At 38.7% G+C, this 248,813-nt stretch overlaps 9 protein-coding genes and 2 long non-coding RNA genes across 24 annotated transcripts; 7 read left to right on the top strand and 4 right to left on the bottom strand.

The window, feature by feature from the left end:
* The first annotated feature begins 6,192 nt into the window (after nucleotides 1-6,192).
* Nucleotides 6,193-22,314, top strand: ccdc3b (coiled-coil domain containing 3b). The gene is made up of 3 exons (XM_079858188.1): nucleotides 6,193-6,863; nucleotides 15,313-15,487; nucleotides 21,952-22,314. Exons 1-3 carry the CDS (start codon nucleotides 6,508-6,510, stop codon nucleotides 22,234-22,236), a joined length of 816 nt encoding a protein of 271 aa, XP_079714314.1. The 5' UTR covers nucleotides 6,193-6,507; the 3' UTR covers nucleotides 22,237-22,314.
* Nucleotides 22,315-75,373: 53,059 nt separating this feature from the next.
* On the top strand, nucleotides 75,374-79,525 carry LOC307150425. The gene is made up of 2 exons (XR_013819719.1): nucleotides 75,374-76,312; nucleotides 79,343-79,525. It is a non-coding gene; the product is annotated as an uncharacterized lncRNA (long non-coding RNA).
* camk1b (calcium/calmodulin-dependent protein kinase Ib) lies at nucleotides 77,666-136,437 on the bottom strand. Of its 2 annotated transcripts, none has more exons than XM_079857648.1 (12): nucleotides 136,289-136,437; nucleotides 124,295-124,405; nucleotides 103,333-103,464; nucleotides 95,423-95,497; nucleotides 87,985-88,123; nucleotides 86,370-86,496; nucleotides 84,501-84,576; nucleotides 84,232-84,344; nucleotides 83,930-84,008; nucleotides 81,574-81,661; nucleotides 81,318-81,459; nucleotides 77,666-79,612 (listed from the first exon to the last, which is right to left on the bottom strand). In XM_079857648.1, the coding sequence occupies exons 2-12, from the start codon at nucleotides 124,378-124,380 to the stop codon at nucleotides 79,515-79,517; spliced, it is 1,155 nt and encodes a 384-aa protein (XP_079713774.1). In that variant the 5' UTR covers nucleotides 124,381-124,405; nucleotides 136,289-136,437; the 3' UTR covers nucleotides 77,666-79,514. The 2 variants fall into 2 exon arrangements, with proteins under 2 accessions (XP_079713774.1, XP_079713773.1); XM_079857647.1 differs by lacking the exon at nucleotides 136,289-136,437 and adding an exon at nucleotides 132,032-132,158.
* A 1,530-nt stretch (nucleotides 136,438-137,967) lies between these two features.
* On the top strand, nucleotides 137,968-155,171 carry nek4 (NIMA-related kinase 4). 4 transcript variants are annotated; one of them, XM_079856515.1, is made up of 16 exons: nucleotides 137,968-138,258; nucleotides 140,042-140,308; nucleotides 140,400-140,597; nucleotides 142,777-142,884; nucleotides 143,037-143,191; nucleotides 145,751-145,880; nucleotides 145,969-146,553; nucleotides 147,541-147,594; nucleotides 149,201-149,353; nucleotides 149,505-149,639; nucleotides 149,810-149,876; nucleotides 151,508-151,614; nucleotides 153,319-153,410; nucleotides 153,603-153,784; nucleotides 153,975-154,108; nucleotides 154,701-155,171. In XM_079856515.1, the coding sequence occupies exons 1-16, from the start codon at nucleotides 138,172-138,174 to the stop codon at nucleotides 154,797-154,799; spliced, it is 2,553 nt and encodes an 850-aa protein (XP_079712641.1). In that variant the 5' UTR covers nucleotides 137,968-138,171; the 3' UTR covers nucleotides 154,800-155,171. The 4 variants fall into 4 exon arrangements, with proteins under 4 accessions (XP_079712641.1, XP_079712643.1, XP_079712640.1 ...); XM_079856517.1 differs by having other exon boundaries at nucleotides 153,975-154,122; XM_079856514.1 differs by having other exon boundaries at nucleotides 151,505-151,614.
* A 736-nt stretch (nucleotides 155,172-155,907) lies between these two features.
* spcs1 (signal peptidase complex subunit 1) lies at nucleotides 155,908-157,418 on the bottom strand. Of its 2 annotated transcripts, none has more exons than XM_079857918.1 (4): nucleotides 157,080-157,418; nucleotides 156,423-156,482; nucleotides 156,258-156,344; nucleotides 155,908-156,178 (listed from the first exon to the last, which is right to left on the bottom strand). In XM_079857918.1, exons 1-4 carry the CDS (start codon nucleotides 157,113-157,115, stop codon nucleotides 156,047-156,049), a joined length of 315 nt encoding a protein of 104 aa, XP_079714044.1. In that variant the 5' UTR covers nucleotides 157,116-157,418; the 3' UTR covers nucleotides 155,908-156,046. The 2 variants fall into 2 exon arrangements, with proteins under 2 accessions (XP_079714044.1, XP_079714043.1); XM_079857917.1 differs by having other exon boundaries at nucleotides 157,062-157,204.
* A 770-nt stretch (nucleotides 157,419-158,188) lies between these two features.
* On the top strand, nucleotides 158,189-163,507 carry glt8d1 (glycosyltransferase 8 domain containing 1; the record flags this gene model as incomplete). Of its 4 annotated transcripts, none has more annotated exons than XM_079858350.1 (10): nucleotides 158,189-158,313; nucleotides 158,516-158,580; nucleotides 158,690-158,788; nucleotides 158,863-159,076; nucleotides 159,856-159,964; nucleotides 160,049-160,133; nucleotides 162,347-162,459; nucleotides 162,754-162,920; nucleotides 163,113-163,225; nucleotides 163,323-163,507. In XM_079858350.1, exons 2-10 carry the CDS (start codon nucleotides 158,565-158,567, stop codon nucleotides 163,505-163,507), a joined length of 1,101 nt encoding a protein of 366 aa, XP_079714476.1. In that variant the 5' UTR covers nucleotides 158,189-158,313; nucleotides 158,516-158,564. The 4 variants fall into 4 exon arrangements, with proteins under 4 accessions (XP_079714476.1, XP_079714475.1, XP_079714477.1 ...); XM_079858349.1 differs by having other exon boundaries at nucleotides 158,209-158,313; nucleotides 158,533-158,580; XM_079858351.1 differs by having other exon boundaries at nucleotides 158,217-158,313; nucleotides 158,533-158,580; nucleotides 158,866-159,076.
* A 725-nt stretch (nucleotides 163,508-164,232) lies between these two features.
* Nucleotides 164,233-172,820, bottom strand: gnl3 (G protein nucleolar 3). The gene is made up of 15 exons (XM_079858348.1): nucleotides 172,718-172,820; nucleotides 172,504-172,562; nucleotides 171,007-171,147; nucleotides 170,750-170,869; nucleotides 170,588-170,668; nucleotides 170,320-170,455; nucleotides 170,127-170,230; nucleotides 167,958-168,102; nucleotides 167,740-167,827; nucleotides 167,371-167,548; nucleotides 165,515-165,657; nucleotides 165,277-165,413; nucleotides 165,048-165,193; nucleotides 164,459-164,570; nucleotides 164,233-164,370 (listed from the first exon to the last, which is right to left on the bottom strand). The coding sequence occupies exons 1-15, from the start codon at nucleotides 172,728-172,730 to the stop codon at nucleotides 164,264-164,266; spliced, it is 1,710 nt and encodes a 569-aa protein (XP_079714474.1). The 5' UTR covers nucleotides 172,731-172,820; the 3' UTR covers nucleotides 164,233-164,263.
* pbrm1 (polybromo 1) lies at nucleotides 172,806-201,234 on the top strand. 5 transcript variants are annotated; one of them, XM_079858343.1, is made up of 31 exons: nucleotides 172,847-172,923; nucleotides 173,108-173,233; nucleotides 174,530-174,675; nucleotides 174,785-174,882; nucleotides 174,974-175,121; nucleotides 176,072-176,218; nucleotides 176,345-176,455; nucleotides 176,546-176,614; nucleotides 176,704-176,802; nucleotides 176,970-177,055; nucleotides 177,712-177,803; nucleotides 178,312-178,528; nucleotides 178,597-178,738; nucleotides 179,795-179,889; nucleotides 180,036-180,315; nucleotides 181,033-181,138; nucleotides 182,100-182,739; nucleotides 182,835-183,046; nucleotides 188,434-188,619; nucleotides 189,218-189,375; nucleotides 189,482-189,736; nucleotides 190,375-190,520; nucleotides 191,745-191,902; nucleotides 192,113-192,296; nucleotides 192,433-192,637; nucleotides 193,812-194,013; nucleotides 194,110-194,259; nucleotides 195,462-195,617; nucleotides 198,708-198,757; nucleotides 198,913-199,126; nucleotides 200,616-201,234. In XM_079858343.1, the coding sequence occupies exons 2-31, from the start codon at nucleotides 173,218-173,220 to the stop codon at nucleotides 200,786-200,788; spliced, it is 4,941 nt and encodes a 1,646-aa protein (XP_079714469.1). In that variant the 5' UTR covers nucleotides 172,847-172,923; nucleotides 173,108-173,217; the 3' UTR covers nucleotides 200,789-201,234. The 5 variants fall into 5 exon arrangements, with proteins under 5 accessions (XP_079714470.1, XP_079714471.1, XP_079714469.1 ...); XM_079858344.1 differs by lacking the exon at nucleotides 173,108-173,233 and having other exon boundaries at nucleotides 172,806-172,923; XM_079858345.1 differs by lacking the exons at nucleotides 173,108-173,233; nucleotides 195,462-195,617 and having other exon boundaries at nucleotides 172,806-172,923; nucleotides 194,110-194,175.
* Nucleotides 201,235-201,963: 729 nt separating this feature from the next.
* rpn1 (ribophorin I) lies at nucleotides 201,964-213,031 on the top strand. The gene is made up of 11 exons (XM_079858187.1): nucleotides 201,964-202,377; nucleotides 203,123-203,187; nucleotides 205,888-206,194; nucleotides 208,940-209,149; nucleotides 209,565-209,757; nucleotides 209,848-209,947; nucleotides 210,065-210,203; nucleotides 211,316-211,435; nucleotides 211,523-211,768; nucleotides 211,856-212,663; nucleotides 212,719-213,031. The coding sequence occupies exons 1-10, from the start codon at nucleotides 202,144-202,146 to the stop codon at nucleotides 212,036-212,038; spliced, it is 1,797 nt and encodes a 598-aa protein (XP_079714313.1). The 5' UTR covers nucleotides 201,964-202,143; the 3' UTR covers nucleotides 212,039-212,663; nucleotides 212,719-213,031.
* Nucleotides 213,032-222,205: 9,174 nt separating this feature from the next.
* LOC307150784 lies at nucleotides 222,206-222,993 on the bottom strand. The gene is made up of 3 exons (XR_013819777.1): nucleotides 222,853-222,993; nucleotides 222,536-222,595; nucleotides 222,206-222,429 (listed from the first exon to the last, which is right to left on the bottom strand). It is a non-coding gene; the product is annotated as an uncharacterized lncRNA (long non-coding RNA).
* Nucleotides 222,994-229,263: 6,270 nt separating this feature from the next.
* On the top strand, nucleotides 229,264-244,104 carry gata2a (GATA binding protein 2a). Of its 2 annotated transcripts, none has more exons than XM_079857644.1 (6): nucleotides 229,264-229,548; nucleotides 234,360-234,792; nucleotides 236,143-236,712; nucleotides 239,197-239,342; nucleotides 241,996-242,121; nucleotides 243,005-244,104. In XM_079857644.1, exons 2-6 carry the CDS (start codon nucleotides 234,567-234,569, stop codon nucleotides 243,302-243,304), a joined length of 1,368 nt encoding a protein of 455 aa, XP_079713770.1. In that variant the 5' UTR covers nucleotides 229,264-229,548; nucleotides 234,360-234,566; the 3' UTR covers nucleotides 243,305-244,104. The 2 variants fall into 2 exon arrangements, with proteins under 2 accessions (XP_079713770.1, XP_079713769.1); XM_079857643.1 differs by lacking the exon at nucleotides 229,264-229,548 and adding an exon at nucleotides 233,966-234,178.
* The last annotated feature ends 4,709 nt before the right edge of the window (nucleotides 244,105-248,813 follow it).

Below are 248,813 nucleotides of genomic sequence, written 5' to 3'. Positions count from 1 at the left end.
AAAAAAAATGCAAACATGTACATCCATATTGCTTGCATATTATTGCAGCAGAGTTTGTGCTGAATACATAATCAGACTTTATCCATTAATATGTTATAAGTAACAGAAATAAGCACAAATGTCAGGGCATGTCAAAACACCTCCAAGGCCCAGACACAGCTCCGACCTCAGAGGGTTAAATGTGTTATGCAGACTCTGTGTAATTTTTTAAGTTGATTCTTAGCAAAAAACACTTTGTTCTTTGAAAATGATATGTGCTCATTAATGTGTAATTACTTCTACCAACTAATCAAGTATTCTCGTAAGCGTAGAATCTGCCATGTAGAATACAAACGAGCGAGTCGCTCGAACGGCGGCAGCCAACATGGCAGCGCCTCCATCTTGAAAATACATTAGCCAAAGAGGGACATACCTGGAAATTCAAGCTTCGCCTTTCGCGTTTTTACACTCAGTGGCAACGTGACGAATGCGAGGGGGAGATTACTCGCGACTGCCGGCAGATTTGAAATAATACGGCCACCGTAGGAGTTAAAACGCCCTCGGAATGGGAGGGGCTAGAAAGTAATATTCAGTTGGTAGTCATAAACAATTTCACCGCTAGATGGGAGTAAATCCTACACAGTGTAGCTTTAACCATCAGCTAAGCTGGAAATCAGATAGGCTGTTTTGATTGTCTTCAGATGGGCTTTAAAGTGTTTCTGCTGCCACCTCATGGCTGTCATTCACACAGAACCACTGCAAATCCAGCGAGTGCCACTTGCATTCCACAGGTTGTGCAACATGCAGAGAAAAAGGAGAAAATCGTGTAGAGGAAAGCAATACTTTCAGTTTTGATATCTAACCCTATACTCTATGAGACAAACAAGGACACTTTCTTCTACCTGAGCAGGAATGTTTAAGAATGTTGAGAGGTAAAGCTTTTTTCACAGGAACACCAGAGAACCTCGGCCCACCTGACACCACTTCTTGCGACTGTGTGTGGCGTCCCTGGTGGCAGGTTGCTAGGCGATGCCACACATGTACACATGGTGAGGTGTCAGCTATACCGTGGGAGACTGAATGCTTCAGTGATTTGAGGAACCAGAAGGCAGGAGGGCAAGCCGGGGCCATATGAACAACTTTCAGGAGGAAATGGAACACCCTGGCGCCCCACAATAAAAGAGCAATACAAACTCTGCAGAGAAGATTCCGTATACTAGCCTTCTGCCAAATTACACACATGCTAAAAGGGAAATCGAGTATTTACTATAACAGATGGTTATATAGCCTATTCATCACATGGTTTATGTGAAGAAACAGAAATATAAATGGTTTGTAAGAGTAGTTTTATGAGACAAAAAAGCAATAGTCTGACATTTTAAAATAAGCATTAAAATAAGAAACAATGCAAAGCTGAAATAAAAATATAATCCACCTGGATTCGATTTGTAAAAGTGCCATGAAAATATAGCTTTCCAAGACATAGCTGTAAACATATTAAAATGCTTGACAGATGTTTGTAAATCCAGCAGGCTAGTTCTACACTACTCTCTTTTCAACCAACCACACTGTACCATTTGTCCCTCATCTAGTTAATTGCTCTTATAAATATAAAAGGTATTCTGCAGTAAAATTTTAGACATTTTACACAAACTTCAATTACGAAACAACCATATTAATTTTTGAAACGATAACACCACTTGCTCAATTAAACATGCAATGAGGTGAGGTTATGAGACAATAATGTGTCACTACTGTTTGAAAGGGGACCTATTATGCTCCTTTTTACAAGATGTAATATAAGTCTCAGATGTCCCCGGAATGTGTCTGTGAAGTTTCAGCTGGAAATACCCCACAGATCATTTGTTTTATTGCCCATTTTTTAATTGGAAGGAAAAACATGCTATGCATGTCTCTTTAAATGTAAATGAGCTGCTGCTCCCCGCCCCGCTTTCCAGAAGAGGGCGGAGCTTGTATAGCTCGTGCCTCCGATCAGTGTTGCCAGACATGCGATAATTATCATATTTGTACGATCATTTTTACCTCTGTATGATGCACGATCAATAATGAAAAAAATCCCATAATCTTTGTGACACTTCACATGATGGTCGTTGTAATCATGGGCTCATTGATCTAGCTGTGGATTCTACTCTACCGTCATGATTGTGAGGAGAAAGTGAACTTGGTAAGCATGTCTTCCATCTCATTCTCAACTCACGTTATGTCTTCTTGGCCAATCATCGTGGAGAATGACTCTCACGAGCAGTTAACGTCCCTTTTGTATATTGTATACAAAGTTGTATATCATAAACATGAAATTACATGTTTATGATATGACTGACCTATAGGTCAGTTGTTTCCAAGTTTATCAATCCTAGATTAGCAATAAAGTAGTTTGCAGGTCGTGTCAGAAAGTTGTTGGTCTAGATAAATTGCTGTATTCTGTACGTTTGACTCGTGTACGATCATTTTCTTCCAAATACTATAATTTTAGGCTTCTGGTATGATACTTGGACTGGACATTTCCAATCTGGCAACACTGCCTCCTATACTCTGCCTAAAACTAACAAAACATTTGTTTGGTTTTGATTATCATCTCTATTGTGGTCACGCTCACATGAAATTACAGTTCTGCATCATCATGAAAGTTTATTGTCTGCATGCGTTTTAAAGCCATATCAGTCTTAATTTCTGATATGTGGTTTTCTGAGCGCACACATTCGAAGCACGCTCACAGAAAGCTGGATGTCAGACGGCGCATCCCGTGAGTATTAAACTAAGTTCTCTTTCACCTGTTATTGAGCTTAAACTGTCAAATACACACAAGGTTATGTCAAAAACACAAAGAAAAAAATCACTCACTGCTCTTGATTGAATAACTTAGTAGCTTTAATAAGAATAGGCTACATTTCTTACTTGAATGCTGCTGTTAAATGCTCTGGCGAGAAGATAAACATGACAGACTGTGTACTGCAGCTCACTTAGGGTGGGTTTATGCTAATAGGGCGGAGTCTGTCAGCAGTCGTGGGCGGGGTCTAAGCATTGTGATGTCACAAAAGCTACAATCAGCAAACAGCTTGTTCTGAGACACTGCTTATTATTTGTAACACATCTTTCCCTCGTGGGACAAAATGACCCGAAGCCCTAAAATTATACTTTTTTTTATTTTAAATGTTTTTTTTTTAATTTACCTTTAAATTACTGTTTATTTATTTATTCTTCAAATCTAGTAATTTAAGCACATTCTTCACATTCTTTCAACTTACATTCAAATGAACTCACAATTTCATGCATAACCCTTTTAATACAGCTCAAAATATCTTACATTGGGTGTCTTTGCCGACCTCTTGCCGGAAAAAATATATATATAACATGATATTTCATTACTCTAGCCACTAGATGGCCTTATAGCTCATATGAGCTGTTCCACTTGGTCCTAAAGTCAGTTATTTCAGAATGCATTCAGATACACATGTAGACATTATATAAAATCTTTTTTTTTTTTTTTTGTAAAGTTTTAGCATTTTTTGAATTTTGAGCATTTGTAGGGTTTTCTATGTGTACTGAGGCATTCCTCGCATTCCATTCATTCCTAAGGGGGTCAAATTGACCCGCGAGGGAAGGATTTGTTACTTTTTTAAATTTCAACCACAAAACTCCTCGAATCTATTCAATTTTTTTGTGTGTATTCGTGGTTCATGCACGAGAAAAGTCCTAGGATCTTGGAGTTGGACCCCTCTGATGAACACTCATGACGAGTGGGTGGATTTTTACCATTATAGGGTGGTTGCATACACACACTGCTGACACACATTTATGTTCAAACACCATGTAAAAGTGAATAGGTCCCGTTTAAATGTTTATCTTGGCATATTGCATAATGTTTCAAATAACTTTCCTACTTAAATAATGGTTAGTAAACCGTATATTGTGCAGTATGCAGTAAGCGGAATACTATATCCAAATCGAACACAGCAGCTACTGCTATCTTGATGAACAAATGCAATTTAATAAATCAGACGTTTAGTTGGTAAAAAAAAAAAAAGCTTTTATGAAATATGCCATGTGTTACGACGATTGTTTCCTTCATTTACATTTTGATATTTCAGAGAAGAGTGTGTAATGGTGACACACCTACAGATGGCAGTAAAAATCAGGATAAACACAAACACATCATTTCACACTGAGTATAGTGCACTGTCTTAGATAGCCTACAGTGAGTCATTTTCTAAATTAGATCTCTTTGCAACTGAAAACAAATGTGCTGAAATTTTGTGCACATAATGTGAGATGACATTGATCGCTCCAGCCTGGAATTAGACTGTGCCTTCAGCCAGAAATAAAAGCATCACAGCAGTGTGTATATCTGCAGCTAGATCCGATGAAGGAGCCGTTTGGCTGATCAAAGTCTCAGTGTCTTGGTCCAGTGTGAGAGTCTATTTTGTGCGTTAGATCTGAGCTTCAGGAATCTAAATCTCTTTTGAAGCCAGCACAGACTGGATTTAACATGAACAAACGATGGACTTTATCATTTTAACACAAGAGTAAACAGTGGATTATCCACAAACTGTTCTTTGTCCTTGGCTTTAAGCTTAATTTTTCATTTTTAGCACAAATATTTCATTTAAATATGCAAGAAAGTCAGTCAAAACACTGATGGTAATCTTGCAAAACATGTTCCTTTAAAGTTCAAGATGCTGTCTCAAAACATAGTGAGCAGACTGTCCCTTGACATCATAGGTGTGTTACTGCAAGAACATCTCATTTGACCAAAATCAGATGCATCCTTTTTAAATTAGCCATTCTATCTCTATAGTATCAATCCTGTCAGTCCTGCAAGTATAGCAACAGGAAGATGTTTGGTCTAATGAACTAAAATGCATAATTTCATCGAAAATGTGAGTGATTTGGTTTGTCATTATCAAGCAATGAGCATTTCATGTTAAAGCCTCCTATTTAGGGTGAAAATATTGGTAAAATGTGTTAAATTAAACTGATAGTATTACAATCTTACTGACTGCTAAAAGTATGATCTGATTAGTAAATAATGCTAATTACAAAGACTGCTCAAAGGGTGATCAGATGTGAAGAAATTCTCCAGAACTCTGTGGAGTTTCCTAAGGGATTCTGTGGGCTCAAAAACTGTGCAAAACTTCTGAGGCTCCACTGCAAGACAGCTTTTTAAATTCTGGGACAGCCCCTGTAGCGCAGTACATGAAGGTTGAAGAAGGAAGAAGATATTTGAAATTCAAAACATTTTTGACAGCTAAAACATCTCCCAGCATTCTTGCAAACACAGAACTCAAAATACCCCTATAATGTGGGGAAGTAGAGGTTCCCTTGGGGTTTGTGCTGTCCTGTAGGGTGATAAATGTTCTGCGGGTTATTACATGTTATGAGATTAATGATTTGCTTCAGGGTACACTTTCATGTCAGCTTGGACCTTAACCTCATGTAATGTGCAATGGTTCATTATCCTCATTTATGGTTTATTCACAGCTCATTATTAAAAAAAAAAAAAAGATAACTTCAAAAAACTTTTTTTTTAATTAGTCAAATCCTAATCTGTACACACACAAAAAAAGTCTCAAGAAGCAAAGGTGCATTTTACATTAGGACTTAACAATGTCATGTTGCAAAAAAAAAAAAAAAATGAAAACAGAAAACTGACACTTCTGTTAATCATCCAAGTGTTCATGATTATTTGCAAATGAGGATAATCCAAAAATGGCCAAATATTGGAGGATTATTGGCTTGGCAGACATATCAGTCTGTCACTCTTTGTTTCCTCACAGCAAAGCCAAACTGGAAACAAAATGAGTTAAAGATGTGGCAACCTCACATGCATGACATACGAGCTGAGAATGTGTTTAGTCTGGTAAAATTTTATAATAACTTTAACATTTATATGAATGGTTTCATGACATTTCTTGGTATTACTTTTCAATTCCAAAATCACCACATATTTTGCAGTGGAAATTAACATATTGAACAATTTCGAATACATTTTCACTCTTTAGTCTTGCTTGGCATTATATACTGTAATGTATAATAATAAAGTGACATCAGCAGTTCATGCTCCTGTTTCTGAGGGTATACTGAAAAACTCAGAATACACTATGTTAATAAAAAGGTTTAAAACTTGTTTTGCACTGCTTTCTTGCCCGCATAGCTCAGGCGTGAGATGAAAGCTGAACTGAACTGTTTTCTTCTGAGCGTCACTGAAAGGCTCTCCACTAACCGCTGCGCGTAATGCACACGGCGCACATGGAAGAATGGAGAAGCGATAAGACCTATAGATCAGTCTAATTCACAGAAATGCATTATACCTACAGCAGATAAAACAAACTTCAAACTGTCTTTTATATCAACGCGTGTCCTTCACTGCATTGGAGAGTTGCATTGGATATTATTGCGTGCGTTTTACGCGGATCTGGATAAGTCTGTTTTAGAGGGGATATCAGAGCGAACCGCGCGGGATTGCTATTATTAGAGGCAGTTTGCACGAGTAAGTTAAGGTTGCATGTCATGGGTTCTCTTCTGGCATTAATATTAGCGCTCTCCTTGAGCGCATCATGGGGATGCCAACTGCCCCACGACTGGAGACCTCAGACGGAAGCGTGCCGCGCCGAGCTCGCGGAGATCATAGTTTTTGCCAAGGTGCTCGCCCTTCATAAGGAGTCTTACAGCGTGTACAACTACCTGCCGTGGCAGTACGACACGGATCTGTTCTTCTCCGCGGAGATCGAGCTGCTGTGCGATCAGGCATGGGGAAGCATGCTGGAGGTGCCAGCCGGCTCCAGGTTCAATGTCAGCGGGCTGGGATATTTCCCCTGCTACTCGTACAGCGTCATGGAGAACAACTCCTACTATTTCTTTTTGAGGTGAGAATGATTAAATGTTATTACGAATTTTAAATGTCAATACTGGCTCGTCTTAAAGATGCACTAAGTAATGTTTTGCTAATTAAAAAAAGAAAATAAGAACACTTTTAAGAACGAAAAAAAATGAAGATGGCTAAGACTAAGATGAAGAGATAAAGACTTAAAACAAACATTTTTTACATTGAGGGTCGCCCCCTCATGGGCACTGCCATACTGAGATCACATGACTAGTCATGTCACGCAACTGACTAACAATACTGATTAATACTGTAGTATACAGTAATTACTGTGCTAAAAGCATAAACAACAGGTATATCTAAACAGAACAAGTAAACAAAACAATATAAATTCTACAGGCACAACATAGGGTACGGGGCTAAAGGCACACCGGGGTAAAAGGCACATTTGACTATTCTTTTTTAAACTACTAGATGGCACAAACATTCAGCTCAGCACTTTTAGGACAGCAACCTGCACTAATCTGATCTATGTAGCAAATGAGAATCGATAAAATGATTGTCTATATTTTGAGACAAATGTCTTGTTAATGATTTTCAGTTTGTTCAAGATAATTAAAGCAACTGTTTATCAATAACGGAAGAATATGTAAAAAGTATGGTATCTGGCACCCCTGCTGTCAGGGCTAAAAGGCATAACAATTAACATGATAATAAATAGCTGGCTGATTTTTCCATTTGTTGACATAACATGGTTAGAGTTGGGTGTCCATCTTAGAGATAATCACCATATTTATAATGAAACCATTAAAAATGTGATATTAATCATATCATATAGGCTAAATAGCATAGTTTTGTTACAACTGTAAAGCTATTTTACTGTATATTAAATTATTATAGGATCTCATTCAATGCTTTCAGAATCTTTACTTTTTTTAAAATGTTTCTGTATTTTTATAATGAACATATTTTGATGACAAAATAATTATTGAACAAACATAAATATTAAATGGTACAAAGTTTGCTAAAGTGATTGCTTTGAACAAGTAAAGTCCCCCTGCATCTTTGATCAACAAAATTACATATTTAAATGTGTTTCCTTGGAAAAAAAAACTATTCATGCCTAAAATAGCTTGAATGTAACTCTTTCCTCATGTAGTATAAGTGGTGCCATGAATATGCAAATTAGCCCCGCCTCCACTCACTCGCACCAGCTCAGAGATCCACTCATTGACGATAACACGTTGACCTGATTGGTTACAAGGTAGTTTGTGACGTCAGAAGCACCAGCGATTTTTGAGACGGACTTTGTTTTATGGAGAAAATACTCAGCAATGGTGTTGACTTATGAATTTGCACATGGTTTGTCATAATAAAAACACAACACAGACATATAAACAACATTAAAAGCTTGATTTTCACCACAGGGACTTGAACTTAGACATTATTAAAAACATTATTTTAGCTAAAGTATTTGTATCAATACTTTGTGCCTTGTGAGGTAAATGGCCCACCTCATACAGTTATAAGATTTTTAAACAAACAAACCACTTTTATGATTTATTTTCACACAAAATCTGTTGCTCCATCAATGTTCAGTAAAAACATATCTATTTTTTCTGCAATCATACACTATAGGAGTAATGAAAAGAAATCAATGGCCTGAGTAAATAGTATAGTCCTGAGTAATGGAATCAGCGTTTGTGCAATCCAAACATAATGAGCAAGAGTAGAACAATACATTTTCAAATAAGCAGCCCCTGTGAGAGCACAAATAAACCTCAACAAGCTACAGCTCCTTGGTCACAGACAAAACAAAAGATAAACAGCTTTAGTGTGAAGTGACAGCAGTTGGTAACCAGAGCCTATAGGTGTCAGTAAAAGTCCAAAACCACTGATGCTATTGAGACAAATCAAATCCAGATAAACAAAAATGTACTGTGTAGCTTCAAATGAGTGCAAACTATAAATTATGTGATGTTTACATGCACTCATTTTCATCAATCCGAATGAATTCAATCCAATTTCATTTTCTGAAAGGCCTATATAAACCTTAAACTTTGCAATCCGATTCACATTTTCATTACATGCATTTATGGATTTTGAAGAAAACTTCAAGTGCTCTGGTAAACATACGCATCACAGCACAGCGTGTTTTTGAATCCAATCAAGAAGATAGTCGTATTTATGTGTTGACATACTTCGTTTTTTCCCCTTTTGATCGGACTACACCAACCCTTTCAATTAGAAAACAAAATCTATTTCTTATCAAACTCAATCAGATCGACTGAGGTCTTAATAAGGCTTTTCAATCCGACCAAGCCATCAATCTGATTACTTATTCATTTGGGTGTATGTAAATGTAACTATTGTGGGAATGTGAGCAATGAGTCATCACTATGAGAGCACTCATCACATCACCATTTTTAGATCATTTAATGTTTGTGGCATTCAGGGTTGCGTGACATAAGAGTAAACTAACTAAATGAACAAAGGTTTGCATGGAACACTGCATGAGCTTGCTTCAAACCTCAGAGCATTGGTGCTTCTAGGACACAACTGTCTGACAGCTGTGCTCATTGTAACCCTTGGTTGGGTTATGTCAATGCATGGTCCACCAGGGATAATCAACAAAGAAGGAATATGTGCCTATAACAACCCAAATCTCCCTCTATTTTCTTTTGTAATGAATGGAAAATGACTAACTTTGTGTATAATGATCATGAATACTGTGTATAATCAAAACTTTTGTCAGACTTAATTAGCTCTGGCTTTTCTTTGTTTCTGTGTTTATAGTGCGAATGAAGTCACTCTGGCAGATGAACTTACAAAGGATGAGGTAGCTAGAACAGAAGTGCAGCCCATTTGGATAGAGAGAGATATAATATGATTATATGATTCACTGTTGTTGTGATTTCACTTTTTCGCAAAGACAAACACTTCAGAAGTGATTTATGTAGTAATAGCATAAGGCTTGAATCTTTTGATGACTTTTTTGCTCGCATTTTCCCTACAATCCAATCAGTTGAACTGAAGGATGTGTAACTCCCTCATGCAGGGAAACACTAGATCATACTCAGCTCTTTTCTGGCCAAGTCATTTACTGTGATTGCACCTCATATACCAGCCTGATCTCACGGCAATTCGTACGAATTCTACGAGGTGGCTAATTCGTACGAATTCATACGACCTCACTCGTACGAATTCGTACGATTTTTGCTAAATCGTACATATTTTACGAATTGCCCAATTCGTATGAATTCATACAAATGACCTACCCCTGACCCCACCCCTAAACCTACCCATCACGTGGGTTTAGACAAATCGTACAAATTTGTATGAGTGAGGTTGTACGAATTCGTACGAATTAGCCACTTTTTTATCACTCGTACGATTTCGTACGAATTGGTCGTGAGATAGCGTTGCATATACTGAATGTAAACTGAATCTCAGAGCTGATAATATAACATGTTTTACCAAAGTAATCTTGCTTGTTGGGTCTATGACACACTTTTGACACACAGTTCTTTCTTTAATATTACTGTTTTTAATAAATACTACTGTTTTTTTTGTTGTTGTTGCACTTTATTATACTATTTAAAATGAAAATAAAATGAAAAATATAGACTGACTGGAAATAGCACAAAATGTTCTCTTTATAAATTGTGGGTCATGGTGGAAAAAACACCACAACTCCAGTAAGAAACCATAAAAATGTATACGGTACATAATTTTTGCTTAATATTTACTGTAATGGGTTAATTCATTAATTCATAATTGTCATCATTTAAAATTAAAAAGACTGGTTTCAACACACAAGTAAAATGATTGCATTTACACAACACAGAACCATATCGTAATGTTTCTTTATTTTTTTATATTATTTTCAACTACATGTGTCTACAGGGTCAGACCAGGTCACTGTGAATGAAGAATGTAAGTATGATCCATGTTTGTAGCACAGTGCGGGATGAGTTAGGAACACTCATCAGTTTAGTTGCAGTTTATAACAAATGAATAACATTCTTGAAACATATGTCAGCCAGTCTCCGAGACTGAGCATTTAAAACAGCCCTGGAATTCCTTACACTCAACTTCATTCCACAGAACATACAGTGTCGAACTGCTCGGGTGACCTGAGGGCAGCAGGTTATAGGTCCAATAGAGTGCTAACAGGCTGTTTTGGCATTTCATCAGGTGTTTGGGAGTTCACTTTACAGTTTTTGTCTTTATCTGAAAGAATATTCATCAGAAAAGTCTTTTTTTACTGACCTCACCCTAACATTCTCCACGTTAGCCTTGATTTCATTTCTCTCTAAAGTGCTTGGGATGTTGAGCTTGTGGAGACAGATAGATTTCAAAAACATTGCCTATAAAAGTTAGCTTGTCCCTCATTTCTTGATCTCTTGGAGTTCACAGTAAAACCATTGAGACATGCCCTGATGTCATTCAGTGAACAAACTCACTTAGAGTTCATGAGGTCATGTTACTCTCCAGCATGTTTCACTTAGAGTAATGCTGAAAGATTCTGTCATGCATTTGTGCTGCAAGAGAACACTGGAATTGCCATATGATAGCTTTGTTTGAGGAACAGTCTAAGAACAGTCTAATATTTAAGCAATTATTCATGTGATGAACTTGCACACACATCTCATCCATTCTGCATATTCAAACTGGCGCATCATGTTTTTTTTTTCTGACTCATAAGAACCAATACCAGCGAATGAGGTCAAACCGAGATGCCAAGACATTTATAATAGCAATGTTTGATTTAAAATAGTTAAATTCTGAATATTGACATCAATTAGGCTATAATCTATATTGAGTTATACAATAATGTGTTGTTTGGACCATGTTTATGGTACTTTTATGTGCTTTTTAAAAATATTTAGAGCTCAGTAAAGCATCTCATTTTACTTTCATTGTATGAATAAGAACATTCAGGACAGTCTTCTTTTGTCATTCCACCTCAAAAACAACAGTGTATGGTTTTGGAATGGCATAAGGGTAATTTTTTATTTTTTAATGGGGGGGGGGGGGGGCTGATCCTTTAGATCTAATGGAAGACTTCTGGTTCTTTGTTTACCCTTACCTTGACTTTTATTCTGTTATGGGTGTTGAAGCAGTGAACATTTCCATTCTGCTCTCTGTTGACTTCCATATTTCCTGTGAAATGTTTCGAACAAGAGTCCGCAAAGCCACCTTCAATTCAACTTGCCATTCAGTGCGCTGACTTAATTCCGGAGAAGACAAAGGAAAACACAACTTCAAAATGGCCCACTTATTGAGCAGACATGGACTTTGCCTCAGTGTACATGCTCAACTTTTCTTCCCTCTCTTTTAATGTCCCATATGTCATGAATCTGAGCCATGAACCAATCAGACAGCTGGTTCCAGTTTGGCAAGACAATTCTCACCAGTCAAACCATCAAATCATCAAAGCCTGAGAAACTGGAGACACTCTGCATGGAAACAATAATTCATTCAATATGGTGCACAGAACAACTACATTCAGGTTTCCTTGAGAGGCTCTCTTGTTTAATAAAGGGTGGCCAGTGAATTATAAAGGTTATATCCTGAAGATGTATGAACATGTGTAGGATATCAGGAGGAACCATCTGAATGTTATTTAGTATTGGTTGTTAGCATTTTGGTAGAATTTTCCACTGGGCTGGTGGCGCTTGCAAACACTGCTCTCAAGAAATGTAGGGAGAAGTTTGTACATGCTTACATTAAATGGATAAAAAAATTGAATTACATTGCAGCATAAACTATGCAAATTGATATGCAGTCATATGTTCCATGGTTCACTAGAGCCTGTGTAATCCACACTTTATCTAAACATTTGTATCTCAAAACCTTTACAATAATCAGGCACTGTTATTAAGCAAGTATTCAACTCCTTGCCAGAAAAAACATGTTTACTAAATATTTATTTCTTATACTCATAGCCTCTTTTTGGATTCTCAGGAGAGTGACACTCTGTCCTTTGGAATGTACAAATAAAATCTTGCCTTAATTTTCCTTTAAGGAATAGTTCTTCCAGAAATGGAAATTCTGTCGCCATTTACTTACCTTCATGTTTAAAAAAAAGAAAGAAAAGAAAAGAACATTTGAAGGATGCACACGCTCCTGAATGGAACAAGCTGGCAAACTTGACCATGTCAAGCTCCAAAAAGGACAGGAAACACCCTTTTTAAATGATCTTAGAAGTTCATTACAACTCCATCCATCAATTCTCCAAATCATTTGTACTAAGAATTCTTTAAATAATAGTAATAATAGCCTTTCAAATGCATTTCAGATAGAAATGTGCTTTTTTTGCTCTTTAAGGTGCTCAACACCCATGGTCACCGTGAACTCTGACATTGTACGGAAAAGAGGAGTGTATATTCTTCAAAATACATCCTTTTGTACTCAACAGAAAACTAACAGCATAAGGGTTTGCTAAAGCTGAGACTCAAGACTTAGGCATTTAGTACAAAAAGATTCTGGAGCTCAGTGAAAATCCATCAGAGAATTCTGGAACTCTAGTTGGATCTAGATATTCCAAGTCTGGCAATGAGCACAGAGTTTGTAAAAGCCCCTGAGCTTCTGATGCCCCTCTAAAGAGTCTGAATTAGATCCAGATGGAGGGACTCTCTGCTGTCAAGGTCCAAAGCCAATGTTTCCGTCAGGGAAAATGGGCTATATAAGCCAGGTGGAAAACCATTCACCTCAAACCCATTTCCCTCATTGACAGCAATGGCGTTTGATGCCAACAAACCTATGAACAAAGCTTGCATATGATTGTATATGCCTAATCATATAGTACCAGGGGGGGAAAGCCTTAATTAACGAGACGGTTCAATAAACCATTCAAAACTCTCTAACATATGCACATGCATTAACTTGTCATTTGTTTTGAGTAACTGTGTTTTCCTTTTTCCAAATGACTAAAATGGAAAAATATACATTGAAGATGATTACACGTGCATGCTACAAACCATTAAGCTTGCATTTGGATGTCTTAAAGGTGTACAAACACAAGTCAAAAAGAGAGAAATATTCCTGTAAGCTAATGGTGGCCAAATTACACACTGAATAAAGGAGAACAAGCGTTGTGAAGAGTCTGTATGAAAGTCTCATTTCCCCATATTGTGCCAATGTAACCATGTTTTTTTTTTTTCATTCGTATTTTTAAAAACCACCCTTGAAACTTTGATAACAAAGTTTCCTCATTTCCTCACCGCTGGGAGGTGTGTGTGTATGTGTGTGTTGATGTGTGAAAGTTTGCAAGACTGCGGGGCGAACCAGCAAGAGACCAGTCAAAAAGCAGCTTTGAACGCCAATCACAAGTAATAAATTCTTCACTCACATATGCAAGAGAAAGAACAAAGAGGAAAGAATAGTCCTCCTTCGTAAAATTACTGGGACACTGTATAATTAACCTCTAATTTTTACTATATATGTTTTCACTATTCACTATTTTGCTTTAAACTTAATACTTTTGCTAATGCTTTAGGAAAAACAAATACAAAGGCAGCTCTAATACAAACACACATATGTAAAGAACACAAATAGAGCTGTCCCAGCATACCCTTACCTCCCATCTCCTTGGCTGTTTCCCTCTGTACAAATATATGGGTCATTGACATTAAGTGTCCCAAGTGGTGGTGAACTATTACAACACTGAGGCCCACACAGGAGAAACAAAAATACACAAAGATTGTGCGACTTGTGTAGTGTAGCATGCTTTTGTAGTGCTAATTTTGTTCCTCGTGTTTGATACACCCTATATGGTAAGAACATTACAAGCATTACAGTAACAAGCCGAAAACATACATTATAAAGCCAGCTTTAACATTTTTTTTTCACAACTCTAGTGTGTTGCTATGTCATTGATGTCATTGGTATTCCAAGTGGTTTTGAGCATGTTGCTAGGTATTCACTAAAGTGGTTGGTTACTGGTTTAAATTAGTCAAAAGACCACTCTAAAGCTCCATGGTGTAGCAAACGTCCACTGTATGCAAGCTTGATGAACCCATGTGCAGTTTACTGAAATCCAAAACAATGGACAAATACAAGATAAACAGAGACTTGACATGACCATGAAACAAAGACTCATCAACAGCAGGTTACACATAACAATACTAGACAAGAGACCAAATAAACATTAAGGCTATACACACAAGACTAATGACCAAACAAGAAACACATGAAACACAATGAAACAATGAACCAATTGACACAAAAGACAAGTAACCAATAAGAATTTATTTTCTTTATATAATTTATCATCCACTTTGTAAAATCGTAAGTCAAAGTGCTTAGAAAAGTACTAGTACACCTCTTCTCAATAAACCTGAAAATGTATCATTCATTTCCATTGTACAGATTGTGTGGGAAGAATGTAATATTTAGGGTGAGCGGTTTGTTCAAATTGTATTTTAATCATATTCCACACATGATGATTATTTGTCATATAATATGTGTATTGCGTTTCTTCTTAGGATGGACGAAAACTACAGTATCATTCCTCACGGAGTCAACTTCCAGGACCCCATCTTCCCTGACACACCGGAGAACCACCGCATGTTTGCCAGCTTGTTCCAATTTTCCAACTGCACCGCTGGCACACAGGTTCACACGTACACCCCAGACTGGGAGGTCCAGGAGGACAACCGAGTGAGCTACTTTTAATATATTAAAATAATAATAATAATAGAATCTAACAAGTAAAAGATACATTTATGTCAAAGTATTGTAGAGGTCCATTGGACACACAGACTATTAATTCAATAACAAAAGATGTGGAAATTGTTCAAATCTTATTAGATAAGATTTGCAACTCATTTTTGCATCACAACCAACCCATTAAAAACCTCTGTTATAGACTTATAAAATTACTTTTTTTTCAAAATGTGGTAACACTTTATTTCGATAGTACATTTTAGACATTCTTCTACTAACTATAAGTAATTTTGCAACTACCTGTACATTTCAGCTACCAGTCTTTAGCGTATTAGACTGCCTGCTTAATATCTGCTAACATTTTATTTTGATGCTTGTATATTGCTTGTTCGGGTCTTTTTGCATGTCTGTTTGTGGTTCTCTTGGCTTGTGAAAGGATCAGGGACTCTAGCAGAAATGTTTGTGGCTATTGCATGCTGAACACATAATTAAACATTTCAGTCTAAAACTTCAATCTGCCTAAACATCAGTTAGTCTGCCAGAGGAATCCAGCAACAATAAGTAGGCAACTTCTCTCGAGAATCCAAATAACTGATATTTTCAAACCTATATTTTGCTGTCAACTGGGATTCACCATTAAGTGTAGATCATGTCTGGGTCCAAGTCTCAAGGGCAGTAAGAGAAATGATTGCTGGGATATTAACATTCCTCTCTGGACATCCTTTCTTCTTTAGCTTTTCACTTGGGAGAACATGTTTTGTATAATGTTGGTGGGATGTTTAAACTCTAAACGAGAGGTTCTCAGGCTTAAATTGCGACTCCACATTGGGTTGAGGCTTAAATTGCGACTCCACATTGGGTTGTGGGAGATTTCTATATGTTATTGATGGCATATTGTTTAAAGTTCCTTGAGCATAATCTTTATAGCCAAAGAATTTTAAAGCTGTTTGCTAGTACTTAGTGGTACAAAACAGGATTCACTGTTCTTATTTGCATTAGGACCAAATACTGATATAACTGTGAGACACACTTTCAATTTCTTGTGGTAAAAACATGCAAGGCCAGCCCAATTGGACAAACGTCAGTTTCCGATAAGCGGGTGAAGGTTTCTGTGCATTTGGTCTTTTCAGTGTGGCAACGTAATTTAATTCCAATTTTCTTTTATCTGTTTTATGTCACTTAGGGTCTCGCAACGGCTGTTCTTTTACATGGATCCGACGGTCAAAAACTCGCTAGTCCGATCATTAATTAGAGGTTATGGCTAATGCTATTTAAAAGCCCGCCCATGCTTGCCATTAAATAGCAGTTCCGCTTACCCCTCACAGTCGCCTATATATATATATATATATACAGTATAATTAAAGCTCAAACAGTAATCAGAGGTTATGGCTATTACTATGAAATAATGCCGCCCCAATGCTTGCTATTATCTCAATAGTATTTTAATCTAGCCCCCTATAATTAATAATATAGCTATATAACAACTTGAATAAAGCTGAAACAGGAAACAGAGGTTATGGCTAGTACTATAAAATAATGCCCCAATGCTTGCTATTATTTTAATAGTATTTTTATCTAGCCCCCTATAGTGAATGTGACTGCATAACAACTTAACTAAAGTCGAGCAGTTAGTCAGAAATCTAAAATCCCACCTAATGTGCCCCATGCTCCATCTAATCTGAGATCTAGTATGCACTTAACCCTGGACGCATATTTGCGGAAACAATGGATACAACATTATCTACAAGAGTTAATCATTTCAGAGTAAGAATATACTAAAATGTAACAATTTATTATTAGTCAGGTAAATGTATCATGCCAATTACATAATCAATTCAAAGATAATCAATACATCAAATGCTCTGAAGTAAAAGATGCATTCCTTACCTCAGGAAAATAGTATACACAATGCAATAGCACACTCAGCATTATGGGCTGATCTGGCTACAAATCGCGCCTTGAGCCTCCTGCAACATCTCTTTAAATACTCAGACCAAGACAGAAACCTCTTTCAAATGGAAACATGAGCTAACAATGGGAATTTGCATTACTCAAGTCTCCAGACCTGGGTAGTTTACACCTTTTGAGGATAGAAAGTCATTTGCATGAAAGACCTTGGAAGAGGATCCACCCTCCTCTGTAAGCAAGATATCTCTAAACTCTTAAAACTTGATTACCTTTTGGTTTACCTCTGTGGGAATGAGACCTTTGTACCAGTCGCACTGAGACATTTCAAATCATACCAAACATGTATTGTATAGAGTTGTATGATAATTGTTCAAATTAAACCATATAGATTTTTGGGTGAATTTCAGATGGTTTCAGCATGTGGATAGAAGAGATGGGGGAAGAGGGGAAGAAGGGAAAGAAATGTAAATTAAGACAATACTGATTGCGTCTCGGGTTTGGGATGCTAATTTTGCAAGAAAGAGTTCAAATGTGAATTTCCTTTGTTTTCTCAGAGAGTAGCCCTTTCTGAGTCTCGACAGCTTGACTCCAGTCTTACAAACAGCAAGAAGTGTTTTCAAGGCTGACACCATAACTTGAAAAAAGGGAGTACTGTATATAACCCTGGTTCCCTGAGAAGGGAATGAGACACTGCTTCACTACGTTGATGCTATGGGAATGCCCCCAGGTGTGACCGGTGTCTGAACTAAAACCAACTAGTTGGCAGACGCCAATCCTATGACGTCAAATGGAGCGCCCCTGTGTTAAACAGGGTGCCAGTATTAGACGTCATCAGCTTCAAGGTCCGGAGGAGACACACAGGCTTGCCAGAAGCATGGAAACACGATGCAGCGAACTGGAGCTATATAACGTTGACACTATGGGAACGTTCATACCCACTCCGCCATGCTGAACAAATGCCTGCTCCACTAAGCTGTGAAGATCTGCACACTAATAGTGAGCTAGCACTAAATACCTCAACAGACTTAGACTGGAGCTTTAGGACCCGAGTTAATATTAGAAAACCTTTCCAGCATTAGAGAGACCTAAATGGGAAGGCCTGAAAACGGACACTGAGGTTGCGTTGTTTCTGCTCCATATGTGAGTAACATGGTTTTGAATGTGTGCTGCTGGCAACTAACAATGAAATCTAGATTGTACTCTTGTGTACTGTATGTTAATTTTTTGTGCTTCCTTGTCATTCGTTTGTCATCTTTACTTTATTTTTCACAACCCCCGCAATCAAAGCTATCACACTGCCTCAGCAGACACAGGGTCCAAACCATGAGGTACAGAAGCTTGACTCTCATCCCTCAAGAAAAGAGTCAAGCAAGAGCGGAATTTACCCACCAGTACATTCAGCTCTCCCGCTCCGCACTCATAACACAGAGCTCGTGTACATCACTGGCCATGATGCAAGCTGTTGATACACACTCTCTAAACTGGCATAAGCTCACAATGGCCAACAATATCTTCACACGCACACATAGACAAGCGGCTCCTGAAGACAAAAAGGCTGATGACGTCTAATGCAGGTACCCTTTTATACGCATGTGTGCCCCATGTGACACCAAAGGACTGCCGTCTGGCAACTAGTTGATGTGTTTCACACGTGCTTCTGACACCGGTCAAGTCTGGGGGCATTCCCATAGTGTCAACTTAATGATGCAGTATTTGATGAGTTCTCTTGAAAGGGAACTGTTATTTGGGTTGAGTTGAGTGGGAGCATGGGGTCTTATGAAATTATGAGAATTATGAAACCTAAACATAGGTCATGAATTACATACGTTTTTTTTTAAATTATTATTTAAAATATTATTAAAACTATAATAGTATCTTAATAATACTTAAATAGCACTGATCTAAATCTTTAAACGTTACATGCATTCATACTGTTGTTGTATTGTGATTTTTGTCAAGTCTAGTCAAGTCACCTTTATTTCTATAGCACTATACAATACAGATTGTTTCAAAGCAGTTTCACAGTAATAAACTGGAAAAAAATGATCAATGCAAACTTCATCAGATATAAGACAAATTCTGCTGTAAAGCAGCTCTACAGAAGACAGAAGTGTTGTTATTCAGCTCAAGTCAATTCAGTATTGATGCAATTCAGTAACATGTTGTGAGCTTCGTCAATTATGAAACAAAGTACAATCAGCTATAAAACAGCTCTGCAGAAAACAGTGTCTTCATCATTCAAGTTTTGTTCTCATCCAGTAGTGTCAGTGCAGTCAAATTAATATATTGTGGAACACAACAAAGGAAATTTAGAAGAATATACCTGTAAGAAATTGTAGTTTGCCTCGACCCAGATTCCACTCCAAAATATATTTTAGAATGAGCTCATCCCCAAAATGGCTTAATTATCATTGAGATGAAGGAAGTCAAGTTATATTGTTTCTTCACCATTGATCACATCCTGAGAAAATGGTAATCAATTGTAGAATGGGACGTATTTAAATTATACGCTTATCTCTGTAAAGCTGCTTTGAAACAATCTACATTGTTAAAAGCGCTATATAAATGAAGATGACTTGACTTGACTTGACTGGGTGTGTGACACAGAGAACCTTCTCAGACAATGGAGTGTCTCAACTTCATTAACATACAGACCACAGCTGTTACAACAAGAGCAACTTCATTTACATTAAGAGTTGTTAACTGTAACAGGATAAAAGGTTTAAGATTTAGAGGTTCTGGGTTCATTCTGATGCCGGTGAACCCAAGGTGCTTCGTGTACCTTGTCACCGCTATGCTGTAATAAACTTAATTTTTTGAGATCTTCGACGTCCACGTCATTTTTTCTTACATACTGGTCTCTCTTTCAATACAATTAAGTACATTCATTCCAGTATTTTTTTTAAATCCTTTTTTTTTTTCTATTACATTAGAATGGCATGAATGTGATTAAATGATAGCATTTTAATTTTTGGGTGTCTTCATTGCTTTTAAACTGTAATCATCCAAGCAGTCCTGGTTGCATTTTATGTAGTAGTCCTGAATCATAATGAATATGATTAAGCAATAATCTGTGAGAGCAGTCAACAAAAGATTGATCCCCATAGGAACTGAAAGTAGCACCCAATGGAAATCAATCCTGTCTTCATCAGTTAACAATCATGTAAATATTTTTTTTCAGACAACATTTATATTGACCAACTATTCTTTATTTCTTTTTTTTTTCCTTTTGTTTGCAACACTGATGCCAGAAGAACTTTTGTATGACCTCAGTACTCAGTACTTTCATATGACCTCTATTTAGTTTCCTAAATATATTCCACATTGACAACAGTCTTTACATGTTTATATCACGCAAATCTACAATCACATCTGACCTACATGCAGGTTCAGGTGCAAGCATGATGTTAGATCTACCCAGGAAACCCACACTTAAAGAAAAGGCCCTGCTGTGACTAATTTTCGAATGTAAAATCTTTTTCAGGCAAGACTCAGGAACACATGTGAGAGGCAAGCATGGCTTTCCCCATGGATTATGAAGTTACTGTTGCGTATCAAGAACAACATATGTTATCAAAAGTTTCAAATGAGTTTCAGCTGCTTTGATTTCCAACTGATAATCAGAGCCTGATTAAAATACAGCCAAATTAATCATGTTGTCTCTCTATATCATACTCCAAATACATTAAACCACATGCCTGATGTACAGTAAGTTGAGCAATGAAGGACTTTACACCAAGCTGTACTTAAAAAAAAGCACCACATAGCTGTAAATTAAAGGGTAAGTTCGGTATTTTACACTTAAAGCCCTGTTTACAGATCGTTTCTGGTGAAATAGAACGGTTAAGATTAAAATTTGGACACATGCTGCTGTCCCGAGAATTTTAGGTTTCTTTCGCTTTCCCCAAAACCTCTAGACTGGGTGTATAGGTGCACTCGAACACTCCTTCATAAAACGCATTAAACTTTCGTTTACAAAGACGTGAAACTCACCGAGTGGTCAGGGGTGTTCACTGATATGCTCACACAAAAATCGCTGCAAAATATGCTTTCCAACAGGTGTTTTACTATTCGATGTAAAACTGTGGATCTATTTTTCCAAACGTCTCACACCCGTACATTCTTCCGTTGAGAGCTTGAATAATAGACACTCCAAAAAGCGAAATAAACCTAAAATTCTCGGGACAGCAGCATGTGTCCAAATTTTAATCTTAACCGTTCTATTTCATCAGAAACGATCTGTAAACAGGGCTTTAAGTGTAAAATACCGAACTTGTCCTTTAAATATTAAATAGCCATTCTGAATGGTTGTGATTTTGTTTAGTGTTACATTTAGTGTTACATTCTGCTTTTGGTGAAAACAGAGTTGCTTGACACAGAAACTTTTACAGTTCAAGAATATTCTACTTGGTTTAAATTGCCACAAAAGACTCAATCTGCTTCTGAAGTTTATTTTAGACCATGTTTATAACTATAGGAGCCAAACAGATGCTTTATGGATTTTGTACTTCCTGTTTACTTCAATTTACTTTCTGTTTACTTTCATTTAGCTATGGTGCTCCAATGTGCAGAAGGCCTTATTTGAGGAGGAAGAGAAAGTCAAAAACCTCTCTCAAAAAGTGAAAATCCTGGAAAAGGCCAACAATCACCTGAGAGACAAGGTGAAGAACATGAAACGTCTCTTGAGGCAGGCCAAACGAGAGACCAAAGAGCCAGTTCAAAGCTTCAAACAGCTTCACGAAGCCGAACCAGAGTTGCCCCATCCACAGCAGGACACCACCCAGGACCAGAAGCCTACTCTCAGGAAAATCCTGCCCAAAAAGCTCAAGAACTAAGAGCTGTTCCTGCACTGAAGGAACGTTGATTGAAATGATGGTGTATTGGCAGATCTAGACTAATGCTTAAAGGTCATAGGGATCTACTGTATGAAAATAGTGTAACCTTCAAAAGGTTCTCATCTGCAATGAACCTTCGACTGTGGATTATACTTCAAAATGGATAGTTAAATGGATAAAATGGATAAATCCATCTTGCAAAGAGGCATTAGACTAGTTAAATTGTTATTTAATGACTTCAGAAGGTTTAGACAAACAACTTTTTTCATATACGTTCACACTGCAGGCAAAAGTGGCCCAAATCCATTTTTTTATGCTCATATGCCACTCAGATTTTTTTATATATAACAGTGTAAACAGCACAAACCACATGGAATCTGATCTTTTTTTGACCTTAAAAATGAACACATAAATGCCGACTTCTGTACCTCTGTGTTTACTTGAGTATGACAGTGTGCTGTGCGCCGTCTTTGTTATCGTTCTTTTGCACATGCGGGTCAGTTCAGGACCGAAACCAGTTCACACTCAAATCAGAAATTGGCCACGTGTGAACAGCCAAACAAAAAAATTCAGATCTGAGCAATGAATCAGAATTGAGCATTAAGGCTTGCAGTTTGAACATAGCCTAAACATACAATATCATCAAAACTCAAAATAACAAAAATCATACAATGTTTTGACTTTGATGAATATAAAGTATCATGATCCTTTATCAAAATCTGAAAATACTGATATATATTACAACTTGTATAACCACAGCATGAGGTTTAGGCCAGTAATCATCCAATCATAATCGAAAATAATGTTTTTGTGAAAGCAAATTTGGTCTTCCTGCCTAGATGCAGATGTCATTGTTAATCGGGCAGAGCCTGACAAGATCACGGATACAGTTGTCTTGTGAATTTATTTGGCCAGGTGTTTATATGGAAATTAATTTTGGCACAGTGTAACAACATTGACTTTCAGTTCACAAAAAGTCACCCTTACACATTACTCTAAAAGTCTTTCAGCTGAAACATCCATCTAGACACAAAATCTGGTTTTGAGCTTTAGTGTAGAAGTTCCATATTTGACCATTTATGGCTAAAATATAATCCTAAGAGTCAATGCACATCACAAATCTCCTTGTTTAGAATCAGCTTTCCATTTTCCATTTAAGTTTTTATTTTTTATGAGTTTTATAATTGCAAACAGGGTGCTGAGCACCTGATATATATAACCTTTACTCAGTGAAGCTAAAGTGAAAATGTTCACCATTTAAGGAACCATTTACTGAAAAGGTTTTAAAAATGGTGTTTTTTTTTTAATTGTAAAATAAAATGTACTATCATTTTCTGTTTAACACATTCACATGTATTCTGAGTAATTAAATAAACGTCACATTTCTCTTAATATTTGTCCATTTTTTATGTTTCTTTTATATGTAATGAATCTAATGATATCATAAAAAACAATGTTCCCTTTCGTGGTTACGTCGTGACGACGAATGGGGTTTCGCTTAGAAAGCCTATCACCTTCGAGTATTACAAAACGAGCCAATGGCAAGGAAATGCCATGGGTCTGTGGAATTTGCATAGCGTAACTCCGACCCACCGTGTGGGTATATAAGGAAGTACGCTGGCAACATGCAGTTACAGTATGTTTTTGCTTCGAAGCCAAGAGGTCCTCTTCACTCCTGCAAGCCTGTTTCTCTGTGTCTACTTCGAGTTTCTTCAAGACAAGCAGCTCTCCAGTCTGTGTTGGTGTGACGGCGTGATCCAGCGAGTTTCACATCCTTCCTGCTGATCTGTGCAGTGGTCTGCAACAGCATGTGTGTTTCTCCCTGGGCGCTTCAGCACAACTGCTGAGCTTCCTCTCACAAAAGAGCTTGCCAAGTCTGATCCAGAACTGACTGCCATGCTTTCCCGGGCAGCCGCGAGCATCGGGCTTGAGTGGAACCCTCCGCCATGTCCCGAGCGCTCAAGACTTAATGATTATTTCTTGGGGGCGGCGCGTGCTGACACCCGTCAGCACCCGCCCTCAGTTCTTTTCTTCCCGGAAGTGCATGAGGAGGTCATGAGATCGTGGAAGTCTCCTTTGACTTTTCGAGACTACTCAGCGGCCTCTTCTGCCTTCTCTGCCCTTGCAGAGGCCGCGGCCAAAGGGTACACTGGGGTTCCCTCCGTGGAGTGTTCTGTGGCAACACAACTGTGTCCCCACAGCGCCTCCACCTGGCATGGAGACCCTAAGCACCACTCCAAAGCCTGTAGGTTTTTGTCTTCTCTGGTGGCAGAGACCTATAGAGCTGAAGGGCAGGCTGCCGCCTCACTGCATGCTAAGGCCAACCTTCAGGTCTACCAGGCCAGGGTGCTTACTGACATGCACAAACCCTTCTCAGGCTTCCATTCAAGATGTCGACAGTCTAACGCATTTTCGAATGTGTTTGCCCGTTGGATTGGTTTGCAGCAATCGACCTGATGGATGTGTACTTTCATGTCTCCATTCTTCCTCGACACAGACCGTTTCTTCGGTTTGCTTTCGAGGCGCAGGCATACGAGTACACAGTTCTCCCATTCGAGTTAGCCCTGTCCCCTCGCGTCTTCACGAAAGTCGTCGAGGCAGCCCTTGTGCCACTCCGGCAACACGGGGTTCGCATCCTGAACTATCTCGACGACTGGCTGCTCCTAGCTCACTCTCGAGAACAGATTTGCGAACACAGGAATCTGGGCGCCTTGCCCGTTTGGGCCTTCGGGTCAGCTGGGAAAAGAGCAAACTCTCCCTCGGGCAGAGGATCTCTTTTCTCGGTATGGTCGAATCGGTTGCCATGTGCGCACAGCTTACGAGCGAGCGCGCAGTCACTGCTGACTTGCCTGAGTCAATTCCAGAGCAAGATTGAGGTTCCACTGAAGTTTTGTGAGAGGCTCCTGGGGCATATGACGTCCACAGCGGCGGAACCGGGACTTCACCCCGTGGACGAACCTCAGCTTTCTACGGGCCGGAGTGCCCTTAGAACGAGTTTCCAGGCATGTTGTTGTCTCAACAGATGCCTCCACCACAGGCTGGGGTGCCATGGACATGGCATGTCAATGAGTTGCTGGCGGTACGTTTAGATCTACACCGCTTCCATGAGTTGCTCAAGGATCAACACGTACTAGTCCGCTCACACAATACCGCGACAGTAGCGTACATCAACCGAAAAGGTGGTCTATGCTCCCGCCGTATGTCGCAACTCGCCCGCCACCTCCTCCTATGGAGTCATAAGCATCTGAGGTCGCTTCGAGCCATTCACATACCGGGAGAGCTGAACTGTGCAGCCTACGAGCTCTCACGGTTTCATCTACTTCCTGGGGAATGGAGACTCCATCCCCAGTCAGTTCAGCTGATTTGGGAACAGTTCAGCGACGCACAGATAGATCTGTTTGCCTCCCACGACTCATTGACTCCCATCCACGACTCCAATTGCAGCCTGTTTTATTCCCTGTCCGAGGGCATGCTCGGCACGGATGCACTGGCGCACAGCTGGCCGTGGGGCCTCTGCAAGTATGTGTTTCCCCCAGTGAGCCTTCTCGCACAGACTCTGTGCAAGATCAGGGAGGATGAGGAGCAGGTCATTTTGGTTGCGCCTCACTGGCCCACCCGGACCTGGTTCTCCGAATTTGTACTCCTTGCGATAGCACCTCCCTGGCCAATTCCTCTGAGGAAGGACCTCCTTTCTCATAGACGGGGCACCCTATGGCACCCTCGTCCTGATCTGTGGAACCTACACGTATGGCTCCTGGACGGAAAGAGGGAGGTTTGAGTACCCTACCACCTCTGGTGGTGGCTACCATCACTTCCGCTAGAGCATTGTCCACGAGACATGCCTATGCGTTGAAGTGGAACCTCTTCGTCACCTGGTGTTCTTCTCGCCGAGAAGACCCCAGAAAATGCCAGATCAGTCTCGTGCTTTCCTTCCTGCAAGATGGGTTGGAGCGAAGGCTGTCTCCCTCCACCTTCAAAGTGTATGTTGCCGCTATCGCCGCACATCACGACGCAGTTGAAGGTAAGTCCATGAAGGTACCCTTTTGGGACCTTGCAGTGGTTCTATCTGCCCTGCAGAGTGCTCCCTTTGAGCCTTTGCAATTATTTGAGCTTAAAGCCCCTGTAAAGTCAAAATTAAGTATGTGTTCTGAGTTTGTCACACCACAGAAAAATGTGTTATTAGCCACCCAGCCAAATTTGAATGATAAAAAAAGCAGCCAAGTAAATAAAATAAGCTATCAAAATCTTGAAAAAAATAGCAGTGGTCTCTGCTCTCAAACGCTGGGGGCGTGTCCGCTGGCTGCGCTGAAACCACACCCACTCGTGGGAAAGTTGACTCACGGGCACGCACTGCCAATGATGGCACCAGTTGTCGGCGTGACGGCAGGATGAAGGCCAAGGCGGGAGATCGTCGGTTCGGCCCATTCACCAGTAACAGCGGATAATCAGTGAATCCCAGTTGTCTCTGACGAAAGTTTATAAAACTATCCTGTGTAAAATGATCACTACAGAGGCGGGTGTTGGTGGTGATCCTCAGCTCTCCATCAAAATTAATCCACCTCTTCTTGATATGATCGTTTTTTGGAAATTTAAATAAGGACACCAATCTGTGTTGTAAGTGATCACATCCAGGTAATACGCATTTCCATGACAAAGGCATAGCTAGCTAACAAACTGTAGTAAATATTACTGAGTGCCGAACTGATAGGGGAGGGGGCAGCCTCGGTGGCTCCAGTGCGTCATCAACAGTAGGGGCGATTTAAAAAAATCCTGAACACAGCAACGGTGAAAAACTGTTTAACGGTCTAACTCCACAATTCAGTACTTCACAGTCTTTTGTAATGTGTTTTAGCAATACATTTCTAATATTTATAATGTGTTTAGATTTTTTTTTTGGAATTGCCTTTACAGGGACTTTAAGTTTCTGTCAATGAAGACACTGCTCCTGGTTGCATTGGCCTCCATCAAGATGATAGGGGACCTGCAGCTGCAGACCTGCAAGATGATTTGGCATACCAGCAGCAAGGTCGACCGTGCCCCCTTGGTGTGAAGGCACACTCCACCCGGAGTGTGGCTTCCTCTTGGGCTCTAGTGCATGGCGCCTCGCTAACAGACATCTGCAGAGCTGCAAGCTGGGCGACACCTAACACATTCGCGAGATTCTACAATCTCAGAGTGGAGCCAGTATCCTCCCTTGTACTCGATTCAACTAGCCGGTAACTAGGATCTGCTCAGGTGACTTCACTTGCTCACATTCCACTCATCGGACTGGATACGTGCGATATTCTCCTCAGGTGGGTTTCTGTTCCCTACTCAGGGAACGAGGGTTACATACATAACCGAGACGTTTGTGTTTGTCTTTAAAGATGATGTGATGTCAAGTATGGTCTTGCCAGGCTATAACATGAACTACAGGCAGGAAGTACATTAATGCAGGTTGTGTTTGATTGGTACATTTAATTGGTTAGAAGAAGGGATAATATTTTGCATCCAGAGTACAAAATTGAATTCAGTCCAAGACTTGTCACTAGAATGAAATATAGTCCACAAGGCTCCTGAGGCCTGTGAAAGATATCCTTCTTCCTCTCATGTCACATCTCAGGAATTTGAAGCCCTTGGAGGAACATTGTTTCCAAACACATACACACATTAGCCAAATCTTTGACTCAGACATGCAATAAAAATCATAAAAATCATCATTTAGACCTTAAAATAGGCTGAACTCTACTGAGGATACCGAAGGGATCATTAAGGCAGTCTGGGTTTCTCTCTGTGCTTGAGAAACTCCCAATCTAATGATCACGACTTATGCAAAGTGATGCTAAGCCAAGTATTAAGTACAAAGCGAAAATGTTTCATCAGATCCCAATCTCTTCTCTAAAGGTTTTCAAACATATTTGAAGAGAAATCATACACTTTATCGTGGAATTTTCTTGGCAGACCAATTGCTTGATTCATTTTTCTCAACACAATTTACAGGAGGTTCAAACCCAATCATTTCCATATGCGTGTGACTGTTCCTGAATGGGGGAGGAGGGAGGGGTATGAATTGAACAACTTATCCTTAAAAAACTGTACAGTGTGTTCTTTTTTGCAATCATCTGAGACCAACAGCACGGAACTGGCATTTTTTACAAGAGGCAGAAATTGAATTACTCTTTCCAGTGACCTCTTTTTAAAGCATATTCATTTACAACATCATAGTACTCCATCATAGTAGTGCTGCACCCTGCAGGAATCTGTCATTACTCCATGAACACACTCCAAAGAAGATATACATACACTGCATTTTAAACATAAACCATTTTCTCAGCCAAGCTGCAGACCAGATGTCTTGACAATATGGGGTGCTGCAGTGATCTTCCTTAGAGACTTCACACTAGACATGACTTTGTTTATTTTTTTCCTTCTGTTGATATTTTCAGCAGAATGCTGTATTACATTTGATTAAAAAAATTGGGATTTCCTACTTGATTTCACTAGAATGCCACATGATATCGGATTTCCAGCCTGGAACCTTTCATAGAAATATGCAAATTTCTGCTGACTTTTGCTGAGATCGTGTTAGAGTAAATTGCAAATGTAATGTGCAAACAATGGCTCCGCCATAAGAATAGCAATGTACAGTGAGACATTTAAGATTGTTTACAAGTCATTACAATATTTTTCTATTAGTCTGCATTTACATTGCTTACTGCATATCTATTTTGACATGCCATAATTTTGTCCTGTGCTAATGACAGCTGTAAATAGAAGCATTTGATCTTCTTCTTCTTGATCTTTGAGTTTCCATACTGTTATATAAAATGTTTATCTGTTCTTAAAGTTAAAGAACTCATTTTAGTAAGTAGCAAGCAGTAGACAATACTGCACAGTATTCAGTCCATACAAACAGTTGTATTCATGTTTTCTGTTTTTCTGCGAGTACAAGATTAAAAAAAAAGGATGTTTTGTTCATGTATCATACTGCCCCAGTCATATTTGAAACGTTCACATAGCATTTTGGCATAAACTTTAAATGCAAACCTGATCTTAAACCCCAACTCTTAGACTCTATAGCCAATTCAAAATGGGAGGTAGCCCTCATGCATGTGGTAAGTAGAAAACTGTTCCTAAGGTATGATTATTCAGAAACCTTATATTGAGTCTGAATTTATATATATATAAAAAACACGAAACATGACAAATGCTTTGGTCTTCATCTTGGAGGGGAAAATGTACTTTCCACTTTTTCCCCCTTCTTTTTTAACCAGTATCTTATAATCACTGTTTTAGGACTGATATTTTTAGATATATTTTACAGTCATGGTAATGCATGAACATTTAAATGTATTGGTAAAAATGACCTATACATATTTTCAAATATGAATGCATATTGTTGCTGACAATGCTTAGGCTTCCATAAGTTATATTTTCAAAACTGTGGTATAAAAACCTTCCAACCCAAATGTCTTAATTCATCAGTATTGTACTGTATATGCCGACTGTGCTTGATAAGTGACACAGGGAAGAGTGGGATATGATGAACCTGTGGGTAAGTTGACCCACCCCCTGTATCCAGGCAACAGTCAATATTTATGTCATTTGATTATATAACCAGGAAGTACAGTATCCGTCATTTCTATCTGGCTGTAAAGAGATTAAGTACATGGGAAAATAGTTCCTGTTTGGAATTAAAAGAGTACCTAATTATTCCATTAGGTATTTTGGAAAATATATCATTCCATTGTATTTCTACTAAATTAAAAGGCATCCAGTATAAAAGTCTTTTTTTTTTAATACAATTTTAAATTGTATTTGAAATGGTAACAAAAGTGCTAAATAAATATTTTACTATAATAAACTGTTAATTTTAAGATACAATAAACATTTAAACAGTTGTATACTGTCACAAGACTTTATAGTGTTATGTTTAATTGAGCAAGTGGCATTCAGTTACCAATCTATAAAATTAAATCAATTATTTTAAATGTCCATTGGTAATACAATGAAATAATGAGTAAAATATTTAAGACATCTAGCTCAGTCTTCTACAAATAGAAGGTTACTTGCATTTGTCATAAGGTCACAATTTTGCAAATGCAGGGGGTCATCAAAGTATTCCAAGCATACTGAGTAAATACTAATACTACAGGAATAGTAAAAGAGTATAATGGTACACTACACTCAGCACATAGCCTTAGTCTCAAATCCTCAATATGTTCTAAATTCACCAGTCTGGATTTTTTGAGATGGGTTCATTGACTTGGCAGCTGAAACTAGATTTAAAGGATTAGTTTCAATACATCTTCAAAGAGCTCTACATGATCCCAGCCGAGGAATAAGGGTCTTATCTAGTGAAACGATCGGTCATTTTCTAAAAAAAAAAATATATAATATCTATACTTTTTAACCACAAATGATCATCTTGCACTAGCTCTGCGATGCGCCACGCATTACGTAATCACGTTGAAAGGTCACGTGTTAAATAGGCGGAAGTACAGACCTCGTGTTTACAAAGCGAAAGAGCAAAGACTAACGCCTTCACACTGGCAGTTGAAATCAGCTCCGATACGGCTTCGAAACGACCGGAAGTCATTCATTCCCTATGGAGATTCGCATACCGCGCATGCGAATGGGTCCGAACCGGGTCCGAACGAGTGCGGTGCGGAAAAAATCGTGTCAGTTGGTCATCCGGATGCGTTCAAAAAATTTAACTCTTGCGAAAGGCTACGGACGGTTCCTATCCGACAATTCCAGCGGAAGTTAGCGTTGCTATGGTACTGATAAACAAACCTTTTAATAAAATAAATAATGATTTTATAACTATAAGTTGTCATGTCATTTTTTTATTTTCATGATTTTCTAACATTATTAGGGCAGTTAATACAATTAAAAGCCCTATATACCACTATATCACATTTAGCCGACCTGACATGTCAACGTCCTGGGCAACTTTCCTCCACGCAGCAGCCTTCCGATTAATGTCTCTATAACCCTCATCAGAGAGATCATACAGAATTGTACATTCTGACACTGACAAAATCAACCGTTCTAATCTCTCCGCCATTTTTGTTCTACTCGCTTCAGAAGCTTCCGACGCTTTTCAACGGTGTAGTACGACGTCCGCTGGGGGCATATTGCGTATTACGGAGCTGATTTCAACTGCCAGTGTGAAGGCGGCGTAAAGGTCCTTGCACACTGAGTCCGAAATTCGCGTCCAAAATTTTCGTACGTTAAAAAATAAATACGACCACATGTTTTGTCAATCACGTTTACACACTGCCTCCGATACTTACGTCCGTCATCATTTTTTTTGGATTGGGTTAGATTTTCTGCGTATTTTGCATCCGTAGCAAGCATTTTGAATGGTGTTTTGACAATTCAGAGACACCGAATGACAAATACGAAAAAACGCATACGAAATTTTCAGACTCAGTGTGCAAGGACCTTAAGTCAAATGGCATTTACAAAAAAAAAAAAAAAAGTAAAAGTAAATAACGATGTCAGACGATTTTAAAGTTGGAGGAGAAAAGAGTTTTTCGCCCTACTCCAACTTTTTTTTACCGGAACACGCGTGATTACGTAATACGTGGCACATCGCAGAGCTAGATAATTGTTGTTGTTTTTTTTTTTTAAATGACCGATCGTTTCACTAGATAAGACCCTTTTTCCTCGCCTGGGAACGTGTAGAGCCATTTGAAGCTGCATTGAAACTGCAATTTGGACCTTCAAACCATTGTACCTCATTGAAGTCCTCTATATGGAGAAAAATCCTGGAATGTTTTCCTCAAAAACCTTGATTTCTTTTCGACTGAAGAAAGAAAGACATGAACGTCTTGGATAACGTGGGGGTAAATTATCAGGCAATTTTAATTCCGAAGTGAACAAATCCTTTAAGCAGAAGTTTAAGGTTATTCCTAATTATAATTATAACTTCAATTAAATCCCTCAACCTAAGAGACAACAAAACAACAAGACTGCCAAGAAAAGCAGTGGAAAAAGAAGCATTTTAAACACAGAGCCACAGGCATAACAAAGGAAAAGTCAGCACTCGCATAATTAAAGAGTAAATGAAGGGGTGGATCAGTGCCAGGACATTCTGCTCAGTTGCAGATGGAAAAAGAGCAAACCTGCTAGATTAGCCTGTTGCACATGTGATTAGCGAATGGTATGTGGGTGTTTGTGTGTGTTTGCAAAATCCAGTCTATAGACACAGCCTTCCAAGCATGTTTTATGGCCCACAACATCTCAGACAGACAAGAATGCTGGCAATAATACAGTCTCTGAGAGCTGATGTGTTTAACAGTTTTCCCAGCTTTTGATTCAGTAGTAGGTTTCTCATCCCAGAATTTCCCCTGAGATTATTCAGTTTATCTTTTTAACAGAAACAAATGTAAATTGAACAATTCTATCTCTATTAATTTATTGTGTTAATTAATCTATTAACACTGGAATATTTCAAATTGAGTTAGAAGACAGAGCGAGAGGTATAGATAGCAAGTCAGTGACGCCAGATTGATAAAGTCCAGGGTATGGTCCCCCCGCTCCAAGCAGAGTAACTGGACAGCGGGAAGGTCCATTTTACTACAAAAAAAAGGGAAAACCAGTGCAAAAATCTCTTCAGTTAGGTTCCTCATTCTGTCACAAATGGCTGTGACTGTAGTAATCACAAAACACATATAAACTCAAAGAAAAAAGGCTTTAATCAGGATTTCCACAATATAAGAGCGACCATAGACGACATAGAACACAGATCAAACAGAACCAAGGGTATAAATATACAGAGAACGCAATCAAGGATACAACAGAACAGGTGTAGTGTTAATTAATAACCAAGGAAACTAACTAGGAACTCAAACAGGAATAGAACACAGAGAAACGCAACTAAAACTGAACATAGGCCTACACGTTATAAAGACAGGGTAAAATCACAAATTAATAGAAACAAAAGCACAACATACTGTAAGTGTCAACTGGTCAGAGATAGAATCTTCTTAACATTTTTTATTACAATAATTCCTCTTTATTACAGTTAATGTTTTGTAAATCTGAAGTCCAACAACAAATACAAAATGAAAACATTGGAAATGAATGTAATAGAGCCTGATTGCCTAAAGATGACTTCATAATATATTTGTTTAAACATTAAAAAATGTAAATGACAGATAAATGTAAAAGAGAATTCCACTAAATGCTTATTCCACTTCATGGCGATAAACAAAAGTCTACTACAGCCTCATCATTTTCAGTGTCAACAGTAAGAATAAGCCCATTTAAGTGCACAAAGAGCCTAATATAAGTGATCGGAATAAGCAACGTAATTAGCAGTCATGTCACAGACGTTCATGCACACACCAAGACAGCCAAAAATGTGTCATTCATTGATACACTGTACTGTGTCTGACAACAAAAAATGAATAACAGCAACACTACGATTGCCTTTGTGTTGCGCTTCAACTTCAGACAGAACTACAGTCTTTCGTGAAGTACATATTGTAGAACATAATGCAGAACTTTGATCAAGTCCAGCAGCTGTCAAGGACGAGCATACCAGAGTACAGTCTGGACAGTTTAAAAGCTGTAGTAATGCTGGACAGGAGTAGTATAGTCCAATATTCAGATTTGATTTTGATGAAATCATTCAATTGTACTCTGACTTTAGAGTTACAATTATATTTACAAAGAGCCTTTGAGTCATCTCCCACAGGTGTAATTGACGTTTTGAGAGTTGGTCACTCTCTCACTCTTTACAGTGCAACTTATATTTAGGCCACTTTAGCAGTGCGATCGCTTGTAAACATTAAAAAATCCGGTTTCTTATCGCGCTGAAACCCTGTGACCCATCACGTCTCACCAACATAAAAGACCAACGTAATAGGATTGATAGGTCTGCCTTATGTTGTTCAAATGCATTAAAATAACATGACTGAACATAAAAGTCAGTTATTTTAAAAAAAAAAAGTTGACAACTTTTTAAAGGGGTCATGAACTGGATTGTTTTATTATTTTATAATGTTGCCTGGGGTGCCTTTATAATGTTAGTATTATTTTTACATCAAAAATTGTCATAATTTATAAATAAAAGCCATTTTTCCCAGCCTGATTTCAGCCTTAGATTTGAACGCTCCGTTTTAAGGGGCGTGTCTGCTGTGAGACTGCAGTGCAAACGCCCACTGCTGTGATTGGCTGACATGCTTGCATATAAAGTATTACATGAACTCTCTCCAAAACTTTTACTACGTTTTTACTATTACAGCTATCGAGATTAACAAATCGTGAAAAGTATCGTTTAAAGCATTATATTTAAATCTATTCCATCACATGAAAGGTTGCAGCATGATGAGCACTACTGACTGAGCAGATGACAGACAGTCTGTTGATCGCGTGAATAAAGATCTTATCATTGCAACGCAATTTTTGCACTCTCACAAATGCTTACACCAAATCACAATGCAAACACGATGTGAATACACAGTAAGAGCTTCGTTGTGTAGTGTAACAGTGTCATTATTTCATCACGAGTTTGGTAAGTGTCCAGATAAGCTCTCGCGGCTCGCGCTGTGCTGTTTGATTGACAGCTTGGGCGAATGGAAAGGGATCGTTCTTTGATCGCTTTCTGTATATAATTTAATAACAGTTTAAAAAAGATTATTTTCATAATACTACGAGAAATGATGTGAAGTTGATCGTTTAGTCACTGATGCATAAACAGTATTGAACGATTTTAAGAGAAATATCTGAACTTGAATAATTACACAGAAATAACTGATCGCAGATCAGGCATTAGAATACACATGGTTACTTACATGTTGCTGGCAGATCCGTGTCGGGAAATTGTGATTGACTGATTTAATAAAGTTTAACCATGCTGGAATCCGAAGGAAGCTTATGCAGACTGTCTTCTTCCACAAACAGGCGCTGCACAATATTTAGTAAACAGCATGTTTATTGCTTGGAAGTAGCCGGTTTAGCAATTATCATGTCGTCCTATGTTATTTAGCATGTTTGGGCGAATCGGTGGGCGGGGCTAAACAGGCCGTGTTGAAGTAGGCGTTGATCTTCTTTTGTGGAGGCGGTGTTTTATCCTCTTTGACGTCATAGTTCCCCACTTTGAAAAACGAGTCGTTTGCTGAGCCTGATGTCTATAAAAGCTTTTATTGGACTAACAAGGTAGTTTTCAGTTCTGAAACTTACAGGATATTATTATAGTATGATGATCTCTTATATGTCAAAAGCTCAAGGGAATTTTGATTTCTCAGTTCATCACCCCTTTAAGTTGACACAAATGCATCTAGCAGTTTGGCTATGAACTTGCAGAAGGGTGCAGACACCAGACACCAGACAACAGACAAACGATGCCTGTGTGTGGCTGTACAGAAGTTGTCACTCCAAATTTATATTTGATGCTTTGTTTTCTTTGCCAAAATAGATAATCCATTTGTTTTGTTAGAACTGAGGTTAAATCACGGCAGGCACGTGCAGAGATAGACCTCAAGTGGTGCTCAAGCATTTGCCCTTTTGACCTCTGACCAGATAAGTGCCCTTTTTTATGTTTTAGTTTTGTTTACAGTTGGCCTGTGGCAGTGGCATCAATTTTCAATTCTCAGTGTGTGCCCGATGACTTATTCTTAATAATTCTACGAGACCACATGAGAACCACCACTGACGGCAGCCATACTACGCCAGAACGCCCACCACACACCGGCTTATTGTGGAGAGGAGACAGAGTGATGAAGCCAATCAGTATTAGGAGGCCATGATGGACAGAGGCAAATAGGCAAATTTGGCCAAGATGCCGGGGTTTTTAATGACCACAGAAAGTCAGGACCTTGGTTTAACGTCTCATTCGAAGGACGGTGCTCTTTGACAGTAAAGTGTCCCCATCATACTGGGGCATTAGGACCCACACAGACCACAGGGTGAGCAGCGCCCCCTACTGAGGAGTGCCGAGGAGTGCATTCACAGGGGAGAGACTAGTTGACACTTCAGGGCAGCATTGTAGTTGTGTCTAGGTGCAGGTCCTTCATCAGATCTGGATACGGCCTGGATCCGGCAGACTGCGGTAAATCTCGGGATAAAAAGAGACTAATATTAGCGTAGACGCCATTCTTCTTACGATTAGGTGTTATGGGAAGTGTTCCCGATTCCAGCTGACCTAGTTTATGCAGCCTAACATTTTACATAATTTGAATTACAGAAGTTGATAATGTGTTATGTGTATGCCAGGTTAAAGGAGAAGGGTCTGGCTGCAGACTTGCACTTGCACTCCCAGACTTGCACGCTCAGACACCAGCGCTTCCTCTGCAAGTGACGTCACTTGCAATCGACGCATAGTGTGGCTCGCGTCGGATTGAGAACAGCTCCCAATGTCGTTCAAAAATCGTTTCTGTAAGTATATATACATATAAATAAATAAATATATATGCTTTACGTTTATAATACGTTTTACGTTAATTTACACGATTTTAATCTCTGATATACAAATATATTAGGCCTAACAAGCCAACCACTCGCGGTCTTAAATACACAAACTATTTAACTATAAACTATTTAATAGAGTGGTATATAAACTGTCTTTACATGGCTTGCACATTGAAACCACTGTAGTTTACCGTCCCTGCTGTTTTTTGTTTTTTTACGGTGAAAACATTTTTAGTAAAATACGTACTGTCAAACGTATTGTAAAATACATGCAATATTCGGTCATGTTTCGACCTTGTGTCTCAGTTTAGCTCATTAACATTCGAATGACATTTCCTGTACACAGTTCTAATATCAATATTATCATTGGTTTCATTACAGATGCATCATGCACCATTCAATAATTTTAGTTTCTGAAAACCCCCTGGTACCACAGTGCACATCATGTTGCACTTTATATCACTGCAGACATGGACAGATTAGAGAAGGCTGAGTTTCCAGAGGACAGAATCGATGCTCTGGAAATGAGTGACATGCAAATGTTTCTTGCACATGTAGTTAATGTCATGAAACTAAAGGTAAACTGTCAAACTGCAGCAAAGGAAAGTACATAATGTGCCAATGTGTCTTTTGTTTTTAAATATGGAAGGGGTATAAAGGGTTTTCTTATTGTACTATTTGTATATTGTCTATTTGTACACGTTAGTTAAATGTATATTGACATTTACAATAAAAAGAAAAAAATTGCATCATCTTAATGGTTTTTTGTTTGTTTGTTTTTAAAATTGTATAGACCTGATAGTTCCTTTGTATCTTTGATGGTCATTAGCTTTGCTGTTATATTAAAACAGTCTTTGCCTACCTGAATGCCAAATAAATAATATAACATAATATTTCAATGAACGCAAGCCGCAAAATATAACTTTTGGGGGAAAATTTCGGTGGCATTATATCATGTAAGTGCTTTAACAGCGTCAATACAATGCGAATGAACTGCTGGAAACATATTTATGGTTAATTTGTGTCGATTGCAAGTGACGTCACAGGCAGAGGAAGCACTGGTGTCTGAGCGTGCAAGTCTGAGAGTGCAAGTCTGAGAGTGCAAGTGCAAGTCTTAACTTTGTTTTCCTTACTAGAATTCCTAACATTCTTAAACAACATTCGGACACAAAAAATAAGGAAGCACTGGTGTCTGGAAGCACTGGGAAGCACTGGTGTCTGAGCGTGGAAGTCTGAGTGTGTAAGTCTGAGAGTGCAAGTGCAAGTCTGCAGCCAGACGCTATTGGGGTTAAGGGGTGGGTGTTGTGAGGTTTTCGCGTGCAGCTGTCATAGGCAGCCGTGCACGAGCGCAAAACCTCACAACACCCACCCCCTGTCGGTGATTGGTTGGAACACTATTTATTTTGGTTTTGAGTGGTGGTGAAACCAACTGTTTTTGTGTGCAGATCTCAGAGCCTAGGCTGCCTACAGAGACGCATTTTTTTGACGGCATGCTTATGGGGCGGGCAGCTAGCGGATCGTTGGGAAAGATTAGATGAATGTGATCATTTATGTTTGGGCCTGAAATCGCTGATACAACCTTTAAAGAGATGTGTTTTTAGTCTAGATTTAAACTGACAGAGTGTGTCTACTTCCCAGACAATGTTAGGTCATGAACTAACTGTTCCGCATTTGTCATTGAGAGCATATGTCGTAATTTAGATATATTTTTAAGATGGAAGAATGCGGTTTTACAGATGCTAGAAACGTGGCTTTCAAATGAAATATTGGTATCAAAGAGCACACCCAGGTTCCTAACCGACGACGAAGGCTTGACATCCATTCTAGGTTATTCTAGGAGGTTTTTGGTCCAATTATTAGAACCTCTGTTTTTTTGGAATTAAGTAGTAGGAAATTACTAGTCATCCAGTTTTTTATATCAGCTATGCATTCCGTTAATTTTGTGAATTGGTAAGTTTCGTCAGGGCACGAAGAAATATACAGCTGAGTATCATCAGCGTAACAGTGAAAGCTAATGCCATGCTTCCTAATAATATCTCCCAAGGGTAAAGTGAGCAGGATATATTAAAATGTAGCGCATGGATTCGGCAGGCATGTATTTATGATACTATGCGGGGCAGCCGGTCTCGGCTCGGTCTCGGTCAATGTAAATCTGTGGTGAAAAATGAAACTGCAGCACACTCTCACAGAGCCATTAGGGCAGATTTCTGGCTGCCCCGCTTATTTTCATGTGACCTTATCTAAAGTAAACCATGCAACTGTACAGACCAAGATTATATCAGTCCGCTTCAGCTATGTGTGTATTAGTCTGCATTAGGTCAGTAACTAGTTGACATATCTGTTCTTCCAATGTGGAGTAGTGTATCAAATTAATGAAAGTATAAAGGTGAATATCTTTTATATACAGTAGTTCTGTTGTGGGTTTTTTATGTTTGTTAGACATGAATTTGTTTTCCTTACTAGAATTCCTAACATTCTAAAACAACATTCGGACACAATAAATACTACATTAAGGCAGTTCTAAGATGGCATTCTATGCGTTTGTCGTGTGTACTAAAGTCTGTCAAGCGCCACCCTCAGGCTGAATAACACAAGGACAATAAAATACTGTCAAAAGTGTGTCTGATGTGTTCAGTGATTAGAATATAAAGCTTACAAAATGTTTATCATAAAGTAACGCTAAGACTCAGAATCTGCCCTACCTAAATTTATGGCCAGGAGCCGCTACTGAGTAATACCAGAGAAGGACTTTGGTAATACTCAAAATCATACCAGTCAAGTAATAAAGTATCCATAATAAACACAGAAGTCATATTAAAAATGTATATGCATCAAATGAGAATGACAAGGGGGAAAAAAGTTAAAAACATGATATTCTACATAAAGACAGTATCAAATCAAACACATACCACAAGTAGATTAAGGAATGATGTTATTCAGAAATTAGGAACACTAAATACAACAATGCTTTGCACATAAATTTGAATAAAATATTCAAATTGGCAAAGGTTTAAGGTTTATTTTTCTGTATCTTACTGTATTTGTAATTATGATTGTCCTTATGATTGTATTTTATGAATGTTCTTATTTTGCACATTTTTTATCTGAGCTATTTTCTTTTATTTGTGTTTTTGTTTTTAACAGCACTTTTCCATCTGTGCTCTATTTTTGTCTGTGCTCTTTTTTCAAAAACTAAAAAGACCACTGAAAGAACAGAGCATAAAAATCGATTTTTTTTTTTTATTTGTGCACTTTTTGATCTGCGCTCTGCTTTTAAAAAGTGCACAGATTGAAAAAAATGGGCAAAGATATATAAAAAAATCTGTGCTCTATTTTTAAATCTGTGCACCATTTTTCTTTATCTCCCATCTATGTTTTTAGCAGTACTTTTTTCATCTTACTGCCTGATTTATCTGTAGCTGTTTTCACTGCTCAACAATTCTGGCACTGAGAAATGTCAGATGCTTTAGGAAGCCTGTGTAAGGTTTAAAGGTAGAGTAGGAAATTTCAGAGAGGCTAGCAATAGCAAGCTAGCTTTGAAAGTATGAGATCCCACCCTCCCTAGTCACGGCTCCTTTAAAACACATGAACGCGCACTAGGGCCGGGCGATAAATCGATTTTATCGATTAACTCGAATGTGTAGTTTACGTCGACTTGTTTGAATGAAAATCGGTTTTCTCTTTAATATCCGCCGACGCTCCCCTCTGAGCTCCTGTAGTTCCGAACGGGCTCAGCGTTTGCCATAGAGATACACAAACAACATGGCAAATGAACAAGACCACGGCAGCACAAGCACACCCGCCAAAAACATTTACAAACTGAATCAGCAGGGCTGCCAACTCTCACAAATTCACCTTGAGACTCACACAATTGCCACTTTTTACACGCTCTCACGCCACACATCCATTTTCTCACGCAGAGAAAAATAGCGAAGCAAAGAGGACACTGACAGGACACCGACAGACAAAACAGAGAAGGTTACTATTGATATGAAACAAATTCTCAGCTCTCAGATTCTGTCAATTTAATTACGAAATTCAAACAATAAACACCGTTTTGGCGCTTGTAAATGTGACGTGACAGATCGCTGACAGATCTCAGTTCAAGCGGCACATGAACTGATGATCTGTTACTCTTTACTACTAGTTAATGGTAAATAAACACAAATGATCAATAGGTAATTTGAAAGATACAGTTCAACTTACTGAAATGTAATAAAATCGATCGATCAGTGTTTCTTAACCGCGGATAGGTCCATAAAACAGCTGGAGAACAATATGTCACGTAACGTTACATTTACCTCAGGAAAGCCAATTATGACCATAGCATGTTAGTTGGACTTAAAAAAAATTGCTATAGAGAGGAGTATTTTGCTAAATATGATAACTATATTACATATTTATTATATTTTTACCTATATACATCATTAAAATATTATAATATAATATTATAAAATATATATGTTATTATAAAATACGCATTATATTTAATCTGAGATGTTATTTTTAACATTTAATAATAATACCAGCTGACAGGGCTCTGTATGTTTACAGCATTAGGTTGTCACGGTTGTTGAATGCATTGTTTCCTTTTCGTCTCGTGTCTGTGTTTGTTTATGTGTGAGTGGGCGTTGTCCCGCTCACGTGTCTGTCAGCGCTCCAGCTGATAATCATTATCATCACCATCACTGTTCACAGCTGCAATTCATTCCCGTTCCCTTCATATACTCACACCATTCTCTGTTCCAGTGTCGGATTGTTTGTTTGAGGTCCCGTGGAGTTGCCGTCTCAGTGTTTCGTCTTGCCGTGTCTTCCTGCCGTTCGTGTTTTCCGTCACTGAGTTTTCACCGCACTCCAGCACCGGGAATTGGACTCTCACTTCACCGCACCAGCGCACCACAGACCATCTAGTCCCTGCACGAGCCTGAGTCGCCGCCCACCAGAGAATCTGTGACTGTGTTTGCTTCATCTGAGTTTAATAAACAAAGTAACCTGCACTTGCTTCCAGTCTTGTTTCTACCATGACAGAACAATCCGACCCGACCATGGAAGCAGCAGGTGGCGCCGCGGCAACAATGGAGGACTTTGTTCGCGCAAGTATTCAGAGGATGGATGCACAGGACCGTCAACAAGGGGAAGCGGCGCGCGCGATTCAGGCTCTCGTCACGCAGGTGTCCGAGCTGACCCAGCGATTTCAACAGCTGCAACCTCCCGCTGCGCCAGCCGCACTGCCCGTCCCCCCCACACCACCGATGCCCGCCTCTCAGTCCGAGCCCCGCCTTCCGACTCCTGAGCCATACTCCGGTGAGCCTAACTTTTGCCGGCCGTTTTTGACTCGATGCGGTATGCATTTCGCACTCCAGCCCCGGACCTTCGAAAGAGAGGAGACTAAAGTGGCGTTTGTATTAACCTTACTGACCGGGAAAGCGGCACTGTGGGGGACGGCGGTGTGGGAAAACCAAGAGCCATGCTGTTCCTCGTTCCAGGACCTCTCTACAGAGATGAGACGGGTCTTCGACCGCGCAGTCGCGGGAAGAGAGGCTGCCAGGGTCTTGTCAGAATTACGCCAGGGGGAGCGTTCGGTTTCTGACTATGCCATCGAGTTCAAGACCCTGGCGGCCGAGTGTCGCTGGAACGAGGAAGCGCAGTGGGATAGGTTCCTGCATGGGCTGGCCGACCGCGTCCAGAGGGAGATCTACGCCCTGGACCTGCCCCCTTCACTGAACGGACTTATAGACCTGGCTCTGAGGGTGGACGCTCGACTAGCCCGGGTCGGACCACGCGCTCTACCCAGCCTGCCTCGTGGAGGGGTGGAACACCAGCGGTCCAGTGGCATGGACGCGGCCGGTCCCTCCGATCCCGAGCCCATGCAGGTGGGTCGAGCTCGGCTTTCCCGGGAGGAGAGGGAGAGGCGGAGGTCCCAAGGCCTTTGCCTGTACTGCGGGGGAGCGGGACATTTTGCAGTTAACTGCCCGGTAAAAGGTCAAGCCCGATAGTAAGCATGAGGCTACTATCGGGTGGGATCTCCGCCGAAAAGTCCTCATCTACATCCACCATCCTCCCGGTAAGACTTAGATGGTCTGTCCACGATCACCACTGCACCGCACTTGTGGACTCCGGGGCAGAAGGTAATTTTATGGATCGCACCTTTGCACTACAGTTTCAAGTCCCACTCAGAACACTTCCCCAAAGAATCACTGTACATGCACTCAATGGACAGTCACTACCAGCGATCTCCCAGACCACCGAGAACATCACGCTCATCACCTCAGGGAATCATGCAGAAATCATATCATTCTACATCATGGACTCCCATCACACCCCCATTGTCTTGGGCCACCCCTGGCTCAACCAACACAACCCCCGCATTGACTGGAAACGTAGAACTATATCAGCCTGGAGCACTGAATGTCATAGTTCGTGTCTTGTGTCTGCCTGTTCTGTTGTCTCTGTTTCTGTGTTGCAGGAGGAAGCAGTGGATTTATCAAACGTGCCCGCAGAGTACCGTGACCTGAGGGAAGTGTTCAGTAAGTCAAGGGCTGCTTCTCTCCCTCCGCACCGTCCCTACGACTGTGCTATAGATTTACTGCCAGGTAAGTCTCCGCCTAAAGGCAAGATTTATTCACTCTCGGTTCCGGAGAGGGAGGCTATGGAGAAATATATTTCTGATTCTCTAGCATCCGGGTTCATCCAACCTTCCTCATCTCCAGCGGGGGCGGGGTTCTTTTTTGTGGGGAAGAGGGACGGGTCGCTGCGACCTTGTATTGATTACCGGGGGTTGAACAACATCACGGTAAAGAATACTTATCCTTTGCCGTTGATGTCTTCAGCCTTCGAGAGGTTGCAGGGAGCGTCCATCTTCACAAAACTGGACTTACGTAATGCTTATCATTTGGTCCGTATCAGGAAGGGGGATGAATGGAAGACTGCTTTCAACACCCCTAGGGGGCACTTTGAATACTTGGTCATGCCTTTCGGTTTGTCCAACAGTCCCGCAGTCTTCCAAGCACTCGTTAATGACGTGCTGCGAGACATGATCGATCAGTTTATTTATGTTTACCTGGATGACATTCTGATTTTTTCCTCGTCTCTCCAGGAACACGTGCAGCACGTCCGACGAGTACTCCAAAGGTTGCTAGAGAATGGGCTTTTTGTCAAGGCGGAGAAATGCGCTTTTCATGCACAGTCGGTCCCTTTCTTAGGACACATCGTGTCGGCTGAGGGTATGCGTATGGATCCTGACAAAGTTAAGGCTGTGGTAGAGTGGCCAAACCCAGATTCCCGTAAGGCCCTACAGAGGTTTCTGGGGTTTGCCAACTTCTACCGGCGTTTTATTCGCAACTTTAGCCAACTAGCCGCACCTCTGACTGCCTTGACCTCCCCCAGAACTGCGTTCAGGTGGTCGGAAGCAGCCGAGACTGCTTTTTCCAACCTCAAGAGCCGCTTCGTTTCGGCTCCCATCTTAATCGCCCCTGATCCGTCACGCCAGTTTGTGGTGGAGGTCGACGCGTCAGAGGTGGGGGTAGGCGCAGTTCTTTCACAACGCTCTCCTTCAGACGACAAGATGCATCCATGCGCGTTTTTATCTCATCGCTTATCACCCGCTGAACGAAATTACGACATTGGCAACAGGGAGTTGTTGGCGGTCAAGTTAGCCTTGGAAGAGTGGCGCCACTGGTTAGAAGGGTCTGGGGTACCCTTTATCGTCTGGACCGATCATAAAAATCTGGAATACATTAGATCCGCCAAAAGGTTGAACTCCAGGCAGGCTCGGTGGGCACTTTTTTTCGGCCGTTTCGATTTTACCCTCTCATATCGTCCGGGTTCTAAAAACGTCAAACCCGATTCTTTGTCGCGTATTTTTGATCGATCCGAACACGCACCTACTCCCGAGCGTATTTTTTCAGAGACCCTAATTATCTCTACGCTCACATGGGAGGTCGAATCGAGAGTCAAGAAGGCTCTAGAAGGGGTAACGCCTCCGATCCGGTGCCCACCGAACCGCTTATTTGTGCCGGAGGAACTACGTCCAGACGTTATTCAGTGGGGTCATTGTTCTAGTCTAGCCTGTCATCCAGGAGTTAGTCGCACCCTCTATTTGGTCAAACAACGATTCTGGTGGCCGCTTATGGCTCGCGATGTTCACAATTTTGTTTTGGCTTGCTCAGTTTGCGCCATTGGCAAGTCGTCCAATCGACCCCCAGATGGGTTACTCCAACCGCTGTCGGTGCCTTCGAGACCCTGGTCCCATATCGCACTAGATTTTGTTACCGCCCTCCCACCCTCCCAGGGTAACACGGTAGTTTTAACCGTGGTGGACCGATTCTCGAAGGCAGCCCACTTTGTTCCCTTGCCCAAATTACCCTCAGCCAAGGAGACAGCGGTTGCAGTCGTTAATCACGTCTTTCGGTTACATGGCCTCCCGACAGACGTGGTGTCCGACAGGGGTCCCCAATTTGTGTCCAAATTTTGGCGAGAGTTTTGTAAGTTGCTGGGGGCGACGGTCAGCCTGTCTTCCGGGTTTCACCCCCAGAGCAATGGTCAAACTGAGAGAGCCAACCAAGACTTGGAGAGAACCTTGCGATGTACGGCTGCCAGGAATCCTTCCTCCTGGAGTCAACAACTGCCTATGGTGGAGTACGCCCACAATTCGTTGCCAGTGTCAGCTACGGGCCTATCTCCTTTTGAGTGTAGTATAGGATACCAGCCACCGGTTTTTCCTAGTCTGGAATCCGAAGTCGCGGTCCCCTCCGCTCACGCCTTCGTCCAGAGGTGTCACCACACATGGACGAGAGCCCGTGAGACTCTCCTCCGTGTGCGGGCGCGCACCAAGGCCAAAGCCGATCGCCACCGGTCTAGGCCTCCCGTATACGTCGTCGGTTCCAAAGTGTGGCTTTCTACCAAGAACATTCCGCTCCGCTCCGTATCTAATAAATTGGCTCCTAAATTCATTGGCCCGTTTTCTGTCACCAAGATTGTTAGTCCGGTGGCAGTCCGTCTCAACCTCCCTCCAGTGTACAGGAGAATTCATCCGGTATTCCACGTGTCCAAAATTAAGCCCGTTTTTTTTTCCCGTATTAATCCGCCTGCCCCGGTTCCCCCACCGCCGCGCCTCGTAGATGGGGAACCATCCTATTCGGTCCGTCGCATTCTGGACTCTAGGCGGAGGGGACGCGGATTCCAGTACCTGGTGGACTGGGAAGGTTACGGTCCGGAGGAGAGAAGTTGGGTTCCGGCTCGTGACATCCTGGATCACTCTCTTATCGATGATTACAATCGACAGGTAAGGGAGTCTGGGAACGCCAGGAGGCGTTCCTAGAGGAGGGGGTACTGTCACGGTTGTTGAATGCATTGTTTCCTTTTCGTCTCGTGTCTGTGTTTGTTTATGTGTGAGTGGGCGTTGTCCCGCTCACGTGTCTGTCAGCGCTCCAGCTGATAATCATTATCATCACCATCACTGTTCACAGCTGCAATTCATTCCCGTTCCCTTCATATACTCACACCATTCTCTGTTCCAGTGTCGGATTGTTTGTTTGAGGTCCCGTGGAGTTGCCGTCTCAGTGTTTCGTCTTGCCGTGTCTTCCTGCCGTTCGTGTTTTCCGTCACTGAGTTTTCACCGCACTCCAGCACCGGGAATTGGACTCTCACTTCACCGCACCAGCGCACCACAGACCATCTAGTCCCTGCACGAGCCTGAGTCGCCGCCCACCAGAGAATCTGTGACTGTGTTTGCTTCATCTGAGTTTAATAAACAAAGTAACCTGCACTTGCTTCCAGTCTTGTTTCTACCATGACATAGGTGAGATTAGGGATGGCAAAAACTAAAAATTTTCTTGACCGACCACCGAGCCTCATTAGCCGGTTGAAACCGGTTAACCGATTAGTTTAAAATATGCTACGCTATTTGAAATAACAGCCATTTCGAGCCACGCCTGCAATTTCGCAACTCTGTCGCATCTCTCTGCCACTCTGCCTCCCGCTCACGTCACTTTTTTTAAATCCCCTACAGCGCGAAACATGAGTCCCGCAAACGCGGCGCCGAGGAGCTTGTATGTAATCGGAGGACAAATGGCTCCTTAGTTTCGATATGGTTTGGGTACAAGGTGATCGCGTTGAAAATAAAGGCGTTTGTCTAGCGTTAGAAGCTCATTTGAAACATTGCCGCGGCTCATTTAAGAAAATGACAGCTCCGAAGAGACGCCGCTTTAGTTTGAGGTAGTGCTAACAATAATAAAGAAAGATGATGATTCCTGTCGTCTGCCCTGGCTCTAACCTCGAGTGTTTTAGCCTGTAGCCTTTACTTTTCGCAAATCTTGTGAGCGCACGAACCCAAACACTGTGACCTTGCGCCAAATGTTTTTATTGGTTTATTAAGTACAAACAGGCGAGTTATGAAAAATTGAGTGTGAGGGATTTGTTCACTTCACACAAAAAGATCTTGGAATGAGATGGCTAACTGTAGTAGCGTTTAGTCCACTGTCTATAATAGCCTAATTTAGAGATCACTTTTTTTTTTTTTTAACCGACTACCGACAACTTTGATCGGTTACCGTTGATATGGTCAACCATCGGTCAAACGGTCATCGGTTAACATCCCTAGGTGAGATATTTTTTTGGGAGAAAAATTAACATAATACATTAACATATCTACTGTACCTAATATTTATCCAAAGGAATCGATATTGAATCAAGATCAGAATCAAATCACAAGAATTGAATTGAATTAAAATTGTGAAATTTGTGTCAAGCAATAATAAAAACGTCCTGGTTGGAGTCCAGACGTAGTCGACGTTGACTGAATGGGGATACATATTGAAAACGCCACTAGTGCTGCCACCTTCCAGTGCCTAGACAGAAGCACCCTGATCCCCCGCGATTTAAGGCGGAGAAGGGACAGGGCTTTAGGCCAGGGAAGTCACTGCTGTTCCTACAGGACCACTGGGAAAGTGTTCCCTGTACATGGAAGGAAGGGACGCTGCGGAAGCCACATCCTGCTCACAGGGAGGTAACATGCGGAGAATACACATATGGACTGGGCGAATTGACGGGTAGTACAACATATGGAATGTCACTGGGGAGGCTCCAGCCTATAACCGGGGGGAGCTACTCACCAGACAGTGACGGCAGAAAGCTCTGCCAAGGGAAGACACGGGCTCGCCGTAGGGAGCCGTATCGAGGAAGAATACACATATGGGATCACCGTGGGGATCGCAACATATGGACCCTTCCTAGCACAAGTTCGACCAGTGCATACAAGTGGTAGGTCTGGCTTCGGACGCTCCGCCGCGTCCGTCACCGGAGGGTTTGGAGGAACTCAACAGGGTTCGGTTTAAGAGGGAACTCTATCCAGTCCAAAGGAGGGGAATGGCGCAGCAAGACGACACTTCGAACCGGGCTCAAGTGAAACTGGCTTCATGAGAAGGGAGCCCACAAGAAGCAGCGGTTCGACTATAGGTGTCGCCCAGCCCCCAACTCTAAAATATCTGTCAGCGAAGCACTCTGTGTCAACGCCTAGGTGGGAGCACACACTCACTTCAGAGGAGCTCACCACCTAAGTGGACACGTGCATCTCAGGATTTTCACCAAGATGAAGGCAGCCACCATTCAGTGGGCCAACCTCGCTTGGAAACAGCCTTCCCTTTCTGCTGATCTCCTTAACAGACAAGAGCTGGTCTGAGGTCCTAAGGCTTATGTTCTGTGCACGTATAACCGCAATGAAGCGGCCGGACAGAGAAAGCCAGGGCTGGGTCTGCCTCCGGGGCAGCGCTTGCAGGCTCACCACCTGGTCCCACCTTTAGGGAGAGGTGGGACCCTTGGGCACATATCAAGGCCGGGGTCTCAGCTGGTGAGAGTTAGCCGGCCTGAATTCCAGGCACAACTCGTTGACCAAAAGCAAGCAAGTTCCTACCCTCTAGTGTAGACCACGCGAGCAAGAGAACTGTTTCTTTAAAAACAGAATTTTTAACTCACTGCCTGCAGTGGCTCAGGGCGGTCTCTGCAGTGCAGTAGCACCAGAGATAAAGCCCAAGAGGATAAAGAGGGGCACAAGGCAGAATCCTTTGCTCCCTCAGGAACCTGACGATCAGGACGTGCTTCCCATGCTACTGCATCATGATGTGCGTCAATAGAAAAAATAGAGGCAACATCATTTTGAGGGTGGAGGACACAGCCCTCACTCCAACCCATCTTGCAGGAAAAAGAGCACTGAAATGACCGAACGTCTTTCAGGATCTCCTCACGAAGACTCACTCAACGAATATGTTCCACTTCTATTTGGCGTAAGCAACAGCTCGTCTTAGGGGGTGCTCTCGCAGAAGTGATGGTGACTACCACATATTCTTGCGGTAGCCACCAGAACCTCCGCGTCCATTCTTAGGACCGGCCTGGAATCTCTCCGGGGTCTGAACGCGGGTGCCATCATACCCCGTCCCTGAGAATGTACTCAGGGGAAACTCAGGAAGGGCTGTCGAGGGGAACTAGGTCTGGTTGGGCCAATAAGGGGCAACTGTCAAGACCTGCTCCACTCCTGACCTAGCACAGTACGTGCAAGCGACATGCGCGCACAAGACAGGAGCGCTGCTCAACACTAGGTGTGAAGAAAAATCACTGAGCCTCAGGAGCATCTCTGCTCAACACCTGAGTGTGATGAAATTCACTGAGCTTCAGGAGCATCTCTGCTCAACACCTGAGTGTGATGAAAATCACTGAACTTGAGCGTGCGCCATGCGACAATGAATCGCATAGCCGCTTTTTTAGAAGGCTCACTGGGGAACGCATTTCTGCGGGGCCCCGGGGCCAGCTGAGAGCCAGTGTCTGTCCAAGGGTTGTCTGCTCGGACAGAAATAACACAAGAGGAATGAATCTGGAGAGGCAAACAGATGTGACTGTGCGGCCCCGAAGTGGTCCCTGCCCAGCTGTACCGGCTGGGGATGGAGTCTCCACTCTCCCTGGCCAAAGGCTGTCGTGAGGCTCGTGGCGGCACGATTGAGCAGACCGGGAGAATAGTGGAATGAAGCGATCCTCGGAAGCTTCTGACTCCAAGGAGGAGGTGACGGGCGAGTTGTGCCATGCAAGGGAAGCTAGCGCAATGGTTGCAATGCTGTCTTTTCAGACCAGTACCAGCTCGCTGAGCAGCGGTGGCTCAATGCGAGGTGAACTGCAACTACTCGAGGTAATGAATACCAATGCAGTCGGAGGTCGCCCAGGCCTCCGTTAAAGAATGCCCTTTGTACATGGCTCAGTCGGTGTTAGTGGACCTCGTTCTAGGAGCGGTTGGCCCGGAGAAACGAAAGGTTTGAACTCGGGCTGAGGGTTTGGCGGCAGGCCGTGGTGATCTGTTGTCACACAGGGCCTGCCGCTCTGCCACGGTCACCTCGGGACTCGACCTTAAGCCAGTGCTGAAGCGGTCTTCATATGGAGAAAGCCAATCAGCTGTGTCTGCCATATGCCCCAGGAGCCTCTGAAAATTCTTTCAGTGGGACCCTTTCTCACTTCTGTATAGCACCGACTGGACACATTCTCCTTGAAGAGGCATGTTGGACCAAGTCCATCTCCATACCGGAAAAGAGATACTCAGCCCGTGGGTGAGATTACTCTCTCCCAGTTGACCTGAAGACCCAACGGGCTATGGAGCACTCGAAGGGTAGGACTCTGTACTGATACTTCGAGCCCTCAAACGCAACACGCAGGATGGCCAGTGGTGCAATAGGCTAGAGATCTGAAGTACATGTCATTCAGGTCAAACGCTGCAGACCAAGCTTGGGGGCGGGGCATTCTGAAAAATGCCTCTCTGTGTAGCAACTTGGACGGAGGCTTTCGAGAAAGGGCCCGTTACAAGTGACACAGGGCCAAGATGGTCACGACCCACCACATACTAGGTACATGAAGAACGAGTTTATACAAACTGGCCTTCATATTGGTTGGATGGAGCGGCTATATCACGTCCTTCGCCAGTTGGACAGCGACATGCGCACACAAGACAGGAGCACTGCTCAACACTAGGTGTGATGAATATCACTGAGCTTTCAGTAGCATTTCTGCTCAACACCTAGTGTGATGATTATCACTGAACTTGAGCGGGCGCCGAGCGATAATGAATCGCATAGCCGAGTCTGATGGTCACAGTCTGGTCCGGACCGGTTGGGAAGCTCTTTCCGCGTCTACAAACCAGGCCCAGGCCACAGACGTACCCGAGGTGGGGCAGCGAGGTGGAGGACAGGGACCTGGCTCGGAAGGCCCGGGGGCGGCCCGAAACGGGGTCTGAGTGTGCGGTGCAACACTTACCTGTCTCCACGGAGCAACAGGGGATGCGTGAAAAGGCGGATGACCGGGTCCTCGAACGCACCATGCTGCCGACTGGCGAACAAGAGGGGGCTGAGGGGTGCAAGGCTGTCCTACAGGGTCACACACCTCCAGCCTCGCCCTCTTGGGGCCCAGGGACGGAGGAATTTGCTCTCTTAACAATTCAGGTACCACTGGACTCCGGGGAGACAGTGGCGGAACAGTAACCGTCTGAAGATCTCGTCTCCCCATCCCTGGGTGGCCTGTCTCAGGGACGATACGTCTGACACTTGCCCCCTGGCTTGGCAGTGCCTGAGACAGACCGGGCAGCCAGCCTGCTGCTGGCTCTACGCTGGGGCCTGGGTGGAGGGGACGCCCTCGGCGACAAGCAGGCGGAGGAACTGCCACCGGCGGTGGGGTGAAGGCAACAGAGGGCCACCGGGGTAGAATGTGTCGGGTGGCCTCCGTCTGCGCCTGGGTGGCGGAGAGCTGTGGGCGCAGCTCTCCACCGCGTCGCCGAACAACCCAACCTGGGAAATTGGGGAGTCCAGGAACCGAACCTTGCCCGCATCCACCATCTTAACCAGGCTAAGCCAACGATGGCGCTCCTGGACCACTAGGGTGGACATCGCTAGACCGATCGCGAACGCTGCGACACTCATGCCCATGAGGGCGAGGTCAGCAGCAGTGCGGAGCTCACTCATGGGCGCATGGTCTAGACCAGGGATGGGCAACTTCGGTCCTGGAGGGCCACTGTCCTACAGAGTTTAGCTCCAACCCTGAAAAAAATCACCTGCCTGTAATTTTCTAGTAATCCTGAGGACCTTGATTAGCTTGTTCAGGTGTGTTTGATTAGGGTTGAAGCTAAACTCTGTAGGACAGTGGCCCTCCAGGACCGAAGTTGCCCATCCCTGGTCTAGACTACCCTTGTGCAGGTCCATGAGTGTCTTGGCCAGATAGACCTGCAACAACGCCATGGCATGCAAAGGGGAGGCGGCTTGCCCGCAAGCTTTGTAGGCTCTGACCGTCAAACCTGACGCGAGCTCACAGGCCTGCGAGGGGAGACAAGGATCCCCCAGATGCAGCGGCCGTTGGACACAGGTGTGTTGCAACAGACCGCTCCACTGGAGGGATAGCCTCATAACCCTTCACCGCTCCTCCCTCAAGGGTAGCGAGGGGGGAAGAACCACTCAGGCAGTTTTCGTCAGTAAAAGGTGCCGTCCACGACCTACTAAACTCCATTAACTTGGGAAAGAAGGGCACTGGGGCGGCGTGAGAACCAGCACGGCCCGCCCCGAGATACCAATCATCCAACCGAGACTGAGCAGGACATGGTGGAGGGTTCCACTCGAGCCCAACAGCCTCGGGGGCCCAATTCAGCATAGCTGACAGTTCTGGATCCGGCTCGGGCAACGTTACACTCCCAAGGGAGATAACGCAGTCGAGTCATCATCTCCAGAGGCCAGCTCACCCTCCAATGCTGCAATCGGCGTCCTGTCCTCTGGGGGAGCCCCGGGTGAAACGGCTGGTCCACCCATTACAGATGGACCAGCACACTCCACGGGGGACTCCACCGGCTGCGGTGGAAGGGAGGAGTGAGGAGCCCACAGAGAATGGTTATCGGGCGAGACATCCAACACTATCCTCCTATCACCCACCCCACGCGTCACCCGAAGGCGGGGCGTGGTAATGGGGACTCGCGCTTCGCGGACGAAGGCGAGTTTCGACTTCAACACTGCGACAGTCATATTCCGATTGCAGAACTGTCCACAAAAGCTGCTTCAGCGTGCTGTAAGCCCAAACACGTGATGCAACAATTGTGACCATTTCAGAGAGAGACACGGAACGAATGCATCCAGAAATGCACGGGCGGAATGACATCTTTTTTTTTTTTTTTTTTTTTTAAAGACGCAAACGAACCCATGTTGCTCTTTTAGGAAATGTGACTGTCACCAATGCCGGAGCACACAGGGAATGACCGCGGCAATACTGAATCAGCGAACTGAAACAGTGAAGCACCCTCTAACCAACCGTCAAACACACAAACAAATAGAAATTTGATGCTGTTAAAACAGCAGTTGAGAGCTTGAGAAGCTCGTGATCACCGCTGCACTCACGCTGTAGAAACACCAACACTGGGAGGTCTTCCCACAAGAACACAGACACACTCGCTTGTTGTGTAAACAACAGTACTCTTCAGAGACATCCGATCGACTCCGAAGCAAAAGGCAACTGGTGCGTGCGTCCACTTCCGTGTTTATACCTGCGCTGCGGGGCGGAGCGTGTAATCACGCACGCCAATGTTGAATTGGCTTGATTAAATAGTAGTACGAAGAAGACAGGCTCCCTAAGCGTGATCCCCATTCAGTCGACGTCGACTACGTCTGACGTTCTCGACTGAAAGGGAACAGTAGCATACCAGTCATTGTTCCATGTAAACATTGTGATGTCACTAAACTTAAAAAAATTCTGTTTAGTTACCAAATGTTTTGACAATCACAATACACATATTGTGATGCAAGTTTTTTTACATCCCCCCCCCCCAATCCCAATCAACCCATTTTATGTTATGTTACGTTATGTTATGTTACATTTTCACTGTTTACAGTTTTTGGCTTGTTGTTTCTGATTGCAGTTTAACCCCAAGGGGGATATCCAGACCAAATCCCACAAGGGATAATAAAAAATAAATAAATTTTTTTGAGCAATTTCCTTGTCATCTGCAGATTGATTTTACGAAGGGGGGGGGGGGGGGGGGGGGATTGTTTTAAATCGGAAATTGGATTTTTTGTGAAAAAATCGGGGATTTTTTTTTTAGGCCATTTCCCCCAGCACTAACGCGTACAGCCAGAGCAGATTCTGCAAAGCGTCATGAGAGACAGCATTAAATCTCTTGTCACAAAGCACAAAACATTACAATAAAAATAAACGTAAACATCTTACAGAGCTCAGACTTGTACCACCTGACTGCTGCAGATTCATCTCCTTCAGTTTAGCTCCATGTGTTGTCTCTCTGCACAAGAACACAACAGCCTAGATTAGTCTTTCACTAAAGAGGATTTACACTAAAAATGTAATTGTTTGATTCCTGTTCATACTCCAGTTTTACAATGGACTTACATTGTAGACTTATTTCCTATGAAGACATTGGTTCAGACCTCAGTGGCAGGTGTCTGGGGCAGTGTATTGGGACACTTTATTGCTCAGGAACTACCAGATCCATTTCAGATGTAGGCTAAGGAGCGTTCGCATCAAAGATCCCAAAAAGCTTTTGGAAGAATGCACTAATTTTGTTCTTCTTCCTCGCTTTGGTATTTTCTGAAAAAAGACGAAAAACAAATATGTTATTTAAAAACATTTCCAACCACAGATTAAACATGAATAATAGTCCAACTTGTAAGACATTTCTTTTTGCATATAATTATAATATTGCATCATAAATACTTTGTTGACATTCACCTATTGGGATGTTCTCCTCGGGGGTTTCAGGAGAAGCATCCATGCCACCCTAATCAATCCCACTGCTGCTCCTTGCCACTTCTGTTGAAGGTCCTGCTGGGTCAGTCAGATCTTCAGACATCAGTGTAGGGCTCTTCAACTCTGAAATGGCATTGTTGACATCAACCTTCAGACCTTCTGAGGTCACAGGTTCCAGCTCAGAACTGCTTAGACCTGAGACACCCATTTCCTTTGGATTAACCAGATCCAATTCAGGTTCCGGCTCAGGAACGCTTGGAACTGGGATGCTTGATTGCTCAGTAACAAAAAGATCCGTTTGAGATATTGGCTCGAGAGCACTTGCATCTGGGACATACAATGGCTCTGAAACAGTCTGGTCCGTCTTAGGCCGTGCTGACATCCCAAAAAGCTTCTGGAAGAATGCACTAATTTTGTTCTTCCTTACTTTGGGCATTTCTGAAAAAAGAAGAAAAACAAAATAGCATGTTATTAGAAACTCCAACCACAGATTAAACATGAATAATTGGTCCAACTTATTATATTTACGAATTATGCTTTGTTGACATTCACCTATTGGGCTGTTCTCCTCAGGGGTCTCAGGAGAAGCATCCATGCCACCCTGATCGATCCCACTGCTGCTGGCACAGCTGGCACTGGTGTATCTCTGAAGAGGGGCGAGGATGTCATCAGCATTCTTCAGGTCGCCCTCGTTATACAGACGGTGATCTTGAATATAGCCCACCACAGGGTCGGGCACAAGGTAGCGTACACTATGTCCTTTGCGTAGTGCACAGCGCACATGGGTGGCTGAGATCTCATTGGTCACCCATTCTTGAACCACATGGATGTTCTTACGGTGTCTGGACAGCACATTAGACTGATTGATAAACTTCTCAGCGTCACTGCCACATCTTGTGATGCACACCACACCGTAACGTCCCACTATCTCTTCAATGTCCTCAGGCTTCCAAAGGTTGGGGACGCCAAATGACTCCAGCATATCAGCACCACACAACAGCTTCAATTGAGGGGTGTCTAAAATATATATATATATACACATATATTAGTTATTTTGACTGCGGTTAATCACGGTTATAAAATCATCTTGTTATAAAAGTTATGATTTAATTGAAATACTTGCTCCTATCCAAAGCCACATGGACAAGCCAACACTATATGTTAATTATGGTTACGCTGTTGTACTGCAACTAAATATTAAAACATGAAGACAGAGTATGTGGAGCATTCTAGAAGGCCGGAAGAAAATACATTTGATTTTAACTTATATTTTAAAAAGTTAAGTTACAGTTCCAAAGTTTGGGGTCAAAAGTTTTTTATTAAAAAGAAATTAACACCTTTGTTCAACAAGGATACACTAAATCAATCAAAAGTGACAGTAGAGACAGTCATAATGTTACAAAATATTTCCATTTAAAATAAATGCAATTATTTTAATTTCTATTCATCAAAGAATCCTAATGAATAGAAATCAATTCATTTCATCCTATTCCAAAGAATATTAAGCAGCACAACTGTTTTCAATGATAATAATCAAGCTTAAAATATAAACAGATATTTTAAATTGCAATATCATTGCACAACATTACTTTTTTACTGTACAGACTCCAAACTTTTGAACAGTAGAGTATATTTCAATTACAGTTTATATTTTTTACATATAAAATATTTTAAATATATAATACATAAAAAAGGATGTTGTTTTGGAGTTTATCAACTAAATACAAATATAACTCGCTGTACAATTTCTCTACTGTCCCGAGGGCAAATCAGCCGTTAATTTTATTGCCTGTGGTCAGGTACTGTGACAGAGTGACATTATAAATACCACTTTAAATGCACTGAGAAGTAGGAACATTTATCCTATGAAGGATTGCTGTGGATTATTTTCCATACCTGCTTTTGTGTTAAAAGAAAAACTGCTCTGACAGATGGTTGTATTTTGCTCCAGCTGTCTCCTCTTCCCACACCTCACTGTGTACCCATTATTACTGTTGTTGTCACAGCTGGAAATTAGTTCTGCATGATTGTGCCTAAATAAAAAAATTAAAAAGAAGGATCTGATTCAATGTCAATTTTGCATAAAACTTTTATCATTTTGACATAGTAGAACATCAAATATGACGTCCAGCCCAAACACACAAGATGACATTATCAGTTGTGACATGGAAGTCATGCAAAGGTAAAAAGCACTACAATAGGTGCAAAACAGAGAGGTTGTGCCATTATCTTTTACGTCAACCAAAACTAAACATTCACTGAAAGCACATGATTTTAATATGTTCCCACCGAAGTACTTTGACTGTCTCCATCCACTCCGGCTGCTGAATCTCCCAGTCATCCACAGTGATCCACTCGGAGTTCTCTGTGGCCAGTCTAGCCATCTCTAACCGATGACAGTCTTCAATCAGACCTTTCTTTTTATACCCATCTCCAACTGGAGAGATCATTCCTTTCACCACTGTGTATCTTCCTGAGTCAACAAAGAAATACAAAAATATGAAGTTATGTGTTATAGGTCTATGTAAAAATATATATTTACATTAATACATGTTTTATTAAAAGTTTACCAGTGTCTTCAAGGTAATCTCGAACCAGTTCGAACATTCGCAGGTGCATGTTTGTGATGGGGTTGAAGGACCCGCATGCCAGCAGCACTACTTTGGTCTTTTGTGCTGTCATTGATTATGTCTCGTGCTTCTTATTTAGCGGAGTAGAAGTATAGTCACAACACGAGCAATTTACGTGTATTATTAAGAACTTTGTCGGTCTTGACGTTTGTTTAAAACAATTTTCCACTGTATCTGCAGGTAAAGGTCGGTTTATGGCATTAGGTATGTGCCCAGACAGCAACATAGTGTCAGCCCAGATCCGGCCCACATCTGGGCCTTGTGGAGTCCACGTGTACCAGAAAGCGGGCCGGATCTGGGCCGACACTATGTTGCTGTCTGGGTGAATACAAAAAAAAATTGGGGTCATGATCCGAGCATGCTAAGTGGTCGTAAAAAAAATAGTCACACTTGTGGTCTTCGGTCAAAAATGACCGACCCATAGGAAATGAATGGGAAATTGACAAAAAAATAATAATTCTCAGAATTTTTGTGTGTACAATCTACAAATCGCCCACAATCCTAAAAAAAAAGTACACAGCTGTAAAGGGGTGACACTCTACAACATCACGAGTGGAAAAAAGACACTCCCACCCACACACATACAAACACACTTTTATACACATACACACCAATAAATTTTGATTACAAAAAATCTGTTTTGAATTCTTAAAAATCACAGCTTCATCGGAATGTTCCGAAACTGACTTTTATGGCATTAGGTATGTGAACACACAAAAAAATTTAGGTCATGATCCGAGCATGCTAAGTGGTCGTAAAAAAAATAGTCACACTTGTGGTCTTCGGTCAAAAATGACCCCCATAGGAAATGAATGGGAAATTGACAAAAACACAAAAATTAAAACAAAAAATAAATAAAATTTAAATATTATTTTACATAAAGTGTTATAATTGAATGAATTGCATTTTTTGTTACAAATTCTGTAATAAAAAAAAAAGAGTAAATGTGTCCATAAACAGCTGGGGAATTCACATGCCTCTCCATAGAGAGCTGTACATGCCATCTATTGGTTACACGATGGTTCTACGCTTTATCTCCATACTCTCACCAGATGGTGCTTCAAACAAATTTTTTTTGAAGGCCTAGACTCAACAAAAAGAATCTGGAAAAGGAAAGAATCTTTTGCAGCGATTTTTGTGTGAGCATATCAGTGAACACCCCTGACCACTCGGTGAGTTTCACGTCTTTGTAAACGAAAGTTTAATGCGTTTTAGGAAGGATTGTTCCAGTGCACCTATGCAGCCATTGTGGAGGTGGGGGGGGATGCTACCACAGAAACCGAAAATTCTCGGGCCAGCAGCATGTGTCCAAATTTCAATCTTAACCGTTCTATTTCATCAGAAAAGATCTGAAAACAGGGCTTTAAGTGTAAAATACCGAACTTGTCCTTTAAGTTTAGTCGTAAACATATTTTAATATAATATTACATGATATATGTTTTATTTTTAATGTCATAAACATTGTAGAAAAGCCATCATGCCAAGGCAATACACCAGGAAGACAACCTGGGGCAAAACACCCCTCGAGGAGATGGAGAGTGCAGCCGCTGAGGTCAAGGAAGGAAAGAAGTCTATAAGAGCAGCTGTAAGGGAGAGAAATATTGACTCAGTCAAGCCTTCTAAGATTCACCTTCTCCCTCTCACCTTGTCCGAATGGAGCGTTTGTCCCCTCTTCGACAAAACCCCCAAGGTCCGTTTTAGGACCGAGGTCGCTCCAACAGGATATCCGCACTCTCCCTGGGAGCCTGCTAGGGAGTAAAGTCAGCATGTGAATCTTGTCCATCTGCAACCTCACGGACACTGTCCGTTTTTGTTTTCGGAGGAGGACCTTCCTCCACCACTTTTTCTCCAGGGGTGTCTCAAGCCCCTGGAGTCGCTTCGCCGTTTACCCAGACCGACTGTTCGACATGCATACGTTTTACCTCGGGATCAACCGAGAAGCCCCGGACAGTGAACCGCGATGCACAGGCTCCCTACACACGGGTCTCGCTCCACTCAGGCCTGGGCTCGTGATGACACGGCCACTCGAGGCCGTAACCGGTAAGGGTGCTTTTATAGCGGGGGGAGGCGCAGGGTGAAGTTGCGGACATCCATTTCAGACGCGCCATCTGAGTCTCCCGAGGTCCGTGTTTGGACCGTCGTTGCTCCAGCAGGAGCGCCAGCAGGTGTACGGATCTGACTTTGACCGGAGATGACCCACCCTCCCTGGGGCCGACCTGGGAGGTCTGCGAGCATGGAGATCTTCTTCAAATACAAATATTTTTGGACATTTTTATGAGGAGGAATATCCTCCAGTGTGTCTTTCACCCCTAGCTCACCCAGGACGGTGCACGTTCACCAGTATGCACGCCCTGGCACCAAGGGACTGGGTGTCCAAACCAGACACTATTTACTGGAAGTCTCGCCCGCACAAAGTGCACTTTCTCTGGGCTGGGTCAGGCTGTTTCCCCACCCGGTCTGACCACCACGGTTCTCTGGTCCGTGTTCCTTGTCCGAGCGGAGCATTGTCCCTCCTCCACAAAGACCCAAAGGTCCTGCCAGGGCCGGCTTTACTCTGTACACCTCACTTTTTAATGCTCCTCATGATAGATGTCCTCACACCCACATTCAAGAAAACAATAACTAAATCAACTAGGAATAGGGCCGCGCCCCACCTCTTTTTAATGCATCTCGTATTAGAGGGGGCACACAATCAATCCATAGGTAGATTGAGGGCGGTGGCTGAGGGGAGACCTGAATAAGTTCTCCCCCCTGCTCTGCACCTCTTTTAAAGGGATACTTCACCTCTGGGAAGATGAATGTGTATTTAAAATAGGTCATTTAAGTAGAAGAAATGTGAAGAAATTTTTGAATTTGGAGCTTTCTAGACTGAGAAAAGCCAGAAAATGTATTTTTGGCTTATGTGGATGAAAGACAACAACTCCCAGAATGCACTTGCTTCGCTGCCTTAGGAGGCCACGCCTACCGGTAAGAGTGCGCAGTTGAAAACAACAAGGCTTAGCCTACGTGATGAGTTTGCCAGGGATCTCTAGAGATCGCCCAGAATGTCCGGGATTCGGCTTTTGCGTTCTACAGTTGCCATTCATCATGTTTACCGTGGCGAGCAGGACGAGGCTGACGGCCGCGGGAGAACGGCGCGAGACCGGTGGCGTCGTTACTGTGACGCGCCGGGTCTCGCATCTCTCACGGAGGTGCGGGAATTTTCTTAGCAAGGGTAAAACGCACATCAAACGATCACTTGTTTAGCGTTCATGTAAACACTACATTCAGATTCACCAATCGGAATGAATTCAGTTAGATTGAAACAAAAGGTGAGCTGCATGTAAACAATGAATGGCGACCGCAGAACGCAAAAGCTGAATCCCGGACATTTTGAACGATCTCGCCCACCGGACAAGTCCGGGAAAAGGAGGATGGTAACCCCTACTTACTCAGCTTTCTCCTACTTACTCAGCTTTCTCCACAGAACAAGAGCCTGCAAGCTTAGCTTCCAAAGAAAGACGGCTGACACTGTGTACATTCTGTGAGTGAGATCCCACCTCCTATGGGCGGGCTGAAAACATGCGGAACAACGCCTTCTACTGGCTGTAGTCTTTAGCCTCTGGCCAGAAAATCCTCCGATGACGCAAAATGACGATTTTTGCGTCATCGGAGGATTTTTTCCAGACAAAAAATACATAAATCTCTCCTCTCAGGGGGATATGAGGGTGGAAAGTACGGTAATTCGAAAATACTACAGGTTTTCTACTAATACAAAGCTTAATGCTAAATCCTGAAGTAACCCTTTAATGCACTTAGACATTAGAAGGTACATATACCATAGGGATAGTGGGGTGTGTTGATGAGCTGGCCCGTCAGAGGGAGTGGGGTGGTTCTGGCATCGGACGCCCCCACTTAACCCATCGGACGCCCCCACTTAACTGGGTTTTGTAAGGTTTCAGTGTTTTTGTTAATATTTAGAAAAACTTAATAAAAAAAATAAATAATAAAAAAATAAATAAAAAAGACCCAAAGGTCCATTTTAGGACCGACTTTGCTCCAGACGAAGCTCCAGCGGTGGCGGACAAATCCAAATCTGGCCCAGGACGGGCCACCCTCCCTGGGCTGGCCAGGGGAAGTCTGACTGTATTGAGCTTCCAAATGTATCACAATATTTTGGACATTTGGTTTTTTTGTCTTTGAAGAATTTGATTCTTTTTTTTTTAGGAGGAATTTCCTCCAGTGTGCCATTCACCCTTAGCATGCCAAGGGCGTTGCACCTTCACTTGGATGCGCACCGGTGGGTCATCAAAAAAATTTGCTTAATTGACCAATCCCCATGATTCTGTTACTAGTCCGACATTAGTTATGGAATGTGTGGTTGTCAAGCTAGCTGTCAGGATTCTAACTGTTAAAACATGTGTTGTTATGGAAGTTTCAGAGTGGAAAAAGTAAGTGATCAGTTTACCCCCAGCTGGTTCACTTTACCCCCTTGATTTCTCTGGTCTGTCTCAGTTTACCCCTAAGCTGGGGTAAAGTGAGACACAAGACCACTTTTTAAAAAACAATCATATTTTCACTGCCCTTCGTCCTGAATACATTCTAATAATTTCCATTGCTATGAATCATGGGGAACAAATGTAAAAAAATGTCTCACTTTACCCCACTCTCCCCTAGGCCTATTACAAGTTTTTTTAAATTGTTTGTTAACATGGACAAATGTGTATAATCTAATTACGTGCTAATTTGCATAAATACCACAACAGATCTAAACATTGGGTATAGCCAGGTGAAAATATCTTGTTGAATCTTGTTGACATATAACAGTAAAATACTTCATGTTAAGGTCTGAATGGAACCTACGGTGATGCATTGCTGCCACATACATGTGATGCATTGCTGCCACATACATATTTTTCCCCTCAATTATGTCGTAATAACGAGATCTTATGTCGTTAAAACGACATATTTTCTCGTAATAAGGAGATGTTATGTCGTTAAAACGACATATTTTCTTGGCCTTATAAGGACATGTGTCATGTACAAAATATGCCTTTATCCACATAAAATTGATAGTCTATCACGCCTTTATCACACTTTTACATTCAAACAGCTTAAGCAAATAGTAGCAGCCCCCAATCAGAGGCGAACACTGAAGTTTTTTTTATATAATAGGCTCTATCTTCATTACCTAGAGATATAGGCTAATTAAACAAAAAGTAGTCAAAACACATCTAACAGAACATAGCCTAAGTTGTTTATTTTTTACAACATTGTGTTCTTATTTTGTTTAATTAACGAAATGTCAGTCTTCGTCTTTATAACAGAAGATACAATACAATACAAAAATCTTCAAGATACAGCTTACAATCTTCACATGTATAACAGATTGTCACCTTATAAACAGTCCTTTGTGTGGTGGAATAAGCAATGCTATATAGAAATATATGGTTAGTATCTTAATTTAAACTTTATTTTATTATTTTATTAGTTCATTAACTAATTATGCTAACTCAAATTATTTAATGTAAAGAGCTGGATACTAATTACTAATTAAATAATGTCAAATATTAAATGTAGGCTATTGATTAGAGTTGCCATAGACTAAAGATTTTTCTAGACTAGTAGTCATTCATTTAAGCAATTAGGACTAATCGCACGTTTATATTAAATCCTGGGTGCATATAGGCTATAGCCTATATTCCGTGCTCAAGCGCATGCATAAAACTTGCTGCAAAGGCAAAAGTAGGCTAATGATAATAAATGTGTCTGAAAAAAATAACAAAGCATTTTAATTGTTTATTAATAAACTAGTCTTTTCTAAATCAGTGTAGGCTGCCTGCAAACATATCTCCATACATCTCCGCTGTAATGTAGCCTATGCGCCTTTCATACGGACAGGATTACATAATCAGATGGTATAGGCTACTGTAGCCTACGTATTTGCTTTCGATTGTATTTTTATGACATTTTGACATTTTTTATAAGCTTTATATAGATAGTTATATTTCTCATGTCTGTGAGGCTTGTCTATATGCACTGTTTTTCAGTACATTTTTGCGACGCGCTCCAATTCACAGAGATCATGAAAGCGCGCCCTGTTCGTTTTCTTTTATTTTAGCCTACAAAAGCACAACGTTTTCTTGTTGTTGTGAGTTTACACAAATAAAAGTAGTTGCGACTGATATATTATTCTTTTCTGTATGACCAGAAATGATGGAGTATTTTAAGTTGTTTCCACTGTTGATAGGAAATGCGAGTGATGGCACTGGCGCCTCCATGTCATGCAGTGCGTGCTCAACACTCCGCACAAACACTTGGAAATGCGCTTAATAATAGCAAACATTTATCTAGGTTAACGTTAGAGCGAGCGGCCATGCCAGACGGATAAGTCCTCTGCATGTCTAACAAATCAAATTTTGTTGCATTTTCTTGCGCCAGTTTGAAAAGGGCGGCTGAAACACTTGGCCTATACAGATAAACGCCCAACGCTGGTGTTTTTCTTTAAATAAATTTGTTTAGGCTTTAAAATAAATATTGTTTGTGGGCTAATTAATGCCACAATAATTTGTTTATTTTATTGGCTACTTATATTTTTCATTTTTGTTTTGCATTGAATAGCCTACTGAAGTAGCCTATTAAGCCACATTAAGATTTTTCTTTATTATAAGGGTTTTCTATGGGAGGAAAACGCTTAGCTTAATGTGCAATTAAATGCAACGTTCCTATTCTGGGCTCATCTGCTAATCTGTATGCTACACATGCTTTATTAATAAGGTGTGTACAGAATTTGATCATTTAACATGAATGTCCATTGGGGACTGCTATGCTTCAGCTTTTTGAACGTAGAAGTATGATAAAGACATGATTGGCTATCATTTTTATGTGGATAAAGGCATATTTTGGACGTGGCTACACATGTCCTTATATGGCCAAGAAAAGATGTCGTTTTAATGACATAGCATCTCGTTATTACGAGAAAAAGATGTCGTTTTAACGACATAAGATCTTGTTATTACGAGAAAATATGTCGTTTTAACGACATAACATCTCTTTATTACGACATATTATGTTGTTTTAACGACATAACATCTCGTTATTACGACATAAGATCTCGTTATTACGAGAAAATATGTCGTTTTAACGACATAAGATCTCGTTATTACGACATAATTGAGTGGAAAAAATAATATGTATGTGGCAGCAATGCGTCACCATAGGAACCCATTTAGGCTACCCATGAGCATTAATACATAGAGGCAGGAAGAAGTCCTTTAAACCAGCCTTTATTAATTATTATTGCAGAGATGGGGGTTTGGGGCTGGGTCCGTGGGACTGTTTCTGGGGGACGAGTTTGAGGGAAGAACAGGAGACAATGGTAAGGAGAATGCAGAAGACAAAAGGTAGGTAAAATAAAAAGTGAACCCCCAGAAACAGTCCCATATGGCAGGAAATTGGTCCCTAGCTTCACTCAACCTGCAGTATACACATATATTTTAATAAATGCAGTTCACAATGTTTTTGGTAAAATTACAAATGCTTCTGGACAAAAATAATATAATTTTTGACAGACCAGAGAAAAATAATACTACCAGAATGTTTGACACTGGATTCTTCGTCCTAGGTGTCAGGACAGAAAATAAAATTCATACTAGAATATAGAGTAACCCTGTCTTTTTATGATTTACTACATTTCATTAAACCTTTCTGATTAATTTCCTTTAAAAATGTTTCCTGTTCCAAATATTTCATCAGGGGAGCTTCATTGGAGTGCAATATTTGTTGAGGCAGAATAGTCAGCCCCTGGAGGACATGTGCCCTACCTCCGATAGGACCTCTCAGTTGCTGGAGGAGATAGATGTGGAGGAGCAAGGGGAAGAGGATGAGGGTTTCATTGATTTGTTGGGAGAGGAAGCCACATTGACAAATCTTGTGGCATTAGATGACTCATTCCTTATAGATCCACCAGTCCCACCCGCTGCCCTGTGTCCAGACTCCACCAGTGCACAGTGTCCAGACTCCATCCGCTGCGCTGCTGCCCTGTGTCCAGGCTCCACCAGTGCCCAGTGTCCAGACTCCTTCCGCTGCCCTGTGTCCAGGTTCCATCAGTGTCCAGACTCCTTCCGCTGCACTGCTGCCCTGTGTCCAGGCTCCACCAGTGCCCAGTGTCCAGACTCCTTCCGCTGCACCGCTGCCCTGTGTCCAGGTTCCATCAGTGTCCAGACTCCTTCCGCTGCACTGCTGCCCTGTGTCCAGGCTCCACTAGTGCCCAGTGTCCAGACTCCTTCTGCTGCACCGCTGCCCTGTGTCCAGGTTCCACCAGTGCCCAGACTCCTTCCGCTGCACCGCTGCCCTGTGTCCAGGTTCCACCAGTGCCCAGACTCCTTCCGCTGCACTGCTGCCCTGTGTCCAGGCTCCACCAGTGTCCAGACTCCTTCCGCTGCACCGCTGCCCTGTGTCCAGGCTCCACCAGTGTCCAGACTCCTTCTGCTGCACTGCTGCCCTGTGTCCAGGTTCCACCAGTGCCCAGACTCCTTCCGCTGCACTGCTGCCCTGTGTCCAGGCTCCACCAGTGCCCAGTGTCCAGACTCCTTAGGGGCCGATCACACCTGACGCGTTTTTCAGGTTCGAAAACGCGAGGTGCACAGTACTTTACATTACACAGAACGAGCAGTGCGCTGCGTTTTTTATGTTGCTAGGCAACCAATGAAACAGCTGTCCTGTCAGTCAAGTAAACGTCAAATTAGCCTTTTATTACCTTTATTTACTTTCTGTTAACATTGTGGTAGTTACGGTTCGTGAAGTCGTTAAGCTCCTAGTAACCCGCGAGAGCACCACAAGTTTATCCTCTCTCATCGCACTTGCCTGGCGTTCAAGCAACTGTAGCTTTCATCACTTAAACGGAGGGCCCGCCTCTCACTTCATTCGATTGGACAGTGGAAAAAAACGCGATGACGTCGGGCGCTTTTTCCGCTCGGAGTTGCTTTTTTTTCAACTTCAAAAACGCAAGGCGCAGCGGGCGGTAAAACGCGAGGCGCAGCAGGCGCATAAACAGCGCGCAGAACGCTCGCTGCCATAGGAAACCAATTGAAAATAGGCGCCTCTCACTGCAAAAAACGCGTCAGGTGTGATCGGCCCCTTACGCTGCACCGCTGCCCTGTGTCCAGGCTCCACCAGTGTCCAGACTCCTTCCGCTGCACTGCTGCCCTGTGTCCAGGCTCCACTAGTGCCCAGTGTCCAGACTCCTTCCGCTGCACCGCTGCCCTGTGTCCAGGTTCCACCAGTGCCCAGACTCCTTCCGCTGCACTGCTGCCCTGTGTCCAGGCTCCACCAGTGCCCAGTGTCCAGACTCCTTACGCTGCACCGCTGCCCTGTGTCCAGGCTCCACCAGTGTTCAGACTCCTTCCGCTGCACTGCTGCCCTGTGTCCAGGCTCCACCAGTGTCCAGACTCCTTCCGCTGCACCGCTGCCCTGTGTCCAGGTTCCACCAGTGTCCAGACTCCTTCCGCTGCACTGCTGCCCTGTGTCCAGGCTCCACCAGTGTCCAGATTCCTTCCGCTGCACTGCTGCCCTGTGTCCAGGCTCCACCAGTGCCCAGTGTCCAGACTCCTTCCGCTGCACCGCTGCCCTGTGTCCAGGCTCCACCAGTGTCCAGACTCCTTCCGCTGCACTGCTGCCCTGTGTCCAGGCTCCACCAGTGCCCAGTGTCCAGACTCCAGACTCCTTCCGCTGCACCGCTACCCTGTGTCCAGGTTCCACCAGTGTCCAGACTCCTTCCGCTGCACTGCTGCCCTGTGTCCAGGCTCCACCAGTGCCCAGTGTCCAGACTCCTTCCACTGCACTGCTGCCCAACATTCAGGATCTGCCAGCTGCACCTCTTCCCTGTTTCCAGGCTCCACCAGTAACCGGGTGTCCAGTCTCCATCAGCTGCACCAGTGCCCTCAGCAATGGTAAAATTTCCTTTTCTAGACCAGTTTCTCATTTAGTCCCTTAAGCAGCAAATCCACAATCTCACTTAACAGCATGTAATTATCTAACCAACAGTTATATTTTTCCAGGCTGTTGACGAGCACTGCATTCCTGGAATGGACCGGGTGGATGAGTTGGTGGAGTGTCTAGTGGAGCTACGCACACAGGCAAGCCTCACACTTATCAACCAACAAGTTGCGACCATTGTGGGATTGTGGCAGAACCTGGACCAATTTGACAAAGACAGGGTGATGTATGCTGCTCGTCATCAAGACAGGCTACTTACAGGATGTTTTAGGTCCCCTAAAAAGAAAGCTGTCTTCACTCCTGGTGTCGACAGCACAAAGAGATGTGTTTTGGGTTCTAGCGGCTCTCCAGCACAGACGCCTAATTGTTGTCGCCTTGTTGAAATGATTTTCATAAGGTTGTGTAGCATCCACCAAAGCCCCAAAAAACAGAGGACAGAATCTCTGTCTAGATGGGATCTCATTCTTCGCGATTACAGAAGAATTCGGCAGCTAATCCTGAGCAATGGAACGGTGATGAGCGACACAACCCTTCAGCTAGTTGAGGTAAACCAGCCTTACAGTGTGGCACAATGAACGATTAAAGGGTCAGGAGGTCTCAGTGCTGTTGCAAGGGCTGGTGCTTCCTGAGGCACGTCCTGTGGCATTGGATGCACTGCCTTCAGCAAGAGTACAGCCTGTTGTGCCTCCACAATATAGCCACCAGTTCCATAACTACCAGATGCCACCAGACACAGCTGGACAGGCAAAGACAAAGTTTAGAAAGATCCAGCCCTCAGCTGCCTGTACATCTGCCACCTTCATTTGAGCCATCAGCCTTACACCCTCAGCGTTCAGGACAATTTATCCCAGGCCGACAGCACTGCACCCATTGGTTCCTGACATACTGTACCCACTGCCCCTGTTGTGTCTCAGATGTTACTGTGGCCCTGCCCTGGCCCATTTTCCACCATTAACCCTGGAGCAATTTCCTCTGACCCACCTGCAAATGTCACAGCCTCCCCAACCAAACGGTCGTACAATCGTACTGTAAATGCAAATACGTGCAGAAAGTGTGGCCAATTTCGTACACAAGAAACTGGCCATAGCCAGTACAAAGGCTAAATATTTTGCCCAAATAAAAAGACAATTACCAAGGAGCAGTGGTTACAGAATATGAGAAAATAACACTTGTGTGTCTGTGTGATTCATTCATTTTGCTCTCTTGGTTGTCTCAGCTCTGTGTTTTTTTTGTTTTTTTTTTATCTTCCAGCCATATTTAATTTTAAAGTATTATACTGTGCACTTTTTTTAAATTTTGTATTATTATTATGAAAACAATATTAAGTAAAATACAAAAATATGTATGTGAGTATGTATAAGGATGTATAATTACACTATAATACATGGAAATATATAATAAATATTAAACAACAATGAACTATTATATATATTCAAGTACAGTGCACATACATATATATTTATATACTTATATTTTATATAGTTCATAAATTCTTATTTTTTAAACTTATTTTAATGTTTGTGTTCTTTTGTTGTTCCATATGGTGAATTTAGTACTTTTCCACATTTTTTCTAATATGTATATAGTTAATAAATCTGTTTCTCTATGAAGACTGGTGTGTTGTATTTATTTGTTTTATTTCATGTAATAAAATTCAGTGTACAGTTGCATTCAGTGTCAAGTAGCTGTTCCTTTTCACTCTGAATATATTACAATAGTGTGAAATTCTCTATGAATTAACTACGAATGCAGTAATAAGGGGGTTATTTTGCCCCTATTGCCATAATAAATGATTACCTTGAATGCATTTGGACCAAAATGACTATCTTAGTGTTATGGATGAAATTTTATAATGAATTCAAATGGTTTACTTCAAAAAGAAAGATTAAACTTAGAAATGAAACAATCGATCAAAATCAAATACACACACTACTTTCTAAACCAAACTTAGAAACGAAACAATCGATAAAATCAAATATGTTATGTGACGGTGTGGATTCGAACCTGTGACTTCCTGAATTTCTCACATCGAGGGCACTGGTCTTTTGTGTTAGACAGCTATCACCTCCATGCTGATGGATTTGGTAACCACACAGACTCTTGATGACTGACGCACACACAATGCGCTGCTGTTGAAAGGTAAGTCCGCTGAGTGTGTGCACTCATTAATTCTGGAAACATTCATCACATTGTAGTCTCTGACATGGCTGCATGGTTCTCTATGATACCCATAGTGAAGACAGAGGACTATGGAAACAATCCAGAAAGACCCTTATACTCCTTTATTCTAATGTTCAGAATGTTCAAGACAAACTTTTATGTTTGCATGACAAAGTCTAAAACTTTAAAAAGCCTTGATGTTTTTTGTTTAAAACATGTAGCAATAAATATAGCAAGGGTTTGGTTAAGCTTATGTTGCTTAGAAGTTGCTAGGACTATCTCAATGGTTGCTAGGGTGCTGCTGGTTGATACATAGGATATTTTGAGGGAAATTGCAACACATCTTGGTGGTTTCTAAGGTATTGCTATGGTGTTCTAGTTTCTGAGGTGTTTCTTGGTCATTGCTAGGCAGTTTTGAGATAGATTAATTTGATAAAGAATAATAAGCTTAAATAGTATATGAGTATGTTGCTATTGGAAAAAACACACCTGAATAACATAAACAACTCAACCCAACATAGTTTCCCTTAAGGTGTGGTCACTCACCCATAATTTCACAGGTGAAATCCAGTCATTTCAATCATTTTCCTTACCGTGTGTTCAAGAGTTTAGCATGAGGATGATTTCCCCATGCAGATTTCACAGCCGGTAGCAGGTCACGCGAATTCACCACATTTATCAATAGTAAGCTGCTTGGTTTGAAAGTGACTTTTGTGCGAGAAGTGATTCATCCATCGCTACACTATTGACAATGGCCAGTGGACTTTTTTGCTCTCGAACTTTAGCTGAAACATCACTAATGTGACTGCACGTTTACGGTGACCTAGACCAGCGCCACTCAACAACAAACAGTCCAAACAGTGCAAAACATTGACATCAATCATCATTTTATTTTCTTACACTTGTATGGGAGCTGTCATCATTGCTGGCATAAACTTCTGTGATCATTTGAGCTTCATGGATTGACAGTCTGGGATTCCCTGTCCACGACTGCTTTTGAAAGTCTAACAAATAATGAAGAGGTTAAAGGTTGAAGGTCAGACACTCAGATAAGGCCTGGGTCATGCTTCCCTAAGTAAATGTATTTATTTAGATGATGATACTACATCATTTTTGGACAAAATGCCTCTGATTAGTTTACCCAGAAATGACAATAGTGTAATTTATTCACATTGCCATTCAAATTAATTATATTTTGTACAATGAAAGTGAATGGGGACAGATGCTGCAAAATAATAATAAAAAATGAACAATAAAAGTAGTCCAGACATAGTAATATTCTAAGCTTTCAGAAACCATATGACACTGTTCTAAATTTAAACCATTTTCAAATTGCATTAATTCCAATTAGGCTTACAGGCAATATGGACCAAGATATTGTTCAATACCCGCAGAAAGCTGTTCATCTCAATGACAGTTGCTTGGAATATATAACTCCTTTGAATGGAGAATGATGCTTTTTGGCAGCAGATTAGTGTAGTTACAATAGCCTATCTAAAAGCAGTGGCTATATTGGACCATGCTAACTTGTCAAATCTCATCCCCTTGGTGTGGATTACTTTTTGAGGTCACACTTTAGTTTAGGGCCCAAATCTCACTATTACAGGCACAATGTGTAAGACTTTTAGATTAAAATATCCAAAAACCACTAGAACAATGTTATATACTTTGTTGACTTGTGTACTTACAGTATCCCAAACGCTACCAACAATGTTTAAATGAAGAGAAATCAGCAAATTTAACCAGGACACGGACCATGTCATCGCGTCATATCCACGTTAGCCTCAATTTTTAGTTTTACTTTTGTAAAAACCATGGAATCACCAAAGAAGCTTTAATATTGTAGCCTATGTTTTTTATTAGACAGGTGAGCAAATGTTTGGATACATTTATCAACAGAAAACTAATCATTGTTATATAGCTCAACACGGTTAGTCTTATTGTTTGAAACACTTGTTTTCTTGATTTACCATGAGGGCCATGTTTTTACCATGCCTCAGAGACAACACTATTTTGCCAAGTGGCTAACATAGCTCTATGAAACCATTAATTACATAGAGCTTTCTCCATCATACAATATACAATATACGCTGCATTACCCCACATTCGCAACGAAAAGAGTGTAAGTGTCCAACTGCAGCACAAGCATAATAAAAGCTCCGCTGGACTCGTATGTATCGCAGGTGTCTCTCATTAGCATTCACTTTACCAGCCTCATACGTTCCCACAGCTCTCGGCCCACCCTGCTTCATACCACAGTAATGTTACTAAAACTTCCTTGAACATGATTTCAGTTTCCGAGTCCGTCGGATTCTTTTCCATCGGCTGTGGAGGTGAAGACGACAACTCCCATGAATCCACGCTCATTCACAGCGTCATCAAACTACGCCTTTGTTTTGAATAAGTGACATAGCGGCCAAACGTTCATATTGTGCCTTTTGCTCATTAGCATGCATTACTAGGATATTGGCTGTTTATAAGTACTTATAAAGCACATATTAGACCATATTCTACATAACCCTTAATCCTTCTCGATACCTAAACTTAACGTTAAACCAAACTAGGAGTTTCTTGAGGCAAAAGTTGTAGTTGGACCCTGATCTAAAGTGTGACCATAAATATTTACAAATATTTATTTACAGTAATCTTTATTTATACTCTTTGATGTCAAAATGTTTCTTGCTGAGGAACAATAAACCACTAAAAATATTAATGGGAGACAGAGCCGGACAGTAACTGAGTACATTTACTTGAGTACAGTACTTAAGTACAATTTTGAGGGATCTGTACTTTACTCGAGTATCATTTTTGGGGAGTACTCATGACTTTACTCAAGTACATTTGAGAGGCAAATATTGTACTCTTTACTCCACTACATTTCTATCCATAACTGTGAGTACCCGTTACTTCTTCTAAAAAAAAATTTTTTAAAAAGGAAAAAAGAAACATCTTGGAAACCCTCTCAAATGTGATTGGATTGTGCAGGCGCCACTGATTGGGACAGCCTATCAGCAATCACCTTCAGCTTTCCGCCAAAGTCAACTCCATGGTCAGATTTAGATAAGAGACGAAACCATGGACGAAACAATGGATGAAGATGCAGCAGGTCCATCCCGGGAGCGATATTTTTTTTCCCAGGATGGTAGGGGAAGACTCATGAATATTCATTAGGGAAGTCATCCCTGATTGGTCTTAACCCCAGTGACGGGTAGGTTTAGGGGTGGGGTTAGGGGTAGGCCATCAGACCAATCAGGGATGACTTCCCTAATGAATATTCATGAGTCTTCCCCTACCATCCTGGGAAAAAAAAATATTGCATCCCGGGAATGTGCCAACCCGTGGCCCCACCTCGCCAGACTATTTCAATTTTCTGAACAAGTTAATGATAGTTTTCGCTTCAAGTGTTTGCTGTGTTGTAAGCACTGTGGCAGTAGTAATGCAATATTTAAAAAAATGTACTCTTGTACACTTGATACTCAAGTACTTTTAAAAACAAGTACTTTAGTACTTTTACTTAAGTAGACATCTGACTGTAGTACTTTTACTTGTACTGGAGTAAAATTTAGCAAGGGGTATCTGTACTTTTACTCAAGTAATGTAGCTGTGTACTCTGTCCGCCTCTGATGGGAGACAAAGGGAGTTTGAGGAGGAGACTTTCCACACACGTCATCATTTTTCTCAGATCTTCCACCATGTGTTCCTGTGCAGCAGTGGTTGGAGAGGTGGAAGAAGTGTCTCCAGTCTTCTTAGTTTGGCCAGCTTATATCACACAACAGTTTAGTGGTCAGGTCGAACAGGAAAATGAGGATTCATTGCTTTAAAAAGGCAGCGTAGGGAATTTGGACACAAAACAAGGAAAAACTGCATGAGGGCGGAGGCAATGTTTTGATGAATAACTTGGTTTGCTTTTGATAAGAAAGGCGATGAGATGGTCCCAAAATCTGACAACAAAAATATAGAGAAGATTGACATCAAGAAGCAAGTGACAAAAACAAAGAGGATGACGATCTATTCCAGAGCTCTTGAAAAAGCTTGTAATATATGGCCATTACAGGGTGGTCTCCAGTCAGACAACATGGGCCCCTCTTGCCTTTGTAAAAAAAATTGAAGGTAAGCTTTTATGCAGAGGTCTGATAGCCTGTCAGAAAACACTAGTTGCAGTCTCTTGGGGTCGACACCAAGCAGGGGAGAGGGAATGAGTAGACTGGAAGAAATGAGGTAGAACAGTTTTCATCACCCTCCAGCAGGAAGTGTTGACTGACACGAACTGGAACAGAATCGCTGGTGTGAGGCTGTGAACTCTGTGTCCTAACTTTCTATAACTTTCCATCATATAATTTAGAGAAAAGAAATACTGGTTACATTGATCCTTGAATCTCATTGCTTAATGCTTAGGGTCCTTTATATACTGTTATACATCACACTAATTAATACACAGTGGCCGGATGCCACGTTTTGTGTTTTTCTGTTCATGTCTGAGTTTTATAATAAGTTTTCATTGAGTTCAGTTCACGTTTGCTTGTGTGCCCATTTATTTGATCCAGTTTCCCAGTGAGTCTCATTGATTTATTCCTGTCACCTGTTCCTCAATTAATTCGTTAGTCTTGTCAGCTGTGTCTCGTTTCCTTGATTAGTCCCTGTGCATTTAAGCCCTGTGTTTGGTTCAGTTTAGTCTGTTACCGTTGCGTTTGGATGGTTGTTCTGTTCCGTGTTCTTCTGAGTTCATTGTAAATAAACCTTTTACTGTTGCACTTGGATTCTGTTTTTACTTACCCCGCAACCACCGTGTGACAACGGCGAAAGTGTTTGGACCTATATTTGACTACCTTTATGGTGTTTTTGTTATTTTATAGAGCTGCAGCTTGGACATTCTGAAAGAAAAAAAAATCTTTCTCAGTCCCATGGAAAACCAATAATAAAAAAATAAATGACAACATAATGAGTGAATAATAACAAGTTTAGCCTAAAGCAATGAAATCTTTTGAAAGATTTAAAGGCCCACTGAAAGTGCCTTGGAACGCACAGATTTGTATGATGCGTTGATGTGCGGTGCAAGGTGGGACATATTGAATGGCTCCTCCCCCTTTTCAAATAGCCAATAGCGTTTAGTTTACCTCACAGACTGTAAGTTGTACTTGACAGCACAATGGAAGCGAATCCGAGCACTGATGATATGTTGGATTCAATAGTAGAGGTGTGAATAAATCCTAGCCATGTCATTCTTAACCAATGTACAGTTGGAAAACAGAATAAAAGTCAAGCGTTTGAGCAACCGAACACAAACGTCCAACCCATATTGCTCTGTGACGTGTCAACGGTCGCTTTGGCCGGGCGGCTTTAGATTCTAGAGAGCATTTGATTGGACAGAAGATGTGATGAGAAGCTGAAGGTCGCGGTGATGTCATAAAAATGTGTTATCCATTTTAGCGGAAGTGAGAGACTGTAAGTTTTGAATGCTTATATCTCCTAAATGTGAATTTTGTCATTGTTTTGGAACACACCAGCTTATTCATAACCTTAAGGCTAACATATTCATACTAAAGCTAAAAAACTTACATTTTTATTTCAGGGGACCTTTAAAATAGCATCAGAGTAAAATTAGAAACACAATAAAAATATCTTGTATCTAATTCAAAATATGTGGCTTAGGTGTATATATATCACATACAGACAATATATAAATTGCCAGCCCGTTCTCATCCTAGGGCGTCATATACTGACGCTTTTGACATTTCGTCTACATCATACGCACATGGCACCCTTTAGCGTCAATATGAGACGCAGATAGAAATGGGCCAGAAGGTGCCTCCTAGCGGTCTAACCCTAACCCTACCCCAGACCTAAACCTAACCATAACCGAACAAAGCTCTGTGCGTGTCATATTGACGCTAAAGGGTGCCATGTGCGTTGGATGTAGACGAAATGTCAAAAGCGTCAGTATATGACGCCCTAGGATGAGAATGCATTGAAATTGCATGTATTAAGTGATTTTTATATAACATGTCTGACATTCTGCATAGGCCAAGAACTCCCTAGAATTTCCACTGTGGTGCAGGAAATACTAAACCCCCAAAAATCCCACTTTAAAAACATGCTTGAGTAGGACTATTACCATAACCTGCTATTATTCACTTCTACCATATCCTTCCACTCATCTCTCTCTCATTCTCATGTATTCAACACGCTAGACAGAACACAGAAACAGTGCATAGACAAGGAAAGTTTAATCCACTTTACAGTTACAAATGTTTTAAAAATACAAATCATTGGCGTCAATATCGAGCAGTACTCCATTACAAATACAGTAAATATCTATGATGCACTGCATCCATACAAGTAGTGGCTCAAAACAGCTTTTACAAGTCTTACAAAAAAGGCTAAACACAGTATGTATATTCTGATGGTTATACATATTTATACAACATACTGTCATTAATATTTTAGTTCAAATCAAATCAAAGACTACGGTGAAATTCAATTTAAACACATTAGGGAAATTGACATAAATCTCATTTTGGTTTAGAAATAGTTTGTTTAGAAAGAGAAATGACTTCAGTTTTTGTTTTAAAGGATAACTCTCGCCAAAATGCAACCTAGGGTCTTTTTGTTAATCTACCCGAGGCAAACTTTCGTTTAAAAGCATAATTAGAATGGAAACGCCACTTTTAAGTTTGACTGTATTTTCGTTTTCGGTCAAATTGCCTTGTGAATGGGAGTGCTTAGGGCATTTCTATGATAGCGTCAAAAATGGCTATTTTTAAAACACTAAGAAGGCTCGACACAACATGAAACTTTGCTGGAAGTATCACCAGGGGCTCTACACATGAACTCCAGCATTGAGAACATTGTTTGTGTACACAGAGTTTACTAAAAAGAAAGATTTTGAACAACTCACTGTGTTTCCATCCGCCTGCATTTTGTCAGTCAAAAGTAGTCGATCTCCGTAACAGAGAGGAGAGTAAAGCTCCTAAAGCTTAGTTCAATATAAATTCACGGATAATTTGTTGTTTTGTTGTTAGTGAAAATCAGTATTGACCTTGTATTTGAAAAAGGATCCTCATATAAGAAACAATACTAAAATTCAGAGTCAGTTCATCGCATTCGGAGATCGACTATTTTTGACTGACAAAATGCAGACGGACACAGAGACAGTGAGTTGTTCAAAATCTTTCTTTTTAGTAAACTCTGTGTACACAAACAATGTTCTCAATGCTGGAGTTCATGTGTAGAGCCCCTGGTGATACTTCCAGCAAAGTTTCATGTTGTGTCGAGCCTTCTTAATGTTTTAAAAATGGTGATTTTTGATGCTATCATAGAAGGCAATTTGACCGAAAACGAAAATGCGGTCAAACTTAAAAGTGGCGTTTCCATTCTAATTATGCTTAAACTAAACTAACTAAAGTTTGCCTCGGGTAGATTAACAAAAAGACCCTACGTTGCATTTTGGCGAGAGCTATCCTTTAAAGAGTCAAGCCCTTGAAATTAATTTTGCATAATTACTAAGACCAATGAATCAAATGTTTGGGTTTGCAAATATATTTTAGGAGTGAGGAAAAATGGGGCACTTTTTTGCAGATTGTAAATCTAATATTGTTGCCATCCTGAGTTGGTTTAAGTTGGTACATTTTCACACCGTGTTCATTCCCAAACTTCTTCCAAGATACTGTCAAAAACACTGTCCAAAAGACATGAACAAATGCAAACCACAACTTCTGCAGAAAGCATTCAGAAGCCAGAGAGGTAGCTATCAACTCTTTATCAAGGAGAACAGGGATAGTCAGAATGACATACTACTCTTACTATATGTGCAGTGTGCATACTGAGTGCGGTATGTGCGGAATACAACAGTATTCCGAATGACGCTATCGTCCTAAATCTAATTTTGACTCATCATTAAAACTTCATTTAAAAAAACATTTTAAATTATAGGGGCAGTATATAGTAGGCCTATATAATGTGCAGTATGCATTACACAGCATACTTGTATTCCCGTCTCTGTCGTTAGTTCCATAGCGAACATTTTTTTGAGGTTTACATTGATCTTAAATTGAACTAGTAAACTTATTTTTTCTGCACTTTACATTTAACAATAGCATATATTTCTGAGTAAACATATTTATCTGTGTATTTACAATAATCTTTTTATGTATGTACATAAATCACCACAACATGCTTAAATCATTTGCTTCTGACTATATCAACATATATATTTATGGTAAATCCTCATTTCCACTGTCTCAACCACAGTTACTATGCAATATCTGTGCAAAATACAATCATACATATATTTCTGAAAACGCCACAGCATGTAAAGGGCTACCACAGCAACAACTGATTAGTTCAATTGAATTTATTCTTTGACCCACCATCTCACAATGGCACCTTGATCAATACAGGAGGTCTGCGCAAGCAACACTGCAGGCAAAATCACATGACAGGATGTTCTTCACCTTGCCTTTCACTATTAACTGTTTTGCACCTTTTTTTTTAAAACTTTAATTTCATCCTTCTTCATCACACATCTAAAATAAATTCAGAAAGCAGATACAGCAAAATCAATAATTAAATGAACCATTTGTTTTCATCTTTTATTGTTCATTAAAATGTATAATTCTTGGGTTTTATTTAAATGTTTTTTTTTTTTTTTAACCTTACATTTTCTTATCTATTGGTAAACGCAGATCCTTGAATGCCGTTCAGCACCAGAATGAAGATTTTAACCCTTCCAACAACCATTCTGAACATTATAGACAGATAACAGAGGGTCTATGAAACTGCTGTCACAAATCAGACTTGCATGATATTTGTATGTACTTTTACATAATCAATAAATCCAAAACATTTGGTATCGTTTGAGAATTTAGCACTATATATTATGTTCATCCAAAGCAATTACCAGCATATAGACGTTTTTGAAAATAGTGTTTTCCCTAAAAACAAAAACTTAGAGAAGGCTTCCAATGCATTATGGAAAACCACCATCTTCCAACAAACCCGTGGGAAACTCTTTCCGCAAACATCTGGAGATTCCAATTATGTGACTTTTATGAAACAGTTTTTCCATCTAATGTTTTTGTTTTTTTGAAACTTCTGGATGGGAGTGAATGGAAACAAACAAAACAATAAAATTGGAGTCAAGTCACACATTCATGTCATTTAATGGAGGTTACTTTCATACAGGTTCCAACATTGAAAAGAATCCAAATTTTCAAATATAGTTATATAATTTGGACCACAGCCTCGTAGTGACATGATTTCGTATCCTATAGTTCTTGTAAAACAACCATTTAATATATCAAAATTCTCTGATTTCTATATACTTCTAAATATTTCCTCCCCTGAGTACTGTTAATGTTGTAATAGAAAGGGGTTTACAAAAAAACAAAACAAAAGCTTTGCCGTATTTACAGGATGGCAGCATTAAACATTAGACATTAACAAAGCGTCCACCGACAGTGCATAGCTTAGAATAGCCGTATATATGCCTTGTAGGTGAATCTGATGGTAAACAGCTATGTTTTAACGTGTACAGCTTCCAACATTCCCAAATGAAAAGATGAAACGAAACATGTTTGAACGAATAAAAAAAGTAAAACATTGATACTGAATCCATGAAGGCACCACAGAAGACATTTGAAGCGAGAAAGACGCTCTTAAACATACTGACAATGAATTCATGATCGGTTGAGTTGACTTAGTGTGCAAAAAGACATTGAATGTAAAAAAAAAAGATGTTTCAAACACAAACTAAAATATCATTTACACTTAATCAGCGCTTCTTATGAGATGTGGCAACATGGATCTAAAATCTGTTCGTACCTTAGTTGAAAAGAAAGAATATATATCATTCAAGGTGTGAATTTGAAATGGACAATTTTACCATAACCCAACGCCAAAGTTCTCAATCGGATAAAATGTTGCAGAATCTAAAATTGATGTGTATTAAACTAGGCCACATCCCAGCAGCCACTGTGGCAAGAGCTTGCATTTTGAATGAAAGGAGAAACAGGACTGCATACTTTTAGTTTAGGAAAAGAAAAATGAAAGTAGTCGGTGTTGTTTTAAAAAGTGAGTTAAAACACTGTCCAATCTCTATCCAGCTCCCACAAAAGCATATATTACCCATGCAGCGCCTGTGGCAATCTTCTCGTCTCTTTTCTTTTCCAACTCTCATTAAACAGAATCCCTCCATTGGAATAGTAGTGACCACATTCCCACCTGGGTTCTTTACACTGCAGTGCCTCCAAGTGGATGCTGGAGCTGCTCAGTATTCCTGGCCAGACTGGGGGTGTGGCAGGACTCCAGTGGAAAAACAGGACAGTCAGTCATTGGTTACTGCAGGATGATTGACACTCAGACCCGACTAGTAGGATGGACATGGTAGGTGCAGTTCTGGATGTCGTTCCCTTCACCGACACCCTCGGAACAGCCGCTGTTTTCCCTCCGCAGGGCTGGGAAAGAGAGAGAAAGCTTAGCCCTCATTTAAATTTTCATCCCAAAAAAGAGTCATCCTCATCACTGCAAACATGAATTGAAATGAATAGAATTATATATTATTTAAACGGTAAAATATTTTCAGATTATGTGTTGTACTTTATTTAATTTATGCTAATTTAAATTAAAAAATGGTTTGGTTTTCGATACTGTATTCATTTTTTTAATACATTGCAATAATAAAAATGAGACATGTATTTTTTAGTGCTGTCAATATTAATCGCAATTAATCGATTCTAAAACAAAAGTTTGTGTTTATATGTGTGTATTTACAGTATATTATATATATAGTGTGTGTACGTGCCTGTGTATAAATATATACATATATATTTATACAGTATATATATACAGTGCAATGCATAAGTGAATACACCCATGCTAAAGTTGACTAAAAAGAGGAATAAAAAAATAATATTTTGGAAATTGAACGTAATGCCTTAATTTAAAAAATTAGGAAAAATCCAACCTTTAAGGACACCAATTTTCTTTGTGAATGAATAATGTATCGTAAATAAATAAATGTTCTTCCTTAAAATACATGGTGCATAAGTGAGTACACTCCTATGTTAAATTCCCATAGAGGCAGGCAGATTTTTATTTTTAAGTATTTTTTTAAAAAAATTTTTAGGATACTATGCATCCTGATAAAGTTCCCTTGGCCTTTAGAATTAAAATAGCCCCACATCATCACATAGCCTTCACCATACCTAGAGATTGGCATGGGGTACTTTCCATAAGATCATCTCTCAATGCAAATCAAACTAGCTTTTAGGCTAACTGAAATAAAACCATGCCAATCTCTAGGTATGGTGAAGGCTATGTGATGATGTGGGGCTATTTTAATTCCAAAGGCCAAGGGAACTTTATCAGGATGCATAGTATCCTAAAAAAATAAATAAAAAAAATACTTAAAAATAAAAATCTGCCTGCCTCTATGGGAATTTAACATAGGGGTGTACTCACTTATGCACCCTGTATTTTAAGGAAGAACATTTATTTATTTACGATACATTATTCATTCACAAAGAAAATTGGTGTCCTTAAAGGTTGGATTTTTCCTAATTTTTTAAATTAAGGCATTAAGTTCAATTTCCAAAATATGATTTTTTATTCCTCTTTTTAGTCAACTTTAGCATGGGTGTATTCACTTATGCATAGCACTGTACATATGCATACATATGTTTGTGCACACACACACACACATATATAAATATAATAGTATATATACACATATATTATATAAACACAAACTTTTATTTTAGAATCGATTAAATCGCAATTAATTGATATGACAGCATTCGTTTTTTTTTAACATTACAGTTATGAAACTTTGTGAAGAAAAAAAAAAATTAAAAATTGGTTTAAAAAAAGAATGCAAAAAAAAATCAGTGTTACTAAAATAGGCTTTGCTGTCCCCTTATGTAAAATATAATTTCTGTCTTTCTTTTTTTATATTATGGGGTGCAATTTGTTCTGGCTTGACTAAATACTGAAATATACAGATATATGATGGGCAGATATATGATTGTGGTTTCAAGTTCAGACTGTGTAAATATTTGTTTTGCTTCATTATGACTGGCAGTTGATGATAGTGTCTGTCTGAATGAAAGGGTATGCAAAAACACAATAGGAAATGTAAATGTGACATGTTTGGAGACTGACAGCTCTCTTCCTCGTCCCCCTCGGGCAGCAGCAGGTGTCCGTGGCACGGGCTGGGCAGGGTGGACTGCATTTGGCCCTCCTGACTGGTTCCCAACTGCAGCCTGCGCATGTGACGAACTACAGCTGTGGCATTAAATGCTTGCTGTGAATGATAGCAAGAGAAAGATAGCCACTGAAATCAGAAACCATGCTTTACACCTTTGCAGTACAGACTTTCTCAGATGAGGTCCTTCCACTCTCATATGCAATGATTTACCTTCCACTTGCTTTTGGCAAAGTTCTTCTTGATTTGGGCACTGACAGATTCATGGATGTTCTTATCCAACGCTGTGTCTCCAGCAATCCTGAAGTACAAAACACATTTATGTTCAAGTTTCCAATGTCTCATCTGGCTGTATATGTGCCAATACAAGCAAAATATATTTTTGAGTAGCCAATCTGTTGTTTTAAAGCAACGGTTCATCCAAAACACAAAGCTATGTCATTATCTATTCCCACCTTTGTTCCAAAGTTGTAATGCTCACTTTCTCACTACAGTTTAACTCTTATGAAGGTACAGTAGATAGTCAACCAAAATGCATACACTCAAAAAAATAAATAAATAAATTTATTCAGGCCCTTCATAGATATGACGCATTTCAATTTCGTTCACTTTACTTAAACATATCTAATTAGCAGTAATACGTATTTATAGTTAATGAGTCAAACATCAAATATTTAAATAGTGTCATCTATGTAATTTATTTAAGTTTGATCAACTCAGTTTAGCTAGAATTGGGAAAGAGGAGCGCCTTCTGCACATGCACTCAAGTCTTGTTCAGTTTAATTAAAATGAGCTGAAGTAACATAATTTTTATGTGTTCAATCAACCTAATATATTTCAAATTGAACTTTACTTAATTCATTTGTGTTAAAACTATAACATTGTTTTATATGTAAGCAATAAGGTACGAGAGGCTGTGCTGTATCGTGAATAAGTAACGGAGTGCCTGCAACCCCTTCAGCCGTTACTTATTCACGATACAGCACTTGCCGCGAGTACCTTATTGCTTTTATAAAACGGTTGCCACACAATACAAATATTAAAGCCGAAAAATTTTTATCTATGCAACTTTCATGAAGTAAAATCACTAAAAGCATTCCTTCCGCTGGAAAAAATAGTCCCTGACCATAAACAGCAACAGAAGTTACATACATTATTTCGCCAATAGATGGCGGCAAAGACCGTCTTTATGAGTGAGTCAGTCGGTAGAGAAGACTTTTATATTGAAAAGACTCAAACTTGTTTTCACGGAGAAGGAAGATGCAACTGACAGATGACTAACGTTATAGGCATGGGAAAACCCCTTAACGGTTAACTGTTAAAAGGACAATATATCGAATCAATTCAATGAACAATATCAATGAGATCACACATGTGTTTAAGATGCTAAGAGTGGTTGCTAGGGGTGTTGTAGTGATACATAGAACCATTGGGTGAAGTGGTCATAGCCGTGTTTTATCGTGAATAAAGCACAGCTATTGACCAATCAGAATCAAGGATTGGAACTAACCGTTTTATAAATAAATAAATAAATAAATATATATATATATATATAAAAAACACTCCTCTTTCCTAAATCTAGCTAAATTGAGTTGGTCAAACTTAAATAATTTTCATAGATGACACTATTTAAATATTTTATGTTAGACTCATTAAATATAAATATGTTGAAGTAAAGTGAACAAAATTTAAATGTGTCATATCTATGAGGGGCCTGAATAAAGGGGCCAAAATTTCAATCGCAATTTACTGAAAATCTTCCCCTCAGCCACAGCTCTCAAACGTCGCTTCTGTGTTCTCAAACGTCATATGACACGATTGGTTACGACATTAGTGAAAACCAATGGCATTTGACATCATTGATGACAGGCCTGGCACAACTTTTCATGCGTATTCGAATATATTAATGAGATGTTAAAGCTGTAGCAGATTTTCAGTGAATAACGGCATACAAATATAATGTATAAAGCATAATGTAATTTTTGCAATGTTAATTTTTTTTAACATACAGCCTCATACTATTTAATCAAATATTAACACTCCCTCGCAACAACATCTCTTCTCTGATGACGTGTAACACATGTAGTACTTCTTTATGGTTATTTTTTGTCATTTTCTGAGCTCTACAGCATCCACCCCTCTATTTATTTTCACTGTAGAGAAAAGAGCAGCATAAACAATATTCAAAATATTCCTTTTTTGTTTCACAAAAAAAAGTTATATGGTTTTGGAATGACACAAGTGTGAATAAATGACGCTTATGGAAAGAATTCCACAAGCTCTACATCATCTGTAACAGGGAAAGGTATTCATTGTGTTCTTGGATCCGTTGACAGATGTTTGAAAGGTGATGGTTCATAACAATGTCTGACTGCCTTTTCAGGCAGTAAAACCACAACATCTGGTAACTGTAATAGTTATGCCAATAAATATCTGTATGTAAGCAGTCATTTTTTTTAATTGCTATAAAAGAGACTGTAAAACACAAAGTATTAAAGTCCTATATGTGAGATTAGATTTACAGTATAATTGTTGAAGATCAGTCTCAGTGTGGAGTCTGAATTCATACCATGGGTGTTGAAGAGCCTGTTCACACGTGTAACGCTGGTTGGGATCTTTTTCCATTAAATGCACAATAAAATCTTTGGCTGAGAAAAGAGCACATTGTTAAAGTTAAGAACATGACACAACTGTTTCCATAATGTCATTGAGAAACAAAGGAAATGGCAGAGAAAAAAAGAAAGAAATATTTTGACTCTTCAAATATATTTGACAGCCATTATAGTTTGATAAAAGAAAACATGAAAAGTCATGTTTTATCAGCAATAAACTTTTGAAAATGTAACATTACAGAAAAAGTTTGTGCTATACCTGAGTCGGAGATATCATCCCAGTATGGCGAATCAAACTCATACTCCGCCTTCAGGATCTGCTCAAAGAGCTTGGCATCATTCTCATCGTAAAATGGCGGATAGCCACATAAACTGAAACGAGACAGACAGATGGTGAGCCCAGTTAAACTCTTATGAACAAATTCAGTTCAGGTACAACATTAGGAAATTATAGCTGAAGAGACAGAGGACAGATGGGTAAAAATGTAAGAATACACATGTAAAAGCAGCAGCAGTAGTGGCACTCACAGGATGTAAGCGATGACCCCGATTGACCAGCAGTCCACCGCTTTACTGTACGGCTTCTGTGCCAGAACCTCAGGAGCTGAAGATCAGGGTAAATCAGATCAAACATCAATTCACACGTTTATCCATTCAGCCCACCGGGTCAGAAAGCTTTACAACGGACTATTTTTGATTAAATAAAGCAATAAGTCCCGCAAAGCCATGTTTTACAGTGAATTCACTGTAAAACACGGCTTCAAGGGGCTTATTGCTTTTATAAAACGATTACTCCATAAAAATATTCATTTTAATATTTTAAACACCAGCAACAAAAAATATAACGTTATAACACATTTATTCCTCCGCCAAGCAATGTAGTTCCAAAGAGGTTGGAGGGCGGAGCCAGGCTAAAGCAACACATGCAGCAACAAAGAATCACAAACGGCAGTTGCGCAGTAACACTAATGTAATGCGGTCACAGGTGTGTGTTTGTGGAGTAAAACTAATGTAATGCGCTCACAGGTGTGTATTTGTGGAGTAACACTAATGTAATGCGGTCACAGGTGTGTGTTTGTTGAGTAACACTAATGTAATGCGCTCACAGGTGTGTGTTTGTTGAGTAACACTAATGTAATGCGGTCACAGGTGTGTGTTTGTGGAGTAAAACTAATGTAATGCGCTCACAGGTGTGTATTTGTGGAGTAACACTAATGTAATGCGGTCACAGGTGTGTGTTTGTTGAGTAACACTAATGTAATGCGCTCACAGGTGTGTGTTTGTTGAGTAACACTAATGTAATGCGGTCACAGGTGTGTGTTTGTGGAGTAAAACTAATGTAATGCGCTCACAGGTGTGTGTTTGTGGAGTAACACTAATGTAATGCGGTCACAGGTGTGTGTTTGTTGAGTAATTTACAACGGCTTTGAACGCGGCTCAACCAATCAGAATCAAGGACCGGAACTATCCGTTTTATGATATATAAATATATCGTGATTTATCATTCCCCTTGACCCATTTGTGATTTCTGCAAATAACTGAGGTACCACCTCACTTCAAATATTGCTATGTGCACTTAATTAATTGGTATATCATATAATCAATTTGTTATTATAATACAATCAATTGAATATAATAAATTATATTAATTATTTATTACTTACTAATTAAAATTGTTAATCGATTGACAGACATTATTTGGCTGGAAACCCACAGGCTGTAAGTTCAAACCCGAGAAAGGATCATCATCATCACAATGTAATTCATGGAAATAAATTCCAAAGGCTCCAGTAGTGTGACAAAAAAACATATTTCCTATCATATTCAGGTTATCCCTGTTAGATTTTACAACTATGTTAATTTTAATGTTGGGGAAAAACTGGTAGTATTCAAGATGAGAATACTGGTTGTGGTTATAGATACATTTTTAGATATGTTGTTGCTTGCTCCTCTGCAGTCATCCATGTATAGTTAGCAAAGAGACTTATACCCAAGTTCACTTCTCACGTCTTCTGTATAAATAACCTACATCTAATCTCCCTGACACACATACAGGATATTCTTTAGAATTGGGTGCACATGGAACCAGTTTCAACCAGTCATTTCTAAAGCTATGAAAACTTCCAAGAGATAAGGTCAACAACTGAGGGCATACAGGTATACCAGAGGTTCTTACAACACACATTTTATCTGCACATTTTATCAGAAAAGATTGATGTTAGACCAAGTTTACACCTGGAATTTAACTACATGTCCAGACAGAACATTTCATTGATATTCTCAGTTGTTTTTTGTGTTTATTATTCTCTTCAAGTCAGAAATAAATAGTGTTCCAATCCTTCATCAAGATACATCTACCATACTTTTTGCATATTTGCATATGGAGGCGTGTCTTACCTACATATCCAGGAGTGCCACATGCTGTGCTCATCACACTATCCGAACCCTCAATCTTTGACAGGCCAAAATCGCTGATCATGATTTTGGAGTCTTCATCCAAACTGTAGTACAGCAGGTTCTCTGGCTGAATCAGAAAACAGACACAAAAAGGTGATTGAAACTTTTGTGTGTGTGAGTGGTATATACAACACACAGAAAAAGTAATACGGATGTTTACTGTCACACTGGGTTAAGTGATCACACACACACACACACACACACGCGCACACACACACACACACACACACACACACACACACACACACACACACACACACACACACACACACACACACACACACACACACACACACACACACACACACACACTCTCTCTCTCTCTCTCTTTGTACTCATGTGTTAGCAGAGAGACGTAATTAACCCAGGCAAGAATCACATTGAACATCCTTCACTGCACTGGTTATAAACAAAGAAACTTTGCATAACGACTAGCATAACTAATGTTAACTGTAACACCACAAACCATGAAGGACAGTTAGAAAAATTGCATGATAATAACTAACTGTTTCAAAATTTTAAGGGTTGATCAACAATGGTGGATAACAATGTAAATGAGCAAAACTCATAAAAAAGTGCATTTACACAACTGTTCAAAAGTTTGGGGTCAGTATTTTTTTTTATATAAAGAAATGAATGCTTTTATTCATCAAGGATGCATTCAATTGACTAAAAGTCACAGAAATGTAGCTTGAGCAGCAAATCATCATATTAGAATGATTTCTGAAGGATCATGTGACACTGAAGACTGGAGTAATGATGCTGAAAATTCAGCTTTGCCATCACAGGAATAAATTATATTTTTAAATATATTACAATAGAAAACAAATATTTAAAATTTCACAGGTTTATAGTTTTTACTGTATTTCTGATTAAATAAATGCAGCCTTGGTGAGCATAAGAGACTTCTTTCCAAAACATTAAAAAATATATATTACTTTAACTTTTAAACGGTAGATGTAAATGAAAATAAAAAGCGAAATATTTCTACATGGTTTCTAGGGTGTTCAGGTGGTTGCTAGGTGGTTACAATGGGGTTCAGGGTGATTTTTGATGGATATTTACTGGCCAAATTCCCAAGATATGGCTTGAGTCACTCATAAACTGTTGAATAAATATAGTATAAATAATGCATGTATATTGGAGAGGGGGGGGGGGGACCAGGAATTACACTATCTGGACTCAAACTCACATCTCCCAAATGAGAACCAGGATTCAATGTGAATGAGTCAACCACTAGACCACGACACTGACCTAAATGACAATTCTTAAGATAAAATGCAGTACAGATCCTTCATTTTGAACTTATTCTAAAGTTTTCAAATGGGACCGGAGACATTGATTGATCCATTTACCTAGAACTACTTTCCTGTTCTCTGGGGGCAAAGACCCAACTATTAATATCAAGAGCACTATCAAGGTCTCCTGAATGAAATGATAAAGCTGGATGGGAAAGGAGACTTTAAATTTTCAGAACAGATTTCTATCACTGAACGGTTGCTTTAATCTGCTTGATCTGCAGACCCGTTTCCCTCCAGACCAACTGCCGCCTCACCTTCAGGTCTCTGTGCACAATGCCCATGTCATGCAGGTATTTCACAGCGTCCAGGATCTGCTGGATGAGCTTACTGGCATCTTTCTCAGTGTAAAATCCTTTTTCCACAATCCTGTCGAAGAGTTCGCCACCGGACACTCTGCCAATGGAAAAACAGAGAGATGCTTGCAAAGCCGTCTTTCACACACACACACCAACGCACACGCTCACTTCTCTCTCGTTTTTTTACCCGAGACAGACTGGCGCACAGCAGGATCCCAGCAGAACCACATGCTGATGCTGTACCGCACCATAACCACCAGATGAAGCTGTTTTACTCATTTTATGTTGAAAGACTAAGCAGTCACTCTCTCTCTCTCTCTCTCTCTCTCTTACACATTTACTTGCTCAGTCTCACTGTGGTAAACTTCAAAGATGACTCATTAAAAGTGCTGTAGTAAGAAGTCGATTTTATTCCTCAGAAGTGGTAACACTACCTATACTAAGGAAATGTCTAATTATTCTCTTGCACTATGAATACTATGGTAATATAAGTTTGGACATGTAGCATAGACCAGGGTACCCTACTGTTTAAAGTACTTTGGAAGAGCAAGTAAATTCCATGGTATTTGAATATGCCAGTTACTGGCTTAAATCAAAGTACAATATCATGTGATACCATCACTACAAAATGGTGCCACAATAGTGCTATTCTTTTGTAAGGATGATCTAGGTTTTACAACAATAGCATTATTATAAATAGTTAATAAAAATAATAATAATAAAACAAACATTTAAAGGAAGAGCTTCTCCACCCTTCCTAAAACACTATTTGCTTTTTCTATTTGAGTGAATTTCATGGACATGTCAAAAAATGCCCAGGTCATATTTCACATTAAAAATCAAAAGAACAAAAACGAAAGAAGTACTATTTTGCATGCAGGTTTTTATTTTTTACATGTGACATTTTCTCTTCCAATTATAATTACCATAATACAAACAAAATCCCATTCTCTATAACAGTGTTCCTGGAGTCCCCAACACTGCACATTTTGCACGTCTCCTTTCTCTGGCCTTGTCCACACTAATACGTTTTCGTTTGAAAATGCACCTTTTTCTCTCCGTTACTTTTTGAACAAAGCTTTTTAAATTTGAAAACGGCGTTTCCGCGTTGTAGTGTGGACTGTGAAAACTGAGGTATTTGAAAACGATGACTCATGTTTATTCATCATGTGGCGCATATTGTACCATATTCTTGTTTATACCGCTATTGTGTCTGTTATGTGCTATTCACTTTCTACTTTAATCCGGACACATTTGAAAATGGCGATTTCGTTTGGATTTGTACTGTGGAAAAACAATGACATTATTTACATTCTAAAGTAACATTTTTGGTATACTTTATGGTAGTATTTGTTGTAATTAATATCATTTAGACTTATTAAAAAAAACTTTTTACAGTAATGAGAATGATTTGTTTGTTTTGTTTTATAGTAATGAGAAGTTTTTCACATTATGGTAATGAAATTTGTGCTTAATTGTCATGAAAATAATTTCACAATGCAATAAATTTCATTGGTCCTGAAATGTATAATTTCTTTAAGACATGTAATAGGAATATAGATTTTGGGGTGAAATATGATCTGGGCATTTCTGTGAGATTCACCCACTTGTGGAATGGACGAGACATGCTGTCTATGTGCGTGTCAGGTTACAGGGACACATTATTCAGCAGTGAGTGTTTTGTCTGTTCGCGTGTGTAGGATGAAGGCAATGCTGAGGGTGGGATTTCATAGTCTGTGGTATTTGAAGCATCAAGACTGTGGGTGCTAACACACACACACACACATATATATATATATATATACGCACACATACAGAGTTAATGCCTCGCTGAGTTGAAAGCCTTGGCAAGCTTGGAGTCCTGCTGTCTGCATGCAGAGCTGCCATCACCCGGAAAATACGACAATGAACATCTCTCGCATCCTTTTCTGTCATTCTGTCGCTCTTGATCTCTCTGTTAACACAGCTGTAGTGGAAACCGACCCTTTGCTGTGTTTCTCTCTCCATCTTTTGTCACCCGTGATATAATCTGTCTCTCCTCTCTATATACACATCTAACTCTCTCTCTACTGACATTTCGGATGGTGGGTGTGAAGAAGCAGGTGTGAGCATATTTTCCTGGCTCCGTTCAGCTTATGCGCCTGTGTGCGTGTGGTTGTTTAGCCTTTTCCTTGATTTCTCAGTGGAAAAGACAATAGCGAAGCTCTCTGGCACACAAGTAATTAAAACAGGTTGACACTATGACACGGCGAGAGAGAGCCGAGGGGGGTGACACACAGAGTCATGCATTACCTGCTCCTCTGTAGCTCTATGGGGCCTGTTAGAAAGACACACGATAGATTCTAGTATTGTGTCGTGAGTCTCCTGTGGGTTTATCTAGATGAAATGTGTCATTATTTCGATGTTAAAATGCTTTTTTCCCCCTCAAATGACAGCTTAATATGCAAGACCAACTTAAAGGTGCCGTAGGTGATTCTCTGCAGAAACATTTTTTTGTTATGCTGGTTGAAAGTCTCCTCATATCCTGATAGCAATCACTCTGTTAAGCGGTCTAAATGTATTTTTTATAAATATATGTCGTCTGTGGAAGGCGTAGGACCACAGAATGTTCGTTCAATCGTATCGTTCGGTCTGAACGGTCCTATAGCATGTGTTCCCTGTTGGTCAGTGTGTGTTTGCATACCACTGCGCAGGCTGTTCACGCAGACATAACAAGTCATCAGCGCGTTCACGTACGCTGTGCAGACAGAGCGAGAATGGCAGGCAAGCAGCAACAACAAGCAGACTCTCATCGTGGAACCCTGGCATGCAAGAAATATTAATATACACTGATATGTTTTGCTAGCTAAACAAACCGAAAACTAGCTGCATCTAATTCCGTTTTTAAAAAGTTGTTTACGTTTGGTATTGTAGTGTTACTAACCGGTGAATGACACATGATGTATTGCAGTAACGTTGTCTCCGGTCTTTTTGGCTGTGCGCGTTCATGCTTTCAGGAGGCGTGGCTTTGGACGGCGATTTGCAGGGAGGGTGGGACGTACGCTTTTAGTGCCATTAGGCTAAAGTTAGCATTTTCCCAGATGTCCTACTGCACCTTTAAGTCTAAGTGAACCAATTGCAGGTTAATTTCCCTCAAAAAGTCTCTGAGATGTTTTCAAATCATTTCTCTGTTTGTTTGAGCATCCAGACCAGGGGTATGTCTCCCTAAGAACTATGATCTCAAGTTCTGTCGTTATTTACATAGATTCAGTGTTTTCTGAAACCATATGAACATTTGCAAACAGAGTCGCAAATTCAGGGTTTTTGCACATTTTTTGAAAGTAAAATTTAAGGCTCTTTAAGACCTTATTAAGATCTGAAGATATAAAATAATACTGTATATTAGGGGTGTGCAACAATGACAAAATGATTATATCTTAATAATTTCAAAGACTTCATTGATAACAATAATTAGATGATATTTTGTTGAGTAAACAATAATTAGATGATATTTTGCTGAGTGTGTTTTTGTGCTGGTACCATGGCTGGTTTAGGCCTGTTATTGACAGCTGACTCACAAAGACATTCATATTATTGCGGTGGTCAGTTCACAGCAGTGACAGAAATTCACTTTTTTTATTACAGGACAAAACTTTTTTTCCCCTAAAATTGTTAGATGTATGCATCATTGACAATGCGTTGTCTAAAATGTAACTCACAATGTTAATTTATTGTTCATTTAACTGTTGTATAAAATAAATCTCACATTTGCAATCGTGATGATATTTGGGGAAAGTGCACTCTTGCTCATGTGATATTGTAATATAACTACACCATAATTGGGGCAAAATTGGGGCCTGTGTATCTTGAAATTTGGGGGCATATAACTGCACACATCATGCAGTGAAAGCGTGAGTGACAAACTCGATGTCAGCTCGCACATCGTTAAAACTATAATTACGATATAATCATAGACTATACGTATCGCACACCCCTACACACAAAAAATGAACTTACAATTGAACTTTGAGACAGTACGTAATACGCTGTTGTAAATGCTGCGAATTGTCAAGTGAACAAGCAAATCCACAAAGAAAGAATAATAAAAATCATACAACGCTAATTAGATCATTTTAATTTGCTTAAGTATTTAGATATGACTAAGTTAAAGTGTCATCTAAAATTTAAGATCTCTCATAAGTAAAAATAAGACTTTTTATGACCTTACATTTTTAAATCAAATGTAATACTTTTTAAAACTTAACCCTGAAATTTATGTGGATGAAACTCCAGCTCTCAACCCGTGGTTAGAACCATCGTTTCTTGTTAGTGTGACGTGGACTTAACTAGATCATGCTCACAATAAGCAAGCTAACATGCAGTGCATTCTATATCTTTTATTCCGTATATATTTCAAATTTCATTCTACATCTTTTGAAAACTTTTTTCGAAGTGTGCGAAGGAGCGTATGTGCTCTAGTCTGACCATTATTCGATCTCGAATCGATTAATTAACAGAAGTTGTTATAACAGTCATGACTAAGTCATTTCCCTAACAATGCATCATACTATGGTAGTTAAAGGAGAACTCCGGTCAATTTTAACATTGAGCTCATTTTTTTGTACATTTGGAGTGCTGTCAATACAGAGAACAACGACAAAAATCGGTGTTGCCTACACCGAGTTATTCTATTTTTAAAATTTGCACCCTGTTGACTTCAATAGGGCAAGTAGTAAGCCTGCTTTTTAGCCTCTTAACATCCTTTAAGTGTCATTACAAGTGCACAGAAAATGTGAGTGATTCCTTCCGAGTGAACACGGGTGGATCTGACTGCAGTAGATGTTAGAGATATTAATAAAAACGAAGTTAATTCAGCCAGCGCTCATACCTTTGTTTACATCCTGTTTTCGGTGGAACGCCATAGTAATTGATTGTCGAGTTCACGCGCGTGATCATTGGTAACTAAACCTATGCGCGTGAACTCGACAATCGATTACTATGGCCTTCCACCGAAAACAGAATGTAAACAAAGGTATGAGCGCTGGCTGAATTAACTTCGTTTTTATTAATATCTCTAACATCTACTGCAGTCAGATCCACCCGTGTTCACTCGGAAGGAATCACTCACATTTTCTGTGCACTTGTAATGACACTTAAAGGATGTTAAGAGGCTAAAAAGCAGGCTTACTACTTGCCCTATTGAAGTCAACAGGGTGCAAATTTTAAAAATAGAATAACTCGGTGTAGGCAACACCGATTTTTGTCGTTGTTCTCTGTATTGACAGCACTCCAAATGTACAAAAAAATGAGCTCAATGTTAAAATTGACCGGAGTTCTCCTTTAAGCAGTAAGTTACGTCGTTGTACAGAATAAAATCCACCCCAACCAGACACAGCAACACTGGCTCAACCAACAGAATGAGGTTGGGGCGGGGCTATTTGTTTAGTCAACCAATGGCAGATTGAGAAAGTGTTCAGTAAAAATAGTTTAATGAGTCAAGTGGGGAAATTACACACCTCACCTTTAAACAGTCAGTCCTTCTTTAAACTGACTAGTGTATTTATACATGTATGGTAAGTCTTCTCTTTCCCTGTGTGGTATATTAGTAGATCTTGAGCTCAGAGGAAATTACACTTTTTGCACTTTTATTTTGGCTCACTCTTGACATGCAACTTTGAAGATGACAATAACGTCATAAACCTACTCTACTCATTGTGAAATGTGGTTATGCTGGCTGAAAGTGTCTTCCCATCCTGATAGCAATCACTAAGTTAAGAGGTCTAAATGTATTTATACGTCTATATATCGTCTGTGGAAGGCATAGGACCATAAAATGTTCATCCAATCATTGAATTCGGTCCGAATGCAATGATACAATGTCCTATCTGCCTGTCAATGTATGTATTTCCATACCTCCACGCACCTTTTCGCGCAGATATCAAACGTCATCAGCGTGTTTCATGCTATGCAGAGTTAGACAGACGTCAGTCACTGAGCAGCGCAACCGAAACAACAGCCACCATTTACAGTTTCTACTGAACCAAAACAACAGGCTTATGCTGCGTTTACGCCATAACTACTGTAATTTCAAAGAGATGAATACCCGTGACTTGAATTTATGCGTTTCAATGGCAACACTATCAATGCCGAAATAAAACTGCAGCAGTCAGGTGGTACAGGCCAGAGCTCTTTAAGTTGTTTATGTTCATTATTATTTTAATGTTATGTGCTTTGAGACATGAGGTAGTTTAACGCCGTCTCTCGTGATGCTTTTGTTTGCTCCCTGATGTGTGTGTTCATGTGTTTTGAAGGAGGCGTGGTCTCATGTTTTCAAAGCTAGCTCGCTATTGCTAGCCTCTCTGAAAATCGCCAACCCTACCTTTAACTGAATGTTATTTATAATGAATTGAAAATGTATAAAACACAATACAATTTTTAAATCTATATAAAATGCAATAAGCTGAACTAAAGAGAGCTTTTCTGACCCCCAAAGTAGGACTTAATTTCATAGTTAAAGTACTTTTATTGTCTTTGAAATCTGGTTAAAATGTACTGCTGAATGTCCTGACAAGCATTTATGGTAAACTAAACTATAATGTAATTTTTATTGAAATGTATAAATCATGTATTTAAATATTTGTAATAACACATTTGTAATGATCAAGTTGCAATTTACAAATTTACATTTATTAGCTCTAAATGTAATATCAAATAACACACTACAGTTAAAATTATAATCAAGTACTATACATGTACTTTTTAGTATGTTAGTCAGGACAACAGATAATTAAAACTTAAGGTCCTTGCGTTTTTTCGTATTCGTCATTCGGTGGCTCTGAATTGTCAAAACACCTCTCAAAACGCTCGCTACGGATGCGAAAAACGCAGAAAATCGAACAATTAAGTACGCAAGTACGCAAATGTGATGATGTCAAAGCTTAACCAGTGCATTGCAATCATAGCAGTTTCCACTAATGCCATTATAGTGTCTCCTTTGGCTGAGAATGTAACATATACTTACACTGTGTTATGGAAGAGTTCTGACATATTTTAGAATAGCCTACAATTAGAACACAATTAGAACATGTACTTATGTAGAGAATATTTTGGGTCTAAATGACTACATTTATGTATGGTAGCAATAATAATAAATTTAACAATGTCTGTTCTCTACCTTTGCATCTCTGCTGCAAGTCTTTGATTGATTCACCATAAAAGCCACGCAATATCTAAACTTGGAGAGCCTTTAAGTCACGGAAATGAACGAGTTCGAGATAAGGAGCTAAAAACGGCAACCAGCACATGGCAGCTGCACTAGATAATAGCTGAATTGTTTGGAGGTCGGCTCATGTACTCTATGTGGAAAGCTGGAAATATGGTACAACAGCAAAGTTAAAATAAAAGATCAATCACTCACAGTTGCATGACAAGGTAGAGGTGTGATTTACACTCATAGATGTCCTCCAGGGAAACTATGTTGGCATGTTTAATCCTGAGAGAAAGAGAAAGGTGGGAAAAAAAAACATGTCAACCCAGAGATAAGGCAACATATCTAGTCTAAGTACTTGGTGCTTATACTTCCAGAATAAAAAGTAGCATCAGAGACCAAAATTATATACAATCATTGAACAAAAAGTTCTATGATTGTATATAACTTTACACAGGAAAGGTTAGTTAAGTGACTTCATCACACTAAAATCATGTTGACATGCTGTTTCTGTCTTGTAGCATACCTTTGAAACAGTGAGTATATTTGTGGTCAACCAAGCTTAACATGTACTGAGCATGAAGTATTCCTTTAAGGCACGAAACCAAGAGCATTATATGCAAATCTTTTTGGGTGGAGGCAAAAGTGTCAAATTAATGCTTCGTTTTAATTAGTGCTTCACAGCGCATACTAACAGGTTTAATAAGTCTGTCTCCATGAAAGCTGATCTGATTCCAGATCTGTCCTCGTCCAGACCAATCTCTGCCACAATGTTCTAGACCGTTAAACTGACCCAGAGATGCGTCATTAATATTTACCGAGGGGATCTGGAATCAGGTTTCTAGTTGTCTATAGCCTGAGACGCAATGTAAATATGAAACCAGGTCTGAGTGCATTGAATCCTGAAAAAGAGAGTGAGAGGAAAACCAGACAGAGGGTTTCATCAAATGTCTCATGCCTATTACAAACATACTGTAGGACATGTTACTCACAACAACATAATGTGACATTTGCAGAGCAGATGGCACAGTGAGACACTCGTAGCAAGAAGGCAACAGGCACATCTCACAAAAGCATGGAGAAAAAGGGTTTCATCTTTAATTTGATCAGCGGCCTTCAGCGGTTCCATAAGAATTTTTCCTATCCATTTTCTTCTCCACAGGGATTTCAAAACATTCATCAAAAAGAGTTACAATCAACCAACGCTACAAGACTAATCACAATATCACAAACTTTCATTTTGAGCAAAAAAAGTATTTGAAAATTGGATAACACAAAAGAACTAAACTTATTATTATTATTATTAAGGAATGAACTACTAAACTACTCATTGGAAATTATGGAATTGAATCAGAAATGACAAAATATTGAAACTTTAAATTTATATTTTTGATTAAAACATTATTTAGTTTGGGACTGCAAGATTCATTAGATTACATTAGACATTTGATTCAAGTCTGATTTTTAAGATTTATTCAGCATAAAAGTTCAAATTAATTTGTCAAAAGTGACAGTAAAGGCATTTATAATGTTACAAAACATTTCTATTTCAAACAAATGCTGTTCTTTTGATTTTTTCAAGCTTTTAATGAATCCTGGAAAAAATGTATCATGGTTTCCACAAAAATATCGAGCAACACTATATGATAAAAATAATAAATGTTTCTTGAGCACCAAATCAGCACATTAGAATGATTTTATGACTGAAGACTGGAGTAATGATGCTGAAAAATCAGCTTTGCTATCACAGCAATAAATTACATTTTAATATATATTAAAAACAGAAAAGAGTTCATATTTCACAATATTATTGTTTTTACTGTATTTTATCAAATAAATGCAGCCTTGCTGAGCATAAGAGACTTGATCTTACCAACTCCAAACTTTTGAATGGTAGTGTATATTTTTATATAAATTAATAAAGGCAGGGCTTGACATTAACGTTTTTGCATACCAGTCTACAACCACTGTTGCTAGCGGTTTTCCAAAGTTACAAGCCACTCATCATTTTCACTGGCCACAATTTTGACATCGATGCGATGGTAAAAAACTGCCATATTGATATTTTTAATATTATCTCATAATTTGGCAGCAGGTTTATTAGGCTGCTGTCACTTTAAGACCTGACGCACATATCCATTATACTTCACATGCGTTTTATTTCTAAACTGTTATGTTTTTTACGTTTAAATTACTTTTACTTAAAACATAACTGACTGTGCTTACATGAACACTCTCCAAGACTGGCATTATGACATTATTTTGTGTATTTGACTGTTTAAGTGCAATAAGCAGCAAAAAGCACTACATTTAGTACTGAGAGGCGGCTTTATCTGCACGCACTTTGGGTGTGAGCACAAAATCTGTGGGAATTAGTAAAATTGTGCACAATACTCGAAATCCCACACTGAAATTCAAGCCCTGTAACACCAACAATATTCATCCGGAGCAAATGAAACGAGTGAGTGAGGAGAGGCGGGTTTGTGTGCCACTCGCTGTCAGAGAGATGAGAGAGAGAGAGAAAGCGCAGCTAGTATGGTGTATCTATTCTGCTGAAAATGAGTATTGGAAGTGTTTCAGATATTTCAGTATCGTTATGTATCGAAAAATCTATATTTTTGACAATACTACATTGCACTTATTTTATTATATAAGATCCTGTTTTAAAAGACTACAGCTGAAAAATGTATATACAGTATTATATATAAAATTCAACCCACCAAAGTGGATAGTAGGGATGGGGGGTGTTAATGTCAATCCCTGAACATAGGTTTATTTTATGTATCCATGTATGAAAATGTTTATTTTACTTATTTTACGTGGTTCCATAGGTACAAGATGTCATCATCATACTCAATCCCAAATCTGTCCGACACAAGTTTCATCTTTGTTTGATGGCGATTCGGGGAAGTCCAAATAAACGAATCGCATAATATGAAGTAAACTCGTACAGAAACAGGCTGCAGTGAACACTGCGTAGGAACCCTGAGAATCAGAACGCAGCTTGTGACATATTGAACAGACTGTACTTCCCTCCCACACAGCCTTGAGTTCATTCAAATTAAATATGCCGTCTATTCTGACTAAAGTCTATGAGGGGGTGGATTTTGTGTTAGTCTAGTGCATAATAAAGAAGAGTTAAAGAAAATTGTATCAACTAATGTCACGCATCTTCCTCCGTGACCCCTGACTCTCAGTCTTCACTGCCCCCACAACAGCCAACAGTCCAGCGGATTTTCATTGACTTACAGAAGGACTGCGTGAGTGTGTGTGACATGCGGGGGCTCTAATTGAGCCGAACGGTGGAATCCCACACACCTCCCCATTGGCGATACGACACGACAGAGGCACCTGAATGAGTCACTGAGGATCTCTTCCACTCATTCTCATTCTTTCTCTCCCTTTAGCAACATGTACACTCACCCACTCCCCTTCTCGCCTTCTCTCCTTTCAGGCATACTGGTGGCCTCGTCTTTGCCTCCTTCAGAATCTACACACCTCTCCGACCCACACAACTGTGGGCAGGCACGATTCCACAACAAGAGTATTATTGTTGATGAAAACTATTGCTATTATAAATGATTAACTATTTAATTCTCACTTATATAAAATAAAAAAGTATAAATGTGAGCTACAATAACAACAAAAACTAAATTAAATCAAAAGACAAAATCATTTAAATTGCTGTCTTTGAAATGAATGCTATTTAATTGGTCTTGGGTGCATGTGACTGGCATCCAGTTATCATCTTGAAAATCTAAATTATTAAGTGTTTTTATTTTGTGTAATAATGACTTAAGTCCTATTCACACCAAGGAAAATAACTATACCAATAATGATAAAGATTTAGTATTAAAAATCGTTCTAAATATAAATGAATAGCAGAGTCCAAACCACAACTATAACAATAACGGCACAGAGAAACAATATAATTTAAAGGGCTGGATTATTTAAAGGTGCAGTGTGTAATATTAACAGCTAGAGGTTGAAATGGGAACTGCAGTCAAAATTCAAAATATTGGAGAGATTTTTTTCCCCCACCCCGTCCTCCTCTGACTTGACGCTCACGCGGGTTGCCAAATTGAGAACAAGCAACATGCTTTGACAATGGAAGGCGACGAGCCTTACACTGTAAGTTGATGAGTTGATTTATCCGTGTTTAATAAATCTCAGAACCGATGGATGCTGAGGTTTTTTAGGTTGGGTAGAATATGCAATCTTTGACCCAGTTCGTTTGCTTGTGTCCATGGCTGCAATAAGCTTTGTTTATTGCCAACTGGCAACCCAGGAGTGTCGAAATTATTACTACTGGGTAAATTGGCAGTGGGCGGGATCACATAGACCAAAACAAAAACAGACAATCTGACATGGAACACACATTTCGAAAATGAATAACAGGCTGTAGCATTGTTTTTGAAGAAACAAGCATGTGAACTTAGCATGTTTCCTAAATGTCTGCAAACATATTATGGTATTTTTTAATGCTCAAGTAGAGTCGAAAAAATTACATACAGCACCTTTAAAGTGGCAGATGACATAACTGCAGTGCACGTTTATAATAAACAGAACTTTATTGTTATAGATTTAATTATAGTTATTGTTTTTGGTGTGAATAGGCCTTTACTATAAATTGTGTATAATTACATGCAACTAACCCTATAACACCCTAATCCTAACCATATAGTAAGTACATGTAGTTAAGTATTATTACTCAGGACTTAAATGTATACTTAATTACACTGTAACACAGACACCTTAAAATCAATTGTAACCCTTTATTTTAAGGTGTTTGTGTTACAGTGTAATTACACACATTAATTAACATGTATTTTAACATGTGTAAAATGTTTGTAATTAGGCATAATTTACTATTACTATAGTAAGTACAAGTTATACAAACTAACAAGGGCACTATAAAATAAAGTGTTACAGAGAAACTATTGTTTAGTTTATCCAAACAGAACTCAAAATAAATTTCAAAGATTCCACACTGTGAACTTCGCTAACTTTGGCAAATCCAGACTAGTTGTTTTCCAGTTTGGCCATCTGACAGAAGATCTGAGCAGATCCAGTCTGTGCGGCTGAATCATAAATTCCCCAGAGATTCCAGTATGATGGTAGTCACAGTTACCTTAAGAATGTAGAAGCCATGGTGTATATATAGCACATACCTGCAAGTATGGAATGCTGTATAACGCTGAACTTTAATGGTTCAACTAACCCTCAACCAAACCCTAATCCAACCCTAACCCAAGAGTAAGTATATGTTGTTAATTAATATTACTCAGAATTTAAATATATAATTACATTCTAACAATGACACTTTAAAATAAAGTGTAACCGAAACTTTTTCTAAACTATAATAACCCTGCTTGAAAAGTGCAAAGTACTTGCACTCGCTCCTCAATCTGTCCCAGGGTGCCCTGTGTTCTGGTGTTCACAGTAAGGTCACTGAACACGTCTTCCCTTGAGGACGCCCTGTCGGATTCACAGTGACATAATCTGGACATCTTACACAACGCTGACATCACAATCCTGCTGTATCATCTCTGTGGGTGACAAAGACCGCGGGACTGTCCCTGCAGTAGATTACTGTGAATTGCTTTGAACAAAAAACCATTTGTTCAAAAAAAAAATAACAACAGCTAATTTGTTCCGTTAGGATATAAAGTTGTCCCACAAGGGCATTTGAGACAATAAAGACTTAAGCTGTTCAAAAACCTAGAGCTGTCTCGCTGTCTATGCACTACATTGGCAGCTTTCTCAGCCTTCTCAGGCAGCATACTAACTGAAACCGAACCTCATACATGATGCTTTTAAATGATCACCATAAGGCCGGTGACACACTGGATGCGTGGCGTAAGCGTCTCAGCTGCGTGGCGTGTCCGTTTTTATTTCGGCTCCCATGTTAACAGGTTAGAGCTTGCACACTGCTTGCGTGACACGCGCGTCTCAGGTGCGGCTCGAGCCGCGCGGTAAACGCGTGCATGCTAGAAATAGAACCGACGCCTATTTTTCACGCGACACGCAAGCGTCTTGGAAGCGTTTCCAGGCAAAATTGAATAGGAAAATATGTTTATATGACATTTTGACACGAATACATATTAATAAATGTCATTTTGATGTTTGAAAGTGTCTAGGGTTTGACATAAATGCAAATATAAATGCAATTTAAAAAAATATTATCGATTTTCAAATACTGCACCTGTCAATACAGAACGAAATATTCTATAGTCTATATTGCCGTCAACACTGCCGACGTTGTCTTTGCTGCTATATATTTATGTTTAACATGAAGTATAGGCCTTCCACAGCTCTCTCCCCATGTGTCAAATATATCACCAATATGTCACCTAGCAGCAGCAGCGCCGCGTCAGACACGCGTCTGGTGTGCAAAGACATGGAAAACGCGACGCAGCCGCCACGCAGCTGACACGCAACAGAAACGCCACGCTCACGCCACGCATCCAGTGTGTCACCGGCCTAAGACTCAATTCCTAATTGATACGAGTAGAGTTTGACGTTAGTATGTTGCTAAGCTAATGACACAACAGATGCTTTTCATTTTTTTTTTTTTTGGGATGTCATTTTTTGTCAAAATGTCATAAATTCTTTAATTATTTAGTCAGTTAAACTCCACCCCCTTTTCACAACTGACTGCAAGCACGTTCAGATCAGACTCCACCCACTTTACAAACGATGGACAGAACCAATTCCCTGCCCTACAATCTTTTTCTTTTCTGAAAATCCGTTTCATTCGGGATATCCTTTAAACGCATTGGGACATCATTCACTACCCTCCTCTTAAATCAGTTTTTTAAAGTTAGACATCAACCTTCTTGGTCTTCCTCAATCAATAAATACACTGTTACACACCTCGGGTCGTTAGCAACCCTATACAATTTTTACAAAAAATGAATGGGGAACAGGCATTCTTTTATATATTTTTTTTCTTGTCATATTGTTTATAATGAATTGATTGAGGAAGACCAAGAAGGTTGATGTCAAACTTTAAAAAACTGATTTAAGAGGAGGGTAGTAATTTAACCTTGAGGTACCTTACAAGGTGACAAAATGTTGCTGCCTACCTTTTGCAACAGTCATCACATTAAAACCTATGATTCATTAAATTGCTGTCTAAGTAGGGCAGCTCATTAGGTAGTCAAATAAATGAATGAGGATGCATGCGATTCTTTAATACCCCAGTTTTTCACGTAGTGTAACATAACAACACTTCTGGGTTTCTAAGTCAGAACGTAGGCTCACTATTGGCCAATGCAGGTCATGTGTGTGACGCTGGCTAATAGTGAGCCTACGTTCTGACGTACAACCCAGAAGCGCTGCGCTGTTACACTACGTGAACTCACTCAGAGGTCCACACAAAGAAAATCAATAGTTGAATAAAGTCGTTATTTTTGTTGTTTTTTTGCACACAAAAAGTGTTCTCGTCGCTTGATAAACTTATGGTTGAGCCACTGTAGTCACTTGGACTATTTTAAACATTGTCTTCACTAACTTTCTGGGCTGGCAAGTTTCAATTACTTGGAGGAGTGAGCCAGCTCTCAGATTTAATTAAAAATATCTTAATTTGTGTTCTGAAGATGAATGAAAGTCTTATGGGGTTGCAACAACATGAGGGTGAGTAATTACTGACAGAATTTTCATTTTTGGGTGAACTAACCCTTTAAGTCTAAGACCATTTCACTGGTGCCAGCAGCATTGTTGAGAAATGTGACTTTCCAGCAGACTGTGACTTCCTCATTCACACGTTGCCTCAAATATCTCTGTGAACGCTGTGCCTCTTTGCCTGTGGTAACCCAGGCAACCCAGCCACTAAAAATAGCGTCGGCTGCTCCGGCTTCAGTCATTCCCACAGAGCTTTATGATTCCAGCGGTTTAAACATTAGAATCTTAACACACACACACACACACACAAATCACTTGCTGTCCTCTCTCCCTGAGATAACATGGCTGTTACATATAGATGAAGACCTTCATGGACTTTACAACTCTGGGCCACAGTGTTCATACAGCTAGGGCGTGATATTTCATGTGTGTGTGTGTGTGTGTATGTCATATACATCTGTAAGTGAATTAAAACAGCTGTTACAATGACTCACTTGTGGAGCACAGCGATCTCATTTTCAATGCTGTTTTCTTTCCCCTCCAGAGCTTTTTTCGGGATGCACTTAATCGCCACTAGTTTTCTCGTCCTCTTCTCCTCTGCGAGCACCACCTCAGAGAAAGCCCCTCTGTAAGACAAAATCCATATAACCAATCAGAATACAGTAAAACCAGGGGTCAACAGACCATTAGGGGTCCATCAGATATACAAAATATTTAGACTATAAATAGCACACACATTTCATAGCATTTCTAACTATGGTACATAAATGAACGTTAAAAAATGATCTAAGTATGTAATTAATGTAATAATGTTTTAAAAGTTTTTTAGAAAATCTAGCTTTTTTATATTGGGTTGTTTGGGTTATCTGAGAGTCTGGTTGGGGGTTTCTGGCCGTACTGTTATTGTAAAAAAAAACGTTGCAATAAGGTTCATAAGTTAACCTTAGTTAACTACATTAGTCAGCATTAACTAATAATAAACTGTACTTATACAGCATTTGTTAATCTTTGTTAATGTTATTTTCAACATTTGCTAATACTGAATGAATGACTGTATTTTTATTAACTAATGTTAACAAAGATTAACAAAAACAGTAACAAATCTATTGCTCTTGGTTAGTTCATGTTAGGTAATATTAACTGTTACTAAATTAACCTTATTGTAAAGTGTTACCAAGATTTTTGATAATTGAAACATAAATTCAATTAAATATCCATATTGCATTTCATTTAAAAACGTAAAAAAAAAAAAAAATTAAATGTTAAATGTTTCACTGACAACTAACTGAAATAGATAAGTTAAAGTACCAAAATTGTATATTTATATTAAGTGTATTTAACTACTATGTAACAACATTTAAAGTAATCATTTTATTAATTTATTGTGTACATATATGTTTTTATATTAAACTTTAACCCACCCTTAAACCTAGGCATACCACCAGACCTGTCCCTAACCTTACCCGTATCCCACCTCAATAGCAGCACAAGTGTTTTTCAATACAACACAATAAGTGCATTGTACCTAATTATTTCTTTATTTTTTGATGTTAGTGCATAGTTAAAGACAAAATAAATAAAAATCAATTAAAGTTACATAGGAATATATTAAAAAATAAAAGAAAATGTAAAAAAGCTCATTCAAAATATTAATATATACTATAATATTATATAAGTAGTACTAAAATATCATTAGTTCCTGGGTCAGAAAAAGTTGGCAGCCACTATCTAAAACAACGGCAAAATTCCTAAAATTGTTGGCAGGATTAACATCATGCTGGGACAGCATTCCTGTCATTTCACTAGTAATTTGATCGACAAATACAGTGCAAGTCACAGATGGGTTGAATGTTGACATGTTCTCAAACAGACTTGTCTTAACAAGAGCTAACCACACACAACATGGTATAATGGCAAGCAATAAAAGCTCTTCCATGTAAATTTGAGTTCTTATCTCCAACTGTGAAATGCGACAACAATATTTAGTTTCTGAGGCCTTGCCCACAGAGAAATCTCACTGCACATGACCGCTGCACATAGCTCCACATTAAGCAGCCACTATAGTGGACCAGTGAAAGCAGGAAAACAGGAAGCAGATGTTAACTTCTTCTGAAAGGATAACAGCACAGGCAGCGAGCTCTCTAGAAGAGATTAAAGGGATAGTTCAGCCAAAAAAGAAAACTTTGTCGTAATTTAATCATCCTCATGTACGAGTTTGGTTAATCTTCGAAACAGTCATTTTAAATGAAACCTGAGAGGTTTACGTCCAGGTAATCAAACCTAAGAAGGTCCAAAGGTCATAAAGGTGTCATAAAACAAATCCATATAAATCAAGTGTTTTAACCGTGAAGAGATACGTTCACTTTATATGATGAATAGATTTCATTTAGGCTTTTATTCACATAAGTAACTTTGCAATATGTCAACTAGCAGTCATTAGAGTATTAGTAGACTGTCAGTAGATGTAGCTGCAAAGTTACTTCTAGTCAGTAGAAAGTCTGTTGGGAGCATCAAAATAAAGTGTTAGCAGATATTAAGCAGACAGTCTACTAATACTCTAATGACTGCTAGTTGATATGTAGTTGCAAAGTTACTTATAGTTAGTAGAATGTCTAAAGTGGACCATCGAAATTGAAAGTGTTACCCAATAGTGTCATTATTCAGTTCAGTGTTGATTCAATTAAGTTCAATAACTGTGTAAAGTTCATCAATTATGAAATGAGATCAATTCATCTATAAGAAGCTCTACAGAAGACAACAGTGTCGTTATTCATCTCGAGTCAACTGTGAAACACTCATCCGATAGTGTCAGTGCAATCAAACCGATGATATTACTGAACTTTTAAACCCCAACTAAAAGGTATGAAAAATGATTTACTGAGTGTCGATTCAACTTCGGTTGTTTCAGTTGGCTTTATACCACTGCACACAGAGATCCAGTCACAAGACATAATGCACAGAGGATCTGTGATCAGGCCTAAAAGCTCTGATATCATCAGCAAACCACCCAGCCTGTTCAATATTTGAGAATGGAATGAAGATTAAGAGCAAACTCATTATTAAACAGGATGTGATTATCGCTCCTCAGCGGCACAGATCCGGCCAGGCAACCTTATCCCAGAGAGCTCATGGAGGACAAACACTGATATGATGCATAGTTAAGCCGGCACACGTACGCGTGTCCTCGGCACATGACCAGAGGACAGGGGAAGACTGTGGGCTAAACCGCTGACGCTGACCCTGAGAGGACACACGCACAACATATCCCATCAGCCCATGCACTCGCTCGAGTACAGCAATGCCACACTAGTGCTCACACACAACTGAACATGGCACACAGATATTGGCATGACAAGCGTAAAACAGCAAACAGTGCATATGTCGGACATCTTTGTTTCAGTCATGCAACCTCATCAAACTCAATATGGTTCGACAACTGGAATCAGTCGCTCTACTGTAAGGAAATGCACACGAATAACACATGAAGGCAGGGCCTAAAATGAACACTCGCCAAACGCCAAATGAGAGTTAAAATCGGTGTTGGTGAGTATATGAGTCAATTGCCATTTGGCCAGTAACAATTTTATGAATTCTAACAATGCAAAATTGTGAGAACATGAAAGTCAAGTCAAGTCAAGTCCAGTCAAGTCAAGTCATCTTCATTTATATAGCGCTTTTAACTATGTAGATTGTTTCAAAGCAGCTTTACAGAGATAAACTTATAATTTAAGTTAACAGAGATTGTTTTGGCTTTATAGCGGTTCTTTAATAAAGTTATTTTCCAGCTAAAGTTAGTCAACAAAGTCAACAAATGTGAACGACGCTCGGAACAGTTGTTATCAGTTTTAATGCCCATAACTAGGGCTGGGCGATTTTCACGTTTTTTTAGATGAATTCGAATTTAATGTTTTGCCACGATTTTATTATTTTTAAATCGAGAAATTGTGGTTTTGAATGAAAATGTTAGCAAATGTTACAATTAGACATGTTGATAATTCAGCTTTGAAGACAAGAAAATGATCCGACCACATGATGAACACATCGCTAGTCTTAAGCGGATGTTCACTGAGAAATGTGTTATTGCTTTGAAAAAAATAAGACGCGGACAGTGGAATGGGAAAAAAGTGAAGTTATTAGATGCGAGTTAAACCTTTTTTAACTTGAGTGCCACATTTTTAGAATTCAGTTTCATGGGTGAGTCGCTGCAAAAGACGCGAGACACGAGTGCAACAGCCAAACACTTCCGCCAAACATAAAAACAATAGGTCAAATATAGGAATTTAGAAATTCAATATCGTCCAAATTTTCTTATCGGGCCGATAACGATAACATTAAAAATGAACATATCGGTGGCAGATATATGTTAATTTTTTATGTTATTCGTTAACCATTAAATTTAAGTCCTATTCCTATTGAATTGCTTGAAATATGATTGAAATCACTTCAAAAAAGGAAAATACAGTTAAGTGAAACATGTGCAGCGCAAGTCTGTCATACAGGCTACATAAAATTATAAATGAGAACATTATAATTGTGTGCTTGGGACATGGATTATAATGGTGAGATTTTTGTTTTTGTAATCAGGCTCTCTAAATTTATATAAAAATTTGGATTTAGATTTATCGGCCAATACATTGGTTATCAGCTTTCAAATATAAAGAATTATCGGTTATCGGTCTCGGACAAAATTTTCATATAATTGCATCCATAGTAAAATAGCGCAATGGAATGCAAAAACCTGTAAGAACTACTACTGTATGTGTGATATCTCATGTTTGCATGATGGTGACAGGCTGAAAGGTGCTGTTATTTTCAGTTTTCAGTTTCAATTTCAGTTATTTTTCAGTAATTTGCTGTTTATAATAGCCTAATACTGCTGTTATTTATTGCAATTACTTTTTGGCTAAGAAATATTTAGCGTTTTATTTTATTTTATATTATTTCTGAGTATATAGGATATGTTTAAGATACGTTTGTACAATATTTGCCTTTTATATTTCATGTATATTTTATACATTTACACCATGCTGATCACTTCAGGTGTGGTCCACTTGGAATAGAACATTTTTAACCGGATGGTTAATGAAGAGAATGTTACTTGAATCATATTGTAGTTACGTTTTTAAGTTGACTAGTTAAACAATAAAAAAATCAATTGCTCTGAAAAAAAAAAAAAAAAATTCGAGATTTTATTTTTTGGGCATATCGCCCAGCCCTAGACATAGCATGAAAATAATTATCACCTTATTGGGATTATCAATTATTATTTAGTGTGTTGCCTGCTACACAGTTTCTAGGTTATTGCAAGGAGGTTGCTTACTAGTCCAAGTCAAAAGAGCCTGTAAGTATGATTATTAGTATTAGTGATCCTTGCCTTCAGTTAGAGCAACAGTTCAGAGCTGGGGAACTGGGGCAGAGCAGCACATTCCTCTCCGGTCAGAGACACAAGAGGACGGCCATCTGCTGGAACCAGGGGATGTGGACTAGATTACAACACAGGCTGTGTCTGTTGTGGCTTCCTCATTATATTTCCCGAAATACAGAGAGGACAGAGAGAGGGACACTGGGGGCAGAGATGGACTCCAAAACATGATCTGGAATTATAACTTCATGCCTGAAAGAATGTCATTTTGATTAACGCTAAACCCAATTCATTATTGACTGTCAGCTGCACTTTTCATTATTGGAAAAATAAGCCAGTTTATTTTAGTCATTTGTTCACCAAGCTTGTCACAATGCACTCTTGAATTGAATTATGTTTCTGAGTACCATTAGGAACAATCATTGACATCGTGATAATGTTAATAATACTGTCACATTATCTATCCTTTATCTTTTCCTTCAGTCCATTAAGCATTCTTTCCCATTAACAACACTTTCTATCTCTCTCTCCTTCTTTCTCATGTACCATTAAAAACACACATTTGCTTGGTTTGGCCGCTGGAGAAATTGTGGTTTCCCTGAGAGGAAACAAGAGGTCAGGAGCAATGCAGAGGGGAGAGCGACTTCCAGTCTGTTACATGACTCTCACATCTCACTTTAGGAGAGAAAGCCTTCTCGGAAAGACATTTTAAAGGAATAGTTCAATAACACGGCAACCGTCAGAACTGTATCAGTCCAATTAGTTCAGATCATTTTTTTAACCAATTCTGTGAATAAGATTTTCACAAAGTAATCATATGGCTAATTGTATGATACATTTACGGTGCTTTGGTGTCCTTCTGGAAATGTAATGGCCCTTCATGTTCTTCACTTAGGGGTAAAAAGAAAGACCTGAGCAGTGATGTGCTGTTAGCGAACATCCTGTTTAGATGAATATGCAAATATATGTGATTTCCTCTCAATAACAAAATAAACAACAAAAATGACAGCGTGAGAAAACAGCAGTTAAGAAAGCATCTGATCACAGTGACGTGGATGTTTGCACTAGTTCTGCAATGAGGCACTCCAGTGAAGTCACATCATGTTTATTTATATATTACTTTATACAACAAATTGCTTTAAAGCAAGCAGCTTTACAGTATTAAACATGAAAAAACAGTGTCAGTGTCACTTTCATTTAGAATTATAACTTAAAATTTACTTTTTAGTGTGTTCATGTATTTGCTCGTGCCTGACCTCGATGGACTGAACAGAAGAAAGAAAACGGAGAAGATTTTCATGTCAAAGGAGGCGGAGCCACAGAGCACATCTACCTATCACGAAATCCCCATGGACCAATGGTAGTTTGAAGGTGTTTACTAGAGAGATCAAAATATTCCTTCGGAAAGCTCCAAATGAACTTTGTCTTGGCCTGATTTTTTTTCAAAATGACATCATACAACTTTGTACTTTGTTCGCTTGAAGTATATCAGGGAATTATGGGCCAGATTTACTAACAGCGTGCGCCAGCGCAAATAGTTTTTTAATGCCAAAAAGTTATGTCAAGATTTCCTAAAAATTAGCACTGAAAATGCGTGGACAGGGTTACTTTTGCGGCTGACCTTATTGCATATGCATTTGTTGGACACAAAATTGATGGGATTAGAGTATTTAAATGAATCATGTAATGGGATTTACTAAGGTTTGCGCTAGTCAATTTACTGGTGTTTTCGCCATTTTTTACCGCCCAAAAAAAGCATGTCTTAAACCAGACACTAATGTGCACTGCTCTTGTTAGATTGTGTTGGTCATTATGGAAATGATCCGGCTACGTCTGTGTTCTTTAATTTGTGTGTCGTCAGTAGATCAAGCGCAGAACTTTCCACTTCCATCTGTGCTTTTTTGGAATTGCACGTTCATGCTAACTTGCCCTGTTTAGTAAATCTGGCCCTAAAGCTTCCTTTTTGTTTTAATTGTATGGAAAAGAGTAACCACTATTAAAGATTTCTTCATCTGAGTTAATTTTTGGGTGAACTAATTCTAAGTCATGTAAGGAATAATTGATGACAGGCTGTTGAATTATGGAAAAATAATGCACACCCGAGGTGGTAATGTTACACCTCGGATGTTAATTATTTTTCAATAATTCAATGCCCGGAATTAATTATTCCGCTTATACTATGGTACATTGTTCAGATGATGTATTTCCAGAAGTTTGTCAGTTTTTGTCCTTAAAACGCTCTTGTGTGTAGGACAAAGTTCTTACGCATTAAATCCCAAGCCTCCGTTTCTAATTAAAAAAACGTTATTTTAGAGCTAGTAACGGAGGTTTGAGCCGCTGATAACAGACTAATGCAGTTATTAGGTAGAGAGAGAGAGAGAGAGAGAGAGAGAGAGAGAGAGAGAGAGAGAGAGAGAGAGAGAGAGAGAGAGAGAGAGAGAGAGAGAGAGAGAGAGAGAGAGAGAGAGAGAGAGAGATTAAGCTTGTTTGAATTACCGGAGTGCGTTTCTCAACAGTGTTCGGCAGCAGCGTCTCTACTAATAGTGAATGTTTATTTGCTTCAAGAACACAGCCGTTTTACATCGCTAGTGAGAAATGTCTTGTAGCTTTTAAGTTGTTAAACTCTTTTACTGATAAAATCGCTTTGACAACACGTTTCTGTGCGAGTGTGTTTCTGCACCATATGTGCGTGCATTTGAGTGGAAGAGACATCTGCGCCTGCGCATCCATGCATCCTAGCATCCTAGCATGGATAAGAGCAGGGAGAGCACAATAACCCCCCTTAGGGTAACAGAACAGAACCAACATGAATGTATTGCAGATATCAATTCATTTTAATGTACAACATAATTAGAGAATTTTAGTCTGATTCAAGGGGAATCAGAATGCCAAATACTGAGTGACGAAAGGAGGAGGTGGGGATGGAGGAGGGTAATTCGCTCCTGAGAAACGTGATAGCTGCTGATAATACTGAAGGAGCTTATTTATGAATACTAGGCGTCGTATTCCTATAGGTAGACGTGGATCAGCTGAGAGTCAGCTGATGCGAGCTTGACTAACGTGACCAGCCAGAACTGACGCTATGCTTGATTTTTATCCTATTATATACTATATTTATTTGCTTGGTCAGTGTCGTTGTGGGTTTTGGTTCTTTTGCTGTTGTCGGCTGTGAGGACCTTTAAAATCATTTGGCGAAGTGATATGGACATGTAATGCGGTCAAGAAGTGCCTGGAACAACTTTAGCCGTGCGTTTCCTTGAAAATAATCACACACCTTAGAACATTCATCAACCAATCAGATTCAAGCATTCAACCACCCCGTAGTATAATTGAAATTAGAGCACTGAGGCAAACAAATTACACGGGGTGTGACATTCTTTAGAAAACTATTAATTCAAACTAATTAAATACCACAAACAATTTAATAATTAATCTCTCAAGAGACCGACACCACATGACATCTTTCTTCCTGAGGCAGTGCTCAGCCTAAATTCAGGTTAGTGCAGGTCCCACAGACTCGACACGGAACCGTCATTTCTGCGGACTGCATTATGTAACGTTCCCTAAAATAAACAAAAAGCAGGTGCAGCTCATGTGCTGGAGGCCAGACTGAGACCGAGCTGTGTGAATCGAGTCAGACGGCCCAGTGTCTCTGGACGGATGCAATATATCTCAGCTTAACTCAGGCTACGCTTAATAGCTGCCTTATCAGCTGATCTGAGAACAGCATTGTGTATTATACATTTTAACATCATAATCTGGATTTGGACTAGGCAGACTGATCCAAAACATGCCATATTGGTGAACTGGTTCTTTACCGCATTTTTGGGTGAACAAATTATTTATAGTACAGTACAAGTAGGGACTTCCTGCATAAACATGTTTGCTTGTAAAATGCATTTATTCTTAACCATGTTTACAATACCAAACACTGTATTTGCTAGAAAAAAAAAAATTTTTCATTAAATATTAGGTTTTCTTTAACAAATGGCCTGTTTCACTGTCCACACCGCAAAAGAGTGATCCATTTTCAATTTGAGCAAGATTTTATATTTGCTAAAAATATGAATATTTTTCCTTAAATGGTCAATTTTATTTATATGTTTTTATTTAAATATTTTAGTTATGTTCTTGTATTTTATGTTATTGTAGTATTTATTAACATTTATAATTATCTTTTCTTTATATGCAAGTTTTAGTCATGTTGTTATATGCTTTTGTCATTTTTATTATTTTTTGTTTGTTAAATTATTTCTACTTGGCCTTAATTTATTTCATTTCAGTTTTAGTCATTTTAGTACCTATTAATTTTTAGTTAGTTGCAAAAATATTTTTTTTTTTAACGTTTTTGTCTAATATTTATATTATTATTTTATTTCAGCTTCATTTTAATTATGGCTGTCAAATAGATTAATCGCATCAAGCATAAAAACTTTTGTTTCTATATGTGTTTATATATATATATTTATATACACACATATTATATAAACATTTTTAATAGTTAGTTAACAATAAAAACATTATTTACAAAAAGAAAATTTGCAACAAGATGGAAATCATACAGCTGTAACGTAACTCCAATTCATAAACACACTTTTGTTGGAAATTGGCTAAATACGATGCACACAATTACTGATTGGTTTGTGCACTATCCATCAAGTTAGCATAGAGGTGCTATGGGAACTTCTAAGCAGACGCCTGTTAAGTTTTGTCTCTATATATCCTAGACTCTTCGAAAACATAAAGCTAAAAGTGGTCAGAAAATCCAGAAGAACGATGTAATGAAATGCTATAGACGTCTATCTCATTCCCTTGAGTTACTGTGACAGTGTCGCTATACGTTTCTGGCACACAGATGATGGGAACAGTTCCACTAGGCGTGTGATTCAGAGAAGAGCACTTATAATGTGGTCGATCAGGGTCGCGCACAAACATGCACAAACAGCAGCACTGATTGATCTCCTGGGATATTTCTGTTTCCAAAGCAGGAGTTGCGACCTCACACCTGGCCGTCGGCCGAGCCCGGAGGATAGCCTGCAGACAATACCACTCAACATGACCAGACAATATCTGTGATGACTAGACTACAAGACTAGAGAGATGTGGCACACTAACAGCCAATTCCAAATGCTATTTATACCCTGTGGAAAAGAGAACACTGTTTGTATAGGGACCCTTCAGAGAGGTTCACTTCCACATGGCCTTTAATGAAGTGATCGTCCGAATTTCATTATTTGAGATAACATTACCTATATATTGGATATTTTTTTGCCACAAAATTTTGTTTTATCATAACATGATGTGAGTAATGATACCTTGCAAAGGTTTTGGCTTTCAAAACCCTCATTACTAATCTCAAAAATATTCCGAATTTTTGACATTTTCAGGTTTTTGTAAACCACATTTGTTATATTTACAACAGTCAATCAAAAAAAAGTAACTTTACTATTCAAAATAAAGTCGTAATGACTTATACGTACAAACTAGCGAGCTACCTTTCACTGTAAACAATTATTTGCATGATTTGTTATCACAACTTTTTATCTTTTGTCAATTCAACTTAAATATATTGTGGTTCAGATAACATAATATTTTGAGCTAAACCAATCTCCTTCATAGTATTAACTCAAAATTTTAATTTCATTGAACTCAAAATTTTAAGGCAAAATTTTAACTTTTTTAAGTTAAAAAGCAGTTTAAGTTGAAGGCCAGTTTAAGTTTAATTGCATTACAGTGTTTTTCTATTGTTTTCCCATGTAAATATGCGATAGATTGACGTGTTTGAACACTGTGCGTGCATTTTGCGTCTTTTGCGGCACCTTGCACATGTGTTCTACGAAAAAAAATGTGTCTCTAGACCTTGTTTTTTCACAGTTCTTAAAATAGGGGCCTAAAAACAAGATGTAGTGGGTGGGATGTGCATGGCTGATATGAAGAACACACTCTAGTCTCTGCAAATCATCACTTGCAGTGAGAAAAACAAGAGTAGAAACATCTTTCCTGTGAAAAGGGGGTTGGGGGGGGGGGGTGACAAGCGACAGCAATCAGGAGATTAACCTTTCATTCCAGGCATAAACGCGGCAGAAGACACACCTCGATTGTGTTTGTGGGTGTGTATATGCTTGCAAATGTGTGTGTGTGTGTGTTTGTGTGTGTGTGTGCAAAAGGATTGGTGATTGAATAATAAATGCACAGGGACACCTCATGGTGTTTACCAGCCTGGTAGAAACACCTGCTCTCCCACACATACACACACACACACACTTACTTTCAGTTACCGTCCACACCTCCACTAGAACATAACAAACAATTAAAACCCAGACAGTGCAATCTGTTTTTGAAAAAAGGTAAATAACAAAGTGTTCATGCGACACAATCGAAGACTTAAAGGGATAAGTCTCTTCCAAGCTTTATAATAGCAGTGAATGGCCGTTTCTGTTTTGAAGTGGCCGGAAGCTAGTTATTTTACTTTATAAAGTTTTAAATATGGACATTTTTCTAACACAAACGCATCGCTTCGCTTCAAAAGGCCTTTATTAACCCCCCGATGTCGTGTGGAGTATTTTTATGATGGATAGATGCACTTTTATGGACTTCAAAACAGAAACGGCCATTCACTGCCATTATAAAGCTTGGAAGAGCCAGGACATTTTTTAATATAACTCTGACTGTATTCGTCTGAAAGAAGAATGTCATATGCACCTATGACTTGAGTAAATCATGGGCTAATTTTCATTTTTAGGTGAACTATCCCTTTAATTTTTTCTCTCTTTACAGAGAAAAACAAACATCAAACATCAATGTCAAATTACCATTAATCCCAAGCATGTGGCTTTCACTTTAAATATTTGCGCTGCCACCTAAACTGCTCTGACAACACTCTGGATGACACGCCATGCTCATCTCGTCTTGGGTTAAACCAACACTCACAACAGCCTGTAACTGCATCTGCTAATAAGCAGCTAATGGAAATTCAACATGCCCTAGTGTGCTTCACATCAATGAAAGGGAAACCATTAAATCGCTATGGCAACTCAGCAGTGATTTGGTTCAGCTCAGTGCCTTTTCTGAGGGATTATGGGTTCTTCATAATCAAATCAAGTATACCTGGAGGAAACGGTGCCTCATAACTGGGTATCCCAGAACCGACACATTCTGCTGTTAAACAGGATAATGTTACAGTATTGCAAAACGAAGCGAAAACAAGCATCATTATTACTATTGCTCATAGTGTAAGGAATTTGAACAATCCCCTAACTAAGTACATTGTGGCTTATTGAGTGATCTTTGAATTTTATGTTTCTGTGGCTATTCAAAAGTAGACATTGATTCTGATAACATTAATCACAGAAAATTGTTGTATAATTATATTATATAGATCAGCATTGTTATTGGTAACTAAAACTGAAACTTAAAAAAAAAAATCAAATCAAATATATTGTTATAAAAATATATAAAATAATTGAAAAACTTAAATGAAAATTAGAAATGTTGCCAAGGTCGAGTAACTGAAATGAAATTGAAGTTGAACTAAAATTGATAAAACTAAAACTGAAATACATATAAAGTCAAGCTGATTATGAAAATTAAATAAAAACTAAAACTAAAGTAAGCAAGCACATAACAAAATTGCTAAAACTTAAACAAAAATTAAACTAAAGCTGAATATATAAAAAAGCAGCTAATTCAAAATATTAATAACCATACAGTATAAATAATACTAAAACAACACTGGACTACAGTGTTCAGAATCGATTTTCTTTTTTCTTTTTTTGTGGACTCTTAAAAGCATGGACAAAGAAATGGACTTTTCCTTGTCTGTTACAGACTTTCTTGTGCAAACCATAAAATAGTAAATAATAATAATATAATAATTAAATATGATAGAGTATTTATATTTCACGATAACGATATATATTACTATATAGTTATTTTTGTTTCCTTGTCTGCTACAGACTTTCTTGTGCAGACCGTTAAATAGTTAATAATAATAATATAATAATTAAATATGATATTTTGAGTATTTATATTTCACGATAACGATATATATTACTATATAGTTATTTTTTCTTTAAATAAGGTCAAGATTTTGGATTCCATTGAAATTTCATAATTCTTATAACCCTTTTCAATATCATTTAAAAAGCTACAATAGAACAATGACAAGTGAAATAGACCAACCGGAAAAAAATTCAAGGACTAGAAATAAGACATACTACACAAATTGTATAACGTAATCACATTTATAAAAACAAAACAAATGCATAGTCTTTACTGTATAAATTAAATATACATTTATTCTTTTTAAAGTTGCAAAAGTTAAAAGTTCACTTAAGACATAAATGACTGTGTTTACTTGCAAATACATGGTCAATTTGACACATAGGTATGTGTATTTAACCGTTTAACCGGCTGACAAATTTCTCCGGGTTAATCATGTCTACCGGTACATCACCCACCCCTTTAGTATACAAGTAATCCTAAAATAACACTGCCTTGGGAGTGGGACATTGCATTTGCACCAACATTTCCTGTAGCTAAGACAATACAGATGGTACTAGTAATCCCAATTTTTTTTTTTTTTTTTATTAAAAAGTAATGTTTTGACCATCAACATAGATGTGGTACATTTAAATTGAATATTTATACGGCTCTTTCATTGAATGATCAGTTTTCACAATGGTTTAATGGGCGTCTGACATTGGACAGCAGCTGAATGGACCTCCATGCACGTTTGTAAGACATCTGAGCACACTTCACTGTGTGCTGTAGACCTGGTGATAAACAGGCCACCTCCCGCTGTGCCGTGTGACTCTTTCGTTTGGGAGAACGAGTGCGAATCATGTTATTGGAAACAGGGCCATATGTCTTCCTGAGAAACCCCAAATGCAGTCTTGCTTGTCCGGAGGCGCATAAAGCTAAGCAGATCTCGCACAACTATGCTGACCTGACAGAAATTTGCCAAACTGCTGACCGTCCTGTGCTCTTACTGTCTATCAATCACTGAAATGAGAGTATGAGAGAGCACGGGGTCAGCAGCAACAGCAGAAGCGGGCACAGGCGATCCATACTCCCAATTGATTTTAGATTATTCCAGTGCTTTTTAAACCACCCACAAACCACCAGCCCCCGCAAAGCACGCTGGGAAGTGTCATAGTTCGCACAGTGCCACTAATAAGGTTGGGCATGTGATCTGTTGTGGAGCAGAATGAAATGCAAAAAAAAAAAAAAAAAAAAAAAAAAAACCCCAAACAAAGTCAAAAACATTAGGCTAACTTATTAACTTAATGTAGACAATAAAGCAGGTGGAAAAAATCATTTAAAGATAACTGTTTAAAAGTATAGTGGAAACCATGATATATATATTTCCTCAGTTGAATATATATACATATACATATACATTTACACATATATATTAGGGCTGTCAAACGATTAATCACGATTAATCGCATCCAAAATAAAAGTTTGTGTTTGCATAATTTATGTGTGTGTACAGAGTATAATTATTTTCTATATATAAATACACACACATGCATATATATATTTAAGAAAATGTGTTATTTAGATATAAAATATTTATATATAATATAAATTATATATAATATAAATATATATACACAGTATATACATGCTAAATATTTCTTAAATATATACATGCATGTGTGTGTGTATTTATATATAGAAAATAATTATACACCATACACACACATGTATTATGTAAAAACAAACTTTTATTTTGGATGCGATTAATCGTTTGACAGCCCTAATATATATATATATATATATATATACACACACACACACACACACACACACACACACACACACACACACACACACACACACACAAAATATTAAGTTGTTTTCAACTGTGATATTAACAAATGTTTCTTATTGATTTTCTGAAGGATCATGTGACACAGAAGACTGGAGTAATGATGCACTCATGATGGAGTTTTGCATCATAGGAATAAATTACATTTATATGACATAGAAAACAGCTATTTTAAATTGTAATAATATTTCACAATAGTACTGTATTTTTTAACAAATAAATGCAGCCTTGGTGAGTAAAATAGACTTAACATTTAAAAAACCTACAGACCCCAAACTATTGAAGAGTAGTATTAACTTAAGTACGTTCCACCTGTTTTATTGTCAAAAGCCATAGCTAGCTAGGGATCCGAATATCATAGAGACTCTTGGGCTCTTTTTGGCCCAGAAGACCCGATAGTAACAACCCAAAGCATTTGCTCCCACCACCTATTCTATTTTAGGCTGTTATATAAATATGTCCTGCACAGCATCCTTTCACATAAAAATGCTGTGTAAATAAATCTTTTGATTAGTGGTACAGAAACTGCCAACCCTACTCTATTATCCAAAAATAGCTCTGGCTACTGGCCAGTGGCTCTCTCTTAGTTAATGGGAAACTGCTTCAGTCACAGTTTTACTTCCTATTTACACCTATTTTTAGAACATTGTTTTAAAATCTTAAGGTTTTTCAGGTTTTCAAACCAGGAACAAATCATGCAAAAGAAAAGAAAGCCAAGTGTAAAAGATACAATGTACAAAGATGTAAAAATAGAGATCAATTCTCACTCTAATTTGAAGATTTGCTGCTCAAAAAACAATTCTTATTATTATCAATTTTGAAAACAGCTGCTTAGTATTTTTTTGTGGAAACCATGATACACTACCATCAAAATTTAAAAAAAAAGAAAATAAATGAATACATGTATGCAGCAAAGACACATTAAATTGATCAAAAGTGCATAATCTTACAAAAAATATATATTTTAAATAAATGCTGTTTTTCTTTTTCTTTTTTTTATTCATCAAAGAATCCTGAAAAAAACATATATATCATGATTTCCACAAATATATTAAGCAACAAAAACTCTTTTCAACAGATAATATAAGAACCATTGATAATAATAAGAAGCATTCAGTAGGCCTACAAATAATAATTGAGCAGCAACTCATCATATTCGAATGATTTCTGTAGGATCATGTGACACTGAAGACTGGAGTAATGATGAAGAAAATTCAGTTTAGATCACAGGAATAAATTACATTTTAAAATATAACTGAAGAGAAAACAGTTCTTTTAAATTGTAATAATATTTCACAACATTCATATTTTTACTTCATTTTTAATCAAATAAATGCACCCTTGTATCTGAAACTGTATTCGGGAACTTTGAATAACACACATGCACACTGACATGCACACCGTGACAAAAATGTAAATCTAATGTACATTTGCTAAGCATCGCAATTATGTGTACTTATCGAAGATTGCCCAACCCTCTTAATGATATCCTCAGAAAACAGTCTGTTTAATCTGAAAGAGTGTCCACAGGAGTCACTTTGTCAAACATTTACTAAAGGAAGTTATTATGGTGTTGATAAACAGAGTTCGTAGAGTAACTACATGAGAGCAGGGGCACGAGGGATTGGGTGGGTGTGAAGAAGCATGACAGTTTTTTAGCACTGAACACATCAACAACTGTTAAATCAACACGGAACAAACAGCGTCCACCCAAAAGCTAAATACACAGTCTGTTGCTCTTGGATACAAGCAGATCCAACAACAAACATCGCTTTCATGAGAATCGGAATACATCAGGAATACCGTAACGTATCTGTAACGTGCTGAAATATATCTGTAACGTATTGCACGCCAACGTAAGATTGTGAAATGCGTCAAGATCCTGTTTGATCAGAATCGAGTCCTCAAATAAAAGCACAACAGATGTGGAGAAGAAACCACAAAGATATCAGAACTTTGGTTTCTAGCATATTGCTATGCCGTTGTTAAGGTGTTCTGGGTGTTTGCTTACTGACCTACTAGTATCTTATTGTGCTTAAGCAGTCAAATACACACATAATAATGTCAAAATGCCGGTCGTGGCGAGAGCATTCACATAAACAGTTATATTTAAAGTGAACGTAAACAGTTGAGTAAGAAACGCATGTGTAACAGTATGATGGATCAGTGTGTCAGGTCTTAAAGTGACAGCAGCCTAATATATCTGCTGCCAAATTATGAGATAATATTAAAAATATCTATATGGCAGGTTTTCCTCATGGTATCGATGCCAAAATTGCTATAACTTTGAAAAAAACACTAGCAACAGAGGCTGGTGAGCAAAAAAAGTCAAGGTCAAGCCCTAATTACAGTTATAATTTTGGGTGTGAACAGGCCTTAAGTCTATGGGATTTCTGCTTGTTTTATGGTCCACCAGATTAAAATCGAATACACACTGTAAAACTGCTTCAAAGTAAATGGTGATGAAATGCATGAAATTACGGTAACACTTTATTTTACAGTGTCCTTGTTACACGTTGCATGTAAATAACACATAAATGATGCATAATCACATGCAACTAACCCTAAACCAAACCCCAATCCTAACTTTAACTCTATAGTAAGTACATGTAGTTAATTATTATTACACAGTACTTAATGCATAATTACATTATATGTGCCACTGTGCTACTGCAGAATCTGGGAAATATCTAAATCAAAACTATGAATGATGAATAGACTCAACTGAACCATATATCCATGAACTTCAGGCTGACTGAATTGCCTGCTGGAAAATGCATCTTAAGATGATGCTAGCTGTGTTTTAGAGCATTTTAGCGGGTTTCTAGCTGGCCATTTCCACGTTCATAAATTTAGCTTAACCACCTTGGTTTATCGCTTGTCCAAAATGGCCTTCCAGCTTGATCCTGATGGTCATAAGTTATATTTTACAGTAGGCTAATTTGACTCCACACCAAAGGAAATGGCTTTGCTTTTTCAAAGATGCATCAACTTACATTTCCAGTCTCTCACTTGCTCAATTAATCAATAGCGGTTTTAGAGAAGCACATTAACAGTTTGACATTGTATCGACAAGTTCTCCAGTTTATGAACTAGATTTTATGAGGCTGGCTGAGTGTATGTTTGAAGAGTTTGTTTAGGTTGAGGTTTTATGAGGATCAGTGTAACATCCCTCAGAGCGCTGAGCGTCCGTCCACCGCAGCACAAAGTCAAACATGCATGGGAAAGCCTAAGGAAATTCAGCAGAGCATCACGACTGGACAAAATGCCCCCAAAAATCTTTTCCACTAGACTGAAAATTGAGGCTCTCGATCCTTACACATTTACTCGGCAGATTATTAATAGAAAATAAAAACTTTGTTTCCATAGCAACAGTAATAGTCCATATGGAAAGTGTCTCCTCCTGTTGCCAAGACAACCAACCCACGATGAGCTCGCAGTTGAACGATGTAGAGAGCTGTTGATCTTTCCCCAAACAAGCCTGGACAACATACAAAACTGACCTTACGAATAGAGTTTAGCCAATATTGAAATCTTGAGAAAGAGAATCTTGTTGAGATTTGCAGTACCAAAAAAGACAGACTTATTTTAACATTTGTTGCAATTGGATTCTGGGACTGTTTAAAACATAACGTCTTTCTGCATTCTCATTAAACCTACAGAGAAAACCAGACCATCCTAAAACGCACAATTTCCCCTTCTCTCTGTCCCAAACCGTTCCTGCAGACATGATGTCACTGAAGATTCCATTAACACTGGATCCAGGCCTAGGATACGGGCCCTGAGTATTCCCACTCTCGCACTGTGTGAGCAGAGGCCAAAGGTCATCTCACACACACAAAATCGAAGCAAGCCCCCGCTATAGCCCGAACAATAGCCGCCTTTAAACTGGCTCTGAGTAAAGCATGTGGAAGTGTTTAATGAGGGTGTAGAGTTTGGAGTTTAGAATGGGTTCCTGTTCAGATCCGGTTCCGACGCTAAAAAATGGTTGATGTTTTGGGAGCAGTGCTGCACCGTCAGTGCTACAGAAAAACAAATAACGTACAGTTTGCATGTGGTGTAGTTTGAACAAATTACTCCTGTGAGCCGCATCAAATGGTTCTAATCTTACCTCACTTAACAGCAATTTTTTATTTCATCAAGTCCAACACAAAATGGACAAAGAATTTGAATGTGAATGAATCTGCGCTTCAAAAGATTGTAATAACTGACTTGTTGTTCGTAGTTAAAGATACATATAGAAAATAGCAGTTATTTTGTTTAGTAGATAGCACCAAATATGTGATGGGTTTCTTCAAAGGGGGTTAAACTAATTTATTAAAGGGATAGTTCGCCCAAAAATGAAAATTCTGTCATCATTTACTCGCCCTCATATCACTTTCGTTCATCTTCAAAACACAAATGAAGATCTTTATGATGAAATCTGAGAGATTTCTGTCCCTCAGTTGAGAGCTACTCAACTGCCACTTTGACGTTTCAAAAAGTTCATAAAGAGATCGTAAAACTAATCCATATGAATAGAGCGGTATAGTCCAAATTTTCTGAAGAGACACGATTGTTTTATATGATGAACAGATTGCATTTAGGTATTTATTCACATATAAACGTTCATCAACTCACAAAACAGAAGCTCAAGCATGTTCGCTTGACGTGTGAGAACCAATGAGGTTCATCATGTTTGAGCTTCAGCAAGAACCAATGAGGTTCATTCTCGTGTTACGCATCACGTTTGAGCTTCCGCAAGAACCAATGAGGTTCATTCTCGTGTTACGCATCACGTTTGAGCTTCAGCAAGAGGTTTGGTTGAGCTTCTGTTTATGTTCACTGATCAATGTTTAAATGTGAAAAAAAGCCTAAATTCAATCTATTCATCATATAAAATGATCTTGTCTCTTCAGAAAATATGGACTAAACCGCTCAATCCATATGGATTAGTTTTATGATCTCTTTATGAACTTTTTGAAGTGTCAAAATGATAGTTATGTAGCAGTCAATGGAGGGACAGAAATTTCATTAAAAAGATCTTCATTAGTGTTCCGAAGAAGAACGAAAGTCTTACGGGTTTGAATCGACATGAGGGTGAGAAATTAATGACAGAATTTTAATTTGTGGGTGAACTATCCCTTTAATAAAATAGTTTAAGAGCCAAAACAATAAGAAGGATCAGAACCAGAATAATGGATAACCAGTCCAGAAAGTATTATGGCCTGGACAGTTTCATATTGGAATGACAGTCACATGTGAGAAGTTGTGGGAATTGTTGTTGCTCTATATTCTACATATTTTAGTAGGGGTGTGTATCTTTGGGTAGACAGGATTCGATGCCATCGAATTGATTCATGATTCACAGGTTTTCAATTCAGGAACGATTTTTGCAAATTCAGAAAGATTCAATCCAATTCACAATGAGATTCGACTTAATTCGATTTTGATTAATGAGTCAGTAAACTAATGGTAAATATTTCAATAATAATAATAATTTCACCTCAAGGCCTCAAGGTCTCATATGCAGATAAAGAAAAGAAAAAAAACTGCTATATCTTAAGACATACAGAAAACTTGATACAGAATTTTATCTTATAGAAAATTAAATCACAATTTACAATTCCTTTGATTTTCGAATCCAAACCCTAATCCTAACCCGATAGTAAGTACATGTAGATAATTAACATTACTCAGTAAAAATGTTAGTATTTTGAATCGAATCTTTGACCTAAACAAACTATTCACGATTTAAAAATCCATGTTTCAAGATCAATGAATATGCATCGGCAGGATTTGTAATCGATGCGTAAAAAATCGTATATCGTTATACCCCTAATTTACCCCATTTTCTCTTTATCTCTGAAATAATGTTCGTCAAGGTTTCTTACACCAAAACCTTTGAAATAAAAAGCCTGCTTATGCTACTGTACCTTTAAGACTTCTATTCGTAAATGATCTCTGTTATGATGACAGCTAATTTCCACGTAGAGTATACTCTGATTCGTCAGGGTGGGCCAAGTCACTAAATACTGAATGTTCCCTATTAAAAATCCATTAAAAGCTTGACTTTCTATGAACATGCACTTGGAATCAAAGGGAAGTGCCACGTCCACATAGGTCAACACAAAAAGATCCTCAGCCCAAAATTGTAGCATAATTGACTAAAGATGAATATGATTAATGTCAGGAAGAAACGACTGCCATCAGTAGAAATGCAAACATCAGCGGTATCTTTGTAGCTGCTGAGTTGGAAGTAAAATGTTCTTATACTCACGTTCCCAAAACATCTTTGAAGTCATAGATTTCCTTGATGTGCGATGTTTTCTTTTTCCAAGAGTGTCCTTCCTCTCCCAATGGCATTTTGCTGCGGTCAATGATGGAAAAACTGAGAGAGGAAGAGGAAACCATTCAATTACTATACAATAAAGGCTATGCAAAACATCCCTAAAAATTTTTAGGGAAACTAACCGGAAACTAACTGATCTTTAGCTGAATCCTTTAAACCTTTGATGTATAGGGCTATTCACTTGGACCTTGACCTCACCATGTGGAAATCTTCAGGCTTAAATGACTGTGGTATAATTTATAAGAGTCACATGAAGACACATGATGTGCCTTTTATGAATTAAGACCTTTTACTATGTGTCAGCTGTGATTACTATTAAAACACCATGATGTCACAGCAAGTTCTCCCCAGCTGTCAGTTTTTCCTTGAGCATTTCAAAGCAAGGGGTCTGAAAACACACTAACAATATCAGCCAGGCCAGTTTCATTTAGCTCAGGCTTCAATAAGACATGAGAATGTAAATTGAGACAGCCGCAGTTACTTAAAGAATCTTGCAACACCTGTTTGTCCACATGGGTGTATCTTCACAGAGAAAGTGCTTTTTAATAGGTTGTTCATTTGTACAAAGACAAAGTTTGTCGCTTAGTTGCTTAAGCATGGTGGAAATGTAATGAATTATTAAGTCTAACATATTCTCACCATGTGTTTATTTAAGACTTAACATAAGTTATTTAACTTACCTGTTCTATACCTGATCAAAGCTTCCACCAGAACAAAAAAGGCTCATTCCATGTCAGTATGGGGTTGAGCGAATCAATCGGGTGAACCAATGATTCAGTGGTCCTTTCATAAAGAGTGCCATTTATTTAATTCCTGAATGAATCAGCTGTTTGAACGAATCGAATGAATGAGTGAAAAATCAATGGGCCCTATCATACACCCGGCCCAAGTGTTTTTTGCTAGTTTCAGCCGACGCAGTTATCATTTTCACGTCCTGCGCCACGTTGTTTAAATAGCAAATGCATGTGCGCTGGTCTGAAAATGGGTTGTGTTCATTGCGCATTGTTGGCGCGTTGCTATTTAGAGGCAACTGAAATATTTTTTTTGTTATTTAAAGAGCGCGTTAGTAATGTGCGACTATAGTCTGGTCCACAACACACGCACGTACACTGTCCCGTAGATGGTCGAAGCGTTCAGTTTTTCCGCTCGCAAATTCCGCCATGTAAATAGCGAATCCACCATGGCGCGAGCGCAACTGGCTTTAAAGGGAATGGGAGTTAAGACTCTGATTGGTTTATTGCACGTTACACCCAAAACACACCCATTACTCATTAAGAGAATAGGGACAACCCTTTTAGATAGGGCTGCACGATTAATCAATGGGCCCCATCATACACCCGGCGCAAGTGTTTTTTGCTAGTTTCAGCCCGACGCAGTTATCATTTTCACATCCTGCGCCACGTTGTTTAAATAGCAAATGCATTTGCCCCCATTTGTGCGCCCATGAGCGTGCTGGTCTGGAAACGAGGTTGTGTTCAGGCGCATTGTTGGCAAGTTGCTATTTTGAGGCAACTGAAATATTTTTTTTGTTATTTAAAGAGCGCGTTAGTAATGTGCACCTATAATCAGGTCCACAACGCACAAAAACTGTCCCGTAGATGGTCTGCTCGAAGCGTTCAGTTTTTCCGCTCGCAAATTCCGCCATGTAAATAGCGAATCCACCATGGCGAGAGTGCAACTGGCTTTAAAAGGGAATGGGAGATGAGACTCTGATTGGTTTATTGCACGTTACACCCAAAACACACCCATTACTCTAAGAGAATAGGGACAACCCTTTTAGATAGGGCTGCACGATTAATCAATGGGCCCTATCATATACCCGGCGCAATGCAGCGCCAGGCATGACGCAAGTGTTTTTTGCTAGTTTCAGCCCGACGCAGTTATCATTTTCACGTCCTGCGCCACATTGTTTAAATAGCAAATGCATTTGCGCCCATTTGTGCGCCCATGAGCGTGCTGGTCTGAAAACAAGGTGTGCTCAGGCGCATTGTTGGCGCGTTGCTATTAGGCCTGTCGCGATAGTCAATAAATCAATTAATCGTGCGATAAAAAAAATTAGCTTGATAATTTTTCCGGCCGCGATAATTCCATTTGCATGCTTGTTTGTTTTCCTCGTTTCTCTCTCTCTCTACCAAAGAGACTGGATGACCACTCTCGGTTCCTTAGCGGAGTGAACCCTCTTGTCAGTTGCATAGTCTTTGTGTGGGGAAGGCGGCGCCGCGGCGCCTGTCAGTCACATGGTCTTTGTATGGGAAAGCGCCGGCGGGACTGCTTGCGGCGACTGCCGGGAGAGAGAAAAGACGCTAGTTGTGAGTTGGAGGGAAAAAAGAAAAAGAAAAAGATGGAATTGGTTTCAAAGCCAAACGCGACAGCGAGCCCGATCTCATGAAAATGCGTATCTATACCACGAATGTTATTTCTCGTGCCATTTATACGCCAAAAATAGTTTTTGCGTGCATATGATACGCACTCTATGGCGTGTAATACGCACGCACTCCTCACCCCTAATCCTAACCAAGTATTTTCAGTGCGTAGCATACACGCAATAAAGCGCGTCTCCGTCTTCCCGACAGTAAATTACACAATCACTCGGGCGTTTGTTTAGTCGACAAAGTAACAGGAGGACAAAATGCTGTGGTATCCTGTTGTTTCAAGTGAATTTTTTTGTTAACAGACACTGAGAGTCCATTGCTTTTATTGTTTTTGGTTGTTTTGTTCATTTTTTGTGGATATTTAAAATGTTTTTCCATTTTCAATGTTTAATATTCTTAAGAAATAAAAGTTTATAGATCTTTGAAAAGGTGTACCTGGATTATTATGCCATTATCATTATATTAGATGAAAATGGTCTCGAATGACAATATTATCGTTTATCGCAATAATTTCTTGGACAATTTATCGTCCAGCAAAATTTTCAAAAAAAAAAAAGTTCAAAACAGGCAACTGAAATATTTTTTTTGTTATTTAAAGAGCGCGTTAGTAATGTGCGCCTATAGTCAGGTCCACAACGCACGTACACTGTCCCGTAGATGGTCTGCTCGAAGCGTTCAGTTTTTCCGCTTGCAAATTCCGCCATGTAAATAGCGAATCCGCCATGGCGCGCGCGAAACTGGCTTTTAAAGGGATTGGGAGATGAGACTCTGATTGGTTTATTGCACGTTACACCCAAAACACACCCATTGCTCATTAAGAGAATGAGGACAACCCTTTTAGATAGGGCTGCACGATTAATCGCAATTTACACAAAATCACACTTAAACCGATTTGGCTTATAGCGAGTATGAAATTGTAAAGGCTGCGATTATTTTTTATGCGCAGTTTGTCATTGATGTACGGCTCTGTAAACGCTGCTCCATCTGAAAGCACTGTGAGTCACTTATAACGTGCATTTGAAAAAGCAGCACGCGTCAAACATCTTTCCAAACATGAGAAGCATTTATGAACCTCTTGTCCAACAAAAGACAACATTTACTAACATGCTTTAACTCCAAACTCACTTCATAATGACAGTTGAGCATCCTTCTGTGAGATGATGTGGCAGATGAATAAGGCAGTCGTGTGTTTATTAGTCATGTTTAATCAATCAAAGCATTTCAATCTGTTTATTCAGCTACAAGGATAGGGATTTCCTGGAATGATGTGCGTTATCGTACTTCTGCGGCGGGGCATATTTGGCGTGTCTGCGTGAGACGTCCTCTGGCGTTCAGTTGGAGCATCATTTACTACCGATCAGCCGCTGCACTGACAACCTGCGCATAAAAAAAAAAAATCGCAGCCTTTGCCAAATTGCGTGCGGTTTGATTGTGATTAATCGTGCAGCCCTACTTTTAGACCATGCGCCGGGAGCGCCAACCATTTTTCCCGTCGTTAAACTAGCAAAAGTGGATTCGGACATGTCCTAAGTGCACTTGCGCCACGCACTTTAGACCACGCGCTTAGATTGTTAAAATAGGGCCCAATGACTTACTCATTTAGACATTTACCGCCACCTATTGGCAGTTTTAGTTTCTTATTTAGAGTATTGTTTCATTAAAAAATTATTTCATATTTCTATATTAATTTAAAAAAAACACATTAAAGGAATAGTTCACCAAAAAAAGTTAAATTCTGTCATCATTTACTCTCATGGCCGTTGAAGCTTAAAAGTTTATGTGTAATAAATTCTGTTGAATCAAATAAACTATTTTTTCTAAAGCTACTTTTTATAATGTCTATTATGCTTTTCTCATTTAACACAATAATAACTTTAATGATCTTTTGTGTGATTCAATGTGTGATTTATTTGTGATTAATTATATTAATTAAATATAATTAATATAATAAATATTAATTTGCTGATTAATTATATTAATTAATCAGCAAAATTAATTAGATGAAAAATTTGAAATTGCTCGACAGCCATAATAATAACATTAATTCTAATTATATAATTTGCTATCCACCATTAGATATCAGGAGATTTAATTGTTAGTTTGCTCTCATTTTATATTTAGATAACCATTAAATTGCCATCATCAAACATTTTCTGATGCTTAAATTTACTTGTAACAACTGATTTTAGTTTTTTAGGCAAAATAGGCTAGAGTACATTTTAGTATCGCATCCCTAAAATAATTTTAATATCCAGCTTTAATTTACAATATTACACTGGAAAGATACAACAGTTCTGAAATAGTACAAGTAGAAATATGGCTTTCATAAAACGTCAAATGTGTGACTTTGTAAATCTTTAAATACCGTTTTGTTTTGCCATTTGATTTTCAACGGTACGCTTTACAAGTCACCAAACAGCTTTTGTGAATGTTACTTTCACTCCAAACAGCCTTAGGGATATTCGAAGATCAATACCAACATAACATTTATGCAGCTTTGCACATTCGGTGGCCCTGTAAGTCTTCAGCAATCACTTGCAGGGTAAACTCTGTTGTGTGGGGGTTTGTTGTGTCTAATTTAGAGAGTCAGTGCACAAGCATTTCTTCATGATAAGTGTTGCCACCATCATTCCACCCCACTACATGCCTCTCATAGACAACAATCAAGGCTCTGTGGTCGGAAACAACCAGCTTGCTATTGTCTGATATCTAAGGAACTTAAGGAGATGGCTCATGCCAAAACTTGTTACCTAATGTCAACCATAACCGTCTACTGTGCTGTTTTTGGCTACGTGGTCTACTGTATTCTTTTTATGTGATGACAATGTTTCCATGGGAACCCGGTGATCCACGGTGTGTCTGGATCCAAATGGCAAGCTAACAGAGCAGCTGCGTTGGGATCTCGGGTGGTTTAGGCGTTCAGTTTGGGTAAACACTCTAAACTGTTTGAATGTTTGTGTTTAGGGAAGGCTGTCTCACCAGTAAACCTCTGTGTTAATTGATTCTTAATCGGGAGACAGTACATTTCCTCTTTCCTAAAACAGAAGTGTTGCAAAACTGTAACAATATATTGAGCAATGTCACAGTCATGTTACACCGATCAGACATCTGAACATTTAAAGTTTGATGCCATCAAATGTAAAGTCATATCGCTAAATCTGTCCTACATAAAAGAATGTTCCGGGTTCAGTAAGTTAAACTCTATCGACAGCAACTGTAGCTTGCTGTGCGTTACCACAGAAAATAGACCAGCACCTTATACAAATGTCAATGACATGAAGCTCATTTTCATCCCGATCCATTATTGTATTTAAAAATACATTAACATGCAATTCATACATTCAACAAATTGTAGACACCTCTTTTATGATACAAATGTTTTTCATTTCTTAATACAAATTTTGAAGAGGCATAAAGTCAAATATGTCAATAACACTATCCTGACATGAAGATGAAGAAAATAAGCCTTGTTAAAAGAAAAAAATACCTGAAAAGAAAATGTTTGGTCTTTTATTTTTATAGTGAAGCAAATATTTGAAAAACCTTTTTTCCCCCACCAAATCATGCAATGGAAATGTGTTGTGACCAACAAAGTCCTGTGATGCAACCAACGTGCAAAAACATGCAGGAAATAAAAAACGTAAAACAGAAAATTATGTAATCGAGATGAGGACATCCTATGACAATAGTTCTCCTAAATATCTGTTCATTTGATCTTTATATGACAGTGCAAAATAAGTTCAGGTTTGCATATTGTATAGGTACAACACCTCAAAAAACGTAATGATATTTATGAAATAATAATTCATGATAAAAATAATGATTAAGATGTGCAGTCTAAAAAATGCTGGGTTGTTTCAACCCAAATTTGGGTCAAATATGGACAAACCCAGTCGTTTTTTAAATGTTTAACCCAACGGTTGGGTTTTTCCACATTTTACCCACATTTGAGTTAAAACAACCCAGCATTCACATGTATTCAAAATGTGAGGATATGTTATTTTTTACATCAAATATTTTTTATACTCTACATTTAGACTGAAAAAACACCCTTTTGACCACCTTTTTGACTGAAAAAAAAAACATATTTTTGACCATTTTTCTTTTCTTCTAGAAAATCCTGACCCAACATTTTTTTTTTAAAGAGATTTCCCTTACAAATAAAGTTTATAGGATAATAATTGTATGTTGCACCATAGCTTTCCATGGAAGGCTCTGTTTTAGTTCACTGGACTGGATCTGGATCTGGATCCTCACAGACTGAACATTCATAATTCAGTAGACTGCAGGATGTATTAGGAAATACTTGAAATCATTGCATAACTAAACAGACTCAATCAATATTGATTTCACAAAGTACATTACCATAATAATTGAAATACAAATTGGTTTATAAATGGTGCAATTTTGCTTTAACATTCATCATATAAATGGATCCTTTTATTGTGGAAGACTTTGTTGGTCTAATCAAAACCAAGAAATCCAATTAGCTAATGACCACATTTAAATGGGCTACATAGTGTATAAAAACAGATATAAATTAATGTAGTGGCACAATGATCGTCCCAAAGACGTACTCAAACAAAGGTATAAGTACGTCTGTAATCAAAAGCATATCACAAAAGTTGTCAATAGAATTGAACCAAGAATGTTCATTTAAGTAAATGCTGGAAATTTCTTTTTAAAACCGGACTGGTATACTTCCTTAAAACTTCTGCATTACAGACAGATGGCAAGCTCAAAACAGCAAAGAAGGAGTGCAGGAATTAAACGTGATGACCGGGCCGACATCTAACATGAACACATGCAAAGGAGATGGGAGACATTAAATTCCCTCTATTGACAAACTTATTTTCTCGTTGAGAATCACCGGAGCATCCAGTCACATCACTGAGTTAGACTAAACTTCATCCAATGCTCTCCAGGCAAGCAAAATATGAACATACACCAAAGATTCAAAGGCATCCAAAATCTCTTGCAAGAAGTTTTAAGAGTCGTATACATAGGCACCTTATATATCATAACAAAGGCCCGGTGGGTATTTTGGATCACTACACATGCAGGTCCAGCAGTAGAAAGGGGTTTCAATTCATCGTTTGTTAGTGAGGAACCACATAGAGGTCAGGAAATAGATTGTAGAAAAGCTATAAACTAACCCACGTACAGAGGAGGAGAATCATAAGGCAAGCTTGAAGTGTTGAAAACAGACACATCCATACAACGCTACCATCTAGATCATCATGCAGCATTCATAATGTTTTGAGTTCATCAGACAGACGATGGAGATACTCACTGGTTTCCCATGGCTGCTCAGAAGAGGACAGAAGAGATACAGAGTGACACCTAAACCTTCAGTAGGTCAGAACAGTGTCACATCACACTCAGAACGATTCATGGTTCGTGCTGACAGAGTCTGTCATGGGCGTTCATAACCACAAACTGCGCTTCCCCTTTAAAGGTGAGCTATCTAACCACACCATAACTCAAACTCAGGAAGTATAGAGCTTATATACACACATGGAGGTAACCGAAGCGTGTGTTCTCTCACCCTGAAAAAGGCCTCCACTACAGGATGTGCAAAATCAGGCTACAGGAATGACTCAGTCTTTCTGTTTGTAAGCTTTCAAAACCTACAGTGATCAGTGAGAAATTAAACCAATTAACATACTCCTGAAAATTGGGGAGGATTATCTGTGAATAATAACTCAGGTTTTGGTCTGTTCCCTTATGGAGCTTAATAGACATGGTAACAATGAAGCTGCATAATTTTAATCAAACTACATTTTGATGAACTGATTTACATTATTTAATCCCAAGAATCAATCGCCGTTTTCATGCAGTTTCAAAAACTTGACTAAACATTACTTGTAGCGCGCCAGTCATCCAATAATCACAATAAGCTTTGCGCTTTCCACTTCCGATATGGAACAAAGTCTCAGCTTTCAGATTATGTACATTTTACCATGACATTTAAACAGTAAATGACGTTTTGTGGCGTTTCTTGTGTTATGACAATGTAGCCATCTGAGATCAAGTGGCAGATTTAGAACTGATCGTCTCTTCCTCTTTACTAGTTACAGCGCGAAATAAACATGAATGAACATCCGAATGTAGTTGAAAGAAACTGAAATGTACTATGTCTCACATAATTGTTCGTGTTTCAACTGCAGAAGGACGTCATTAAAAAAGCTTGTGAACAATGTCACATAATATTACATTTACCTCAGGAAAGCCATCTTTCCAACGTTTTTATGACAGTGTTTAAATGTTTATATTAATGGAGTAGAAAATGTACATTTAGAAACTGCCTTATGTGCCATTTAAATGTTTGTATAAAACTAAATATTTGATTGTTGATTATTATATTTAAAAATAAACAGCAGATGAATTAGTAGTCCGGACCAATATTAATGTACCAACTGGCAGGGTTCCCTGTATAGCTTACTGATTCAGATGAGAGAGATTTTTTTTCCCTTAAAAAACTATCCAAATTAATCAAATTGAGATCAGAATCAAATTGAGTTTGTGAATCGAAATCAAATACAATCAATACCCAGCAATGCTGCATAACAATTATTTGGAATAATAAATGATATTTAAAAAAATACATTGAATGTCAATGGGGTCCAAAACTCATTGGATCACAATGATTTAACATTGTATGGAGAACAAAACAACAACACTGAGACGTAAGAAAGAAAGTAATTCAGGTTTGGAATGACATGAGGGTGAGAAAATAATTACACAATTTTCATTTTTGATGCACTGTCTCTTTAAGCATGGCTGAGATGCTTACAGATACACAAATGCCATACGGTTGCTTGGGACAGTTAACCCATCAAGTGTGTGATCCACAAGCTATTTGCAGACAGGTTCAAAGTTCAGCTCTTCACGGCACCATCCAGCACAGCTTCACGGCACCATCACGACTAGCTACATACATTTTTTTTTCCTCCCAGAGGCTTCCACTGAAGCGCGGCACCCTCAACACGACACTAAAGGGAAGTGAATGCAATGTGAAAGCACAGGGAAGTTAAGCTGCCGCATTGTTATAGTTTCAGAACACTTAAAATGCATGACTTTATTTCCTTCTACAGCCTAGTACAGAACTGCACACATGACAATGCAAACGAAGGCTTTGCAAAGAGGAAGACGTCCCTTCTAACCAGCCCTCACATTAACGCGTCTATCTACACATCACGATCACATTCTGACTGTCAGAGCAGCCCACAACAGCTGATAAAGACTAGATCTATCCTCGTACAGAAACTGGTCAAACAATAGACTGTTATTGACTACATGTGATATAATGAATTGCTAAGACCGACGGGCTGTCTGATCCCTAAAAATCTGCAAATGAGGGAATCAGACAGCTAAAGTGCTTTAAATAATGCCAGCATTGGCTGTGCTGTGTGGCAAAGAGGAAGAAACAGCACAAGAAAACAGGAAAGAAATGCTAAGAGGCTGAAAGAGAAAGGGCACACATGTGGAACCACTTGAATGACTGGTTAAAAGACACAGATGCTATGTTGAGATAAGATAACAATAATGAAACCAAAATATTAAGCCGTTTCAGACTAATAGAAGCTAAGTTTGTCCTTTTATGGTCAGAAAGTGTGCAGTATGGTGCACATTTTTTATTGGGATGAGCAATATATTGGTGGTCATATCAGTATCAGCTGATAAGAGTTTTAAAAGTTAAGAAATCTTTAACTGGTTCAAATAGACTACATTAGGTCAAATATTTTTTGGGGTGAAAAAAAAAAATTTCGGTTAAGATTTCCAAATAAAAGCAGTAGTACACACTATATGTTTGATATAATTTGAAGTCTTGGACATTAAGGTGTATGTGAGCCTTTTGTTTTGTAATATTTACATTAAAAAAATTATTTATCGGTGTATATATCGGTTATCGGCTTCCAAATATAAAGAATGATTGGTTATCATATCAACCAAAAGTTCCATATCGATGCACCGCTAATATTTTAGCATCTCTCTAACCTTTAGAGTGGAACAGTCCATTTTTGCTGCTTTGTCTTTAAGGTTTCTTTGTAAATGTCGAATGTGAAGAGATAAAGCACTGTGCTGTTGGTTTGCGGTCGAGTTGGATATTGATTTTAACTGCGCCATTTTTGAAGGAAAAAAAAAAACAGCCTGACAAGTTCACTAAGCAATCCGTGCTGAAATGTGCCACTCAAACTGTTCAACTCTAAAAATAACTTCAATTGCTTATTTCTCCTAGCCTAGAAATCTAGACGTACCCTAGCGGCAGCAAATCTTATTTTGCAGCCGGTGTCGTCTAGCAACTCTCCGTTGGCTTGCGAGCTGGAAAAAACAAACTCTAGTCTGTCCAATCACATCGTGTATAGAGTCGGTGGGCGGGCTTAGCATAATGACGGCAGAGTTGCGACGGTTCCACGTGAATTCCCTGCTACTTGAAAACAAAGACAATCGGCTTTGGCCGCGAGTCTGGAAGACTCGGAGTTAAGCTTTTCTTTGAGAAAAGAACAAAGAACGGCTCTGAAGTCATTCTTAAAAAAGGAAGATGTGTTCGGAGTTTTGCCAAAACCAAAACCAAAACCGTACCAAAACCGGATACGGCATAAGTTTAATCTATCAGCTAGCTCCGCTGGTGGGAAAACGCTCTGGTTGGTTGTCGCTCCAATGGTCTTGATGTGGGTCTGGCTTGTCAAGATATATTTCTCCCATTGGGATTCTTCAAAAGGATGTGTGGTGCGAGAAACAGCACAAAATATGACCATATCCCACATTCTACTTTTATTGTTATTATTAGTTAGCCTATTCTGATATTAGGAATAAAGCATTGCTCACAAACCAAACCAGCGACTATAATAACAGTTATGAAAACTATAACCGCTAAGATATCAACATGGAATGACATGGACTGTCAGCAAATCAGTTTTTATGCTACTACTAACAACAACGCATGCTGGCTGATAAACGCAAATGATAATTTCGTCTGACGTCACAATGCTGCGGAAGTTCAAGAGTCATTTTTGCAACAAAAGATTATTTGGGGACATGTTTTGAGTTTTAAACTTGCAGAGTATTCAATACAATAGTAAAATCGTTTTTATCTGGAAAAAAGAGCATTTGATGCCTCATATGACAACTTAATCAAAACCATGTTCTTCATCCTTTGGTATTCTTTCAAGCAATCAGCTGTCAAAGTTTCAGTGCGTTCAAAGACTTAGAGTGGTAAACCACATCCACCCTCTGAATGAGTGAGTGCGATAACGCATCATAAAGTCAACCAGCTCTAATACACAACTGTAAGCTCTTAATCTGATGGACCAGCCTGCATTTGAGAAGTGCAGGGCTATTATTAATGTGCATCATTATTAATTATATTAAAAGTTGAATGCACATTGTGCACATGCATGCATGCATACATTACATGACATCAATACATAAAACCAGCAATACAGGCTCCTAAAAAGACAGCGAAAAAACAGCAGCAGTTATCGATCGTGCACGGCTGTCCTGAACATTTCCTGTGAAATACAAGGTTAATTGTAAATGAGGGTACCTGTGCTGTGTGTCGGAGAGGTGTGAGGAGCGTCTCGTTCTGTAATATGAACGCGTTCGCGCTCGCGCTAGAGTCACTCGCAAAGAGAGAGAGATCTGACTGACTGCTGGCTCCTCGCGCTCACCCAGTCTCAGCGCGCGACTGACGTCACCGACACTCTACAGCTCTGCGCCAATCAGAGGACAGAGATCGCTGAATCAGGTAATAGAGGCGGGGTTATGTCTGTCTGACTCGCTGTTCCCAGAATTTGATCTAATAGCTGGAATTATCTGATATCCTTATTCCTTAGAGCTCAGGATGTGCTGATGGGGACGTTTGTTTAAGAAAATCTCTCCTGCTGTCCCTCGATCTCTTTGGTGATATAAGTGAATTATGTTAAAATACATAAAAATGCAGTGTGTAGTGAATTTCAAGGTAATTAAGTTACTAAGTTACTGTAATTTAATCACATTTCCCTTGAAAAAGTAAAGGAAGGAATTACTCTATTTTTCTGAACTGTAGTTACTTCTGAACTAATTGCATTAAATGCTGTATATAGACAGGCTTTAGAACAAAACAATAGTGGATTGAATATTAAAATGTTAAAATGTATGTTTTTCATGTAACCTTCTCCCTTTAAATACTTTGATCAGTTCAAGAATAATTAATGAAATTTAATATCGTTTATTTGAAAGGATTAAAAGAGCAGTTTCATGCCTATCCTTGTATTGTTCAACTGGTTAAGGTTGATATGGGATTTGAAAGAAATTAGTAACACTAACAAGTGATGCAATCATTTTTAGAGATTACATATATATATACTTGTTTATATATATATATATATAAAAAGAGACAGAGAGAGAGAGAGAGTCTATCTATCTATCTATCTATCTATCTATCTATCTATCTATCATCTATCTATCTATCTATCTATCTATCGATAGCCTATATATATATATATATATATATATATATATATATATATGAAGAGTTCAGATGCAAAAGCCTCTAAGTGCCATCTGAAATTTTCTTCTAGAATGATAATTTTTATAAAGCTTGTATATTTAAGTTAAGTAATTTCACTTAAATGACAATAAATAGGTAATTTGCATTGCCATTTAAGTGAAATTATTGAACTTAAATATACAAGCTTGATAAAAATGATCATTCTAGAAGAAAATTTCAGATGGCACTTAGAGGCTTTTGCATCTGAACTCTTCATATATATATATATATATATATATATATATATAGTATAACTTTGTTGTTTGTTCAACTGGCAGATAGTTGTACTTGTCTTCACCTGACCCAACCAATGTTTATAGTAATACATGAATAAAAACATAACGCCACCTACTGGTGAAAATTATTTTTTGCCTTTGTCTATACTCAACTTCTACTACTTTAAACTTCATATTTGCAATATGTGGAAGAAAAAAAAAAGTATAGTATGAAATGTAATTACATAGCCTATAACGATAAATATGCAATGCATAAAATGTATATTTTCAAATATTATTGTACTAGTTAATGATTATGAAATAAAGCTTTTATTGCCAACATATCTTATGAAACCACTGATCTATATAGAATGTCATTCTATATAGATCAGTGTATGAAACTCTAATCGTCTTGTTGCTCTTATTGGTCACGTGTCGCTGAGCCTCTAGAGGGCGCTGTGTTGAAACTGAACACACATTAAACCGGAGTGTGTAGCGTTAACGCGGAGTGTGTGTTGCCTGGTGACGCCGAAGCTGAGCTCGCTGTTTCCTGCGCCCTCTGTCACCCAAAACAAGTTTCAAACAGACAAATCACCGTCGATGCATTGAGAATAACGCGCTCACTTGTATTCGAACTTAAAACCACTCGCTATGTGATACAGACCGCATCTCTGGAAGAGGATCATGGACAGCTACTTGTTCGTTCGAGTTGTGGGGAAGGGGAGCTACGGAGAGGTGAACCTGGTCAGACACAGAGCAGACCGTAAACAGGTAACGGTAGAGTCATGCGAATCTCACACACACACACACACACACACACACACACTGACACTGCTTTAGAGATTTCACTACTGGCCGAGCTAAACTAATGTCTTGGTATCAGATTGTGTTGTTGTTGTTACTGCTGAGATTTAACATTAGCCTCTTCCATGAAAATGTCTAATTATAGAATTTGCATATTTTAGGAAAAGCGTAAAGTTAGGAATTTTATATTATTGTATGATGCATTAGTTAACATTAGTTAAATGCATTATTTAACATGAACTAAGAATTAACAATACTTCTACAGCATTTATAATCTTAGTTAATGTTAATTTGCAAATACATTATTAAAATCAAATGTTGTATTTGTTAGCATTAGTTAATGCACTGTGAACTAACATGAACAAACAGTGAACAGCTGGATTTTTTATTAACTAACATTAACAAAGATGAATTAATACTGTAACAATACTGTCATTTTTTAATACATGTATTGCTCATTGTTAATTCATGTTAAAAATGTATTAACTAATGATAACAAATGAGACCTTATTGTAAATTGTTACCAATAGCCTATTCCTTGTACTTAACACTTATATATAATAACTTAATTTAAGAGGCAAATTATGAGCCTATAGGATACTTCATGTCAGAGTGATCATGTATATTCAAATATGAATATGTATGAAAAAGAAATATGAATCAGGTCAATCTGTTAAGCATATAAAGCAATGTTTTAAGTGTTCTTATTATTTGACTAATTACTATAAAGGCAGTTGACATCCTGCAGTGTATAATGCTCTAAAACTATTTTGAACAGCATTTGTTCTTGTAAATTAAGTTTAAATAAAAATTTGAATGACTCTTTAATTAATTTTCATACATACCGTTTTTGTGATTGTTTAATTACTTATTTATTGTTGTTTGTCAAGCAGGACGATTTAAAGTCGGCATAAAACCAAAGTTTTCTTCCCTATTGTGACGTATATCCGAGTGAAACAGCTTCTGGAACAAGAACAAATGTAGGGTGGGGCTTGATTTTGTCCATCAGGAATTGATTGGGTGGTTGTGGTTTGCTATTGGTGGATCTCGTGTGAGTGACAGGTTGTCGCTGCAAGAGGGAGGTGAAGTTATTTAGATTAAAGATTACGAGGGAGCATGTATTAAAAAAAAAAAAATTATAATAAGTACTGCAGTATTCCATAAAAATAGAAATTGTCAGTTTTGATTTCATGGTGACTTTAAATATACTGGAAAAAAATGATTAAAGTTGTGGAAAATCTTAAAAGAACTAGTTAGCCTCACTTCAAACATACACTTTCCTTTATACAAACTGAAAATAATGGACATTTGGATTAGGAATATATGATTGCTGATATGTTCCGTTCCTAAAGGAATAAATCACTTCAAAACGGAAATTCATCATGTACTCACCCTCAATTTGTTTCAAACCTGTGTGAATTTCTTTCTTCTGCTGAACACAAAGGAAGATATTTTGAAGAATGTCGGTAACCAGACAGTTGATGGACCCATTGACTTCTATAGTAGGAAAAAAAATACTATGTAAGTCAATGGGGTCCATCAACTGTTTGGTTATGGACATTCTTCAAAATATCTTCCTTTGTGTTCAACAGAAGAAAGAAATTCACACAGGTTTGAAACAAATTGAGGGTGAGTACATGATGAATTTCCATTTTGAAGTGATCTATGCCTTTAAAATGTGGACATTTTCCACTAGGATTCATGTCTTATGTGCAAAGTTGTAGCTTGGTATCTTGTATGGTTTTGGCAGTATGTGATCAAGAAGCTGAACCTGAGAACATCCTCCAGACGTGAACGGCGAGCCGCGGAGCAAGAAGCACAGCTCCTCTCTCAGCTCAAGCATCCCAACATAGTCACATACCGGGAATCATGGGAAGGCGAGGACTGCCAGCTCTACATTGTGATGGGTTTCTGTGAGGGAGGAGATCTGTACCACAGACTCAAACTGCAGAAGGGAGAACTGCTGCCCGAGAGACAGGTGGTGGAGTGGTTTGTTCAGATAGCCATGGCCCTTCAGGTAACTCCATATCCATCAGTCTGTCCAATTGTCCTTTCCGAAGTTTCAACTGAATAATAAAGCCGTTGCCTTTTTTTTTTTTTATTCGTAGTATTTACATGAGAAGCACATTCTGCATCGAGATCTGAAAACACAGAATATTTTCTTGACCAAAACCAATATAATCAAAGTGGGTGATCTGGGCATCGCACGGGTCTTGGAGAATCAGAACGACATGGCCAGCACTCTGATCGGCACACCTTACTACATGAGTCCAGAACTCTTCTCCAACAAACCGTACAACTACAAGGTACCGCATGCTCACAGTCACAGTTAGTGCAGCTCTAGATCAGTCTTCATCAATGATCATGTCTAGATCCACTTTTGCTAAATCGGTGAATGTCACAAAAGCATTTTTTTTTTTACCCCAAAGTAAAAAAAAAAAAAAAAAAAAAAGTATATTGTTTACGTTTTTATTTAGCAATTAACAATTAAACAATAAAAAAATAAAAAATAATCATATACATACTATATATAATATATATACTATACTTCAAAAGTTTGGGCCAGTAAGATTTCTTTTAAAGAAGTTAATTAAAATTAATATTATTCTGCAAGGATGCATTAAATTTATCAAAAGTTACAGTAAAGACTTTTACATTGTTACAAAACATTTCTACTTCAAATATGTTTAATGTTTTGTAATATCTTTTCATTGTAGAATCCTGAAAATAGTTGATCATGGTTTCCACAAAAACAATATGAAGCAGCACAACTGTTTTAAACATTGATAAATGTTTCTTAAAGGTCCCGTTCTATGTGATCCCATGTTTCAAACTTTAGTTAGTGTGTAATGTTGTTGTTAGAGTATAAATAATATCTGTAAAATTATAAAGCTCAAAGTTCAATGCCAAGCGAGATATTTTATTTAACAGAAGTTGACTACAAAAAACGGCTGGATTGGACTACACCCCTCTACATCCTGCTTTAATGATGTCACTAGAACCGTAACCTCCGCCCACAGGAACACAGGCGTATTGATGGCGAAATGTCAACAGACGTGGTTGATGTTTATCTATAATCGGATACCGCAAAAGTTTAATTCGAAGTTGTAAGTTTGCTCTGTCCATTTCACCACGGACTGTTTTTCTAACCTGGGATAATATCAAGCACAGGCTTCTCTCAGCGTTTCATACTGACGAAGGGGACAATTTCAACTGTATTCCAGCAAGCGGTAAGTAGTGATTTAATATGGAAGTAGCGATCACTCTTCACATCGTTCGTTTATCTTAGTAGGATGAAAATAATCTTACTTAAACTGTGATTAATATACAGAAAGCGATCAAAGAACAATCCCTTTCCAATCGCCCAAGCTGCTGTCGGTGACACAGCGCGAGTTTATCTGGAGACTTGCCAAAACTCGTTTTGAAATCAATGACGCTGTTACACTGCACAACGAATCTCTTACTGTATTTATATGCCTCATGTTTGCATTGGTGAAATCATTAGTGAGAGTGCAGAAACTGCGTTGCAATGATAAGATCATTCACGCGATCAACAGACTGTCATCTGCTCAATGCTCATCACTGCAACCTTTTATGTGATGGGAATAGATCTAAATACTTAAAAAACTTCTCACGATTCGTTAATCCAGATAGCTGGAATAGTAAAAACGTATAATAGCTGTAATAGTAAAAGTTTTCCAGATAGTTCCACATGTAATGCCAGATATTTCATATGCAAGCATGTCAGCCAATCACAGCAGAGGGCGTTTACATTGAAGTCTCACAGCAGACACGCCCCTTCAAACAGAGTGTTCAAACCAGGGAATGAAATCAGGCTAGGAAATATGCCTTTTATTTCTAAATTATAACAATTTTTGATCTAAAAAACATACTAACATTATAAGGGCACCCCTGGAAACATTATAAAATAATAAAAATAATCCATGGAATGGGACCTTTAAGCTCTAAATCATCATATTAGAGTGATTTCTGAAGGATCATGTGACACTGAAGACTGGAGTCATGATGCTGAAAATTCAGTTTTGCATCACAGGAATAAATTACATTTTAAAATAAAGAAATAGAAAACAACATATTTCACAATATTACAGTTTGCACTGAATTTTTGATCAAATGGATGCAGTCTTGGTGAGCATAAGAAACTTTTGTTAAAAACATATAACATCTAACCAAACCCAAACTTTTGAACTTATGTAATATATTTTTATATAAAATATGATTTGAAATGTAAAAGGTTACAAAAAGAATTGGCTTTAAAAAAAAAAACTCAAGTAAAATATCAAACATAAAATGTCTGAGGATTTCTTAAATTTTAAGACAGAAATCTAAACAGTCCTAAAATAGCTTTTTTTTTTAATTTTTTTATTTTAGGGTAACCTGGAGTTTTGCTCACCCAAATGTTGTGTTTAAGATGAATCATTATTTATGTTTGTTCATTTCAGTTATGTTTGTTTGTGTTTGCAGTCGGACATTTGGGCTCTGGGATGTTGCGTGTACGAGATGGCGACTCTAAAACATGCCTTCAACGCAAAAGACATGAACTCTCTCGTCTATCGGATCGTAGAAGGGAAGGTAGAGGATTATATTCATCATCTGTTTCACTGCTGAACTGTGAATATTTGCATTTGTCAGATTTAAAGAGCTTTCCATTCATATCAGTACTCATTTCATCCTTCCTCATAATATAATAACAGTATTATTAATTATTAATTTTTAATATTCAGCTGCCCCAGATGCCGAGTAAGTACGACCCCCAGCTGGGAGAACTGATAAAGCGGATGCTGTGTAAGAAACCAGAGGACAGGCCGGACGTCAAACACATCCTCCGACAGCCGTACATTAAACACCAGATCTCCATGTTCCTGGAGGCCACAAAAGAGTATGTGCTTATTCCCACCTCTCCAATAAAATTAAAATAAAAAGATTCCACTAGATTTCAATAGGTTTGTAACTAGGGATTCGCCATTTTTAACAAACAAATATTGTCCGATACCGATATTTGTCATTTGCTCTCTTATTTAATCTTTTGTCATTTAAAATCGATTCTTGTTTTAATTTCACTTTTCTAATTTTAGTTAGTGTTAAATGTTGCTGTTTGAGCATAAACAACATCTGCAAAGTTACAACGCTCAAAGTTCAAAGCAAAGGGAGATATTTGCTTTTAAAGAAATCGTTTTTTAGGACTACAACAACAACATTCCTCCTGGGTTAGTGACATCACCAACCCTAAAATTTACATAAACCCCGCCCCCAGGAACGGTTTGAACATAAAAGGCTAAAAGTTTTTGAAATTTTCAGTGCATGTGTGTATGAGGTAAAAGGACACAAGCTGTTGAAGCTCCGCCCACCGTGCCGGGAGCAGCAGCTCATTTGCATTTAAAGGGACAGACACAAAAACTGTGTGTTTTTGCTCACACTCAAAAAGTGACAACTTTAACATGCTATATAAAAATATCTGTGGGGTATTTTGAGCTAAAACTTCACAATACACACTCTGGGGACGTCAGAGACTTATTTTACATCTTTCGAAAAGCGCATTATACCACCCCTTTAATCATTTTTTAAATAAGCAATGTTCAAAATGTAGGTATACTGGCTAGTTTATTGCTGCATCACTAAATCATTTCTATCGAACATGGATCCATTTAACATTCAACAGGCCAACATAAAAACAAATACAACAGATCAAAGATGCATATGAAATAAACAGGTCTAACAGTAGTTACAGAAATTAAGTAATAAAATGCTAACCCCTGGTTTCACAGACAGGGCTTAAGACTAGTCCTAGACTAAAATGTAAGTCTGAGCTGTTTCCACTGAAATAAACTTGCACTGACTGATCTTAAAAATATATCAGTGCCTTTTTAGTTTTAAGATGCACATCGGTAATGTTTTTTTCTAAGCATGTTTATAAAAATTACTTAAATGTCCTAATTGATCTATGGTCTAATCCTGGCTTAGTCTAAGCCCTGTCTGTGAAACCGGGCCTAAATATATAATTTATTGTATAAATTAAATATACATTAATCTTTATTAAAGCTACAAAGTTATATAGTCAAGCGTAGTGATGTAGTTTGTTGTTTGATTAACTTTAAAACAGACAGCAGCGCTGCAGGAATATTAGGCTGCTGTCACTTTAAAAGCTGCACAGATTCAATATGCTGGTACACAAGCGACTGTTTCTGTCATTTAAGACATAACCAACTATGTTTACAAGGAGCCTCGCCAAGGCGTGCATTTTGATTTAAATGTGTGTGAATTAGAAGTGAAAGAGAACTCAATTCATTATTTGTGCCCTGAGACGTGGCTTTTCAGGCGTGTACTTTGTATGTGTGCACACACACAAAACCTCTCACTGTGAGTAGAATTGAGTTCTCTTTCGCGTCTTTTTGCGCTTGAATATTTTAATTAGCAAGGCTTAAAGACACGTGCAAAGGATAAACTTTGGTGAAGATGCAGCACTGGTCTGATCGGAAGAGTGACAGTTCCATCAGTTTTCCCAAGCGTTGTTCACGCTTCCCCCAGGCAGTCCTTATTGTTGAGCCCTGCTGATTTCAATTTGTTTTGGCAAGCATTTAATTATTTTACCCAAAGAAAAACATTGGATTGTGCAACAGACATTATACAACTCAGTGCCTTCACACAGTTAACCATCTGTTTGTAATATCGGCCATTTTCATGCTGTAGCCGATATGCCGATAGGAGGGGGAAAAACTAACCATGTGTTTTTTTTGTTTTTTTTTGTACAAACTATGTCTGTCTTTAAATTAAAAAAGTCTGTCAGTATTGCTGCATACACTGCAGTTTATGGTTCTGTTGTAATTGGGGAAGAGATTTGAAGTGCTTTTACTTGTTGATGCAAATATGTTAGCCAAATATTTTAGAATAAGGTTAGGATTATTGGGCTCTCATTCTAATCCTCTCCATCTATTTGACACACATGCTCTCCGGCACTTGTTCATTGAAGTCTGCAAATTTAAAGTTATTCTGTCAGGATAATCCTTTATGCGAAATTGAAAAACGTGGGTGAATTTGTAACATTTACAGGCAAGTATACATCTGTAAGATGTGAGTTGTACGCTGACAGTAAAGAAAGCCATGTAGGTTTATGATTTAGTTTGAAATGCTTAATTTAAAGCATTTCTCATGTTTAAGACAGGTTGAATTGTGCACTTATTCAGTAGGAACTCACTCTGTGTGCTTCATTATTTTTCAGATGTGTTTGCAACATCAAACTATATTGATATAAACGATATTGCCCCACATAAGGAGGAAAATCAAAGCTAAAATTACATTCCGCATACAGAGATTAAAACAATACTGTATTCATTTGGTACACGTGTATGGAATTTTTCGGTTCGGTACGTGCGGAACGTAATTATAAGTGTACCTTTACACCCCTTGTTTACAATGATCTGTCCTGTTACTGATCTAACAGGAAAACTGCCAAATCACGGAAAAATGCAGCGAACAGCAAACCGAGTGCCGGATCAGATGGCTCAACCAAACCAAATCATGAAGTTCAGCCACAGTGTTTTAACTCGGAGTCAAAGACCAGAAGAAAAAAGGTAGGATGAAGCTGGCAAGTTGCTGATTTTATGACCATGCGTGTGGACATGATCTCAGTTCATCTGTTTTGTTTTCCACATTTCATAGGTTGAAGAAAATCACTTGAACCGACAACAACTCTGTAACGGTGCAGTGGAAAATGTGGTTCCTAACCCACCCTTGCCCCCCAAATCTCCTAATCGGGACATTCTTATCTCAACAGGCCAATCTATAGCCACTATTAGCAATGTAGACATTGAAATCCAATCCCAGAAACAAAGAAAAGCCAAGCCACCACAGCCAAAGCCCAGCAGCCATCAAAACCACAAGTCTCCATCTGTGAGCATGAAGAAAGAAGATCCCAGTCCTCCTCAGACACACCCTCTGAAACAAGAGTTTGGTGTCAGCAGGACGGAGGATAAGATGTCAGCGGATGGATTGAGATCAGAAAGCTCAAACACTCCCAAACCTGCAGATCGAACCAAGAACAAGGCTCTCGAAGCAAGTATGGATCTCAAAGACGACACTATGAAGCTCCTGCAGGAGGCAGGGGTGGAGGACCTCCCGTACGAGCCCACTGAACAACATCACGATGAGGAGAGCCAAAGAACTTCAGCAGCTGTTGACGATAATCTCAGCAATGCTTGTGTCATGAAGGATGTTCCCACTGGAAGTTCAACTGAGGAGAGTGAGGTACGTTACTGTGATGGAACCGATCGAAGCTTCTGATAGGTTTGCTTAAAGCCGGTTGCACACTGTACGATTTATAATAGTTATTTACGACTGTTGCTTGTCAGACTGTACGAGCATGATCCCCGCTGTTAGCCATGTCACACTGTAGGGTCTCAGTTGTCATTAATGTCAGACTGCTGTGTTAAAAAACTGGTGCACGTCCGGAGTGTTACATCATCAGTCCTTCACACATTCAGTGACTGAGCTGCATTTACATGTGGTAAAAAACTGGAGAAAAAACGGTGTGGAGCAAGTGTTGGTTGGTTGTTGTCTCACTGATTGTGTCATCAGGTTCTGCGTTCTTATTGGCTTTTGACACATCTCGTCTCATAACTTCTGACAATGCCAGTATTTTGTTGGAGGTAAAAAAAAAAAAAATCGTCTGTCGGTGAGCAAGTCAAACGAGCGATCAAAGACTTCAGATTTCGGCCTAGGATCAGAGGAATCTTTTAGGATTCATAAATTTTGTCTCAGACGGCCAAATCGTGGCCAAAATCGTACAGTGTGCATCCGGCTTTAAACCGTACCTCTTATATTGATGGACTTATATTGATGGTTTTATCATCTGTGCTAAAAGAAAGATTTACAATAAGAAAGATTCATTAATTCTGTCATTATTCACTCACTCTCATGTCATTCCAAACCTGTATGACTTTCTTTCTTGTGTGGAACATAAAAGGATAAATTCTGAAAAACGTCAGATCAGAAAATTGCCAATCATGTTCTTTGAAATGTCATATTTTGTGTTCCACACAAGAAAGAAAGTCATACAGGTTTGGAACAACATCCGGGTGAGTAAAAGATGACAGAACTTTCAGTTTTCAGGGACTATCCCTTTAGTTTATTTGATTGATTTGATTGATTGATTCATTCATTCATTCATTCATTCATTCATCATTCATTCATTCATTCAAAAGTCAATGTATTTTTTTGTCCGTCACATTGCAGGGAAGTTTAGACTCCACAGAGAAACTACTCAAGCCTGTTCCTGTCATTTTAATGGTAAAACACTGTTCCCTTCTTTCTTTCTTTCTTTCTTTCTTTCTTTCTTTCTTTCTTTCTTTCTTTCTTTCTTTCTTTCTTTCTTGTTTTAAATAATTTTATTTAAAGATATTTATGAAAATGTATATTGTTTTATATTGTAAAATTTATACTTAAAATACATTTATATAGTTATATAAATATTACAAAAAATATTTCTTTACTTAGGGATAGTTCACTTTGAAATTACATTTTGGTATGTTTTAGCTTACCTCAAGGGCATCCAAGATGTAGGTGTCTTTTTTTCCGCAGTAGTTTCAATTTTGATATTTTTAGGTCAAACCGTTCTTGTCTGTCAGTCATTTAATGCAGGTCTGTGGTCACTGTCACAAAAAGCAAGCACAGAGTCCAAATTAAACAATTCCCCATCGTAAGTACACATTGATGGCCTAAGACACGAAACGAGCGGTTTATGTGAGAAAACGAACAGTATTTATATCGTTTTTACCTCTTGTAACACAGCCACGTCCAAGTGATCTGAGGGCGCGCGCGCATCCTGGTGTGTGACGTGTGCGCAGACTGGTGCATAGATATATACACTAGATGTCGCCTTGGCTACGGCATTCATTAAGAACTGCCGTAGCCAAGGCGACATCTAGTGTATATATCTATGCACCAGTCTGCATACAGATCACTAGGACGTGGCTGTGTTACAAGAGGTAAAAACGATATAAATACTGTTCGTTTTCTCACACAAACCGCTCGTTTCGTGTCTTAGGCCATCAATGTGTACTTACGATGGGGAATTGTTTAATTTGGACGATGGGGAATTGTTTTAATTTGGACTCTGTGCATGCTCTTTGAGACAGTGACCACAGACCTGCATTAAATGACTGACAGACAAGAACGGTTTGACCTAAAAATATCAAAATTGAAACTACTGCGGAAAAAAAGACACCTACATCTTGGATGCCCTTGAGGTAAGCTAAAACATACCAAAATTTAATTTCAAAGTGAACTATCCCTTTAATTGTTTATATTAGTATTAATGGTAACACTTTTCATTAAGGTTCATTAGTTAACATTAGTTAACTACCTTAGTTAACATGAACTAAGAATGAACAATACTTTTACAGCATTTATTAATCTTAGTTATTATTATATTCAACATTTACTAATACATTATTAAAACCAAAGGTTGTGTTTGTTAACATTAGTTAATGCACTGTGAACTAACATGAACAAACAATGAACAGCTGTATTTTTATTAACTAACATTAACAAAGATTAATAAATACAGTAACAAATGGATTGCTCATGGTTAGTTCATGTTAGTTAATACATTAACTAATGTTAACTAATGAATCTTATTGTAAAGTGTCACCTTATTAATAGTACAAATATTTACTTAATCCTTTAAAACCTGATAGTAAAACACAGGTGTTATTATTGCTTTTGTTTTTCAGATTGGTGATTGAAATACAATTAATTTTTGTGCAAATCATTAATTAACTGTTGTTGTTGCTGCTGTGTATTACAAAAATATTTCTAATTTATATTTTTATTATAAATATTAATATAATCCCTTAAATAATAATATTTAAACATTACTTATAATAACATTTAGGAGCCATGCAATTCAGAGTCCACAGCGCTCTCAGATCACAGCAGAGCAGTTCTTCCTCCTTCTTCCCCTTCCTCTTCCTCCGAACCATCCACGTCACGTCAGCGCAGGCAGAGGAAGAAGGACACGTCTCTGGATGACCACAACACTCATCCAGTGAGCAGCTTGAGCATTGGAATTCTTGTATTTTATAACTTAATGATTAATTGATATCTTTTTTATCAAAGAATCAGTACAAACCAGGATGAATTCACATATTTATATTGTCTGTCGCTGATCTTACTCACTAAAACATTTATATGTTCAGGTCAAAGCAGTGTCCCGACCACTGCCGCCTCTTCCTGAAGATATCCTATCAGTAAACAGTGCACAGAAAGCCCAGAGTAACTCGGAGAAGAACAGACCTTCCGATCTCTCATCCAAGAACACTCCAGAACACCAGGTGAAACATTGGGGACTGTATTAAACTGCTTTATACAGTATATCCATGTAAAGAATGCATTTGCAGTAATCTGATATTTCCCATGGCATCATGTTTCTTTTAAACAATTAGTTTGAAGCTTTGTGTTTTATCTGTGAATTTGTTGTCAATAAAAATCACTGTACTTGCAGAGCCGTCCACTGTCTGCGAGGGAAAGGAGAAGACTGAAGCAATTACAGGAGAACTCGAGACAACAAGGTTTGTGAATTTCTTTGAATGCTGTGAAAATGTTTATAAAACAATAACAATGTGAATGGAACGTGGAAAAATTACAGCAAAAATAGACCAAAACAAGATCTGAATACACTTTTTGTGTCGGGAGCAATGACCTTGTTCACATGCACTCTATTTTCCGACTAAGGTCCATGTTCTGTTTAAGGCTTTAAAAGCTTCATAGCTTCAGGGTTATTATCGTGAACTAAAACTAATGCTATTAAAAACAGTTTTTTAAATAAATATGAATAAATGTTAGATGTTGAAGCACTTAAATTACTGACTGGAAATAAATATAAACTGAAACTAAACAATAACTAAAGCTAAGACATAAAATAAACCTAAAGTAATATTAAAAAAAAAATAAAAAAACCCGAATGAAATGACAAAGCACATAACAAAATTACTAAAAACAATTAAACTAAATTGAAAATATAAAATAAAAGCTATTAGTATGTAAATAATACTAAAATAACACTGCACAGCTATTGGAATATAGACATAGACATGCACATTTCTTTTTCTTGTTCTTTTCTGAAAATGAATATGACCATATTCTGACTGTAGTGGAGCGGCTAAGTGCTTATGTTTGGCAGAATCGTTCAGTTTATGATACAAGCGTGAAAATTGGCATGAGCAGTCTCCATAGGTCACTTGACAAGAAAATTGTCCGAGCCACTTGAAATTTCAAGATGGCGGCCATTTTTCAAGATGGCCGACACCTTAGTGGAGCAGTTAAGTGATATAGTGGTTTATTTGGTGATACAAGCATGAAAATTGGCATGAGCAGTCTCTGATGGTCACTAGACAATAAGCCACCTACAGCTACTTGAAATTTCAAGATGGTGGCCATTTTTCAAGATGGCCTTCACCTTAGTGGAGCAATTGAACCACTAAGGTGTCGGCCATCTTGAAAAATGAAAAATCTTGAAATTTCAAGTGGCTCGGACAATTTTCTTGTCAAGTGACCCATGGAGACTGCTCATGCCAATTTTCACGCTTGTATCATAAACTGAACGATTATATCACTTAGCCGCTCCACTACTACTGCCGGAATATTCTTTTGTATATAAACACAGTCAAGATGTATGCTAGATTCTTTTTCAGACTGTTCACTTTTTAGTACACTTAAAGGGATAGTTCACCCAAAAATGAAGATCAAGTTGTTCCAAACCTGTGTGAGATTCTTTCTTCTGCTGAACACAAAAAGATGATATTTTGAAGAATGTCCGTAACCAAACAGTTGATGGAGCCCATTGACTTACATGGTATTTTTTTCCATACTATGGAAGTCAATGGGCTCCATCATCTGTTTGGTTTCGGACATTCTTCAAAATATCTTATTTTGTGTTCAGCAGAAGAAAGAAACTCGTACAGGTTTATCCCTTTTAAAGGAGGGTTTGACTTTCATTCTGTTAAAGAGGCCTCACGAGCGATAACACCCTTGAGAACACAGTATTGGCGGATCAAAGCGAGACGTTTCTGCATGCGTCCATTAGAATGCATGAGGGGCCGCCCACTATGATCAAAGCCCACAGGTGCTGCATAACTGAATTCAGATAAAAGGAGATTTTGCACAATGAATATGATTCCTTAGTTTCTTTTCTTTGAAGCAGTGTCCGCTGTCAGAAGGGCACCTTGTGATGTCCCCTCATTAGACAGTAAGCAGACAGACCAGCTACACTGCCCGAGACCTGCTAGCACAACCTTGGAAACAAAAAAGGTATGTCTAATTTTTACTCAGAACGGTCTTTCAAACAGCATACACTTCATTCTTAAAGGCATAGTTCACCAAAAAATCTAAATCCTGCCATTGCCACTCTTTCTTCTGTGGGACATTTAGATATTTTGAACAAAATATATATTTTTCCTTTCAATGGTTCCCAACATTCTTCATATGATCTTTGATATGATATATTATTATGTCAGATCTTCTATATAAGAAATGCATACAGGTTTGGAACTACATGAGGGTGAGTAAATGATGACAAAAGTTTCATTTTGTTTCATCAAGTTTCAAAACTATATCCACCATGTCAGTCAAACCCGTTTAATGCCTGACTTTAAATAAATCTACTGTGTGACAGTGATTCCCAAACATTTTAGTGTCATACCCGCTTAGGGTAATTTAATATCCTTCTGCGTAACCTCTCTCTTCCACTCTTCCACTGCAGTCGCACCTTTTCCATTAAGGGACAATTGAACAGAATAATAAATAAATAATAATAATTGCAACTTTTTATCTCACAATTCTGACTTTTTTTCTCACAATTGCGATATATCAAGTCAGAATTGTGACTTTTTTTCTGAGAAATAAAGTCGCAATTCTGAGAAATAAAGTCGCAATTGCGAGATATAAAGTCGCAATTCTGAGAAATAAAGTCGCAATTCTGAGAAATAAAGTCGCAATTGCGAGATATAAAGTCGCAATTCTGAGAAATAAAGTCGCAATTGCGAGATATAAAGTCACAATTCTGAGAAATAAAGTCGCAATTCTGAGAAATAAAGTCGCAATTGGGAGATATAAAGTCAGAATTGCATGATATAAAGTCGCAATTGCGTGTTATAAAGTCAGAATTGTGAGATATAAACTATTCTGAGGTAAAAAAAAAAAAAAAAAAAGTCTGTCTTTTTTTCCCTTAGAATTGGACTTTATATCTCACAATTGTGAGTTTATATCTCACAATTCTGAGAAAAGATGTCAGAATTGCGAGATATAAACTCGCAATTATGTGTTATAAAGTCAGAATTGCGTGATATAAAGTCGCAATTGCGAGAAAAAAAGTCAGAATTCTGACTTTATATCTCGCAATTCTGACTTTATAACATGCAATTGCGACTTTATTTCACGCAATTCTGACTTTATATCTCGCAATTCTGAGAAATAAAGTCAGAATTGCGAGATGTAAACTCGCAATTGTGAGATAAAAAGTCGCAATTATCTTTTAAAATGTTTTATTTTGTGGCGGAAACAAGCTTCCATAATAGAGAAATATGCAGTGATGGTAAAAACAAAATAATACTTTTAAATATTAAACTACAACCACCAGTAGGTGGCGGTAAGTCACTGTCTTAATAAGTGAGTTATCAAGTCATGCATTCATTCAGGTGTGTTGTTCAACTCATTCATTCATTCAGTAGTGTATTAAGTGATGTCCATCACTTAATATTACACTTTTGTTTGTTGAACTGTTGTATAAAATCAATGTCACATGTGGATATTTGGGAAAAATGCCATTCTTTCTCGTATAATACGTTATAAACATTAAAAACAAGAACTCAGGATGTTTTTGTAAGAGAGCTTTAATTGATCTCTATGAACAGTCTATGAACAGTAAGATATCTATAAACAATTCGAATCCAAGATCTCAGCTAGTTGGTCAAAAGGGATCTGACCTGAACTGTTTCGGTTGTCTTTGTGTATCAGGAGAGGAAGTCCTCATGGAGACAGTCTGATGAAGACGAGTGTAGCTCCTCCACCAGCTCCACTGAACGCTCAGAGGGGGACTACAGAGAACAGTAAGACCTCACACTAATGTGCTCTAATAAGACATCACTGGCTACATTTATGTATGTACAAATTCTGAATAATGACGGAATTGGGTCATATTCCGGTTATGTATGCGTCATGTAAACATATATGTGTTCTTCGCATTGTTTAATGCCAATAACAGAGACTAAAGACCCATTTTTTTATTTATTTTTATACAGAAAGCGTGAAACCAGTGAAATGCAAGACTTGGTTCAAATGATGACACAGACGTTACACATGGATGCCAGAGATGTATCACTGCCAGAGTTCAAACTAAACAGGAAGTACAGGGACACCTTGATGCTTCATGGGAAATCCAGAGAGGGACAGGGGGATTTCCAAATCAGTGGCTTCCCGTTAGGTAACTCGCTTAACTCGTTTTTTGTTTTCAGGAACATTCACAGTCAACACAAATCTACAAATTCCTTAAAAACTGAAAATTGCACATGTTCAATATTTTTGAACAAATGTGAATTGAGTAATTCTTCATTTTTAGTACACTAGTCTGGTGACAGAATCCGTCGTTATATTCCTAATTTTCTGTATTTTAGATGACAGCACGGGTCCAGCAAAGGTCAGGAGAGTGATCGAGCACTTGCGTACAGATGTGGTGAAAGGACTCGGTGTGAAGCTGTTGGACAGAGTCCTGGACATCATGCAGGAGGAGGATGAAGTGAAGAAAGAGGCAAGTTAGCTAAAGTGAGCAGACCTTTGACTCACTGTACTTTAGAAAGACATCAGAATCAATAGGCCATTGAAAATTATGTTTACAAACAAATCATGATTCATCATTAACTGTTGTGAAAAATGTATTCTAAATGTATGATACAGTGGAGCAACTACTGAAACCACACGTTCACAGAAATGACATACTCGGGGGGCCTTAAGATTACATTTTATACATCTTAAATATATTTAATCATATGTATAAAGCATTATAGCTCAAGTCGCAAGGTTCCTCTGCTTAAAAATGAAGATTTGCGTATGTGTATGAATACTCCAAATTCATGAACATTGGAGGTTAAGAACAAATTGATGTGAGAATGCACATATTGTGAATTAGACAAATTTCTTGTGCGAATAAATCTAAATAATCTGATTTTAGAGTGCTAGTTACCCTTTATTTTCCTGTTTATCCCTGTAAAGCTGCTTTGAAACTATATGTATTGTCGGTAACTTGATTAAGGGTATGTATTTATAGAGAAAACATGAAAGCATTTTAGAAAACATACTAAATAACAGTTAGCCTGATATTTCTATTCTTTTTTTCTATCCAGCATTTACTGCAGGAGCAAATGGGGGAGGAAAAATACAAGCGGTACGCAGTGAAAGTGCGACAGCTGAAGTTCTTTGAGGACGTCGCATTCAAAGATTGAGCCAGATCAGAAGCACTCGAGGATCCCTTGTGAAACGCTGATGTACCGTTACGACTTGTGCTCTTCACAGAAAAACACTTCACTGAAGCCTCCTATCAACAATCACTGTTACTTTTGTAATGCTTTTGTAAATGTATAGTGATATAACTGAGCTTAACACTAGATATGCAATAAAGCTATGTTATTATGCACCTTTAAATTTCACAAAAGCATTATTTTCTATTGGAAATGTGAACCTATGCTATGTAGATAGCAATCTTGAATTTAATAGCAAGACGTTGAAAATAGTTTTCCTATTTTCTGGACTGTATATTTATATGATGAATAATGTAAATCAATATGAAATGATTTTTAATAAATGACATTTTCAGGAATGCTGTGCTTTCTTTTGCATTAAAGGGGTGGTTGATTATGATTTCACTTTTCTAACTTTAGTTAGTGTGTAATGTCGCTGTTTGACCATAAACAACATCTGCAAAGTTACAACGCTCAAAGTTCAAAGCAAAGGGAGATATTTGCTTTTAAGAAATCGCTTTTTAAGGACTACAACAAACAAATGGTAGAGACTACACGACATTCCCCCGGTTAGTGACATCACTAACCCTAAAATTTACATAAACCCCGCCCCCAGGAACGTGATTTAAAGATTATCATGACAGAATATGCTAACCAATGACTAGAAGATAACTACACATAAGCTACATAAATTCATCAACTAACCAATCAGAAACATCCTGTTGCTTCTACATGTTGTCACTTCTTCTTGAGTCTCTCCATCTTTGTCTGAATCCGGTTTGAACATAAAAGGCTAAAAGTTTTTGAAATTTTCAGTGCATGTCTGTGTGAGTGCAAGCTCTTGAAGCTCCGCCCTCTTTGCCTCTAGCAGCAGCTCATTTGCATTTAAAGGAACAGACACAAAACAGTGCTTTTTTGCTCACCCTCAAAAAGTGACAACTTTAACATGCTATATAAAAATATCTGTGGGGTATTTTGAGCTAAAACTTCACATACACACTCTGGGGACGTCAGAGACTTATTTTACATCATGTGAAAAGTGCATTATACCACCCCTTTAATACATCTCCACTCAAATAAAGTTCCACACAAATAAACCAAACACAGCTCTTTATTACACATACTGAATGTTGAAACGGTGACAAAAATGGATGGGTTTTCAAATAGATTGTTTCTACTGTATATCTATATGGCTTTGCTGTGCCAAATCCCCACTAAAATACTGGCGGGAATCACTTGTGCTTCTTCTTCTTCTGACTCTGACTCTCCTGAGGTTTGTCACGGTTCTCTCCGGACGTCTCGGGCACGGCCGGCTGCCAGCTCAGAGGGTTTTTTCTGTACATCGGCCAGGGAGGCAGGGTGAGCTGAAGAACAGGACAGCCAGAGTTACGCAAGAGGATTTCTGAAACTTTACATCAAGCAAACAGAAGTCTCGTGACATACCAGACAGGATACTGTGAATCCAGCCAACATTATGTAAACCGTCCACCCAAACTGCTGAATAAATAATCCATAGACGAAGCCGATCACCTGCAAGATAGAAGACGTGAGGCAGAGGAGAAATGACAGTGTTGCGATGGCTTTCGAGGTGCTTCCAGTGTTACTTACCGCTGACACCAGAATGATTCCTTGGAAAATTTGCTCAGCAAGTTTTTGTCCCTTATAGTCCTGCAAATAATCAGTGTGAATATATGAATACTCATGTTTATGTGATGAATTATACACAAGCAAAGCCATCAGGAATGTTTTACAATTTGTATTAGAAACGTTAGAACTGTAGATCACCATGCATGAGACACACTTTCTCTAGGTACAGGTTATGCAATAAATAGGCTACTAATAAAATATATTTCAAATATAATAGTGTAAATAATTACTTGGGTAACGTACATTTCAACCGCAAAATATATATTTAATGAATTACGTCATAAACATGTGGATCAATACTGTGTCTAGTGAGAAAAACATTTTCATAAACGTTACATCCACAATTCCTCTCCATCACTTGACTCCCAAAGCTGTTGAGTACACACTAGATGTAATAATTTAATGGGTAGCTTTCGTTCTAATACCAGCACTAGCTAGTTGGTCTCACTGTGCTGATTACAGCAGCAAAACCAAAGTTTTATTTTCTATAATTGAATATTTCCACAGGACCGTCGCTAATGCGTTAGCTGCTAACATATGACAGTGTTTTAAAACAGCTAAACACCACTGAACTCACAATATAAACACGTGCACGCTTACCATCACAGGAAGGCTTACCATGTGTGTCGGAATGGATTTAAACATTGCAAGCATTTTGAAATAACAAAATGAAGCTGCTAGATAAGTTTATTCTGAAGAGAGTGATGGTTAGGTTTCCTGTTTGAAAGTGTGTACGTAGAGATCCGCAGGACCCCTTAAAAACATCGACCGGATAAAATGCTTCCATTCTGCACATGTCAGAGAAAAATACCTCTTGCGATCTCTCGGTGCAGATGTGGCTTAAATAATAGGATGATAAGCTTTCGACGCTGTCTCGGTGGAATTCTAAATTAAAAGAAACACTTATGTTTTTAATCAGGCAGTATTCTAGACGCACATTTCAGACCATTTATGGTCAAGGGCGTGTTGAAGTACGTCATCAGCCGCTGGAACGATCAGATCTGTAATTCATATTCAGAGATTCGGATTCGGATTTTGATTCATCTCAGTGACTCGAATCTTTTGCATCATTTCATTTCGTTCTGGTTTGTTCTTTGATTTTTTATGTGGTAAAAAATGTTTTAAGTGATTTGTAGTGAATTGTAAATCTGCTATTGCATTGTTACACCAGAAGGTGGCAAAAAGCAAACGTTTTCGAGTCAATTACTACTTTAAATGCACCGAGTCCTGACCGAAACGAGTCTTGTTATGTTTTATTAAGATTTGTATTAACATATCTATCATATTTTCATTCCGTTTTGTCAACTGCTGCCTATGACTTGCGATACAAAATCAGCTCATTCAGTTCTGTGGAAGATGTTTTGTTCAGTGATTTAGATTCCGTGGCTTTATTGGCATGGCAAAAAAGTCTTTACGTTGCCGAAGCATTAATAACATTAAATTAAAGACATACAAATTTAATTCAAAAAGGAAAAAAAAAGTTTGAGAAGGAAACCTCAGTGGCGCTCTGATCAGACTCGTTCTGTGCACTGAAGGGGGCGTGTTCGTTCAATGGGTCAAGCCAATGAAATGCTTCTATACAGACCGCACTCGAATGCTATTGGCTCTCACTACAGTCTGTCTTGGAGGAGTCAGTGAATCGAAGTGTGCGAGACTGATTCGTTCACTTAAAAGATTCGTTCAAAACACCAGTCGACTCCGGCTGTTGCGCTCTATCCTGATACTATATAACCAGTGGAAGGTCTTTTCTGCTCTGGCGTGTTCACTGCAGGACTGAAGGGTAACTGGACTTGTTGATGTTGAGTTGGCGTTTTGGATGAAGAACCGAAGAGAGACCAGACGAATATAATAAGTAAGGATTAGTACACACCTGCAGTTTTCAAGGCTTTATGTTTGAGCAGCTTTGGACTTCTTTGCTCAAATGCATTTTGTTTGTATATGCAGTGATTTATTTATTTGTATGATTTAATTTGTAAGCTTCTTGTGTTATATTCCGCTTCAACCTGATGTTAAATACATATTTCTGTCGTTTTCTTTTCTGCTCACTCATTTAGAGTTTGTTTTCATTCAGGATTTAAACTCAAGTGCTTTTGGTCGAGTGCCATGACTGTACGCAGAGGTGAGTATATTCGAGTATATATATATATATATATATAAATACACACACGAGGTTTTAAGCATTGCTTTCTTCAAACTTTATCATTTAACATATAACCTCTCTTTTCCAGTGAATGTGGTTATTCTTGTGCTGCTTGCCATCGCCTTTTTGATTATTTTGCATCGAAATCTGCTAAATCTCAATGATTTCCTGAAGCAAGAGAATTCAGGTATGAAGATGTTGATGTTGGTGAAGTTGAAAAGTTTTTGGCACCCTCACTGAACTCTTCCTTTGTGTTTGCAGCAGACACGGTGCCCGGGATGGTCCTGCCCTTTGAGACTGACCTCCTGTCGGGTCATAAGGTCATCAGAACAGGAGACGAGATCCCAGTGCTCATCACCGCTCCAGAGGAGAGACTGGGAGCTGCTGTCACCGCCATGAACAGCATCTACCGCAACAGCAAAGCTAATGTAGTGTTCAACATAGTGACTCTAAATGAGTCTGTGGTTCATCTCAGGTACACCTTATATCGCATTACTACGGTTTATTAAACCAGGGGTTTTCAAACGGGTCTGCAAGGGAGTGCTTGGGGGTCCATGAAAATGTTTACTGAAAAATTATATATACAGTACCGGTCAAAAGTTTGGAAACATTACTATTTTATTGTTTTTGAAAGAAGTCTCTTATGCTTATCAAGCCTGCTTTTATTTGATCAAAAATACAGAAAGTAGTGTTAAAATATTATTACGATTTAAAATATTGGTTTTCTATTTTAATATACTTTAAAATATAATTTATTTCTGTGATGCAAAGCTGAATCTTCAGTGACACATGATAGTTTGGAAATCATTCTAATATGCTGCTTTATTATCAATGCTGGAAATGCTGCTTAATATATATATATATATATATTTTTAATCTTTTTAACTGTTTATTGAATCCTGAAAAAATGTCAAAAATAGAACTGTTTCCAACATTGATAATAACTGAGTATCAAATCAGAATCCTAGAATGATTTCTGAAGGATCATGTGGCACTGAAGACTGGACCACGTGAGCGTTTACACCACGAAAGCAATCCGGTTAAATGCGTTTTTCGAATACCTCTGAAAGTGGTCAATATGTTTTAGACCTCGTTTACACCTGTATTGAGCATCATCCACTTGTGATCTGATTGACCAAAACGCCAAATCTTAATACCAGGTGTAAAAAGATTGAAAACCCCTGCATCAAACTATATTGTGTTTCATTACCTGTGCTGTGATCATTTGGTACACATAATTATTTCTCATTCCAGAACATGGTTGAGTAAGACTGACTTGAAACATAAAATTATCATTTTTGATCCGAAGATCTTGGCTGGGAAAATATCTAATGATCCTCAGAAGGTGGAGGCAGTGAAGCCGGTAATCAAGCGCCAGTGCTTCTGTTTGAATAGAAGTCCAAATGCCAGTTATATATCATAACTGTTTATGTATTTTATTTTTCAGTTGACCTTTGCCAGATTCTACATGCCAGTTTTCTTGCCAGATGCAGAGAAAGCAATTTACCTAGATGATGATGTAATTGTACAAGGTGAAGTGCATAGTTTTATCATTTTTAAAGACCTCAGAAATTACATATTGTCATATTGTTTATATATAAATTGAATTAGTAATTATGTCCACAAGAAAATTTGAAGGCTCCCTCCCTGCTAAATTTACATAAATTAGGAGTGCCCATACATTAAATTATGTAACTAAAATAATTATAACAAAAATGTAAATATTTAAAAAAAAAAAATTATTAAAAAAAAGAAAAATCTAGATTTTTTCTCAATTTAGCTTATTTTAAAGCTAAGTAATCTTGAGGCTCCCTTGGACGTTTGCTGTAGCCTCTAATGGACCCCAAACCACTGATTTAGGGTACACCAAATACAGCTTACTTTATCAAAACTAGTTAAAATAGTTATTTGTGGTGTTAAATTTTAAACAGTTCAGGGCTTAACATTAAGAACTGACTGATGGGACAGGTGACGGAAGTACACACACCCGAAGCGCATGCACGGAAAGCCACCCAGATAGCACATGAATAGCGAATTGAGTTCTCTCTTTTTTTCCTGCTTTTGTTATAAGTGAGCGTAAACCATTGGGGGAAAAGAAGCAAGTATATTGAATCCGTGGACTAGTTCTTAAAGTGACAGCAGCCTAATAAACCTTCTGTCTGTGTCATTAAAGGAGAACTCCGGTCAATTTTAACATTGAGCTCATATTTTTGTACATTTGGAGTGCTGTCAATACAGAGAACAACGACAAAATCGGTGTTGCCTACACCGTGTTATCCTCTTTTTAAAATTTGCACCCTGTTGACTTCAATGGGGCAAGTTTTAAACCTGCTTTTAGCCTCTTAACATCCTTGATGTGTCATTACAAGTGCACAGGTCATGTGAGTGATTCCTTCAGAGTGAACATGGTGAATCTGACTGCAGTAGATGTGAAAGATATGGATAAAAATGATGTTAATTCAGCCAGCGCACATACCTGTATTTACATCCTGTTTTCGGTCAAAGTCCATAGTAGTCGATTGTCGAGTTCACGCGCATGATCATAGGTACTAAACCAATGCGCGTGAACTCGACAATCGATTACTATGGACTTTGACCGAAAACAGGATGTAAATACAGGTATTTGCGCTGGCTTAAATAAATATCATTTTTATTCATATTTTTCACATCTACTGCAGTCAGATTCACCCGTGTTCACTCTGAAGGAATCACTCACATGACCTGGGCACTTGTAATGACACATCAAGGATGTTAAGAGGCTAAAAGCAGGTTTAAAACTTGCCCCATTGAAGTCAACAGGGTGCAAATTTTAAAAAGAGGATAACACGGTGTAGGCAACACCGATTTTTGTCGTTGTTCTCTGTATTGACAGCACTCCAAATTTACAAAAAAATGAGCTCAATGTTAAAATTGACCGGAGTTCTCCTTTAATGTTAAACGAACAAAAGACAAAGAGAAAGTCCCTCGCTGCTCTTGACTGAATTACTTTTTTAACTTTAATTAGGATTTATCTATCAACGGAAACATCTCGGAGCGCTGCTTGCTGGAGGGACCTTTAAGTAATCCCAGAAGGTGCTCTTTGGTTGGGTTTTTAAAAAATTATCCAAGGCACTTGATACTTGAATGTTTTGTTCTACGACACACATTACACACACTCACACTCCAAACATTCTCATCTAGTAACTAGTAAACATAACAGCTTCAAAATTTGTGTTTTCAATATGGGTGTGTGTAATTTTTGTAGAACAAAAGGTCCAAATATAGTAAACTTATGTTTATCATAGACCTTATTTTACTTTGAAAAGCCCCATCATAAAAACCCATTAGTCTTCCAGGTTTTGACCTCATCCCTGCACCACTCTGTAATATTACATTTTTAATTCTAAATCATTTTAATTTAAAGTGGCATCCAGTTATATGGGGTATGAAAATGGTTATTTTGTTTATAAAATGTTCAAATTTATTCAAATCCGATTTATTTGTCACATTGGAAATGAAAAGTAAAGGTCATAGTATTGTGGATATACAGTTGTCTTTGGATTTCCCCTTTGGTTTTACTGCACATTCTACTACATGAAGTACGCCATCTGCATATTTTACACATACAGGAAGTCTGCGTATTGTACAAGTATGCATAGTGTGTGTGTGTGTATATATATATATATATATACTGCAGGTATGGTACTATGTGATTTTGATTAAAATACAGCAATAAGTGCTAAATGTATTCTTTTCTATGGTGCAGGGGACATTCGGGAGCTTTTTGACACCAGTCTTAAGTTTGGGCATGCAGCAGCTTTCTCAGAGGACTGTGACTCTTCCTCCTCGAAAGGCATGGTCAGAGGAGCTGGAAATCAGGTGATTATTCTGTAATGATCTAAACTGCCTGGATTCCAGAGTTCACACAGAGCTGTGAGAATATTAGCAGTGGGATGACAAAGACACAGAGGAATATGACACTACAGGATGTTTTTTCAAAACCATAAACTTGTTTATCCAAATATAGACATGGTTTTTGAATATATAAACCATTTATTTTCAATATTGTGGTATAAAATGATTCATACCATCCAGCCCCAATTCAAAAAAGGTTTGCATAACACATATTCCATATATTTCCATGGATTTGCTCATTTGTTTTACCTGCTACAGAACAGCTATATTGGTTTTCTGGACTTCAAAAAAGAGGCGATCAAGAAGCTCGGAATGAGAGCAAACACTTGCTCGTTCAATCCTGGAGTCTTTGTGGCCAATCTAACTGAGTGGAAGCAGCAGAATATCACCAGCCAGCTTGAGTTCTGGATGGAGCACAATGCTAAGTTAGTTTCATGTTTTATTACTTGTGTTGTGCTCTGATTTATTATTATATTCATTAAAAAATGTTAAGGACAGCTGTTGTATGTTACAAGGCAAAGAACTGGAGTAAAATCCAGTGTTTAATCTGTTGAAATCCTCTAAGACATCTCGAGGTCCAGGGCCGTTAATGGTTTTGTGTGGTCGTTTTGCTTTAGAGAGGATCTTTACAGTAAGACTTTGGCGGACAGCATCACAACACCACCTATGCTCATCGTGTTCTACAAGCACCACTCGAACATTGATCCCATGTGGCACGTCCGACATCTCGGTGAGGAAGTCATTGAGGCTCTGGTTCATAAATGTAAAGCAGCTTTCTGAATCTCTTGGTGACCAATAGTTGTTCATTTTGACCTTTACGTTTCTAGGGGTGACAGGAGCGGGGAATCGGTATTCAGCTCAGTTTGTGAAGGCTGCCAAACTCCTCCATTGGAACGGACATTATAAACCGTGGGGAAGAACCTCCTCTTTTTCTGACATTTGGGACAAATGGTACATTCCAGATCCCACAGGTAAATTCCACACAATCCGGAGACACGCTGAGGAAAAATAGACTGTGGTTTGGACTACATGCATACAAAAAAAAGAAAAAAGGTGCTTTGTGGAGGGACCTTGTCAGACATTTGGCTTTGTTCAGGGGATTTTTGGATGCAAAATATGGGCCTTCTTAATGTTCTTTCAAGAAACCTAGTTACTGGGACCAACATTGAACAGAGAAACAGCAAAGAAGCAACATTCAACATCAGTCAATGCACTACCTCAGCATCCATTGTCTAATTATAAAGTAATAACACTAAAACATTTATGGCAGAGCTTTTACATTTTCATTTTGTATTTTTTTTAAATGTCGTATAATCCTGAATATTTTGGGGTGGAATTGTGGACCAACTTGTTTTTTTGTTGCAAAATTTCCATTTCATTAATATTTTAGTCTGTTTCAGGGCTTACGACACAAACCTGTGACGATTAAAATTTCAAATGTTATTTGACACTACACAAACCACTTTTCCCTTCTGTCAAGTGTTCAGTTATATTTCTGTGGGTGCATGTTTATTCATGTCAGCTGTTACTCAGCATGTCAAGTTTTGTCCTCGGATTGAAGGGGAAATCATGCTAATTTGTACAGAAAGGAAAAAGTGTTATAAAGTATTGAATAAAGCTCTGTATAATTTTTGTATGCAATGTAAGAGTATTAACCCTTTATTTAGTCAAATAAGCTATACTGCACATTTTATTACGAATGAATACATACAGATACACTCTAACCGAGTGCCATTTTACAATCTGACTCCTCTCAGTCCATGAAATTTTACACAAAATCTGTGTTGAAATCATACGCGTCGTCACTGTTGTTGTGCTGCATCGAAGTCAGGTCGACGTTGACAAACTTCACTTTAGTTTCTTTAGTTGGCTTGTCTACAGAAGATAAGACAAAACAACTGATAGACAGAAGACATCAAACAGAAAGAGGAAGTTTATTGGTGTAAATCACAAAATAACATACCTTCTCTCTTTTGTGTTGATTCCTGAATCTGTGTCTCCATCTTTGGAATGGTGATTTCAGCCTCAGGCTTAAATGTGGACAGCGGCTGTGTGCCAGCAGGGTTGACTTGACACTTAATTTGTAAAATAAAAATAAAAGATGCATTAAAATCAAAACACTTCTTCAATATGCATTCTGAGAAACAATAACATTTCTCTCGTATATGGTTTGTGAATATCGAATCTACCGGAGTTGCTGTCAGAGAGAGATCAGAGTTGGATTAAAAGGTCATCAAGGACTTATGTGAAGAACTAACTCATCATTTCTCATGGGCTCTGATGACAGAGGTAAGTGGCTCATATGGGCCCGGTTTCACAGACAGGGCTTAGACTAAGCCAGGATTAGACCATAGATCAATTAGGACATTTAAGTAATTTTTATAAACATGCTTAGAAACAAACATTACCGATGTGCATCTTAAAACTAAAAAGGCACTGATATATTTTTAAGATCAGTCAGTGCAAGTTTATTTCAGTGGAAACAGCTCAGACTTACATTTTAGTCTAGGACTAGTCTTAAGCCCTGTCTGTGAAACCAGGGGTTAAAGTACCTCGTCTGTGCTGACGGTCATGTCCGTCTCATCTGCTTCTGTCGTTGCTATCGTCTCTTTAGGCAGCTCACTGACGTCCAGCACACCAGCAGTGGGGCCTTTTGAGCTGAAATTTATACTGCTCGCTAGATTTGGGAACCGCACACCTGAGGACAGGTACATTTCATTGATATTTTGCTTCATAAAATATCAAGTGTTATATTCTGATTTGTTCAATGAACTGATGTACCTCTGATAGCATTCTGGTTGCCCTCCTTCACCATGTCCATATTCAGACCTGACTGCAGTTCAGTCACGATGGCATCAGAGAGGTACGAGGGGAGGTCCTGTCGCTCTGGTGCTCTGCTGTGGTAACTCAGTTTAGCTCTATAACACACAACATACTGCTTAGGAAGAGACTGCTGATTCGACTTAGAAAGAAAAAGTGATTTAAGAATTATGTACAGTGAATAAACTCTGAAACTAACCCAGTCCAATCGTTGAGGAACGTCGTGGCTGCCAGCTCTGTGTTTGGGATGCCACCTTTCTGCAGGAAACCTCGTTTCTTGGCTAAGGTGGTCAAGAACTCTAAGGAGTTTCTGTAGTTTGGGACATTATACTGTAGCATTATCTGAAAGAGACACATGAAACAAAAGGTTTGCAATACTGTATGAGGTTAAAAACAAAAAAGCAGTAATTGACCCCTCAAAAAGGGTTTGTTTAAGTTTTGTATTTGTCTGAAAAAAATGTAATTCCTTTTGCAATTATTACTTACATTCTATGAAAAAAAAACCTTTGGAAACAATGGAAGTCAAATTTTTAAATAAACAATATATATACACACATTGTTGGCATTCAAAACAGTTAATAATAATTATCTATAGAAAATTTATTACGGCTTTGAATCAATGGCAATATGAGCATGTGCGATTTCCAAACTACATCAAGTTATTTTATTTATTTAATATTTTAATTCAGAATTCTATGGAAGCTTGGTTCCGCCACAGAATAAAACATTTTAAAAGATAATTGCGACTTTTTCTCACAATTGCGAGTTTACATCTCGCAATTCTGACTTTACTTCTCAGAATTGCGAGATATAATGTCAGAATTGCGTGAAAGTCACAATTGCGAGATATAAAGTCAGAATTGTGTGAAAATAAGTCACAATTGCGTCTTATAAAGTCAGAATTCTGAGTTTTTTTTCCTCACAATTTATATAATAAATTGTATCACGCAATTTATATCACGCAATTCTGACTTTATAACACATAATTGCGAGTTTATATCTCGCAATTGTGACTATTTCACGCAATTCTGACTTTATATCTCGCAATTCTGACTTTACTTCTGTAGATGGACACTTTTTTTTATCCTCAGAATAGTTTATATCTCACAATTCTGACTTTATAACACGCAATTGCGACTTTATATCATGCAATTCTGACTTTATATCTCCCAATTGCGTATTATAAAGTCAGAATTGCGTGACAAAGTCGCAATTGCGAGAAAAAAAGTCAGAATTCTGACTTTATAAGACGCAATTGCGACTTTATTTCATGCAATTCTGACTTTATATCTCGCAATTCTGAGAAATAAATGTAAACTCGCAATTGTGAGATAAAAAGTCGCAATTATCTTTTAAAATGTTTTATTCTGTGGCGGAAACAAGCTTCAATAGAATTCTGTGACTTTCTCAGACCTGCCAACCTGTAAGCATTTAGCATAGCAGGTACGCATTTTGACCTTAAATGCTGGTACGAAACTACGCAAAAAGCTGGTGAAGCCTTTGGGGCAGGACGCATCAGTGAACCTCTATCTAAAAATAGCCTTTAGTTTACAGCACAGACTGGAATACCAGATTGTTTATGTCTGTGGTATAAACTATTTAGATGCTTTTAAAATGAATTCCTGGTTCAGGAAACCATTCAGGCTCAAGAGTCAGCGTATGTACCACCGTATGTACACAGAGACATATCAAATTATAGGAAAGTTGCTGACCGCTAAATTAACTTCATCACGCCACCGAGACTCCACTATAGGATATAGTGACGGATCACGTGCGCTCCACTGAATTCACTCCTATTGGTTGTAGCTCTTGAAAGTTGTTCTTCATTTGCATAAACTTAAACATATCAACTTTGTCACGTCACTGGACACATCCTGTCACCAATGGTCACTGTCACTCGTGCCGCTGGAAATCCAGCTCTCCATTGAAACAAATGTGATTTTGTCACTTAAGAGAGAGGATACGTTCTCGTTGTAAAATTCTGTGCAAACCTGAGTCAATGTTTGATCTAAAAGCCACAAATCTCCTATTGTGATTTCTTAAGGTGTTCCTTACATGCTGCTGATTGCACTGTTTGAGTAAAGTCCTGACTGCTTCCAGGGGACTCTCCTCCTTCTCCTCCACCTGGAGGCTCCTGAGGGCCATCACGTCTCCTGGGTTACCGGGGGCCGCCACAATCCCTGGGCTGTCAATCATCTTCACACTTTTTGTAATATGCACTTCTTGCATACATCTATATAGGAGGGGAAGAATATCATTGAGGTTGGTATGTTATTGAGGCTCAATGCCTTACAGCAGAAATGCATTTTGGGAAATGAAGCTCAGTGTTGGATTGATTGAAGACTTCATGTGTTGGTCAGTCCAATACAGTTCATCATGCTTCATATTCACATATACTAGGACACTAAAATAATGAAGCTTTACCTGGTCAATCCTCTCTGTAAGCCAACATGACAGGCTCGCATTTCTTTCAGACTATTGATGATGCTGCTCTTTCCCACGTTAGGGAAACCTGAAGACAAGGCAACAGCAAAAGGTTCAATATCAAAAAAATGAAAAGAAACACACTAAGCAGTTACGAAATTATTCCATGATGAAGAAATGAGATCACCGTGGTGCATACAAATGACAAGAAGTCTTACCGACAACGCCAACTTTAAGCATGGTCTCGCTATCTTTCTTGTTAGCCAAGTCAGTAAGCGTCTGTAGGAGACAGTCACGTCCAAAACATGAAGCTGCTCTGCTGTGATCCAGAACTGCATTCGTTCCTCTCTGCTTCTTCTGTGACTGTAAAATGGAGAATATGAAGTGACAATGAGTGCGCTTAATAAGCAAATAATGATGTGGTCATGTAAACGCGTTAACCCGTTTTCCTTTATCGGAGTAAGGTCATAAACGGCTTAAGCATAAACTGTTGGGCAGTTTATTAGCTTATTAGCTCGGCTAATGTACACACTGTTATTGATACAGTTTCCACATGTTCACCGCAATAAATTAGAAAAGTACTTATTTACAGAGTATAAGTAAAATAATCGGTTTGTTGATGGACATGCACTTGTTAATGCTGATGGTGAGGAATTACAGGAATTATTTTAGAAGTAGTCTTTAGATAAAAAATGTAATTATAATTTTTCTCTCTAGGCCAATTCAATTAAGCTTATGAGAAATTTGAATCAAGGTAACAGGTTGTATTGGCATTGCACTCTTTAGCAGTAGCACTTGTGTAATTCTACATATCCCTTTTCCTTAGTTCAGTGGTTCTTTTTTAGAGTGCCGTACTTCCACTTCCACTTAGACTGCAGTCACAGCTTTTCCATTAAGGGACAATATTTGCCCCCTTTAATCGATTTTTCCAGTTCATTTTTTACCTTTATAAAATAAATAATGCTTTAAATAAAACAAAGTTCATATACATATGCAATGATGGTAAAAACAAAGTGATTAAATTCAAATTAAGTCACTGTCTTGAGTCAGTCATTGAGTCATTCCATTCATTCAGTAACGAAGCAAGTTGTTGTATTTATGAACGGGTCATTGAATCTCACGATTCGTTCACGAATCACCGCTGTGTGCTGCAGTTCTGCTGTGGATTTCGTGGCAAAATAGAGCGATAAGCCTACTGACAATGCTGTTTTAAAGTGTAGTACATCACTTAATGTTACCCTTTTGTTTGTTGAACTGTTGTATAAAATCAATGTCACATTTGAAATTGTTTGGATATTTGGGAAACATTGCATTCTTGCTCGTATAATATGATCAACATTAAAAACACAGCTGGATATCAGCCTGCATTTTGATCGCAGATTTAGTCGCACAAACAGCTTGTGACAGAACAGTCTTTGAATGACACTTTAATTTAAGTAGAAAATCTCAAATGAAGATAGCTGAACTCCAGTTTACTTTTCAGATCATCCGCGCTTCTTCAGCAGTGTAGAGCATGTGCACATGGTTGCCAGATACTAATGAAAAAACCGGGTAGAAACGTGTTCTTTTAACAGAAAAGCTCTGATTGGGGGCTTCATTTATTGAAATCTGGCAACCGTAAGCATGAACGCTCGTAAAAACAGTCTGTAATGTGTTGTCTCCTTTATTCGACAAAAACAAGTGGTTTTGGTCAAGTTTTTATTTTTTTAAACATTTCAGTCTCGTGTTTTTTCGTCAACGATATTGCATGTGTTTATAGTCACAGTTATCGTTTAATGGCGTGGGTGTCGTCTCTCATCGTCTTGTCTTAGTCAGGGGAAAAAAAGTTCGTCAACTAACATTTTTCGTCATAGTTTTGGTTAAAATTAACACTGCCTCAAACTGAGTAGCGCATCACTGAGAAACGTCCTGCTCGAGTCGTCCTTGCGATGGAGTCTCGGGTTGAGGAACTACTTCTTCCAATGTTTCATCATCGAACTCGCGCTCAGATTGATATGGTAAAAATCTATGTCATTGTTTGTTACTGTGTTTAGTTTACGGTGTAGGAAGCCTCAGGACACGCAGAGCTGACGTTGTTATGGCAATGGGCGTTTTTGTTTTCGACACTCGCGGTAGACCAATCACAACAGACTGAGCTGTCTGGCCAATCAGAGCAGAGTAGCTCACGGAAAGGAGGGATTTAGAGAGATTGATTCATCTGACGAGTCGGTTAAGAAACATTGAAAAATGTGACGATGTACAAATGTATATTATGAGAAAATGAAACCGTTTTTTGACCTTTGATGCATGTAAACCTGTTGTAGGAGACTCCAAAACAACATTAGGAAACTTTAAAATAGCATAATAGGGGCACTTTAAGGGATGTTTTACATTATGGAACCACATACCACAGTTCTGTCCTTTAGTTGCATGGAGGATTTGAAGAGAAAAGTTGGACACTCAGCTTCAAGATACCCAAGCCATTTCTCTAGGTTATCTTTAGGAACAAGATCTAAAAAGTAAAAAGAGACTTTAGTAACCAGTTTCCATCATGATAACTGGGTGACTTTTAAGTGTATGGCAATACAGACTGCTCTCTACCTATTTTGTTCAATATGAACAAGAGTTTTTTCTTTCCCTCGTGTTTCAGGACGGTTTCCTCCAGCTGAGGACAGCGGCAGCCCAGAGGATCTCTAGCATCCAAAACCTCCACGATCACGTCAGATGCCTCAATAACCTGCACAAGAATTCAATCCCATGTAAGATCAACCTTGTGAATGACCATTTTGGCCATGTTGGAGACCCTCACACAGATTCAGGAATATATTATTGTCAGTTTGTTATGCTGGATATCAGTTGGTCAACTTGCCTTGTTCAGCTCGCAGCATTTGAACGTTTTAGCGCTTTTCTCTTTAGCTACCGCAGCCCTTGCTTCTCTAACTTTCGTCCCCTGCAAACAATCAATAAAGTTAGAAGTGAAGCTAGAGTCAGTGATTTACTTCTTTAGTAAAAGTTTCTACACTTTTCTTACCTTTTTAGCTTTCTTGGCTGCAGGTTCGACTCCTGCACTGGCAGCTTCTTTCCCCTCTTTCCTCTTTGCAGCTCTTTCTTGCTTCTTTACAATCTTGTTTTGCTCTTTCAGAGCTTCAAGCTTCAAGAACAACATAATTAATACACATCAGTTAAGTGCAAAGACATATGCTTCAGTAATTGATAGGTACAAAACACTCTGACTGTTAGTTTGGAAAAAAGAAATTTGATTTCCACTGGTTTTAGTAATGATCTTACCTCCTGTTTTCTCTGCTCAGCTTCTCGAAGCACTTCCTCTTTAAAAGGTGCACTGTTTGGTACTCCAACATCTTTCTTTGGCTTTCGGCTTATCCCTGTCTTCTTTGCCGCTTTCTTTAATTTACGGTTATGCTCCCGAACCTAGCAATGGAGAAAGACAAAAAAGAATAAATGGCAAGTGTCCAAATGTGTAATAACATCTAGAAAAATAATAAACAACATTAAGCCTTGTCATGTGTTTGTCCTTCGGACAAGTAAACCGGACATTCACTTGAGTGAAAAGGTTACTTGTCTGGATAGAAAAAAATATACTCAGTGTTCTATCAGCTTTTACTTGCTTAAATAAGCATATTTGTATGGAAGCTTGTTTCCGCCACTGAATAATAAATAAATAATAATAATTGCGACTTTTTAGCTCACAATTCTGACTTTTTTTCTCACAATTGCGAGATATGAAGTCAGAATTGTGAGAAATTAAGTCGCAATTGCGAGATATAAAGTCGCAATTCTGAGAAATAAAGTCGCAATTGCGAGATATAAAGTCAGAATTGCATGATATAAAGTCGCAATTGCGTGTTATAAAGTTAGAATTGTGAGATACAAACTATTCTGAGGTAAAAAAAAAAAAAAAAAAAATCCGTCTTTTTTTCCTTAGAACTGGACTTTATATCTCACAATTCTGAGAAAAGATGTCAGAATTGCGAGATATAAACTCGCAATTATGTGTTATAAAGTCCGAATTGCGTGATATAAAGTCGCAATTGCGAGAAAAAAAGTCAGAATTCTGACTTTATAACACGCAATTGCAACTTTATTTCACGCAATTCTGAGAAATAAAGTCAGAATTGCGAGATGTAAACTCGAAATTGTGAGATAAAAAGTCGCAATTATCTTTTAAAATGTTTTATTTTGTAGCGGAAACAAACTTCCATATATTTGGGATATTTACTCTCTGAAATTTATTTCCAGGGCATTTCTTTTCCAGTTAGGCTCCTCTGGATGATGCATTAACATGTTTACGGTTATTACATTGTCAATTAATAATAATAGAGCCATGTTTGCAGTTGTGCCACCCTGAGTTTTTCAATTATTTCAACAGCTGTAAACTGCTGATATTTCTAAAATGTTTATATGAAAGATTTCAAACCTAAAATGATGCCATAGTATATTTTAATATTTTATTATTAAGACACCATTTTAAATAGTTGTCTTAGTCTGTTCATTTGTTCGGACAGTTGCACCACCTGACACTTTGGGGGGGTTTAAGATAGCAAAACATAAAACAACAAGTACTACTTAAATGTACTAAAAATGAATTCAAGCTAAATCGGTTTATATAATAAAACAGTGAATTTATCAAATTATTTTAAAAGGAAATCATACACTTGGCCATAAAAATACGCACGTCATGTCATTAACCCATACATACATATACATGGGCTGTAACAAAGCCCATATTAACGTATGTAATGTACATGTACAGTTGAAATCTCTTACCTTCTTTTGTATTTTGAAGCGTTTGGCGCATGATACGCGTTTGCTTGCCTTCTTCAACTCTACAAAAGACACGTGAGTTCCGTCAGTGTTTGACTACTTCATTCTGATAGTTTATTACATCCTTTTAGCAAACAACTGGTAAATATAATGACTTACGTTGCTTTGGTATACTTAAAGTACGTTAATAATACAATTTTTGAGAGTATATACTCACTCGGCCTCTTCATGTCTGTAGCTGCTCCAGCACGCGCTCCTCTCGTACACGACGCAGCACGTGTCTACTCCTCACTTCCGCTTCCGCTCTCGCGCTGTGAAGGGTTAATTTTTTTCCCTCAGTTTCTTAATAAATCACTCAGCCTCCTTGTTGAATGTGTGTCAGTCCTCAGACAGCTCTCAGAGACAGCTGATCAGACACGGACGGTAAGGCCTGCACCTCGCGCGCTCTGTGTATTGTTTGCAATATCTGCCGTTCATGCTATAATAAAGCGCGAGCATCATCACGCAGAGTGTTGCATGGCCCAGTGCGTGCGTGCGCGCGTGTGTGTGTGTATGTGTGTGTGTGTCTTTGTTTTTATCCGCCTGTGCTGATGCATGTGTCACACAGCTTGTGTCTGCAGACACATAACGGTCCCACCTTCACCATCATCATCGTCATCATCATCATCATCATCATCGCACTGCTGAAGTGGCTGTGATCACCAGACGTGATAATAAATGCATCTGATCACAGGTTCACGCATTGTCTCATAGCTGCACATCACTCATGTTGGAGATGCTATTGTAATAACAGCATAATAAAAATCCGGGTTGTGCAGAAGACTCTATTGATATGCAGCTTCTTGTGTTCTATATCTGCATACTTTCAAAAGTGTGGATATCTTTCTCTTAAATGGCACTTGAATGTTTACACGTATCAGCTGACACTAATGTGTAAGCTGGTATTAACAAGCAGTACTGTACTTTAGGACGACTGCTAATTTTCTACTACACCAACAATAATCAGTTAATTGTATTAAATGCTTATTTAATTAGTGCTGTAAAATCGATTAATCGCATCTTAACATAAAAGTCTGTGTTTACATAATATATTTATAATTATACTGTATGTGTGTGTATATACACACACAAATATATATAGCTTATAAATATGATAATATATATATATATATATATATATACACACACACACACATCGATTTTACAGCCTGACTTGTAATATATGCACTGATTTGAAAACAATTTCCCGTATATTCCACATATATATATTCAGTTATAAAAATTAAATTACTGTAAAATATTTATTAATAATTAAGGAATATCCATCAATCAGTGTTAGAATCTTTCTGGTATTTTGCTTATTTTTTATTTTATTTATTTGTGGTGGTGACTAATACTAGTTGCCATTTTCTTTTCTTTTTAGCAATCTTTTTTTTATTATTAACTATGGCTACCATTTTTATTAACACAACACTGGTAAATGGATGTCTAGACATAATTCTGTTAGTAAATGGCACTAGCTAGTATTACTGTATTGTGGGATTACTGTTAATTCATGACGAAGCCAATGACAATACTTTATGGCTATTTTTAATAAATACATTATTAAATTTGATTTGAAAATGTTCGTTTACTGACCCTTTCCCATGATAAGCATAGTTTCCACCAAAATATCAGTCTCTACAATTATTTTTACTATTATGAAATATTTCTAAATTTATATTTGATCTCATTCTAACAGAGTTTTCAGAATCTTTTTCATTTTATTTATTTTGATTTTGATAACAGTGTTGGTATATAGCAAATAACCACAGTTGTATCTTATTATTAGTAACTGTGTGACTATAACGTTTTGGTCCAATCAGTGGTTTGCATTCTGTTAGTACCCCGGTATTAAATTAGTAGTATTACTGTGCAACAACTTTACTTCAACAGCAGTAATTTATAAAAAAAATATATTTAAGGAGCATTCAGTTTGATCTTAAAAAGCTAAAAGCTAACTATTTGACTCATTACATCTCTTTTCTAGCGTTTACAATGGGCTCAAAGCGACGGAGAGCCACGTCTCCATCCAGCAGTGTGAGCGGAGGAGATTTTGAGGACAGCCAGACAACATCCATACCTTCAACCAGTCGGAAGAGGAGAAGAACCACAAACATCCCCACTGTTGACCCTGTGAGTTCATACACTTCATGTACATTTGATGTGATCCATCTCTCACAGAACTTCACAATCTGCTTTAGGAATATTGCATATTCTGGTGCGTCATCTGTTTTCCTTACAGATTGCTGTGTGTCATGAGTTGTACAACACTATCAGAGACTATAAGGATGATCAGGGCAGGATGCTGTGTGAACTCTTCATCAGAGCACCAAAGAGAAGGTCAGTCACACACGAGAGATCCAGCCAGTCGTTGTCTGAATATCTAAAACTTAAACAGTTTTAACATCACAGTGGTAATGCGTCCCCACAGGAACCAGCCGGATTACTATGATGTGGTGTCGCAGCCCATCGACATGATGAAGATCCAGCAGAAGCTGAAGATGGAGGAGTATGATGATGTTGAGCAGCTCACAGCCGACTTTCAGCTCTTATTCAACAATGCCAAGACGTACTACAAAGTGCGTATATATCTTACACTAGCAGTCAAATGCTTCAAATCATTTAGATTTTTTTAAGTCTCTCACGCTCACCAAAGCTGCATCAGTATAGTAAAAACTGTAATATTATTACAATAACTGTTTTAATATATTTTAAAATGTCATTTATTCCTGTCACATGATCCCTCATAAATCATTCTAATATGCTGATTTGCTGCCTAATTATTATTGGTGCATTATTATTATAACAGTTCTTAATATCAGTGTTGAAAACAGTTGTGCTGCTTTATATTTGTGTGGAAACTGTGATATATGTTTTAAGGTTCTTTGCTGAATAGAAAGTTCAAAAGAACAACATTTATTTGAAATAGAAAGCTTTTGTAACATTATGAATATCTTTACTGTCACTTTTGATTAATTTAACGCAACCTTGCTGAATAAAAATATGAATTTCTTAAAAAAGAAAACTCACAGCCCAAACTTACAGGTTTCCACAAAAATATTGATAATAAGAAGCATTGATAGTTATAAAAATGTTTCTTGAGCATCAAATCATCATATTAGAATGATTTCTGAAGGATCATGTGACTGGAGTAATGATGCTGAAAATTCAGTTTTGATCAGAGGAATAAATTACAGTTTACTATATATTAAAATAGAAAACCGTTTTTTAAAATTCTAATCATATTTCTGTATTTTTATTCAAATAAATGCAGATGTGGTGAGTGTAAGTGACTTCTTTCAAAAACATTAAACAATCTTAATCATTCTAAACTTTTGACCAGTAGTGTATATCTAAAATATATTTGTATATCGTTTTAATTATTGTGCCATGAATAGGTTTGAGAATGTGAGATTGAAATGATGATTATTGCTTTAGATCTACCAAATCATTTAAATAAGAAATTCACAAATGCCAAAAAATAAATAAATACAAATCAGAATACGCTAAAGCCTCTTTTCCTGTGCAGCCAGAAACTCCGGAGTACAGAGCGGCTTGTAAACTGTGGGATCTGTACATTCGCACCAAAAACGAGTTTGTGCAGCGAGGAGACTATGATGAAGATGATGACGATGACGACACACAGGAAACCCCCGGAGGGGCCACAGAGGAGGAGGTCAGAGGTCGCAGATCTTGACGGTCATGTTGTGTCTGTCACCAGGGATGATTTGGACCTATTCAGAAGAGTTTTAGATGTGTTTGGGCAGAGTTGAATTAATTCTGCTTTGTTTTGTTTGTACAGTCCGTCTCAAGCCTTAAGGAGGTTCTCGGGCAGCTTCTGGATGCTGTGCTGACGTACACAGAACACGGGCGTCTCATCAGTGAACTTTTCCAGAGACTTCCCTCTAAAGTGGTAGTTGTCTCAGTTTCATTTGAGTACATACACAAACATATTATATTATTATTATTATTATTAATTAAACATTTAAATATTCTTTTTCAGCAATATCCAGATTATTATGCTATTATTAAAGAACCAATAGATCTGAAGATCGTTGCACACCGAATACAGGTATCACTTATTATTATGATCATATTCTATTACAGCTTATCACCATTTATTATCAATTTACACGGAAGTTTGTGTCTTTTCTCCCCTAGATGTGCTACTATAAAAGTGTAAACCATATGGCTAAAGACGTTGACTTGTTAGTCAAAAATGCCAAAACCTACAATGAACCCGGATCACAAGTGTTTAAAGTAATGTCACTGAAGTTCTGTTTACATTTGTATACAATTTATGTAATATCTTAGACTTGCCCTGATTAGCATTTTGTAATAGTTTAATACATATATAATGCCATGTTGTGTGTGATATAGATATATATATATGAATTTTTATTATATATGATATCATGAATTTCCAGGATGCAAACACCATCAAAAAGATCTTTGCACAGAGAAAACTGGAGCTTGAACATGCAGAACCTGTTAAAAGTAGCATCAGGATCAGGTAAGTTGTGTTATGGATTACATATTATCATAACACATTTTATTAGTTAGTTATTTTAGCTTAAGTATGTAAAATAGAATAGAATTATTGAATTGTATCAAATATATTAGTTTTCAACATCAGGATGAGGTAAATTATGGATTACATTTTATGGATTACAAATTTTAATATCATAATAAAAGTAGCATCAGGATCAGGTAAGTTGTGTTATGGGTTACATATTATCATAACACACTTTATTAGTTAGTTATTTTAGCTTAAGTATATAGAATAGAATTATAGAATTGTATTAAATATATTAGTTGTCAGCACCAGGATGAGGTAAATTATGGATTACATTTTGTGGATTACAAGTCATGGATTACATTTTAATATCATAAAATAATATAATATTAAATTGTAAGAAATGCGCTAGTTTTACAACATGCTGCATTTTTTTACTTTTGACAATATAATATTTGTATTTGCGTAATTTTACAATTGCACCATTTTAATATAGTAAAAATTATATAAAAAGTATCATTATTTTAAGGTTTGTAACATGGTGTTATGTACCCACTCTAATGTGTGGGTTTTAAATTAATTAATGATTTTTATCTACAAACTAAAACATTTATATTCTGTGAAGTTTGACTTGTATTGTTGTTTGTGAACAGGAACAGAAGGTTTGCACAAGGAGACAGACTCTCCTCCATCACCACTGCTCTACAGTACGGCTCAGAGAGCGAAGAGGATGCCATACTAACTGGTAATAGCACTGTTGAAGACAGAGATGTAACATCAATATATTATGTTAGAATTGGTCTTATATACTATATACTAGGGATGCACCGAAATTTCGGCTGCTGAAAATTATCGGCCGGAAATGGCATTTCCGGTTTTTGGCCGAAAGAGAAAAAAGGCCGAAAATATGCCGCCCCTCCCCTCCTCACCCTGCATAGAACTGAATGAAGAATAATATATTGATATTTAATATTATTTTAATATAGGCCTATTTTCTGTCCAATTTCTGTTACTTGAAATAAAAGTGGGATTATTTTATTTTATTGGCTTAATTTTTTTTTATTCAAATTATTGAATTTAATTAAAAAGTTTAATAATAATACAATTATACAAAAAACTCATTTAAAATAAGAAATTAATTTAAAAAAACAATTTTTTTTAAGTAATATTCGGTTTCGGTTTTCGGCCCAGAATTTTCATTTCAGTGCATCCCTACGATATGCTAATCAGAAGACTGTTTCCATGTTCTCAAGGCTCTGTTCATTACGATGAAGGCGAGTCAGAGGCCGATAGCCTGCACTCCAGCATGGACATGTGCAACCCCATCTTCCAGATGTATGAGGCAGTGCGGGGCGGCAGAAACAACCAGGGACAGCTCCTAGCCGAGCCCTTCTTTCAGCTGCCCTCCAGGAAAGACTTGCCCAACTACTTCCATCAGATCAGCCATCCAATCTCCCTCCAGCAGATAAGGTGCAGTAGGACAGTAGGACGCTCCTCGGTTTTTAACAGAGGATGACATGTATTTTATCTCTCCTCAGGAGTAAGATGAAGAACAACGAGTATGAAAGTGTGGAACAGATAGATACAGACCTCAACCTGATGTTTGAGAACGCGAAACGCTACAACGCTCCCAACTCTCAAATCTACAAGCGCGTGCTGAAGTTGCAGCAAATATTGCAGGTAATATAAATCCATTCCACTCAGTGACGTGTTATAAATTACCGTGGATTACAGTGACTCAATAGGAAGTGCAGTTAGAATGAATGATTTGTGCTTTGCCCCGCACATGACGTGCAGAATAAAAAATAGACATTGTAGCCATTAATTAAGAATTCGCTCCCTTGAAATGACCACAATTTAACTAAAATGAGGAAATTAATTAGTATAATGTGGCCACAAATTAATTAGTTCTTAAACAATATCTTGTTTTTTTCCTCATAATGTCATGTGTGGGATCTGTACATTTATACTGTGAAACATATCTAAAAATAAAATATATTCAAATGTTTTATTATTAAATATAATATTAATTTATAATGTAATGATATTGATTTGCATATAATCTTTTTTATTATTATTAATTGAACCTTCTCTGTGATAAACTGTAATAAATCTAAAATAAATCTTGGCTGTTTGCAAGTCTTTTTTGTTGTTTAATAGAAAAACATTAACATCATTGGAAATTGTTGAAGTTACAGAAATATATGAAGAGTTCAGATGCAAAAGCCTCTAAGTGCCATCTGAAAATTTCTTCTAAAATGGTCATTTTTATCAAGCTCGTATATTTAAGTTCAGTAATTTCACTTAAATGGCAATGAAAATTACCTATTAATTGTCATTTAAGTGAAATTACTGAACATAAATATACAAGCTTGATAAAAATGACCATTTTAGAAGAAATTTTCAGATGGCACTTAGAGGCTTTTGCATCTGAACTCTTCATATGTAATTTCACAGGTTTAGATTTTGAGAGAAGCAAGTTTTCATTATGTAGAATGTGTTTATTTATATGATAGACTAAATATAATAAACCAGGAAACTAGATGAAGAAAATTAAGCCATGCATTTGAGTTGACATTCTCCTAAATCGTGATTATCGGTTTAACCGTTATCATGCAGCCACAAATGAACCTACAGTTCGTCACATTAACTATTAAACATGTTCCACCAACGTGTGACATCCAGAAAGAATCCGTTTTGTCTTCACTTTATGTTGATGTATACGTGTGTCTTCAGATGAAGAGGAAAGAACTGATGAGGAGAGATGATGAAGATGGTGACAGTATGCTCTCATCCACGCTTTCTGATGGCGGCAGCGTCAAGCGCAAAAGGTACATTTACAGCATTAGTGAACCACTGGTAGTATATGTTTGGCACTACATAGTTGAGTATATAGTGTATAGGGCATCATTTGGGACATTCACGCTTTGCAAGAGTGGCAGTTGCTAACGCATGACTAACGCATCACCTCTTGCAGCCATAAGAAGAACACAAAGAAGAACCGCATGAAGGCTCTGTACGCTGCTGTGGCAGAGGCTCGGGAGATGGGCACAGGACGGAGACTCTGCGACCTCTTCATGGTCAAGCCCTCAAAAAAAGACTACCCAGACTACTACAAGATTATACTGGAACCAATGGACCTGAGGACCATAGACCACAACATCCGCTCTGACAGATACCCCAGTGAGGACTCCATGATGGAGGACATGAAGCTGATGTTCCGTAATGCACGTCACTACAATGAAGAAGGCTCTCAAGTGAGTTTAAGGGTCACTAATAAGCTTGGAAAGACCGTATAGAGCGTGGGTGTCCAATCCTGTTCCTGGAGATCCACCTTCCTGCAAATTTCAGGTCCAACCCTGATCAAACCAGAACCTGAAGATCTTCAGGAGCACTTGATAATTACAGACAGGTGTGTTGAGCAGGGCTGGAAGGTAGGTATGCTGGGAATATCCCAAATTAAATGTCCCACTTCAGACCTCAGTGAGTTCCAGGCAATCAGGTTCACATGTTGACCACATGTTGTCGCCACGACACAACAAGAGCATATTGTGTTTTTGTGTCAAATATGGCAGAATAAAAGCTTGACAGAATAAAAACAACATAAAATTGCTTTCAAAAGCAAAAACAAATGTATTATTCCATTTATTCCAGACTTATTGTCTGATGTTGAAGTTTGTTTTTATGTTTATGCTCATTGGACTTGCTGACATCTTAGAAGTGATGTCAAATGATGCATCTCGCTAAGGTTGGGGTTGATCGATGTACGCCAACTTTGAGTGGCGTTCCAGACATTATACCTAAGAACGAGGTGGGAAAAATCTGGAACACAGCAGTAGATCTCCAGGAACAGGATTGGGCACCACTGGTATTGAGTAAATGAGCATGAAAATTAGCTTTCTGAAGAATTTCATTGTTGTAGGGATTATGATACTAACGTTTCATGACTAGCTTGTTATTTGGTTTGACTCTAGGTTTACAATGACGCCAACGTTCTTGAGAAGATATTAAGAGAAAAACGAAGGGAACTTGGACCGCCGCCGGATGACGAGGATGTCGTTTCACCCAAGCTGAAAATTAGTATGTTTAGAAAGCAGTTTTTTTATCAGCAAAATTTTATCAGAAAAATCGCAATTCGATTTTTTCCCCCAAATCGTGCAACCCTACTTTTGAGTTTGTTGTCCAGTTTTAAACTTACACACATGTTTGTCAGACACTCTTTGTTGGACAGTTTTTCATCAATTCTACCACAACGAGTCAGAAAATGCAGTATGATCCTATTTAAATCGGAAGTGTGTAATTTTTACACCACTTGGAATTATAAGACAATTATATTCCCAAAAATAAGTTCTCAAACTTTCCTACTTTCCGCATCATTTGCAACTACATTTTTTTTAATTTCCATTTATGCATTTAGCAGACTCTTTTATCCAAAGCGACCTACAGAAAAAGAACAAAGCATTCATCACAGAGCCAATAATCATTTGTGCCATGTCATTTTAAAGTCCGCCTCTAGTCAATAATTTCATCCCTTAAAACTCATCTCTGATCTCCAAAATGACATATTTAAACATTTTTTCTTGGAAAAAAATTTCTTCATGCCTTAAAATAGCTTGCATGCACACACCCTTGCCTCATTTAGTATATGCGGTTTTATGAATATGCAAATGAGCCCCGCCTCCACTCACTCACTCAGCTCAGAGATCCACTCATTGCCGATCACACGTTGACCTGATTGGTTATAAGGTAGTTTGTGATGTCAGAAACACCTGCGATTTCAAACCACGATTTTGAGACTGTCTTTAGTTCACCGCAGTTTTAAAGAGAAAATACTCAGCAATGGGGTTGACTTATGAATTTACACATGGTTTGTCTTAAAGCACTAGACATTAAATGCTTGATTTTCACCACAGGGGGACTTTAACATTAAAAAAACTTCTGAATTTAAGCTCTTATTTTTGGAGGGAAGTCTCAGGAGTTATGGTTTTCACCAGTCCTCTTTGGAGAAGCTGTGACTGACCATGTGCCACTGTCTTTCCAGGGAAGAGTGGCATCTCTCCTAAAAAGTCCAAGTACCTGACCCCTCTCCAACAGAAACTCAACGAGCTCTATGAAGCAGTGAAGAACTACACTGACAAGCGTGGACGGCGCCTCAGCACAATCTTCCTCCGTCTCCCGTCCCGCGCTGAGCTTCCAGACTACTATGTGGCCATCAAGAAACCCACAGACATGGAGAAGGTCAAGAGCCACATGCTGGCCAACAAGTACCAGGATGTTGATGCTCTGGTGGAAGACTTAGTCTTGATGTTCAACAACGCTTGCACTTATAACGAGCCTGAATCGCTGATCTACAAAGACGCATTGGTGCTTCACAAAGTGCTTTTGGAGACTAGGAGAGACTTGGAGGGTGGCGACGACGCGCATGTCCCAGATGTTGCACGGCTCATCCAGGAGCTCATCCGCAATCTTTTCGTCTCAGTGCTTGGCCACCAGGATGACGAGGGGCGTTGCTATAGTGACTCACTGGCGGAGATTCCAGCTGTTGATCCTAACAATTCCGATAAGACTCCACTGAACTTTGAGATCATCAGAGCTAACGTGGATAAGGGCCGTTATAGGAGGCTAGATGTGTTCCAGGACCATATGTTTGAAGTTTTGGAGAAAGCCAGACGTCTGCACAGGTGACGCTCTTCATGTACTCGTTTTGTCTTGGGGTTTTTTGTACCTGGTGGAGAGGTAAAGAGTTGTGTTTAAAAATGTTTAAATTGTGTCGTAGGACGGACTCTGAGATCTTCGAGGACTCTGTGGAGCTCCAGCAGTTCTTCATCCGGATCAGAGATGAGCTGTGTAAGAACGGAGAGATTCTGCTGACGCCCGCCCTCAGTTACACCACTAAACACCTGCACAGCGACGTGGAGAAAGAGAAGAAAGAGAAGCTGCCCAAAGAATATGAAGAGGATAAACTCAAGAGAGAAGAAGAGAAAAAAGGTACCGTTCCTGCAGTATTCAGTTGTTTTTCAGTCGGTTTGCCGGTTTATGTATTCAGAAATACATCATAAAATGCAATTCATACATACAATTACTTGAACAAACCTCTTCTGTGATAAACATGGTTTTAATTTCTGAATTCAAGTTCATTTTTAAAATTAAGTGAAATACTTATATATAGTACTTTTTGCTAGTCTATAGTGCTAGCATTTATATAAATAAGTACTTATACAGTGCATACATATATAAACATTTACATTTATATATATTGGTTATATAATATTATGTATAATCTGCCAAATCAAGGTCAATAAAATATTAGGTTTTATCATATCTTTAAATTCAGAAATATTTATAAATTATTATACTACAGGGCCGTTGAATGTTTGAATCTGATTGGTTGAAGAACGTTCTAAGGTGTGCATTATTTTCAGGGAAACGCACAGCTAAAGTAGTTCCAGGCAGGTCTTGACCGCATTACAGTTCCATATCACTTCGCGTAGTTAACTGTAATAACGAAAAATAGGATACAATTCATAACAAGAAAAAAACATTTAGCCCCATGCGTTTGATCTGCAATTTTCAATTTTAAATTAAACATGCAGTTTAATTTGAATAAATAAAGTATATAGTCCTATCTATAATCAATAGAAAATGAAACTGAATATAGGCTAAATAAATGGATAGTCCTGCAGCACGGATTTTTATTGCAGATAATATAACAAATAAAGTATTGATAGGCCTACTTGTTAAAAGGGCTTTGTGTTTCATTTATTTGGCTAGTCTGTCATCTGTCAATAATAGAAAAAAAAAAGAATGAACGAATTCATTAAAACGAATTGAATTAATACATAAATAATAATATTGACGCACATGCTTTTCTGTCTCATTATTGCAACATCTCTCTCTAATAACTGCATTAATAACTGCATAAAGCCGGGGACACACTTTAAGGCCGGTTATGAATGTAATTTGATACTTATGACTGATCATGCCCAAACGCGTGTTCAGCGCGTTCAGTCTGTGTTCAAAGTCGGTGTTTAAAATCTGTCGATGAAAACAGTCAGAGAATTTGTCAGCTAGTCGTGTGTCCAGCATTAGTCTGCTATCAGTGACTCAAACCTCCGTTACTAACTCTAAAATGACGTTTTGGAATTAGCAACGGAGGCATTGGATTAGATGCGTAAGAAATTAGTCCTACATACAAGAGCGTTTTAATGACAAAAACTTTACAAACGTCTTGAAATACATAATCTGAACAAAGTTGCGAGGTGTGGTAACTGTAGTATAAGCGGAATAATTGACTTCAGGCCGTTGAATTATTAGAAAAATAATGCACACCTGAGGTGCAACGGCCACTCCGCTTCGCGTCGTGACCGCATTACCACCTCGGGTGTGCATTATTTTTCTAATAATTCAACGGCCTGTCGTCAATTATTCCTTACATATTTCTTTTTTGGAAAAAGATTAGCTTGGAAAAATAAGCAATAAGCATTAGCATGTCTTTAATTTCTGAATTCAAATTCATTTTTGGAATTCAAGTGTGTTACGGACTGCTCGGAGACACGAGGGTAGAGATCCAAATGCAGCTTTAATGAAGGGGCAATCCAGACACGTAATCCAATAAACAGGCAAAAGGTCAAAACACAGGTAGGCCGTCCAAACAAACAAAACAAACAAACAAACAAAACAGGCAGGGGTCAGAGACAAAAGAGTAATCCACGGAACAGGCAAGAAATCCAAAAAACCAAGAGACAAGAAACCAGGGAAAACGCCCAGGAATGCAGTGCAACAACATACAAAACTTCGCAGTGAGTGATGGGGTGAACCAGGCTTATATGGGGTGAACTAAACAAGATGAGATACAGGTGAATGTGATGAGTGCTGATGAGTCCAGGCAGAGAATGATGGGAGATGTAGTCTGTGAGTGAACATGAGAGTCAGGTGTGGAGTGCCCTCTGGTGGCTCTCGAGGGCACTCCAGCTGGTTATCGTTACATATCCCCTCCCCAAAGAGCGGCTTCCAGACGCTCCAAAACTGTCCAGGTGGGAGGTGGCCCGGAGGCGGATCCGGGGGCGGGATGGAGGGCCAGGTCCGTGGAGCGGAAGAGGACCTTGAGACTGCGGTAATACGGGAGGCCAGGACGGAGCAGGCAGTGCAGGCGACCAGGGCGGAGACGACCCTTCAGGCGGCCAGGGAGGCGACCATGGCACAGGCACAGACACCGGCTCAGGGACAGGAACAGACACCGGCTCAGGGACAGGAACAGACACCGGCTCAGGGACAGGAACAGACACCGGCTCAGGGACAGACAGCGTGACAACGGCCATCTCTGTTGAGGGCTCAGGTTCAGGCGCGTCGGCGGCTATCTCTGCTGAGGGCTCAGTCGACGTGGCAGCGGCCATTTTGTCCAGAGACACTGGCTCGGTGGCGGCCATCTTGTCTGGAGACACTGGCTTGGCGGCGGCCATCTTGTCCGGAGACACTGGTTCGGCATACGTGACTTGAACAGACACCGGATCGGTGGAGGCCATCTTGTCCTGAGACACTGGCTCGGCGGAGACCATCTTGTCCTGAGACACTGGCTCGACGGTGGCCATCTTGTCCGAAGACGCAGGCGTGGTTTCGGCCATCTTGTCCTGAGACACTGGCTCGGCGGTGGCCATCTTGTCCGAAGACACAGGCGTGGTTTCGGCCATCTTGTTCGAAGACACAGGCGTGGTTTCGGCCATCTTGTTCGAAGACACAGGCGTGGAGTCGGCCATCTTGTCCGAAGACACAGGCGTGGAGTCGGCCATCTTGTCCGAAGACACAGGCGTGGAGTCGGCCATCTTGTCCGAAGACACAGGCGCAGAAAGCGGAAGAGGAACAGATTCAGGCTCAGTATCAGGATCAGATTCAGGCTCAGGAACAGATTCAGTCTCGGCGGGACGAGACTCTTGATGGGCGGACGTGACGTGAAGCTCAGTCTCTGGATCGGCAGAAGTGACGTGAAGCTCAGTCTCTGGATCGGCAGAAGTGACGTGAAGCTCAGTCTCTGGATCGGCAGAAGTGACGTGAAGCTCAGTCTCTGGATCGGCAGAAGTGACGTGAAGCTCAGTCTCTGGATCAGGATCAGTGCGCTCTGAGCTTGATGGAACCAGCGTCAGCGAGGGCTTTGAGCTGGTTAGGACCAGCGATGAAGAGGGCTCTGAGCTGGTTAGGACCAGCGATGAAGAGGGCTCTGAGCTGGACAGGACCAGCGATGAAGGTTCGGCAGGACTGGACGGAACGTGAAGATCAGGTTCGGCAGGGCTGACGTGAAGTGACTCAGCCAGCAAAAGAGCCTGGATTATATACTTTTGAAGATTCCAGCCAGGGTGATGAAGTGGCATAAGGGAGCTGATCGGCTCGGATAGTCCTCCACGGAAAAATATCATTAGGCATACTTCATCGAAAAATGCCAAAGGTGCCAGCTCAATAAAGTCTCTCACGTACTCCTCTATGGGCCGGTCTCCCTGACGGAGACACATAATCTTTGCCGCTGGATTAATGGTGGTCATCGCTGCTGGATCTTGGTACAGCGAAGTTTTCTGTTACGGACTGCTCGGAGACACGAAGGTAGAGATCCAAATGCAGCTTTAATGAAGGGGCAATCCAGACACGTAATCCAATAAACAGGCAAAAGGTCAAAACACAGATAGGCCGTCCAAACAAACAAAACAAACAAACAAACAAAACAGGCAGGGGTAGTGATGTTACGTCTGACACCGACGCTCCGAAGCTTGCTTCAAACTCGAACGGTCCTTGCAATGAACCACTGCTTCGGAGCTTGTATCATTACGTCACTAGTCACGTGAAAATGACGTCTGAAGCAAACACACTGCTTCACTCCTGTAGTGAACCACATGGCTGCTTTGACAGCCCAATCCAGTGTTGGCAGGTTTGAAACCTGGCGGCTGTATTTCTTATAAAAGTGAAGGTAAAAAAAAAAAAAACTATAGAAACCATTACAGAAATTCTATTGGATTTAATGTTTTTCATGGGAATTTATTGGTTGTAATGGGAATTGTAGTGGTCTCTGTGGGTCTCTATGTGTTGGGTTGTATTGGTGGGGGCATTAAATCCTAATGGAATATGTCCCGAACACACTACAAAAAAGAATTATGTAGTGGTTTAAATGGTAAAAAGCCAATGGTTACTATTTTAATATAAGCCATTAGAATTTCTGTGATGGTTTCAAACTTTTTGATCTTCTGTCCTTGTCTAAAGAAATAATTACACAGACACATCCTGCTTAATCTTTTATTATCAAGGTGAACACATGAAATTCATTAGTATCTGTAAAATTCACCTACATAAATGAGTTTCACAGCAAACACTGTTTCAGCTTTGTTCACCTCGGTAAACACGTAATAAACGGGGCGTTATGGTTGTCAGCTTTGTTGCATTACATTTACTTCACCAGGAGATGGTGCTGCAATTTCTATCTGAATGAAGCTTCGAGTAATGAACCATTTTCGACACAATTGTATCAGAAAGCAATAATGCTTCGAAACGCTTCATTTGGCCATCACTAGGCAGGGGTCAGAGACAAAAGAGTAATCCACGGAACAGGCAAGAAATCCAAAAAACCAAGAGACAAGAAACCAGGGAAAACGCTCAGGAATGCAGTGCAACAACATACAAAACTTCGCAGTGAGTGATTGGGTGAACCAGGCTTATATGGGGTGAACTAAACAAGAAGATGAGATACAGGTGAATGTGATAATGAGTGCTGATGAGTCCAGGCAGAGAATGATGGGAGATGTAGTCTGTGAGTGAACATGAGAGTCAGGTGTGGAGTGCCCTCTGGTGGCTCTCGAGGGCACTCCAGCTGGTTATCGTTACAAAGTAAAATATTTATTAATTAATATTTCATGATATTTAAAAAAACATTTTACCTTTACCATTTACCTTTTATAATAATGACGTGTACACTCACATGTTTTATGGAAAATATGTAATTAATTTATTCTTGATGTTTACACCACATTTTTAGTCTTTGATAAAAATTTTTACTTGGCACAGTTAAAAATGGCATAAATGTTTTTCAGAACCATACATGAAAAAACAGTATATTTCTAAGAGCTTGTATTAAAATGGATTTGTAAAAAAAAAAATCTTTATCTTAGAAACCCTTATTTACCATGGACCCATTTTACAGAAGTGACAAACGTTTTGTAACCACAAACCATAATCAAACAGGATAAATATTTAGCCTTTATTAAACATCACAATTTTGGAATTGACTCCTTTATTCCATACACACAAAACAATCATTTAGGGGAGTTCTCTCCTGTGTTCAAACACAGTCTTTGCTTAATGTTTTGTTTAATGCTTATTAATGTTTTGACATTGATCTCCAGAGGCTGAGAAGAGTGAGGACACAGCAGGTGGCGGATGGCAGGGAGTCCTTCAGCGCAACTACAGCCAGGACTGCAGCTTCAAGGACAACATGTACCATGTGGGAGACTATGTTTACGTGGAGCCCACAGAACCAAACCTGCAGCCGCACATCGTCTGCATAGAGCGCCTGTGGCAGGATGATGCAGGTATTACATCCAGAAATCATTAGATACATGCTGTCAACATGTGCTATGCGTTTATGTTGTTTCATAACACTATTGATTGTGAACATACATTACTGTTAAGATTTGGAGTAAGAACAGTAAGATTTTTTTATTTTTTTTAAATGAAAGAAATTGATACATCAAAAGTGACCGGAAAAAATATCATGTTTCAAAAAAATCTGTTTCAAATAAATGCTGTTCTTTTTTATCTTTCTATTCATCAAGGAATCTTGAAAAAAAAAAATGATCATGGTTTCTAGAAAAATAAAAAAGCAGCACGATAATGATAATGCTAATAATAAGAAATGATTCTTGAGCAGCACATTATCATATTAGAATGATTTCTGAAGGATCATGTGACACTGAAGACTGGAGTAATGATGCTTCAGCTTTGCCATTACATGTATACATTTCATTTAAAAAATATTTTGAAATACAAAAGTGTTATTTGAAGTTGTAATATTTCACAATATTATTGTTTTTACTTATTTTTAAATGCAGCCTTAAAAAATGTTACCAACCCTAAACTTTTGAACAGTGGTATAGCTATTAAAGTATGTGTATGTATCTTTTCATGAAGGAGAGAACTGGCTTTATGGCTGCTGGTTCTACAGACCCAACGAAACATTTCATCTTGCAACACGCAAATTTCTTGAGAAAGAAGTTTTCAAAAGCGACTATTACAACAAAATTCCTGTCAATAAAATAATGGGCAAATGTGTCGTCATGTTTGTGAAGGTAATATCATCCAGCGATGAGTCCAACACATTCCCAATAAGACTAAATACATTTTTACATTAATGCTACATTTTAAAATCTGCTCTGATAAAACCCCTTATTTCAGGAGTATTTCAAGCTTCAGCCTGACAGCTTCCGAGCTGAAGACGTTTTTGTCTGCGAGTCTCGTTATTCTGCTAAAACCAAGTCCTTCAAAAAGATCAAGATGTGGACGATGCCCCTGAGCTCAGTGAAGTTCGTCATTCGTGAAGTGACCTTGCCTGTGGTTCGGGTGGCCTCCATGTTTGCACCCAAACAGGAGAGTGACAAGCCTCCTGAGGTGGTAGAGGATGGTAAAGCTGTACCATCCATCATTGATAAGGTAAGACATACACGAAAAAATACATTCATTGAATAAAATACAAGATCTTGACCAAAAATGAATGCACCTCATGATGGAAATGAATGTGCATCAGTTTTTAGTCAAGATCTTGTATTGACAAAGAGTCCAGCACTCTGTAAAGTCTCCTCCAGCACATCCCAAAGACTTTCAGTGAATTTAAGCTCTGGATTCTGTGTGAAAATGATTCTTCATGCTCCCTCACAACTATTCTCTCACAATTTGAGCCTGATGAATCTTGACATTGTCATCCTTGAATATGGCTTGAAGAATCATTTTCACACATTGGCTCCTCCGAGTCCAGAGCTTAAATTCATTGAAAGTCTTTGGGATGTGCTGGAGGAGACTTTACAGAGTGCTGGACTCTTGCTTTGTCAATACAAGGTCTTGACAAAAAATCACACAGCCTTGAATTGTCATCCTTGAATATGGCCATAATGTGTCTTCCTACATGGTTGTTTAAGAAATGAAAAGCTACACACTCCATCAATGAGGGTTTGAAGAACTGTCAATTTGCCTATTTAAATCCAAACAGCAACTTTTTTGGTAGTGGCAGTGTATATTGGCTGATATTGAATATCTTTGACACATGCTGCCTGACCGTCAATCTGTGTCCTCAGGAGAGGGAGGATGTTACCATGGAGGTCAGTAACGGCGAGCCAGGCTGCCAGTACTACGAGCAGCTCTGCTACAACGACATGTGGCTGAAAGTGGGAGACTGCGTCTACATCCGCTCTCATGGGCTCGTTCGCAACCGTGTGGGCAGGTAGGGTACCAATGACGAGACGCAGTGTTGCTCGTGTTCTTCCAAACTATATGCCGTCATTTCTTTTGTGGAACAAAAAAGGAGATATTTAGCAGAATATTCATGCTGCTCTTTTCCATACAATTAAATCAAATGGGAACGGACAATGTAGAGCTTCGAAAAGAACAAAAAGGAACTATAAAAGGGTTCTGTCAACAAGTACTCGCAGTTATATCATTCCAAGCTCAGAAGACTTTGAAACACAAATGAAGATATTTTTAATGAAACCTGAGGTATTTCTGTCCCTCCATTGAAAGTCCATTGATCAAAACATTGACACTTCAGAAAGTTCATAAAGACAAAAGTAATTCATATAAATTGATTGATTTAATCTAAGTCTTCTGAAGACACACAAAGGATTCATATGATCAACAGATTAATTTAGGCTTTTATTATTATATAAATATTGATCGATGCTTCAAGTCTTTATAAACTTCTTGAAATGTGAAAGATTTGGTAACAGCTAACAGCGTGCGGCAGTGTAAACCCTCTTTTGGTGTTAAAAACTACTGTCAGGATTTACTAAAGACACGCAGTGAAAAATTAACGTTGAAAAGGCGAAGACATGGTTATTTTTACGGCTGACATTATTGCATATGCATTTGTAGGAGTTTCCCTTTCAGATGCAAAATTTATGGGAGGAGAGTATTTAAATGAATCATGCAAGGTGGTTTACTGAGGTTTGCGCTCATCAATTTACTGGTGTTTGTGCCATTATTTACAGCCCAAATAAAGCAGGTCTTAAACCAGACGCTAATTTGCGCTGCTCTTGGTAGATTGTGTTGGTCATTATGTAAATGATCCGGCTGTGACTGTGTTCTTTAATTTGCACATCATCAGTTGATCACGCACATAACTTTCCACTCCCATTGGAATTGTCCTGTTTAGTTAATCTGGCCCGTCTTCTTAGGTCTTGAATGTCACATTTGGTTAAAAGATACGGAGATACGATATGAAGGGAGCCAACTGCACTTGATGTTAACATCATAATAGTGTTTTGGGTAAACTGACTGTTTAATGTTGCATAGCAATCCCTCTTGGTTATTTAATTTTTGTTTGTACTTATTGTAGCTATAGATTCTAAATCCCAACTGCCACTTCCTAAGATGTCAATAACAACAAGACCAGCAAACTTGGATTCATGACAGTGTCGCCTGATATATAAATGATTTTGTCTTGTAATAGGATAGAGAAGATGTGGGTGCGAGATGGAGCTGCCTATTTTTTCGGGCCCATCTTCATCCATCCCGAGGAGACCGAGCATGAACCTACTAAGATGTTCTACAAGAAGGAAGTATTCCTCAGTAACCTGGAAGAATCCTGTCCTATGACCTGTATTGGAGGTAACAGTATTTTGGCTGGCCCCGAAGTTAAGTTCCATCATCACAGTTGTATTACTGAGTGGTTTCAAGAACATTGACTGAAATACATTGACTCTGCCACTGAGTGATTTACATTGAAAGGACTATTATTACATGAAGTGATATGTTAGTTTCCCTGATTAAATCTTATCACCATGTCTTCTCCCTCATCTGGAGTGTTTTTGTCCTCAGGGAAGTGTACAGTGTCTTCTTTCAAAGATTTCCTGTCATGCCGGCCAACTGAAATGCCGGAGGAGGATGTGTTGCTGTGTGAGAGCCGCTACATCGAGAGTGAGAAGCAAATGAAGAAGTTTAAAGGGCTGAAGCGTTTCTCTCTGTCTGCCAAAGTAGTCGAGGATGAAATCTATTACTTTCGGTCAGTTGCTTCAATAATCCAAAGAAAAATAAAACTTGATTGACTTAGAAAACAGACTTTAGTGTATAGCGGTGGGATTGCTCGTTTCTGTCCCAAGACTGAACATTGGACTCATGCTTTTGGTTATCTCTGTCAGAAAGCTCATAGTGCCTCAGAAGGAGCCGTCTCCGCTGCTCGATAAGAAGATCGAAGAGTTGGAGGCCAAGTTTGCGGACATGACGGATGAAGAGCTGGAGGATTTGGGTGATGATGATGGAGACGGTTCTGATGCTCACTGCATGCCTCAGCTTCAGACTCAGCTGACCGGTGACATGGACATGCTGCATTACGCCCCCCCGCAGGTCTGCAGTCTCTGTTGTTGAATGAAAACCATTGTCTGTGCTTGTGCAAGAGCAATAGGAAGAGCAGTAGGTGACCCTCAATGATTTAAACCACTAATCTCAGAAGGGGCTTTTCGTTGTCATTATATTATTTACTGTATTGTCTGATAATCAGTAGTCTCGAAGAGCGAGAGTATTCACTATTTAACTTATTCTGGTCAAAAACTGCCAACTTGGGACATGTAAACTGGTCATTATTAGATTTAGGGCCAGATTTACTAAACAGGGTAAATTAGCGTGAGAGCGCAAAACCAAAAAAGCACCGATGGGAGTGGAAAGTTCTGACGACGCAAAAAAAACAAAAAAAAAACACAGACGCAGCCGGATCATTTCAATAATAACACAATCTACCAAGAGCAGCGCAAATAAGCGTCAGATTTAAGTTAATGCTAGTAAATAATGGTGCAAATACTAGTAAATTGACTAGCGCAAACCTTAGTAAATCACCTTGCTTGATTCATTTAAATACTCTCCTCCTATAAATTTTGCGTCTGAAGGGGAAACTCCTACAAATGCATATGCAATAAGGTCAGCCGCAAAAATAACCCTGTCCACGCATTGAAATTTTCACTGCGTGTCTTTAGTAAATCCTGACAGTAGTTATTTAACGCCAAAAGAGGGTTTGTGCTGGCGCAAGCTGTTAGTAAATCTGGCCCTAGATTATTAATATTTTAAAAATTACTAGAATAATGTCGTATCATTATGAAATTTAAATTGCAACATTAAGCCATGTTAGGGGCCGCTTACACAGAACGTGTTTTTGCATTCCACTGCGCTACTTTTCCATTGTTTTTCAATGTAAACACGCACTAGACTGACATCTTTAACCACCACGTCTCGCGTCTTTAGCAGCATCTCGCGCATGACACAGCATTTTCTCACTCCACTGACCTGCGTCTCACGTTTTTAACTGCAAAACGGCTTGCCACAAAGTGCTAGCTCAATTCCAGCGACTAGTTTTTCCGCAGAAAGTTAGCAAATTACTATAAAGTAAAGCTGTCCCGTTACATAGAATCCTGCCAATCATATTGAAGCGAGTGATTTTGGTAGTGATTTGAATCTAAATTAGCCCGAGTAGCCTCATGCATCCTGTCTAAGGCCGAGACTAGATCATCAGCATCTCATTTTCCCACAGTCCGCACCAAAGTCCATTAAGGGTTTGTCGAAGAAGGAGGGGGCAAAGAGGAAGATCAACATGAGTGGGTACATCCTCTTCAGCAGTGAAATGAGAGCTGTCATCAAGGCCCAGCACCCTGACTTCTCTTTTGGAGAGCTCAGTCGACTGGTGGGCACAGAGTGGAGGAACCTTGAGGCCACTAAGAAAGCGGAGTACGAAGGTAAAGTGCCTGGAAATCATATATGGACACTGTCTTCAATGTCTTCAGGTTCTCCACGAAACATCAAATTGTTTTTATCTTTTGTGGTCGATTCAGAGCGGGCAGCCAAGGTAGCGGAGCAGCAGGAGCGAGAAAGAGCAGCGCAGAACTCCCCGAGAGCAGGTACCCCAGTAGGGGCGCTCATGGGGGTAGTACCCCCCCCGACCCCCATGGGGATGCTTAGCCACAGCATGACGCCTATGGCAGGTAACCCCTCTCAGGTGTGGTGGACACACAGAGCTGCAATACGAAGCCTAACTGCTAACACACTCATCTCCAGTGCCATCTTCAGCCAGTTCTTTCCTTTCACAAAGCTGCCAATTTTTTGGTGTCTGTAATTTCAAAACTAACGCCTGTTATCTTCCATCAGAGTTACTGCATGAACTGTAACAATCATGAAACTTAACTACCCCTTTTTCATTGGGATGGTGCTCAGCCATGGGTTCAGAGGACTTTTCTCCCAAATGATCCGTTTCCACTGACTTGAGAGCTGAATAATGACGTAACGGGTTGTTTATCCCAAAATAAATAGCCTAAATTCACTTGTAGCATTTAAAATGATTTTAGTTTCAGTTGAATTAATTTAATAGTATAGAATTTGAATATCAGCCTAAATTAAAAATTTGGTGCATAATCCTTAAATTATCAGATGGATAACAAAAATAAAAAGGCTAGTGTTGTTTTTGTTAACTAAAACTATTTTAAAAAGTGCTAGATTACCGAATTAAAGTAGAAATAAATTAAAATATATATATTAGATGAAAACACTTGCCATTTAAAAAATGTATGTTAAAAACTGAAATAAAATATGTTTGAATTGAAGTAGTAAAATTAATAAAAACTTAATTAAAATAATAATAATAATTCAAAATAAAGTTAAATAGAAATTATTTTTATTTTTAAAAATAACAAAAACATAATTGATAGTTTGATAAACTTAAATATGAAGTGAAAATATTAAAGTAAAAGATAATTCAAAATATTATTAAATACTGAAATAGCTGCTGGAGTAGCTTTGCAGCTCAACTTAATTGGAGAAGAACGAAGCAGTTGATCAAAGTGTACTTTACATGCTAAGGTTCTGGCTTCCATTGCAAGTACCAGCAGCCATTGCAAAGATGATTTTTCAGGCCCAGAACCACTTTTCTTCAGTGGAAATGGGTGGATACGGGCCAGATTAAGCACAGCTCTGATGCCCAATTTGTGGAAAAGGGGTGTGTGTGTGTGTGTGTGTGTGTGCGTGCGTTTGTGTGTGTTGGGTTTCATGCTTCATCATGAATGATAAATCAGCTTACATGCTCTAATTGTAGTTTTCATTTTCGTTTTACATGTAGTGCATGAATTCATTCTCATAACTGCATGATATACTGATGCATGCATATGTTGTGTCGCCACCTTCCTCTTCCAAGGAAAAGGCATGCTGGGTAGTTACAGGCCACACATGCTGCCCTTTCAGGGGCCTGTCGATGGCATGATTAACATGGCCGGCATGCCTCTACATCCCATGGGGATGCCTGCCTTACCACTCCACTTCCCGTGGGGTATGCCTGGCATGCCGTATCTGGGTAAGGACCACTTCACAGCCACACGTCCCCACTCGCAGTTGCTTCCTGTCTGCCTCTCCAATCCTAACAAGAGGGGCTACCTGTACCATAGAGCAAACTGTCCGCCCGGACCAAGACAAAACCAAGAGACTCCCAATGTTCTGTTGAGGAATAGTTCAGTTCTGTCATCATTTACTCACCCTCATGTCTTTCATTCGTACAACACCAAATTGTGGTAACACTTTACAGCACGTTTCCATTAGTTAACATTAGTTAACTGCACTAGTTAACATGAACTGACAAAGAACAATACTTCTAAAGCATTTATAAAATAAAAAGTTGTGTCTGTTAGTATTATTGAATGGACCTGAGCTAACATTAACTAACAATGAACAGTTGTATTTTTATTACTAACGTTAACCGGATTAAATATAGCTGCAAGCAGCAAATAACGGGGTTCAAGCACTTTAAGGCCTTTAAGCACATGCGTAAAAAGGTATTATGTTTTCTTTAGCAAGCTTGCAACCACCATGATCATAGTAAATCAAACATTTAAAGCCAAAACAGGCAATTTACTAAGGTAATTTATGTTTTAAAGCTTTTTAACAGTTATCGAGGTTAAGCCAAAAACCTAGGACTAGTTTGCGAAACAATTCGATTGACAGCAGCGGTCCTAGAGGCAAAGTTGCTCAGAAGGAGGAGTGCGGTATGATAAATGTCGTGCCATCGCGTGATAAACAATCCTTTATGCACGTGAAAAACGTGAAGGCGCCCCCAGGTGGCCGATTTCTTTTGAATTTCTTACAGGCCTCGAGGGCCGTGAGTCAAACAGGCCGAGCGAGTTTCCTTCCGATCGACCTCCGTTAACCTTGTCTGACAGCCGCTCAAACTTCACTGGCGAACTTCATCTCACTGCCGTGGATGCGACTCAGTTTTTTTACATAATTATTGACAATCAGATTCCAGAGAATCTTTCTGCACTGGTTTGGTTCTGATCGAAAAATTGTAGGACTATTTAAAGCTACACTGTGTAATTTTTTTAGTTGATTCTTTCAAAATGATATGTGCTCATTAATGTGTAATTGCTTCTACCAACTAATCAAGTATTCTCGTAAGCGTAGAATCTGCCATTTAGAATACATACGAGCGAGTCGCTCGAACGGCGGCAGCCAACATGGCAGCGCCTCCATCTTGAAAATACATTAGTCAAAGAGGGACATACCTGGAAATTCGCCTTTCGCGTTTTTACACTCAGTTGCACCGTGACGAATGCGAGGGGGAGATTACTCGCGACTGCCGGCAGATTTGAAATAATACGGCCACCGTAGGAGTTAAAACGCCCTCGGAATGGGAGGGGCTAGAAAGTAATATTCACTTGGTAGTCATAAACAATTTCACCGCTAGATGGGAGAAAATCCTACACAGTGTAGCTTTAACAAAAGTAGTTTTTCGAAAATTCCAAAATACCAGAAAATTTCAAGGATCTCAATTATATAAGACACCTGAGTCTGCGATGAACGGTTTAGGAGTTATGAGCCATTACGTACTTTTGATCACTGTAGCGCCCCCATCAGGCCGATCGGGCCGAACCTTTGTGACGTTGTAGACGGTGAGAGTACTACCCTCCCTCAAAAATTCAAGTCTCCACGACTTATGGTTTTGTCTACCTGATCACTTTTAGGGGAGAATGCTGATCCTTGGAAATTCTAACAATTGCAATAGAGTTTCAGCGCTACACGCTTCAACCCCTAATAAATTCTGTTACAAATGTATTGCTCATTGTCAGTTCATGTTAGTTCTAATGGGAGCTTATTTTAAAGTGTTACCCAAAATTAAATATTTTAGTAACATTTTGCAACAAGGTTTTATATATTAATATTAGATAACTACATTAGTTAACATGAACTAACAATGAACAATACTTCTACAGCATTTATTATTTTTAGTTAATGTAAATCTCAGCATTTACAAATACCTTTTTTTAATCGTTGTATCTGTTAAGATTAGTTAATGCACTGTGAACTAACATTAACATTTTTATTAACTAACATTAACAAAGGTTAATAAATGCTCTAAACATGTATTGCTCATTTTTATTTCATGTTAGCTAACACATCAACTAATGTTAACAAATGAGACCTTATTATAAAGTGTTACAGATATTTTGAAGAATATTCAAGTTCTGTTCATTAGAACGAAAGCAATAGTGACTAGGAGCAGTTATGCTTCGAAAAGGGACTAAACACAGTATCGCTGCATCTGAATATACCGACTTCCCTACTAGTATGAAACTGAAGTATTTCTGAATACATAGTATTCACAAACCAGTAGGTAAAAAGTACATAGTAAATGACCTACTACTTCTGCCAGAATCCAGAGTCCACATTCGATAGACACTTGACTATCCCATGAAGCCACAGGAGAGGAGTTGTAAATGGCAGGTAACTGACGCTGAAGCTAGTCACACGACAAAGCCAATGATGTATTGGATCCAGATAACATTCAAACGACACACACACATTTATTCTTTAACTCTCGAACCATTAGGCCACAACTGCCCCACAAAACATAATTGGCAGCGGTGGGATTCGAACCCACGTCTCCAGAGAGACTGGAGCCTAAATCCAGCGCCTTAGACCGCTCGGCCACGCTACCTCTTCTGAAGCTGAGTTGCCGTTTCATGTCAGGAATAGACCAAAATGTAATTCATTACTCAATGAAAATCTGTGTTTGACTGATTGGTGCTTTTAATAAAAACGTATCATTCAGTGAATAGCAACTTGAATTTCGATCTTCTCCAAACAGAAAGTTCGCTTTAGTACACGAGTCAGATGCAGTACTTTCATTGAACATGTTTTGGAGCTTGACAGCCCCTGGTCACTCACTATATCATCAGCGTGAAAAAAATTCTCAATTTCTCCTTTTGCTTGATTTGAGACTTCAGATGTCTTAACTTCTGTGGATTATGCCATAAACCACGATCAGATTCGAATGGTTTCAACACTGTAGAACTGATTATCTACTCAGATAAACATGAACAGAAAGAGCTGAGGGTCTCAGTTTACTTTGAAAGTCTCTTCTTCTCAGTGTATGCTGATACCTCTTTCACAGGTATGAATGGAATGGCCCCGGGTTCAACAGGAAGTGCTTATGGGACTCAGGTAATGCTGATTTTGAAGGGTTTTGCGTTTATCCCTTATATGAATGCTAAATGTTAATGCAACTTTATCTCTGGCAACAAAATCAATAACAACGGTTGGATTGAATGGGATCATTTCTGCGCTTCGAGTCGTTCTGAATCTTTGTGTTTCTGTAGATGGGTGTGATGAACTCAGGCCAACAGGCTCCACCACCCTACCCGGGACAGGGGCAGGCTGGGACGCCCTCTCTACAGCAGCCCTCCACCCCCATATTTGTGGCTCCTCCACCCAAACCCCAGCGACTGCTACACTCAGAGGCTTACCTGAGGTATATTGAAGGACTCAGTGCTGAGTCCACTACTGTCAGCAAATGGGACCAAACTCTCTCTGGTGAGTAAGAAGGCAGATTGACATTATGTTCTAATGGTCGACCAACATTGCCAATGCAGACACTTAGACAGCAAGGTAGCCAGGTGGCTTGAGGTTAGATGTCCCCGGAAAAATCTAAGGAAAAAATGGTAACACTTTACAATAAGGTTTAATTTGTTAACATTAACATAACTACATGAGTTAAAATGAACTTACAATGAAAATACTTCTAGCATTTATTAATCACTGTTGAAGTTAATCTCAGCATTTACTAATACCTTTTTAATATTAAAAGCTGTATCTGTTAAGTAAGGGATAATGTACATCCAGGCGTTATTGCAGAATAAACCCCGACAGGGTGATCCTGACCCCGACGTGACGAAATCAATATTGTGTGCAGAAAATATTGTTTTGAGTTTTAATGTTATTAGCTCACCAAACACAAAACTTCCATGAGGAAAAACCGTTCCTAGCAAGAGCAAAGTGCTGACTTTAGTTACCCGGATGAGCCTGTGTTATCAGTTTTTATTGGTTGTTATTGGGAGATAACATACCGATGGATGTCGCGATTGACCAATCAGAATCAAGTATTCCACAGAGCTGTGTAATAATATTAGTTAATGCACTGTGAACTAACATGAACGTGAAGGTTAATAAATGCTGCAAAAATATATTGCCCATTGTTAGTTCATATTAGTTAATGCATTAACTTATGTTAACAAATGAGACCTTATTGTAAAGTGTTACCGAAAAAAAATTAATACATTTTGCATAAAGAAAATGCAATATGCAAAATATGAGTGAGATTTACCCAGCCTATGGATGATAAAATCCAATATATAATATATAAAACAATTTCACAATACCAAGTAAGATTATTATTATTATTATTATTTTATAGTATTATTGGTTTATGAACTTATTGTTTATAAATGAAATAAACATTCACATTACTGTTCAAAATGTTTGGGGTTGGTAAGATTATTTAATGGTTTTAAAGTACCCAATGCTCACCAAAGCTACAGTTATTTGAGCATAAATACAGTTTAAAAAAAACTATAATTGTGTAAAATATTACTGCAGTTTAAAATAGCTTGTTTTCTATTTTATTTTATTTTTTAAATGTAATTTATTCCTGTGATCAAAGCTTAATTTTCAGCATCATTACTCCAGTCTTCAGAGTCACATGATCCTTCAGAAATATTGATTTGCTCAACAAGAAACATTTCTTATTATCATTGTTGAAAACAGTTGTGCTGCTTCATATTTTTGTGGAAACATGCATTTTTTCCAAGTTTCTTTGATGAATAAAAAGTTTGAAGAACAGAATTTCTTTGAAATAGAAATCTTTTGTAACAAATGTTTTTACTCTCTCTTGAACGTTTAAACGATAGCATATGTTACACAATATTTATATTAGATAATTATTAATAATATTAGAAAAATGTGTATTATCGATATGTAAAATCTTAAACCAGCCAAATGTGTGTGTGTGTGTGTTTGACCCCAGCTCGCAGGAAAGATGTGCGGCTCACAAAAGAGCAGGAGAGCCGTCTGCCCTCTCATTGGCTGAAGAGCAAGGGAGCTCACAAGACCATGGCTGACGCTCTGTGGCGACTTCGGGACCTAATGCTGCGAGACACACTAAACATTCAACAGACGTACAACATCCAAAACATCTGAAGCATTCCTCTTTATTATTCTTACACAGTGAGACGAGCTGTTCTTAGTGTCTTCATGTTGTGATCCAATAACGTTCTGTTTAGGGGTTTGTAATGCTAAATATTGTCTGTTGGCTTCATTAGTGTTGATGTTTCTTGATAGCACTTTCAATTGGCTGATTTTGTATGTTGACTATTAAATGTTCTTAGACCAATTTAAACATTTTCATAAAATGTTGAACTTTAAAGTGTTGACCTTAATGTTTGTTCATTGTAATTTGTGAGGCGAATAAGTTAGGATTGTTCTGAAAGAATGTAGAAATGGCCGTTTTTGGGTCTTGGTTCGTAAAATGGTATGACAAGAAGTTAATAGGCCTATTTTTCATATCATCCCAGTTGTATCAGCTTAAATCATTTTGGAATGGACACTATCTTGTCTATTGTTTCAATAAACTAACAGTGACAAAACTACTGGACATAATTGCTTTTCTATGGAAAAAGAACCATTTTTATAATTTACCCTGGTAACTCTCTCTCTCTCTCTCTCTCTCTCTCTCTCTCTCTCTCTCTCTCTCTCTCTCTATATATATATATATATATATATATTTCTTTATTTTTGTTTTTTTTATATAGTTTTCATATAGTTTTTAAATGAAATCTTAAATGCTCACCCAAGCATTTATTTGATCAAACATACAGTAAAAACACAAACAGTAATATTTAAGTCTTTCAAGAAATATTATTAGTTTACTCTTTTCTAGTTTAATACATTTAAAAATATATGTATTCCTGTAATAGCAAAGCTGAATTTTCAGCAATCTTAAGTGTCACATGATCCTTCAGAAATATGCTGATTTGGTGCACAAGAAACATTTATTTACATTAAAAAAAACAGCATTTTTGTGGAAATTGACTTTTATAATGAATAGAAAGTTTTAAAAAACAGCATTTATTAGAAATATAAATCATTTGCAACATCTTTACTGTCACTTTTCGTCAAGTTTCCTTGCTGACTACAAGACTATATGATGAAAAGTGATGATAAAGACATCCATAATAGAACATTCATTACTGTGCACTTGCCTCAGTGAAAGTTTATTTTTATTGAGCACATTATATAAACAAAAAAGGAAACAGTCACAATAAAGAAAGAGAAGAGCCGCTGCGAGAGGTTTTTTTATTTATTTATTTAGCCCCGGTGAAAGGTGGGTTCGTTGTCCGCCATGTTGGTGACGTCACTCGTGAGGGAATGAATGAAGCGTCATCCTTCAGGAGCAGCTTTTGCAGCGCGAGGCCTCACTGCACGCGCAAACACATCACCGGATAGGACTTATTACATTTATTAACCGCCAAATCATAACATATAAACGCAAGACAATGTGGAGCGCCGGAGCGGTGAGTTTAGTGCTGATCTCGTGCCTCTTCTGCGCGTCGGTCGGCGCGGACGGGCTGGTGAACGAGGACGTGAAGCGCACGCTGGATCTGAGCACTCACCTCGGGAAGATCACAGCCGAGATCCAGCTCGCCAATCACGGGGCGTCGCGAGTGCACAGTTTCACGCTCGCCCTGGAGCCCGAGCTCGCGCCGCATCTGGCCTTCATCGGTGCATCTGTGAGTAAATCAAATAATGAATAAAAATACAAGAAGGCAAGAGTGGGTGATGCTGGAGGGAAGCTCTTTGCTAGCTATCACTTTTGCTAGCTTCTCTTTTAATTGTAACTTATTCATTTCGGACTGTTTCGTGCTTTTTAAATTATATCTGAAACTTATTTTTGCCATAGAGACAATAGGGAGTGCAACTTTTCATATACTGTAGCCCAAGCTAGCTGCATGATTCCGCTTGATTTGTACATTTGCACACGTTTTTGGCTAATTTCATCTCAAACAATGTAGTTAAGATGTAATGTTCGTTCAAATAATGAATTCAAATGAATTCTGATGTAATGCACATGGCGTTATTGAAGTGTTATATATCTAGGATTAGCATTAGCTGTGGTTGTGCAGCGCACTTCCGCTTTGCTCTGTCAGTGCCAGCGTGACACGTACGTTCTGGAGACACAGCTCACTTCCGTGCTGTCGCACTACACCAATATCATACAAAAACATGAATCCAGCGTCATTTGGGTTTCTTCTTTTAATAAAAACGTTTGTTTCTCGTGCTTAAAAGTGTATATTAGCAGCTATGAGTTTGACAGACGGCTCATTTGCATGTGTTTGGCATTGATCTGTAAGCAGAGGGCTTGTTTTAAGCTTCAACATACTTTTGGGTCATGGATTTTCCTTGTTTTTCTTACTTTAGACTGCATGTTAAGAAGTTTCTGGTTATAACAGAAGTTTTTTTTTTTATCTTCACCAGGTAAAGGGGGAGGAAGAGGAGGATGAAAGCTTAGAGCTGAAAGAGAAAACTATCCCTGGACAAAGGTAAACTGGGCGAAAGTATTAAAGTCCGCATGAAACAGAAGTTGCAATCATCTTTTCTTCACTATTGTGACGAATATCACTTCTTGAGCCAGAATTATTATTATTTTTTGTATTGGACCTTTTGACCGTGGGAAATTGATTGGATGGTTGAGGTCTGCTATTGGTGGATCTCATGTGAGTGACAGGTTGCCCCGCCCCTCGCACCAGTAAACACATCATCAGAGAAGAGATGTCACTGGAAGAGGGAGGGGAAGTTATTTTGATTAAAGAATATGAAGGCACATGAATTTCATTTATAATAACTACTGCAATAAGTATTGTCAGTTTTTATTTTGTGGTGACTAACATGCCAAGATCAGATTTAATTTAGGGCTGCCTAATAATGGTTCAACTGATCATCATGATTATTTTGCTCAAATTATAATTTATTAGTAATCATGATTGTTCTCATTTAAGAAATTTAATTTCATCAGAATCATTCCAGTTTCACGTGATCACACATCAAGAGAAAGTCAATTCAGTTATCATATTTATCATATACATAAACACACTTACTAGAGGTCCATACGTCAGGCGATATTTGGCTTTTTCTATTTGGTGTCGAAAGCAGGACTTTTATTTTGAAATTTGAAAATTGTAGACATAATTTTATATATTTAGAATTATTATTCGATTTTAGCGTTTGAGAGATGCTTCTTAAAGTTTTACCATTTTTCATAATTTAGAAAGTAGCATTCGCCCGATATAGTTTATTTAATTTTTTATGGTCCTTATAAAAAGTATGGGTGTTGTATCCTGTATAAAAATGCATGTAGTCTGTGCATGACGGTCCATCCGAGCAAAAAATTCAAGCTTTGTGAATTGGGTGTGGACCGGATGGTTTACTGAACACGCATAAGCGAGCAATTTCAAACTATGCTGTGCTACATGCTATTATATGTAGTATTAGCATTGCCTGGTCTTTAAGAAAATATGATTCCCATTGCACACAGGCTTTTCAGATTACTGAGTATTGTTGGATAGTGTATACTTTTTAAATTATCTTATTTAACAATTTCTTTATTTCTGAAAATGCCATAATAGGACTACAGAATTAAGAAATATATTTATTTTGCAGATTTCTTTCATTCAAATGATTTTTTTTTTACTAAAAACATTTTTTTTTTAATTATTTATTTCAAATTTTTGTAAATATTATGTAAAATAAATATACATTTTATTATAGCAATAGTTATTTAAATCATTAAATTGTCTGATATCATGTATATATTAGTGGCCATCGGCAGCATCAGCCATCAAAAAACCTGTATCAGTCGAACACTCTACATTATGAATACTGGTAAAACTTTAAGAAGCTTCTTTCAAAAGCTAAAACAGTGAAATTTGTTATATCAATCCCAGATTATGTATGTGATTTTCTTTTTTTAAAAACCCAATATAGTCAAAATTCATGTTTGTATTTATTACAGTTTGTTGAAGCAACGAGCACAAGTGGCTTCGTAAAGGAACACAAACATGCGGTGTTGCGCTTTGATTTGTGCAGAATATCATAATAGATTAGCCTAGCAAGCCAGACCTACATCAAGATGTTAGGTCTGGCAACTCACCATAGACACGACTCAATCCGAGGGGCGGGATAAACGGTTGTCTTTCAAATTCCCTCGGCACGCAATAGGACAGCGCTTCAACCAACCAGAGCGTTTTCCCAACAGCGGAGCTAAACGTTAGTTGATAGATTCAACTTTTGCCATGTCTGGCCAACAAAACTACGAACACATCTTCCTTTCTTAAGAATGACTTAAGTGCCGTTCTTTGCTCTTTTCTCAAAGAAAAACTTAACTCCAAGTCCTCCAGAGTCGCGGCCAAAGTCGATTTGAAAGACTGTTCTCCAGCAGCAGCCGTTTTGCCATTCTTTGTTTTCAAGTAGCAGGGAACCGTCGCAACTCTGTCGTCATTATGTTAAGCCCGCCCCGCGGCACCTACTATACGCAATGTGATTGGCCTGACCCAATTTAGGTTTTACAGCTCCGAAAGTCAACGGAGAGTTGCTAGACTACCCTGGCTGCAAAATACATTTTGCTGCCGCTAGGGTGCGTCTAGATTTCTAGGCTAATAATAGATATCTTTAAACTCCAGATCATTTTCAGATCATCAGCACTTTTTTTCTGCAGTGCAGAACGGGTTGCCAGGTTGGGTAGATTAATTACACTGGGCAGAAAATGGATCTAGAAAAGCTCTGTTTTTGGGATTTAAACTGACATCTGGAAACCCACGCATGAAACCTTGTTACCAATGCAATTAATAAATTAAAGAAAAAAAGTTTTCAGCATAAATAACCAGTGGGCTAATATCTCAGATGATTATGCTTATTCGAGAGAAGCAATAATGTGATTAATATGACCATGGGAAATTGATTGGATGGTTGAGGTCTGCTATTGGTGGATCTCATGTGAGTGAATCCAGGAGTATTTGAACCCTAATTTGAATCCAATTTTAAAATGCAAATGGATGTGGTTTGAAGACAGATTTAATGTTCGTTTTGCTTTTTAGACTACAAACAATTACTCTAACAAGTCAGATGTGACAAAAGTTACACATGGGCTATGAGAGACACTCCTCTTTGTGTATATTGGCATGTTCCTCTTTTTGGAGATGTATACATCATTTACAGCTCCATCTTGTTCTCTTCCCCTCCTGCAGTGGTAAATTCTTCGAGGCACAGTTACCGTCTTCTCTCGCTCCGGGTGCTAAACTGCGGGTGAAGGTCGAGACTGTGTTCAGTCACGTGCTGAAGCCTTTCCCCACCCAGATCACCCAGGCCGAGCGACAGCTGGTGGTCTTCCAGGGGAACCACTACCTGTTCTCCCCATACCCCACCCGCTCCCAGACCACCCGTGTGCGCCTGGCCTCCAAAACCGTGGAGACCTACACCAAACTGGGCAACCCCACCAAGAGCGACGAGGCCATTGAGTATGGACCATTCAAAGATGTACCTCCCTTCAGCCAGGTGACTTACTGCAAACAGTGTGTTTACATGATAGTATTGTCTTTATGTGCTAGTTATGAAATTGGCTGACTTCATGCTTCACACGAGTTTTTCAGTTTTGTTTTCACGTAACTAGAGTTTGGGCTCAGTCAGATTTTTTAAAATGTTTTTGAAACTTCTATTGCTCGCCAAGGCTGCATTTATTTGAGCAAAAATACGGTAATTTTGTCTAATATTAATTTAAAATGACTTTTTTATTTTAATATATTTTAGAATGTCATTTATTCCTGTGATGAAGCTGAATTTTCAGCATCGTCGATGTTAAAAACGGTTGTCCTGCTTAATACATTTGTGGACTCTGTGAGAATTGTTTTTGCAAGATTCTTTTAATAGAAGTTAGAAATCTTCTGTAACTTTTTTTTATTGTTTTTGTTTGATCAAATCTTACTGACTCAAACTTTGAACTAGAGGTGGACCGATTTAGCTATCGGTCCACCTCTAGTTCAAAGTTTGAGTTAGGCAGTAGTTGATTAACTTATAGGGGAATGACAGTTAGACCCCATAATGAGACCAGTATGCTCAATAAAGACCAGGAGTCAATCAGTTGACAGAGTTCTACATTTACAAAAGCTGTAGAAAATGAGTAAGAGGATAAAACCGTCTCAAACTAACTTAGGATACAGAAACACTAGCACCTGTAGTCATGGATAATCAGTTGACGTCATTTCTTCTGTTCTTTACTCAAACAAGCTTATTTAAAGACATTATCTTTGACACACTTTGCTCTATATATGTAAGAAACATTGGGAAGGGCCACAGGTGATACTGAATCAAACCAAATGCACATTTGAATATTTTTCTATTAAAATATTAGTTTACATTTACTTTGCTTAATGTAGTCAAATCTATTTCGATATCTTATTTTAATTCCGTCCATTGCTGTGGTTATGTCAATCATTGTAATTTTGAGAGTAAATCCTGTAAGGGTGGCCCGATCATGATTACGATCACTAGAAGCAGTATTGGCAGAAATAAATAATAGGCCAACTATTTTTAACAATGTATTTTAAGTATAAAAAAATTTAAGAAAGATGATCATGAAAATTAAGTATCATGAATTGACAACACTTAATTTATTGGTGTGCAACATATTCCATTACCTCTCTTAGAGGAACTTGGAGCTTAGCAAATATAGCATTCCTGTGAAAAATAATAATAAAAAAACAACCGTCTTTATCATCTGAAAGTAATCAAATGTAAAACAACATTGCATAGTCTTCACTGTATAAATGAAATATTGCTCTTCAGTAGATTTAGTAGGATTAATCTAGAAGTCTTTTCTTGTTTGATAAGCATTAATAACACAGACGGCTGCAGGAGTATTAGGCTGCTGTCACTTTAAGACTGAATGCACAGATCCAATATACTGTTACACATGCGACTTATTTCCCAACCCTTTCTTCACTTAAGACGTGACCGACAGTGAACTCCCCAAGCTAGGCATTTTGACACTTTTGTGTATATGTGATCATTTAGGCATAAACCTGAAGCTCAAAGTTTTATATTGGTTAATGTTCCAATCCGTCTCAGAGGGATCCCTGCGCACAGAAATCCTCTTGGGCAACAGTATCTCTTTCATGGCGTAATGCAGTTTAATAACTCTTTATTATCGAGCACGTCCTGCAGTTTATTGTTTCGTGACTGTATTTCACGACAATCGCTGATCTTGTTGTTTTGGATGTTAAGTTTGGGTTTTTAGGGTCAAACGAAAGTGCATGCAGAACTCAGCACTGAACAAAAACTCTGATGTTTTGAGTGGGGAATGGATTCTGTCCAATATAAACACTTCTGATTGGCCATTGCGTCCAAGAAATCAACCTTTGACACCCTCCAGAGCACAAACACAAAACGCACTTGAGCGTTCGCCAAATCTTCTTTGCCAATATGACATTATTACAGTATCAACTGTACAGGGTGCTCTTGCTTTCTTTTGAGGGTGGTTCGCACCCTCTAGAACCGGCAGCATCACATTACTAGCTTTAAATATACAACCTAGCTGTCTTACTGATGCGTAAACGTGCCCAGCTGGATTTAAACCAGGGTTCCTCAAATCCAGTCCTGGAGGGCCACTGCTCAAACTCGCCTGTGATTTTCTAGTGATCTGAAGACCTTGATTAGCTTGCTCAGGTGTGTTTGATCAGGGTTTGAGCTAAACTCTGCAGGGCATTGGCCCTCCATGGCAAGATTTGAGGAAATCTGATATAAACTAATGCAATTAGACCATAACAAGCATGACATTTAAACAATTATTTCAGATTTGCATGTATTTTTGCTACACTGTTCGCTTGAGGTAGGCCTTCAAAGGTTAACATCCTCTCAGCCTTGTTGGCTACTAATGCAGCATCTAGTCAACAAAATAATCCTTTTAAAATGACAACCTGTTTATGTATTGTACTGTATACCTACCTTTTCATTGTCAGAGTTTTAAATCTGCATCTGATATATTCTGCTCTGTGTAGTGTAGCGTAACGTGTCAAAACAAACACCACGAGGTGCCAGTGCTAGTTTTTATTTCGCCTCTAGAGGCCGCTCTCATACTGTGATAACAGCGGACCCTTCTCAGCTGATCCTGCAACAAACGCAACCAGGAAAAACGATTATTGCCGATAACCACAGTCTTTAAATGAATCTGCTAAAATGATATGTGTGTGTGGACGTCTACTCTGAGCAGCAGTGTTTAATCTTTTGAAAACTGCTGGTTTGTAGGATGCCATGAAGATCCACTATGAGAACAACACACCCTTCCTCACCATCAGCAGCATCACTCGAACCATCGAGGTCTCTCACTGGGGCAACATCGCCGTGGAGGAAACCGTCGATCTGAGACACACTGGTGCCTACCTGAAGGGGCCCTTTTCCCGCTATGACTACCAGAGACAGTCTGACAGCGGCATTTCCTCAGTCAAATCTTTCAAGGTTTCTTAACACTCTTTTTATTTTTTTATTTTTTTTTAAAACTCCTTATAGAATTTTGCGAAATGACAGCTGGTCCAACATAATGGCTCAGCTGAAGTTTGCGTTCCTGTAGGCAACTCGAAAGAACTCTATTTTGGTCAGGGGTATGAAATATAAATTATATTTGAACATTTTAGTTTTCTTATTTTAGAGTCTAGATATGCATGGAAGACTAACAGTGCCTCTTAAATAAAAGGAAAGTTATTCATTTAAAAATAAAAAGTAAGTAAATTACTATTCAAACTGACAAAAATAAAGACCTTTAAAATGAATTTTAGCTTAAATGAAGCTTAAACCGGTTGAAGAAGAGGAATCTTGACCTCCACGGTGCACTAGGTTTGGTGTTCTTCAACTTGTGTGTTCTGTATCCTCGCAGACCATCCTCCCAGCCTCTGCTCAGGACGTGTACTACCGCGATGAGATCGGGAACATCTCCACCTCTCACCTCCAAGTTCTAGATGATTCCGTAGAGGTTGAAATCCGTCCCCGTTTCCCGCTGTTCGGCGGCTGGAAAACGCATTACATGATTGGTTATAATCTTCCCAGCTATGAATATCTCTACAATCTGGGTGTGTGTCTGGTTTATCAAGTTGAGAGATTAGAAACATTTTCTTTTAATTTAAAGTCATTATAAAGTTACGAATCCATTTGTTCTTTAGGAGACCAGTATGCCCTGAAGATGCGTCTGGTCGATCATGTCTATGATGACCAGGTTATTGACCAGCTAACGGTGAAACTGATCCTTCCTGAAGGAGCCAGGTGAGCATCTGATATAAGTTTAATTTGGTGACTTGCACTTACAGGTAGTATAAATATGTAATACACAATTCCTTTAAAAATCTTGACAATAGATTAACAGCTACTTTGTTGGTCTAGAAATATCCACATGGACACCCCGTACCCCATCACCCGCAGTCAGGACGAGCTGCATTACACTTACCTGGACACCTTTGGCAGGCCTGTGCTGGTGGCCACCAAGAACAATCTGGTGGAGCAGCACATTCAGGACGTTGTGGTAATCTCAGACTTTCACAGGAGACCAGCAGGGTCATTTTAAATGCTGTTAAATCTCTTGCAAGGATACAGAACTTCTGTACAGCCTCAAGGTTCCTCAAGTACAATCCTGTCCTGTCGTCTTATCCTGATGCTCTTTACAGCGTTGCTTAGAAAATATGGGCTGAACATTTTAGTTTTCATATTTTACAGTCGGGTCTAAGATATGCATGGAAGACTAAGAGTGCTTCTTAAATAAAATAAAAGTTACCAATTTAAAAATAAAAAAGTAAATCACTATTCAAACTGGTGCTAAAAAAAAAAGACCTTTAAAATGATTTTATTAAAGTTTAAAATGTTAAATGTAAATAAATGCACTTGGCAAATGCATAAAGCAGTTTGTAAATTGCAATTTAAATGTAACAAATGCTACATTTAACTAGAATTATAAATATAAATTAAAAGGTTTTAAATGCATTCACTTTGAAAAATATAAATGTAAAAAAAAAACCTTTTTTTTTACATTTAAGCTCATTAAGAAAAATAATGTAAAATAAAAGTTCTTAAATTTCTTGCATATTCATTTTTTCTTCTACATAGTGCAGGCTTTCTCAAACTCGGTCCTGGAGGGCCACTGTCCTGCACAGTTAAGCTCCAACCCTGATCAAACACTCCTGAGCAAGCTAATCAATGTCTTCAGATCACTAGAAAATCACAGGTAGGCGAGTTTGATCAGGGTTGGAGCTAAACTGTGCAGGACAGTGGCCCTCCAGGACCGAGTTTGAGAAACCCTGACATAGTGTAATATAAAGCTATTCAAAAACCTACTTTTTTCATCAAACTACAGTATTGTTTTGGATATTTTTATTTAGTTTACAAAAGCGAGTGGGCATATACATCAAACAAACACTGAGCAGTTGCAACATTAAACATGGTTGTTTTGCCATTATTCACTGCAGTTCTTACTCTGTGCTCTAAAGTACCGGTGCTCTGCACAGCAAACCTTTCTTCAAATTTTTCCACTGGCATGCACTTCGATTCAAAGTGTCAAAAATGTCTTGTGGAGGCAGTGACCGCACAAGTGTGCTTATGCAGAAAGTAGCAAGTATAAACCCTCTGTGTTTTTCTCATTAGGTTCACTACAACTTCAATAAGATCCTGATGCTGCAGGAGCCGCTGTTAGTGGTGGGAGCGTTCTACATCCTCTTTTTCACCGTCATCATCTACGTGCGCCTCGACTTCTCCATCACCAAGGTGCGCCTGGAGCACACGGTATTGTTGAAATGACTGAAGGTGTCCGATTCTTATCTAAGCTGTCTGTTTCCTCATTTCCTCTGCCAGGATCCAGCAGCGGAGGTGCGTATGAAGGTGGCCTCCATCACCGAGCAGGTCTTGACTCTGGTCAACAAGCGTCTCGGCCTGTACCGCCACATGGATGAAGTGGTGAACCGCTACAAGCAATCCCGGGACACCGGAGCCCTAAACAGCGGCCGCAAGACTCTAGAGGCTGAACACCGCACCCTCACCAATGACATCACTGCTTTACAAGCCCGTCTCAAGGCAGAGGGCTCCGATCTGGCTGAAAAAGTAGTCCATCTCGACAGAAGCCGTTCTTTTTTCTCATTTTAAAATGCATTCAGTGGTTCTAAACGTTCACCGTTCCTCCGCCTGCAGGTCGGCGAGATACAGAAGCTGGACGGCCAGCTGAAGGATCTGGTGTCCCGATCCTGTCAGGAAGCCGAGCGGCTGGTGGCCGGAAAGGTGAAGAAGGACGCCTACATCGACTCGGATAAAACCCTGACAGGCAAGAGGCAAGAGCTGGTCAGCCGCATCGACAGCCTTCTGGACGCCTTGTAAACCTCACACCGGACTGGCAGATCAAGTGTACACTCACATACAAGATGCATCATTCTGTGAACATCATGTTGGTGCCTTTGTAGGAAGTTTGAGTGATTTTCGCAGGATGTGTGTGTGGTTGTGGAAGAGGGTTTTTTTTATGTTTCAAGTTGCTGAATGTCAGATGCAGTCTTCATTATCATAGTCCAGCAAACTGCTTCCTTTTCACTATCATTTGCAGGTTTTGGAGTCGGATTTGAATTTAAATTGGTTCCACAACCTCTCACAGTAATCTCACTTGAACATCATTGCACTTAATGTTTTCAAAAAAAAAAAATAGAGATAGAGAGAAAAGGATCTTCCCCGTCCTAAAACACAAGTATGGAACATAAGGTGCTGAAAAGGTTGACACTGATATGCTCATGTTTGGACATTTTCTATTGGGTTTTTGTTTCTCACATTTTTGTATGATTTTCTTTTATTGTAAATGACGTACTTCAGTTCCACAGTGAATGATATGAATGAGATTGATTTTTGTATGTCAACGGTAAATGTGACACATTTTCAGTCCGTAAATAAACAAGGTGTTTAAAACCGGACCAGTGATCTGATTTATTTGACTATAACAGTCTTTGCCAAAGTAAAGGCCCGTTCACACCAAGGACGATAACTATAAAGATAACGATTAAGATATAATAAAGCAATTTTACTTCAAAATGTGCAGGCCATTAGACACCAATCATTAATCCATTCATCTAAAATAACTTTAAATTCTATCATTAAGTTCTTAGTTTCCATAAATGTCGTTTTTCTCCCAGAATACAAACATAGAGAGCAAATTAATTCTTGAATATTTAGCAAGTTAAATCTAAAACTTGAATGAAAACCATGTTATTTTTAATGGTTGTTTGTGTGTAATCAATATGAGAAGACAGCTTTTTAGATTGCTGGAAATTGAGTTTATATACAAAAAACTAATTTTTACTGTGTAATAAACCCTTTTTTGACAAAAGAAAGAAAACAACATAATGCAAACATCACCTTCAATTTCAATTTCCTTAAAACAATCAGAACCCTACAGGCACTGAAGGGACATGGTGATGGGAAAAAAAATATGTAATGGTAGACAAATTATATACTTTCATGCGCTTTGTGTTCCCCCAAGAAACTTTGCATTCATTCGCAAAGAACTTTTTGAGTTTTGAGAAAGAATGCAAAGTTTCTTGGGGGAACACAAAAGCATTAAAATGAATTAAAATCTCCAGTTTCCGTAGCCCCTCATGAGACCCTCAACAAAAACAAACAAATCTACACTCAATAAGGGAAGCGATTGATCATCAGAGATGAACCAGTCGAAAGTAGTTTCTAACAATGTAGTTTATATACAGTGATAAAAAAAAAATCACATTTTGTTTGATATTGACAGAGCTGTTTGGGTGATTCATTTTTTTTTTTTTGCGTCAAAATCTCTAATTCCTTTACTGTACTGAAAGGCTAGGTAGTCTAATACTTTATTACTTTAATGGTTAAACTAATCAAGAGCAAGTTATATAAATGTGCATATAAATGTTTTTTTTTTATTATTATTATTAAAGGTATCCCAATCCTACAGAAAATGCTGAACAACACAAACTGACGCTTTGATCCAGACCAAAACTTTTAGAATTTTGTGATTCAATCTGATTTCAGAATCCTTTCTCAAGATTTGATCCAATCCGATATCCGAAATCCGATCAGATTACTTTTGAACAACTGGGTGAAAAAGAAAAGTAAAAGAAGTAGTGCCTCTCTTTAATGAGTGTGCATTGTAACCTTTACAGTCTATGATTGTAAAGCAAAGTTGAGATGTGGCCCAGAGAGAAAAAAAAAAAAATAGGTGTCGGAGGAAAAGATGCACGAGAGACGAGAGATGGCGTATTTTCCCCGTGTTTAATAAAATTACTCAAATGTCACACTCGTCCGCATACATGGGGATCGAATGAGGAAAAGTATACAAACAAACATCCAACTCTGTACTTTTATTTCCTTTTATATTTGTGACCAAAGTACAAAGGTCGGTAGAGCGAATCTCTTCTCTATTACTGACACGCTACGCACATGCGCAGTTCTCATTTTACCTCAGATTAACATAAAAGCACAAAGTGACCGTTACAGCATGTTCTGACCACAAGAGGGCAATAACACGCTGTACTCGGCCTGAACCCCAAGTCTTGACCCCGTCTGTCTTAGTGGTAGTTAACGTTCTTAATCTAACACGTCTGCTCAACTATGTAAGGTAATCAAACGTAAAATCAATGTCATTAAACAACTGTTGGTAATATGTTGGGTTTTGTCACTGCATACAGGACCAGAGTTTAACATTATTGAGCAATTTTGAAGATCTGTGACAAAAAAAGTGACCAAGGCCTGTCTCGCATAACCAGTAACCAGTTCTCCTTCATTGCTAACATGCACAACAAATCTGTATTGATATATGGCCAACCATACTTGAGGTGCTTCTCTACAGGACCTCCACATCAGGCCCAGGATCCAAGACGCTGGCAGAGGCCAAGCTGAGGTCATCATCACCTCATGAGTGAGGTCATCACTGGTCACCACAGGGCCATTTCCTGCGCCAGCATAACAACTGCCATTCTCGTCCCCATGATAACGCAGACATATTGTATATGCTGTACAATAATCATTCTGAAAATACACACTGGAGGGAAACCAAGACAATGTCTGTTAGCACTGATGCTTAGAGCGCCGGAGCCTCACAATGGCACACACTCTGTGTTTGTGGTTAGTCTTTAGCACCGCTGGGTGGGAAACCCTGTGAAACACTCATTCTCACACATTCGCAGACAAAATGCTGTCAAAATGGCTTTTGTAAAAGTCAGGGGCATGTGTGAATGCTGAACAGAACACACAAACAGAGACGCTTCTGGAATGGCTATATGCTTGTGCTTTTCATTCTCGTACATTACATGTGTTTACAGTTACAGAGCTTGATAGCATCTGTCGGCACATCAGCTTGGGTCATAATAAAGCGAGAGTATTCTATGGACATTACTGACATAATTGTGCATATTGCTCGAGGATTTTGAAATTATTTTATTTTTAATTACGTTTTGTGTTTTTAAGTCTAAAAGTTTTGGGGTCATAAAGATTTTTAGAGCATTAAATACTTTTATTCAGCAAGTGTTTATTAAAAAGTGTCAGTAAAGACATTTATAATGCTTCAAATAAATACTGTTCTTTTGAACTTTCTATACATCAAAATCCTGGATAAAATGTAGCATGGATAAGCAGCACAACTGTTTTCAACATTGATAATAATAATAATAAAGGTTTCTTGAGCAGCAAATCATCATATTGGAATGATTTCTGAAGGATCATGTGACACTGAAGACTGGAGTTATGATGCTGGAAATTCAGCTTTGATCACAGGAATAAATTACATTTTAAAATATATTATTTTAAATTGGAATAATATTTCACAATATTACTGTTTTTACTGTATTGTTTTAATCAAATAAATGCAGCCTTGGATTTAAAAAAAGAGCTTTTTTTTTTTTTTTACATTTAAAAATCTTACCGACCTCAAACTTTGTATGTTTTTTTGTTTTTTGTGGCTTTTTGATGAAAGATATGCTAACACTTTTCTAAGAAATCTAAATTATGATTTTTTTTTTTTCTTTTTTTTAAATCCCATAAATTTACACTGACAGAAATCAAAGTCACATCAACAGACCAAAACATCAGCGAATCAGTGGGCCCTTTCTGACTTGGGCCAGTAAGTAACCACCTAGCAACACCCTAGCAACCATCTACGACTTAGTATAGTGGCAGTGAGTTTTACACTGAATTTGTCTTTAGATATCAAACTACAGTTTGAATTTCTTTACCATAAAAACTCACATCAAATAAAACCAGCATAATTTGGGTCCTGGATGCTGATTGGTCAATACATGTTCTATTCCCAAAATATCACGGGCCTCTCACACCTAATACCTTCAAGAAACAACTTTTGATTTCTGCTTGATTTTGACACCGAGCCAAATGTCAGATATGGCATTAATAATCCCGCATGCGCGAGCTGACTGGTGGACGAGAGGGAGGGTCGTTACGGGTGACGGCGCTCCATCACAGCTTCATCTAGAACATACAGTACAGCGTCTGCCAAAGCTGCGGTTTAGCTGTTGACCAGACCGGAGCTTAAATTCTGTTTGAAACCGGAATCCAGCAGCAGTACTGTATCCTGATGTGGTGCACAGTGAAAGCTGAGGGGGAGGTGGAGGGTGGGAGCACACACACACACACACACGCTCCAAGCTGAAGAGTTCAATGACAGTTTCTCAAAGCCCAGGCAGAAAGCTCAAGAAGACTCCAGCACCAAACAAAGAGTCCAACTTGGCCGGTGTTCATTAGCGATAGAGCGTCCACAATAGAGGCGAGTGTGAGGTGGTCTCGGGCCCCGGGGCCGCACTGACCCGCCGTTGATTGATTGTGCCGGGCCGGGCTCACCTGCAGCCCCTGCACACGCACACACACACACACACACACACACGAGCGCGCGCGCACGTCCTGACAGCCTGCAGAGAGACCCGTCAGTGTCAGAGAACAATATCCTGCACTGTGCAGCTCGCAACTGAGCACGCTCATAAATCACCACGGTGACAGAGACACCGCCCTCACTGTCCGCACTCACACACACACACACACACACACACACCGTCAGAAAACCTCAAGCTGTGCAACTACATGAAAGGGGTGTTTTTGAAAGGTTACATTGTGGCACCTGACTTGGGCCGGCAAAATAATATTCAGCTTATTAACTGTGTCCTCTCGCATACAACAACTGTGTTATTTACGCATTTATGAAACGGATATAAAGCATCCTGGTTCCGCTTGCTGATTGGTTAATACATTGATCCATATTGTAACAGAAACGACACCGAAATCATTATAATATAATCATAATTTTTTCATCAAAATGTAATTATTAATTAAATCTACCATGCGGCATATGAATTGGCAGCAAAATATTGTAGAGTTTGAATGGACGGCATTTGACATCAACAAAAACAGATTACACTTTATTTTAGTGTCCTTGTGTTACATGTAGTTACTATAGTAATAACAGTAAATTATGCATAATTGCATTAAACTAACCCTAAACCTAAGTACAGGTTATTAATGAATATTACTCACTATCGACTGTAAGTAAAGTGTACCCGGTTTTTCTGCTCTCTTTCAAAAGTTGATAAGCTTATTTTTTTTTAATATATCCTAAGTATGAACAGTTAACGGCATTTTATTATTTGCATTAGCATTGTTTCCCCCGAATATCTGTGACTCTATCAGAACAGACCCACTAGATCTAAAATATCAAGTTGCACATAGATTTTTAGTTAATGTGTTAGTACAGTTACAGTGTAATTATAAATTTAAGTACATTATACATACATGTACTTACTAGGGTTAGCACTGAGGTTTGGTTTAGGGTTAGTTACATGTAATTATGCATAATTATTAGTTATTACTACAGTAACGTGTAACAAGGACACAGATTTTTTTCTCATTGAATGTTCTAATCCACTCATTAGCATATAACATTTCAATGTTTTATATTGACTTTCCAGTAACCATTTTCTTAATTTTCCAGCCACACAATCTCATAAAACCTTACAAGCATTCAGCTTTTATATGAGAAACAAAGAGCTCCAGTAGTCTGAGGAAACAGACACCCGTCCACAGGTGAATATATGACCTCTAAACATCCCGAGGCACAATCCTCCCCTCACAACAACGCACTTTCATCTCTCTTTCATCCCATCTTTTTGTTTTAATAAAGAAAGACGAGGTCCAGCTGCAGCTTCCTCTATGTCTATCTCTACCTTTCTCCTCAAAATCCTCCAAAAATACACTTTTCCATTCTGACTTTTAATGATATTTTTAAAAGATATGGCTAGATATTATCTGACTATAAATTCTGATTGGATGAGCTATATGTTCAAAGTTGCCATGAGTTATTTTTTAATTCAGATGAAATAATGTAATTTACTATTGTTTATGTTTGTGTTCAGTAATATATATATATATATATATATATATATATATATATATATATATATAAAAGATATTAATACTTTTATTCAGCAAGGATGTAATAAATGATCAAAAGTGATCGTAAAGACATTTATAATGTTACAAAGGATTTCGGTTACACTTTATTTTAAGGTGACAGTTACATTGTACTTACTCAAGTAATATTAATTAACTACATGTACTATAGAGTTACTGTTAGGGTTTGGTTTAGGGTTAGTTACTTGTAATTATGCATAATTTACTGTTATTACTATAGTAAGTACATGTAGTAATGTGTAACTACGTCACCTTAAAATAAAGTGTTACTAGGATTTCTTAATATTGTTTTTATTTGTTTTATAAAAAACAATAAAAGTTAACAATAAACAAGCATATCCATCACCCCCCTTACCAGGGTTTGAACTTTTCATTCATCAAAGAATCCTGAAACAAATCAGAGAACCATAAAACTGTTAAGCAGACATTGACATTATCAGTGTCTTCAACATTAATCATAATCAGAAATGCTTCTCGAGCAGCAAATCAGCATATTAAATATACTTATAATGAAGCACTTTTTTAATATACATAGATTTATATATCACATATATATATATATATATATATATATATATATATATATATATATATATATATGTTGTTGTTTTTTACTAAATCTATTTATTATCATTTTTTAAATAATGCCTTTAAAGTAACTATTCAATTTCAGTGCCTTTTATATCCTCCTGAGAACTAGGGAAAAACGAATTTTGTGAATTTAGTTTTTTTTTTTTTTAGGTCATTACCTTGTTTGGAGCATAAGAAACAAATGCATTTTTGCAATACATTTTTGAAAAAATATATTTTAATCATATGTTATGCTATGTCGTTTCACTAAAAACAAAATTAAGCCTTTTTTATAAATTAAGCAATTAATTAATAGTAAAATTCCATCATATTGAATTGAATATTCCTTACGTATTCCTTACGTATTTTAACTGAATAATTGAAGAGCACACTAGGACCCAATTTATTAAGAAAATTAAAAGACATGCATAGACAAAAACAATGTTTTTTTTTTGTTTGTTTTTTTTCATTCACTAATCGATTTTTAGGTTTCAATCTTTTTTATCCAAACTTTGGATAAAGATGATTCTCAACTCTGTTACTTTATGCAATATGCGTGTAAACATGGTCATAAATGCCATTCCCCTTCTATGCAGTGCATCTATACACTGTTCTTTGGGCAACATGTAATGAAAAAAGACGTGTAATAATGGGAGTTATAATTGGGAATATTCATATGATCTCATATTTCATATGAATATTGATATGTCATTTCTTTCCCTATTCATTCCAAAATGCCTGACATGCCATGCTTTAAGTCCTGTTAGTCCTTTCTCTACAGTGGACATGTATGAAACCAATGCCCATGTAACAGAAAGTCACTTCAAAGTTCTGATTTGAAAACCCATAACGTGCTCCTGAGATGTTCATTTCTGACAAACAATTAGAAAAAGAGTCAGATTAAGACTGCTACATTTGATCATTCAGTCATATTTAAAGACCAAGGAGAGGGAGTTGTCAAGGTGAAACCTCCAAACATTTGGTATCTCTGCAAAGCCCTGAATGTGCAGGACATCCAGATATCAGAGAAATCCGCTAAAACATAATGTCCGCTACAGAGGCAAAAGCTATTCCTGGGTGTCAGGAGGATATAATGGCTGCAATAGCAATATGATAAAAGCAATAAGACACTTACGGCCCTTACCCATGGTAAAATCAGTGTAATGCACGGCTTCAAGTGGCTTAGCCAAACTTCACGACCACAGCGCCTGCCGGTTTAGAAAAGCGCTCAACAATAGCGTGTGTGAGAGAAGCCAGGCACTGCCCTGTCCGCCGGTCATTCCACACTGACAGAGCTTTAGGAAGAGAAAAAGAGGAGAGCGGGATGAAAGGTGAGTGGTGCCCTGCGCAGGTGGCAGGTGTGATCACGGCGGACGGCAGGAGCAGAGGGACACAAAGGACCGGTCTGTTTCTCGCTCACAGCTGCAGGGGGTGGAGATGAGTCCGGCTGACAGATAGACAGACACCACAGGGGAGGAGGGAGACGGAGAGATGGAAGGAGAGCTCTGACGGTGATACTTCAAACGCAGGATTGGGTCCTGGGTGCCGAGAGACACATTCTTTCTAAAAGAAGGGGGGGGGGGGGCAGGCGGAAGAAAGAGGGAGATAGAAAAGAGTAATGCTGCTTGTGCGCAAGTGTGCGTGCCTGTGTGTCGAATGTGAATCTCTACAGTCGCTTCGAAAACCAGACATACACTGAAAGTGTCCGAATGGCAGTGCGTCGATTAAACAAAAGTGCAATCCCACAAACAATACTGGAGATTTTCACAGAACTAACTTCACTTTTCTGAGCCATTCTGCCATTACATTGATAGGTGTTCAGTTCACACTATAGAGTGACCACAGGTGTAGTTTCTTTGTAATTATTTGTGAAATTGACTAGAATTCCTAAATGAAAAATGTTTCATTCATAATTTTTTTTTTTTTTTCAGTGTACTATTTGTCTACATTTTGAACATCTGTGAACATCAATGACAAATAAAAGTGTCCATGGAAAAGAAAAGGGACCTGAAAAAATCTAGTCTAAACCACAAGTGCCAGATTCTCAAACATTTTGTATTCATGTTGGTTTCATATGCTTTTGAAAACTTTTGTACCATTTTCAAGAAATATTTCAGTTTAATAACTTGTCGTGTGATGTAACCATTAAGTAAAAATTAATAACATATTGCCCTGGCACCTTGCATACATGTGAGTGTACAAATATTTATGATTGTTTAAAAAATGTAATATATATGTAGATATATATGTGTTTTTATTAATATCTGAATGTTTGTCAAATAAAAATACTTATTACCTTATAAAATATATTTACATTTTTACATATATAGTACTGGTCAAAAGTTTGGAAACATTACTATTTTTTAATGTTTTTTAAAGAAGCCTCTTATGCTCATCAAGCCTGCATTTAAAAAAAAAATACAGGATAAAAAACTTAATATTGTGAAATATTACTACAATTTAAAACAAGGGTATTCTATTCTAATACACTTTAAATGATAATTTATGTGATTGTTATTATGTGAACTTTCAGCTTCATTACTCCAGTCTTCAATGTCACATGATCCTTCAGAAATCAAATGTCACGTCACATGATCAAATGTCACATGATCCTTCAGAAATCATTCTAATACGCTGTTTTTTTGTTTGTTTTTTAAATCAATGTTGGAAACAGTTGTGCTGCATATTTTTTTTTATAACCTGTGATGTTTTCAAAATTCTTTGATGAATAAAAAGTTGAAAAAGAACATCATTTATTTAAAATAGAAATCTTTTGTAACCATAAAGATTTTAAATGATCTGATTAAGAGACTTTTTACTAGGTCTACTACTTGTTTGTAATATACATGTCTGTGTGACATGAAATTGTAACAGTGTTTAGTTTGATAATAGATCTGTGTTGATCATAGTTTAATCCTCTCCTCTTGTGTAACTGTCCAGAGCTCCAGCTAAGACCCCCTGATCTCTGCCACATGGCATCCCATCAAAGCACCTTCACTCCGGGCTCTGAGAGCGAGTCAGCCCCCTGATTCATCTCTGGAGGAAGCATGCCTGTGTCAGATCCCCGTCTAATGTTTTTTCATGAGTGTGTGTGTGTGTGTGTGTGTGTGTGTGTGTTATTCTTTGCCTCAGCACGACTCCGAATGTAGTTTCAACCCAGCTCCCTGTCAAAACACACATAGTCCAACCATTTCTGTATGCGACACAGTTAATACATAGATGATTTGATTCTTTTTGAATGTCTCCACAACCATCTGTGTGCATGAATTATCACACAAATAGTCGCAAACACTTGGACTGACTGGAAGGGCAAGGTCACTTCCCATTGGCCGCAAGTCTAACCCTCTGTTTTCCAGGGCAGTCTTTTCCCCTCCTCGACTGCTGATAGGAAACTTAGATAGAACCTCCCCAGACACTTCAAAACATCTGTCCATGCCCTTCCTTCATACTCTCTCCCTCTTTATCTTTTCCACACTTTGTTTTGTACCCTGCCCCACAGCATTAACTATTTGCCCTCTACCTGTCAGAGCGGAACGTGAAGGAGAGTGCAGGTGTGCCGTCCCAGGAACGTGAGGAAGCCTGAGCTTTGACAGATAGGAAGTGACCTCCTGCTCTGGCTGCTTCCCGTATCACTCTTTATTTACCCGGACCTGCTGTCCTCCAACATCTGAAGCTCACTTCCACCTGCACAGCCCGAGACCACCTAAAGCTCTTCACTGAGAAGAGAGAAGAGAGAAGAGAAAAGCTCACACTGACCTACAAGCTCCACCTCTGGTTTTATACCTGAAAACATTTTCTAAATCATAAAATAAAGAATTGTACCTGCTTTTTGGCCAGTCTCGGTCTAGGGGACAAAGGTATCAGCTTTGTTTTAGATGTTTGCTGAGGAGAAATAAAGATATACAAATGAGACAATAATTGACAGTGTTAGAAAAAAATAACTATAAACATTTGACATGAAAGTTGATGCTAGGGCTGCATTATTAATTATAATAAAACCAAAATTGCAATCTGGCTTAGTGCAATAATCAAATCACAAATGCTGCGATTTACTTAGGCTAAATCAGCGGTTCCCAACTCGCGGCCCACACAAACAAACGGATACGTTTCCGCAGCCCACTGTGGGAATTTTAACACACCCGACTCTTCGTCGCGCAAGTTAATGAGGACTTAGAAACTGAGATTGTTAACGCAGTCTTTATTGAATAAACTGGCAATGAAGAGAAAATTCAGATTATGGATTATGGAGACCAGGTCCGGTTCCAGAATCAAATCAGGTGTTTTAGCCTTAAGACTTTTGTGCGGTCACTATATGTCAATCATTGCAATTTCGAGAGTGAATTCCGCATTTGCAGGAATCTCTTCACATCGTGTAATGATCGGATTTGCGAGCTTGCAGAACTCATCACTGAACAAAAACTCATTTTAAACGGTGAGTGGATTCTGACTAACTTAAACACCTCTGATTGGCCATTGCATTCAATCAATCAACCAACAGATATGTCTGTGATTGGTTACATTGCTCAACGCTGCAAAAGCACGTTGTAAATAGAAACATTTGACGCTCTCCAGAGCGCAAGCACAGACCCGCACTGGAGCGTTTGCCGAATCGGTTTCGCCAAAATCCCATGCAGCTTCAACTGAGGGTGCTCTGTTGTGCAGCCCTACAAATAAGCACAGCAAACCCGGAGCTTATTTTAAAATTACATTTTAAAATCAAAATCCCATTTTTTATTAGAAAAATCGCAATTAATCCTAACCCAGCGAGCAGCCTTGGTTCATTCTGAAATCTCGCTTCTGATTTGTATCTTGGTAAATGAGGACAGCTTGTAACATGTTGGGATGTTTTCTGAACAATATGTGAGATTATTCGATTATTATTATCGCATCAATCTCAAATGAGAAATAATTGAGTTATTGACCGCAATTTTTCTTTCCGGTGGGAGCATACATTCTTTTAAAAGGTACACAATGACAAAATCAGTACAGTGCTTATAGTGCTATAAAGAGGTCATGATAAGAGTAAATAAGGAGTCGCAGCTGAACATAGATCACTGGAAAGAGAACAATGCAAGGAGATTGTAGGGAGTGATTTTGGAAAGATGATGTTTTAGGGCAGAGTGCAGACAGGAACGCTGGGGTGAGAGTGAGTTGGACATGCATTATGGAGAGTGGACGGTTTGGGGAAGGGAAGAGAACCCACGAGTTGGAGCCAGTTAAGAGGAATATCAGGAAACTCCCCCCCCTCCTCAGTCAGGACCACCCCTCCCAGCTCCCTCTTCCTGCCAAAACTCAGCACACTTCCTCTGCAGCTATTGGGATTCCCACCTGGGACATTCCATCTATGAAATGCACCTCTCTCTCTCTCATTTTGTGTTTTATTTACAAACTGTATGCTACACATTATTATAGTTACACTCTTGGTTAAAGTTTCCTTTTCGTGGTTGAATTCATTCCTGGTTTTCACAATAATGCTCTGCCATTCAACGAGTTTCAGTTTCTGAAAGAGATTTCTGTCCGTAATTTTCGCGGTTGTTTGTTTCGCGCAACCCGTGTTGTCTTTTTGGTGCCCTTTGCTTTGAACATTCTATTTTGGCATTTTTTTTACATTTGGCAAACGCACAAAAATAGGCTAAATGTTTTGTGTGAATATATAATAAAGAAAAAAATAACGACAGTAACGTTAGCTTACTTGTGTTTTGTCGGTGTGCGGTCATCGCGTGAGCAGCTCAGTTATGTTGCTATAGTTACACCTCAGGCCAGCGCGACTTTTCGCGAGCGTATTTAACTTGTAATCTAACTTTTGTAGTTGTGAAACGTTGCTTGTGTATACAAGAATGATACCTATACATAAGAATACCTCAACTTTTTAACATTCAAGCCTAATTAGAACCCAACATATTCGCATCCTGTCCATCTGGTGTCAAAAGCATTGAGGTTGTGTGGGAACAGCCTACACTGCGCTCTGACCACTAGAGGTCACTATATCACAAAGAAAAACGCCTATTATCAGTCATTCCGTTCATTGCGAGCTACTTTGTATTTTTCCAACACAAAACGGGTGATGTAGACAGTTTTTTTCCTTCAGTTCTCACATAACTCAGGGAAAAAAAGCCATTATCCTGATGAAATTAGCTAAATGAAACGACAGAGGAGTGAATGTTATGCGAATGAATATGCAGGGACTCGCAGGAAGGGTGAAAATACCAGGTTTCATGACTTTGTGTTTGACCTTTTCGGAAAACGAGCTAATCCTGGGGTATAATAGACTCTGGTGCAGATATGGAAAACTGCTGCTCCGTTATCTGAGTTGCCGTGGAGACCATCAGAGAGCGCGCGCCCGGTGAAGATGCCGCCTTATTAAAAGGGGAGTTTGTATATATTGGAAAAAGGCGCTTTTTGTCATAAGTGTCACTCACATGCACAACGTCCTCCTCTCGATTGTAAATGGAAACCTGTCTCTTTTCTCTAAAATAACAAAATTCACTTCGAGCACGGTTAAGCATAGAAGTCAATTTTTGTGAGCAGAAAGGGCCTATCAATAAAACAGTGAACTGTATACAGTCTAGCATCTTCTCCAAACTAAAAATAATCAATGCAGTGTTCGCATTAATAAACAGCACAGTTGTTCATTTAATAAAACAATAAAAGACGGGCAGTGAAAAACTGGTATACATTTTTAATTTAATGGGATACTAATAATAGCTTAATAATAATAGATAAAGGCATTTAGAGGGGCTCTAGAAAATACCATTTCTTATTAATATAACTTTTTTAACTGTGTAAAGGCTAAAACATGTATTCATAATTATTACAACAATCTTTCCATTCTAACTTAACAATGTATGTCATTTCTAATTTCTATAACAATGCTGCATGTATTTTCAGAGTTTCTACTTTATTTTCATCATTAGAAAATCAATTCAATTCACTTTGGCACCACTTTGAATTATTTATTTTATTTCTAAGGGCGGAAGTTGCGGTTTTTTAGTGTCTTCTGTCAGCGCGGAGAAATTTCAAATGAATTCGAATTCGGATGATTTTTAAATTCTTCTGATTCATTATGAAATCTCCACTTTCAGGACACACGTTTTTAATGGCATTAACTTGTAGGCGTTCATTAGTGCTGAAACGAGATCACATGCTGTTTTAAAGCCTAATGGACGGGCTGATATTCAATTACAAAACACTAACAGTTATAGTAACTCTAGCCGGATTCTGCGAGAACTCTTGATTCTGATGAGAGTTATTTCGATAAAACTAAAATGATTTCTCACTAAAGGACTAGGCCTAGAAATATTTTAAAGGGCAAAAGTTCCTATTTTTATTTTATTTAGGTAAATGACTCCTACAAAAGCTTTATAACCAATTATATGTCAATTATTGTTCATTCAATAGAAAACCGCCTCTTATTGTTTTTTTGTAATTAGTAATTTCCACATGAAGTATGTGTTATTGCAAAGCGCTATACCCAGTGCCAAGTGTTTTCAGCTGTCTGGCTTTCAATTAATTTATAGGACTAGGCCTACCTATTGATTTTATTTCCCATAAGAAAGACGTGCTGAAAGGGTAGGTAACGATAACGATACTGCTGATACCCACTGGATAAAGAAGGCAAAACAAGTGTTTGGATGAAACGAGCTAATTTCACAACTAATTCAACACGTAACAGATCTAATGACAAGACAGAATAATCACGCAGATACCTATCACCAGTAGCACTACAATATGAATGATAATGGCTGCATTGATATGTTAAGCGTGTGTACCTCTCTGCCCGTCCAATAAACTCGCTCAAAACCCCAGCTAATATTGGCCCGAACACGTTAAATGTGTAAATATTTCTCCTTCGGGTAGCCTATCTGTCTCTATCACCCCTGCGATCTTCCCCCTCAAATGATGCATTAGATGCATTGAATGTATTTGTTGTGGCGGTTTGAAAAGGCGGCGATAATCTGGGGGAGAGAGATAAGAAACACCAATTTATTCAGCGCCACTTTGGACCCTGTTTCCAGCCTCGCTCGGTCCTGACACCTCCAGCGGTAAGCTGATAACGATTAGGCCATTTATTATCTTCACAAAGAACAAAGATTGCCTCACGCCGATGAAATATTACCCCCGGTAATAATCGGAAGGAGAGGGCCCTGGCATCTGATGCATGCATATATAAATAATAACTTTAGAACCATTTTTTTTTTTAAAGCAATAAAATGATGAAAATAATATATATAAAAATGGAAAGACTATTAAAAAAATACAAACAAGCCATAACAAAAGAATAATAATATTAATTAACATTTTACGAGTCTTCAAGAAAACTCAGTGTGGAAACTAAATGCATATAATAATTGACGTATTGCTTTCACTATTTAGCATGGCTTCATAAAAAATAAGGCATAAGAACTTGTAAAGTGTTTTTCAGGATAAATGTGTCTGATTCTCGCGCACTCTTTACTTTGACGCATGGCAACTCAGACTCGGAGACATGCACGCGCTCTGCTGCGCCTTTGACGGACAACGTGAAATGGAAATGTCACCGTGTCTGCCACAGTGTGCACTGCTGGAAGGGAGCAGGCGAGCTTAGCAGTCGCCTTTATTAGTCTAAAGTAGGTTTTTTTTTTAATGCGCTGGAGATGCAAGCTCGAGACTGATAAGCGCTTATCTCGCGCGCATCATGAGTGAGCATCTTCTTCTGCTCAGATCGCAAAGCTCCTGTAAGCCCAGCACCTACTGCTCTTAACGCTTCACCATCAGAATACATGCATACATTAGATCTTTCAGAAATCCGCACACTAAATCCATTTAGTTCTTTAGAATCAAATAGGCCTGTGTTATTCATTTTTGTTTTGTTTTAAAACAATACATAACAACACAAATAATAAAAATAATAATGTTAAAAAATTTTTTAGATAGTCTAATGCTTTTACTGTTTTTAACATTATTTGTCTTCGTTTCTTTTAGTTAAAATGACCGGGAGCTTCAGAAAGCCACTCAAATTGGCATCATTAATTTCTTCATCGTCATTTTAGTCCTTTAACTATTGATAGCTTTTACATCTCATGGGGCAATCAAGGTTAGTTTGTCTTGACGTAAAACTTTCATGTGGTGCAAAGTAAACCTCCTAAATGATCAGAACATCTAGAGATGTGTCCCCCAAAATTACGAGATTCGCTGTCAGCAACTAAATTTTTTTTTTTTTTTTTTTTTTTTAAGTCTGTATAGGGATATTCGCTTGTCAGCATACTTGTAATAAGATATGATTAAGTTGGCCACGAAAAGACATGCCAACTCATGTCATGACATAAAACTGATAACTGAAGCACTCAAAAAGGAACTGATAAACACAATACAAAACGATTAAGCTATTCTTGAACGATGCACTTATACCGGAAACTCTGAGTAGCCAAATACTTGTCTTTCTTTTAATCTGTTATTCTATCCTTATTGATAAGTGCAAGACAATGGGGAAAACCAAAGAATTTTGATTTTTATCATAGGCTAATCCTATAGGCCTGCTTTTTCAACATCATGGTTGCGACCAACCGGAGTAGGCTATAGCCTCTGATTTGACTGACTTGAATCCTTCACCGTTCGTGGTCTTTTGCATGAAAACAAAACAATAGCTGGCAATGGACATTGTTATTTTGATCATTCTATATAATGCAATTAATTCTGTCAGAGTTCACTCCTCTCGCGCTCTCATTGTGCTCGTGCACTCTTGGGGGAAGCCGGGCGCGAGCTGCACCTGCCCTGCATGAGCCGATGCACGCGAGCACGGGGTCTTGTGCCAGAGATTTGCCGAGGCTTTGCATTTTTAAAAGTTGGTGTTATGTGTGAGAGAGTTAAAACTGGCTGGGTTGGGGGGAAGGCAAGGTCGACCGCGACGTCGCAACATAATATAGACAAGATCAAGAAGGAATAGAATTCATTAAGATGGGAAGCCTAAAGGCGTCTCATATTAAAAGTAAAGATTTACATATTCACAACACTCACGTAAACACATCTGCAGCATCGCAGTGATCAAAATGAGAAGGACAATACTTAATGTGCAAATCACGCTCCAGTATCGGTCTACCATACTATCTATGGTGGGGTTGGCTTCTTATAATTATTCCTGCACTGTCAAAACATTTTGTTGGTTTAACTTAAAAAAGTGAGATTAACTTAACATTTTGAGTTCATTAAATTAAACATTTGAGTTAATACAACGAAGGAGATTGGTGTAATCAGCAGAAAATCAAAATATTATGTTGTCTGAACTACATTAATTTGACAAAAGAAAAAAAGTTGTGATAAATCATGATTTTAATTAAATTATCCTAACTTCTCAATCTAAAAAAGTGAGAATAATAGCATATGCCAAACCAAGTAAGAGTGACAGTAGGTGCAACTGGGTCTTGTTCCATAATTATACGAGTGAGAACCACACATAACATCTTCAGCACAGCTTTTATCCATCAAAGCACGACCCGGAAGACCAGATTGGCTGACGCACGGCTACGTTGCAGCAGCCCCACTTTGTGCCTCAAGTTTCGCTGTTTCCAGCCAGAGAGAGAGAGAGAGAGAGAGAGAGAGAGTACGATGTGTCAGACACTACACCACGCCGTAAGTCACTGAAGAAAGATCCTCAGCGAACGAATTCTGGAACGACGCTTGCCTGTCAGGGAAGGTTGGCATCGCCAGCTAAAGAGAAGACTGTGCCCGGAGCTTCAGCGCTTCGCAAAGCGCAACGAATCACCGATACTCTTCCCTCAAAGACGGTGCCACACGGAATTGGCCCCAGGACACATTTCTCTGCTAAATGTCAAGAGAAGAGTGCCTAATCGTAAACACTGGTAAGATGCGTTTTGCGTAGACTATATCATTCGACACAGCGAGCGTGAGGTCGAGTAATACGAAGAGATTATTCACGCGTTTTAGAGAGGTATTTATAAAGAGAACTGTTAGTCCAAAATAGGTTTATTATGATGTACTTAATTCCATCAAAAAATCAAAAGAGTTTATTTTAATTTGATAGCAGTTTTTAATGGTTTATAATAAACCAAAAAAAAGATAAAATGATGCGTTTGTATGGCTGAATAGAAATAATAATTTATTAAATATAAAAATACATATTGTGTTTCTAAATCCGTTATCTACACTGTAGGCTACTACTGCTGGCATTTCGGGTTATAAGAAATGACAAAGAGTGTTATAGCCTACGTTTTTCGTATAGCTCAAAGATATAGTCACGAGTGCTTGTAATATTAATATAATATTATAATATTTAAAATAGTATTACTTATTTTACATTTATTAAAAGGGACATTCTATGCCTTTCTCATTGTAAACATGTTAAAATAAAATCCAAATTAAACAGCCCAAAATGCAATAGCCTATACATTTACACCGCATACACAATAGGCAATACAAAACATTTATTAATGAAACAATGCATGAAATAATGTACATTTAAGAGATTCATGTGGAAATGTATGCTTGTGTTGATACGATTTTGTTATTCAACAAACCAAGAACAGCACACGTTACGAAAATCATTTTCCGCCAACATTTTCAAATGGGAATTTGAATGATTATAAATGTGAAAGCGAATGTGACGCGGGTGAGTTGAGGAATTAGCTTTCTCAGGAATGCCCCAAGGACGCCTGCATTAGCCCACCTGTGCTGTTTATTTAAATCATTGACTCCAAGAGCTGTCAAGCACAAAAGAAGGGCGGGCGCGCTGTCATCACCCATCAGATTTATGACCGCCACAGGATCATTTTCCGACTAAACAAATGCCATCACCCAGAAGAAGAACTTTACCCAATGTGCCGCGCAAGACATGAACCATGCGCGTTAGAATAAACGCAGGAAGGGTCGTTTATACTGAGAACGCATGCACGCATATGAGACTTCGCCTCAAAATAATGTGGATTGTTGTTTGAAATAAAAAGAGGGTGAGACGCTTTGCTTTCAAACCCTGTTATTCATGCTTCAGCAGAGGACAGGAGGCTTGTGACTTTGCCTGTGCTTGTGTCTGCCCCCGAGTGCCCTGTCACAATCTAATTACCCGTGAGTAAAGGACAATACCGCTTCAGCTGGTCTGTGTCATTCCCCCTATATCCCAGTGCCTGCTTATCTTCACAAACCCTTCTGCGCCGCTCTCTGCCCCCTCCTGCCCTCCTTTAACCCCACGGAGAATGATAAATGCGCGGTGAGGGAACGAACGGCCAAAGCCATTTCACGGCACCTGTTAATTAAGGGAATGATTGCCTCCATTTTCGCGGAGCTTGTTTCCATTGATGCAATTAATTTAAAGCAAAGTATAATGTGACATCACAAACATGATGTCATTGCCGTCGTCACAGTCACACGTGTTAGACGACACGACTTGTGTTACATAAGAAATAAAGTCTGAATCTTCACACGCATTTAAAGAAGAGTGGCCCACTGAGTTAGAGTCCTCAGTCGGGTCAATCTCTTTAGTAACACACCCCGACTTTAAATGTTAAGTCCCTAAAAGGACAGTCCCTTTTGTTCTAACGTCGAGAGCACCTGGATTACCACAGGTATTTAGTTCAGGTATTCTCTAAAGAATATTTAGCCCTAGGTGGCCAAGATTAGCGCAAAACACACACACACACACACACACACACACACACACACACACACACACACACACACACACACACACACACACACACACACACACACACACTATATATAATAAACATGTATTGCCACATTTACACCACAAATGCGGCAATGAAGCTGCATGTAAGGTGGCATAGCCACTAGCGGCAGAAATGAATTTACACCGAAATTACAACAGAATTATAAATGTTATGAAATAATGAAAATATTTCAATATTTGCATTTCAGATATTGAATATTTTATTTCCCATAAGGGCTGAGGTGGGTCAGAGCAGGACTATTAAAGTTTGACTTTTATATGCCACTGCGTTTTTACACAAAATTAGTGTAAATGTAAAAAAGCCTATTAAAGACGCCGTGTTGCGTTTCATTAGCACTCAGTCTGTGATAAAGCAGTTATGACAATGTGAAAGATCACTGTATACGCGTATATTTAAAGGTTTATATCAGCTTCCATTTATATCTGCATAATCTGCTGTTGCACCTTTTTTATGTAAGAATGTGTATAAAATGCATCATTACACAGCAAAACCAAGAGTCATATTTTATTGTACATTCTAATTTGTTGGCTTCAGGCTGGGCTCTTTGTGTTGTGTAGGGCCCCTGGCAGGAATCCAGTCCGTTAAAGAGGGATTTAAACATCTGATATTGTCACACAATAAGGCCAAATAGCCTGTTTGAGCATCTTTATACATCCAACGTTGACAGAAGCTCTGTGGTTTAAGTGCTCAATATTATTGTCCAAATTGATTATTCGCTCTTCAGCCAGACCAAAACTCTTACCAAAAAAAAAAAAAAATGCATCCTCTTATGATGGTTATATGATGAAAACATATGAAAACACACTATGCCTATACTAGCCATTAATACTCAGTGTATTACATGTAGATAGCTGTGGAAAAGTATTTGCAGCGCGTCTAGATCTTTTTCTTCTTTCCCGAGATACTGTGACATCAAGTCATGGCGTCAGAGTGGCGGCCGATAGGGGCTCTGAGATCGCGCTTCAATTATTGCCTTTCAATCTTCAGACTAAAACTCCTGTTTTAAATAATAATAAAAATAAATAGCCCTATTGTCAGAAATACACCCCACCATTATTTCTAGGATAAAATGTAGCCTAAAAAAATCAGTTTGGCTAAAACTCAATTTCTCATTTTTTAAAACCGGTTCTTGGCTAGACCAGAGCTGTAACTCCATCAAGAAAACAAAATTACCTCAACAGTGTCTTTCTCGATAGATGAAAAACGAGCCGGAGCGCCCCGGTTGTGATAGTCAAGTCTATCTTGTGTTATCTTTGATTGATCCAACCAGACAGGTTAAATAATTAATATACACAAAGCGTTATACAAGTAGTTAGAGGCCATAGAAGATATCTAAAGGAACATGCTGCTATATATAGGCCTATTACATTTTATATGTTAACGGAAGGAGTGTTTATTTGTATTAGATTATTTGAATTGGAGCTTCCACTGCATGAAATTAGTAGGCTATGCAAATTTGTTTAAACGAATTTAAAACGCTTGGATTAGGAAATATAGCCTTTTTTTGACTGGATGGACAAGCACATTTTATGTTTAGCCGCAACAATGTATTAAACCCTTTGTGTACAATGAGGTCTTCAGTTGACTAACCTGTATCCACAGTTTATCTAAACGCTTATCAAGCTAATTGGCGTCGTTCTGTCTTTCTGCCTGCGGTGGGTGAGCCTGATGCTTGTTTTGCCATGAGATAATTGTAAGTAAGAATCAACGAAGCTGCCCTAATGGCCACCAATTGGCTCAATTTGGACCTGCCCATGCGACCTGTCGGCACCAAGGAGACACGGACCCGCCATTAATATGTAAAGTAACGTTTGATCGCTCGAAACGGCATACAAAGACTGTTTTCACAAGAAGAATGTGGTGAGAACTAATTTAAAACAATTAGACGCGCAAGAACAATAGCCTCGAATTTAAGGACCATAAAACACTCCTCCCCAATTAATGCCCGAGGTGCTAGGAATCGTGTTTGTTTGCTTTAGGCATATCGCATGTGACACTTCACTGTTACAGGTTTTGTTGTTTTAAGCAATGTTAAAATGTTAATGGTCAGGCAACAGGTCTTAATCACAGTATTAAGTTCTTAAACAAAAGTTTATGATAACTGCAATAAATAGGCCTAATTTTGTTTATCAATAGCCTAGAAAAAAGAAGTAATTACACTATTAATTTATGCTTACACAATGGTTAGTAGTCTAACCAATGTAATATTATTATTCGAATAAAAAAATGCAGTATTTTTGTCTTGATAAACGAGGCCGTATACAAGACTTCAGCTTTACATTCTTAATTTCAGGTAATTCTGTTAGTCTTTGAGTAAAAAGACAACATTATTACATCATCATCTTGAAGCTCTAAGAAAGGTAAAAAGATCTGAATAAATTGCTCTGCTGAATGATGAGTCTCTCAGCTCTCTGAATGTGGAGCACTAGGCCGACAGTCGCCGTGGCAGTTTGGAAAGCATGATGTTCGAGCCAATGGCAGTCAGCGCGATCTGCTATTGGTTAACAGAGCGATCCCTGCCAGCCCGTGACCCCGCCCATGTTCGTAAGATATGGAATCTACTGGCGCCAGTTCCGACAGTACACAGGCACAACTCATTAACGAGACTTCTCTCCGCTTCACACAGACGCAGAGTTTTAGAGAGTTTAACGATTGGGCTGTGGACAATTTAAACCAGTGGCGAATTACGAATGTCAACAGACATCTTGAGGATTAACATTCTTTGTACAGGACTAACACGGGAAAAAAATAAACTGAGGATTGTAGTGCTGAAATGCTACTTTGCGCCGTAAGTACTTGCGCTATACCGATAATTCTTTAAAATTGCGCAGTTGAGCTTGTAATGAAGCGACTTATTTTAAGTTGCAATAGCGTATTTCGATAAAGCGAAGATTCTTTGTACTAATTTAAATCTGTCTTGCAATGTATTGAACGTTCAAATTGAGATGCATCTGTTTGTTCTCTTACAGGTGTTCCTGAGCATTCTGAAAGCAAAGAAGCAGGACCTCTTCTCCAAAAATAAGGGCATAGAAAGTGAACAAAGCATCACCAACTGAAGCTGAACGACAAATATTTGTAATAATCTAAAGGACCTGGGTCTCTAAGTGTCCAAAAGGTTTTCAGTAGGCATCTAGAAAACTTTTTTTTAACGTTTTCTAAACGCGGACACTTCAGACATGGAGGTTGCGGCCGATCAGTCTCGATGGATGGCCCATCATCATGCGGTACTCAACGCCCAGCACCCAGAGTCACATCATCACGGGCTTACACACAATTACATGGAGCCCATGGCCCCTCTTCTTCCCCCGGACGAGGTGGATGTGTTCTTAAATCACTTGGACTCGCAGGGGAACCCCTACTACTCAAATTCTCGGGCCAGAGTATCATACGGACAAGCGCACGGTATGATTCATCTTTATGTCAAATTCTCTCGCATGAATTAGGCTACTTATAGGCTAATATTTTAATCACAAAATGTGTAAAGGTAGGCTATCTTGTGGATATTTCATTATGTAATTTCCGATAAATATTTCAGTCACACTTTACATTAATCATGAATGAAAATAAACTAATGAATGTGAATTAATTTATAAAGCTGCTTGAAATAATACTGTTACTGTTATTGCTAAATTACTTAACCTATTATTTATACTTAAATGTGTTACGAACAGTTCAATGTAAAATGTTGTATATTTGTGGCGAAAGAGAACATTTGTTTATGTTTTTTTGGTCGTATAGCTTAGGCTACTCTTGTGCTTAAAGAAGGTTTAGTAAACAAACTTGACCTTGTCGACACCATTCATGCCCATTTTGTGTCAGTTGCATATAGAAAGGCTACTGGTGTTACTTTAGTACAGCTGCGTTGTGCGTGTAGTGTAAAACCGAAAGATTTAGATGGTTTTTACTCACTTTGAGTCCTAGTGCGGCCTAAATGCGGGACTGTCCCATGGCTCGATGTCTCGAGGCTTAACCAAAATATGCTGATGTAGACTTAATGTTTATTATTTATATATTTAGCCTATTTATTTATTTTCTGTTGTTTTGCAAAAACGTTATGCATATGTGCCTGGCAGACACCAATTAAACGAGCAAAAGGATGACAAAAAATGCGTTTAAAATGAAAGATATCGGATTTCTTCTCTGCGGTGCGAACTGTCATCTCCAAGAGGTGCGTGTTGAAATGTAAAGATAAGAAGAAAAAGAAAATGTCCAACGAATGACTTGATGAGGAAAGGGAAGTTCGTGTCAGGGAGAGAGAGGGGGATCAAGGCACTTCCCGGATGCCAAATCAAAACGAAAAATTCCTGATGAACTTCTTAGTTCAAGTGTCTAATTTGTGCGACGAACAGGCTGTAGTGAGAATGCTTCGTTAAAAAAGTTGTCGTGTGTCGCTTTTGTAAGGAGATTTTCCGTCTGTTTCTTAGGAGTAAGTGCGTTTTTATTTTGAAAATCATGTCGAGACGAAGAAAAACATCTTTTAGCCTAATTGTTAGCGAGCAAACACTGGACTAAAGGGTGAATCGGCAAATGCGGTTTTGTGCATTATTGATATTTCATATAATTGTATTTTATCTCAATATCAAGTTTGTATTGTTTGAGTACGGAGTCAACAGGTGAGGTTGAACATTAGACATTTTGTTGTTTGAAAAACAAACTGGTGTTTCGGCAAAAACTGTAGAGATTTAGACATTTTGCTCGTAATTTTCAATTCGAATTGAGCTTTTATGTTCGTTTCTTTCTTGTATTTCTCAGCTCGTCTCACGGGAAGTCAGGTCTGCCGGCCACACCTCATACACAGTCCCGGGATCCCCTGGCTGGACAGCGGGAAGGCAGCGCTCTCCGCCGCGCACCACAACGCCTGGGCGGTCAGTCACTTCAGCAAGCCCGGCCTGCACCCCGCCAGCGCCGGCTACCCGTGCAGCAGTAGCTCTAGCACCGCTCCCGTCTCCTCCCTCACATCCGCAACACACTCCAGTCCACATCCCCTTTACAATTTCCCCCCAACCCCACCGAAAGACGTCTCACCGGACCCTGGTCCTTCTTCTCCGAACTCCACCACTGCAAGAATGGACGAAAAGGACTCCATCAAGTACCAAGTCATCGCTGATGGGATGAAAATGGAGGGATGTAGTCCTCTTCGGGGAAGCCTGGCTATGAGCGCCCAAACACCGTCCACGCATCATCCCATTCCGACCTACCCAACGTACTCCCTGCCCACTCCACACGAGTACGGTGGCGGGCTGTTCCATCCTGGTACCCTCCTCAGTGGATCCGCTTCGGGCTTCACACCTAAATGTAAAAGCAAGACGAGATCGTGCTCAGGTGAGTTTCTTTAGAGCTCTCTGACTCGATCGTGAAGTGAAGAATAGATACATTTACATTGGGTTGGATAACATTTTTACAAAGCATTTTTCACATCAGTTATTAAAAATGTTACATTTACAAAATATATAGCCTATGCAAAGTATTGGCTATAGCCTATGTAAATACCATATGTGTAGGATTTTTATGTGAATAGCTATTTGAAAATAATTTAATTTAGCCATAGGCTATACAAATGAATCCCCAATGATTTACTGGCCTAGATATTTCAATTTTCCATTATCACAGCTTTTATTTTATTGGACACAACGTTTTAATCTAATTTGGAGTTTACTTATTTTGTTTTTGTCTAATTAAATGAGTTCGGCCGCCATTTTAGGAATCTCCCTCGAGGCAACTCTACACCACAGTTTTTTAATTATGACACGCCACAAGTTTCAGCAGCTCTTAAAAATGCTACATCATAATGCATCACCACTCAAAGGTGGCATTTCCTATAAAAATAGTGGTTATCATACATAAACTACAAACCCAAGCCAGCTGTTTAGTGAAAAAAAGTCGACAGGCTATTTTTACGTAGCCTTTTTACATGTTTAAATAAATGTAAAGAGATGACCTGTAGGCTATATTGCATTTTGCGAACAAACTTAATTTACTTAATGGTGAAGAAAATTGAGATAAAATTTGAGAAATTATAAAGTTGAAGAAACACAAATGTAGGCCTCTAACATTATGATAAAACATTTTTAAAGTGCAAGGAATCCAGCCAAAAAATACCAATATATTAGTGGAGCTGTATTGAAAACGGCTTGATAAAAATGATAAATAAAATAAATTATGAAAATGGCGCTTTTGGCGAGGTTGCAGAACTTTCGACATTAATTAGCATATTAAATGACACACAAACTTCGATATATTTATTCCATGCAGATTCGATTTTTTTTCCTGCGTGTTAGGTCTTAAGATGAATGATTTCATTTGGCAGGCTGCGTGTTGCCTTACGCTTTGTTTTCCTTTAAATGTAGCCTTTATTGCACTTAAAACGTTGAGGAGTCACGACGCGCTGGCTCCAGTCATATCCTGTATACCTTCAGTTGAAGAAATCACGACATACTCCCCCCTCCGCCCTCCTACGACCCCAATACTAACAAAACCCCGGCGGGACAGGCCTTCACAGGCGACAGGACCCTGCTGTTTGTGTGCTTATTTATGCACGACGTCGGCCCGATGCACTGCTATCAAATAACATTAATTTGAACTATTCTTAATGTGTTACAGTTACATTATATGACACATATTACATGCAAATATAATTGGATATTACATTAAAATAGGAATAACAATATGTAAATACAAGATGCTTAATAAATGAATGAATAATGGATATGAATAATATACTCAATAACACTCAGTGATTACCAACCTATGAATGTAGAAAATGTCTATAGGTGGAAAAGTTTATAGGGTTCAGTGCATTGGTGAATGGAACCAATTTTGAACTGCACAGTAATATTTTTTATGTTAAATGAATACTACAAACATGATTGGGCATTGAAAGAAAAAAAAATATTGATTTGTTTTAAAATTCAGAAAATACGAAAGGAGACTGTGAAAGGCAAATGCATAAATGAAAAAAAAAATGATAGATTTTTTTTTTTTTTTTTTAAATGTAACAATATAGGCTACACCTCTGATTTAGGTGAACCTACTATTCGCTATATTCGCTGGGCTGTATTCACCTAACACTCCCAGCACCAAGTTTCAGTACATTCAAAATGCAAGTGAAACTTCGAAAAAAGGGCTGAAAATGACTGAATTACAACATCATATACACTTCAAAAGAGCATCCATTGTCCAGGCGTATTCTTTTCTCTGGTCAGGGTGGGACAGCGACTACCTCACATTATAATGTGAATAATAGCGAGGTGCTCAGGGGAGTGAGGAGGAAGAGCATATGAATTAAAGCGCAGGGCCCTTTCCAGCAGGTTAGGGTGCTTTACTGTGATATGACACCTGAGAATATAGGACAAGCCTGGACAGCTGGCTGATAAACAGGAGTGAGAATATATAACATGGAATTAACTTTAATCAGCTTCTTCTTAAAGTGTCTGGAAAATGTTGTATATGCAAAAGCAGACTGATATTTAGGGTTCTCTCTATAGCAGATAAATTAAAAGGTTGGTCTGTAAATAATTTAAGAGTAGAACCTGGATGTATTCATTTTCCACAGTTATGCAGCGTAAAAAAAAAAAAGTAATTTCATCCACACATGCACATTCATACATTTCGATATCAGTTATGTAATGCATCCAGTTCAGATAAGGGATTCCAATGTGAATGTCATGTTAGATGTTGGCTAATTAACATGGGAGTTGTTTTTCTCTGCCCAGTCCGTGACCCCGTGTTCCTGTATTGTAGATCGAGTGTGAACTTCTTAATTATATAAATTTCCCTTTGCTTTCCCTCCACTTGAATTCTGCACAGAGGGGCGTGAATGTGTGAACTGCGGAGCCACCTCTACCCCGCTGTGGCGGCGGGACGGGACGGGCCACTACCTCTGCAACGCGTGCGGCCTTTACCACAAGATGAACGGCCAGAACCGACCCCTTATCAAGCCGAAGCGCAGACTGGTGAGTAGATCAACACTCTTTCAGTTCCTTACACACGTGAGAAAGAGGGCTAAATAGGAGCACGGAGCAGAAAGCCTGAGCACAATTGCAGGAAAGTTATATTTTCCCTATAATCTTCCTGGAATTGTTTGTCGCCCTCACCCCCTGGTGATCCCCTACTCTGCCTGTTACAATACTGCTACTATTGCCATTGTTCCCGCTATCATTATTGCTTCTAGTTCTGATACTGTCACTGATACCAATGCCCATGCCGGGACAATTATCACCACTCCATACTGAGTGAAACCTGTTGCTGCACTATATTGCCTGAGCGCATCTGTTTAGATCAAGCAGTTTGATCCAGTTGTTCTTTTTCTGGCTGTGTTTAGAAAGCCACATGCCATTGGTTTTGTTTCGTGTGGCTGGCTTATGATTCTGGTTCCATTTTAGAATCGCTGCCAGCAGAATTATCTAATTTGATCTCGGTGAGACGAGATGCTTAAAAGCAGATTTTTGACTCTCTTTTATCTTAATGGCTTTTTACATTGAGATGATTGATTGAAGGTGCAAGATCATTTAGCTGTTTCCCTGTGGAGAAATCTTTAAGATGTGTGAAAAGTCTAACTTGATTATGCTTTGGTTATTAATCTGCTGTTTTTCCATAGTTCAGGACAGCTTGTAAAAGAAGGCTCCTCTACGCTTGTATTGAAATATAACTCATATCTCGCCAGGCAGGGGTGACAGTTTATCCAACATCAAGATTCTACGAAAACAGATGACTTTTGAAGAAAACAGGCAGGATATTATTTTCCCAAACTAGATAGATTTTTCTATTCACATAATCTTATTATATCGTCTAGCGGATGAAACTCTATATCTCTACCTCTGTCTCTTTACACTGTTATTGAGTCATTTTTGCAGTCTTTCAAAACGTGACGTAATATTATCATATATTCATTTGGAGACACAGCAAGCTGGTTAATTGAGTGAGAGCGTCTTTTCTATCAGCCATGTGTAATAATTTAATTTTCACTTGGCTAAGTGACCATCAGAGTGTAAATATAAGAGTCTCAGAGGGAATCTTATTTCCAGTGTTGTAAAAGAGACGCTTACATACTCAGCGAGAGAAAAATGAGCCTTGTAGCGAATAACAGAGTGACATATTCAAAGAGGAATTGAAATATGGATTGCAACTGCAATTCCCAATTATGATGATCATTATTATTTTTAGCAGTAGTAGGTGTAACATACTGTAGCTGTTAGTTTCTCTATATGTTCTCATGGTGAAAAAAGCCACAGGGTTTTCCATGGAGTCAGTGTGCTGGCCCATGCTTTTGCATTTTGGGCTGAAGTGTTTTCAGAGCGCTGTTCAAAGGCCATCCAGTTGTTTCCTATCCGGATATCTGCCCGGGCCCGATAAGGAAGCCAGGCTCCCGGGTGTTTCCGTCTTCAACAAACCCGGCTGAATTTTCTCTGGCCCCGGCAGGCCCGAATGACATCTACTGTAAAGCGATTATCAGAGCACTATGTGTGAAGGGGCTGGGGCAGGGATTGGAAAATAAATGGATTTATACTCTTTGCTCTCTTGTTTGTCATGCTCGACTGGCACTGAGTTTAAGTATCGGAATGTGCGTGTTTTGTTGTCGTCTGCGTTTTGTTTAATTTCTATTCAGAGCGGCGGTTTTTTTTTTATTCGTAGCTTCCTTTTACAAAAGCTTATTATGTAAATCGTTAATGAACACAAACTGCAAATGCTATACGTGTTGGACTGCGGGGAAATTGCGTTGTATGCCTATAGATGTTTCTCATTATGTGTGAAAAATTGATCCGTAATGGACAAAAAGCGAACAGAGGATTGATGACCCGGCTTTGCAGACGCCCCGCCCACTAAAGCGTTTGATTCGTGGCATCAAGGCGAGCAGTGTATCGAAACGATATAAATTAATGATCTGTACTGAAATATGGCAGAATTTAGCTATTAGATACAGGTCAGAAAAAAGCTATTTTTTTTCGAACCAGGGCACAAATTGGAAAATTGAATTTAGCGTATTTAAATGCACAGAACAGGCTATATTTAATTAGTGCAAACACGGAGGCGAGTCCTTGTAAGAGACTTAATATGTTCAGGCCGCATCGTGGCGGGATAGTTTAGAAATGATGTCTGGTGCAGAGTAGCCTACACATGGGTGAGTCATAATATTCGTCACCCCATCAGATTCTTATCATGGATGCTTTTACTCCAACCCAAATCTAATGTCTGTTTGATGTCAGTCACAGTGCGTAGAATAGAAATGCAGAATTGAGTTCATGCAGTCCGACTGCATTCAGTGCAATAAAAAAGATCTCAATAAAAATAAGACAATAAGCCACGATGTTAGAGTAAAAAAAATAAAAAAATAAAAACTCTATATAGGCTATATATATATATATAGGCCTACTACATTTATAAACATTTATTATTAATAATAATAAAGTTTCCACCAATATAATTGATTAACCTATTTTAGTCTTTTTACGCAATAATAACCAGGCTCATCCATTGAAGGTAAACGGAATTAGGCTATTCGTTTTAAAATGGCTCCATCCTTTTTAGATTAAAAATGTCGTTATGGATAATGTATGTTTTAATGTCGTGTACCCAGTATTGAATACTCTGTTTTTCTTGCCTATACAGTCTGCTGCGAGGCGAGCTGGCACCTGCTGCGCGAACTGCCAGACAACCACGACCACTCTGTGGCGGCGCAACGGGAACGGTGACCCGGTGTGCAACGCCTGCGGGCTCTACTACAAACTCCACAACGTGAGTATTAAGAGTCGCAAACACTGAAAGTGACAGCGAAGTGCTCAAGTGGGCGGACAGCTTGTATCGATTGAAGAGAGGGTGAGAGAGAGACCGGGGACGCAAAGCCGGCTTTCCCTGTCAGACAGAGCCCGTTGACCGTTTTCTTTTTAGATTAATCCAGCTTTGTTTCAAAGGAGGGCGTTATTCCCAGGAGGGACGACAGGGCGGGTCTGCCATTCAAGATACGGCGTCAGTTATAGGCTATCAATTCGGAGTTGTCTGAAACTAGCCTTTTTAATGTTAAGCTTGGCTGCGATCTATTTAGCAGACGAATAAATACATTTCACCTTAATGAAACAAGCGAAACAAAGGAGGAAAGAGAAAAAACGAAATTGCGTGACAGCTGAGCTGCTGAATTGCTTGGTTTTCGTTTGAAATTCAACACTAAGAGCATAATATTGACTAGGCTACATTATAGCCACCCTTTGATGTATAATTTGTGTCAAATATTACATCTAATAAATATAAATAAATGTTTATATAGCATAGGCTACAAGCCAAGTGTAAATTATAGGCTACAATGAATTTTAATGGAAATTAACCACATGACATTAAAAAAACAGGTTATATATTTGATAAAAACACTTATTTTATATATATTTGTATACAATAAAATAAAATGGCAGACGAAATTATCGATTGAATCGTCATATTCTAATGATCCTCGTGCGATCATGTTTTCCTCAAGCGAACGCGTTCTTTTCTCAAGCGTCCATTTAACTAACTTGTAACTTTTGTGTTCAAAAACCTGTTTGTAAAACATGTACTTTGAGACCTCATATCCTTTTGTTTTTACTTCCTTTGTGCTCATCATTAACCTACCCTATCTTGTTTCTTACAGGTCAATAGGCCACTGACCATGAAGAAAGAGGGCATCCAAACACGCAACCGCAAGATGTCCAGCAAGTCCAAGAGGAGTAAACGATCTGGCGAGGGTTTCGAGGAGCTCTCCAAGTGCATGCAGGACAAGACCTCTCCGTTTGGCAGCCACAGTGCTCTGGCAAGCCACATGCCACACATGGGCCACCTGGGACCGTTTAGCCATTCCGGACACATGCTGCCCACGCCGACTCCCATTCACCCCTCTTTCAGTCACCCTCACCATTCCAGCCGCTCTCCCGTCTGGGCCGAACCTCACTGAAGACCCACACTCGATCTCTAGCTCCTTTATACCGAAAATCTCAATGCACTCAAGAAATCTCCCCTCCCGTCAAGAAATCTTCCACAGGCGAGGGACACGAAGGGGGTTCGTGTCGGTTTAGTTCCTGGTCGGACACTGCAGAGGAAGGTGCCATCTCATCAACAACCACGTCAACTTGTATAGAGGACGGTTTAAAAAGACGCTGAGGACCCTCACGGACAGAGCAGAGGGAAAGAGAGAGAGAGAGAGAGAGAGAGAGCTGTCTTTGCTTTTAGCCTTTCGTTACGTTTTACTGAGTCACTTTGGTACTGTCCTGAAAGAGAGGATATGTCTTTGCAGAATCACTGTGTGGCAGTTCCTTTGAGAACAGCCGCCTCAGAAACTCTCCAGTAAAGAACTCGCTCTGAATCTCTGCGAACATGATGAGTCAAAGAGAGAGAGAGAGAGAGACAGAAAGAGAAGACCACTAAGTTTATTCCCCCTAACATGCTGGAATACACCCCTCCCCCCTTGGGCATGATCCCCTCTGAATGGACTCTATGGATACGACATACAAGCAAAGAAATGTTTATAAAGGTTAATTGTTATTATCGTTATTGTTATTATGATAATTTATTTTCACCCTTTATCTCTTATTTCGCTTTCCTCAGAACACATTGTTATATTATAAATATTATTTGATTGTTATTGATAAAAAAAACACTGACCTATCCTAGCCAAGGCAATGTTGCTGAGCTGTACGTTTTTATCATTTTCCATTAAACAAATAAAGGAAATAAAGTTTTAATACTTCATCTTTTCCCCCGAGTACTTTCTTGCTAACGTTCTGCGAAAGGCACAGTCGCTCTTCACCTGAACGGAGACATTTTTGCGGCTACAGGTCGGTTTGCTCATTCATGTTTCTGATTCCAGGGCATCATATTTCCCAGCATTCACTGTAGTTTAATATGAGAAATGCACACGAATGCCAAAACATGCACGAGGCCAAACACAAACACACCCAAGCGCTCGGATAAGCTGCTGTTCCGTATACCGACTGTCAGAGGGAATTTCACCTAGGCATCGCTGAGTTCTAAGGTAAGCGATATCAGATGCACTAAGTGCCTGAACTGCAGTGTGTCTGGGTTTGTTCTGTACAACTGCAGCTGGGGAAGAAGGAGATTTAAATGGCATACATAAGCCCCCCGGGGTGTCTCGATTTGACCCAGACAACAGGCTCCAACCACTGGTCCAGTATGTGGGCTTCCAATCACATGCAAATGCACAGTCATACTGTACAGAATGCATTTAGATGGACGAATTTGTTGTCCCCGTGTCCTCCTTTTCAACTGACCTCCTCAACCCCCTCAGTTCTGGCTTGTCTTTCTGGAGCCAAAGGAAAAGTAAGCAAAAGGACAGCAAGTTTTTTTTTGGTGGTAGAGAGAGAAAAAGAGAGAAAAAAGAGAGAGGGAGAAGAGGAAGGAAAGGCAATCAGTCCAGTCCATGAACAAACACGTGGGGGGCAGTTTGGAGCCTTCTCCCACAGATGTGCTTGCAGCTGAGGCTTGCAGGAAACAGCTCTTAACCTGGTCTCATTTTCAGGCTATTTAACCCAGTGCAGCGACTGAGGAAACCATCAGCCCAGCCAACAGTTAATGAGAGAGACCCAACAACAGCACAGATCATGCTGACGAGGGCCGACTTCAGGTCAACACCGACTCTTGCACAAGTGCAGATGCCCATCCCCCCACCCGAATAATCACACACCCCTCTTTTGTTTTCTATTCTATTCTATTCTATTCTATTCTATTCTATTCTATTCTATTCCAACTAGTGCTGTCAAATTGATTAATCGCGATTAATCGCAACTAACAAAAAAGTTTGAATTAATATGTGTATATACATTATTATGTGTGTTTGTGTGTCTGTGAACACACACACACACACATAATAATATATACACACACACACACACACACACACACACATAAACACAAACTTTTATGTTAGATGCGATTAAACACGATTAATCGATTTGACTGCACTAATAACATTCATTGAGGCATCCATCTATCAGTGGCGTGATTAATCTTCGGTAAATTAGCTGAAAGGAAATCACTAAAGGTTTTCTTGAAGGGATAGTTCACCCAAAATTTTAAATTCTGTCTTCATTTACTCATGTCGTTCCAAACCCATAAAACGTTTGAAACACAAATAAAGATATTTTTAATGATTTCTGTCCCTCCATTACAAGTCAACTCCAACAAAACTTTCAAGTTAATGAAAACATCGTAAAAGTTACGCAAATAAATTGAGAGGTTTAACTCAAGTCTATATGAATAGATTTAATTTAGGCTTTTATTCTGCACACATAGAACATCATATATGGTAAACAGAAGCTCATCCGTACTTGCTTGACACGTGAAAATCATTTGTTCAAGTAAACATGTTCGAGCTTCATTTACCATACTTGGTGAATTGATTTTTGTTGAACTTTTTTGAGTTCTTGTTTGAATATATATATATAGCCTATATTAGGGCTGTCAAGTGATTCAATTTTAAATGTAATTTTTGGGTGAACTATAACTTTAATAGGATTTTTATTAATATGGAAATATGATTTTTTTTAAATAAGAATCTAAAACTGCTAGTAGGCTAGGTGGCAGCAGTAAATGGAAACGAGTAAGTCATTAGCCCCTTTCACACAAAGATTCTGGAAAATACACGGATAATGTGTCCTGGGATTTGTTTGTTTTATTTTGGTTCATTCACACTGCCAGTGATTTTCCGGAATCTGTGAGTGCGTTCACACACATCCCGTAAAGATCCCATGACGTCACGTGACGTCAGGATGTGTTGGCCAGTTTAATTTTCCGCTACGGCTCTTTCCATTGTAGTCGTGCACTTGGTGGATTTTTTACGTAGCGTCTTAAGTTTCCTAATGATCTGCGCTTTCGATCTCGAGAAACCACGCTCGAGCATTTTTTTCCGGATTCAGTCGTACACTAACCCATCGCGTACCGTTCCTCAAAGCTGGCGAACGATCTCAGCTTCAGTGCGGATAGTAAGGAGCTCCTGGTCTCTGCTTCATTCTAGTTTGCAGACATTTTTTTGTTCTTTGTTGATGACAAACAAAAACTTTCTTCTAAGAGCAACAAAATACCCCTTACGGCATCGGTCCTGGCTTGTTGTGTTCACACAGGGCGCATTTCGGGACTGATCCCAGCAATGTTGCTAACTCCCCATCCCAGCATCGATCCCAGGACGTGTTTGCGTCCACACAGAAGGGACTCTAGCAATTTTACAGCAATTTTACGGCAATTTCCCGGGATCAACGCGCTGTGTGAAAGGGGCTATTGAGTCATTCATTTTATTAGATTCGTTCAAACGGCTGATTCATTCAGCAATAAAGTAAATAGCTCCCTTTATGAATGGACCATTGAATCTTCAAAACGCGAATTCATTTAGAAACATCGAAGATAGAGGCACAGTCATTCTGCTATGGGTTTATGAGTAAAAAAAACAAAAAAACAAAAACAAACAACAACCAACAGACAATATTGTGTCTAAAATATAACACAATTTTAACTTAAATCTATTTAATTTAACGTGTTAAATCGACAGCCCTTAGCATAAATCACAAATTTTTCATTTACTCACCTAGACCTTTCTTTCTTCTGTGGAACACAAAGATATTTTGAAGAATGTTTCAAGTGTTTTTGTCCCGAGTGTCCAAAATGAATGGGGTCCAAAACAACACTGGATGCCAAAATCTTAACTTTAAATTCAGAAATAAAATTTAAATTATGAACTCAAACATTTCTTATAAAATATATATTTTACACTCACATGTACACATTTTTACATTAAAATGACTCATTCTGGTCATCAAAAATGAGAAAACTGACAAGATATATTCAAAAAGGGAGCTGATAATTTCTTGCTATAAGTCTTTAATAAAGTCCACAATATTCTGCCTCACTGATGAAAACCTGTTTGTTGTGTTTGTAGCAATAGTCCATGACTGTAACTGTTCAGCTGCATTCCTGCTGTGTTTGCCAGTCATAGATGCCACTGGGCTTTTTTATTTGTGTGTGTGTAGAGGTATTTGTGTGAGTGTGTGTGTGTGTGTGTGAGCGTGTTGTTCTCTTTGGCCAGGCTCCCAGAGCATGAAACATCCAACGGACTCAAACAGGGCACTCCTGAGGGAACTAGCTGTCTTCCCCAAAATAATAATGGGATTGGGCCGCGTCAGAGAGACGGGAGAGGGAAAAAGAGAAGCTTTATTCAGCACAGAGGCTGAGGCACCGTGACGTGCTCGCGTGGTTCCTCGTGTGTCCTTGTCCTCTCTGTCCCCACATGTGTGTTGTTTTCGTATGGTGTAAGTGGTCTGTTCTTATGTATTTGTGGGTGTGGTGGCCATGTTCGGAATGGAATTGTAGCTTCCAATATGTATAGGTACTAGGCACACAGCCTACAACTTTTAAAAAAAAATGGAAGTGGAAGAACAAGAACTATGCAAAATAAGAATGGCATGAAGTAGAATAGTGTCCATGAAAAAGACATTTAAAAAAATTTTTTTTTCAAAAACATGTCACTGTACTTTTTGTATTCATGTTGGTATCATATGGTGCATATTGGTTGCAGCTATGTATGAATTGCATTTTAATTGTATTTTTAAAAAATTACTAGATATGACAAAAAAAAATTGGCTGTCATTAATTACTCACCCTCATGTCTTTCTAAACCCATAAGACTTTCGTTCATCTTTGTAACAGAAATGAAGATCTTTTTAATAAAATCTAAGAGCTTTCTGTTCCTCCATTGACAGCTACACAAACACCACTTTGACGCTTCAAAAAAGACTTGATAGCTTTATATGATGAACAGATTGAATTTAGGCTTTCAACTCACACATTAGTTGTGGTAAAATAAAAAAAATAAAAAAGCATTTTCGCTTGACGTGCAAGAACCAATGAGTTTCATTCTCGTGTTACGCAACACGTTTGAGCTTCATCAAGAACCAATGAGGTTCAGTCTCGTGTTACGCATCCCGTTTGAGCTTCAGCAAGAACCAATGAGGTTCAGTCTCGTGTTACGCATCACGTTTGAGCTTCATCAAGAACCAATGAGTTTCATTCTCGTGTTACGCATCACGTTTGAGCTTCATCAGGAACCAATGAGTTTCATTCTCGTGTTACGCATCACGTTTGAGCTTCATCAAGAACCAATGAGTTTAATTCTCGTGTTACGCATCACGTTTGAGCTTCAGCAAGAACCAATGAGGTTCAGTCTCTTGTTACGCATCCCGTTTGAGCTTCAGCAAGAACCAATGAGGTTCAGTCTCTTGTTACGCATCCCGTTTGAGCTTCAGCAAGAACCAATGAGGTTCAGTCTCTTGTTACGCATCCCGTTTGAGCTTCAGCAAGAACCAATGAGGTTCTGTCTCTTGTTACGCATCACGTTTGAGCTTCATCAAGAACCAATGAGTTTAATTCTCGTGTTACGCATCACGTTTGAGCTTCAGCAA

The sequence above is a fragment of the Squalius cephalus genome (genome assembly GCF_949319135.1).
Source record: "Squalius cephalus genome assembly, chromosome: 22".
Taxonomy (NCBI): Eukaryota; Metazoa; Chordata; class Actinopteri; order Cypriniformes; family Leuciscidae; genus Squalius; species Squalius cephalus.
This window is presented reverse-complemented; position numbering and strand designations above follow the sequence as displayed.

What these genes read in the sequence shown, in the direction of transcription:
- ccdc3b (XM_079858188.1), top strand. Translation starts at nt 6,508, where the DNA reads ATGGGTTCTCTTCTGGCATTAATATTAGCGCTCTCCTTGAGCGCATCA. An exon ending in TCCTACTATTTCTTTTTGAG is followed by an intron (nt 6,864 to 15,312) that starts GTGAGAATGATT and finishes GTTTCTTCTTAG; the next exon opens with GATGGACGAAAACTACAGTA. An exon ending in AGGTCCAGGAGGACAACCGA is followed by an intron (nt 15,488 to 21,951) that starts GTGAGCTACTTT and finishes ACTTTCATTTAG; the next exon opens with CTATGGTGCTCCAATGTGCA.
- camk1b (XM_079857647.1), bottom strand. An exon ending in GGGGTCATCGCTTACATCCT is followed by an intron (nt 84,345 to 84,500) that starts GTGAGTGCCACT and finishes GTCTCGTTTCAG; the next exon opens with TTTATGTGGCTATCCGCCAT. An exon ending in TTGCCAAAAGCAAGTGGAAG is followed by an intron (nt 81,460 to 81,573) that starts GTAAATCATTGC and finishes TATCATTCACAG; the next exon opens with CAAGCATTTAATGCCACAGC.
- nek4 (XM_079856514.1), top strand. Translation starts at nt 138,172, where the DNA reads ATGGACAGCTACTTGTTCGTTCGAGTTGTGGGGAAGGGGAGCTACGGA. An exon ending in GTTCAACTGAGGAGAGTGAG is followed by an intron (nt 146,554 to 147,540) that starts GTACGTTACTGT and finishes GTCACATTGCAG; the next exon opens with GGAAGTTTAGACTCCACAGA. An exon ending in GGAGAACTCGAGACAACAAG is followed by an intron (nt 149,877 to 151,504) that starts GTTTGTGAATTT and finishes TTTTCTTTGAAG; the next exon opens with CAGTGTCCGCTGTCAGAAGG.
- spcs1 (XM_079857917.1), bottom strand. Translation starts at nt 157,115, where the DNA reads ATGCTTGCAATGTTTAAATCCATTCCGACACACATGGTAAGCCTTCCT. An exon ending in TGGTAAGCCTTCCTGTGATG is followed by an intron (nt 156,483 to 157,061) that starts GTAAGCGTGCAC and finishes GATTATTTGCAG; the next exon opens with GACTATAAGGGACAAAAACT. An exon ending in GATTCACAGTATCCTGTCTG is followed by an intron (nt 156,179 to 156,257) that starts GTATGTCACGAG and finishes CCTGTTCTTCAG; the next exon opens with CTCACCCTGCCTCCCTGGCC.
- gnl3 (XM_079858348.1), bottom strand. An exon ending in GCTTCAAAATACAAAAGAAG is followed by an intron (nt 171,148 to 172,503) that starts GTAAGAGATTTC and finishes CTCCATTGCTAG; the next exon opens with GTTCGGGAGCATAACCGTAA. An exon ending in AATGCTGCGAGCTGAACAAG is followed by an intron (nt 170,456 to 170,587) that starts GCAAGTTGACCA and finishes ATTCTTGTGCAG; the next exon opens with GTTATTGAGGCATCTGACGT.
- pbrm1 (XM_079858343.1), top strand. An exon ending in TCGTTGCACACCGAATACAG is followed by an intron (nt 176,615 to 176,703) that starts GTATCACTTATT and finishes TTTCTCCCCTAG; the next exon opens with ATGTGCTACTATAAAAGTGT. An exon ending in GTGTCGTCATGTTTGTGAAG is followed by an intron (nt 189,376 to 189,481) that starts GTAATATCATCC and finishes CCCTTATTTCAG; the next exon opens with GAGTATTTCAAGCTTCAGCC.
- rpn1 (XM_079858187.1), top strand. Translation starts at nt 202,144, where the DNA reads ATGTGGAGCGCCGGAGCGGTGAGTTTAGTGCTGATCTCGTGCCTCTTC. An exon ending in ATGTACCTCCCTTCAGCCAG is followed by an intron (nt 206,195 to 208,939) that starts GTGACTTACTGC and finishes GCTGGTTTGTAG; the next exon opens with GATGCCATGAAGATCCACTA. An exon ending in GCTCCGATCTGGCTGAAAAA is followed by an intron (nt 211,769 to 211,855) that starts GTAGTCCATCTC and finishes CTCCGCCTGCAG; the next exon opens with GTCGGCGAGATACAGAAGCT.
- gata2a (XM_079857644.1), top strand. Translation starts at nt 234,567, where the DNA reads ATGGAGGTTGCGGCCGATCAGTCTCGATGGATGGCCCATCATCATGCG. An exon ending in ATCATACGGACAAGCGCACG is followed by an intron (nt 234,793 to 236,142) that starts GTATGATTCATC and finishes TGTATTTCTCAG; the next exon opens with CTCGTCTCACGGGAAGTCAG. An exon ending in CAAGACGAGATCGTGCTCAG is followed by an intron (nt 236,713 to 239,196) that starts GTGAGTTTCTTT and finishes AATTCTGCACAG; the next exon opens with AGGGGCGTGAATGTGTGAAC.